Below are 235,374 nucleotides of genomic sequence, written 5' to 3'. Positions count from 1 at the left end.
GCACTCAGAAAGACCCGTCAATCTAGGCATCCCCTGTGCTAGCAACAACTATGGTGAAAGTGTGTGAAGACAGCATAATCAAGCAAAAACCAAACAGCATAAAAAGATGACTAGTCAACCGTAAGAACAGTAGTTAACTATCAAGAACACAAACCCAGAAAATTTACAGAGATGAAAACCAGAAATTGTTCACCCAAAAATCCATCATTGGGAAAAACTGGGGGTCATCAACCAACCAAGCAATCCACTAAGCAAAAAGATTCTTACAAAGAACACTAGCAAGCTCAAGAAATTCCTAGGTCTATTTAGGAAGATCAGCTATACCTTCTTTGTACAATCTTCTTCTCCAACTTAGCAAAGCTTGAAGCTCAGTTCTTCATGGCAATGACAGCTCCTTCTCCAGCTCTTTCATCCCATGGCACTAGCTTGCAAGCTCTAACTCAGACAGAAATGAAATTTGGATTCATGGAGAAAATGACCAATTTCTTCAAGAAACCATACTCTTGAAGAAATCAATCTTGAATCTGACCTAGATATATATGATAGAGTGTTTGATCTAGCAAGATGAAGTTTTCATATTTCAAATGCAGTTTTCAAAAAGAAACAATTTGGAAAACTCAAAGATGAAAAATATGAAGGTTACTCTTGAGGAAGAAGAAGAGAAAGTTTGCTATGAAATTTTCCAAAACTTGTCCCCCAAAGTAACGACTGCCAAATAAGGAATCCTTTGGCCTTTAACCCCAAAAATTTCCTAGGTCAGAATCAACACATGGCAACAGAGAGAGAAAGGGGAATAGGACAAAATAGTTGGTTATCCAGCTGGAAATCCTACAAAGCAAGGATGACTAGTAATACGAGAAACAGACCTACAGAGCAAGGATGACTAGTCATACGAGAAACAAATGACTAGTCATCATTTTATGAAATCAATTTAATGCAATGTGATGCAATGCACAATTTACCTTTGTCAATTTGCTTGAACCTCCATAGGATAGTTGTTAGTTAAAAACACCTAGAGAAGCTATTCTTAATCTAAACTTGAGCTTGATAAAAACAATAAAATCCTATTACAAAATTGTCAAGGGAAGCCAAAAGAAAAAATCAAAATGCATACATTAACAGAGCCTTAAAACTCAAACCCATTTTTTGAGCCCAAATATATGGGTAAACATAAAAGAGAGAAAAATTAGCCCAATACTCTAGAAAAATTGGCCCATCACCTTGATAAAATAGCATATCACCTTAATAAAATAGCCCATAACTTTAGGAAATTAGCTCATTCTCTTAATGGACTAACCCATCACCTTAGGAAAGCCCAAGCAACCAAGAAGAAAATATATGCAATCTCCAGCACATGGTTGGAGACAAAAGCCTCGACAAAAGCCAAAGCTGCCTACGTATGTGAACTGCTGGGAGGCTCCAGCACATGGGCAAAGCAAACCTCAAGGTAAATAGTTCAAAAAACCAAAGGAAATTGGCGCGCGCAGGAGAAAAGGCAGCCTTCAGATCAGCCAAAGTTATCATTCTTCTTCCTTTACCAGACCTTGCCATGAAATAGGGGAGGAAAGAAGGGGAGGGATAACCAAAGATAGGAAATCACCGCTGGAGTAGCTGCATGAAGGCTTTAGAGGTTTTTGTGTCTTGGTGTGTTTGGACATAGGAAAATTGCATAAAAGAAGTTGAATCAAAGGAAGATAAGAGAAATTGAGAAAAAGACTTAGCAAAATTAGAGAGAAACCATTAGAGTTTCTTGGGAAGAATGAGCTTCCAACGGTTATAAAGGGAGGGGGGTATCCTCTACCCATTATCACAATCACACCCATTACTTCACCACTAGCTACAACACATATCCAGAGAGCAATCTTCATCTCTCATTCCTGAAACCTCTGCAATTTCGAGCCCTATTCCCCCATCTCTCTCTCTCTTCGACAAACCCTCTTAGAATTCTTTCCCTCTTTCCTTAGCAATGAGGGATACCCTTGTAGGGCCTACTCTGGATTGTATTTCATTAATCCTCTATTTTGTAGATATTCATTCAAAGATCATGTCTATAAAATAAAAAATCACTTGAATTCGATATCATTTGATCACTCAATTAAATTATTTAAAATTTAGTATTTTTTTAAAGTACCGAGTTCATTGATTTTGTATGACACAATTAGATAGGTTTTCGATTTTTCTAATTTTTTGTAAGGATGATCCATGAATGAAGACCTAATAAATAAATGGTTTGAATCATTAAAAAAAAAAAATTCATACGGTTACTCTAAAGGTTGTCCCTCAAATATATATAATGCTTAATTAAATTATATATACTTGACTTGTTAGCTGCACACTCATTTAGAGCATCCACAGTGTGTGGGGGGTATTTTCAGAGGTGTAAAACTACTTTTACATCCCTTTTACACCTCCGGGAGGTGTAAATACGTTTTTTGCTCCAATAGGAAACGATGTAAATCTAAGATGTATAATTTTTCCTCTGTTTTCTCGGGTGGGTCTCGCCTGTAAAAGATGTGAAAATAGATGCAAATGTGCATTTTATTTTACATCTCTATTGTGGTGATGTATGTTTACAACCCTTTATATCTCCCCATTGGAGATGATTCCGGTGACAAGTGGTGTATATTTAACATACACCTCCTTATACACCCTCCCATTGTAGATGCTCATAGGAGATAACAAGAAGAAATTACGTGCAGAAGTAATGATGATTTTTCAGATGGATTGATACTACTTGTCCAATTGCCACCGTACTGTACATACTTTGGCGTCGAAGTTATACCTTCCACAATAAATTAATATATGAATGATAAGCATGCACTAATGACTTTTTGTTTGCGAATCCACATACAAAACTATTTGCAATCTTTGCTTTGAAAATCAAGCAGCTCAAGACTGGTCCAAATGGAGATGCGGTCAAATCTTTTATGGCTTCTCAACTAATGGACTTTCACATACCCTCCGCCCTTTTTCCCCTTGTTAATAACAAAGTTTTTCTCCCTCATTGAACCCATTTTGCTTAGGCGGCTGTTCAAAGAAGTAATAGCTCAACTATTTGCAATCTTTGCTTTGAAAATCAAGCAGCTCAAGACTGGTTCAAATGGAGATGCGGTCAAATCTTTTATGGCCTCTCAACTAATGGACTTTCACATACTCTCCGCCCTTTTTCCCCTTGTTAATAACAAAGTTTTTCTCCCTCATTGAACCCATTTTGCTCAGGCGGCTGTTCAAAGAAGTAATAGCTCAACTAATTTAGTAAAAGAAGATTATGTTTAACAATTTTCTTAGATGGCAAAAATTTTAGCTTTAAATGATCATTTTTTTGGTACTTAAAAGTATATAAATATATTGCAAAGGTTTCTTTCATTGCCAAATTTAAGAAAGGGAATGGTGTTTTCTCACATACACCGCCAAGGTGCTGTAGATGTTCGAACATAAGATCACTGATATGTTAAGGCCCTTTTTCGTTGGGCTACATCTCATTGGCTATTGCAAAGGTTTCTAATTACTGTGAGGATGTGAAGAAATGTCTTAGAAAGTTAAAAGAACCTTACATAGGATTATAGAAGGAGTTGGGCTAGTACTCCTCATTTGCATGGACTTAGAAGGAGTTGGACTACTCCACTCATTGCTAATTGATTTTGGGGTGGACGAAGCCAAACGTGCACCACGTGATGGCTACTCCCTTACATTATTGAATTGTTCATTATATATATTACTCCAGTACCACACTTCAATTGAAGATGAGATCCCCAATTTTTATTTTCTTTCTTACAATTATATATATTTGTCTGTTACTATATGCAGGAAGATGTGGGGATTATGAAGAATATAGAGTTAGATGCTTATAGGCTCTCTATTTCATGGCCCAGACTATTACCTAGTAAGATAATCATCCTAAAAACTGTACATAACAGTCCTTTTTTGTTCCTTTTTTGTTCTTGCTACAATACACTTACTCCCTTCATACTTTTAACTGAAGCAAAAGTTTGTCAACTATAACCAACATTCTTTTTCAATTAAGACAGTAAATTGAAAGAAGTGAAAAAAAATTAAATCATAGTAGAATTCAAGGCCAAAAATATATAACAAATTTTTTGCACTTTAATTTCTATTTTTAGATTAACGTATTTCCATATTTGTTGTGTTTTCTTTCTAATTATTAGATGGAAAGCTAAGTGGGGGAGTTAACAAGACTGGAATCAAATATTATAACAATCTCATCAATGAACTCCTAAGAAACGGTGAATCATCTCACCGTACATGTTCAATGATTGATATGTAAAGCTCTTAAAACATCATTTAATCAATTTAATTTGCTTTTACGGATTATGTATTTATCTAGGAATAAAGGTATTTGTGACAATCTTCCATTGGATCTTCCCAAGGCGAGCAAATTCTGTCGTCCATCTAATATTGTATATAATTAAATACATATTACCATAACATATACAATTTGAAATGTGTGTACAGCAAGCATTTTAGGAACTATGCAGACCTTTGTTTTAAGGAATTTGGCGATCGAGTAAAGGATTGGATCACATTGCCATATTCTGTTAGTAACATGTTATGCAATCGGGGTGCTCTAGTTGGCAACAATTAAACTGTACTGGTGGAGATTCTTCTATTGAACCATATGTGGTGACACATCACCTCCTGCAGCTGCTGTCAACTTGTAAAGAAAAAATATCCATGCTTAAGGTCAGAATATATGGTCCTTATTGAGAATTCTATACTAGTCACTATAGCATTAAGTTGCAATAGAAACAATTAATACTTGGAATATCGAGATATATTAAGATTGTCATACTTTTGGCTATCAACCATATAATAATGTTCTTGTGCAGGCATTACAAAGAGGCACGATAGGAATAACACACATTAGTTTGTGCCCGTTTCTAATGCATCAAAATGCTTTAGATTTTATGTTTGGATGGCAAGTAAAATATACCAACTCAATTAATTAAATGCTAGTTCTAAATATAATATTTAGTAGCTAGTACGAATTATATAATACTAAGTTATTGGTTGGAACTTCTATGTTCAATTTGATATCAACTACATGGATTACAACAATGGAGGTTTAAAAAACGCTCGGCACACTGGTTCAAAAGGTTGCTCAAGAAGTGAAGAAATCTGATTATAGGTATTGCTTCCATATTTGTATTTCCTTCAATAACGTGGATGCTGTTAGTGTACAATAATGTGAGTGAAAATTTGTATATACCAAATTTGAATCCCAAGACTATGAACTAAATTATAATAAATCACATGCGATATGCAAATATTGTTGAGAGTAATTGTCCCACCTGGATTTATAAGGAGTACTCCACCTATTGCCAATCCTCAACTTCCTTCAAATATCACATATATATCATAATCAAGAACAAGAACAATCCGTTTGACACTTCTACTCTCATTACAGTTTCTCTGCTTAAGGGAATACTATATAGCCACTCTTACAGCTAACAAAACTAAAGCATCAATTTGAATCATATTTATAGGTCACGTGCGGACAGCTTTCTTGAACATAGGTAACGTGCTATGAGTATATTTCTTGAACCAAAAAATCTTTTGAAATCTCAACTCTTTTCGAAACCGGCCAAGTTTACCGGAATGGTTAATCTGTAGGTGCAGGCCTATACGTACACACCTTGCTTGTACAAGTTTTTATCATATATACATGTTGTAATTATATATATGTTCCTCGTGCTCCTCATGGAATTTTATATACATACAGGAGATTCCGAAAGAATTCCCAAAATCACATGCGATACGCAAATCAACATTTAATAATAATCAACACCTTCAAATACATAATTCCCACAAACCAATGCTTAATTAATGTGTATAATATATGTGTACAGAATTTTCAGATGCTTCGTACTGCTGGAACGGGGAGAATGGATAACAAGCGAGCCTGTAATGTATAATACACTTGGATTATATGTTGGCGCTTGTGCAAGGGTATTCTTGAAGGAAGTCGAGGTTTAACCCTAAAATTAATTGACAATGAAGGAAATAGATGTGTGACATTTCTTCACATTCTCATAATTCTATGGCTAATTAACCAGCCAAACTCAGGCTCAAAGGATCCTTACTGCCAGCTGTGATATCAGGAAAATAGTTTTTTTAGTTGGATTGCAATAAAATGGTTTAAGATTTTATCACACTTGGTTTTTTTTATTAGGAAAATACTTCATTCCTTTCCCGGTAAGTAGAAACTCTTACATTCTTGTCACTGGCAGTTTGACATGTGTGTGGAAGTTTTTATTTTTGTGTTTTTGATGAATTATTTTTGCACATATGTCAAACCGTGATTTGCAGGAAGGAGATGTGAGAATGTGAAGGTAAGAGTCTCACATTGGAAAGTTGAGAAACCTAGCAAAGGCTTATAAAGAGTTGGGCTACTCCTCCATTGCCAATTGGTTTTAAAATTTAAAAGATTTTCCCATGCACAAAAGAAATATATTCTGCATGCAGATGCAGACGCACGAGACTTAATAATCATTTACAAAAAGAATTTCGTACGATTTGGCAGAACCTGATCAGCACACCCTTTGAATTCCAATCGTGTTTACAAAAACATTATTATTGAATTGTGAAGTGCGTACACCTTCCTCTATATAAAGGACATGCAATATGCAAGGAATAGCCAACTTACCTAGATCACCAAAGGCCTCAAGTTAGCTATGGCAATGCAATTAGGGTCTTTGCTGTTGGGTCTGGTGCTAGTCATTGGCTTTTCATTGCAAAGTAGCGAAGCTGCTACAGATCCACCAGTTGTTTGTGACTTTCTCAACAGGAGCAGTTTCGAAACAGGGTTCGTATTTGGTGCGGCTTCAGCATCTTACCAGGTCAGTCCATTGCGGGGCTAATTAAATTACTCTTTACTTTGTGGTCATATGATTAATTAGGTTTAATTTACTTTCAATGCCAGACCAATAATAAACATTCATGTTGTCTACGTACTCTTACATATATTTGTATATGTGTGTGTGTATGTACATTTCAGTATGAAGGTGCTGCCTTTGAAGATGGTAGAGGACCAAGCATATGGGATAACTTCACTCACCAATATCCAGGTCTGCCTCTAAAAAAAATAATCACTTAAGAGTTAAAATATGAAAGTGGAGCTAACTTAAATCTTTTAATTTGTTTCTTAATTTTCTATGCACAAGTTGGTATTACATACGTACATGCATAATAGAGTACATGATATGATTTCTCCCATCTTTGTGCTCTAATATATAGGCAAAAATTTATATGGTTAATTGCAGAAAAAATCACGGATGGGACCAACGGAGATGTTGCTATTAATCAATATCACCGCTATAAGGTTCAAAAATCTCATACTTTGTAAGAAAACATAGGGGCATCGAAGATGAGCTCCTCAATTTTTATTTTCTTTCTTATGATTATATGTACTTGTGTCTTACGATATATAGGAAGATTTGGCAATTGCGAAGAACATAGGGTTGGATGCTTATAGGTTCTCTATCTCATGGTCCAGATTGTTACCAAGTAAGTCGATAGTCCTCAATATGTACACATGGCAATTCTGTTTGTTTTCTTTTTTCTTTTTTGTTTGCTAGAAAACACTTTCCTTATTCTCTATTGTACAATATAACCAGGATTCGTTTGTTCGAGGCCAAGAATATATAGTTTAACTTTTCTTAATGGTAATTTGTACTTGTTAGATCGAGTTATTTCCTTATTTGTTGTGTTTTTGTTTTTAATATTATTAGATGGAAAGCTAAGTGGGGGAGTAAATCAGCCCGGAATTGAATATTACAACAAGCTCATCAATGAAACCATACGCCAAGGTAAAGCATATCTCACCTTAAAAGATCAATGATCGATATGTAAAACTCTTAAAACATCATATAATCAATTTAATTTGCTTTTACTGCTGATGTATACATGTATATATATATAGGTTTAAAGCCATTTGCAACAATCTTCCATTGGGATCTTCCCCAAGCATTAGAAGAAGAATTTGGTGGTTTGTTAAGCCATCAGATTGTGTAAGTGACAAATTCTATCATGAGTATAAAATTCATTATTTGATCAAATAAATAGTACCATAACATATATGTTTTGAAATGTGTATATACAGCAATTATTTTAGGGACTATGCAGACCTTTGTTTTAGGGAATTTGGTGATAGAGTAAAGCATTGGATTACGTTGAATGAGCCATATACCGTTAGTAACATGGGTTATGCAATCGGGACATTCGCACCGGGACGATGCTCTAACTGGCAACAACTAAACTGCACTGGCGGAGATTCAGCACTTGAACCATATTTGGTAACACACCACCTCCTCCTTTCTCATGCAGCTGCTGTCCAAGTGTACAGGAGTAAATATCAGGTCCGATTATTATCTTTAATATTGAGCCCTAATTGAGAATTCTATATTAGTCGGTCGTATAAAGTAGCAATACAAAATGGAATTAATACTGTTTTGTTTTCTTCACAAAGATTGTACCATATATTTTTGGCTCTAAATCGACCAAACACTAATGTTGTTGTGTAGGCATCTCAAAAAGGCGTGATAGGGATAACACTAGTGTCACATTGGTTTAAGCCGATAACTGAGGCACCGCACCACAGAAATGCAGCAACACGGTCTTTGGATTTTATGTTTGGATGGCAAGTATTTATGAATATAAAATTTACTAGCTAGTATAACTTGTATGATGCTCTGTTCATGGTTGGCACTTCCATGTTTTTGTAGGTTCATGGAGCCAATTACAAGCGGCCATTATCCGCACAGCATGCGACTTCTTGTTGGACGTCGATTACCAAAATTCAACGAAGAAGACTCCAAGTTGCTAGCTGGGTCATTTGATTTTCTTGGACTAAATTATTATACTACTTACTATGCAAGCTATGCAGGTCACAACAATTCTGTAAAGGCAAGCTATGTAACAGATCCTCGAGTTAATCAATCACGTGAGTACAAAATGAAAAACTTAATTGCTTGGAGAAATTGTAAGTTTTGTAGAAAAATTAGATTATGACATTCATATATGGTGTGGCAGCGGAGCTTAACGGGGTCCTCATTGGTCCACAGGTACACATCAAATCAAGTGTTATAGAGCTAATTAAGCCATTAGTATAGTATGGTTGATTAAATATTGTTTTCCACATGCAAATCTGACTCCTAAAAATCTCACGTATCTTCCAATGGTGTTTTAGGCTGGCTCAGACTGGTTATATGTCTATCCAAAAGGAATTCACGATCTTTTAGTGTACGTAAAAGAAAAGTATAATGATCCAATCATTTACATTACTGAGAATGGTAATTTTTCAGCCTTATTTAATTGCACCATCAATGTTTCAACATATATTTATAGAATGCAGAAAAACACATTATATTGTAGGCGTTGATGAGTTGGATGATCCCAATCTATCACTTGTGGAAGCCCTTAATGATACCGATAGAATCGACTACTTTCATCGCCACATTTGTTATGTTCAAGCAGCAATAAAGTAAGTGTTTATTAACAAATTATTTAATTAAGACTATGTTTGGGATATTGAATTTGAATCCTTACATTGACATTAATTAACGAATTTGAATTTTTTTTTTTTTTTTTTTTTGTTTTGTATGTGTAGGGATGGTGTCAAAGTGAAGGGATTCTTTGCATGGTCATTGTTAGACAATTTTGAATGGGCTTCTGGATACACTGTTCGATTCGGTCTCAACTATGTGGATTTCAAAGATGGACTAAAAAGGTATGAAAAACGCTCAGCGCAGTGGTTCAAAAATTTGCTTAAGAAGTGAAGAAATCAAGCTATAGTTATTGTTGGTCTTGGTTCCATCTTTGTATTTCCTTCAATAATGCGAATGCACCTCCGTACAATAATGTAAAAGGGATGTCAATTTTGAATCCCTTGGTTCCATCTTTGTATTTCCTTTAATAATGCGAATGCGCCTCCGAAATATTCAGCAATAAAAACCACGTGAATTGGTTACTTTTTTCCCAAGGCATCTCTTTTATCTTTAATATTTTGGATTGAACCAAAATCTCAAAATTTTGAGATGGCCTCTCTCTCTCTCTCTCTCTCTCTCTCTCTCTCCCCCCTTCTTTTTTAAGCATTAATTTGAATCATATCTGACAACATAGCATCAGACTACTTCTGACTCTTTCGTGAACCAAAACACTTATAAACATGTCAACTCTTTTTGAAAAGGCCAAGTTTAGCGGAATGATTCATTTTTGGGTGCATGGCTCTACGTACAAACCTAGTTTTTTTAAATAATATTTCATCAAATATATTTTGCAATTGTATATATGTTCCTCATGCTCCTCATGGCATGTTATCTTCATACATCTAGTTTCCACAAACCAATGCTTAATTATTATTATTATTTGTATGATAATATATATAATTTCTAATCTTGTTAGCTAGTCAAAGGATTAGGAGAAAACAGCAAGAGAAAAAACAAATTCAGACATTAAATGCTTCTATTAAATTTTGTATGAATGAAGAGCGAGGATAATTAATAATAATTTTCAGAACATGGAGAATTGACGACAGTTGTGTCCTGTATAATACAGCCGCGGATTATACGACGGTGCTTCTGCATATATATATCTGTATATATTAAATTTTTGTAATGTCCACATATGGCGCGATGTCTGGAAAATAGTTTTTTTAATAGTTGGAATACGAGGAAAATAGTTTTTTTTTTAGTTGGAATGACTCTTCTTTGTTTATATTGTTTGATACTGGAAACATGTCCCTTTAATCGTGCTGAGTAATTTTAGATTTTTTTTTTTTCCATTGCTGCTGATTAATTTAGATTATTTCAATTCCCTCCCAGTCCTTATCTGAAAAAGAATCGCTCTCGAGAAAGAGATTTATATTTAATTTACTATAATTAACTCTTCTAATTTATCATTTAAAAAAATTTCGCATGAGATGCAAGCTATACTTGAATTGTCTCCAAGCCACTCCCTAAAAGATAATATATCAATTTATTTTTGCGTACCATCTGATTTAGCTACATAAGTGAATACTATAATCAACTGCTGAAGAATGTAAACTCCTACATCAAGAACTTGGAAAAATAAAATACAAATATAATAACTGGTTCTACTATACTAATAACATCGAGACGTTTCGTATAAAACCTCACACATGCCGGACTATACATGTGATTAAGTTGAGGACATTATAAATGTTGGTAGTAGTGAGTTATTGGTTCTTCTTTGTCTTTACAAGGTTCCAATGAGGGATGATTTACTGGACCCAATTAAACCCAAGAATCCAAGATCTTTTGTATAACATTACACCTTCATACAGGCTACAGCCAATGCTTAATGTGTAAATATACAGAATTTCTTAACTTGTTAGCTAGATACGCATTTCTATATAGCATAGCAGTGATTCAATTCAATATATTAGCTAGATAACAAAAAGACTTGTGTGAAAAATTTCACATCGAGGATACTGCTGCTTAAACAAGTCTAAATAGCTAGCGTATAAGTTTAGCTCAAAGTTATGGCTTCTATCATAAACAGTAATAAATAAATATGCATGATAAGCATGGAGTTTTGACTTTTTGTTTGCAACTCCAGAGACAATTCTGATAGCCATTTTCTTTTCTTTGAAAAATGAAGGAGCTCGCGACTGCTTCAAATGAAGATGAGATCAAATACTTTATTGCGTCACAAACTAATGGATCTTCACATATTCTGCGCCCCTTTTCCCTTTGTTGATAACAAAGTTTTGTCCCTCCTCATTGACCCAATTCTGGTTCGATGGCTGTGTTTCAACAAAACAATATCTCATACGATCTTACTAAAAGAAAATTATCTTTAGCAATTTGGTTAGTTGACAAACGTTTTACCTTTTTTCCAAAACCAAGTGGCAATGGGGGGAGTAGCCCAACTCCTTATAAGTCCTTGCTAGGTTTTTCAACTTTCCAATGTGGGACTCTATACCTTCACATTCTCACACCAAAGGCATACGAAGAGCGACACGATATAGTGTCCTCATTAAAACTTTCGTAGGACAACCTCATGAGACAAACTCCATGAGAGGAAGAGTACCACACATGTTATGGACTAACAAGAGGGTCTACTTCAGGTCACTTATTTAGTTTTAAATGACCATTTTATCGTACATCTAACAAAATAAAAATATATTGCAGAGGCATCTTATCACGAATCTTAATAATTAATATTACTTGTTTATCACGAGGCTTAATAACCATCACATAAGAATTTCTTAGATTTGGAAGGACCCGATCAGCACACCCTTTTGAATTTTAGTTGTGTTTACAAATGCATTATTGAATAGTTTATTATATATTCCCGGGTGCAGTACGCATAGCTTCCTCTATATAAAGGACAAGCAATATGCAAGGAAGAGCCAACTTATCCAGATAGATCACCAAAAGCCCCTTAATTAGTTATGGCAATGCAATTAGGGTCTTTGCTCTTCTGTCTGGTGCTAGTAATTGGCTTTTCATTGCAAAGTAGCGAAGCTGCAACAGATCCAGTTGTTTGTGACACTATCAACAGGACCAATTTCGAAACAGGGTTCATATTCGGCGCGGCTTCAGCATCTTACCAGGTCAGTTTCTTAAAGAGCTTAATTACCATTTACTTCGCGGTTTGTATTAATTTTCTTTCAATGCCAGAACAATTAGCATCCATGCATGAATATCTTGACATCTTTACTGTGTACGTACTCTTACGTATATTTGTGTGTACGTTTCAGTATGAAGGTGCTGTCCAAGAAGATGGTAGAGGACCAAGCATATGGGATAACTACACCCACCAATATCCAGGTATGTCTCTCATCAAACAATCCATTAGAGTTAAAATATGAAAATTGAACTAACTCAATCTGCAGGCGTCATTCTTTTTTCTGTTTGCTTTCTCCAAATCGCATGCCTTCTGCTTTCGTATGAGGCTTTGGGGCATCCAAATCATTAAGACCGAAACACTGTGGATATATATATATATATATATATAGCTATCTAGCTAGCTAGGTTCAGAATTTAGATGAAGGAAACACAACATATACAAAATCCATAAACCGGGTTCGGCCAGGATGCTTAACCCTTCCTGATGAACACCAATGGGACACCAGATGCCTTAATGATTTGGATGCACGGATTACAAGTATATGGAAAGTTCTAATGAGTAAATCTCGAAGGAAACCAATTTTAATTCTTAAATTATTTTTCTCTCGTATCGTAATATTACTTCATGTATTTATTATAATAATAATTTACCATGGACAAGCCACACATGGCAAGCTTTTAATATAGAGGTGATGCCCATAGTGAACAAGTTGGTAGATGCATAATAGAGTGCATGATATGATTTCCCCCTTCTAAATAGTCAAAATTTTCTATGGTTAATTGCAGAGAGAATTAAGGATGGGAGCAATGCGGATGTCACAGTTGATCAATATCACCGCTATAAGGTTTCAAAATCACATAATTTGTGAGCCTTGAGAGAACATAGGGGATCAAACATGAGATCCTCAATTATTATTTTCCTTCTCATAGATATATATCTTGTGTTTTATTATGTATAGGAAGATGTAGGGATCCTGAATGATACGGGATTGGATGCTTATAGGTTCTCTATCTCGTGGTCCAGAGTGTTACGAAGTAAGTTTTTCAGTCCTATGTAACCAACATTATGAAAAGAATTAACTAAAAGAATTGAACCATCTTCATAGTCAAATTTCAAGGGCTATTTTTTTAACTTTAATTTCTACTGGTAGATCGAGTTTTTTTTTATTATTGTCTTTTATTTCTAATTATTAGATGGAACACTAAGTGGAGGCGTGAACGAGGCTGGAATTGAATATTACAACAAACTCATCAATGAAACCATAGACAAAGGTGATTCATCTCACCTTAAAGGATCAATGATTGATATGCCTCGTAAAATATGATTTAATCAATTTAAGCTTTTATCGATTGTGTATGAATATACACATATATAGGTCTACAGCCATTTGTGACCATCTTTCATTGGGATCTTCCACAAGCTTTGGAAGAAGCATACGGTGGTTTCTTAAGCTCTCGAATTGTGTAAGTGACAAATTCTATTATCTGTATAATATTCATTATTTAATTAAATAAATATTACCATAACATATACATTTTGAAATGTGTATATACAGCGAGCATTTTAGGGAATATGCAAATCTTTGTTTTGAGAGATTTGGTGATCGAGTAAAGTATTGGATCACATTGAATGAGCCATATGCCTATAGTAACATGGGTTATGCAATCGGGACCTTCGCACCGGGACGATGCTCTGATTGGCAGCAATTAAACTGCACTGGCGGAAATTCTGCTACTGAACCATATTTGGTGACACACAACCTCCTCCTTGCTCATGCAAATGCTGTAGACTTGTACAGGACTACATATCAGGTCCGGTTAATTATTACCTTTTGGTTAGAATATTGGGTACTGAGGAAATTAATACTTTGTATATCGAGATATACAAAGATTGTACCTTATATTTTTGGCTCTAAATCATCTAAAGGCTAATGTTCCCATGTAGGCATTTCAACGTGGCGTGATAGGGATAACACTAGTGTCACATTGGTTTGTGCCAACTTCTAATGCAAAGCGCCATACAAATGCGCAATCACGAGCTTTGGATTTTATGTTTGGATGGCAAGTATATTAATATTAATTTATATACCAACTCAAGTATTTAAATGCTTATTTATGAATATAAAATTTACTAGCTAGTATAACTTGTGTAATGGTTTGTTAATGGTTGGCACTTCCATGTTTTTGTAGGTTCATGGACCCAATTACAAGTGGCCACTATCCGCACAGCATGCAAGTTCTTGTTGGTTCTCGATTACCAAGATTCACGAAAAATCAATCCGAGTTGCTAGCTGGGTCATTTGATTTTCTTGGACTAAATTATTATACTACTTACTACGCAAGCTATGCAGGTCACAACAATTCTGTAAACGCGAGCTACCTAACAGATGCTCGCGTTACTCAATCTCGTGAGTACAAATTGTAAAACGTAATTACCTGGAACAATTTAAGTTTCTTAAAAAAATAGATTATGATATTCATATATTTGTTGTGGCAGCGGAGCTTAATGGGGTTCCAATTGGTCCACAGGTACATATCAAATTAATTGTTTTAGTAGCATAATATAGAAATTAAGATTTTTCACATGCAAATGTAACTCCTAAAAATCTTACTTATCTTCAAATGGGGCTGCAGGCTGGTTCAGACTGGTTATATATTTATCCGGAAGGAATTTACGATCTTTTACTCTACATAAAGAATAAGTATGATAGTCCAATCATTTACATTACGGAGAACGGTAATTATTTTTTAGCCTTTATTTATTACATCATCAATGTTTCAAAACACATCTTAAGACTACTTAAAGCACATTATGTTGTAGGCGTTGATGAGTTGAATGATCCCACACTATCACTTGAGCAATCCCTTAATGATACTGTTAGACTTAACTACCACCATGACCACCTCTGTTATGTTCAAGCAGCAATCAAGTAAGTTTTTTTTATTAAAAAGTTATTTAATGAAGACTATGTTTGGGTTATTGAATCCTTCTATTGACATTAACACATTTGGTTTTATTTGTCTTTGGATCTTTGTTTACAGAAACGGTACTAACGTGAAGGCATACTTTGCGTGGTCATTACTAGATAACTTTGAATGGAATTCTGGATTCACTGTTCGATTCGGTCTCTATTTTGTTGATTTCAAGGATGGACTAAAAAGGTACCCGAAAAAATCGGCACTGTGGTTCAAAAGTTGGCTCAAGAAGTGAAGAAATCCGATTAGAGTTATTGTTGGTCTTGGTTCTATATTTGTATTTCCTTCAATAATGCAGATGCTGTTGTGGACAATAATGTGAGGGATGTCAAATTTGTTTATGCAAATTTGAATCCCAAAATTATAATAAATTTTATCCAACATAAGTTCCCTGTATAAGCAGCTTATTTCCGATGAAGCAAAATCATTCAATAATATTTGGCTTGAAAACTTTGATTTCCTCGCCTTGGTTTTCAATTCTCCTCCTCTCTCTCTCTCTCTCTCATGAACCACGTTACTCAGCAAAACGTGTGTGTGGACTATACAAGTCTGCCTACCAAGACAAACATGACGACAAATGGATCGTTATAGTAAATAAAAATTAACATAGACAGCAAATAATTAAATACGTTTTAATTTGTTTGTCCATCTCAAAACGAAAAAAGATTCTATTTGTCGGTATATAGGATGTCAACTTCAAACGGACATGTACAGGTCTTATTATATATATATATATATATATATATATTTTATTCAGATTTTATAAACATTCTCAGTGCAACTGAGGTCAGGAAAATTCAAAGATTATTTGTCCCATTGTATATTTTTTAACTCGTAACTGGAAAATTAAGAACAACTAGACACACAAGTTACTCTTAAAATTATAAAAATTAAATTGATTTGTTTTATTGGCTGTGTGTTTATGCTTAGGAGGTGTTTGAATCACAGAGAGGATTCATGTTTAAATCAATTTTCATTTCTCTTTCTCATATTCGGTAATAATGCAAGGAAAGTAACTAGAAACTATCATTTTATTTCATTATCCATATTTAGTTTGTGTAGGAATTAAAAACAAAAAATTTATTTTTAATTATCCATAGCATTTTTTATTTGTTTTCCAATTACACCCTAAATCATGCTTGGTTAGATTTCCCATGGCATTTTTAATTGTTAAGGGGGGAAGATGGTATTAAAAAAATTTCAATTCATTATTGCGAGGAAAATCAAAGGAAACCCAAACTTGATAGAAGGTTTTTTTTTCCCCTTTATTTTTCTAGAGGGCATGAAATTGTTCCAATCTTGAACTTACCAAGTATGAGAAAGAAACGCATTTTCTTGCAAATCAAACACCTCCTTAATGATCTTATAATAATCTCTAGCTTCGAGAAAAACTTGACTGGGACAATTTTTAATCTTAATATATCTTACTCTTTTTTTATTGTTTATCATATTTCCTAGCATCATGACGTGGCACGGTTATATTTTAATTTATTTTTTTCTTTTGTCTGAGTTGAGGAAGCTTTTAAATTTGAGGCTATGAAAATTCAAAGTTTCGAATTTTCAAAATCTAGTGGTGATTTTATATGAAGAGACACTAGATCTCAAATCCAAACTACGTAGATACAAAGCTTATCTGCTGGCACAAACATTTTTAATTGAGATATTTAGTCATATATCTATTCTTAGAACAAATGATATAGATCAACCCTACACCATTTAATTTTTAAAAACAAACAACAACAAAAACCCCAAAAATGGCAGCTTGCCCTAGTGAATTTAATTTTTATTATTAAATTACTTTGATGCTCTATTGAGTGTTTTACGATTTTTTTATGAGGTTTTAGGGTTGGCTTGTTTTAAGAAATCGATGGCAATTTTGTAATTTATAAGAAATTAGAAGCCTCTTTGTTATGTTGTAAATGGGCTTTGGGTATATTTCTAAAGTCTATTTTTTATATAATTTGGGCTCTTATATTGAGTATAATAGTGAATCTCCCTTATTACCCAGTTGTTTTCAAGAATATATTTTTTTTTTCTGTTTCCTACAATAATTGTTCTAGAAGGGTGACCGCACCAAAATTTTCAAAAATTGGTCTGACGCTAGTAATCATATGCCTTCCACAACAAATACAAGATAAACATGTAGTGATGAATTTTATTTTTTTGGTCAATCTACAGAAAATTCTCAAAGCTTTTTGTTGTTGTTGTTGTTGTTGTTAATTTCTTTGAAAATTCAAGGAGCTCATCAAGACCATTTCAAATGAAGATGAGATCAATTTTATGTCATCCACTCCCTCGCACGTTTTTTCATTATTACTTGGTAACTGGTAGTTGCAAATGCGAGACACAGTGTCATCCACATTCCCAATTACTCGGTCCGAAGGACCAAAGGTCCAATATCGAACATTGTCATTATATGTGTTGTCAATATCAATACTTTCAATGGGAAAAAAAGATCATTGCACCCAAATTAAACACTTTTTGTTTGGAAAGATGTCACTTTCATAATAGACTAGTTGCAAGCATTCTGACTCGGGGAATGCTTAGGAAGGTATAACTGCTCCTTAATGGATCTAGGATCCTTGCCGGATGATGATTTTCAGTTTTTTCAGAGGTGGGTTTTTGGGTGAACAGCTCTATGTGTTACTCTACTTGATTGCTATTTCTATCGCTCTTGGATTTCCTCAATGTATATTCACACACATTTCACTATAGTTGTTGCTAGCACTGAAGAAACCTATAGTGAAGGATCCCTGAGTGCTTAGGGTGTCACCCAACTCTCTTATTCATTTTCATGGTTAATTAATTGTTTTGCCTGTATTTGAGAAGTGTAGTTGATTGTGTGTTCATGACTAGTAGTTGACTAGTTATATCTTAGAATAGGTTCATTTAGAGTTTTGTCAGTGTCTAATTAGTTTGTTGGAAGAGTTTATTTACGCCTTCCACCTAGGTCCAATTTCATCTAATATTTGATTGAACAAGTCTTATAGCTACCGTGGAAAGCCTATCCGATAATATCTAGCGCCAAAAAGGATAAAATCATACGCCTTCCACAACAAATATAAGATAAACACATGCCTTCCACAACAAATATAAGATAAACACATGCAGTGATGAATTTTATTTATTTTTGGTGAATCTTCAGAAAATTCTCAAAGCATTTTTTTTTTTTGGGGGTTAATTTCTTTGAAAATTCAAGGAGCTCAAGACCATTTCAAATCAAGATGAGATCAATTATGTGTACCTTTTGGTTTTCATGGCCTCACAAATGGACTTTCAGCCCCTCTCGCTCGCACGTTTTTGTATAATTAATTGGTATCCCTAAACTAATTTAATTTTACCCATATCCCTGCAGTACATGCTAGTTGCAAATGCGAGACACTATGTCATCCACATTCCCAATTGGATGAGTACTTGAAACCTACTCTACGACATAATTAAAGAAGGAAAATGGTCCCAATTAATATCGAACATTGGCATCACATATGTGTTGTTTAAAGATGAACACGTCTCATATCAAAAATTAAAGTTTCTCTTTCTCCGGTATAAAATGTTTTCATGATTACATTTTTTTGAGAACCAATATCATGATGAAATAGAGAAGTCACTACAAAAACATTATCTTTCCCGACTAAAGATCTCACGACAAATAGAATGTGTCGGGACAGGTAGCTTGTCCCGACAAACATTAACCTTTGTATGGAAAGGTGACAAAGTGTCATCGGAAAATACCTTCTTACGTGGAGTGGCGTCTAGGTCACACCTTTGTCTCAAAGGGTTGACTCTGGGCCAGCGAAGTTAAATCTAATAAAAACTAATAAAATCATATTATCAACACCAAAATCATCTCAACACAAAATTCAACTCAATATGATGTAATTTTTTGCATGTTATATATTTATTAAGTCAAAATAAACATATCACTAATCGGGCCAGGTTCGGAAATGAGGATAACAATATCATCTTCAGCCAGTTCACAATTGAGGATATTTAAAATTCATGAATCCCCGTACCCACCACGATTTTTCCCTGTAATCTTCTCCCAAATGGGGGGGGAACCCGGCCCGGTAGGGATTTTTGCCATCCGTACTAGCAAAACTTCAACATAAAATTATTACCTCTATGTCTCTATATAAATGATGAAGTATGATTAATCACAAAGGATTAATTGACCATTGTATGTATGGCGTGTCTTCACCTTATACTTCATGAATTATTTATTTACTAAAGCTGTCTTATCCGAAGACTAGTCTTATTTTATCAGATGTTGGTTTATCGGATATCGGAAGAATAGTCTTGTTGGACTATTATATGTATTCGTCCATATCACCTAATTGAAAAATACCCATTTATTTATAATTGTTTATTGTCCGTTAATTTTTCATCCTCTATATATAAACGCCATGCCAGGCAGAGCCAAACTATCTAAATCACCAAAACTCCCAGTTATGGCAATGCAATTTGGGTCTTTAGTGTTAGGTGTGCTGCTTCTAACTGGCTTTGCATTGACAAGTAGTAAAGATGCTTTTGTACAAAGTCACTATGACACTGCTTTCCTCAACAGAAGCAGTTTTCCAGCTGGTTTCATATTTGGCACAGCTTCTGCATCTTATCAGGTTAGTGCTTCTGGGTCTTTATTTCAATGTTAAACTAGTTAAGCATCCATGCATGAACACTGACATCATCATTATGTGTGGATTAATTTCAGTATGAAGGTGCTGCAAAAGAAGATGGGAGAGGACCAAGCATATGGGACACCTTCACCCACAAATATCCAGGTGCATGTTTAATCAAATAATAACTAGCTAATTCGTTCTTTCTTTTTTAATTAACGTTTTCTTATGCATCGCTTTCTTTAAAATAAATTATATATTAAAAAAAAAATTCACGTTTTCTTTTTAAATCTGGTAATGCTTTCCCTCTATTGGTTTCTATTAAACTTCAGTTTATGGATTCAACTGCGGCCTTTTTGCTTTTTGCCTTTTTGCTTTCATAATTAAGTCAACATAACCTTTTCAGAGACTACATATAATTAATTAAATATACGTTTTCCAATATATAAACAAGCCAAAGTCAGGCCTTACTTCATGGAAATTACGTATTTTTGACTTACAGTTAAGACCTTCATTACGATAGAATGCAATTAAGTAGAGTATTAATTTGTTAATTAGTTTCAAGACCTTCATAATACCGGTCTTTCCCGGCTATAATAAAAAATTATAGTAGGGGGAAAAAACTAATTAATAGGTATCAGAGGGGAATATATGTGAATGAAACCAGAAACCAAGTGGAAATTATATTAAAAATTAATAATCGTACCCTCTTTAAAATATTTGTTCTTAAATCTGTTTGTCTTTTCTTTTGTTATTCATTATATTATATAAAAAATTCCCTAAAAATAGTTTTCAGCACCCCAAGTCAAGGTGCACCAATCTTCTAATACTTATGTATCAAATAAATATTTTTTTGCTTATAAAAAATTGGAATGTGATTTGTATTATCCTTCATCCAAAATCGTCTAATAATGTCTTTTTATTCCGTTATCATTTTTTAATTAAATGGTATTGTGAAAATGAGTGTTTGTATCATTAAGATATTCTGGCGGGCTGCATTCTTCTTTCAATTTTATTTTAGGGCTTTTCACAAATAGGTTTATTCTAACATGATATATATTTTTTAATTAGAAAATGATAAGTTGCTAATTTTGGATTTTTCTCTCCAAATAAACTCTATATAAATTTTTATATAATATATCATGATAAAATGGACTTACTTATAAAAACATATTTATTTTATATGACTAGCTAAAGAGGCAGAATGTATGGAGTTTCATCTCAGTGTGATTTGGTGTGCGAATTGAATCCAGCCACAGTTTTATTAAGTCCACTACACCAAGTCTAGGATCTAAAATTTTCTTTGACCGATTCTAATAGCACTTCTTACTCGGCTCAGTTAGAATGAAGCCTCTTACTTTTCTTTTTCCCATAACACAAACACAAATATCTATATTTGGCGATCTATAATTAAAACTTTCTGTGGTTATATTTGCAGAAAAAATAAAGGATGGCAGCAATGGAGATGTGGCGAATGATGAATATCACCGCTATAAGGTGTTCAAAGAACACACGAACTTTATCTTCTAGACCTGAGGGAGACTAAATTTTTGGGACTTAAGAAAACACATGACATTGAAAATATGAGATCCATAACTTTTAACATCTTTCTTAAAATATCTTGTGTTATTATATATAGGAAGATGTGGGGATTATGAAGAATATGGGATTGGATGCTTATAGGTTCTCTATCTCATGGTCCAGAGTGTTACCAAGTAAGCTGATTCATATTTGGTTGCAAATTTGGGACCAATTCTCAAATTTTGTTGCTTTCTACAATACACTACTCTCCTTATGTTTTGGTTGAAGTAATGTGGCTCTATTGTGAAACCAATAAATAGTTTAACCTGTTTTACTTCAATTTCTATTGTAGACAAGTTTTCCTTATTTGCTTGTTTTGTTCTAATTATTAGATGGAAAACTAACTGGGGGTGTTAACAAAGAAGGAATCAAATACTACAACAATCTCATCAATGAACTCCTACGCAATGGTAATACAACTGCCCAATCTCGTATATCATCTCACCCTAATTACAGAAAATATATAATCAAGAGTTATGTGCACTCATAAGACACATTTGATCAAAACCTTAATTTGCTTTTATATTGATCATGTATGTATACAGGTTTAAAGCCATTTGTGACACTCTTTCATTGGGATCTTCCCCAAGTCTTAGAAGACGAATATGGTGGTTTCTTAAGCCCTCATATTATGTAAGTGAACAACCATCAAGTTCAATGTACACTACTATGATGTATGAAATTCAAATCCACATGCAATATTGATTTTTAATTTTTCCTACAGCAATCATTTTCAAGACTATGCAGAACTTTGTTATAAGGAATTCGGAGATCGGGTAAAGCACTGGATCACATTAAATGAGCCATGGACCTATAGTAATGGTGGTTATGCAGAAGCCGGTTTGGCACCAGGACGATGTTCTGATTGGCAGAACTTAAATTGCACTGGCGGAGATTCGGCTATTGAACCATATTTGGTGGCACACCACTCCTTACTTTCTCATGCAGCTGCTGTAAAAGTGTACAAAGATAAATATCAGGTCCTCTTTAACTCATATTTATTTATTTTTATTTTTTTGTGACAAGATTCAGTCCTAATTGAGATTAAACGTGTTTAATTCACTAATATTAAGTTGTACAATGGGATTAAAAAAAATATAGTACCTTTTGCGTGGTCTAATAAACCAAATCAATGTTAAAAATGTGCAGGCATCTCAAAAAGGCGTGATAGGGATAACACTAGTGTCACATTGGTTTGTGCCGATTTCTAAGGCAAAGCACAATAAAAATGCTGCATTACGATCTTTGGATTTTATGTTTGGATGGCAAGTATATAAACTCAGTTACTGGATATAACACTTTTTGGCTAAAAATACTTTAAGTAATCTTAAGTTCATGTTCAGAATTTCCATGTCTTAATTTCTAGGTTTATGGAGCCATTGACAAGTGGTGACTATCCTCACAGCATGCGATCTCTTGTTGGAAACAGATTACCAAAGTTTACAAAAGAACAATCCAAGGCGGTAATGGGGTCATTTGATTTTCTTGGATTAAATTACTACACTGCTTACTATGCAACCTATGCACCCCAACATAATTCTGTAAACGCAAGCTACTTGACAGATGCTCGTGCTAATCAAACATGTGAGTACAAATTGAAAAATTAAACATTTTGAGCAATGTAAGTTTCTTATATTAATTAGATTTTGATATTCATATATATTGTGGCAGTTGAGCGTAACGGAGTCCTAATTGGTCCAAAGGTACTTCTCAAATTAGTAGCTTAAGCTACTAGCATTTCGATGATTAGTTGTTTTCCACATAAAAATTTAACTCATGAAAATCTCAATTATCTTCAAATCGAGTTGCAGGCTGCTTCAGACTGGCTACATGTTTATCCAAGAGGAATTCAAGATCTTTTACTATATACAAAGAAAAAGTATGATGATCCACTAATTTATGTTACTGAGAATGGTAATCATTTTTAAGCCTTCAGTAATTTCTTCATCCATGTTTCACATGTATAGTTGTAAAATACAATTAAATGCTCTAAAGTGTTCATGTAAAACTAAATGATACCACATTTCACCTTGTAGGCATTGATGAGTATAATGATCCCAAATTATCACTTGAGGAAGCCCTTAATGATACCCAGAGAGTGGACTACTACTACAATCACCTCTCGTACCTTCAAAGAGCAATCAAGTAAGTTCTTAACAACAAATAATGTGTTAATTATATGTTCTACCCTTCTTACATTTAAGTTAATTAATCATTACATTGAATTAAGTGCATTTGAAATTTCCTATCCTTTTGTGTAGGGATGGTGTCAATGTGAAGGGATATTTTGCATGGTCATTACTAGACAACTTTGAGTGGAGTTCTGGATACACTGTTCGGTTTGGTATCAACTATGTGGATTACAATGACGGACAGAAAAGATACCCGAAAGTTTCAGCACATTGGTTCAAAAGTTTCCTAAAAAAATATTGAACAAATCAAATTATAGTTATTGTACGTAACAGATGATAACTCATTCCATATTTGTATTACTTCAATAATGCGAATGTTATTTGTGCACATCAACAAAAATAAATTCTAGTTGTAAGATATAACACATTAATTGTCTATGGGTTGCACCCAGATCGTTCCTTATGAATGTATACATAATCAATTGGATGAACTTATATGTATGTAAATATTTAGGTTCGGACTTTTGTCCCACATATCTTTTTTGTCAATTGCCTCACATTAGGCCATCTCCAACCATGTTGGGGCTAAACTCAAATTTTCACCCTCCAAAATACAACTATTCATGCATTTTCAAGACTCAATTTTTTTTTTCTCCAACCTTGCAAACTCATAATTTGAGTCCGCAACTTTATTAAATTGTTTAAGAATGATTAACCCTTAAATTTGTTTTCTTCACATTATTTTTATTTCAACACTCGTGATTTAAATTTCTAAACATTTTAACCTAAAAAAATTAAAATTCCAAAACATAATAGAATTTCACTTTAAAAAAAAAAAAACAACAAATCATATTTGTTTTGAAAATATAGCCGTTGGCCAACAAGATTGAAATGTGCGCCAGCTTTATTTGCATGCCCAACAGAAATGTCAGCGGCCCAGCAATGTTGGTCAGCACGTGGGCTTCCAGCCAAGAAAAAAAAAATGTAGATTTTGGGCTCACAAAAAATATGAGTCCAGGCAATAATGAGACTGGAATTCCACCCCAAATTTGAGATTTCTCAAATTTCCACCCCCCAAAATACATGGGTTGGAGAAGATTTTTAGACTCAAAACTCAAAATTTGAGTTTCCACCCCTTGGGTTGGAGATGATCTAGAGATGGAAGTCTAGCTAACATAAAGAGTTTAAAATATCTTGCACCTCTTCATTCACTGCCAATTAATAATTTTGGGTTGGATGCTCGCATTCTAACATGGTATTAGATTCAAGTTATCCATGTGGTAAGTGCAACGATCCCATAAGAATTGTCCACACCTTAGGGGCAAAGAATGCACACATTAAAGGCATGTTAAGAGTATCTCACATTGCATATGGAAATTTAATATAAAAAACTTAAAATATTTTGGTTCTTTTCACATTACTAATTAGTTTTGGGTTAGATACTCACGTTCTAACATGGTAAAAGAATCAAGTTATCCACATATGGCTGATATAATGATACAGCCTACTCCAAAGTCACCAAATAAGAATTGTAACTTGTTAGAAGCAATGGACGTCTCACGTGAGCAAGGTGTTGAGTAAACACTAGAGAGGGATGGCTATCAATGTGAAATAATATAACTGTTGCATGTAGGGCGTACATATATATCTCGACTTCTTAGGTTACTTGACATTTATTTATATAAGTATAAAAAGACATTGCTTATATAAGTCTCGTGTCAAAAGACTAGTATAAAATTGGTACTTAGGTGAATGGGGTTAATTAAAACCCAAATAGATAGATGTAAGACAACAATGACTAATTGTTCCTAGTAACAATATGACTAGTTGACTAGTCAAAGACCTATGAATAGACACTAGATACACATATTCAAATCCCCTAATCAAACAAATCCGACAATGACAATGATCAAATAAACCTAGCAGAAATATGACCAGTCAACAACTAGTCATGAAACCTAATAACAAGCAAAATACACATCCATTCATCAATCAATTCTCAAGACCCTGCAAACCTAGAAAATGACTAAGTGACAACCAAAGTACTTAGAATGACCCGTCAATCTAGGTATCCCCTATACTAGCAACAACCAAGGTGCACAATGTGTGAACAGTCATTGATAAATCAAAAGTATATCAAACACAGTATGACTAGTCAAACATACACAACTAAACACCAGAAAATTGTTCACTTAGAGACCCACCATTGAAAAAACTGGGAGTCATCTTCCAACTAGGGAATCCACTAAGTCAAGAAGATTCTTACAGAAAAAAATCACGAGCTCAAACAATCCTATGTCTATTTAGGAAAAAAACACTACCTTAATGTGCAACCTTCTTCTCCAAACTTAGTTGAGCTAGTAGCTTGTTCTTCATGGAAATGGTAGCTAATCCATAATTTCTTCACCCCATGGCACCGCAACGCAACTCTGGATCGAACATAACCATGAAATATAGATTCTAAGATGAAAATGGGTCAATTCCTTCAAGAAACCATCCTCCTAAAGAAATCAACCAAGAATCTGATCTAGACTAAAAAGATGACTTGTCATAATGAACTTAGATGCATACTGAAGAAGATGAATAGTCATAAATAAATCCAGATGCAGATTATAAAAAACACAGTAGATTTCAAAGAATAATTTTCAAAATCTCATAATGAAAATTCAGACCTCACCAAGTAGAGAATGCAAAGTAGAAGTTTTACCCTCAAAAATTCTGAATAGGTGAATTTGGTTTCAAAGATAGAATCCGATTTGAAAACCTCATTTCAAAAGCCATGAACAATCTCAGACAAACTAAAGAGAAAAAAAGTTTTCCAAAATTGTGTAAATGAAAAAGATGAGAGATTAAAACTTTGATGTGCAAAGCTACGGTCAAATATTCTGAAAAAGAAGTAGCTTTCAAAATGAAATCTTGAAAACTCATTTCTATGCCATGAACACTCTCATACAAACCAAAGAGAAAACCAAGTTTTCCAAAATTGTGAAAATGAAAGTAATGAGAGATGAAAACTTTGTATCACTAAGCAAAAGTTTGGGAAATTAAATTTCAATGAAAGCCCAAAAGGAATTCAAGAAACCATGAACTCTTTTCCCAAAAGGCAAAACCTAATTTACGCGCACACACACACACACACACACACACACACACACACACACACACTCTCTCTCTCTCTCTCTCCCTAAAACCCTATATGAAAAATGTAAAATGAGAGAGTTGGTGAGTCTAGACCAGCCCCAGCCTTTTTGGTAAAATTAGGCAGTGAAAAGGACACTTGGCAGCCAAGGATTTGAATTATAATCGTGCCTTTATTAAAAATCTTGTGTTGGAAATGTTTGGCCTATATGACTAGTCATCTAGACAAAGTATTGTGATGATGTTCGTTTTCCTAATGATGCCCATTGTAAATGAATGCACAAATTATCTTGGTTTTGTAGCCTCATAAACTCTTCAATGTACTTCAATTTTTTAGCAAATACCCAAGTCCTAATTTCTAAATATGAGCTAAGAGGAATTACACACATGACAACTAATGATGACTAGATATGCATATTTGGCTAATCATATAGGACAACACTATAATGCATGCAATGCAATGTATGATATTTATCTTCATGGATCTTGATTCCATTTGAGTCATGACAAGTTTGAATTTAACTTCTGTAATCATCTTGAATGCAGACTTAAACTACCCAAAATTCTTTGAGCTTGTGTGATTACATACAAGATTACAAGTTTGTTAAAAAAAGCTAAAAACAATTAGCTAAGCACAACCTAATATAGTCTTTTCTTATTGTTATTTTGTATTCATCTATCTCTCTTAATTGAATATTACCCATTTATTTCTTTAATTTTTTATTAATTTTTATCATGTGTAGTTCCTCTATATAAACGCTAGGCCAGGGGCAGAGCCTACCTATCAAAATCACCCAAAAAACCCATTTATGGAAAACCAATTAGTGTTCTTTTGTGGTGCTTCTAATTGGCTTTGCATTGAAAAATACGAAAGCTAGTCATTATGGCACTGCTTTCCTCAATAGAAATAGTTTCCCTGCAGGGTTCATATTTGGTTCAGCTTCATCTTCTTAGAGCATCCACAATAATGCTCTCTATTTCTTAGCTAAAAATATAAGAAAGCTATTTTAGGAGCTCTCTAAAAAATTTCAACTCCAACCATACTCCCTAATTTGGAGAGTCATAAATGCTATAACTCTTTTTTGAATTGATCCATCTCTGTTAAAAAAATATAAAAAAATAGTTAGCATTAAATAAAGGTTTTGAAATACTCATTAAATAGCGCATCATTAAATTATAAGAAGCCACTAGGAGTCCTTTCTCTCTCCTCAGATTTAGGAGCTCCTAGAGGACTCTCTATTTTAGGAGATGGATAGGGAGCATGGTTGGAGTTGCATTTTTACGATTCCTCCCTAAAATTTGTCTAAGGAGGTGCTTTAGGAAGCCCATTGTGGAAGTCAGTCTGATTGAAGCTTAATTATACCTTTTAATTTGTGTTCTAATAATTATGTAATGTATAATTTTCTTTCCATGCCTCACATTTCATAACATTGTGTACTCTTATGTTTGTAAATTTCAGCATGAAGGTGTTGCAAAAGAAAAAATATATTTTTGACCAAGCATTGTGTTTAAAATGGGCATTCATGACAAAGATATATACACTGACCACGTTTCTTTTTGCCCGGACTTTAAATAAATTATTAATTAAAGACTAAGTAATGCTAATTCATATTTATTTGTATATTATACTCCGCCCAAGGGCGGACTTACTTTAGGCCTTCTCCAACCCATTTGGACTTAAACCCAAAGAGAGATTTTATTGGCACCCCATTATTTGCTCTTTACACCCCATACTAATTTGAAACATGAATAACCTATTTTACCCTTGTACATAATTACTGTTAAGGACAAAAAAATTAAAATTAAAAATTAAAATTGCTCACTACACCCCACATATGTTCATGCAATTCTAGTTTGACTTTTTTCTCAAACCATCATGTTCCTAAACCATAAACACTAGATTTATACATTTATATTGGTGAAAAAATATCTTGTATTTATTCATGAAGGGTGAGATTCAAGTTAGAGAGGCTTCAAATGAGGTATGAGTTTATTTTTTGGCGTTTTGCAAGTTTAGTATTTCATTATGGTCACTGGTTGCGTTCAGCACATCAATACCGAACGACATAGGTAAATTCGATGGGATGCCACCGAAATGTTGCACCTATTTCGGTTGTGTTTGACAGGTCATGAAGTTAATATTCGGTGGAGATCCACCATAACATGGAACGTAGTTCAATGGTTCACTACCGAACTTTTACCTACGTTTCAGTGGCATCAAATTGAAATTTATTTATTTTTTAAGTAACTTATTGCCGACCAAAAATTTAATGCAAGCTATTTTAATCTTACTCCCATTGAAGGACAAAAACAAGTTGACGCCCATACTGAAGGCAACAATGTGGAAATAGAATGTGTAATGGACTATAGTGATCAATTCACAACTTATTCGATAATTATTTTGTAGGTTCATTTGTCTCCAGATCATCCTATTCCACTAGTTTCTAGAATGTAGCGTGAACAAAGTGACATATGCAATGTAACACATTTGTACTCGAGGTACCAAGCGCATGTGGATGTGTTTCAACAACTTCCGGGAGTGGAGAATGCAGCTACTACAGATTCGGTCATCCTAATGACTGACGAAAATGCACCCACTACAAAATTGAGATTATAGATATAATAATTCTATTTATTTTCTTATATTCACTTTTTTTAGTGGGACAAACTTCATAACTAATCAAAATAACAACAGTTCCATGAGTTCTAATACAAACTTCATAATTAATAAAAACAACAAAAGTTCCATGAGTTCTAATAAACGCATGCTAGGAAGTCAATTAACCCATGACGATGTTGATATGTCATGGTAGACCGTATTTTTGTACCCTCTAAAATCTATTGCAAGGCTCAACTGCTTGATAAACTTGGGAAGGTCGTGTACGCAATGCAACTGTTTCCCCTAATGCCACGAGCGGCCTAGTAAAGGACAACATACACTCGTCACGCTTCTGTAACGAATTTGAATTCACTGCCTTAGTAGAATGCAACATCACAACATTTGAGCATCCCTGAGTAGAATGCAACATCTGGAAATGGGTTGTATTCCCTTTCAAACTTGTAAGGTTCTAATATAACCTGAAATATGATATACAATATAGCATGAACTACTGGAATATATATTACCGAACCAAAAAATATATAAAAAATACAAAACACAACAAAGTTGGATGATATGTGAGAGAAACATACTTGATCAACATTCAAAGCGTCAAGCCGCTGTCTATACTTTTGCATGTCTACCGATGTTGTGTCATTGTCTCGACGTGGAATCCAACGAAGTGCACAAGGCTGGACCTCTAAATAATCAAGGTCATGATTAGGGACAACAACACTATGCATGTGCTCTATTAGGTCGAGATGATGAAGCCTCACTAGTACCTTTGCGAGTCTTCTTCATATCTAAAAACAAACAATATTAAGTACACACTCAGTAACGTATTAGGTAAATGATCATTGAAAAACGTAAACAAATTCAGTGGACTATCACTGAAAAAAGAAAACATATTCGGTGGAGTACCACTGAAAAATGAAAATACATTCGATGGGTGTCTCTTGAAACATGGAAACAAATTAGGTAGACTACCACCGAAACAAGGTAACGATTTCAGTGGTAACCCACCGAAAGTAAAATTAACTTTAGATTCAAATTTGGTGGACTACCACTGAAGCAATGTAACCATTTCGGTGGTAATCCACCGAAACGAAAATCTAGTTTCGTAAAACCGGGTTCGAACCATACACCCACAAAGTTGAAATCAATAATTAAAATCAGACTTTGGCTTTTCAAAAGTGAAATCAAACCTAGACTTAATCAACACTTAGAAACATAAATATAGAAATCAAAATTGAAATCAAATCTTGGCTCTTCGAAGTATTTGTGAAAACTTGACATATTGGTGATGGATGTTTGCGATGGCTGAGACGATGGTGGTTTGCCATGAGATGAGGCGTTTGGGGTTGTTTATGGGGTGTGATGACTCTGTTTCAGAGATGGGTTGTACGATGGGTTCGGGTTTGCAGAGATGGGTTATGCGATGGGGATTGCAAAGATAGGTTGTGCGATGGCTCTATTTCAAAAGGATAGGGCGTGCGATGGGGTGTGTCTGCAAGATGAGGGAATTTTCAATGAGGTAGGGCTTGATATGGAATGAGGTGGGGTTTGATATCAGATGGGGTGTGTCTGAAAGGGAAAAGGGTTTTCGATGGGTGGTGTATGACATGAGATGTGGTTTACACAGTAAGTTAGGGAATGGGGTTCATGAGGGCAATTTAGGAAGAAAAATGAGGTATATTGAGTAATTTGAAATTTTATTAAAATTCAGTGGGGTGTAAAGAGATTATGGGGTGCAAAGAGCAAATAATGGGGTTCATATAGAATTTCCCCCCTCCAAAATATAACTATTTGGGTTTTGCCCAGACTCAAACCGTTTTTTTCCCCAACCCCTTTAGACTCAAAGTTTAAGTCCGCAACTTTATTAAATTGTTTAATAATGGTTTAAGTCTAAATTTTTTGCATGGATAACTTTTCTTCATTTAATCTTTTTAAATAACTTCATAATTTAATATTTTGAACAATTTGACCTTAAAAAATTGAAATTCCATAAATATAATTTTATTTGAGAAATAAGTGGGTATTTATAGAGTTTGGAGTGAGTTTTGGAGTTGGATATGATTTAAATTAATTTAAAATATTATTTTAGCTGGTGGATTTAAATTTCAACCATTGGATCTTTTTTTTTTTTTTTTACCATTAAAATACCTTCAATTTAATATGGATCGTTGATTTGGATTACTATTGGAATTTTTTTTCAAAAGGAAAAAAAGAAACTACTGTGAACCAGCGCTCGACACCTAGCGTGACATATTCTACAACACAACAGTGTGGGCCCCATTCTTTCATCGTTGCACATGGGCTACATCTTGGCTGTGTGTGCTCCACACAAAAAAAAAAAATCAGGCAATAGCTGGACTAGTATTTGGTCCCAAGTTTGGGTTTTCTCCTATTTTGGCCTCTTACTTTTATTGGGTTGGGAGAGATATTAGGCTATAATTTGGAATTTTTTGGGTTTGGCCTCATGGGTTCGAAATAGCCTTAGGGTTGTAGTGGGCTCTAGCCCAGTCCTATTTTTTAGAGTAGGCTTAATTTGTAAGCCAAATTTAGATAAATCAAATTTTAGCCCAAAGTTTCTCTCTGTCTCTTCATTTTCTCTTTCCTTTTTCTTATTTTCTTTCTCTTTCTTCTTTAATCCCTTCGCCCCTTTTCTTCTTTCTTTTCTCTCTCCTTTCTCTCTTCTTTTTCTTTCTTCTCTATCTATCTTTTCTTGTTCTTCTTCTTTCGCTCCGCCATTTTTCTTTTCTCTTGCTTTCCTTTTGTCTTCTCTATTTGTTTCTCTTTTGTTTTATTAAGTCTCTGTTTCTCTCTTCTTCTTTTTCCATGCGTTTCTCTATTTACGCATTGATGGTGGTTTTATGTTGTGAAGATGTTATGAGCCAATGTTGAATGGGTGGTTTGACCAGCTTGAGCTTGTGGGTGTTTTGGTGGAGGACCCGACTGTAGTCCTAATCATATAGGTGTCTATAAAAAAAATTTAGCCCACCCATGTAAAAAAAATCCTAGATCCGCCATTGACTCCGCCATCGAATAGGTGTCCATTGTGAGAGCAAACTAGAGTCGTTGAGTGGGGAAACTCGAAACAAATAGACCGCTACTAAATCCATATTCAGATATACCGATGTAATTATATCTGTGGATATGTGTATGTTAACACATTTATACTAGTATGAAGTGCTTAGAATTAATATTTCTCATTGATTTTTAATTTTCCAAACATATCTGTGTATATGCAGGAATCACTTTCAGAATTATGCAAAACTTCGTTACTATTAATTTGATGATCAGGTAAAGCATTGGATCACGTTGAATCAGCCATGGACCTTTAGTCGTGGTGGTAAAGCATTGTTGCTAATGTTTAATTTGCTTTTATAAATTAGATGCTTTTAGTGGTTCCTTGATCATTCCAAATCAAGCTATGACATTAATTTAACATTTTAGCTTCATCAAATGAATATTTTTTAACGATCTTTTAAATTTAATTTTTCTTCTTGAGATGCTTTAACCGTTGCATGCACAGTGTACATGTGTCTTGAGACTCCTGACTTTGAGCTTAGCTGTGATGTGTCCTTCCTCCATTATAAACCCCGTGACAGGCAAAGCCAAGCTATCTAGATCACCAAAACCTCAAGTTATGGCACTCCAATTAGGATATTTGCTCTTAGGAAATTATTTTCTGCAACTAATTGGCTTTGCATTGGCAAATGGCCAAGCCACCATTCCAGTTACACCCAGTCAATATGACACTGCTTTTCTCAACAGAAGCAGTTTTCCAGCTGGGTTCATATTTGGCTCAGCTTCATCTTCTTACCAGGTGAGTCTTTTCTCTTATGGGGCTTAATTACCCTTTAATTTTTGTTTTAGTTACTTAATTAGTTTCTTCTTGCCAGACTAAGCATCCATGCATGAACATTGGCATCTTCATTCTGTACTCTTTTAAGTGTGTGTGTAAATTGTAGTATGAAGGGGCTGCAGGAGGAGGTGGTAAAGGACCAAGCATATGGGATACCTACACCCACAAACATCCAGGTGTGTCTAGGCTTTGTTTTTACCCTTACCGTCTCAAACATCCAGATCTACTCTTAATTTCCCTCTCAAATTCAGTTTTTACCCATACCGTCACTAAATTTGATTTCTTGTGTTAGATTTGACTTTTTTCGACGGTGAAAGTTGTTGCTAATATCTCACAAATGGACTTCTTATTTTTCATAAGCACTTCTTATTTTTTCAAGCCTGGGCCAAAATAGCTCCCCAGCGAAGCTATGGATCCTCTTGCTCAGGGACGACCCTATTTTTCATACAGAGCAGAGCATTGCTAGGAGAACAAAATTGACTAATCAAGTTTACTTATTAAACAATGGACCAAGGTTTTTATTTGTTTATTTATTTTATTTTATTTATTTATTTTTTATTTTTACGGTTAATTGCAGAAAGGATCCAAGATGGCAGCAACGGAGATGTGGCTATTGATGAATATCACCACTATAAGGTTTCAATTTTGATCACATAATTCTCATTGTTTTTTCTTAGAAAAGAAACTAGACAAACACATATGCCTTCTTTGCTTCGAGCCCAGTAAGAGAAGAGAACATAGCTGTAGGAAATTGAAAATGAGATCCTTTTAAGGTTTTTTTTATAATTATATCTTTTGTGTTATTGTAGGAAGATGTGGGGATTATGAAGAACATGGGGTTGGATGCTTATAGATTCTCTATCTCATGGCCAAGATTGTTACCAAGTGAGTTCATCAATGTCTCTTTGTTGAAATAATAATTCATGTGGCCCTCCTTTTATCGTTGTATATAACCCAACTAAGAGAGTGTTGCAAGCTTAGCTGTGTTATCAGTTAAAGTCGTTATCTGAAAAAATTGAACCAAGAGAAGAAACAGTTTACCATTGGCATTTTCTTTCCTTATAGCACTTATTATTGATTGAGGTATTTGTTTATTTGCTTGTTTTGTTCTTAATTATTAGATGGAAAGCTAAGCGGGGGCGTGAACCAGGAAGGAATCAAATACTACAACAGTTTCATCAACGAACTCCTACACAATGGTGAAGCAGCTTTCTATATATAATCACATAAAACCTCAATATCAATCCCACCTGAAACATCACTTAGTCAACTCTTTTCTATTACTCATGCAGGTCTAAAGCCATTTGTAACCCTCTTCCACTGGGATCTTCCCCAAGCCTTAGAAGACGAATACGGTGGTTTCTTAAGCCCTCATATTATGTACGTGAACAAATTAAGATATACCATTTCAAATATGTTCAAAACCAATATTTGGCATTGAATTTTAATTTTACAACCATCATTCTCTATATGTGTGTGTGTGTGTGTGTGTGTGTGTGTGTAGAAATCACTTTCGAGACTATGCAGAGCTTTGCTACAAGGAATTTGGTGATCGGGTAAAATACTGGATCACATTGAATGAGCCATGGAGCTATAGTGTTGGTGGTTATGCAAAAGGGGAGTTCGCGCCCGGACGATGTTCTGATTGGCTGAAGCTAAATTGCACTGGTGGGGATTCAAGTACAGAACCATATGTGGTGGCACACAACCAGCTCCTCGCACATGCAACTGCTGTAGAATTGTACAAGAAGAAATATCAGGTCTTTTTTTTAGTGGTGGACTAGAATATTAGGTCCTAATTGATCGAGAACTATATGTGAATAATGGAGTATTCTATCTGACAGTGTTATGTTCAAAATTAATCTGCAGGCATCTCAAAAGGGTCTGATAGGGATAACGCTATTGTCACATTGGTTTGTGCCAATTTCTGAAGCCAATCACCATAAAAAGGCTGCATTACGAGCCTTGGATTTTATGTTTGGATGGTCAGTACCTAATATAAATTTGTAACTCACTTACAATACTTACTAGCATAATCTAATATTTGTTTCCATAATATATATGTTAATAGAATATTAATTTAAATATATTGAACAAATAAAAATATGCTTTATGAATGTTTAAGTTTGGAAGCAACTTTTGTTTTGGCTTTATAATAAGCCAACTTTCCGGCAATATAACATGCCAAATTTTTGCGACAAGAAAATATCCTATTTAGCATTAAGTTTTTAATGGGAATTTCCACATTTTTGTAGGTTTGCAGAGCCAATAACAAGTGGTGACTATCCGCACAGTATGCGGTCTCTTGTTGGAAATCGTCTACCAAACTTCACGAAAGCAGAATCTAAATTGCTAAATGGGTCATTTGATTTTCTTGGATTAAATTACTATACTACTTATTATGCAGCCTATGAAAGCCGACAAAATTCTGTAAATGCAAGCTACTTGACAGATGCTCGTGCTAATTTTTCATGTACGTAGTACAAATTCAAAGCTTGTTGATTGCCAATTTTTAAGTTTCTTATAACAATTAGATTGTGACCATATATTGTGGCAGTTGAGCTTAATGGGGTCTCTATTGGTCCAAAGGTACATATATCAAATTAGCTTAGCTATTAGCATTAGTGGTATTATTAATTGTTTTTCATAGACAAACGTAACCTCTACAAATCTCTCAATTTCTATGGTATTACAGGCTGCTTCAGATTGGCTATATGTTTATCCAAGAGGAATTGAAGATCTTTTACTCTACACAAAGAGAAAGTATAATGATCCACTCATTTACATTACGGAGAATGGTAATTATTTAGTTAGTTGCATCATCAAGTTTTCACATGTAGTGTAGTTATTGCTATTAAGTATGCATTTAAAATGAACTATCTATTGAGCTAGTGACATTTCTGTTCACTTTGTAATATAGAGGAGGTAGCCCTTCTCTTTTTAAAAAATGAACAAGCTTAAATCTAAAAGACTAACATGTTACATATTTGTTGTAGGGATTGATGAGTTCAGCCATCCAAAATTGTCACTTGAGGAAGCCCTTAATGATAGCCAGAGAATTGACTACTACTATCTCCACCTCTACTACGTTCAACGAGCCATCAAGTAAGTGCTCAATTGCTCAACAAAGCCTATACATATCCCCTGTGTTGTATATGTGTGTGTATATATATTTATTTATTTATAAATACACATATGACATATAGATGTATGCGCGTATATATGAATGTAACATATATATACTAAGGCCAATGGGGTCTAGTCCAGTGAAAAAGGGCCTTGACTTACAAACTTGAGGTCTCAAGTTCGAACCCTCACGACGTTAGATGTGTGTGTGAGAAACTCTCTTCCCTCTAGTTTAGACTATCGCTTGTACTAAAAAAAACATATATATACTACGTACATTCATATACATATATATGCCTAACCTTTTCGGGTTTAGTTAATTCCATCTTTTTGTGCAGGCACAGTGTTCGTGTTAAGGGATTCTTTGCATGGTCTCTATTGGATAATTTTGAATGGTATAGTGGTTACACTCTTCGATTCGGTATGAACTTCGTGGATTACAAAAATGGGTTGAAACGATACCCAAAACTCTCAGCCCATTGGTTCAAAAAGTTCCTAAGTACTAGGGAAATCGAATTGCAGACGTTGTTTGTGACCAAATAAAATGTGAATGTTATTTGTGTATGAACAAGAATAAAAAGTGCGTTGGGTCCAACCAAATTCCTTTCGACGATGTGAATTCAGATGGGTTCATATTGATCTCAAATTCTGATTGTTCTAACTTCTAATTATCTATGTTTAATGCGGATTTGATTAGGTTACCAATTTATGAACCCAGACTTTCTCATGTCAGCCATTGTCTGAGAGACCGGGATTGCCTTCTCTTTCTTTCTTTTTTTTTGGTCCAAGTGGAATTTCATTAAAACAAGAAGAGCAGCAACAAAAAACAGAGGACCCAGAGGGGCTAAGAAAGCTAAGAAGAAAAACAAGGCGATCAAAAGCCGAAAACCCTTAACAAGCAGCAAGGCAAGCAAGCTGCAACAAAAGGGATAAATCATAAATCAAAATCATGCACCAAGTCCCATACCAAGTTAAATAGGGGACAAGGAACCCCAAGCAGAATTAGGGCTACTGATATTGTCAAAGACAGAGTTGGTCTCTTTTTTCTTTCGGCTGGCCACGTGACATTTTAGTATTATGCTTTTGTTTTAATGATCTTAATCAATTTAAGTAGGAATCTAGTTTCTGTTACCCCCACAGTTCGAATAAGGTGGTATTTATCTTCAACTTAAATGCTCATTTATCCTCTTATATCCATGCTTTCTCCGCATATATATATATATAAGTAACGACTCCAAAAGAAAAACAATAACTGCTTAGTCATGGCAGTCAAAAACAGCACTCTGCTCTTAGTCCTCCTACTTGTTACTCTTACTTGTTACTCTTGGGTGTGAAGTGACAAGTAGCAGAGCTTACAATCCAAGGCACTTTGGTGCTGCATGTGACACAGGTATCCTCAAGAGGAGCAGTTTTCGTCGGGTTTTGTATTTGGGTCAGCTTCGTATGAGTGTTCTGGTCAGATATGCTCGAGCATGGTTTGGATGGTTATGTTTGTGTTGTGTGTGTGTAAGGAATTTAGTATGAAGGTGCTGCAAATGAAGGTGGTAGAGGACCAAGCATATGGGATATATTCACTCACAAATATCCAGGTTTCTTTCTCTTATTTAGACTTTTTCTTTTTTGTGAAACTTAATTTGTTGTTAGATACATGTTTTAATGGAAATAAAATAAAATACTCAGAGAGGATTAAGGACCGCAGCAATGGAGATGTGACTATTGATCAATATCATCGCTACAAGGTACAACAAATCCCACATTATAAGAAATGAAGTATATATAAGGACAGCAAGTTCTTTCCGATATTCATGATTTCTTCTAACTATACTATTTGGTTATGTATTTGCTACAGGAAGATGTTCAGATTTTGAAGGATACGGGTTTTGATGCTTACAGATTTTCAATCTCATGGACTAGAGTCTTAGATAAGTATAATTACATCATCTGTTAATCACTGAAATAGTATCGCCGAGCGGCTATACTAAGTGTTTTCAATTTTTCACAAGAGCCGAGCGGCTATACTGGGTTTCCAGAATTTTTTTCAAATCGCATCGCCGCACGGCCATATACTGTTTTGGGAATTTTTTTTTCCAAAGGAAATAGTATAGCCGACCACCTAGACCCGGTTTTTTCAAATGAATTAGTATCGCCGTGATTTAAATGAATTAGTATCGCCGCACGGCTATACCGGTTGACAGATTAGTATAGCCGTCCGGCTATACCCGGTTTTTCCGCCAAAATAGTATAGCCGCGCGGCTATACATGGTTTTTAATTTCGTTTTAAAAGAAATGGTATAACCAATAGGCTAAAACTTTTTCAAATCATATAGCCGTGCGGCTATACCCTGTTTTTGGAATTTTTTTCAAAATAAATAGTATAGCAGCCATACCCGGTTTTTTCAAAAGAATTAGTATAGCCGACCGGCTATACTTGGTTTTTCCATTTTTTTCCAAAAAATAGTATAGCCGATCGGCTATACATTCTTTAATGGAATTTTTTTAAAAAAACAAATAGTAAAGCCGGACGGCTATACCAGTTTTTTCCCAAAAGAATTAGTATAGCCGTACGGCTATACCTGGTTTTTTGGGAAAAGAATTCGTATAGCCGTGCGGCGATACGAGGTTCTTTATTTTTTTTTAGAAAAATCGTATAGCCGCTCGGCTATACTGGGTTTCTAGAATTTTTTCCAAATATTATAGCCGGCCGGCTATACTCTGTTTTTGGAAATTGTTTTCAAAATAAATAGTATAGCCGTCTGGCGATATCCGGTTTTTTCAAAAGAATTAGTATAGCCGCTCGGCTATAACTGGTGTTTCAAAAGAATTAGTATAGCCTTAGATTTATCCTCAAAGAACCACACTTTTTACACATATCTTCAACCCTTAGATTTATCCTCATCTAACGGTTCAGAATTCATTCAACATGCACTTAACTTTGCATTAATTACTTTATTGGCAACAACACAGACTTCTAAAACTCCTCTCCCTCTCTCTCTCTCTTCTTTATTTTTATTTCTTGATTATCTCTCTTTAATTTGATTGCATGTCTTATTCACTCTCTTCCTTCGTTTTCCCTGCGGAAATCCTTTTTGTTGCAATCTGGAAACGATAACGTAGATTCTAGTCTCACCCCACCCACATACACAAACACAATGCACTTCCAATAATTTTCTTTGCCTTAGCTCTTGTGTTATGAAAATTATCAGAAAAATAGAAAGAAACTGGAAGAATTTACAATTCACAATACTAACTAAGACCAAACTTGAGGGGAATAACGATTGAAAGTGAAACCATTTTCCAGAAATTAAAATTTTAAAAAAGTAGAAGGCCCAACCCTCTCCTGCCGTCTCCTTGTGCACCATTTCAGCTAAAAAAATGGCACAACAAACCAAAGAGGATTAGCATGCCTTGGATAGTGAGATTGTCGGCATTTCCTGAAATGGAGAGAACCAAGGAAAATCCGAAATATATTTGTTAACCATATGATGGGTTACAGAGATATTAATGAAGAAACTGAACTTGTGTTTTGTTCACTCTTCTCATCCATCAGATCAAAGAATTACTCATAGATAGTCATAGTCATCCAAAATTACTCTCAATATAAGTCTTGGGTTAAGTAATGGTCACAGACATCCAAAGTTTTGAGTACATAAAAAATACCCATATATAGCTATAATCTTTTCCGGATCCTCTAGATATAATGATGGGCAACACCATAACATTTTGTAACAAAAAAAAAAAGCTTCAGTCTTAAAGTTTAAGGAAATCAAACTGTTGGGCATCAAGAAATGCAAATAATATATATTAAAAAAATAATATAGCCAAGCGACTATACTCTTTTCATAATTACCACATATCATTGAATACAAATAATATATATTTTAAAAAATTAAAATATATTATATTAAAATATTATATAGTGACCGAACTTTTAAGTTGTAATTTGCCAAGATTTTGCCAAATAAAACACGTACGTATTTTATTCGTATAGCTGCGCAGCTATACCAAATTAATATCTATAAAGTATAAACTAATACAACTTGGAGGGTCCTTTTTTCATAATATTTTTGGCTATACTAAGTTTTCAAAAAGAAATAGTATAGTCGCGTCTATACTCTTTTTTCTAATGTTTTTGTTAAAGAATCGTATAGCCGCACGGCTATACACGATTTTTCCAAACTTTTTTAAAAGAAATAGTATAGCCGGCTGTCTATACTCGGTTTTTTCAAATTATTTTTTAAAAAGAAATCGGTTTTTCCCATTTTTTCCGCTTTAAAAAAAAAAGATATAGTGTAGCAGCCCGGCTATATTCGGTTTCTTAAAATTTTCAAACAGAAATAGTATAGCCGGGCGGCTATACTCGGTTTTTTGGCTATACATATAAGAAATAGTATAGCCGCGCGGCTATACCCGGGTTTTTTTTTTTTTTAAAGAGTATGTCTAAGATTGGGCAGATAACTAAATTTGTATTTTTTAAATGATCTTTAATCTTTAAGTGATCTTACCCAGTTAAACCAAGATTCCACATTTACCGCTTCTTAATCAATTTAAGCAAGAATCTAATTTCTTGTTTCCCCCACAGTTCGAATAAGGTGGTATTTATCTTCAACTTAAATGCTAATTTATCCTCTTATATCCATGCTTTCTCCACGATATACATATATATATATATATGTGTGTGTGTGTTTGTGTATAAAAGGCATGCCAAGTAACGAGTCCAAAACGAAAAATAATTACTGCTTATTCATGGCAGTTAAAGCAGCACTCTGCTCTTAGTCCTCCTATACTCTTGGGTGTGAAGTGACAAGTAGCAAAGCTTACAATCCAAGGCATTTTGTGGTGCATGTAACACAAGTATCCTCAAGACGAGCAGTTTTCCGTCGGGTTTCGTATTCGGGCCAGCTTCATCGTCTTACCAGGTAGTACACCTAGCCTCTGGTACATTAAGTACTACATTAATCTCTTAATCTCTTTACACCATTTAGGCTTTTTGTTTGAAGGTTATATAATCTGGACTGGCTTTGATTTATAGTTCCATGGTTATGTGTGTGTGTGTGTATTAGTATGAAAGCGGTGCCAATGAAGGTGGTAGGGGACCAAGTATATGGGATACTTTTACTCACAAATAGCGAGGTCTCTTCTTTGTATTGATTTTGTGTTTACTTCTATATATATTTCGGCAGCTTTTGCTTTGGCTTCAAATGAGTTCATAAAATATTCCCCCTATGTTTCCAAAATATCTCGTATGCTTAAGAATTAGATAACATAGCGGACGACAGCACTGGAGACGTAGCTGTTGATCAATATCATCACGACAAGGTACAAAGAACACACAATATTATAAGAAATCAAGTACAAGAACATTAGGATTTTTCTGATCATATGCGTACTTCTAACTATATTTTCACTGGGGCTATAATTATTTTCGTGTTGCAGGAAGATGTTCGGATTATGCAGGAAATGGGCTTTGATGCTTACAGATTCTCAATCTCATGGTCTAGATTATTACCAAGTAAGACGACCAGTATACATGAATTCTTTACATATCCAGTCCAAAAGAAAAAACTTCTACATACAACCAAGTTATTGGAATCACATTTTGGGGACAAAATGTTTTTTGATCGAACCAACGTGTTGTGATTACTTACCTGTGTTATTACGGTACAATATTGTAATCTTAATGTATCCAAAATTTATTTCCAAATAATGTTAATTTGGATCATCTTATCAGATGAAAAGCTAAGTGGAGGTGTGAACAAAGAAGGAGAGTCCAATATTACAAGAACCTAACTGACGAGCTTCTCGCTAATGGTACACGACTCCTATGACTAATATATATTCTCCGAACTTCTCACTCTTCTGTAATTTAGAAATCAAGAAAGAAATGTTGTGTTGTGCTTAACCAAATGCATTGTATCTTAATGGTCGCTTTTTATGTGGTTCAATTGACACATTAAACAAATTTAGCTCATTGACCGCTTCTTATTGAAGTATAAAGATGAGGACAGCCTTCCGGATTGCCCCTTTTTTTCGTGCAGCTTAAATGGACATGGAAATTAAGGTTTATAAGATTCACAGATGCCACAGGTTTCAAATTACTTTTTTAAAATTATATCATGCTTTGTCCATGATACAAGTAACAAATGCCAAGTATTTATTAGAAAAAAGCCTAGCTAGAAGACGAAACTAAGTACAGATTAGTTATGGAACTCCAAAGCACCTTCCTCGTAGGCCTTCTACTTGTTCTTGGTTGTGCAGTTACAAGTAGTGGAGCTACTAATTCAAAGCATTCTGTTGCTACATGTAGCGCTGCTTTGCTAAACCGGAGCAGTTTCCCGGAAGGTTTCTTATTCGGGGCAGCTGGATCGGCGTACCAGGTACCTCTCTCTCTGATGATCTCTTTACATAATTTAGGCTTTTCCTAGATGTGCTCGAGCATGGTTTGGATGGTTATGTGTCTGTTGTGTGTGTATGGATTTTAGTATGAAGGTGCTGCAAATGAAGGTGGTAGAGGACCAAGTATATGGGATACATTCACTCACAAATATCCAGGTTTCTTTCTCTTATTTAGACTTTTTCTTTTCTGTGAAACTTAATTTGTTGTTAGATACATGTTTGAATGGAAATAAAATAAAATACTCAGAGAGGATAAAGGACCGCAGCAATGGAGATGTGGCTATTGATCAATATCATCGCTACAAGGTACAAACAAATCCCACATTATAAGAAATGAAGTATACATAAGGACAGCAAGTTCTTTCCGATATTCATGATTTCTTCTAATTATACTATTTGGTTATGTATTTGCTACAGGAAGATGTTCAGATTTTGAAGGATACGGGTTTTGATGCTTACAGATTTTCAATCTCATGGACTAGACTCTTACCAAGTAAGAGGATGAGTATAATTACATCAATCTCTCAAAATAAAAAATAATAATTTTGTTCGGCAAAATAAATAAAAAATAAAAAACTAATTTTGTGTAATTAATGTTTTAATCTTATTATAGCACATTATTGTTGTTTATTTCATTAACATTTAATATTTTTCTAAAATATATTTGGGTCATATTGATCAGATGGAAGGCTTAGTGGCGGTGTGAACAAGGAAGGAATCAAATATTACAAGAATCTCCTCAACAAGCTTGCAGCCAGTGGTTATGCATGAGTCCTATGACTAATTATAGATGAAAAAATAAATCAAGTAATGTTCATTTTTCATTTCGCTAAATATGTATTAATATTAATTGTTTTAATGCAGGTATACAGCCGGCTGTCACTCTCTTTCATTGGGATGTTCCCCAAGCTTTGGAGGATGAATATGGTGGCTTCTTAAGCCTTAAAATTGTGTAAGTCAAAATGAAACAATCCTTTAATTAGCATGAAACACTCACTCGGAATAGGACTGTTTTGCCATTCCTGGCCAATAACATAATGACACGTGGAAAAGTTATTCAATGTTTCATTACATTATTAGTCGAGGATAGCTAAAAGTGATATCTCCGTTACATGAGAGTTTCTCTCTTTGATTAGGGGATACCGTAGAATTAGCCAATTTATATGGTTTTCTTTTTTTAAATGAACACAGACTCAGATAAAAAGAAAAATAAGGCTCAATAAGCTAGAGTTGATTGAAAAGGGTCCAGTATGTAGTAGTAAGGCCCACAGACTCAACCAGCACTTACCGGGCCAAACAAAACACAACATTAAACTACAATGTCCAACGAAAAATGCAACACAAATTCGCCAAAGAAAGGGAAGGAAATGAAATGCAACGAAATAGCATTCCAATCAAACGTGCAGTATACATGAATCATGGAGTGTGGTAAAATTCTTTCGTATAAGATAAGTGGGAAGTGTTTAAGCACTAATCAATTAGTAAGTTAATATGGCCATAACCGGTTAGAAAGTAAACCACTCTACAGTATTATCATATGCTCAAGTCTATGTAATATGCAGGAATCATTTTCGAGACTATGCAGAGCTTTGTTTTAAAGAATTTGGTGACAAAATTAAGTATTGGATCACATTTAATGAGCCATGGACCTTCTCCAAGAATGCTTATGCAAGGGGGCTACTTGCACCCGCCCGATGTTCTAATTGGCAAAAACTAAATTGCACAGGTGGGGATTCAGCAACTGAGCCATATTTAGTGACACACCATCAACTCCTAGCTCATGCAAAAGTTGTAAAGTTGTACAAAGACAAGTATCAGGTCCTCTTTGAAAAATACCAAGTCATTCCTACAAATTATATACTTTTAATATTCTTTTCAAAATTTGCGTTTTAATTTGTACACTACTCAAATTATTGACTTTTTAATAATATATTTCATGCGCAGGGGTCACAAAAAGGATTGATAGGAATAACATTAGTGTCACTTTGGTTTGAGCCATTATCTGACACAAAACAGGACAAAGATGCTGCATCACGAGCAGTGGATTTTATGCTGGGATGGTATGTATTTGCTAATATATAATTCTCTAGACTTCTATTCAATTGTTTTCTCAATACAAATACTAAACTCCAAATAGGATACCCTTAACTTTTCAACTCCAGAATAACATCATTTTGGACATAAAAAGCACAACAAATATCAGCACTCTCTCTCTCTCTCTCTCTCTCTCTGTGGGAAGTACAAGATTGCAATTTGAGGTTAACAAATACAAGAATTTTCTTTTATGGATGATTTTCTTCGTTTTAGGTAATTTGAGAAATTGTATGCAACTATCAAGTACCTAATTTGATTACAATTTTTTCTTCATGTTTTCTTCTTCTTATGGTTTTGATTTTTCTAAGGTATGCTATAGAAAAGTATTTTTGGTAGTAATTAGTGATTTGTTTATATATCAACATACAATGCATGTTTGAATTCCGATGTAACCAAAAAAAAATGTACAATGTCAACTTATCGAAGATTAGAGAAAAATTCGGTTTTTTGTTGTTGAAAATCTGACTTTTTTTGTTGTTGAAAAATCCTATTAGATATATCATACATGACCATCCGTGTGTCAATTCATAATTTCCAGACTGAGTAAGAATTTAATTTTTAATGTAGGTTTATGGATCCCTTGGCAAAGGGGGAGTATCCTAAGATCATGCAATCACTGGCTGGAAATCGATTACCCAAGTTCACTAAAGTGCAATCCAAAAGTGTAAAGGGTTCATTTGACTTCATTGGATTAAATTACTATACAACCTACTATGCAGCCGATGCACCTCCTCTTCCTAATGCTACAACATACCCAAGCTATTTAACAGACGCTCGTACTCAATTTTTAAGTGAGTAGAATAAAAAAATTTGACTTTCTTTTGTTGCTTTTGTATATAAACACACGTGCACCTATACTAACAAAGTCTTGAAATGTATGTTGTCACAGCTGAGCGTAATGGTACCTCGATTGGTCCAAAGGTACGTACGTAACATGTTAATATAGTTTGCATCATTGTATTAATGGAATTTCACCTCATGATATTGCAGCAATGTTCTTAAAACACTAATGACGATCTCTACATGATTAAGTTCTATGATTTAAGCAGGCTGGTTCAAGTTGGCTTTATGTTTATCCAAAAGGACTTCAAGAACTATTGCTTCACGTAAAGAAGAACTATCATAATCCACTGATTTACATAACCGAAAATGGTAAATTAAAGCTTTTGCACATACTCGAGTAAATAGCTATTATATTAGTATTGAAACTTAATAAATATTACCTATTATATTTTAGGAGTTAGTGAATTCGCAAATCCCAAATTGTCTCGTGAGGAAGCCCTTGTCGATTATCATAGAATTGACTATTATGATAGTCATCTTTATTATCTTCATGCCGCGATCAAGTAAGTGTTTAACAAAACATCAAAATTTCATTCTTACTCTTTTCAACAATAATTTAATTGGCATAATTGTATAAATATTGGCAGGGACGGCGTTAATGTGAAAGGATACTTTGCATGGTCTTTGCTTGACAACTTTGAATGGAATGACGGTTACACGGTTAGGTTTGGTATCTACTATGTGGATTACAAAGATGAACTGAAAAGATATCCTAAACTTTCAGCGAACTGGTTCAAGAATTTTCTTCAAAAGAAAAAATGTACTCTTGGGGGTTCTAAACCTAAAGGCTCAGAAAAACCCAAAGTCTCAATCCATTAACCACACCCCCAATAAACAGTACTAAACAAATTTATTCTATATTTGTATGTTTTTCCGGTAAAAGTTAAGGTAGTTCGTGTATAATTGAAAGTTTAAATGTAGAGATTCATATTAGTATTATGTATTTATACAAGTGATTTTGGGAAGACTATGAAGGATTAACTGTTCTTTGTTAAGCTATATCAGCTGATAGGTATATTGAACCAAGAACAGAGAGAGAGTAGAGAGAGTAGCTAGAGAGAATATCAATCTGATATATTTTCTTAATCAATCAGTAATTACATGAGAAAGTCTTCTATATAGCTTGAGATAACAAACTAACTAACTACTACAGCAAGATTGTGACAAGTGTCACAATCTAAAGCTCTATACTCTAACATCCCCCCTCAAGAGCATGCTGCGAGGAACCAAGCATGAGATTGCAGCAATGAGTTCTGAAAAGAGGACCACTCAACCCCTTTGTAAGAATATCAGCAAATTGCTCTTGGGAAGACACAAACTGCACAGAGAGTTGTTTCCGTGACACTCTTTCACGAACAAAATGCACGTCGATCTCTATGTGTTTGGTCTTTTGATGCTGAACAGGATTAAAAGATAAGGCAATGGCTGAGAGATTGTCACAAAAGAGGACAGGCACACTAGGTAGTGGAATGTGCAGAAATGCTAATAATTGTTTGATCCAATCCAATTCAGCTGAGGTAAAGGATAAGGCTCGATATTCAGCTTCGGTTGATGATCTGGAAACAGTTTGTTGCTTCTTAGAGGACCACGAAATTGGATTGTTACCCAAAAATACCACCAAACCAGTAGTAGATCTTCTATCATTAGGGTCCCCTGCCCAATCAGCATCACTAAAGGCCTTTAACTGCAAATCTCCTCTAGTATATGAGATACCAAACTTCATTGTGCCCTTTAGATACCGTAATATACGTTTAACTGCAGTAAAATGAGACACCATTGGATTTTGCATAAACTGACAGACTTGGTGCACAGAAAATGCAATATCTGGCCTAGTGAAAGTTAAGTATTGTAGAGCCCCGACAATACTTCTATACAACTTAGGATTGGAATAAGGTTCCCCATCCTCTTTGAGTAACCGGTTGTAAGGGAGGCATGGTGTATCACATGGTTTAGCCTCAAGCATTTCAGATTTAACCAATAGATCAGCAACATATTTGGTTTGTGACAGAAACAAACCAGTGGCAGTTTTAGAGATTTGAATCCCTAAGAAATAGTGGAGCAACCCTAAATCCTTGATATCAAACTCAGTAGTAAAAGCACTAATAACCTGAGTAATCGCACCAGAAGCACTTGCCAGTAATAATGATGTCATCCACATAGAGGAGCAGAACCACAATCTCATGACCAACATGCTTAACAAACAATGAGGAGTCAGAGTATGTGTTTTCAAAACCCAAAGAAGGAAGAAACTGAGTAAACCGATCATTCCATGCCCTAGGAGCTTGTTTTAGCCCATAAAGAGATTTATGCAGTTTACACACGAGATGAGGATGAGTTGGATCTTCAAAACCAGGAGGTTGAGACATGTATACCTCCTCTTGTAGGATACCATGCAAAAAAGCATTTTTGACATCTAATTGGCGAAGAGGCCAATTGAAATGAGCAGCAAGAGCAAGAACTAACCTAACTGTGGTAGGCTTCACCACAGGGCTAAAAGTCTCCCCATAATCCAATCCAGGTTCTTGACTGAAACCCTTAGCAACTAACCGTGCTTTGTGTCTGGCAATAGACCCATCTGAGTGTCTCTTAATCTTGAAAATCCATTTACAACCAACGAGGTTCTTGTTTGTTGGCAATTGAACTAGACTCCAAGTGCCTTGAGTATGTAAAGCATTAACTTCTTCTTTCATGGCCTATAACCACACAAGGACTTTGATGGCAGACCTGTAACTAACTGGTTCAACCAAGGACATATCAGTTCCCCCAGAGTCCTGAACACTTGCTAAGAGAGCTTTCTTTTTAATAATCCCACTCTTGCTTCTAGTTTGCATGGGATGCAGATTGAGTGGAGGAATGGACAACACTACTTGTAAAGTATCAGGAGTAAAATCATGTGTTTCTAATCCAGAGCCAAATCTGATGTCAAGTGCCACAGGGATTGGAGAAGAGGCTGGAATTGAAGCAGCAATGGACTGAGAACTGGGAGAAACTTCAGGAAAATCGGAGGCAGAATGTGTTAAGGAAACTGAAGCAGATATATGTGATGGAGTAGGTGTAGGGAGACCAGAAATTGGAGGAGTAGAATCTGGAATGGATGGGACAACTATATTCTCGGTAGTAACAATAGGCAAATGACAATTGGAACGTGGACATGATTGTGTAGATGTGAATGTGTTTGAATGTGTAGGCAATAAATCTGTGTAGGGAAAATGGCATTCATCAAATATAACATGCCTAGAAACAAACACTCTCTTTGTAGGCACATGATAGCACAAATACCCTTTATAGTAGGTAGCATACCCAATAAACACACACTTTGTAGTTTTGGCCTGCAATTTGGTGCTATTATATGGTTTGAGTAAAGGAAAACAGGCACATCCAAAAATTCTAAGGTGAGCAAGGGTTGGATATGTCCCAAATAACATCTCAAAAGGAGATTTGTTATGAAGAACAGCAGTAGGCATACGATTGATTAGATATGTGGCTGTTTGACAAGCATAGGACCAGAACTGAGATGGCAATTTGGCTGTTTGTAATAAGGTGATAGTAGGTTTCAATGATATGCCTATGTTTCCTCTCAGCAACCCCATTTTGTTCAGGAGTATATGGACAAGAGAGGTGATGTGAAATGCCCTTTTCAAGAATAAATTTTTTCAATTTGTTGCTGGTATACTCTCCCCCCCATCAGTTTGAAGAATTTTAATTGGAGCAGAAAATTGAGTAACAACAAAGGAATAAAAGGCAACAAACGCATAGAACAAATCAGACTTGTTGATTAATGGAAAGATCCAGCAATATCTGGTACATTCATCTACAAAGATGGTGTAGTATCTATAACCATCAACTGATATACAAGGTGCAGGACCCCACAAATCAGTATGGATAGTTTCAAAGGGAGTGACAGACTTATTGAGATGTTGTGGAAAAGGTAGTTTGCTAAATTTCCCTTCTAGACATGTATGACACATCATAGGGGATGAGGTCTTGGGGACATGAACATTAGCTTTATTCAACATCAGAGAAACAACATTATTGGTAGGATGACCTAACCTATGATGCCACAGATTAGACTGAACAAGTTGGCCAAGAAATGCCTTAGCTTGAGAAGGTGTCTGTGAGTTTGAAGTGGACAAGGAGTGGATAGGATATAGTCCATTACTGCACAAGCCTCTGTAAAGGATCCTCCCTGTGACTTTGTCCTGAATCCAAAAACAAAAGGCATCAAATATAAGCCAGCAATTATTGTCAAGACAAAGTCGATGTACTGACAACAGGTTCTGAGTTAATTGAGGAACATAGAGCACAAAGTTCAATTTGATTGGGGAAACGAATGTATGAATGGTAGAATGACCAACATGAGACACTTTCAAACCTTCACCATTTGCAGTGTGAATTGTTTCATTTGTGGGATACGGGGAGGCCAGTGATAGATTAGTCAAATCAGCTGTCATATAATTGGTGGCACCGGAATCAGTGAGCCATACCGGAGAAGAACCTGAAGAATTGGATGATTGAGATGCAGAATTGAGCACTGTGTGCATGGCTTGCATAGTAGGTTGCGAAGCCGGAAACTGTGAAGGTGTGAATGAGGAGTGCTGAGGAGGAGCTTGATATGAAGTGTACTGCAAATTCTGTGGTTGCACAGGAGAGGATGACCGTGAAGAATATGAAGCAGTGGTATGCATCCCAATATAGTTTGGACCCTTATCATTATAGAAGCAATACCAGGTGGTATGATTACTTCTACCACAGATGTGACATTCGGTTTTCTCATGAGAAGCCCTACATAATGGAGCAGTGTGTCCCTCAGAGTTGCATAATTGACATATTTGAATCATGGGTGCAGAAGGAATGCCAAACTGTTGACCAGGTGATTGACCAAGAACTCCAGGAGTAGAGTTGGGAAGCATATGTGCCATAGGGGAAAACACTGGTCTAGAATGATAAAATCTAGATCCCTGAGTGAATCTGCCTTTACCCTTGTTCTTGTTCCCATTCTAAGGTGTAAAACCTCTAGTAGCCACCTGAGATGGACCATGAGTCGGGGAGAAACTCTGAGGCTGAAAAGGAGGCCCTTTTGTGTAAGTGGAACTTGTATTAGCAACCATAGCTGTCAGAAGAGGAGTATTAACGGAATGTTCAACAATGGTTTCCTCTACAAGTAACTGTGAGCGAAAATCTTTTAGAGAAATCACACTTTCACGCCCCCGTATAACACATCGGAAGGTGTTATACTCAGCAGGTAGTCCATTCAAGGCAAGAATGACAATATCTTCATCCGCAAAGTACACCCCAGCAGCAGAAAGATAGTCCCTAGCTTCTTTAATGCGATGAAGATACTGAGATATCGAATCAGAACCCTTCTTAATTGTTTGCAAATTAGATTTCATCTGAAAAATGCTAGTCCGAGATACAGTGGAAAATTGTTTCTTTAGCCTAATCCACAGATCCTTGGAGCTAGTGCTACCAATCGCACAAGACATAGCAATAGGTGATAATGTTGTAGTGATCAATTGCATAATAGCTCCGTCATGCATTTTCCATACCATATATTCATCAGTTGGAGAAGAAGAAAGGATACCAGATTCATCAGAGGTCGAACCGTGTTGAGATGGACAAGGAATCGAACCATCAACATACCCCATGATTCCATTGCTTTCAAGCAAAAGTTGCATCTGAAAGTTCCAATTGAGGTAGTTCGAATCATCCAGCTTGACATTAACAGATGTAGAAATGGAGGAAATAAGGGCCGTAATTGGAGATTGAAGCAACTGAAGCTGCGAAGCGATCACCATCGTGATTGCAAGATCAACCTGTGAGTGAGACAATACCACAAACACCTGCTGTGCAAGATTCAGAAAGAACCGATCAAGAAAGGAAGGAGACACGAAACCCTAGAAATTGCAGAAATCAGAAAGTGGAGAAGACGAAGTATCGAATCGGAGAAGACGAGCCGAATCAGAGAATGCGGAAGCAACAGAGGATCGAAAAACTTCAAGTGTAAGCAACAATGGCGATTGATACCATGTTAAGCTATATCAGTTGATAGGTATATTGAACCAAGAACAGAGAGAGAGTAGAGAGAGTAGCTAGAGAGAATATCAATCTGATATATTTTCTTAATCAATCAGTAATTACATGAGAAAGTCTTCTATATAGCTTGAGATAACAAACTAACTAACTACTAGAGATAACAAACTAACTAACTACTACAGCAAGATTGTGACAAGTGTCACAATCTAAAGCTCTATACTCTAACCACTTAAACTACAAATTCATTGCCAGATATTACTCTTTGAATCTTCATTAAATTGAGCCATATATCCACATCACTCCTTGAATCTTCCATTGATAATACTGAAGTCACCTAATATATGTAATCTTGGATGTTATCGGATTTGCCCACTCAGTGACACAATGCGACTATCCCAACCGCATGCGGTTCTTGTTGGAAGGAAATCGATTACTCACTCAAAACAAAAACAAAAACAATAAAAAAAGATGCTTAAAGGTTCAATTGATTTTATTGAATTAGATTAATAGATAGAACATATTTTGCACTTCATCTTAATGCTAGACACAAAAGCTACCCAACAGATTCTGAGGCTAATGTACCGGACGCACACATATACTAACAAGCTCTAGAACTTGTATGTTCTGGCTGCCGAGCCTAGTGGTATCCGATTGATCCAAAGGTTGCCATTAACTAATAATGTAATTATTATGCAAAAGTACTTTTGTTAGTTGTATTCAGCCTCATGTTTGCATCAAATCAGAGTTTTTAATTAAATACTATAATCACCGTAGATATGGACTTAGCTGAGTTGGTTAGAGCTGATGTGCTCCCCACTTTGCATCCGAGTTCGAATCTCCCTCCCTCTAGTTTAGATTAGTTTAAAGTAGATCATCCCTTGGATAAAAAATAATAATAATAAATACTGATGACTGACCTGATGTTGTAGCAGCCAAGGGTAATAGTACAATTGCTTCACACAAAAAAGGTAATTGGGTTTTTATGTGGTTTCAATATTTATAACATTTTATATCATATTAAAATAATGGTTTTTTATCACAAAGGTCCTTGAGGCTTACAAAATTATCACGAATCGTCTCTCAGGTTTTTTTGTGACACTAATAGTCCTTTAGGTTATCATCCACTCATCAAAATGATCATTCTGTTAATTTCTGTCAAAACTTCCGTTAAAAGCACATGCTCAGCTTGCTTTTGAAATAATAATATCATCATTCCACTCAACCTTCGACCAAACCCAACCGTCAGAACCCTTTCCCTCCATTTCCTCATGGTCCTTCATTTTGGCGCTCTAAACTGCAGTTTATAACCTTTTCCCTCCATTTCCTCCTCGGGCCCTCCTCTCTATTTGGGGTTCAGTTGGCACAATTAGGGTTTTTTGGGTATTTAATTGATAAAGCTGGTATGCAAAAGGAATATATATATATATATATATATATGGGTTTGTAAGAGTCAAATACGCATTATTCTTCTTACAAAAGTGACTAGATGGATGAGCCAAAGGAGTTCTTTCGAAAGGGGGGGAAACAACCAATGTATACAGGTTAGTTTTTTAATCTTTGTTAAAGTGTAAACTACAGCTTGTCTGCAAATGTGGTTGCTTTGTTTTGTGGAACATGTGGTGGTATTTTGATTGTGCAATATTTTTAAACTTTTTATATTTGTCAATGATATCTTTATGTTTTTCAGTTTGGCTTTATCTTTGGTGTGGACCATGTTTGTTTTATTTGGTTTGAGAATTATTGAAATATGTCGTGTACTACTCTGTTTATTAGTAGTTGAGTTATGTATCATTTGTTACTTAATTGTTAGGTCTGTTTTTTACCTAATTTTTTTAGGTATGCGATGCTGATATACAAAAAAAAAAAAAAAAAAAAAAGATAAGATAATTAAGTTAAAAGAAGGCTTTTGGCATTATTTAATTATTTCTTCTTGGCAGATCCTGATAAATTTAGTCTTGAGATTCATCATGGAGGCAAACTGATTAAAGGGGGAGGCATTGATGAATATGTAGGAGGAGAGGTTGTGTTTCTTCTTGACCACGTAGATGGAGATAAAATGTCATGGATTGAGCTTGTGAGGATTGTAGAACAATTAGGACATGAAAGGAATGAGTTAGTTTTTTTTTGCAAGGTGGACAATGAGGATTTTAAAATCTTAGAAAATGATGAGCATGTGTTGAAGATGGTTGCAGCCATGCCTAAGAGTAGAAATATGCCTTTGTATGTAGTTAGACAACAACCAGTAAGTCAACCTTGTATGCCTATGAACACTGTTGATAACGAAATACCATTTGTGCAAGAGATTCATGTGGCCCAATCTTTGAATTGGGATGGTTTGTTTATTGATTGGAATGATGACAACCTTGATACCTTTAAAAGACAAGAAGAGAATTCAAGCAGAAATCAATGGCAGCTTGGGGACCTACCTACTGAGGGGGGAAATGAGGCTTTTGAGGTACAATATGAGGGGCAAAACGACAGTGAGGTTGAAGAGGAACAAGATGAAGATGAGGAAGATCCATTGGATATGGACTTCATAGACAGTGACTATGTGCAAATAGGAGAAGCTGAAGAGATTGAGATCGATAATAATATGTTTAAGGAAAATATAGATAATCCGATTGAAGAGGAGCCTGAAGAGATGGGTTTTGCATGGGAGATTTCAGATCATTTGGAAAACTCTGAGGATTTTCATAGCAAACATAGGTATGATGAATCTGATGTGGATGATGAAGTTAGTAGCAAAAGAAAAGACCAAAGTAGTTCCTAACTATCGACAATGGAGGAGAGAGTCTATGTTGAGGAATCCAAGCTTTGATATTGGTATGCACTTTCCCAACAAAAGTCAGTTCAAAGAGGCTGTGATTCATTATGGTTGCAAGTGAGGAAGAAAAATTTGGTTTAAGAAGAATGACAAGAATAGGGTGAGGGCTGCATGTGAGGAAGGATGTCCATTTGTAATATATGCATCAAGAATTGATGAGTCACCAACCTTGGTGATTAAAACAATGAATTTGGAGCATGATTGTTCAGTTGAGTCAGAAGTTGTTTTGGATGAATTCAACCTTTATGGTTGAGAAATATTCCAGTGAGTTAAGGGCAGATCCAGGTATTAGTGTAATGAAGTTCATTTCGATGTATTAGTGTAATGAAGTTCATTTCGATGTATTGTGTTAGGATTTGGGAAGTTCATTTTGATATATTGTGTTAGGACTTGCCCAAGATTGATGTCTTTGATGTGGTGCACTGGTTTTTTAAGTACTGATGTGGTTCAATAGTTTTTTTAGGACTCTGTATTTGATGTGCCATTGATAATGAATTTGCAGGACTTCTATTTTTCAAATTGATCCATGAGTTTGGTCTTTCTCTGGAGTTCTCCATTGTTGGTCTTTCTCTTGAGCTTGGATTGTTTCAATTTCTTCAGAAGTTTACTTTTTTGATTGGTTATATACTACAGGGGCGCTAAAACGGAAGGACCATGAGGAAATGGAGGGAAAGGATTCTGACTGTTGGGTTTGGTCGAAGGTTGAGTGGAGTGATGATACTATTATTTCAAAAAGCAAGCTGAGCATGTGATTTTAACGGAAGTTTTGACAGAAACTAACAGAAGGACCATTTTGATGGGTGGATAATAACCTAAAGAACTATTAGTGTCACAAAAAAACTTGAGGGACGATTCGTGATAATTTGTAAACCTGAAGGACTATTTGTGATAAAAAGCCTAAAATAATTATTCTGCTAATTTGCAGCTATAGCCCCAATATTGCAGGCAACCGGCACACTTAGGCATAACTTGCCGGCCAGGGTGCTAGTATCATAATGCCTCGGTGACTCGGTCCCTCGCCACAGAATATATAGAAAATATCATAAACAACCTAAATGAGTTAACCACAAAACTTTCAGAGTATCAAATACAATTAATGTTGTCCTATTTATTAGTTTTGATATATCTCAAGTGTTTGAGTTGTTGATGATAATTTATTAATAGTGATCTTAAATAGTCATTAAAGTTGTTTTCATGACTCAAGAGGAAAGATAATTTTGGTTGATCACGTAAAGGGAAACGTGAGCTATTTTGTCATTGTTAATTAATTAATTTATTTATCAAAATGGAAGAGCAGTACTTTCTGGCTAATTGTTTTGTTGTTATCTGTCTTGCTCCTTGTCTTTGTTCTATTGTATTTTTCTCATCGTGCATGTGCTTCATCTGTCTATAAATGCCTGCAGCTACAGAGCCCGAAATGCTAGCCTAATTAACCAAAGTAAATTATGGCATCCAGATCGAGAGGTTCTCTTCTTTTAGTACTTGTCGGCTTCATAGTAATTTTCCTTGCCTCTATAGTGAGGAGTAGTAAGTCAGTTTTAACACCTAGTCTAAGTGGTAGTCTCTACGACACTTCATTCCTCAATCGGAGCAGTTTTCCATCAGGTTTCATATTTGGGACAGCTTCAGCATCTTACCAGGTAATAAAGTAGTTTGCTACCTGAATTTTCAACTTTTGCGTCTAAATTGTAAGGAAATGTTCTCTTGTCACATTGTCTGTCAATATTAAAATGGTTATCTTGTCCGACTATAAATGTGAACAATCAATTAGATTGATTTATGGTAACAAAAGCATATATTTGACATCATAAGTCTTGCGAGTAAACATTACCTTAACATATATAAGATTTTCCTTTATCATTTGAGATGTGATATCTGTATACGTTCCCCTACGTGAATTTCAGTATGAAGGTGGGGCAAATGAAGGTGGCAGAGGACCAAGTATATGGGATACGTACACCCATAAGTACCCAGGTATCTTATTTGTTCTTCTTTTAACACAAAGACAATAGGAAATGAATTTGTAAGCCTAGCGTCAATGATTGTTGGTAAGTCATAAAATTAAGTGACGATGACTGCCGTTCGGAAGAGCTCAAAGCATACTTTCCCTTTGATGCCGGCAGAACAGAGTATTATGACGAGTGAGAGAGACGAATATAATGGAATTGCATATAAGACAATATAATAGTATCATTCTGTTTACGAATAGGCCAACTGCGAATATAATTTATTTTTTAGCCCAATAAGTAATCAAATTAATATAATATTTTAATTTTTAAATTCGAATGGGGAGTTGCAGGTAAGATAAAAGATGGTAGCAATGGAGATGTCGCAGTAGATTCATATCATCGCTATAAGGTACAGCAGCATCTACTAAATCCAAAAGAAGAGTATATGATGTCTTTTAATTAAAAATTAATTCTGAGATAATATGTGAAACAACGTCATCCATTGATTCCTATAGTTACATTTATTTTAATAGGAAGATGTGGGGATTATGAAGGAAATGAATTTGGATGCTTATAGATTTTCTATCTCATGGTCCAGAGTGCTGCCAAGTAAGTTGGTCGCATGTATCAATCTTGGCTATTACATTAATCTTGTTGGTGGTTGGGACCAATTTGATGGTGCTTTAATTAAATTAAATTAATTAAACTGATGATATATTATATATTTATTTTAGATGGGAAACTAAGTGGGGGTGTGAATAAGGAAGGGATAGGATACTATAACAACCTCATCAATGAACTCCTTGCCAATGGTAATTTCTATAAATTAATCTTATATTATGATTATCCAGTCGTCAAAAACTGATAATGGTAATTGAATTTATTTTCCTATTAATTATTGAATGCAGGTATAAAGCCTTTTGTGACACTCTTTCACTGGGATCTTCCGCAAAGCTTGGAAGATGAATATGGTGGCTTCTTAAGTCCTCAAGTTGTGTAAGTGATGTAATGTTATAGTACCTCTGATCTATTTGTAAAATGAACCAAACATAACTTGGTCAAATCTTATGAGATCATCAATAACATTGTTACATGAATGCAGGAAGCATTTTAAGGACTATTCAGAGCTTTGTTTTAAAGAATTTGGTGAGCGGGTGAAGCACTGGATCACATTCAATGAGCCATTGGCCTTAAGTGTGGCTGGTTATGCAACTGGGGATTTAGCACCGGGACGATGTTCTGAGTGGCTAAAACGCAACTGCACTGGGGGAGATTCAGGAGTTGAGCCATATTTGGTCACACACAACCAGCTTCTTGCTCATGCAACTACCGTTAAGTTATATAAGGAAAAGTATCAGGTAATCTACAACAACAATGACCCTATTAATTCAGTATTTTACGTATATATTAAAGAAAATGTGTGCAGTTATAATGAGATAAAACATTAATTGAAACGTTGTGACATGTGCAGAATTCTCAAAAGGGATTGATAGGAATAACGTTGGTGTCACTGTGGGTTGTGCCATTTTCTGAGGCAAAGAAGGACAAAGATGCAGCACTTAGATCCTTAGATTTTCTGCTTGGATGGTTTATGGACCCATTGACAAATGGTGACTACCCGTACAGTATGCGATCTCTTGTTGGAAGCCGATTACCTAAGTTCAAGAAGGAGCAATCCGAATTGCTGAAGGGATCATTTGACTTTATCGGATTGAACTATTATACATCTAACTATGTATCCGATGCACCGCAACTACGCGCTGGAAATGCAAGCTACTTAAAAGACTCCCTTACTTCAATTTCACGTATAAATTCTAAACTCACAGTTATCAATTTACTCAGTAATTAGTTCCTGACCACATTTTCTTTATAGAGATTGGCGATGTAATAAATAAAATTACTCTTATATGTTATCTTGTTTACGACATCTTGTCTGTCTTTGTTTTGCCAGCCGTGCGTAATGGAATTCCCATTGGGCCAAAGGTGTGTATCAAATTTTGTAAACCTTACAATATCCTCTTCAATATCCATAAGTAGTCCTTATGATTGATGGTCGATCTTGCAGGCTGCTTCAGAAACTGTGTATATTTATCCGAGGGGCATTAGAGATGTTTTGCTCTACACCAAGAGAAAATATCATAATCCGGTTATTTACATCACAGAGAATGGTAACCATCTCTTCAGTTAACATTATATATATTTTAGTTTTTATGGGCAGATAGAGGGTGGTAAACTACAAGGAATGGATTTTAGATGTCAAACGGAAAACTAAACATTAACTTTTCCCCATGTACTCTAGGCGTTGATGAGCTTAATGATCCCAAGTTATCTCTTGAGGAAGCCCTAGTTGACAACCAAAGAGTTGACTATCACTTTCGCCATCTTTATTACCTTGAAGCAGCGATCAAGTGAGTTTCGCCTTTGCGTGAGATTCGTTCAACAATATAATTAGTTATAGGGTTCTTAGTTATATCTCTGATATTTTATTTACCACCTCCTTTTTTGCAGAGACGGTGTCAATGTGAAAGGGTACTTTGCGTGGTCGTTGCTAGACAACTTTGAATGGACGTTAGGATACACTGTTCGGTTTGGTATTAACTATGTTGATTATAAAGATGGGTTGAAAAGATACCCTAAACTCTCAGCATGTTGGTTCAAACAATTTCTCAGAAAATACTAAGACATATACAAATGTCTTTTTCTTTCTGGGTCGAGAGAGAGAACAATGTCAATCGAGATATTTAGCTCACACAACATATGAGTAGAACTTCTCCAACTAATAAACAGATATAACCTGAATATGCCTTGTGATCAATCCTAGAGACTAATTATTTGGGAATTAAACTTTTGGAGTCCCAAAATCAAATCATGATTGCAATGGAAGAAAAACTCTTCTATAAGCTTGGTTACAGCATTATCATGGTGCTGATATGGTATGACTAATTATTCAAATGACTTTACCAAGCAGGTTCTTTTTTTATTTCTTTTTTTGGTTCAAAAAGCCGCATGTCTTTTTCTTTTTTGGGTCAAAACTAAGCAGGTCTTTTTTTTCTTTTTTTTATACAAAGCAATAGTGGTGGAGGGGCAAATCGAGTGTATGAGTAAATCGCTTAACCACTTAAGCTACTAGCTACTTGCTGCTAATTAAGTAACATCTTTTGCTAGAGGATTAAACAAGCACTTCACATAAATGACATATCAAAGAGGCGTATACGTAGGTACTACAGGTTTTGACTTTTTCAATTTGGTTTGTAAGCTCATTTTCAAAAATTTGGCCAATATTATTTTCTCTTACAAAGACATGTTGCATGACATCAAAAGGAGATATTTAATTTGTTTAGTAAGCAACAAAAAGCCTTTATCTTGTCACATGGGATATTCCACTACATTGACTATTTCTCATTGTCTCTCTCTAAGCCAGATCATCACCAATTAATTATCCCGTGTCTTGTTGTATATATTTTAGACCTCGAAGTTTGTTATAGCTAGCAATTATTGGAGCTAATTAAGCTTTTTCCATGTACTGTGGCTTTCACACATACGAACGAAATATATCACAAGGATACAAATCGTGAATTATTGAAGATACAGATGCATGTATGGGCAATGAACTGAAGGCCCTTTCGTAGATGCTCTCTTGTTTCACTATCTCCATGAGTAGTCTAACTACTAACATCGCATATATAATTCTTTCAAAAATTTGGAAGAATTAGTTTGTTTGATCTCAGCCATTTATTGTAGTCTAATTTAATGGTTGAAAATTTGTGTTAAATTTGTAGTGTTACGGATCCGCCGCTGCTTTTATATATATACACACACATTCATATAATATTGATATTAATTCATTTTAGTGAGAGAAAGAACTATACACCTTCCTAACTAATTAAGAGAAAAAACAATTATTATCCCATCGTAAATTTTGCATGAATGTGGGATAGAATAATGCTACTCTTACTACATCCTTATACCATCTTATGTGGCAGTTGAGGTGGACTACCACATCAATTAAATGATTAAATATTTTCTTTTCTTTTATGATTTATTGCAGTATTTGTTTTTCTAATTGTCTTAATTAAAATCACTTAATTGATTTAATTGATGTGACATATAATATGGACTTGCCACATCATGTAGTATAGAAATGTTGGATAAAAATGTGATAAGTGTAGCATTACTCTCATCCACAACCTCATCCTAAAAAATCTCCATGAGATACTCATCATGCAACAAGATCCACACACATATTATAGAATTAGAGGTTATTTAGTGTTAGTACATACACTGATTTCTTCACTAATATAATCCACTATAAACAATTATGTAGAGGGAGATTCCCAACAAATAATGTGCTTTTATAAATTCGAAAATTGCTTTAATTATTAAGCGTAAAGTTGCTTTTGTCTGAAAGTTACATCTCTGGATAAGCTAGCCTATAAAGATATTGACACAACCGGAGGAGTACAAAACACATTGGCAAAAAGCTAGGCCATCTGTAGCCCCAGAAGGCAGGGCCAACTTGAAAAGCATAGCTTGGATTACACGTAGGGTTTCTGATTTTGTATTATTGAGTTTGTAGTTTTTTCGGAAGATATATATATATGTACTTGTGTATATGTGGAATCATGATCACATGGATTTGTGGACCACATTAGACTAGTCCATTCTTAAGCATGCAGTGTGGACCATATATGTGTGTGTGATACACGTTTAGACTACCTAACTTTTACAGTATGCACAATATATATAGTTATTTTTTAATTTGTATATCAGCACGTTATAATTAATCATGCGGATGCTATAGTAAACAGAGATAAAAGTAAAGAGAGGTAATATAAAATACACGGCATCCGCACCGCACAATAATAACATCCATATATATATATATATATATATATATATGCACACGCGTGTGTGATGTCAATATTTTGTAATATACGTAGAACCATGACATAGATTATTTCATTTTTGGTAACACTTCATACTATTTATTTCACCTTAAACCTTGAAATCAATATAGCGCGAGTATAATGCAGTTCGCACTTTCTACATTGCAAAATGGAGAAAGCTTGTGTCAAGTTTGTGGGGGAAAGCTAGTGTCGTGTCCCGGACCCAGGGTATGGTAAAACAAAGCACAAAAATAGTTTCACATAAACCAAGAGTGAGATAACTACAATAAGATGTGAAATATTACTTTCTCTTTATCAGCAAATACACACACTCAAAGAACCCCAAGGATCAATTATATATCTGACCTAAAAGCCTGAAAACACCAGGGCTTTGGTCGAAACCAGGGCTGAAGTTCACAAAAGATAAAATATTTAAGCTTGGTTTAATTTCTAACATGTACCATGCCTAAATGTCATGACTCGTGACTATGGGTAGGACTTGCCTTACCTAATACTATATGTTGAAAGAAAAGAAAAGAAAAAGAAAAAGAACTGAGAACCAGATGACACACTAACTACTCATCAGTTTCAAATAGAGATGCTATATGGAACTCCCATTCCTGTGACCCCAGGTTGTGAAAAAGGCTTTAAAAGCTCATAAGGCACAACCCCAGCTCCATTTCTGTTTTTCAACTCACTGTTGGCATTTCTATCATCAATAATTCCTTCAATCACCAACAACCTCCCCTTAAAGCGTTCAAACGCCGCCTTTATAACGGGTTCCTCAGCCCATGCCGCCTCCATCTTCTCTCCAATGTACTCTTCATCCGGTGAATGATTTGACAAAATGTCCAGAACAGCCATGATTCTTGTTGCTTGGATTTGTGAAGGGAAGCACTGCAAAAGTGCAACTTCAGGCTTTTTCAAGAAGTTTTTCCAAAACTCTGGCGAGGGGTCTTCTGTGGGCACATTGGTCCTTGCAATTGTCGGCCTGTTAGGGAAATAACCCGCATAGACATATTGCCCAAAGTTGACAGCTGCATGGTGGCCAGATGTGACCCACACCATTGTGGTGATGATGCCAATGAGGTCTTCACGGGTGTTGAGTTCTGGCCACCATGGTTCGTCCTTTTTGTCTGCATGGCCTACTGTTTTGATTTCTGTCCACCATGCTTGGAGTTCTCCATCAGTCTGTACAACGCTGGAGTCTGGGTAGTAGTGGTTTACATAGTCAGTGACCCATTGTTTGATGGCATCCCACATGAGGAGACCATCATTGGCAAAAGGGTAGTCTTCAATTGTTAGCTTTAGACCATGCGGTGCTGTTGGGTCTTCAACAGCCATGCCCCTAGAAAATACAAATTGAACATCAAGATTTTAGTTAAACAGTGCAAAAGATATCATAAAATTAGATAATAATATAGGGAATTGTTCACTTGTCATAATAATGTTATGGTGTCAGACTGTTAATTTGAACCCCATCATCAAGTTCTCTAACTAGATATTTGATGCGACATGCGTAGTTGTCAAACTGTCATTATGAACTATAGATGTGATCAGCTGAGAGTAAATTAAATTACCTTCTAATAAGGTCAGCCGGGAGCGCCTCTTGGTCGAACCGCCACTCCTTGCCGTAGGCAACTGCGCTAATCTCAAGGGAGTATTTTCCAGGAGAGAACGAGCTTTCGATGATACCGCCGGCATTGATGAGCGATTCGCGAGCAAGAGCATTAATCTCCATCGTATATCTGAAATGGGGATGTAACAATCTATAGATTGGGTGCAAGACACTGAGTTGTCGATTCGTTGCGATTATATAAGGTTCTGTGACGCAATGTGTTCTTAGCCTGCAAAAGAAGTGGATTCCCTAAATATTGGATGAACATTGAAACCTAAAACCAAAGAAAAGGCAGCAGTAGTAAAAAATCTTTCAATGAGATATATTTGGACTATATTTACCAGTGACTAACGAGTTGATGGTAACCAGAATCGTGGGCAAGGACATGTGCCTTGGCAAGCCTCCAAAGCCAGACCCCGGTGGCGTTCCAAGATGGCTGGAAAACTTGCTTCCACTGTGGCTTTCCGTCCATTGGCGGCCTTGTGAGCTCAATAGCCAGTGGCCTCAGTGTTCCTTCATGGGTTAGAAAAAACAAAGTCCTCGATCCATATAGCGTGGTGCCTTCGATCTTTCTTACTTTACTCACATAGGGCAAAAACAAATCATGGTAATCTAAAATAAACAATTTCTTCTCTCTTATGGCCTGCATATATTATATACCAGGATTATTATACTTGTTAATATACTTCTCTTTTAAATCTTAATTAATTCATTATCATACTACCTCCTGAATGGTTGGGAAGCCTCTAATCTCTTGCTCAATTATTTCCTTCGTGATCGCTGATTCCGGCGGGCCATAGATCTCGGGGTCCAATTCACTCTTCAATGGCCATTCCTGCAGTTTTTTTGGTTACATTTTGCCCATATGTGAGCATGTATAAAGTAATAATAATAAGATTTTCTTTAATTGTGTTCATACATAGTGTCACTCTATAAATAACTAAATCGTACCGTCACCAACTTGAGGCTGTATGGATTCAGACCTGCAAGAGTCTGCCTAGCAAATTCCTCATCCCTAAACCAAAAGAATTTGTCCCCTGAAAATACCCCAACCAAAAAAGACTTACCAGTTAGCTAGAGAGAGTGAGAGAACGTAGGGGCATACATGTACACACAGATATATGGACTTGTTATATGACATGTACATTTAGACCGCACATATCCTTGACATAATTTCACTTAATCAACTGATAACATAACATGTCAGACTGTTTGGTAAGAGATAAAGAGGAAATTTTTCTTAGATGTATACATATATTTGCTTACGATTCATAGTTTCCGGGGGTACAAAACGCAAGACATCATCTCCAGAAGCCATAACATTGACTAGCCTGGGAAGGAGAGTTTTGAGAATCCCTTGTTCCTTGAAGGGAGGCAAGTTAATCCCCACGCTAAAAAGTGAGTCAATGGCGGTGAAGTATGCGAATCCAAGATCATTGTCAGCCATCGCCGTCTCCAGAGATGGTACCAATGCGTGCATCACAGAGTAGACTGTCTTTGCTGAAAATGTTAGCTGCTTTACCTCTGAGAAGGCTTCATCTCTAGGAACGTACCACTTGTTGCTCCTTTTCTCGGATAAGGAATCTGTATGCATAACCATTAGTTAATCATTTTAATTTAACATCTCTTGCAAAACTTACCAAGATTTTCAATCTGAAATGGTAATTAATCGAGTAGATTCTTATTTGAATTTTTGTGCGTGATTTGGACATCTAATAATACAACATGCCAAACTGTTTGGCAAGAAAATAGTGCCCTACATGTGTAGTTTGGTACCTGTTTCACATTGTGGTCGTCCAGTTCTACAACGTCTGGGATAAGGGAATTCTATGCCACCAAGTACTGGTCTTTGAAGTCTTAAATTCTTATCAGGCTCCCCAAGATCGTTGTAAACATCGTAATCATATATCCTCTCAAAGAACTTCCGCTCTCCTTGGCCATTGCCACGCAAAGTCACAAGATCCTCTTCCCTTAGCCTCACCAACCCATTTGGTGTTTGAGATGGCAAGTATGACTGCTCCACACAAATGCACAAAATCATGAACCATTCAAAACGAAGATATGACGTCTATTTTTTATTTTTTATTTTTTATTTTTATAAATGTCCTAGCCTTGTTTGGTGGCTCGGTTTGGATTGGTTGGAGTCCAAGTCAGTCCTTATGAGTCTCACTCCTCTAGATGAGATTTATAAGACACAATATATATGTTGGATTGTTGTCCAATTTAATAAGTTTTTCCATGACCCTTGACCAATATTAATTGAAATAATCCAGTCCGATCAAACCCACCAAACGTGTCAATGCTTATATCTCTCATGTTGTCATCACCTAGCCTTTCACATATGACGTCTATTTTTGAAGAGAGACAAAATTTCTTTCTAAAAATTTAATTAATTCAGAATATTTAGTTACAGAAATTTAGGTCTAGATATATATTATATGTGATTAGAAATGGCTGACCTTGTTGGTGAAGAAGACCCTCTTCTCAGGATTGTCATACTTGGAGTGGACCCAAGAATTGCAGCTAAGATGTACAGAGCCATAGGGGAGGCCATCGAGGACAATATCCTTGAGAAACATCTCCTTGTGGTGTTCATTCTCTACCAAAACAGCACCCACCTCCCCAAAATGGACTGGAACTTTGAAGTCTGTCTCGTATATTATCTCACCTTCCTTTCGGCGGCTCCTGTGTGCGAACCCTGCAACCTTCTTCTTCTCTAATCCAGTTTCTTCACCGCAAAAACTTAACAAATTAATAAATCATTTCCTAATTACTACATGCATATAATTAATGGATATATATAGTTCCTAAATTATATGTGTATGGATATGGTCAGTTAAGATCTACTAAATAATTAGATGAAATCTTGTTTTCTATCAACATGATAGGGGAATTCGAACTTGGATTTCTTGCGACATTTGAAATAAAATATCACTAAATTGAGAGTTAGTGAGATGAAAATCGTGTTTGAGTATGTGGTCATAACAACATATACTATACCGAGCTTAACTTAAGTGACATGGGGCGTGTAGTGGGAGGGCAAGGATCCTAGGTTTGAGACGCAAGTTCTCAAGTTGATTAATTAATATCAATTGCTGAAAATCAAATAAATAAATTTTTTTTTAAGACGGTACAAGTATGTCAATTAACAATTATAGTTTCCTATTTCCTCCGACTCTCTGGGACCATAAATGGTCCATGCATGCCAATTTTGTGTGCTTCATTTGAGCTTGTATGGACCATCTCTGAAAAAAAAAAACAAAAAAAAAAACAAGGCTTTTCCTTTCTATGATATCTAGTAGTTGTCAAAACCATGTCGCGTAACCATGATTCTCACCAATCGAATGATACTGAGATGGTCCTCTCTCATCACTATCTCCATTTCCCTTCACACATTAAGATACGTTAGGATAGAAGCGAAGATATATCGTCTTTTGTTTGTTAAAAACATATAAAAAAATTATTTATGAATGACTAGTTATAGCGTAAACTAAAAATAGATTTGGAAGACAAATCTGTCTGGAAAAATTTAGCTGTGTTATCTGGTCCCAAAATCAAAAGAAATAGTTAGCTAGCTGTCTTTAAGAAATCAAGGAAAATTTAAAGATGACCAAGAAACCAAATCTTTAAACAAATCTTTAAATAAAAAAACATTCACCTAGCTAGGGTTACTCAATGAGAAGTTCGTTAAGCTGTGGTTTGAATGCACATGCATGCTCTGCCAAACTCCATACTTACTGGGATCAAGCTCAGCGCTAACAAGCTCCAATAAGAGCGATTGACCAAGCATGTCTGTTATATCATCAAGCCCTCGTTTTAGACCAAGGTGTGAGAGAAAGCCTCCAACTGTAAGCGTCACAGTTATGGTGGCCTTAACACTAATGAACTTCTCGGTGACGACTTCAGTCGTCACAATAGTGGTGGTGGTGGTGGTAGTAGGAGTAGTAGGCGTAGTCTGGATAGTAGTAGGAGTTGTTGTCATAGTCGTAGTACTAGTAGTTTTAGTGGTAGTAGTAGGAGTACTACTGCTATCACTACTGCTACTACTAGTACTTACGGCTTTTGTGTTGCTAGGAATCAAGCCAACTCGTACGTTTCTGTGTTTCTTGAGGAGTGAGGGCCTTGACCAGATAGGAAGTGAAGTACTTCTACGACTGCCATGGATGAATGGTTTGTGAAGAAAGAGAGTTTGGGTAGACCGAGATTGGTGAAGTTGGGGCTTCAACATTTTTTTTATTTTTTTTATTTGCAGAGTATTTGCACAGGGAAGGAGAGGATAACTAGGATGAGAGTGTCCTAGGTTTGCTTGGAGCCTTAGGCTAAATGGAGTTATCCTTAAATAGAGGAAAGAGATTCTAGAGAGTTGCATTGATTAACTTGTGAATGGCATTTCCCAAGTTGCACATGAAAATACCAAAAAAAGGGAAAAAAAAAAGTGAGATGAATGAAGACTGAAGTACGAACGGTGAAAAACTAGAATGCAAGTGAAGCACAAATAGGTTCTTTTCCAAACAAATTGGACTATTATTAGCTGAAACTTCAACGTCTAAAGAATAAAATATCAGATACTTAAATGCTCTATGCAAGGGCTAGCCAACGTGATTAGTGAGGGTGAAGTAATGAGTTAGGATTATGATAAATGGGTCACGATTTCATTCATTTTCATATCTATTTTATTTATAAATCTGGAGTTCAAAATTTTAGGATAAAGTATATACATACAAGATACACTTATGTTATCAAGTTTTTATGTTTTTATTTTTAATCAACGAGGAATGAGGATTCAAATGTAAGGTTATTTTAATCAACGGGGAAAAAGGATTCAAACGTGAAACCACTTCTAATATTAGGTGGGAAGAGAAATACTCACTAAACTTTGTTCTCTTTTAAGTTAAAAAATCAGTGCATTTCTATTCACCAGTTGTCATGTAAAATCATGTAATTCTTACCATACACACCAAGAACTAAATCTTGATTCTGGAATAAAAGTTTTCCATAAGTGCATTACATTAAATTATAAATTAATTAGTCAGGTAATTTCCGTGATAGCTACAATTTGATGAGAGATTATAGAATATTACGATAGTATGGTTACATGATATATCTTGTACACGTGTTATAATATAAGTGAATATTTATATATTCTATTTCTTAAAAGGAGAAAATAAACCATGCGTTCATTCATATTATAACACGTGTACAAAATGTATCATGTAACTATATTACCGTAATATTCTATAACTTGTCGCAATTTGACAGCCAATATATATAAGGTAGGGGTCCTCATGCTTGGATTACTTTGGACCAGATTGCCTTTTGTCTTTGATCGGGTTGATAATCTGTGGGCATATGGATGAATGGTATGGAATCGGAACTTGACAGATATTTATCCAAGAAAGACAAATGGTTTCTGGTCAGGTCTGCGACTAAAGCATAACATATATGCGGACCAGATTGTCGTTGCTCGCTTCCCTTGAACCACTTGTATGGCTTTTGATAAACTGTGGTGGTTGGCATAGATGCTCCTTCTGTCCCTCCCCAAATTAAAGCCATCTTTGGATCCATGTTGTTTTCAATTATTTTTAACTATAAAATTATTAGTATGTTTATAATTAAACGAGTAAAAATTAGAATGCAAACATTTAAAAAAATATATAAGCAATAGTCTAATTACTGTAAAAGTACCATATAAATTCAAATCCGAGATCACTAATTGAGGGGCTATTTGCCAAACTAATGTAAGTTTGAATGAACACAACATCAAAACGCATGGTTCACAATTTAGTAAATTAATTAGTGGTCCATATAAAACTTCCCTGTCACGGTGTCACCTAGGCTAGCCATATATAAAATGGTCCCTGCCATCCTTGTACCATAGTAATATGAATATTCAAAGCTCATCTCATCACACTCATACATACATCATCGCACCAAAATAACCTTGTGAAAATTAAATTTCCACACGTGAATTAAATTTGGTTATATGTATTATGTATCACATGTGAATCGGGAAAGGGAAATTCAGTTCTTAACACTTGAGCATTCTAACATCAAAAAAGAAATTATGTGAAACAAGTACATAGTCAAATAAATGGAAATAAAATTAACAATATCATCAAATAGTGGTCCTTGACTGCAACGTGAAAAAGAAAATTGAAGCACTATGCATGCACATGCTCACCGATGTGGCCCTTGTTCTAGCTCGGCCTTTTCTTCGTATAATGTGTAGTTTCAGTTCTTCCAGTCACATCCTCGTAGTTAACTCTTATTGCAACCAAGTCCAAAATTATAGTTTAATTAATTTTTTAATCTTTAGTGCAAAAGGGTAATATAGTCTATAAAAAAATAACCACACACAAAAAAGACAACTCCCCTTGCTAACGAACAATTATTTTTTAGTGTTTTAGCCATTTTTAAGTTATTCATCTCCTTTTTGAATTTTAAATAAGAGAATTCATTTTTTTTTTTGTTCATTTAATTGTGACTAACAAGTGTCCACATTGAGTTGATTGAAACAAAATGGTAAAAAAAAAAAAATTTTCAGAAAACAAAATAGTACCTTTTTTTTTTTAATAAAGACATCTATATATATAGAGCAAAATGTAGAGAATAGTAAAACATTCAAAATACCATAAAATGTCTTTAGTTAATGCAAACATTAAGAAAAATCAGATAATAGATCCTATTTTTATAGAACACAACTACCCATTATCTTTTTTAATTCTAAAATAAATTTAAATTTTTTTAAAAAGAGTCTCTCGTAAGCAAGGAAGCGTGTGTGAAGAGTTTAATTTCCTATAAAAAATAATCATAACATATAAACTCGAACCCGAAATCTTTCTGGAAGTAACATTTACTCCAAATCACTATACTAGTGTATTCAAGTCCTTCACTCCTTATAAATTTGGCGGGAAACAAAAAGCTCCAAAGGCTGAAGTTTTGGTCGCCTACACACATGTGCAACAACTGTCTAACCTTGTCCCCAATCTACACCGTCCATTTTCATCACATCTCAATTCTCGTATCTCAGTGATTTTCTTTTTTCTTTTTTCGGTCGGTTCCATTTTATCCAAGAAAAAGAAAACAGAGCCCGCCGTCAAACGGCTATGCAGGTGGGTGACCGCACCATAGATCTTACTGAGGCCTCCTCAGACTGTACCGAACAAAGCCCTAGCTTTCCTCCTTCTTCTTCTTCCTCCTCTTCTTCATTGTTCTGGGTTTTTTTTTTAAATTAAAATTAAAATTTTAGGATTCTTCGGTGCAAATTTTATTGGGTTGAGGATGGAACCTGGAGGTAGTAGTAAGAGCCAAACAGAGCCTAAGAAACGCCAATCAAAGACACCCAGAAAGCCCAAAGATAGTGTTCTTGAGCAGAGTTCGTCTCTCTCTCTCTCTCTGTGTTTTATGTATGCATGTGTGGGTTCGAGTATTGATTGCATTGTTTTCAATTTTGTGCAGAATCACCAGCTGAGTTCTTTGCGGAGAATAAAAACATTGCTGGTTTTGATAATGTATGCTTTTGCTTCTCTGTTTTTATTGTTTTTCCTTTCGTTTTTGCTGAAGTTGATATCTTTATATTTTGTACTTTAAATAGTAGGATGTAATTGAGATTGAATTTGTTCCCTAAAGTTTTGTTATGAATTCACAAAGTTTGATGAATTTGGGAAATCAATTTTGTTCTCCTATGCTTTTCTGATCATATGGGTTGGAAGTTGGCTTTTCCCCACTTTCTTATCACCACTAATTTGGTTTTCTTTCTCACACACACATGAACTGAAAATTAAAATTCTATAAAGCCAGCTGTAAACTTTAGAGCATGGAAGAGAAAGTTCGTGCGGGCCTTAGCTTATTCTGAATGTTAATTGATTAATTCACAAAAGCAAAGGGCTTAGAATTTTAAATTGTGTGTTTTTTAACCTCCTATTCTTCTTTGTGAATTTTCAGCCAGGAAAATGTCTTTACACTACTGTAAGGGAACTCGTCGAGAACTCACTTGATTCCACGGAGTCCATATCTGAGCTTCCTGTGATAGAAATAACGATGTAAGTACTTGCTAGTATATGTATATGAAAATGCTCAGCCATGTTGATTCATATGATGAGGGGTGAATATAGTTGATAAAGTTTGTCCATATTGACAGCGGATTTCTATTTATTTGAACTGAATCTGAATTGGCTATTACAGTGAAGATATTGAGAAAAGCAAGTTCAATTCTATGATTGGTCTTATTGATCGAGACCGTGTTGACGAGGCACTATACGATGATTATGAAACAGCTAAGGCTCGTGAGGTGTGCATACTTATGATGTGACTTTGTTGCTATGTATGTTGTTGCCAATTGCAGTATATTGTAGAGGTACATCTAATTCTGTGGTAAAGCAAAGAAATCAAAAGCCTTGTTACAACTTCTCCACCAGAAAAAGGGAAAATTCCTTGATGTATCTTGTATTGTGCATGTTTTGGTTTGGGATGTTTTAGTTTTCATCGACATTATTCTCTCTCTTTTCCGAAGTTTATGTGCTTTGTTGGTCTTGATGCGGGGATTCCGTCTTAATGAATCATACCTTGCCTCTTCCAATTACTTTACAAGTAAATGAACTTGTTGAATTTGAGAACACAATATATGAATGAAGTATCAGATTCTGTGACTATTTCTGCTATCTCTTTGTTGTTGTTGTTATTATTATTATTTGTTCATCTTGTTATTTGTTCTTTCTATTCAGAAACGATTAGCAAAGGAAGCTCGTGCTCAAGAAATACAAGCGAAAAATGCTTCTGTTGGAAAGAAAGTCAAAGAGCCTCCAGCTTCAAAGACCATGAAGAGTCGAGGTGAGGCTTCATTTTACAAGGTTACATGCAAGGTATGATGTACTCCCCATCTAGAAATCTCCAAGCATATGATGGTTTCTTATTTGCATAATCTACATCATATGCATTGTTTTGATTCTCTACCACTGTAGCTCTCATGACTCTAATTGGTTTTAAAACAGGATAATGGAAAAGGAATGCCACATGATGACATTCCAAATATGTTTGGACGAGGTTCTGAAGTTTCTTTGCTAGAGTTTTCATTTGATTTTTTTTTATTTTAAGTTATAAACTGTTTTGTACATGATTTTGAATAATTGTTTCCAGTCATATATTAGCATATCACATCTATCACACATCTTTAATCTTGCTTGTAAATATATGATTTCATGCAGTGTTATCTGGGACAAAATATGGCTTGAAACAGACACGTGGGAAGTTTGGTCTAGGTGCAAAGATGGTATTTATTGGCATATCATGCATATGTTCATGGCATTTCTTCTGTTATAATTTTCTAGTAGTTAATACTGTGCACAGAGACTCACACTAGACGTATAATAATTCAATGCATCCTTTTTTTTCTCCCCAAGATTGATTGTGTGGGTTCAGTGTTAGGATTTTATGAATTGCTACTAGAAAAGAACCTCACCTCTGCATCACTGTACAATCTAGTTACTGTGCTTGCCTACTTTATCATTTGGATAACCCCAATGAATTACCAATGTTGACTTATGCAGGCATTAATTTGGTCAAAGATGAGTACAGGGCTTCCTATAGAGATCTCGTCGTCTATGAAGAGTCAAAATTATATTTCATTTTGCAGGCTGGATATAGATATTCATCGGTATGACTTGAATGTAGTATAAGATATAAGTTATCGATGAATGCTTGTTTCCTGAATATGATATTTATTATATATATTTATTATATTTATCCGTATATCCTTCTGTGTGATAGTTTTTGACCGTTAATGCATATACTTCAAAAATTTAAGGTTTAACTTCTTGTTAAGTATCACACTGATGCTTCGTTTTCATGTTCAGGAACATTCCTCATGTCCACTTACATGAAAAGCGAGATAACAAGGACAGGTGGCATGGAGCTGAGATCCAAGTTGTTATTGAAGGAAATTGGACAACTTACCGTGTATGTACTGAATCACTGGCTAATGTCATATTAATTCGTTTCAGATTCATGTGTGCTTAACTATATATGTGAGGTGTTGTGGTTATTTTTGACTGATATTGTTCTGTTATTAAGCTTGTTTTATTTCATTAGCTAATAAATCCGTTGGCATTTGCAGTCGAAGATATTGCATTACATGCGACAAATGGCTGTTATCACTCCTTATGCTGAGTTTCTTTTTAAATTTGTATCAGATGCATCTGAGTAACCACCCTCTCTCTCTCTCTCTCACACACACACACACACTCACACACACACACACAGACGCACATTCAGAAGATTATATCTCTTGAACGAATCTATACTGGCATTTTACTTTTCATGCAGTAAAAATGTCACCATAAGGTTTGCACGGAGAACAGATGTAATGCCTCCAGTGCCTCTTGAGACAAAGCACCATCCATCATCTGTTGACTTATTGCTTATAAAGCGGCTCATTGAAGAAACTCCAAAGCAAAACCTTTTACAGTTTCTTCAGCATGAATTTGTTAACATACGAAAAGCCTATGCTGAACGACTAATTGGTAAGTCTCTGTCACTATCTAGGAAGCACTAACACTACCCTAGGTTTTCCATAACAGTGTCAAACATCTGGGAATTGTGGGGCTACTCCTTAGATGCTTAAGTTGATGTTTCTTCCTTTTTTTCAGGGGAATTGGGTCCTGAGTTCAGTCCAAAGATGCCTATTAAATCTATAACTTCTCAGCAAATTGTTCGCATCCATCAGTTATTTCGTCAAGCTAAATTTGATGATCCTAGTGGTGATGTAAGCATGTTTTGTCTCTGTTCATTATTACATTCAGTCAGCGAATAATTCCTATATAGTCTTGGCTATGTGGTTTGGCCCATTACTTAGTCACTGTTTTCAGTGTCTGAGTCCTGCAGGGGAATACAATCTTCGTCTAGGAATTATAAAGGAGCTGCATCCAGACATGGTCGCGACTTATTCTGGAAGGTTGTTATAATTCTAACTTTTCTAGTTCATGTTTCTTTTCTAAGAGTTATTGTACAAAGCTTACTGCTATTAATTTGTAATGAGTTTATTATTTGTTATCTGCTGATTTATTGACTCCTAAATGTCGGTTCTATACTTCATATACTACAGTGCTCGAGTTTTTGAAGGCCACCCATTCATTGTGGAAGCTGGTGTCAGCGTGGGTGGAAAAGATGTCAAGCAAGTAGGTGATTCTTTATTAATATTGACGGTCAATATAGACTTAGGAATTAACAAATTGAAAAATGGAATTTTGTTTTTATCGCTTTTGTTTTCTCTAAGATGCAATTTTACCTGATTACTACTTGAGTACTACAAATTGTATGTTAGACTTTAAGTTTCAGTTTCTTTAGCTATTAATCCAATGACAACATTCATGAAGCTTTCCGGTTTACAATTTAGGGTTTGAATATTTTCCGATTTGCAAACCGAATTCCGCTTCTTTTCGAGCAAGGTGCTGATGTTGTCACCAGGACCGCTCTTAAGAGAATCAAGTGAGTCATAGAGAAATTTGTCATTGTTCTTTGTAGTTTTTATTTTTTTGTTGAGACTGTGTGGAGAAGAAGAGGGGGCCTTTTTGGTGATAAAAATACCACAGTTGCTAGCTTGAAACTTCACTAAGACAATGTGACTATATTCTTTCAGTTGGAGTGGTTACAAGATCAACCAAACTCAGGATAAAATTGGTGTCTTTGTGAGCATTGTAAGCACCAAAATACCCTTTAAAGGAACCGGGAAGGAGTATATTGGAGATGATATAACTGAAATAGCTTCAGCTGTCAAGGTAGATGGCTTTATTATAATGTTTATCTTCATTCCGGTATATATATAAACCCAAATTATTTAAAACAATACCTCTACAGTCTGCCATTCAACAGTGTTGCATCCAGCTAAAAACCAAGATAGTGAAGAAAATCCAAGCTCGTGAACAGCAGGAGAGAAAGCGAAGTTTGAGCATGTAAAACAAATCAATCATTTGGCCTCTATTCTTGTTTTTTCATGAATGCTCATTTCCCCTTCTGCACGAATTGAAACAATCTAACTGTCAATTTGCAGGTATGCCGATAATGCTGCTACTGCTGCGTATAATGTGTTGGAGGCAATGGAAAAATCACGGGCATCAAAGAAGCAACGTTATGAGGATAAGGATGCAGAAATGCATAAGGAAATATTAACACATAGTACAGTTAGAAAAGAAACGCTCCGGGAATTATATGAGGAAATATCAGCTGGTGCAATTACAAAAGAAATGCTCAGGGAAAAGCTTCTACAACATGTTGAGCAGGTGAGATGGTGCCTATGTGACTTGATATGTGTCTCTCTATAACAAGTTTTTTTATTCTCTTTCCGTTTATTTATATACTATAGGTGGGAGGTAGGCATCCACATAACAAGATTAGGCATGTGCTAACCTTGTGATCAAATTTTGTAGGTGGACTATGAAATGGCATTGGAGTATGCTACACATAGCGGAGTGAGTGAGGAACCCAGAGAAGCCATATTTATACAGTCATTAGAAGCTGCAGAAGATAACTTTATGGACTTGCATAGTCCCGCATTTGTCTTTCGGCTCTTCTGCTAGGAATTTGTTGATCTACTTCTCAAGCTTAGTCTTCATTCTTCATTAATTGCAATCTCCCATCTGATTGCTTCATGTTTACCTTCAAGATTTTACTCATTTCATCTATCCGGACATTCAAGATTTCACAATTGCAATAAAAGTTTATGTCGTAAGTTTTCTCATTGGTACTTCATAGAATAGAATCGCACTCTCAAAGAGACTCCATGTTATTGTTCTACCAACTAGCACCACATGTGCCATAGCACGGGTTGCAATCTCGCACATTACGCAACAATACAACTTGAAAATGATAAGGATTAAACTCGAATATGAATATGGCACGATCAGCTAACACGAATGATAAATGGGTAGGTTAGTATCAACATGAATAACTAAAATTGCGGCACAACAAACACATTTTAACTAGTGTCATATGAAAAATACAATTCATCTTCCTTTTTTTATTATAGTTTTTTCTTAACGATCTTTGTATTATATGAATTATTGTATAATATAAGTTTGTATCTTTTTATGATTAAGTCATTTTTCATTGTATAATATTAGATAAATCAGAGGTTTGGTTATGAAATAGAAGGAATGTTATACAAACACGATATGATTATGAATGGATGAATCCCAACAAACAACGTAGGGTTTTACAAATGAGATAATAGCCTTTCGACACGAACAGGACCGTTACAAATGAGTTAGAAGGCCAGAAACTGTTTGTGATAGCCCTCTCAACTCGCTTGCCTTCTTGTTTGTTTGGGCTTCATGCCCCCAAAAAGAAAGAAAGGGTCTTTTTTTCTTTTTTGGGTCGGAAAGAAAAAGGGTCTAACAGACTTCCCTCCGTTGCTACATTGATAAAAAATAATAATAATAAAAAGCCATCAAAATAAAAAAGTATGCCCCACTGCTCTCACTGTCACCACCATCTTTCACCGTATCGCAGAATTTCCAATTTATGAGCATATAACTAACAGAGATTAAGCGAAGATCCATTGCAAATTTGGAAGACTCAAAATCCCATTTGCTAGATTTGCAACAAGTAAAGCAAGAAGTGCAGTCGGGTTCTTCAAAATGGGAGAGGTACCCCAGATTGCCATTCTTGGAGCTGGTACCTTTATGAGGACCCAATACATTCCTAGGCTCGCTGAGATCTCTAAGCTCCTCCTTCTTAAATCCATTTGGAGCCGTACAGAGGTATTTCAATTTTTTCGTCTTCCTTTTTATCGTTGAATTAAAAGATTTAATCTTTTTTCTTTCTTTTTTTGGGTTTGATTCTAGGAATCTGCTAGAGGTGCCGTTGAGATTGCTCAAGAACATTTTCCAGGAGTAGAATGCAAATGGGGTGATAAGGGTCTTCAAGAAATTATTGAAGATAGTTCAATTCTTGGTGTTGCTGTGGTTTTAGCTGGCCAAGCTCAGGTATAAAGAAAGAATAAAGCTTGCTTCTTTTTGTTAATAAAAGAAAGAAAGAAAAAAACTAAAGTTTGTTAGACCAAATTTTACCTTTTTGGTAATGTGCTTTGATGAGGAATGAGGATCTTTGTTAGATGACTAGAATTACAGGAATGCTTTATATAGTTGGATTGACTAAAAGTGTGTTAGTTTTAATAATAACTCGTGCAGGTTGATTTCTCATTGAGGCTGCTCAAGGCAGGGAAGCATGTCCTTCAAGGTTAGTTATAGTTTCTACTAATTGTTAGTTATGTGAGGATTTGAAACTCCATCTCCCTCCACCCCCCATCAACTGCCAGGGTGGTGCATTGTTTTCTATTGGACTGAATGTCTAAATATTATGATGCAATGATAGTTCAATCTATACAGTACAATGGACTAAAACTTTCCCTTTCTTTGTGTCTACTGTCTCTATTCACTATTGTTTGGCTGGCTTGGTGGGCTCAAAGAGAAACCTGCGGCAGCTTGTAAGTATGATGCAATTTCAGTTTAACTTAATGTGTTTTATGTTGCCTTTTAAATTTATTATATGACATCTTGAGTTGAAGATTCTGCTTATTTTGGTTGTTATTACTTCTGCTTATTAGTCTGTTTATTGGCTACCAAATCTTCACTTATGATACAACTGCACCAAAGTTGAAGTTAATTTGTACAACTCTTTAGATGGTATATAACTTATGGTTTCTACCACATCCAAATTTTCTTATAATGTGTTGTAGCCTGTAGGGAAGAAAATAAGAAACAAAACCACTGTCGGATTATGAGTTCAAAACAAATTTATAAATTATGTTCCCCTCAGCCTTTGTGCCTCCTATTCACTATTCTTCCAATTCCTTTCTTCTTTGACCATCATCTCTAAAACACACCACAACAATGCTTCTATGTCAGTATTAGAAACAATGGTAGACAAAATAAGGATATATGCATAAAACCAAAACAGAAAACACCATGGAGATGCAAAACATACAGTTTTGCAAAAAAATATGAAAAGATTATAGGGTCCTCTTTCTCCACTAAAGCCTAGCATTGAATGGGACTGGATTAGCAGGTAACCTCTAAGCAGGAGGAATTACATAACATGGATCTCAATATCTGCCCAATTAATTCATGTTGGTTATCAAAATCATATGAGAATAATATTAACTTGACATAAACTCATCTTCGAAATCTTAGTGAAAGACTGGATTTGTTATCTCCTGTTTGCTTTTCGTGAAGAAATACCAGTTGAAGCGAAGGGTTTTTTCAAACAAGTATTTTATTATATCCTCTGCTTCCATCTTACACAGTCATGACCACTTTTGCACTGATTATTATGATGTCCTTCTTTTTATTACTTATAAATATATTTTCTCACCACAAATCTTTCAATTATTTTTCTCCTGTCATTATTTGGATTACTATTATATATATATAAGTTGCCTCAAACGTGAGATAGTATATGATTGTTTGAGTTCAAAAGTTCAAAATTCTAAATTGCTGATTTGATAATGCAGCTACAAGCGAATTAGAAACTGCACTGTCAAGTTATAGGTCAATTTTTGCCAATATCCCTGATAAACCAATTTGGGCTGTAGCAGAAAATTATAGATTCGAACCTGCTTTCGTTGAGGTACCAGTATATTGATATTGTTAAATTATTTTTACTTTTTTTTACTTAAAAGACCCTCATTGCTCCTTTTACAGGGCAAGAAACTAGTGAATGATATTGGAGATGTGATGAGCATCCAAGTTATTGTTGAAGGATCAATGAACAGTTCGAACCCTTACTTCTCAAGCTCCTGGAGGCGCAATTTTACTGTATGTGCTTCCCAATTTCTCCCCCGTTCATTAGTAATTACCATCAAATATGTACATATATGTATAATCATCTTAGTGAAAGCTACTTCTCAATGTAATGATCCTGCCTAGGGGTGGAAATTTCTGATACTATATGATAACACAACTGTGAAAATGGCAATGTCAGACATGGCCCTGTTCATGTCAAAACCTTGTTAATCTGATTAATACAAGTATAAACAAGTCGTATTTATTAGCATGCTTTATAGTTGTGTCTTGTTGACTCTATACAATCCACTACCTATTTAGGTGTTTGAAGTAAAAATCTCTACTTCTAATGTTATATTTTATTTTTATAAGATTAATTGTAATAAAGATAAATAAATGTCGTCCCACACTACTTTGGTTTCCTTTATCAACAAGATTGTCACCTTTATGGCAGGGAGGTTTCATTCTGGACATGGGAGTACATTTCGTTGCTGGACTGAGGATGGTAATGTCACATTCTCATCAAAAAGTGACTGTAAACTATGACTTTGGTTTCTTTGAAAGAATTCTCTGCTGCTTATCCAATCATGGAATTTGAAGTTTATCTGCTGAATTTATCATTCTAGTTGTACTTATGATGAAGTCTTTTTTAATACCACTTTCTCTGTAGATTTTCTCTTAACCTCCTTTTATTGTATGACCGAACTCTTTATTGCGGTAATCTCATAAATATTTGTATTTAGTGGTGTTCCTGTATATGCATGTTTCCATGATTGCATATCTTTCAAGACCGTGACCTTTTTATTTTTTTTTTAAGAGAATCTTGGGTTCTCAAACTTTTGTTGACAAACTAAAGAAGGTTGTAAAACTGTGAACCCTTTCTGGGTTTAAATGCAAAGACATAATGAATCTAGAGTAACTACATCCTGGGACTCTCATGGAATTGGGAAGTTCTCAGTAGATGCATATATGTTACGAGACAGATAGGTGGTTCTGGGCCTATAGGTAGGGTGGTTATGTGGTTGGCCTGTAAATGCATAAAGCATGCTCAAGTAAGTTCACCTCTCTGTGTTATAATATTTTAATCAAGGCATGAATCTCAATATGCCCTGTTCATTGCAACAGCTTGCTGGATGTGAGCTAGTATCTGTGTCAGCTATAACCTCTCATGTTGACAAGACCTTACCTGCACCAGATAACGTATCCTCTCTCTTGTAAGTTACTATTGGTTATAGTTAAATTTGCAGAATCTGTTTGTTTTTTTCTTTTTGCACGACAAAGATTCTAAATGTGACCTATTGGATTTCCTTTCCTTAGCCAACTGGAGAATGGATGTTCAGGGGTTTTTGTGATGGTAGTCTCCTCAAGATCACCAAAGGCATGTGGTAAAAATTAATTTCACATTATAATTCTGCATATGCATAAACTTTTATTTTTCTCATTTTGTCTTGTACCATCAGATAGTTTGGCGATTTGTTGGCTTGAAGGGAACGCTGCAAATTGAGCGTGGAAACCAAGATGGACGGCATGGCTACCTGGTATGTTGAAAATCATCCTACAGTGTATTTAATTCTATGACGCTGGACATCAGAATGTAATGGGATTTGGTGTTCTCTTCTTTTTCTATCTTGAATTGTATTTAAATCACCTTGTAATAAATTGACAAGCTCTTGATCGCTTATGATACTGTGACAGGTTTTATTTTATGGTTCTGATGGACAAAGCAAAAGCTCCTTCTACCAATTTAGCGGAGTGGATGAAGAATTCAAAGCTTTTATTAATGACATATCACAGGCCAATCTAAGGGTAATTTCGGATGTCAATCGTCATGCAATTTATGTGATTGGTGTTTAACTCTTATGGTCTTTACTGTGTCGGATTTTAGTTTTGACTCCCACATCCCCACCCCATACCCCAACCCCATGTTCATCCCTCTGATGGTCTTTGCAGAAGGGAAATGGCTATGAAGCCGAGCCTCGCATGTCTTTCTTGGAAGGTGCCAGAGATGTTGCTGTTCTAGAGGCAATGCTTGAATCTGGAGGAAAGCAAGGTGCACCAGTTCATGTGAAAAAATATCACTGAAGGATGAGATCTCTTCCTCTCTCTCCCCCCACCCCCACCTGCACCCCCGGTTGTAGCAGCTGGCAGTATGATTGAGATGTTTTATCAGTTCAATTTTTAACAGAGAAATTGTTTAAGTTGAAATAAAAGGAGGAATGTAGTTTATGTAATAATATTCAACTGTATGATTTTTTTTTAAGTTGGTCGTTGCCTCTCTTCGAAATGTGAAGGGGGAGCGTGTTGCTTCTGTAACTACATATTCATCAATAGAATTTTACTTATCTGTATGATTTTTTTTGTGTCCATCTTCACTGTAACTATTCTTTTTGGCGGTAATTAAGGAAAATCAGACATTTCCACATTCACTAATCTGTATGGAATCCTTTGAAAAGTGCTAATCTATACAATATACAATGCTTTAAGGAGTTTTAATCCTCTAAGCTCTTCTAAACCGTTGTCCTGCCACTGCCAGGCTGCTCAACAAGACTTGTTTCTTGAAAGCAGAAATCTTTCTTCTGCCTTATGCTACAAAATTGTTAAATAATGGCAATGCTTTCAGTTCAAGTAAAATACATTCTTGCCCCATTGGCTAAGAGGCTTAATAAGGCTTGTTTAGCTTTTGCATAACCTAAAGTGCATGATGTTGGCCATACTCTCCTCCCGTCGAGGTTTTGGGAGTCTGGCTTGCCTTTTATGTAAACACAAACACCTTTCTACTTTGACCTCTTCGAGCCTCCTTGTCCGACTGGGTCTTCGCCATGTTACCTATCGTATTAAAAGAAAAAAATTAAATTTTAAAAAAGGAAAAATGAAAAACATAAAGTGATTGATGTCCTGCATGGGTCATGATGAGTCATGACAACTGTTCGTGTCACATCAATTTTTGAATCATCTGTTACGATTTTGGTAAATTGATGGTTCTACCTAACACACCTATAAAAGATAAGACTCAAACTTCAATTTCAAAGAAAAAATTTCTTCTTCCTTTTCTTCCCAAAACCATTTTTATATATAATAATTCATCAATTATGAACTCAAATATCTTCATGCTCACATTTTCCCGTCCTCTTTACGCATTCCAGATTATAGTCATTTCTCATTATTTTCTGAACTGCTACAGCATGCAGTGTGGGCCTAAGTTTTGCAACTTTTTCTCTCAAACCATGAATACCATTGATGATATATGAATGTAGGAGGTTGTCTTTTGCTTTCCAAATTGGCCCCATGAAACACACCCCTATCATAAGAATTGAAATTTCGGGGTATGAGCATGGCCAAATAAAATAGTTTGTAGCTAGTGATGCATATATCATTTAAGAGTTCAAGATTTCAGCGTTTGGAGACCATGCATTTCCATGGTCACCTATATTCATGTAATTATACATACTTTCATCTATTTAATCTATTTTCTCTCCCATTTTTCTACTCTGTAGTTCTGTTTTCTATTAAAAAAGACTATAACGTACTAAATTCACACCTATTACACAAATACTAGAACTCAAAACCACTACAATAGTGAGTCATTTGCCTATAATTCTCTCTTCTAATTGAAAAGGAACGAACTAAAAACAAAAATGCTGTCATATCAACCTTATATTTAGTTTACCCTTTAGTTCAAGTCACCTTCTTCCACCACCATACCAACCTCAGTATAATAGTAGCAATCCAACTCACCTTTAATTTAGGAAAATTAATGCGACCACCTATATATTCATACATTATACAATGGTGATATAGGAAGTATGGATGCAATGATTTTGGAACAACCTCACTCTAATCTAACATGGTTATACCACTATCAACAAAATAAATTTGACTAAATCATACAATACAAGTTTTTATTTATTAATTAATTTATGTTGCCATCTACAGATTCATCTGCCATTATATACGATTTAAATTCAAAGTTATTCCGGGTTAAATGAATTTTAACATATTACTTAACAAGGTATGCATTGAGATTTTTATTTTAAGGTCACATCAACCTTGGAAATAAGCATTAACCTTTTTGTCTTCTGAGAGTATGTACCCACATCAATCAATTCATACAATACATTTCCCTATGAAAGTAATAAAGTTTGCCCCTAAAAAAAAGGAATGACACATTTAATCCCTTCTTAACTATTAACGTGTATAAACTCTCCAATGTATTGACGATGAGATAAATTTACACGTCCATCAAAGAGTACCACAACCTCCAAGTATGTGAAGCAAGCCCAACAATCTTTCTGTCGCAAAGAATTTCGAAACCTACTAAAAAATTAATTTCTTAGTAACCTATTATGATCTTAAGAATTACGGATGTTACGTGCAGTTTCATAAGGGAAAAAAAAAAGGAATTCACCACCACTAAAATGTTCATAACTATACCAAACACATGATGAGGAAACCAAGAGACACTAATCCAAGACCAACAATCCCCGAATGAGCCAAAACCGACCACAATCCTCACACGAGTGCAGCGGGCTCTCGCATAACAAAATAAGAATTAAAAACACATAAAAAAGTGTGAAAAAGTTGGCACTGAGTAGGCTCTCTCTCTCTCTGTATATGCTCTTTATACACAGATTCAGTCTTTCACAGATCTTAACTTAGCCCCACACTACACACTTTAGTTGCCTCTTTATCTTACAAACTGAAACTGGGTTTCTCATTTTTTGTATTTTCCTAAATTTTTAGATTTTCCATGGCAGCTCCCTGAACTTGAAGAAAGCACTGTAGTTACCTGAGGTCAGTGTGAACTCTGTCTCCCATATTCTTTGTCAACTCAAAGGAGTTGGCATTACTTGTAAAGTTTTATTTTTTTATTTTTTCTTTGTCAAAGTTGGCCATTTACTTGTGGAGTTGAACATCGCTCGCTTTTTTAAAGATTTTCTTGAAGTTGGTTTTGAGTAGTTGTTGAAAACCCATGTCTTTCAGTGTGAGTAGTAGTAGTTGAAGTTATAATGCACAAGTTTTCTTGAACTTTGAGCTTACTTCTTGTCTTGGACTTCATGGGTTTTCTGGACTGGATCTGTGAGTTGTGAATATATTGCTCATTTTCGTACGGTAAACTACAACAAATGCATGATTTCTTCCTTTTGTTCTCTCTGATTAGTACTCTGAAGTTAATGTGGTTGGTTGCTCAGAAAATGTGTATGAACCTTAATGTTGGTTATGTGTTGTAAAAGGGAAAAACTTTATATATTTATCTAAGTTGAAATTATTATTTTTCACTTTCTTTGTGATCCCAAAAAAGGAAAGAGAAGTAACATTTGAATTTTTTATCTCTCTCCGTTCTTCTCATAGAAACCAAAAGAGGGTACTTTCCGGAAGAGTAACATATTGATTTTTTGATCTCTTTGAATTCTGCAGGTTGTGAATAAGCTCTTACAGACGCATTTTCCCACTCTGTTATCGTGTATAAGTGTACCATGCTTGATTAGGTTCCTTAATTTGTCCTTTTCTTTTGAAGTTCTTGGTAAAGTTATCTCCTTTCTATCTTTGGGATATAATTTCTCTTCAATCTTCACAAAGAAGGCTTCTGCATCTTTAGGAAGGAATTGAGCCTTGGTTTTGGAATTGTTGAGGTTGCACTTGCAGTGATAACAGCTCTCTAGAACCATATCTTGTTTCAAAGCTTCTGCTTTTCATATCCTAGCTTCGATTGCCATTCCATAAACTAGAAAAATGCAGAAGCCTCCTCAGCCTCAAGATTTTGCTTTGAAAGAGACCTCACCAAACATTGGCGCGGGCTCCGTCACCGGTGACAAGCTCTCATGCACCTATGACCTTGTTGAACAGATGCAATACCTTTATGTTCGTGTGGTCAAAGCAAAGGATTTACCTGCAAAAGATGTTACTGGTAGCTGTGATCCCTATGTTGAAGTGAAACTTGGAAACTATAAGGGAGTTACTAGGCATTTTGAGAAGAAGTCCAACCCTGAGTGGAATCAGGTGTTTGCTTTCTCCAAAGATCGACTTCAAGCTTCGTTTTTGGAAGCTGTGGTGAAAGATAAGGATGTTGTGCTAGATGATTTCATGGGCAGGGTTATATTTGATCTCATTGACATCCCAAAACGCATTCCACCAGATAGCCCATTGGCACCACAATGGTATAGGCTGGAGGATAGGAAGGGGGTTAAGGTCAAGGGAGAGCTGATGTTGGCTGTTTGGATGGGAACTCAAGCAGATGAGGCATTTCCAGATGCGTGGCATTCAGATGCTGCAACAGTTGGGCCGGAGGGTGTCAATAACATTCGATCAAAGGTATACCTCTCCCCCAAGCTTTGGTATGTGAGGGTCAATGTTATTGAAGCTCAGGACTTGCTACCTAATGACAAGAGTAGGTACCCGGAAGTTTTTGTGAAGGTTATGCATGGAAATCAGGTATTGAGGACTAGAATATCACAGAGTAAAACTATTAATCCAATGTGGAATGAAGATTTGATGTTTGTTGCTGCTGAACCGTTTGAGGAACCTTTGTTTCTGACTGTGGAAGATAGAGTGGGATCAGGCAAAGATGAAATATTGGGGAAGTGTGTGATTGCTTTACAGAATGTGCAGAGGAGGTTAGACCATAAGCCTGTGAACACTAGGTGGTTTAATCTTGAGAAGCATATGATCATAGATGGGGAACAGAAGAAGGATATCAAATTTGCCAGCAGGATTCATTTAAGGATTTGTTTGGACGGTGGATATCATGTTTTGGATGAATCAACACACTACAGTAGTGATCTTAGGCCAACAGCAAAGCAGTTGTGGAAGTCAAGCATTGGGATTTTGGAGGTAGGCGTTTTAAGTGCCGTGGGACTGATGCCAATGAAAACAAAAGATGGCCGAGGAACCACAGATGCTTATTGTGTAGCTAAATATGGGCAGAAATGGGTTCGAACGAGGACGATTGTGGACAGCTTTAATCCTAAGTGGAATGAGCAGTACATCTGGGAGGTTTTCGACCCATGTACTGTCATCACAATGGGGGTTTTTGACAATGGTCATATACATGGGGGTGATAAAGGGGGAAAGGATTCAAAAATTGGCAAAGTGAGAATTCGGCTATCTACACTTGAAGCTGACAGGGTTTACACGCATTCCTATCCTCTCCTGGTTCTACATCCATCTGGGGTGAAGAAAACAGGTGAAATTCAGCTGGCAGTGAGGTTTACATGCTTATCTTTGATTAATATGTTGCATATGTATTCACATCCGTTGTTGCCAAAAATGCACTACATTCATCCATTGTCTGTAATTCAGCTTGATAGCTTGAGGCACCAGGCTATGCAGATTGTCTCAATGAGGCTGAGCCGGGCTGAGCCACCCCTGAGGAAAGAGGTTGTAGAGTATATGCTGGATGTTGATTCACATATGTGGAGCATGAGAAGAAGCAAGGCCAATTTTTTCAGAATAATGGGAGTTTTAAGTGGGTTGATTGCAGTAGGAAAATGGTTTGATCAGATCTGCAATTGGAAGAATCCTCTTACAACCATTTTGATTCATGTCCTTTATATTATCTTGGTTCTTTACCCAGAACTAATTCTTCCCACTATTTTTCTCTACCTATTCTTGATTGGAATTTGGAACTTCCGGTGGAGGCCAAGACATCCGCCTCACATGGACACCCGGCTATCTCATGCTGATGCTGCTCATCCTGATGAACGAGACGAAGAGTTTGACACATTCCCAACTTCCCGGCCATCAGATATTGTTAGGATGAGATATGATCGACTAAGAAGTATAGCAGGGAGGGTTCAGACTGTTGTTGGTGATCTGGCAACTCAAGGCGAAAGGTTTCAGTCACTTCTGAGTTGGAGAGACCCAAGAGCAACCACTCTGTTTGTAACTTTCTGTTTGATTGTTGCCATAGTTCTCTATGTAACCCCATTCCAAGTTGTGGCCCTTCTAGCAGGCATATATGTGTTACGGCATCCCAGGTTCCGCCACAAACTTCCTTCAGCTCCACTCAACTTCTTTAGGAGGTTGCCTGCAAGATCAGACAGCATGATTTGAGCACAACTGGCCTTCACTTGTCTCCTTTCCATCATTGTATCTGTGTTTCAAAGTCGTGCAGATGCTGAAGCAGGTTGAAATAGTAACCAATCGGCAAATTTCATTTTATGAACTTGTTTATGTTTTCATATTTAAATTCTGTTTATTGTAATCAATGCATGTCAATTTGTAGGATCCAATTTGAACAAAGCCAGTGCAGAACCAGAATTTGATCTAACTTTGCAACTCCATATACAAAATTTGGACTTGGTGCTCTTGAAACTATATAAGAATGAGACATCCAGTATCTGCTTTCAAGGGCATCTCAAACACGCTAGTTAAAATACACTCAGAAACTGTGGACATAGTAGGCTGGAATTTTGAGTAGCTCAGATTCTGAATGTTGAGCAAATCTTTTAAATTACTTCTCAAATGAGCATGAAGAGGTGCATATTTATGGCCCTTACAAGTTATAATTGAACCATTTGGGAAGTCCATAGGGGAAAAAACAAACTTCCCTAGTTTTCTTTCTGTGTTTCTCCAAATCATTGATTAATTGTGTATGACCAACCATCTAATGACATTACATTTCCAGCTCAAATTCTGAAGCCATCCCTTAGACATGATGCAAAATTAATTCATATACCATGCTAACAACAACAACAATATACAATTGAAGCCTTTGAAGGAGCTAGAAGTATCTCTCAAGAAGCAACCCAATTGCATTGCTCTCTGAGGATTAAAAATGACCTTCATATGGGTTTAGAATGTTTGGCCCACTTAATTCTTCTCTCCCTATCTACAAATCAGACCAACAAGTAAGAAAAATAATTTATTTTTTTGTTAGAATAAATGAATCAATTTAGATAAAACTGTGTTAATTATTAGTTAATTTTTTTTTAAAATTATTATATACATTTTAAAAAAAAACTTAAAGCAAATACAAATCTTCACTCTGAATAAATAAGGCATATCCGAGTGATGTGCAACATTATTTCATTGCACACAATTCATCTGCATTTTCTTGAAGCGTTCTTTGTGATTGTGACAGTCTAACCTTGGAAAAAAAAAAAAGATATCAAAAGTTATAGTAGCATAGTGGCATCCCCAAATTCGAACTCTTTCAATATATATATTTGTCAGCATTGCATCACCTCGTCTATAAAAGCTGCTGTTAGCCTGTTACAAGCAAAAGATCAACGATTATGAGAGCTCTCATGCCCCTTGGAAGTGATGAATGTGATGTATTTTATAAAATTTAAACAACTATTTATTTAATTGCGTGATATAATTTAGTGAAAAAGAATCTTGACTTGCAGATTTCTGGTCTCAAGTTCAAAACCCCATACCGAACAACCCCCCTCTCTTTCTTCCTCTAGTTTAAACTCTCTCTTGTATTGATATATATATATATATATATATATATAACATAATCTAATAATGTGATTTGGGTTCATTACCATTAGGGCAAGTCCTATAAATATTAGAGAATGATGAGAAATATAGAACAAGACAACCAATCGGACACAAAGAATTGCATGTGATTAGTCTCTTGGCCTATGTCCACCATCAAGGACAATGAGGTTCACCAGAGAATTACAAAAGCTTAAATTACTCCAAAGCACTCTGTAATTTTAGATTCCCAAACTCGCTTTATGTTTCCCCACACAAAGTCAACTCTATTCTAAATATGAAGCATGGAATTTGAAACATATTTCTTCTTTTAGTGTATATATATGGTAGCCACAATTTAATTACTGTACTGTACAAACCGTACATGTAGCTGTGTATTTAGTACGTATATACGGTAATACCTGTGCTTCACAAATCTACTATACAAATGAACACCAGCAAGTATGTAATCTTAGCAAATAAACAACAACAGTACGTAAGTAAATACCTGTGCTATATTAGGGGTCTAAGTTATAATGTTCATAACAATGACATAAGCCAAAATATCATTCATTGAATTTAGAAAAGATGGACTCTAAGATATAAAAGTAAGTTCAAGTTATGGTACATCATGTATATTTTGTATATTTGTAATATAAAAATGCTGATGCATGTGCGTGGTAACTGGTACATGTGGTGGAGTATCGATGCATTGTCACATGACTAATTCACATGTTATAATATAAATGGACAAAAGGATTTATATGACATGGATCTACAATATAGTACTAATTAATAATCCTACGTATCATAATATGAGTAAATTGATAATACTGCGTAACGGTCGGACTCTCACGATAACAAAACTACTCATGGACATGGTGGTGCCTGAAATGAAATAACACGCTGCATTGAGATCCTTCATTGAGCAAATTTTTGTGTCAATAATGTAATTGGCGATAAAGACATGGGATGATGCCATCATATCATGCAAATTAATTTTATTTCTTTTTTATCACTCTGCCGTCCTAGCTATTAGAAAATGATTTCACCACTTTCATAATTAGAAAGCAACATTTTTTTTTTCTTAATATAAAAAAAAACACTTTTGGATAACCAAAATCACTTATAATAGTATTTGGCTGAAAGTTTAGAAGTACTTATAGGTTATAGAAACTCTTTCTGGAGAAGCACCTGTGCTTCTTCATATGCTTCTCCAGGAAGTACTCCCAAGTGCTTTTCTAGAAGCTCTTTGATTTCTTAAGAAAATTTCAATATCTTTATAACAAAAGTGTTTTTACTATAAGAGCGCTTATAAACAAAAGTGCTTATTAGAGAAATAATCACAAATGAAGAAATAGACCAGAATCATATCAATTCTAATTTTCTTTTGACATAATACATCAGCAAGTACAAAATTGGCGGATCCAATAATTCGGTGTGACATAATACTTGTTTTTTCATTTCCAAGATTTGATTATTACATTGTTCCTCAAAAAAAGATTTGATGATTACATTTTGACCAAAAAAAAAAAAGATTTGATTATTACAAATTTTCATATATATTATTTTAGGATGTCATTTTCATAAAAAGGTTTCTTTCGTTTTAGTTTCTTGGACATTGACCTTGCAGAATTAGACAACTACGCACTCAAACTTTTAATAACTTACTGAATTTATGATGACAAAATCACAAAGCTCACCCAAAATAACATGCTTTGATTACTAGTGATTAAATAAAGTGCATGATCGGCGGACCCAATTACCAGAAATAACTTCCTCTCTATTATATATGTACTTTTTAATTATATGAGACCTGTTAAATGGCTTTCATCATAACTTTTAAAAGTCAAATCTTCTTTTGGCCGGACTTTTTAAGGTCAATAATTTAATCAACCAAAATGTGTGATTTATAAAATATTTTGTCCAGAGAGAGAGAGAAATCCATGACAATTACAAGCACACAAAAAGGGTCTCAAGTTCGAATATTCATGACATATTGGTAGTGTGTGTGTGAGAGAAATTCCCTCATCCTTTTAGTTTAGACTATCACTTGTATCCTTATGCCATGAAACGATGTCGTTGTTATGATATAATTGCTGTATTTTAGTCTAAGTATACGAGGAGTTGGCTCCCTTCGACATAGTTCGGAGCTCTAAAGAGGGGAAGATGTCTGATTGCATTGAGTTTGGGTTTAGCCAGTACGGCACTATGGGTTTTGCCGGTATGGCACTATGATTTTCTTCTAATTGCCCAAAAAATGTGGAACAATGGTCATGTTTTTCTTAGTTTGTTTTAATCTAATTTTCAGAAACTCCTTTGGAGTTTGCTGTGATTTGTTTTCTATTTAATATTTTTATTTCTTTTTAGCTTATGGCTTTCAATACAGATTTATCGTTGCACGACGGTTCTGTATTTTAGGTCTAAGTACATTAGCTTCTAGTTGCTGAATTGGGATTTAGTCATTGTTTGGGTTGTGCATGATTCTTTATAGATCAATTCAATATGTTGTTGTATTTGGTCATTAGAGAAGATTTATCCATATTCAGCATATAGTTGTTTTGTACTTTTGTTTATTCATAAATAATATACTATTGTTTTTTTTCCAAAAATAAAAATAAAAATCTTCTATCCCCTTGTTCAATACATATTGACAAGAACCATACCTTTGGAAATATCATCATTGCACTTGCGTTACGTTTTAACTTGTTCATATGGTTAATTCATTTATTTATAAGAAAAATTAGGTATTAGACATAACAATCCTTATTTTTTTTAATTTTATTATTATTATTATTATTATTATTATTATTATTATTATTATTACAATCCTTATTAATTAGAATTTGAGACACAGAGTATTTCTACTGGGGTTTTAATAAAATGAAAGCTCCTTTATTTATATCATTTTATATCACTAAGAAGCTCATGTTTACTTTAAAAATAAGATATCCATTTTTTTCCTTTGGCAGCATGCACTATTTGTAAAATGCTATTGTTCCATTGGAGTGAAGAGTGTCGCCCTTTCCTTTAGGCCAGTATCTGACTACAAGTTACAACTACTCCATTAAAATAGTTGTGTGCAAAATGATAATTAAAACCAAATATAAAATATGTGAATTTAAATTAACCACCTAAATTACAGAAATAAATAATACCATAAGAAATTATATATGTTGATATCATCTCCTCTTCTTAAAAGAAAATACCATCATCTTATTTGAAAAGAAAAAAATATTGACATCATGTTATATTTGACTATGTAATATTCCAACATTATATGTTGTAAAGTCACTTTCATTAAAAAGGTCTTATATTTTTTAATAAATCCATGTCAAATTAGATATACACATATATATATTTATCTATTCCCCTAAAAAGAAAAGGAAAAGACTAATTAATTCATTAAAAATATGTGAGGAATTTGTAGCTCAACGTCACTAAGAGCAGTTACTAATACTATGCCTTGTATTAGAAAAAAAAAATCATTAAAAATATAAATATAAAAGGCTTAATTCATAGCCATTGTAATGAGAGACTCTCATGAAACAGGAAGAACAAAAGTGTTATTTCCGAATAATAACGTAATGACACATATAATAAATTTTCCGACGTTGTGTTATTGATAGGGGAAAACAAAATAATGTTACCCCCTTAAGTTTCTTTGCACTGGAACGTATCCAACTGTCAGAATCCTAACCCTCCCGCGCAACTTAGAAAACAGGATAAAGAAAGCCATATAAACACAAGGAAACGAAAAACAAAAAAATGGGTTTGCATTATCCGCCATCATTCATTCGACAGATTGCTTCTCCAAATTCCAAGTTCCATTTTTAACGTAGTCACAGTAGATCCCTGTATTCTATGGGCATATCCGCTGTTATTTCTTTTTCTTTTTTTAATTTTTAATCAATATCTCCTTCACTCTGAGAATATTGTTGTGTATGCACTGTTTATTGGACACATGGACGATGTTTTCAATATGAAGTGAGAAAGGTAGGAATATCTGAATATTTGGATTGAAGATTCTCGGAGTGACCAAGGGAGTTGGTGTTTTGGGAAGCAAAGAAACAGTTGGGATTTTTGTCTGCTTGTTGTTGGAGGGAAGAGGCATCTGGGTTGTTTTAAATATCAGAGAAATTGTGAGAAATGAGATCAGCAACTTTTTTTGTGTGTGGAAGAACGGCTCATTTGACCCACAGTTACCATTGTTATATGCCATTTGGCATTCAATTGGAGCAAACCCTCTTGCCCATTTCAGCTCTAAGGTAAGTCATTTTCATGGTGAGAAGTAACTAGCTCTGTTTTACACGTCTGGTGGTTTAGGAAGAGAGGTTTCATGGTATATATAAAAGTGTAGTGGGTGGAGGAGCAGAGGAAATTTATGGCCATCAAATATTTGATCTTTGGTCTAAGAGAGAGTAACCCAGATAAAAGAAGTAGAATGTAAAACATGTGGTGGCTATATATTCTGAATGAGAGTGTACAACAAGTTTATGATGTTAAATGGGTGGGTAAAAATCTCGGCTTTCTTTCAATTTCATTCCATGATTGTTTTCTGAGCTTAAGGTGATAATGGCATTGCAGGGACTATTTTATAGAGCGCACTGAGTTGATCAAGCTGCTGCCTTTGGAAGGCGTAGAATATATATTCTACAATCTTTGCATTTCCACCAAGGTATATTCATGTTCATCTGTCTAGTATTTTTTCAACATAGTTGGATCCTGAGGACCTTCTTGAGTATATGGAGGCCTTTATTCCTACATTGTTGCTATATGCAGAAGAGAAGTAAATCAGTCTTATGAGATGTAATAGTACTTACGCTCTCTTTTGGACTTTCAATTGTCTGCACATGAAACCTTTTATGAATTATAGAAAGTAAGAATATCTACCTGGCTCCAATGCAGCCTTCAAAGGTTTGGAACTTCATTTGAAATGTCAAGGTTTTTCCAAAATTGATTACTGACCTTTGTTCTTCTCATTGTCCTCACTGGATATTTGTGTAAGTGTCCTTGTTTCTTGTAATAACAGACAAGAAGACACATAAGATTTTGGTTTTATCACCAACTGATTACTGATCTTTGTCTTCTTATTGTCCTCACTGGATATTTGTGTAAATATCCTTTTTCTTGTAATAACAGACAAGAAGACACATAAGATTTTGGTTTTATCACCGACTGTGGTTATAAAACTCGTACTATTTATGGATACCCTTGTGTAGGGTTTCTCATAACCAGGAGTTAGAACTGGAACGAAGTTGAACTCCGTCTGTTATTTGATGTCAATAGGCACTGCCGGAAGGCCTGAACGGCGAGGGAGATGGACCCTGGAAAGTCAATAGAGGACCAGTTCTCCAGGCTGCATCCATGCCTGCCTATGAACACAAGAATTGGGATAGTAGGCGCTGGTCCAAGTGGTTTATCAGCTGCTTATGCACTGGTGAAGCTTGGTTACAGCAATGTGACTGTGTTAGAGAAGTACCATACCGTTGGTGGCATGTGTGAATCAGTCGAGATTGAAGGTAAGAAATATAAGATGTATTTTATGCCTAATTTGTTATGTAATTGATTTTGACTACATATATACTACATTTACAGGAAATATTTATGATCTGGGTGGTCAAGTTCTTGCTGCAAACAGTGCCCCTGTCATCTTTCACTTGGCAAAGGAGACTGGGTCTGAACTAGAAGAAATGGACTCCCACAAGCTTGCACTTATTGACAATACTACAGGGGAGTATCAAGATATTAAAGTTGCAGATGATTATGTATCTGTGATCTCACTTACCTTAGAACTCCAGGTTAGTTCCTACTCTTATACACTCTTTTTCTATTTTTTTCCTCAGCTTTGGTAATACTGATATCTCCACTTTACGTTTGATAGGATAAGGCAGCAAGTTCAGGTCGAATTGGAGTCCATGCTGTGAGTGAATATGCTTCAGACTTAACACCAGTATATCTTGAACGTCATGGATTTAAGTCTGTTCCCAAATCCGTGGCTTATGGATACACTGCTTCTGGTTATGGGTATATTCAAGACATGCCTTATGCCTACATTCATGAGTTCACACGAACTTCCATGGCTGGGAAAATTCGCCGTTTCAAAGGTGGATATACAAGTCTTTGGAAGAAGATCAGTGAATCACTCCCAACAGTTCACTGCAACACTGAAGTGTTAGAGATCAGACGCCATTCTGATTGTGTCAGTGTTGATGTAAAAAGTTGTAATGGAGAAGTTAAAGTTATGGAGTTTGATAAAATCATCATTTCTGGTTCCTTTCCTTTAAAAAATGGAAGAACTTACAGATCACTACCTTCACATCCTGCAGGTTTGTTCATTTCTCCACCTCCCTGTTTGTTTGTTTCTTTATTATCATTATTTTTCCTTTTTGTCTTGTTGAGATGCCTAACAAGGATTTGTCGTTGCAGAACATGAAAGTGAAGTAATGGAGATGGGTGATGTTGAGAAGGAGTTGTTCAGTAAAGTACAGACAATTGACTACTACACTACTGTTCTTAAGATTAAAGGGATAGAACACATGCCGATGGGTTTCTACTACTTTGATGAATATATAAGCAATCCTGCAACAATTGGACATCCAGTTGCCATGCAGAGATTCTTTGCTGACACTGATATTTTCTTATTCTGGTCTTATGGAAATTCTGTCAATATTACGGGACCAACTGTGACAAAGCTTGCAATTGATGCTGCAAAACTTATAGGGGGTGAAGTTAAGGAGGTGGTCCTCCAACGACGATTTAAGTATTTTCCTCACGTTGGCAGCCAAGGTACGCTGATGATTTGCTTTTACATCATTAACCCCTGCCAATTAGGGATGCTAATTTTAAATATTTGAATACAGAGATGATGGATGGTTTCTATGAGAAATTGGAATCTCAACTTCAAAGCTTCAAGAACACTTACTATGTAGGTGGGCTTATGGCTTTTGAATTAACGGAGAGAAATTCATCATATGCTATGGGTTTAGTCTGCAAACACTTTGCAAATGACAATTCCATGCCAAACTTTCCTTATGCTAAGGTAACCCAACATCAAAGTATTGAATTTTATGAATACTCAATTGAAATTGAATGATAGAAAATGCAAAGTTAGTGAAAAGGTCTTTACATAGTATAAACATGTCTCTTTGCAGAGTTTGTTTGCCTTGCAACAACAGTGGGGAGGAAGCCCTAAAAGCATGGCCGAATTACCAGGAGTGGAGTTCCCTAATCTGCCTTCCCTTGATGGCTATCTGAAGCACTGGGGAGCTCACAGAGTCATTCAAAACAAGTTACTTTATACTTGGATTAGTGAAGAAGGGGAAGTGGTGAGCCAGAGAACTTATGCAGAACTTCATGCCAATGCTTCTTCCATTGCCCAAATGCTCTTGACATGCCGGAAACCAGTAATCAAGCCTGGCGACAGGGTTCTCCTGGTCCATGTCCCAGGCCTGGACTTTGTGGATGCCTTCTTTGGATGCTTAAGAGCTAAAGTCTTACCAGTCCCAGTTCTACCTCCAGATCCTTTACAAAGAGGTGGTCAAGCACTTTTGAAGATTGAAAACATTGCTAAATCATGTGGTGCAGTGGCAATTCTTTCTACCATTAGTTATCACTGGGCAGTCCAGGCAGGTTCAGTTAAAAATATGATCTCATTGACTGGTAAAAGTCAGAAATCCAAAGCTCGGTGGCCCAATCTTCCTTGGTTACATACAGATTCTTGGATTAAGAACTCCAAAAACGTGGTTGTGGATGGTATAGCAGATGAATTTGAACCACAGGGAGATGATGTATGTTTTCTGCAATTCACATCAGGTTCGACTGGCGATGCTAAAGGAGTCATGATAACTCACGGTGGGCTCATTCATAATGTTAAGTTAATGCGAAAGAGATACAAGAGCACGTCAAAGACAGTTCTAGTAAGCTGGCTCCCTCAATACCATGACATGGGCCTGATCGGAGGGCTTTTCACAGCTCTTGTTAGTGGTGGAACTGCAATTTTGTTTTCCCCATTGACATTCATCAGGAATCCATTGTTGTGGCTCCAAATCATGAGCAAATATCAGGCCACTCACAGTGCTGGCCCCAATTTTGCCTTCGAGCTAGTAGTTCGAAGGCTGGAGTCTGACAAGAAAAGAAAATTTGACCTTTCTTCCATGACTTTCCTCATGGTTGCTGCTGAACCAGTTAGGCAGAAAACTGTGAAAAGATTTGTCGAGCTCACTCATCCTTTTGGTTTATCTCAAGAGGTGATGGCACCTGGTTATGGATTGGCAGAAAATTGTGTGTTTGTCAGTTGTGCGTATGGTGAAGGGAAGCCTATCATGGTAGATTGGCAAGGAAGAGTTTGTTGTGGGTATGTGAATCCAGATGATGAAGATGTTAACATTAGAATAGTTGATCCAGAGAGTGGTGAGGAGCTCAAAGAAGCAGGAAAGGAAGGAGAAATCTGGATCAGCAGTCCCAGCGCTGGAATTGGTTACTGGGGAAGGGAAGAACTGAGCCAGAAAACTTACAGAAACAAGCTTCCTGACCATCCTGGACGTAACTACACTAGAACTGGGGACTTGGGACGAGTAATTGACAGAAAACTGTTCATCACTGGAAGAATCAAGGATCTTATCATTGTAGCAGGAAGGAACATTTACTCAGCAGATGTAGAGAAGACAGTGGAGAGTGCATCAGAACTTGTACGCCCTGGATGTTGTGCTGTCATTCCTGTTCCGGTGGAAATCCTATCAACAAAAGGTATTACAGTTTCAGACAGCTCTGACCAGGTTGGTTTGGTTGTAATTGCGGAGGTTAGGGACGGTAAACCTGTTGGCAAGGATGTAGTTGAACAAATTCAAGCTCGTGTTGCAGAAGAGCATGGGGTTAGTGTTGCTTCTGTCAAGATTATCAGGCCAAAAACCATTAGTAAAACAACGTCAGGAAAAATCAAAAGATTTGAATGCCTCCAACAGTTTACTGATGGAACATTGAATGTCGTACCAGAACCAATTATAACTCAGAGAAGACTGCTTCGGTCCTTCACTACAGGAACATGCAAGGAAGGAATAACCCCTCGTCCTCAACTTGTGAGAAGTTCTCCTCCACCAAGCCCCAAGTTAAGTAATAAAGAAATTGTAGACTTCTTGAAACGCCTAGTTTCCGAGCAGACCGGTATTTCGATCAACAAGATCTCTAACACTGAAAGTCTAGTATCTTATGGAATTGACTCAATTGGTGTGGTCAGAGCAGCTCAAAAACTTTCTGACTTTCTTGGCGTACCAGTAGGAGCTGTGGATATTTTCACTGCAACCTGCATTGCTGACTTAGCAAGCTTCTCGGAGAATCTGGTAATGAATTCTCAACCTCAACTGTTAACAACACCATCCAATGTTCCACAGCCTGATACTGGGATTGATTCTGCTGAGCTTGTGATGGAAATTCCTGAGACTCATCACTTGGTTATCTTGTTATTCCAACTTCTGGCTCTTATTTATGTTGCTCTTATGCTGTCCATTCCTGCATATTTATCAGTTTCTGCTTTTATGAGTTGTGTCTCAGCTACCCATACGTTGGTAGAAGGAATTCCCTATTTAGATTATTTGACCCTTCTCACTTTTGCTCCCCTTGCTTGGATCTTTTGCATACTTTCTACCTGTGTTTCAATAGCTTTCTTGGGGAATTCTTTCTTAAAGCCAAACTATGCCCTGAACCCTGAAGTTTCCATCTGGTCAATGGATTTTGTTAAGTGGTGGGCTCTTTACAAGGCCCACGAAGTTGCTTCCAAAGTTATGGCGGAGCATCTGCGAGGAACTGTGTTCCTCAAGTATTGGTTTGAGATGCTTGGAGCTAGGATTGGATCCTTAGTTTTGCTTGATACAGTTGACATAACAGACCCATCTCTGGTTTCAATTGGAGATGGAGCTGTGATCGCAGAAGGGGCTTTGATTCAAAGTCATGAAGTGAAGAATGGGGTCTTAAGCTTCCTCCCAATAAGAATTGGACAAAACTCATCAGTTGGCCCCTACTCAGTTGTCCAAAAGGGAACTATTTTGGGAGAAGAGGATGAGGTAATGGCCTTACAAAAATGTGGAAGCAAATCTGCTGTCAAGGCTAAAAATCTTCAGAATGTAAGTGCCATTTCGTTTGCATTTAATCCAACCATAATGAATGCTAAGTTATTTTTTTCTAAAATCATGATTGTTTTGAAATTGCAAAGACTCATGGAACCTTGTCAACAATCTTCAGTTTTAGTTTTAGTTTTTGATACAAGGAGACATCAAACCCAGGTTCTACCCTTTACCCTATCCCAACCATGCAAACTGGGTTAAGGCTCGTGGGCTATTTCCTTCTTTTATTTTACATTTAGCTGCATGTATTATACACTCTAATATCTTCAGAGACTTTTTCTTTCATAATGAGAAACTTCTTCTTTAAATAAATGTCTAAACACGCGATCCACTACTAGGCATTAGCGTTTATATATCCAACATAACATAGGTACTCTTTGAAATTTGAAATGGACCAATAGAAGATTAAATTTTTAAATAATTTCAATTCTAGATAGTTTAGCCTCTTTTTTTTTTTTTTTTTTTTTTTTCTTTTTTTCTGGGTTGACTTGTCACCTATGGAGTTGCTTATGTTGGTATGTACATATTTGACATACAAAAGTTCCGTCCAGTTTATTTTTATCAATTTCCAAATGCGTTTTCATGCAATCAAACTTAGAACTGATATCAACTCAATTGTTTTCTTTACATGATTTCAGGGTAAAATGCTGCCAAATGTTACAATGGAAACTCAAGATGAGGCCATTTACCAGTTCATAGGCATCTACATAGTTGGGTTGCTTGGTACTCTCTCAGCTTCTGTTGTGTACTTAGTCTACATTTGGATGTCTCAAAAGCCTCTTTCCCCTCAAGAATTTGCATTTTCTTGCATATTTGGGGCCTTTCACTGGATGCCTTACACCATCATAGCATATGCCATCATGTTTCTGATGTGCCATCAAACATAATTTACTTATCCATCTCGATAGCGGTTGCTTATTTATCTTATGGCCTAGTACTCAGCTTCCTCACAAGTGCTTTGACCCATTTTATTTCTAGTAAACAAGAGAAAAAGACATCCCATTTCAGAACTTGGCTATGCCACCGAATCACCATTGCCTGCCACCTTAGATTTGCTAAGCTCCTGTCTGGAACAGAAGCCTTCTGCATGTACTTGCGGCTTCTGGGTGCAAAGGTTGGGAAACATTGTTCTATCAGGGCCATCAATCCAATTTCAGACCCAAAATTGATTTCACTCGGTTCTGGTGTCCATCTTGGTGATTTCAGTCGGATTATTGCTGGTTTTTATTCCTTTAATGGGTTTATTAGTGGGAAAATTGAGGTGCAGGATAATTCAGTAGTTGGGAGTGAAAGCGTAGTCCTTCCTGGTTCAGTTATTCAGCAAAATGTTATTCTTGGTGCACTTTCAGTTGCACCAGTGAATTCAGTGCTCCAAGCAGGTGGTGTTTACATTGGATCTCAAACTCCAATCATGATCAAGAACACCATGCATTCGTTGGATGACAGAATAGAAGAGATGGACATAAAATATAAGAAAATAGTTGGTAATCTTGCGGCAAATTTGGCTGCCACAACTCTGAAGGTTAAGTCAAGATATTTCCATCGAATTGGTGTTAGTGGGAAGGGATACTTGAAGATTTATGACAACATCAAAGGCTTGCCAGACCACAAGATCTTCTGCCCTGGAAAGAGCTACCCTGTCATAATCCGGCACAGCAATAGCTTGAGCGCTGATGATGATGCAAGGATTGATGCACGTGGTGCAGCTATACGAATACTTTCAGACGAAACTAATAACTCTGCACTGTTTGACCTGACACTGAAGACAGGAAAGGCATTCTATGCCCGCACAATTGCAGATTTTGCAACATGGCTAGTCTGTGGGCTTGCTGCAAGGGAGGAGTATGTTAAGCGAGCCCCACATGTGCGTGATGCAGTATGGACATCCCTGCGCCATGCAAACTCATATGCTGAGCTGCATTACTACTCAAATATATGCAGGCTGTTCCGGTTCACAGATGGACAAGAAATGTATGTAAAATTCAAGTTGAGGCCTTCTGATGAGAATATTAGTGAGGAAGCTGGTAAGGTAGAGTCCATTGGGATTCTTCCACCTGATACAGGTGCAATTCCGAGGGATGATAAGGATACTCGCCCGCTACTTTTCCTTGCAAAAGATTTCAAAAGCCGCGTAAATGACCAAGGTGGTGTTCGTTATGTTTTCCAGTTACAAGTCCGGCCAGTTCCACATGATGAAAGTGCCCGTGACATTGCACTTGACTGCACAAAACCATGGAATGATGCTGAGTTCCCATATATTGATGTTGGAGAGATTAACATCAACCAGATGCTATCTGCAGAAGAATCAGAACAGCTGGACTTTAATCCTTTTCTTCAATGCCATGAAGTGGGTGTCATCCGGGCTTCGTCATGCTCCCAGAGTGCTTCAATTGATCATGGACGTTCATTGATCTATGAGATATGCCAGCACCTGAGGAATGGTGAACCCCTTCCGGAGGCTTGGAAGATCTTCCTACAGCAGTCTGATGTTAAAGTAGACCTTTCTGGTTGTCCAATGGCAGCAGCATTGAAGATAAACGACACACATAAAGTGACCCTGGAAAGAGCATTGTTTCAGACTCTGTGGGCCACTTTTGCTCAACCTTTACTGCAGACCGTGCTACCTCATTTCCTGCTGGGGCTAGTAATCTATGCTCCTCTGAACTGGACTCTTTACTTGAAGGATGCTCAAAAACTCCCTCTGCATTTGTTGTTTCCATTGTTTTGGGTTTCTTCAGGTTGTTTGGCTGTTTTAGCTTGTGTGGTGGCTAAATGGTTATTGGTAGGAAAGAAGAAAGAAGGTGAAGCTGTGCACATTTGGAGCATAGGGGTGTTTTTGGACACTACATGGCAGGCCTTCAGAACTCTAGTTGGAAGCTACTTCATGGAAATGACAAGTGGGTCCATTTTCTTTGTACTGTGGATGAAGCTAATGGGTTCAGAGATTGAGCTGGACCAAGGAGCTTATGTAGACAGCATGGGAGCACTTTTGAACCCAGAAATGGTGGAGATTGAGAGAGGTGGATGTGTGGGAAGAGATGCTCTTTTGTTTGGGCACATATATGAAGGTGATGAAGGAAAAGTTAAGTTTGGAAAGATAAGTATAGGGGAAGGTGGTTTTGTAGGGAGCAGAGCAATAGCCATGCCAGGGGTGAGAGTGGAGAGTGGGGCTATCTTAGTGCTCTCTCCCTGGCCATGAAAGAAGAAATTGTCAGGTCAGAGTAAAGGGTTGTTGCTTCCATATTTATGTTTTTATGTACTGATAAATAAAAAGCTGTAATGCTTTGCTGCCTACATATGATGCAAAGCTGGCTGGAAATTTTGATTTAAGTTACATATTTATCTCTATATATGTTGGGCAAAAACAGATTAATTGATGAGTTTGATCACGAATAATTATGAATCTAATCACAAATCAACCATGCCAATATAAAAGCCTCGTCATTAGTGTTTATATACCAATTGATTGGGTTTAGAGTTTACCATTTAAATGTGTTACAGCGTACATGTGTCCCATCTAGCAAATTCGATGTCTAAAAGCAATTCTTGAATCAAATTCCTATTAGAATATCTCATATGAACTGATAACATACCTATTTACAAGAATCGAATCAACTCATCAAGTGCATTCCTACTCCACAAATGCATGAAACAAATTATCATAAATAGAAAATTAAAAACAAGAAAAACCTACTGCGTTAGCTTTGTCAATTTTTCGTCCAAATTTGTACAGTACGAACAACGAACCTGCATTGTCAAATATTCCTTAGTCCCTTCCTACTGCCACTTCCATCCAATAAACTTTACTAAAGTTATATAATATTCTTTTATATATAAAAATAGAATAATGTACATGATATGTTGTTTTCAGCATATCTATCGAGAAGCTAATATGGTAGCAAATTCCTTGATTAGGAAGGGACATTCTACTGATAATAATTCTATTTGGTTTTATCATCTTCCTGTGGATATTAGCTATAGAATTAACTTTGATTTGTATGGTCATATCTGCTCTAGTGCGGATCTTCTTTGTAAAACTTTTTCCTTTCAAATATTAATTATAGAATTAATTTTGATTTGTACGGTCATCAGATCTGCTGGGTATTTTCTTTGTAAAACTTTTTTCTTTTAAAAAAACCATGATATTGTTGTTATGTATCTCTAATCTCACCTCTCTATATCTTTAGCTAACTAACACTTCTACTTCCTTTTCCAAATAACCAATTACTTATAGTGTGCTTTATGTTTAAACGATGTCATTTTGGGATTACAAGTGTTTTGAATTAAGGATTTAGTATTTAGAGGTTTTGTTTTTTTAGACATAAGGACCAAAAAGTAGATGGATCTAATTTCAATTTCTTATTTATAGATTTATTAGACGAGATAATAGCTAGAGGTTTTAATATAGTTTGAATAATTTAAAATTTAGTATGTATGTTTGTGTATGTTTCATGATGTTATTCACAATGCCTTCTTAAATGATGTTTGTGTCGACATACACGAGTTAGGCTAGTTGGCCAAAATATTATGCTCCCCCTAATTACACCTGAATTTGATCGCCCTTCACATACATTACAGTAATTTAGAATATCGTTACCCCCTCCTCTCTTTTTTATTTTTCTTACTTGCAATCACATAATGGACAAGGTCCAGTTGCTGAAATTATCAGCCATTGATAAATTAGAGCACCTTGGCGGCTTTTCTTGGTGAAGAAGGGATGCATGGCAATTATCCAATAGGATGCTCTTTACTTTTTTTGAACAACTCATCATATATTTTGGTCTGCCTATACAAGCTTAGGAAAATGCGAACTATTAGATTTTACACGTCACATAGTGTAGCATCTTATCTGGCCATAATCATGCTTGGAATCCATTGTCATTTTATTATTTTTATTCCTCCAATAGTTATGAAAGCAGAATAACAAGAGAGAGACACGTGTGGTTGGTGACGTGTAAAATCTTGTATTATTTAATTATCATTCTTTTAATTGGATAAAATGATTTTTTAATTAAAATTAATTACGTTCTTAGTGTTAGTGATCTCCATCAACTTCATACCCAAAAGCCAAAGCATTATCGAAAATGCATGTCTAAATACTTCGGATCATCCCAAAGAGATTCTAGTATCCACATTGCTTCCATACTTCGGATCATAGCAATTTGGATACATTTGCGCAAATAATATATAAAATATTTGTAGCTTCTATAAAGCTATGATCCCTTTTGTTATGCTTATCGGGTTGGGCTATTTTATGCAACTATTTTTCTCAGTGTCAGTTTTTTTCTTCCCAAAATGTGCATTATATCTTAAATCATGTAAATTATAGTGAAATTTATGGGTCATTTGCATAAAGAACAAAACATAATCCTCATTGACAAAAAAATAAATAGTTATGATATTTAGTCATTTTTGGGTTGTGCGTGATTCTCTTAATATTAATTCAACGTGTTGTTGCGTTTGGTCACTGGAGAAGATTTTACCATATTACATAGTTGCTTTGTACTTTTTTTTGTTTATCAATAAAAACTATAGCTTATTCTATATTAAAAATAATAATAACAATAATACAAATTTATAAATAAACCCAATCATAGACATATATTTATAAAAAAACTCAAACACTATTTAAACATAGAAACACACCCAAAATCAACCCCAAAGTCAACTTTTTGGGTGTGTTTATAAATGGGTTTTGAGTGTGTGTAATGATGGGTTTTGGGTGTGTTTATATGTTTAAATAGTGTTTGGATTTTTTTTATAATTTCAACCCCATTTTGGGTGTTTAGTGAAACTCCCTAATAATAATTCCCTTCGGTTGTAACTGCTACTAAGTTACTTGCGAAAAACTAATGTTTTGATACAAGAAGTTAACCTACGTCTCTTTTTTTTTCTTTTTTTTGGAGCCAAACGATGAGAGTATTGTTAAAGACAAATAATAAGGTTTACATCATTAGCAAGAATATCAAAAATCCACTCAAGCCATAATTCATTCCAAGTACGGATACCGCCAATTCTGGACACAAAGGCCGCAATTTTATGCGATGCTTTGTTACAATTACTAGGAGTAAAAAACACAATGCTCAAATTGCTCCACCAGTTGCTTTATATGTCAAAAATAATGGTTTCCACAGCAATATCAATCTTCCACTCCCCATAAAGCATACGACTAATTTGTAAAGAATCAGATTCAACCTCTAGCTTAGACAAACCACAGTGAACGCAGGCCATCATTGCTTCTCGAATGGCCTCAGCCTCCATCGCCAACGCCGATCCACCCCGCAAGTCGCCCTTGTACGTCTCTGTCGACCAAAACACACGGATATTGTTCAAAGACGTTATTTGCATTTGTTTTATTATTAATATTTTTTAATTGCTGAAGTGGAATAGATTGGAGCTGAAATTAGGCAAGAGTTCAAGCATTAGGAGGACTTTTAGAAGATTAGTCAAATTATTATCAACATAGTGACAGTGATTAAGAAATAAAAAAACGGATTAAGTCAACTAAAAGGACTAATAATTGGAAGAAAAGAAAAGAAAAACTAAAAGGACACTGCTTGTAAGTAATATGAGATTCACAGTTCACTCCAACCATGGCTTTGAGATTGTCATCTCTGATGCAAAGTCCTCCTCTCTTCTTCTTCTCTGTTGACAAATAATAACCAAAGCATGTGACTCCACAAGAATACAAGTGAAGTCTGCATCCAATAACATTTTCAATATGTTTTTACGTGTGTTAAATTGATGCAAAACTATACCTTAAAATTCATTGTACCTAGTATGTCTTTCCGGATGCAAAATACAGATTTAGATACTTTTCATGGTGCAATCAATGGATAAATACATCAAGCTATTGTCGGCAAGCATTCTTTTCTTTTTAAAGTTTTTTATTTTTGGAAATTTTTTTATATAAAAATTAAATAAGTATTTTTAGAATTTGCAACAATTATACCGAACCCAAAAGTTATTTTTGTACTTTCTGTTTGGGTGATGGCAATTTATTTATTTTTAAATAAATAAAAACAGGTGTTGATTTTCCCACTCTTCTTTTGTTCACTTACACTCCTTTTTATTTTTATTTTTAAACTTTTACTAGAACATACAATTTCCAACAAGAGAGTGCAAGTGGACAAAAAATAAGTGGGAATGTACAATTTTCAACAAAGGGAGTGTAAGTGGATAGTGGGAAAATGAGCTCCCATAAAAAAATTACTTAGTTAATGGTTGATATATCTTTGTTTTATAGAGTCCCTCCTATTATTTGATGGATCCGTTACGAGGTCTATTAGACTTTAGACATTGAAATTCAACAATCCGAATCGTCTATTTTTAAGTCTTTATTCAAATATCATCATTGCAAAAAATCACGAAAATTGAAAATATTAAGACTTTTAACAAGAAAATAGACAAACACGAGTTTCAAAATATTATAATTGCATAAATGATCTTTAAGGAAAGACCTAGAAAACTGACCATTCGGAGCATAAAATTACAATAGAAAGTGAGCTATACCAGCGTGTACCTCTAGTGAGCTTATGCAGGTCTTGATATTCTATAAACTCTTTGAAAAATCAAAGCATGTTATTGTCGTGTTGGACCCTTCCATCTTGAGGGAAAAAATGCTACGTTACCCCCCAAAAAAAATACAAAGGGAGAAAGTTATCTTAGCAAACCAAAAGAGGCAGAAAAGTTACGACTTATTCTCACGTATTAGACATTTGACCAAAAAAGAAATATTTCTCACGTATTAAACCCAAACTTTTAATTTATTAATAGAAAAAGGGAAAATAAAACATTAATTAGTGTTTAAAAAATAAAGGAGAGGCCAGTAAAATTAGCAAATTAATCATTCCGTAAACGCGACGCAGGAGATCATGCCTCGGTGTTGGCAACTCAGAGATGTTCTCATCCATTTGTGACACCCTTTGACATGGCCGCCTAGCAATTCGCAATTCGCAACTCGCAAACTCGCATAGAATCACTTTCTCTCTCTTCCTTCAAATTTGCATTGAATTTCCATCCCTTTTGATTCCAAGCAAACCATATTGGGTCTCATTTCCCTTATTTGGATTCACCGTACCATCGCTTATATTGTCAGCTTCTTCACCAAAAGAAGGAGAGAGAGAGAGAGAGAGAGAGAGAGAGAGAGAGAGAATTCACTAACCGAAAATAAGAAAAAAGCCCAGATTTTTAGGGTTTGCAGTCTTTGGATGCAAATTAAGATTAGATGGGTGACGTTGAAGAGATTGGACCTGATATTAGGTAAGAGTTTCGATTTATTTTTTGTGTGTGTAGGTAATAGAGTTTCAAGGTTTTTTTTTTGGGTGTACCCAGTACTTCAATTTTGTTGGGTCTTCTACGAATGATATTTTTTGAGTTTATGGGTCTCTTTGAATTGTTTGTATTTTGGGACAAATTCCGTGTAAACTAAAAGAGTCTGCTTTTTTATTTTTGTTTTTGATCTTCCTTCTTATGAAACTGTTGATCAGAATCTGTTGTATCGTTGCAACTATGGGGAATTGGGCATGTGGTTTTTGTTTATATGCTCTGCATATGAGCTTGTTGATTGTTTATTTTAGTTTCATGTATTGTAATCCAAGTCTTTTAGGAATTGTTAGAGGTCATTATAGAAAGAGATGGTTTCGTTTGAAGGGTTGTTTGGCAGAATATTTGAGAAATATTGGATTTTATTGTTATCTTTTCCCAAGTTTTGTTTGGTTGCTGAGAAAGGGTGGGAGAGAAAAAGAAAAGGAAAAAACTTTTAGTATTTTGTTGTTGGTTGTTTGAGCCAGCATAACAAAAGTGTCCACTTTTACTGAGCCTAATACAATTGATTGGCTTTGACTGCTAAAAATCAATCTTCATTTCGATTTCTTCCCATCAATTCTCAGTGGGTTTTTGCAACTTTACTGAATGGAGCATCCTTTGATTGTTAATGAATGTTGTATGACAGTTCGGATATAGAAGAAGACTTGAGGTGTGAAAATATTGCGGATAAAGATGTCAGTGACGAAGAGATTGAAGCTGAAGAGTTGGAGAAACGAATGTGGAAGGATCGAATCAAACTCAAAAGGCTCAAAGAAAAAGAAAAACAGAAACTTGAAGCTCAACAAGCTGCAGAAAAGCAGAAGCCCAAGCAAACATCTGATCAGGCTCGAAGAAAGAAAATGTCAAGAGCACAAGATGGGATTCTCAAGTATATGTTGAAGCTGATGGAAGTGTGTAAAGCTCGTGGTTTTGTGTATGGTATCATTCCTGAGAAGGGAAAGCCAGTGAGCGGTGCTTCTGATAACATCAGAGCTTGGTGGAAAGAAAAGGTGAAGTTCGATAAGAATGGCCCTGCAGCCATAGCCAAGTATGAGGAGGAGTGTATCGCCATGAGTGATGCGGATAATAGTCGAAATGAGAATTCTCAGAGCATCCTCCAAGATCTACAAGATGCAACTCTTGGTTCTCTATTGTCTTCTTTGATGCAACACTGTGACCCCCCTCAAAGGAAGTATCCATTAGAAAAGGGAAATCCACCACCTTGGTGGCCGACAGGAAATGAAGATTGGTGGCCCAAATTGGGGCTATCCTATGGTCAGAGTCCTCCTTATAAGAAGCCGCACGACTTAAAGAAGATGTGGAAAGTCGGAGTGTTAACAGCTGTGATAAAGCATATGTCACCTGATATTGCAAAGATAAGGAGGCATGTCCGCCAGTCAAAATGCTTACAGGATAAAATGACAGCGAAGGAGAGTGCAATTTGGTTAGGGGTTCTAAGCCGAGAGGAATCCCTCATTCGACAGCCTAGTAGTGATAATGGGACATCTGGCATAACTGAGACGCCACAAAGTAGCCGTGGTGGAAAGCAAGCTGCTGTTAGTAGTAACAGTGACTATGATGTTGATGGTACTGATGATGGGGTAGGGTCTGTTTCATCCAAAGATGATAGGAGGAACCAGCCGATGGATCTAGAGCCATCAAGCAATCTTTGCAATAATACTCTTAATCATGTCCAAGATAAAGAGCAAAGTGAAAAGCAACCAAGGAGAAAAAGGCCCCGTGTCAGAGCAAGCCCTGTTGAACAACTTCCTGCACCATCTCATAATGAGAATATACATCTTGGACCAAGAAATGCTTTGCCTGATATAAACCATACTGATGTACAGATGACTGGATTTCAGGTTCATGACAATCAACAGGAAAATGGTACAATCACAACTTTACGGCCACTGGAGAAGGATCTTGATATCCAAGCACAATTACCAGCATCTGAGTTTAACTACTACTCTGCTGTACCTTCAGACAACGTAATTTCAACACAGGGCATGCATGTGGGTGGAACACCCATGCTTTATCATGGGGTGCAAGATGCTGAGGTGCATCGTGGAGATACATTTAACGTTTATAATCCATCAGCAGAATATCCGCCCAGTCATGACCAGCCGCCGTCTCAGATTGTGATGAATGAACCGCAGATTAGACCAGCAGATGGAGTCCATATACCAACAGTACATAGAAATGGAAGTGAAATTGCTGGAGGAGATTTGCCATATTATGTAAAGGACACATTTCAGAGTGAGCAAGACAGAACTGTTAATGCTAACTTTGGGTCTCCAATTGATAGCCTGTCATTAGATTATGGATTATTCAACAGTCCATTCCACTTTGGAATTGATGGAAGTGGTTCATTAGATGACCTTGAGCTTGAGCTTGAAGAAATGATGGAATACTTTGCAGCATAACTTATTAGATCCTATGTCACATAGCTTAGAATGTAAGTCATGTTTCTGTCTTATATGTTACCTTATTTATAACTTGTGTCCAGATGTTTCTCATCTTGTTAATAACTCATGTTCACAATTTGATCAAGATTCTTATTTCTCAGTGTTTCTCATGCTTCCTTGTTTATAACTTTGTTCAGAATTTGATCAAGATTCTTATTGCTATAAATGTTATTTTCATTTAGGGACTGAAAAAATGTTGCATTCTTTGCCCACCTGGGATAAAGTCCGGTGCTGTGTGTTGGACATATTCTCATCTGGGTTTTATCATTTGTGTATTCCGAGACTAAGTTGTGATTTTAATTTTTTTTGAACTCATAATCTTGCAATCGAAGGGAACAGAATGATGTAATTCTGTGTTGTAGTTTCTTTTCACTTATCTTCAATAAGAACGAAAGCAAAGCGTGGGTTTCATGTAAATGAGTCAATCTGTTAGTCTGGGTATATGACTAAGTTATGATAATTTTCTCATTTCTATGCACAAGATATCTTCTACTAGATATGCTCATACTTTTTATGTCCACTTATCTTGATGCTCGTATTGTATCTGTAACTGGGAATGCTTACTGCATCTGGTTTATTCTTTTTTCAGTTCCATTTGGCAATATGGTCTATCCACAAAATCATTGCTTTTTATATTAGTTCTCATTCACTGTAAGGTAGAAATGGTTTGAACTAGGAGAATTAGAAGATAAGCAGTCATTCGCATGCTAAAACACTCGTCCTTATAGAAAGACATGGTTTCTGAGTTCAGTGGTTTTCCTATAATTAGATATACTATTCTACACTTCAAATTCTGAGACTAGAAAAGTATGCTGGCTAAGAGCTGGCCCAGCCAAAGCAACTTTGAATCAATGAATATATATATCTTGGACGGTTGTACCATTGCTTGATGATTTGAGTTTGGGGTCAGTATGAGTCCAAAACTAAATCCAGGCTGTTGTGATCTGTTGTCATCTCTTACATGAGAATATTTTGGCTCTGCTCATTGATTTAGTCTTTGTATTGTTGTGTGACCAAGAAACCTCAGAGAGGATCAAGATTATTATTGTCCACCCTTAGTAGAATTTTGTGGTATAGTTTTATATTACCTTAATTTTGTGCAGATCTGCCCATTAAAGCTCCATGTTTTACCTTATATGTACCTATAAAAATGATTTTATAGGAGCCATCAAAGTTGGTTGTTTTGGGCCAGTTGTGTAATTGGTGTTGATCCCCTATCTTGGTCCTGAGTGCCAAGTGATTGCAGTTTTTTTTTTCTTTTTTTCTTTTGGGTAAATAAATTTGCAGGTTCTTCAATGCTGCTTTATGCAAATCCAATTATTGCTTCCTTGTGAACCCAATTCAGGCTTTAAATGAAGATCTTGGATTTTGATACTGTTTTGTAGGGCAGGCAGACACAGGAACTATGGTTTCTTTTAACTTCTGTATGATTTGCCTTTATTGTCATTGATGATGAAAGATAATCCCTAAAAATGCCCCAATAACTTGCACAGGCAATGTTATTGTTTTGTTTTGAATTGATGGGAAAAGAGATATCTTTCTTAAAGTTGTGATTTTGACTTTTTCCTATCTATGCCCCTCAATCAGAGTTAATGATTTCATCACTACAAGGGTACAATTGTAATTCAAAGTAGCAGCAGAAAGGCAAATGGTGTCGCGTGGGCCCCACGGGAAATCATTGGACAAATGGCAGTCCTGCCTGAGTCCTGACGCTCTCTGACTCTCCTCCTCTGGCCATGCTGGCAGGCAGCCTCTCCAGACACAGGAGACCAGTCCTTTCCTTAATCGTGCCCTTCGCTCCGATCCGGTCGCGCCACGTGTCCCATACTCTCTCTCTCTCTCTCTCTGTGTGCGGACGCCGCCACCTTCCTTACGAGGATGTCTATGCCTACCTATACGCGTATCCACGTAAGGAAGAACATAAGTATATTTTGCTTAAGGGGTAATTTCGATATTTCACCTACATTTTTTTATAACCAAAATTACATATCAGTCTTCAGCCTCTTCATCTCTTGTATATCAGACAATTTTCGATACCATATATATATTATATATGTAATCAATATTCAAAATGGGGTCTTGTACTCATTGACGAGTCGACGTACACTCTTCCATCATCATCACCTCTCTCTCTCTCTCTCTCTCTCTCTCTCTCTCTCTCTCTCTCTCAGTCTGTGTCCTATTTGTGAGCTGGCTGGTTTCTGGGATCAACAAATCAAAATGGGGCATAAGAAAGCTCTCACAGGGTTTTCAACCTTCATGGTCATTCTAATGGTGGCCTCAATACCATTTGTGCAACCTTCTCGTAAGTCTTCTTCTCCCCTCTCCTCTCTCTTGTCTCTCACATTTTTTGAGCTTCTGATTTAAAGCGATTTTTCCACGCCATTTTCATTTTTCCTTTTCAGGCCTCCAAGTAAGAACATTCAATTTCACAGAAAACACAAACACAAAGGTAACAACTTTTTCCAAAGTTCAAATCTTTTCATTTATTCAAGAACTCCCTTTATATATATATATATATTTCATCTTCTTTGTAGAGGTTTAAGCTTATCCATTCTGTCTTTGTCAACTTACATATGTTTTCTTTTTCTTTTTTTACAGTCCATTATTGAGTTGGTTCTCTGTTTTTTTTTTCTCTGAAAAAGAACCATTTTTCCCCTGTTTTTTTCTTTAATCTGAAAAGGGGCTTCAAATCAACCAGGCTGATAGATTTGGGAATGGAGAAGGAGCTAAGGTTTTCAATGCTGTGGAAGACTCAGCAAGGCAAGTTCCAGCTGGTCCTGACCCTCTTCACCATAACAACAACCCCATTGGTCCTTAAACCCTATCTCTCTCTCTCTCTCTCTCTCTCTCTCTCTGTGAGCTAAGGTTTTAAATGATGGGGTTTTCACCTTTGTATAGACACTACTTTGGGGCTGCTCTGCTTCATAGCTATAGTTATCCAAGATAGTTTTAGTTTTTCTTAATGGCATGACCAAATATTGTTATGTGGTAATGGTCGTATATGGATGTCTTTTCTTCTCTGATGTTCTTCTAATTTTAGCGAATGTAAGTCTCTGGTTAACTTTTCAATTTAACAATCTATCCACCAGCTCTTAACTTTGCCAGTTTTTCTTACTTTCATGTAGAGTCTGTGGTTCTGCCAAATTTGTGTGCGTATGCTTTGAAATTTGAGGCATGTTTTTTCGTTTGCATATAACAACATTTACCGTATACACACCGAAGTCAATTCAGGATGTTGATGATGGTGGGATTGCATATATAAGAACATTCACAATCATGCTATAAAATATAAACTTCAATTTTCCTCTCTAGTTTAGGGAGTCATAAATGTTATAACTTTTTTTTAATTGGTCCATCTTTATTAAAAAACAATATAAAAAATAATTAGCATTAATTAAATGTTTGAAATACTCATTAAACAAAGCAGCATTAAATTACAGGGAGCTACTATGAGTTCTTTCTCTCTTATCAGATTTAGGAGCTTCTTGAGGTCTCCCTATTTTAGGAGATGGATAGGAAACATGGTTATTTTTTCAATTCCTCCTTAAGGAGCCCATTGTGGATTCTCTACCAATATTTACTTCACTGTATTTATTATTTATTTATTTACTGGGTTGAAATATACAACGTTTCATTGGAGCCCAACTATAAAGAAGGGCCAAAGGCTAAGCCTGGGCTTTGGCCTACCTTGCAAGACTCAAATATCCGGTCAGAGACCAGCACCAGACCAAACTATGTCTTCCCGTATCGAGTTATTCTATAGTGGGCCTTATTAGGGCTCTTAGATGAAGTTTTATTCTCTAACCATTGGATTAAATTAATTAATTTGATTCAACGACTAACCAACTACACCCAATAGTTTTTTGACCCAGCTGCCTAAAAGTCTTATTTACTCTAGAGCAAGTCCACCACAAGGCCTTTTGCCCGAGCATGATAGGGCCTAGGCCCGCAAACAGCTCCAACTCGCAAGGGCAAGGCATGGGACCCACCAACCCAGGCAAGTCCAGCCCGTGTTGCTGCCTGGGCAAAGTGACGCAATCTGACGTCATAATGACATAAGCAACCAATTTAAATAACAAAAAATTGAAAAAAAAAACTAAAAAATTCAGAATTTTTATTATTATAAATACATAGCCATATTCTTTACTTCCCACACCAAAATTCTATACAAATTTATCTCCTCATATCTCATGTGAATAGTAATTGTTCATAGGAGTGGAAACAAAATTGCAAGGGCTGTCACTATTCATGTGAGTAGTGACATCCCTTGCCTCGCCCTTGCCCATAAGAGTGGAAGTGCTCTTAATGAAGGGGAGTTTATCTATTGTCATCATCTTGAGGAGTCACATGCCACTCATATATGTATGCTAATTTTCTGTACATTGGTCTCAAAGGTTACTTTAGCAAAATTGATGAGATTACTATAGATAGGTAGGTAGGTCGACTTAACAAGAAATTAAAAGCAAAAAATGGTTCTCGAACAAGAAAAAGAAGAAGAAACCAAGTCATCCATGAAGTATATGCCTTTGCTATTGAGAAGCAGAAGGCACCCCAGCTGGTTCATAATATTAAGCATTTGCTTGGGTGATTGCAAGTTGTTATTTTCTCTTACAGCTGATGGACTACACATGCTTTGTAAAATTTCATTCAAATTCTATGTTTTAAGCAAACTTCCATCAGTGTTTCCACCAATGTCTCTTTAAATTCAAACCACCAATATTTTCATCATCACCAATATTGTCTTCCTTAACTGCTACAGTCGTTTCTCAAGCGACGTGCTTTGAGGTACTCTTGGACTCAACTTCATATGCATACTCTGTTGTCGTGCTACTTGCTAACCATTAGGCTCGTACAACTCTCAAGTTCTCATATCCTATTTTACATCATAAATCAAGAAAAGCAAAATATAAAATAAACACCCGTACAATGTTAATCTTATTCATATTTTTAGAGATAACTAAAACGAAGTTTAAAAGACGTGTTGTAAATGAGGTAAGTACTCAAATATTTTATAGTGACAACAACTAATGATCATTTGGTTTAATGACACGTAGTTTTCACATCGATAAAAGAGATTATGAAATCAAATTTTAAACCGCAATCACGGATAAAAGATAAAGAAATGGATCCACCAAAGATGGTATGCTCCATGAGAAACAGGGTCATTGAGTTAGTTTAAGCCCAAAAAAGAAAAAAAGAATGCATATCCCAATTCCATGTGTAGGACCAGTTTTCTCATTCACAAAACAAACACTCGCTAGCCCAACAACTTCCATTCGGTGTTGTCCAACCAACCTCAGCATCTCCATTTTTCTCAAAAATTGCCATTTTCTTGATCCCAGTTGCTTTCTTGCTCGTTGTTTATCTCTGATGTCAAACTGTACGGTCGAGACCTGCACAGTTGAGACCAGTGATGGAGTCAAACTCAGCACAAGGCTCTTCAAACCAAGAGAAGAGATCAACAAGGGCAACCCTGTAGTGGTTCTGGTGCACCCATACTCAGTCTTGGGTGGTTGCCAAGGCCTATTGAGAGGTATAGCAGCTGGGTTGGCAGATAGAGGCTACAAAGCTGTGACCTTTGACATGAGAGGGGTTGGGAGGTCAACAGGGAGGGCTTCTCTTACTGGGTTTGCAGAAATCAAGGATGTGATTGCTGTGTGCAAATGGGTCTGTGAGAATCTCTCTGCTGACAGGATTTTGTTGGTGGGTTCTTCTGCAGGTATAATATTTTTCATGTGTGGAATATTTTTCTGCAATTTTTCTTGGATTAAGCCTGATAGTGTAGAAACAAAGGACGTATTTTTATGTGGGTAGTCACTAGAGTACTTGTTTATTGGTTTAGGTGGATTGTTTTCTGGATCTGTGAATTATGTATTAGTTTGTGGTAGTTAGTAGATTGCTTCTTTGATTGGTTTGGTGAATGAATTTGTGGATCTATAATTTGCGTATTAGTTTGTAGAAGTGATCAGTTTAGATAACAATTTGTTACTTTTATTCTTTGTCTGCATCAGACTGCTAACTAAAGCATCTGCGAAAATTTATAGTATGCTTTGGATTTCAAGGAAAATTGATTATTTTGAGGTTAAATTTAATTTGGTAATGCTAATTATCTCATACTTTGTGGAATATCCTGACTTTGGAGTATTCCCGACTTTTGTGTTGTTGATCGTATTGGCCTTTAATCATTCAAAAGTTGTGATTTTGATCATATTCAAATTGAAAATAAGTGTGAGGAAGAGGGTTTTCTGCAGTGCAACTATGACGGGTCTTCTCTCTAGGTCGCAGATCAACACTAGAATTACAAGTGGCATTTGTTGAGCTAGGGGGAAAATGGAATTCAAGTTATGCATAACTTTACGAAAGAAAAGCTATGTAGTCTGCCCGTAAGTCTTTACCCAAGTAGCATGGGGTGGGATGAAGGATATGTCTTAGGTTTGGCTGGCTACCACATAATTGGCTGAGAAATGGACATAACAAGTATTGCTGCATACAAATGCCTGCTACTATGATAAGCTTGTATGGATGCAGAACCTATAATATTTTTACAAGCAATGGCTGGGTGAAAATGATGAAGTATAGATAATTTTTGAATAATATCATCTTTTTATTACAGCCTCTGAATCCTGCACCTTCTGTTACATTAGCTTTCTGTTGCTTGTTCTGAATTGCAATGATTTTGTTTTTGATGTGTTGGTTATACCCTCCAGTATCGGCAATATGAAAGCTCATTGATAGGATGACACAAGTAAAATCACAAGATAAAACAGTTGTAATGAGAAATGGATAGATTTTCAGCAAAGTTTATGGTGCTCAAACTTTATCACTCTTTTGCATGATTTAGGATCTTTCTGGTGTGGACTGCATGTGGGGTGTTGTAGACATGGCTGGGCAAATATAAGATGTTATTTGTACTTCAGCTCAAAATGGGTGATATATAGCGTGGTCTATCTGTTAGCTTTGTGATCAGCAGCATTTTCTGTTACAGCAATGCTTTTTCATTAAAAGCAAAGCATTAAACAGTGTAGGGTAGACTAATTTCCTCCGATTTTTAAAATTTCTCCTATGTTATTTTGTAGGTGCCCCAATTGCAGGCTCTGCAGTAGATCAGATTGAACAAGTTGTGGGTTATGTTAGTCTGGGGTATCCTTTCGGCATGATTGCCTCAATACTTTTTGGGAGACACCACAAAGCCGTACTACAATCTCCAAAACCAAAATTTTTCATAATGGGGACTAAGGATGGGTTCACAAGTGTTCAGCAGCTCAAGAACAAGCTAAGTTCAGCAGCCGGGCGCGTCGAAACACACCTGATTGAAGGAGTAAGCCACTTCCAAATGGAAGGCCCTGCTTATGACGCACAGATGGTGAATCTTATCCTTGAATTTATTGCATCATTGTAGATAGTCAACCATTTGTAATGGGGTTGTGTTCTGAGTCAGAACTGATCAGATTCCCTTGTTAGCTCTCTCCTCTGCTGTTGTATGTATAATAGGCTAACTTGTTATCGTGTGTAATTTGCAGGAGCTTAGTTGGTTTGCATACTCTGTGCCATCACAGTGTAAAATTAAGCTGCTGTCTCAGTTAATTTGGCATAGCCACACAATGAGACACACAGAGAAAGCATCGTTAAATCAATCTTTACATGGTCAAGTGTTATTCAGTACAACCCCCGAAAAAAGTTACAGCAAACATAATCTCAACTTAAAGTTAAACTAAAAATGAAACGAAACCTAAAGCATACTAAGCATCCACTTAGCTGGTGATCAAATCAGAATATGGCACAACACTACAAACAGAGATATAAATCGATGTTAAAAGTCTCCAAATATCATATGTCATCGCCCTCAAAACGTTGATCGTCCGATGCAATTCTACCCTCTCTTGTCATTTTATTACCATTTGCACCATCAACTGCCCGACCTTCGGCCATTTCATCATACTGCCGTTTTCTCCATCCTCGATCTTGGTCTATTGGTTGTCTTTGAGAGAATGTATGTTCATCTGTTTTGAAGCCAAAAAAAGGAAGAAAAATGGTACACCGGTCATCAACAAAACTTAATAAGACCTTGCGCAGCTGTGCTGCCTCACAGATACATTCACTGCAATAATAACTAATACATCCATTGTAATTTGGGGGATGAAGGTAACATGGCAGCATTCATGGATCCCACCTCACTAATGTTAACACAAGATGGGCTTTAAAATTAACCTTCCTGATGTTAACATGGATAAAGTTTAGTAACTGATTGGTAACTCGATGGGACAAATTTTAGGCACCCATTTTGGGGAGGCCTTAATTAAAAAGATTACAAATGAATTTAATTGAAAAGTTGTACAGAGCAAGTACCGGTCAAATCTGACTAACCAAGACTAAAGATACAACATAAGATAGTGGAGCTTTATTATGTATTATAGAACATGGGTTATATGTAATTAGTTATTACCACTTTCACCGTCAGATGCATCTTCAAGTCTTGCAATTGCATCAACCAGTGCCTGTTCATGCTCCTGCATTTTAAAGAACACATTACAATACCAGAAATAAAAGCACCATGCAAATAGAGCGCAAAACATGCTTGGTTCTTACTTTGAGAACTTTCTTGGCCTTCTCGATCTCCATGGGATCAGGATGGCTTGCTCCAAAAACCTTTTCAACCTGTAGTTTCAAGCAAATATGGAAAACAAGTGACCACCAGCTGATTGGAGGAAATGGGGGAAAAAAAAACTAAATAATTTTCCTTATACCTCTTTAATCAAAGAATCTGTATGAAGTATTTCAATATCGCTCATTGCCTTCCTGCCAATGCCATTTTGTTGTGGAGGCAAATCCTTCTTGGACTGACCCTTTGCGGCCCCTCTGCCTCTTCCTGCACCTGAAACTGCACCACCACGTGCTGTGGACTTTTTTATCCCTCGGCCAGGTCCAGGTCCAGGTCGACCACCTCTACGAGAAATCCCAGGATCATCACCTTCCCACCGAATATCTTCAGGAGATATCTACCATTAGAAGGTAAAAAACAATTAGCAACAAGAGTTTGGGAAACGAGCTCAGAACACAAAACACAAACAGAAGCTGATGGACCACAACCCCCATTGCACTATCAGTCGATTGTTAATCAAAGTATTAGAAGCTTTTAGAACACAGATATTGATCCTGTAACAATTATCTCTCAGTTGCTTTCCCCTTTGGATCTAGGAAGAGATCAAACTAAACAAGTCCTTCTGCCATAGTGACAACAGCAAAAAGAAATTCCAGGCATGGAAGTAAGCCAGCCATATAATTTACTTTTCAATAACTTAATCATGTCTCTTTGTACACTTCAACCCATTCCCCCACAAATTTCAATATCTTGTTCAATGATGGCCTTTTGTGTCCAGCCATCTTAAAAAGAAATAATAGCTACAGACGGATGCAAAATAATATGCTCAAACACATTATTGTGACAGTGATGCAAAATTGATTATTCAAATCTGTCATCCAATTGTGTATTCACCAGTGTACCCAAGTTGATACGATGTGCACCATTTGTATTAATGGTTCCTGTTATCATATGTAGATATGTGCGTGTGCGTGTGCGAGTGTGTCTTGTACATTTTCAAGTCATGGGAGGGGGGAGGGCAAGGTCAACCCTTTCCATGAGCATTGGGAAGTGCTCTATCACTGTAAGTAGAAGCCCCCACAGTTCCATTATCATATTTTAAAAAATAATCATAACAATAATAATAAACATAAAAATAAAAAAATAACACTGCTCAGTATCAATAAGCAAGATTTTATTATATGAATTGTTTTATGCAGATAATGAGGTAACTTAAAATCAATCTGCATTATGAGCTCTATTATCAATAAAATGATTCAGTAAACGAAAAACATAACATAGAATGCATAGAATGCCAATTTAAGTTCCATTCATCTTAATAACACAGACAAGTCATAGCATAATGTCACCAGTTCTGCTGACCAAGCCTAGCAGATGTCCGCTTTTATTTATATACTAGATGCATTTTTTTGGTTACTTAGAAACCTATTACATTAAAAGTAATTGCAAAAACAAACACAAAAGCGAGGTGACCCCAAATTCTAATAACAGTGTAAATCATTTGGTTTTCTTTTTCTTCAGCCAATGATATTTGGGGGAGAGGGGAGGGAGGGAGGGAGGAGGGAGAAGAGAAGGGGGGCTCAAACTCGGACGTCAGGTGTAGGGGATAAGTGCTTTTAACCACTACAAATACAAAGCTTACAAGTGCCCCAGCAAAAATAAAATAAAATAAAACTTTGACTTTTTAAATTTTCATATCTAGTTATTTATGAGACGTAGACTATACTTTGTAAACGAAGAGGGTTAAAAGCCTACAGAAAAAAAATAGAATATGTAGCACTTACCTCTTTTAGATTGACCCATTCCCATGTCTCATCCACTGTATTAATATCATAAACCAGAGCGTGTCGGCCCTGTCAACATTTGCCAATTATAAGGATTAGTATTGGAGTTATGTGTGGTCAAAAATGCTAATTACTAAGGCTTACTCATGTTTAGATGAACTCAGTCAACACAAGAGCATACCTCAACGTGGTTGTAATCAGTTATAACAGCCTCATAGAAGTGGTTGTCTTCAGGCCACCTTGTCCAAACTTTTCTTCCTATTAATGGATCATAAGTTGCTCCCTCAGCAGGCTCACTTGCCACAAAGGCACCAGAAGAGCCTCGATTAGCGGCTTGGGGCCTTCCAGTAATACTTGTGGAAGGGTACTGAGAGGACTTCATAAGCAGGCAACATATTCCATTAAAAAAAGAACAGAAAATAATAAGTCCAAGAATAATAATATCATACCAAAATTTTCTTAACCCATTATTATTTCAACTTACTGATTTTGGCTTCTTGGTCCGACCTCCGGGAGGAGGACCTCGTCTCAAGGCTGATGAGGACGGTTGCATGGATGGAGGCAGTGCAGGGGATGGAGCACCAAGCGATAAGGAAGCTACAGACTGCGATGTTTTCTGTTTCTTGCGTGATGCTGAAACAGTTGGACTAGGTAGGGGGTCATGAACAGGCTGAGCAGCAGTAAGTGTGCCAGGTTGAAGCCCACTTGTTTTTCTCCATTCCCTAACAGTATATAATATTACATTTCTCATTAAAAAATGCAGAACCAACCAAATGTAACACATATTTGCAGCTCAGAGCAGCATGCCATAATATATTCAGACCTTATCCTCCGGATCATGTCATCAGCATTGACCCTGGACAAAAGTTCTCTGTGTTCTTCATCAGATACTCTCAGCTCCTTTCTAAGTTCCGTAATTAAACTTTCCTTATCCTGAAAATTATGTAAGATGACAGGCTTTCAGACCTAACCTAACACAATTCATACTTGGATTTAAAGGAAGAGGGGAAGGAAAAACAGCGAATAACAAAATCAAACAGCTACCCAGGTGATGGCATCAGATTGAGCTTTAAAAGCCCGCAGGACTGAGCAGTATGCTTCTTGCTCAATGTGGTGGATTTGGGTTTCCATGTCACCATGCATCCTAGGTAATGAAGCAGAACCCACAGCTGCAGATCTTCCATTCCCAGAAGATCGGCCTCCCCTTTGAAATCTATTTTGATGAGAGGGCGGAAGGTCATCATCTGTACCTGCAAATGTTTCAGATAATAAGGAACTGTTATTCCAGCTTCAGTGACCGGTCCCTTAAACATAGCAAGAACATTCCCACGGAAAAGCAATAAATCCTTTTCATTTTTCAAGGACTTTTCCCCACCAATGGCCACCTTTTTCAATTACATACATGCCAATAATAAATACATGCAAAATATAATAGCAGTCTACTTCTTGCATCTGTGCCTAACAAAGCAGGCATAAATAATCTCTATAGAGAACTAAGGAATCTTATATTCCAGACGAACAATGCTAAGAATGAGGTCCTTCCTCAAATGTATAGGGACACTAGCATATAAAATGCAGATGAAATCAACCTTTTCAGACAATACAGAAGATGAATTCTAAAAGCATGCACAGTCCACTCAAACGTTGGTTTAGCATCTACAAGCAGTATTAACATTAAATAAACAAGAAAAAAGAAAAAGAAAGACATTCAGTAGAATAAGTTTCATGCCCAAAATGCATCTCTGACTATTCCTACACTAAACTAAAGCATCCTTTGGTTAAACTACTATAAGCCATAGCTTTTATCCTTAATTGCCAACTTTTCTGAATCACTAAAGCTAAACCAACAAGAAGCACACATAATATGACCAATATAACAAAACTCTTAATGGTGTTCTGTTTCTCGTTTTCACACACCAACAACCCAATCCTACATAGTGAGCATGGCCAGAATAGGAATAGAAGGACCTGAATGCCATTGACCACATTCCACATAGGAGTGACTTTAACGGACTGAAACTGATACAATGCTAAGCACTAACCATTAAAGTATTTATCTTTGGGGTCCTCACCCACTGCCAATGCGATATTGAAAGTTAAACACTAATGCAAGACCAATTCATAGACGGGAAGAATGGAAGAATGGGGATTTCCAAAATGGGAGTCATTCTCCACAACATACACAATTACTTGTTGTGGGGGAGAACCTGAACCTATTAGATAGTGGTTCCAGACCAACTTATAAGAATGCACATAAAAACAAAGCAGAAAGAAAAAAAATTCATATTAACTCGGAGCACAAGCTGGGTACACTACATTACAATTGACTACCAATAAAGCCATCAACTTCTCATTGAATTCAACCTCAAAATTCAAGGCAATCCCATAAAAATCAGTAATTGAACAGCAAAAAAGGAACGGCCAGAGCAGTAATTAAACCCAAATTCTATCACATCCAACATAAATTCAAGAATTTGAGCTCAAAAATGACTCTGACAACCAATAAAATACACAATGGAATAACAAAAGAGCATAAAAATTAACACAAAATAAAAATAAAAAAGGAAATTCAGCTTAGCTCACCACTGCTATCCGAGAGCTCGTAGTCCATGACTGCCCCTCAAAACCAAGACTTTCGCTAAACCCTAGCAAACCCACGTAGAATTTCACTCAGACCCGTCAAAATTCAATCAATTTCGTCGAGAACTTGAAATGGTAGCCCACTGGTACCGTCAGAAACAGGTCAATTCGCCAATTATGGATCCAATTCAGGCACAGTACCGCCCCATAAGCTCAAAGAAGTTGAATTTGAGGTTCAAATAGTGATGGAGAAGGCGATCGATTGGTGTCAATGGTAGCGGATTGGGGATTGGAATACTTCTTCTAATTGTGGGCGTAATTAGAATTTCGAAAAGTTTTGGGCTGAAAAGAGTGGGGATTGGAGTGTGAATTTGAAGAAATTGGATTTGAGCAGAGAGATTGGACATTGAACATTGGAGAGAGGTCGGGAGGGAAGTCGCGGACTTCAAACTAGTTTTTGTGGCGCCCTAATGTTTTCAGTTAATGATTCAGTTTGAGTTCCGTGTTTCCTATTGGCTGATGGCTTCGGAAATTTCATGTTTTTTTTAATGAAAAGGAAATGTTTTGTGTATTCTTCTTTTTCTTTCTTTTTTTTCCTTCAGAATATTGTGTTTTTTTTTTATAAATTACATTTAATATATATATATGCGATAGTCTAAATTAAAAAGGATTGGGAGTTTGTCATGCACACTATATCAAGGTGTCATGTGGCGAGACCACTACCGTTGTTCTCCAGTTGCAAGTGTACACAATTGCCAAAAGTAAACTTAAATTAAGGGGGTGTATTTAATTAAGATTATAAAGCGTTTAAAAAGATTTTAAACATTCGGATGTATTTAATTTGGATTTATACCAACTTTAAAAGAGGTTTTATAAGTCTGGGTGTATTTAATTCGGACTTATATGAACTTTTAAAAAGTCCATTCAAATATGGATGTATTCAATTAGAATTATGAAAAAGTTGAATTAAATCTAGGTGTATTCGAAAGATTATATATTTGGAAGGATTTCATTAAGTGATAAATTTTCTTAGGTTTTAAGGAGAGAGTCATAAATAACAAAAACCAAAATAATCCAACCACCCTCCCAAGTATTTCATCAGACGTTTTTCTCTTGCCCTAACTTTTCTCTCTGCGAAGACGAACAGCTTCCTTCCTCCATATGTGAAGGTATGCTTGTTACTAAGGTTTATGTTTGTTACTGGGGTTTATGTTTGTTTACTAGGGTTTATGCTTGTTGCTACTTATTTTTCTTCTGAAATATCTATATACAACTAGATAGAAAATTGAAACAATTGACAACATTTCTATAATCGAACAAAAAAATTGAGACAAATATAGATGAACATTAAAAAAACAAAAATCCAAAAATTTCAACTTTTAAATTCTGTTTTGGAAGCCTAAACGACCTCAAAAGCCCAAAATCTACCATATGTCATGGCGAACTGTGAGTTTGACTCGTGGCATCGTTCCCCAAGATTAATGAAATGCTAAGCAAGGCAACTGTAGAAACCAAAATACTCCCCAAGATTAATGAAAAACTTAGGTGTCACAAAACCTATTCTCAATACCAGAGTCGGCTGAAGTACTTTAAAAGAGAATCCCAAAAATATTCACAACTTACAGCTCTGGGTTTGGATGAAATCCAACCACAAAGAAATTCACTGCTCCTGAAGAAGTTTGGAAAGACTAATTTAAGGTTAGGTTATTAAATTTTCTTTAAATAATTCCGTTTGGTAACTTGAATACATAATCTGTTAAATAATTATTTTTTTATTATTGATTTTGTTATAGTCCCACCCAAAAGAGACAAGTATTCAAACAAAAACTTGTGAGGACAATGAGGATCTGCAAATTGTAATTGGGAATGCAACTGCTATTGGAAGAAACTCATTAGGATTAGGTGATGATACTGATGCAAGAACTTTTAGGGCGGAAGATAGACATGTTGGAATAGGGGACTTTGTCTTTGATGATGAAAGTCAAGCTTTTATACCAAATCATAATGAACCACCACACCAAGATCCACTACTCGGACATTCTTCTTCATCCTTCCCTTTTCAGGCCACTAATTGTGAAGGTCCCTCAGAAAGCTCAAGCCAGAGAAAACGAAATATAACAGATTTGGAAGGGAATGCTATCTCAAATGAGACCACCCAGCAAGCTATGGGAATAATTAGCCTTAGCATTGATTCAATTGTGACTGACTTCCGGGGAGTCCATAACCTATTGGCAAAAGCGGAAAAAGAAAGAAAGCAACAAAGTTATATGTGGGATGCCATTAAGGAGACCCCAATTTTGGATGAACGTGTTCGTTATAAAGTGCTATCTTTGTTGAATACTAACACAAAAAAAGATGCATTTTTGAAAATGTCTCTTGAGAAGTGCTCAAATTGGATATACTACAATTTGGAATGAGTGGGTTTTTTGAGAGTTTTTGAGAACGACTAGTTTGTTTGGAATGATTGGTTTTTGGTATTGTTTTTTGGATGATATTTGGACTATTTGTTTTGTTTAACAAGGAGGAATGGACTTAAAGTGCCACAAGGTATTTTTAAATTTTCAAAATTTTCTTATAGTTTACATTAGCTCATACATTGGATACTAACATATGTGTAATCTATTATCAGGTAAATTTTTCTTAGTGGATTGTGGATTTCCAAATCGACCCCAATTTTTGGCTCCATTTCGAGGAGTTCGATATCATCCCCAAGAGTTTGGTGGTGGTCAAGGTCATACACCTACAAATGAAGTTGAGTTGTTCAATCTTCGTCATTCGTCCTTGAGGAATGCCATTGAGAGGATATTTGGTATATTTAAGTCACGATTTACAATTTTCAAGTCTGCACCTCCATTCCCATATGCAACACAAACAGAGATAGTGTTAGCTTGTGTAGGACTACACAATTTTCTTCGAAAAAAGTGTAGATCTGACGAATTTCCTATTGAATTGGAGGACGAATCTTCTTCATCTTCATCGTTACTGGTTAATGAAGGGGATCCTGAACTAGTTTTTCAAACACAAGAATAGCAACGACATAATGCTAATGAATTGAGAGTTGGTATAGCTTTGGATACGTGGAGAGATGCTGGGCACAATGACAACAATGAGAATCAAGGATAATGAATGAATGTTAAATATTTTTCTTAAACTTTTCTTTCAAATTTGTAATACATTTGTTACTATATTTCTTATGAATTTTGCTTTTTGTTAAACATAATTTTATTTCATGTTGTTAAAGGAAAAGATGTTATGAATTTGGTTTTTTATTTTATCTTTTTTATATACATCAATGTTACTATATACGTTGACAACATTGAAAGTACTGTGCAAATAGGTACTGTGTATATTTGACACAGCATTCATGGTCAAATAGGTACTGTGCATACAAAAAGTACTGTGCATATTTGACACAACATTCTTGGATTATTCTTTTCATTTTGAATTGTGCATATGTTCTTCCATCGCAAACAAGTACTTTTTGTTTTTGCTTTGGGTAACAAAAACAAATTTGATTGAAAAAATTCAAGTTTCTTTCTTTAAATGAAAAGAATGGAGATAAAATGAAATATATTGTCTACATAAGTCTGGAATAAAAGCCTATCAAGTTCTATGAAAGCTTATGAAAGTTTATTAAAAAATTTATATAGAAGTCTACTAAAAGTCTATCAAGTTCTATGCGAATTATAAAGTTCAAGTTCTATGAAAGCTGGCACTTAAACAAAATCTTTTTAAATGCTCTAGAATCCTAATGGAATACACACTCATAAGGTAAATTATGTTTTTTTAATAAACATGGTGCGAGGTTTGTGTGCTTTTTAGAATTGAATTACGGTAAAATGTTTGCACATTATAATTTTATAATTCAAACTTTTTAATTTTCAAGTCATTATTCAAAGATTCAAAAAATAAAAATAAAAAAACATTCAGTCGAGAGTTTTCTCTCTCCCCCTTTTGAAGTGAGAGCTAGTTTACCTAGTGGGTGCTAGGATTTGATCTTTCCCTTGTGTTTCTTCACAAGATCCGATCTATTCTTGTGTTTTTCACAAGATCATATCCTAGTTTATTAACTAGGAACAAACCAAGGTGCAGAATCAATCATTCTTTTCCAAGGTGGAAAACTCAAAGCTTTAGGAATAGGTGCAATTTCAAATGGAGGAAGTTCAAAAAGGCTTTGACAAAATACTTACTTTGACAGTGGAAAAAGCTCACTACAACAAAAAGTGAAAAAGACGACCAGAAAAACACGATGGTCTAAGTGAAAACCGTCGTTGTTTTTTAAAAGACGACGGTTTTATAAAACCGCCGTGAAATAACACATTAGACAACTAAAAAATGGAGTTTCAAATGGCTGTTCATAAAACACGACGTACTTAATTTAAAAACCGACGTCTTATTGAAATAGGATTTTCAAGAGGTAAAATCGAAGCCAACAAATAACGGCGGAAGTTATGAACCGACCGACGTAGAAAGTAAAGACGACGGTTTCAAAAAAAGCCGTCGTTTTTACCCGGAAATTAACACGACCAAGTTTTCGTATAAGGCGCCGTATAATTACAAATAAATCCACGGCGGTAAAATACAAAATACCGCCGTATTAAATTAATGTACAACTACGGCAAAGGTAAATATAACGACGTCTTTCTCGTATTTCTACGACGACATCTTTAATTCTTACCAAGTTGGGGTTTTCATATAACGACGTATTATATAATTTAACGTCGTATTTGTCCACTTTATACGTCATACATTATATTTAAACCGTCGTCTGAATAAGAATTGTTTTTAACAATTTATTTCTTGGATTTTGTTATCCTACGTCGGTAGATCTACTTAACGACAAGAATTGAAATAACCACGACGGTTTATATAGAAAACCGCCGACATAATCAGATTATTCTGAGATCACAAGGGTTAGGAAATCTTACAAGATGGAACTCTGTTGCTCATCATCATCTTACCAGAAGACAATATTTTAGAGGTTAATGATGTATGTGTATTTGTGTCTTTGAGATACACAAACGCACATACACATTAACATCCAAAAAATTGCATCTGAAATTTGACGACGGCAGCCTCAGGTTTGCAATCAGAGAGACAATTTTTTGGAAGTGAACATTCACATCCAAACAATTGCCTCCTAAAACTTCACGACGGCAGCCACAGATTTGCAATCAGCGAGACAATTTATTGAAAATTGGTGATTTGCAATCAGATTTGCAATCAGAGATGAGGTGAGAAGAAGTTGAAACCCTAATCGAATACTTAAACTGAAAGAACCCGTGGAAAAAAACCCTATTTATAATTAAAAAACCAAATCCACGTCGGTTATATTACACATAACGACGTTTAACAAAAATAATCCTCGTCGGTAACAAATACATTACGTCGTTTTCTTCTTACTTAAGACGACAAGAAACAACGACGGTATAACAAAAACAGTCGTTGTTTTATATTTTTATTTGATTTAAATCAGTCACCTAGAAAAGAAACTTTATAAATTCTAGAACATTAATTTCCTCGGGAAAAAAAACTATATGTATAAGGCACTTTTTTGAAAAATAAACTATAAGAAAAAGGAGAAAAATTATATTTATAATAAAAAAATAAAATCCACGTCGGTTATATTACACATAACGACGTGTAAAACGAATCCACGTCGTAAAAAAAATAATACGTCGTTTTAGTTTAGTGTTATCCACGTCGGTATATTACAATAAAACGACGTATATTATGAAAATAAACGTCGTAACTTTAAAATAACCGTCGTGTTAAATATTTCTACCATGACGCGAGATATTGAGTTATCGACTTTTATTTAGGAGTTTACTACGGCGGTACCTACAACACTACTGTCGTATTATGTACCACGTCATAAGTTCAAATTAACGTCGTAGTTTGTCTATTAATACGTCGTCGTTATATGTAAACCGCCGTCTTATTACTATGAAACGGTTTGTATACATATACAACTTTTCGTCTACCTGACTTACACATGCACTGTTTCCAAACCCGAGAAAAATTTCAATCTCCCAGAGAAAACTTTTCGTCTTTTTCCTTGTCGAGCATCGAGTATCTCATCGTCTTCCTCTTGTCTTCGTCGTCGCCTCTGAACTTAAACACCAAAATCCGAGAGAAAGCTTTCATTGCACGCAAAAGGTAAGCTTTCATTTCTCTGTTTTTGTTGCTATTTTTGTTGCTATTTTGCATGCTCATACTGTTTTTGTTTTGAAAATCTTTTTACCTTTTTTCTGGCGAAAATCATTTTTACTCTTTCAAGTTTGATAAAATACACAGAAAGAGAGGGAAAGTTTCAACTTTGAACACAACTAATTCAACTAAATAAGGACGGTAGCTTTGTATTTGCGTGGTTAAATATGTAGACCACGACGGTTCGTCAGTCGTCTAGCGTCGTCTTAAAATTGATCTAAGTTGTTTTTAAATGTCAAATTTTTATTTGCTTGTTTAGTTGCAGGTTTGATTTCTCTGAACCATGGTTTTCGTTTTTCCTAATTTGATAAAATACAGAGAGAAAGAAAGTAGGGTTTGTATCTTATATAGACGACGGTATCTTATTATTGACGCCGTGTGAATGTTCATACCACGACGTTGTTTTAAGATACCGTCGTCTATAAAAAGATGCCAAAGCTTTTTTTCTTTCTATTTTATCAAATTAGGAAAAATAAAACCATGTTTGAGAAATTAAACCTGCAATCAAACATTCACAGAGAAAGAAAAATGTTTTTGGTTTCTTATAAATACGACGGTAGCTTATTATTCACGTCGTGTGAATATCCATAACACGACGGTATATTAATATTTACGTCGTGTTAATATGAATATCACGACGTCGTGTAAATATCGCCGTAATAAGTTCTTTTTACGTCTTATTTAATATTGTTTCGTCGTTGTTTAAACATTTGTATTGTTTCTTCTTTAAACATTTATTACGTCTGATGTTATGTTATTACGTCGTGTAAAATCTTATCATACGTCGTAGTTTATAAATAACCGTCGTTTGTGTTCTAATTTTTTCCCGAAATATTTTCACTTGCAGGTTTGTTTATTCTGTAACCATGGTTTCTCAAGACCAAAGTAAGTACTCTGGCTCCAAAAAAAATGGAGGTAAGGAGCTTGGAATGGAAACTCCTCAAGACAAGCCCTTGAAGAAGATGAAGTTTGTTTCATCTGCTGAGACAGAACCAAGCAGCCCGACAACAATTTCTGAGGATTCAAAGTCAGGTCGAGGTATGAGCACAATGCCTCGTGTTGTGAAGAGAAAATTGCAGAAAATCAAGCCAGTTGTTGAGTACAATAAAGGGGGAAAGGATGTGGCCCTGCACATACTTGAGATGCAGTCCTACATTGGTGTGTTGGCACGCTCGAGTCCCACTTGTGGACAAGAAATGGGCTGAAATTCCCAATGATATAAAGGAGCAGATTTGGGAAGCCGTTGACATGGCTTTTGTGGTAGGTCAAGGGGGCAAGACCTCGGTGTTATCTTCTGCTGCCAAGAAATGGAAGGATTTCAAGTCTACACTGACAAGGCATTATATCCTTCCATACATCAAGGAGAGGGAGAAATTAAGCCAACCCAAGTATATAAATTCATAGAAAAGCGAGAATGGGATGCCTTTGTAGCTTCAAGGTTATCCAAAGAATTTGAGTCTGTGCATTCTCAACATGCACAGATTAGGGAGAAAATTGAGTACAATCATCGATTGTCTCGAAAGGGATATCTGGTTTGGAGGATCAATTGGAGGAAACCATGCCTGGGTAGAAATTGATCGATCTACCTTATGGAAGAAAGCTAGACAGGACAAACATGGTAACATCCCAGATCCAAAGGTGGCAGAGAAAGCAAAATTAATTGTAAGCCTACACACTCTGTTTTAAATTTTTATTAAACTGTGTATATATAATTCTTATTACGTCTAATGTTATATTTTTTCGTCGTGTCAATGATTTTACTACGTCTAAATATTTTAAAAAACGTCGTGAAAGATCTAAAACTGGAATCACAACTCTGTTTTCTGTAAGTATAGATAAGACGTCGGTGGTTAATTTTTTCGTCGTTTTAATGTTATTACTACGTCGAAATGTTTTCAAAAACGTCGTGAAAGATCTAAATCTGGAATCACAACTCTGTTTTCGTAATTACAGAAAAAGACGTCGGTGGTTTATAACGTCGAGTTCTATTTTTGTGCGTCGTTTTAAACATCTAACCACGTCGGTTTTAATGAACGTCGTTATAAATATATTATAACGTCGAGTTCTATTTTGGTGCGTCGTGTGAAATTATATACTGCGTCGTTTGTTTATAAATAACCGTCGTGTGTTTTCTTGTGCTGACTTTTTTGTATGTCTTTGTTTTAGGATGAATTGCAAAAACAAGTGGCTGAAGGCAGTCTGAGTGTAACTGGCAGTAATGATGTCTTGACCTTGGCTTTGGGTCCCGAGCATCCAGGGAGAGTAAGAGGGTAGGTGCTGGGATTTCCCTAGGCAATTCTTCAATTTACCTAGACCACAGAGGGTAAAGTTTGCTGATCAATTGAAGGAAAGTGTAAGACTTGTCCTTCAAGAGGAGACTAAGAAGATGGAAGCTAGAACCAAACAATTAGTAGAGGCTGAGAGGGAACATTTACTAAGTCAGCTTTCCCACCTCATCCCCAATTTTGATCCAAGCATGCTTAAACCGAAAACTAGCCCCTCTCAAAACCAAGGTCTACAGCAAAGCCCCATAAATCCAATGTCGATAAAGCTAGCTGTTCTGGGGCTGAAGGAGATCCCAACATTTAGAGGATGATACTGCCAAAAATGGGGAGCGCAGGAAGAAGCGGTAACATAAGCTGAACTTTGAATTCTCTGTTTTTACATTAGACGTCGTTATTATGAATAAACCCGTCGTTTTAAAACCATACCACGACGATTTTATAAATAACCCGTCGTTTTTATTTAAATATCACGTCGTATTTAGTTTACTTGTTTTACACGCCACTAGACGTCGTACTTTGTGGTTTTTAGACGACGGTTTTATTCCTTAACGACGTAATATACAATTACCACGACGTTTATTATTTACCATCGTTTAATAATTTTAAGACGTCCATAATTCTTACATACCGTCTTAGGTTATGCCTTACCACGACGTTTTGGTTTAATTTTTTTACTCTCTGTACAATCTGTCTTATATATATATTTCTTTATTATTTAAAACAGAAATCTGGGGCTTTAGATAATCAAGATGAAGAGAAGAAAGGAGAAAACAAAGATGAAGGGAAGAAGGAAGAAAACAAAGATGAAGGGAAGAAGGAAGAAAAACAAGAGAAAAAAGATGAAGGACAAAAGGAAGAAACAAATGATGAAGAGAAGAAAGAAGAAGAACAAGAAGAAGAAAAGCATGACGAGGAGGTATATTCTCATAACTTTGCCTTTTTAATTTGTTTTTCACATTTCAGACGTCGATATTTTTCTTTAAACCGTCGTTTGTTTTCACATTAGACGTCGGCATTTATTTTCTACGACGTCTATAGTTATATAAAACGACGGTATTTAATTATCGTTGTTTAAATTATAATAAGACGACGTTTTTTAATTTAAACCGTCGTTTTTAATGAATTACCACGTCATTTTATTTTGCTTTATTTCTTTAAACAGGGTACTGAAGTAGTTGATTATTCGAATGTGGAGGTGCCATCTTCCTTACAGATCCCTTTGTCGTTATGTGGAAACGACACTAAAGCCTCAGGAGAAGATCATGACCTTCAACATTGAGAAGGAGGTGTTTGGTGCAGGCTCAAGTAGCTTCATCTTGCATGAAGATATTACGTTTGCGGCATGGAAGAAATTGGGGCTACTGTGGTTGCAGTATATATGAGGTTTGTCATAATCAAATATCAAACATTATATCATAAGACGTCGGTTGTTTAATTATTACGTCGTTTTAAACCACTAAAAACGTCGTTCTTTTTCTACCGTCGTGATAAATTAGTTATCACGTCTGTTTCTATTTCATTTCGTGTGTGAAAGTGTATAATACGTCGTTTGTGTATAAATAACCGTCGTTTGTTTTATATATTTAGGTGCTTATATGATGTTTTGAGAGACGCAAATATGTGCAGCATGGTTGGCTTTATCGACCTGCTCAAGTTAGTGCCAACGTATTGGGTCACTAAGCGCGAGATCACGAATTGTAGCGACTTCAAAAACAGATGGTGAACAGATTTTCATGATGCCTTACAATCCAGGTTAGTCTCCTTAAAAGGATTTTGTTTGTATGATTTTCACTAATTGACCACTTATAAAACTGTTTAACTAATTATGTGTCGTTTGAAACATCTAACCACGTCGGTTATTTATTTATTGAGTCGTTTGAAACAACTAACCACGTCGGTAGTTAATTATCGTCGTGATAAATTTATAATAACGTCGATGATTAAGTTATTACGTCGTGTGAAACTATATAATACGTCGGTTTTTATATTAACCGTCGTTTTTTATTTTATTTTTGTGCAGCCGTCATTGGGTCTTGCTGATTGTGAGGGCAAAGAGGGAAACCGTCTATTTTCTGGATCCTCTGCCTGGAAATCGTGTGGTTGATGAGGAGGGCAAAACATCGTGAATGTGCTTTAAAAATTTATAATTCCCACATAGGCGACCAGGCCGTAAAGCACCAATCTGGAAAACTCGCGGGCACACCAAAGCAACCGAGTGTCGAATGCGGGTATTATGTGATGCGCTTCATGAGGGACATCATCATGGATCCTTCCTTGGAGTTTGAGAAGAAGGTAAGAATAAAATTTTCAGAAACATTTTTTGTGGTTTTTTGTATTATCAACGACGGTCATTTAAAATTACCGTCGTTGAATCGATATACTACGTCGGTTATGATAAAACAACGTCGTCTGTCTCTGAATTTCTTTTTGTAAAGCTTAATAATCATTGTTTATGGATTGCAGTTTGCCAAGGGAAAAGATCAAGCGCCATACCCCCAAGCAGCCATTGATGAAGTCAGGAAAGAATGGGCAGAGTTTGTTTGCCTTCATATGGATTAGATGATTGTTGGAACACTTGATATTTTTATATAATATATAAATTTTTCTATAATATATAATGTCCAAATTTTGTTTATAATATACATCCTTTTTTTCCCTGAAAATTTGTTGAGGTTTTCATATTATAAAAGAAAAAACAAATTGCGTAACCGACGTGTAATAACTTTCCAACGACATAATTATGTAAAAACCGACGTAAAATGATATTTAGACGTGATGGGGCGTACATAAGACGTCGTTTTGATGACAATTTCGCCATGGTTTCGCTTTTAAACGACGTACTTTTGAACAAGTAAGTCGTTTATTAGGGTTTAGGTTAATACCTTATAACGACGGTGATTAGGTCGTTGAATATGTATTTTACGTCTGATGGTGAAACATCCGCCATGGTTTCTCTTTTCAACGACGTCCTTTTTACATGTGAGTCGTTTATTATTATTTACAACGTCGTGGTTTGTTGTTGACATAAGAATATTTTATTATTTTTAATTCAAAATTTTAAAAATAAATTTAAAATAAATTCAAAAAATTCAACTTCAACTCCTATGAAGTCATTGATATATTTTCTTCCCCCTAAAACCCAAAAAAATGCAGTTTGTGTAATAAAAGATTAAAATGTCCAACCTAAATAAAATTGTTTTGATGAGTCATAGCATCACTTACATAGTTTGATGGTTTAGGGTCTAGGGTTTGGGGATTAGGGTTGTTATTTATTAGGGTTTATGGTTAAAGTATAATTTTTGGGGTTTAGGGTTTATGTTTGTTATTTCTTAGGATGTAAAACCATAAACAATTTTATAAAATTAAATTTTACAAATATATAATTTAGGGTTTTAAAGTTTAGGGTATTACTTTTAACGACGGTGATTGAGTCGTGGAATATGGAGTTTACGTCGTATGGAGAAAAATCCGACGTCGTTTCTCTTTTAAACGACGTTTTGTTTACACGTGAGTCGTTTGTTATTGTTTACAACGTCGGTAGTTAATTAACCTCGCCGTGGTTTGTTGTTGACATAAGAATATTTTATTATTTTTAATTCAAAATTTTAAAAATAAATTTAAAATAAATTCAAAAAATTCAACTTCAACTCCTATGAAGTCATTGATATATTTTCTTCCCCCTAAAACCCAAAAAAATGCAGTTTGTGTAATAAAAGATTAAAATGTCCAACCTAAATAAAATTGTTTTGATGAGTCATAGCATCACTTACATAGTTTGATGGTTTAGGGTCTAGGGTTTGGGGATTAGGGTTGTTATTTATTAGGGTTTATGGTTAAAGTATAATTTTTGGGGTTTAGGGTTTATGTTTGTTATTTCTTAGGATGTAAAACCATAAACAATTTTATAAAATTAAATTTTACAAATATATAATTTAGGGTTTTAAAGTTTAGGGTATTACTTTTAACGACGGTGATTGAGTCGTGGAATATGGAGTTTACGTCGTATGGAGAAAAATCCGACGTCGTTTCTCTTTTAAACGACGTTTTGTTTACACGTGAGTCGTTTATTATTATTTACAACGTCGGTAGTTAATTAACCCCGCCGTGGTTTTTCATAGTTTTAACGCCTTTTTTGATTTTGCGTGGTACATAGTTTTACCACGACGTCCTTAATGTAATTAGCGTCATGTTTAATGTTAAATTTTAACGACGCGTGTTTTTTCGGTCGATGTTTTAAAAAGCGCGCTTTCTTAAAATATTCGCGGGACCTAAAATTTTCAGATTTGGCTCTTATTTTTATACTTCTAACCCTGAACCCTAAAATTGTTAGATTTCGCGCAACATAACATTTCGCTCTCTCACTTCATCTCTAATTCAAAGTTGGGCCAGGCTGTGTCAAATCCAATTTGGTCATAATCTGTGAGCTCTGCCAACCTGTAAGTACAAACCCTCTCTTCCCCTTGTAAATTCATTGAATGATATATTACGTTGTTTTGTTAAAGGGTTTTAGGTATATGTTTTGCGATCTGTTAATAATGTTGTTAAAGGGTTCATGGATTTTCTGTTTAATGTTTTCTTGATCACTCTCTGTTATGTTGAATTGGGAATGGATTTCATTTTGTCGGATCTTTTAATCACTCTCTGTTATGTTGAATTGGGAATGGATTTATTGTTTTCATGCTTAGTATATGTTAGTTTCTTGCTTGGTTTCATGTCTATGTTGTGTTGTTAATAGGGTTTTCGGATCTTGAAAATAAACTGTTTAACGACGCGTTTTGAGCATACAGCGGTTTTTACTTTAAACCGTCGTTATTATCTTATACAGCGACGTGTTATGTAACTACCGTCGTGGTTATAATTAGACGACGTAAAATCCGTCGTCTATAAATGTCAAATACGCCTCTTTTTTGTTTAAAAACCGTCCTATGTTGTATATTACTTGCTATTAGACTTTATATAATCTGCTATAGTGATGGTCATTGCTTTCCTTTTCACTTTATTATATATAATAGGGTATAGTGTCGGAGATGGATAAGTCATGGATGCACTCGGATAGAAGATCGAAGGCATATGAGTTAGGGGTGGAAGCATTTTTGAACTTTTCGTAGAAAATCTTCTAACTACCACACATATCCGTTGTCCATGTGTTAAATGTGTTAATTTGAAATTGTTTGGGGTTGGAATTATAAGGGATCACTTATACTTTAATGGAGTTGACCAAAGCTATAAGAATTGGACATTTCACGGAGAACCTTGGGAAGCAGCTACTAATGCTAGTAGAAATGTTGAAGAAGATGATGACCATAGTAGGTACAGTTTTGTGTCCGAAGAAATAGAGATGGATGATAATGATTTTGGTGATTTTGGATCTGATCCTTATGAGTTTGCCAATGTGATTGGGGATGGAGATCAACCATTGTACCCTAGTTGTAGAAAGTACACGAAGTTATCGGCATTAGTGAAGTTGTATAATTTGAAGGCAAAATATGGGATGAGTGATGGTGTTTTACTGAATTATTGATACTTCAAGGCGATTTGCTTCCAGAAGGAAATACAATACCGGCCTCTATGTATGAGGCAAAAAAGACTTTGTGTGCATTGGGGCTGAGTTATGAGAAAATGCACGCATGCCCCAATGATTGCATCTTGTATAGGAAGGAGTATGAGGATTTAACTCATTGTCCTAATTGTGGTATCTCAAGGTGGAAGGAAGGCAAAGATTCAATCTTGAAAGAGGGTGTGCCAGTGAAGGTGGTGTGGTATTTTCCTCCAATTCCAAGGTTTAAAAGGATGTTTCGATCACATGAGACTGCTAAGAGTTTGACTTGGCATGCTTGCTAGAAAATCAATTGACGGTTATATGTCTCATCCAGGTAGTTCCCGTCTTGAAACTTCTTGATGATAAATGGCCCGAGTTTGGTAATGAGCCGAGAAACTTGAGATTGGCTCTGTCATCTGATGGATTCAATCCCCACAGTTCTCTAAGTAGCAGATATAGTTGCTGGCCAGTTATCTTAGTTACATATAATCTCCCTCCATGGTGTGCATGAAACGAAAGTTCATGATGTTGACCTTATTGATTTCCGGTCCTAAACAGCCGGAAATGATATAGACGTCTACTTGGAGCCTTTGATTGATGATTTAAAATCTTTGTGGGATGGGATTGGAGGAGTGTATGATGCACATAATGGAGAATACTTTACACTCAGCTGCATTAATGTGGACAATTAATGATTTCCCGCCTATGGAAACTTATCTGTTGTGTTGTTAAAGGATATAAAGCTTGTCCAATATGCGCGATGATACACCTAGTCACAGGTTGAAAAATGGCCACAAAATTTGTTACATTGGGCATAGAAAATGGTTACCGATCAATCATCCATATAGGAGGCAGCGTGCAGCTTTTAATGGAAAACTGAATATGGCACGCCTCTGAGCCATTAACCGGAGAAGAAGTGCTGCATATGGTTGAAGATGGTGACAGAGTTTGTTGGAAGAAGAAATCAATATTCTTTGATCTCGAGTATTGGAAATACCTTCCTGAGGCATGTCCTAGATGTTATGCACATTGAGAAGAATGTTTGCGATAGTATCATTGGTACATTGCTGGAGATCCTGGAAAAAATAAAGATGGGATTGCTGCTGATTAGATTTATTGAACATGGGGTCAAAACGATTTGCAACAGAGTATGGAGAAAGACGTACTCGTTTGCCTCCCGGGCCTTGGAATTTGTCAAGAGCAGAGAAGAGAGGTTTGCAATTCTTTCTATGGTATGAAGGTCCCTGAAGGTTATTCTTCAAATATAAAAAATCTTGTATCTTTACAAGATTCAAGACTTCTTGGCCTTAAATCACATGATTGTCATACCTTAATGCAACAATTGCTCCTGTGGCAATTCGTTACATTTTGGAGAAGCCTGCAAGGTATGCAATAACTCGTTTGTGCTTCTTCTTCAATGCTATATGTGCAAAGATGCTGATGTTTCCAAGCTAGATAAGTTGGAAGAAGATGTAGTAGTTACTTTGTGTTTGCTTGAGAAGTACTTTCCCTTCATTCTTTGATATCATGGTTCATCTAGTAGTACATCTTGTCGAGAAGTTAAATGCTGTGGGCCAGTATATTTTAGATGGATGTACCCGTTTGAAAGATATATGAAAGTGCTAAAGGGTATGTTGAATCGTACTCGTCCAGAAGGTTGCATTCTTGAGCGGTATATAGAAGAAGTGTAGAGTTTTGTCTTGAGCATTTATCGATGTTAGTACAGTTGGAGTGCCTTCAAGCCAAAAGATGGGAGTTTCAAAGCCATTATCAGGTTGCACAGTGAGCGTAGTTGATCGGGACTGTTGAACCAAGCACATCTATATGTCTTGGAGAATACGGAGGAAGTCCTACCTTATATCGAGTACGTATGAGTTTTATTCTTTAAGTTTCCATTTTAAATTATTTCTTATGTTTATCTTATATGTTTGGGACCGTAATACTTGAATTTTGTGTGTCATGTAGGCAACATATGATTCACATCCAGACCACTTATCCAAAATTTAGAAAGAGAACAAAGTGGCTGCAGGATAAGCACAATAGCACTTTCATTCAATGGCTACGCTTCAAGGTATATGTTATTGAATAACATATTGGACTTTTAATTTTCTTCTTTCTATGTTAGATTGAATGAAGTTATATGATTAATTTGCAGGTTCAAAGTGAACTTAATGAGGAAGACAATCATGGCGTATCAGAAAATTTAAGGTGGCTAGCAATGGTCCAAACATGGCAAAGTGCCATTATATAGGAGCTATCTCATTAAAGGTATTAAATTCAACATCAAGGCACAAGATGATGTGCGGACAACTCAAAATAGTGGAGTTTATTTACTTGCACATACTATGCAAGTTGCTAGTGCCAAGGATAAAACCCAATTCTCTCAAATATGGGTTTCTATGGTGTCATTCAAGAAATTTGGGACCTTGACTACCAAAGTTTACAATCCCAGTCTTTAGGTGTGATTGGATTGATAATACTTCTGGTCTTGTAGTGGACGAACTTGGATTTACCCTTGTAGATTTGAGTAAAATTGGACATAGGAATGACCAATTTGTTTTGGCTTCTCAAGTCAAACAAGTATTTTTGTTGACGACCCGATGCATCGTGGTTGGTCGGTAGTGTTATCAATGCCTAATAGAGAATATAATGATGTTATTGGTGATGATGTCTTAGGTGATGTGAGAATTGAGTGTGAGCCATTTACTAGGGGATGCCAAATGTTGACACATTTGATGAAGTGGTGGTTGAGTTAGGAGTCAAAATATTCGAGATGGGTGTGAAGATATATGGGTTGAATGATGCTTTTAATTGGCGTGTATGACATTAATTTTGTAATATATTGTAATGTGATTTCTTCACTTTCATTATACGGAGTTTTGGCCACAAAACAATCGAACAAAATTACTGGTTCCAGTTACAAAACACGACGGTTTTGATAAAAATGTAATAAAACGACGTCTGTTCTAATAAATAACGACGTTTTGGAGCATTCAACGACCGCAATATATTTACCGACGTCTTAAAGCAAAGTAACAATGAAGAACCACGACGCTATTGTGAAACAGTAATCCAGGATAACACGTCGGACAAGCATAAAGAACCGCCATGTAATTCAAAATAACACGACTCCAATCCCATAATACCGACGTCTAAAAGATGAGAATTTTAACCTGAACGTTACAAAAGACGACGTCGTCATGAATTTACCACGTCGTAAGTTCTTTAATAAACGAAGTGGAAAAGGATGAATTCACGACGGTATTTGAAGTCCATTAAATTCGTCGACGTTAAGATGAATTAGACGACGTTAATTTTTTTAATGAAGACGTATAAATTATTAAACACGACGGTCTTTTTCATGGTACCGACGTTGTATATAACGACAACGTCGTCCTTATAAATTACTGTGTCGTAATTAATGACCCCATCATTTTTTCCACGTCGTTTATTTTCAAAATATGACGTATAAATTCTGTAATACGGCTCTCATTTATTTGGAACCGACGTTGTTTATTCATTTAAACGTCGTCTAAGTAAATACATACGTCGTAATTAATTAACCTGACATCTATTTCCACGTCATAATTCATAAAAAATCGAAGTGGAAAATTTATTTTACGACGGTTGTGGGAAATGTTGTGACGTAGTAGGTGTCAATAACGTCGTCTATTATGATTGTAAAGACGTCGTATTTATATTTGTCATCTGTTTCCTTTTTAACGACGTTTTTTTTGTTGGAGTTGGTCGTCTATTCTCATCCTCGATTGTTTTTATGTCTTTTGCAGCACAAAGACGCGTCGGTTTTATTTTTGATGGCGTTTTGGTTTAACAACGACGGTTATTCACCGTCGTGGTTTTGTTATGGAAAAGATGTCGGTGGATTCCACGACGATTTGAAAACAGAATACACGACGGTGAATACCCGTCGTGGTTTTCCTTTTTTGTAGTAGTGGCTGATCCATTGGTGATTGAAGAAGAAGATGATGGTGTATCTCAAGATATCCTAGAGAGAAGCTTAGTGGCAAAGCTATACTCACCAAAACCGGTTCACAATAAGTCCTTTAAGAATAGGATGTTGGAGATTTGGGACCCAGTTGGTGAAGTAAGTATCAAAGAACTCTCAAGTAACCACTTCTTATTTACATTTGGACATATGGAGGAAAAAACAGACGAGTAGCCTTGAAGTTAGTAACAAAGTTCAGGCTGTTTCTTCACAATTACAGATCAATGAATGCAAGATGATTACGAGTGAAAGAATTGTCCAGAGAATGTTCCAAAGGAAAAGAAATGGGACACTTGACCTCATACTCATTGAGTTCCCATCGAATTTCCAGAGGGTCAGAACAAAGGGATAGAAATTGGGAAAACAATGCTTTGTGGAGGCAAAGAAAACTAGTGAGGCACTACTACAAAAATCGAAATAGACGACGAAACCACCGTCGTGTAAAAGATTATCAACCGTCGTGAAATCAACTGCCGTCTATTTGGGTTTCAAACTACGATGGCTTTTCACCGTCGTTGTTTATCTGTAAAGACGACGGTTTTTAAAGAAAATCGTCGTTGTTTAGAGGTAAAGATCGTTAATTCTAGAGGAAAGACGATGTTTTTAATAAAACCATTGTTTATTGTATGTAAAGATGATGGTTTTTATGAAAATGCGTCGTGGATTGTTTATAAAGGCGACGGTTTTTATATAAAAAACCGTCATCTTCTATACAATGAGCGACCATTTTTTTAAAAAGGTAATCTTTACCTATAATAGACGACATTTTTTATATATATATAAAAACCGTCGTTAATTATCTGTAAATACCATGATTTATTATAAAAACTGTCGTCTAATAAGTTTCTAAACCGCTACATTTTGGTTTTTTTTTTTATTCCCTATGATGCTATACAACGATTTTAACTAGAAAACCAACCATAATGCTTTATTAATGAATATATACACAAATAGTTTCTTTCATAAAACTTGAAGATTCAATAGTTATTACATAGTTAACCAATCTTTATTCTACAACAAACATAATTCCTAACAAGACCTAAGTACTCCTAATCCAAGCATTCCTCATCCAAACATACAAATGATGCACAACTGAAGTCTCCTCCATCATCCCTGTAAATAAATCAAAATGACAAAGAGAGAAAAAAAGCTAAGATTATAAACATAAAAAATTAGGTGGAAGAGAAATTTTACCATTGGTCCATATTTCCATAGAAAACTTGTAAAATGAGCATAAAAAAGACCATCGAGAACCTGCAAAAGGAAAAATATATAAATAAAATGATGGTGAAAAGAGAAGGTAACAAATTTTCAACAAAAAAACATACGTCTCACATAGAAAACCTGCAAAAGAAAAAGTTATAAATCTGCAAGTTTCCTCATCATCTCCTGATAACCAAATCAGAAAATCTAAAAAGAAACCAAAAATATAAAAAAATATGTAAACAAACCGGACAAATCAAGAGAGACAAAATCTGAAATTAGGAGACAAAAACATACCAGAAACGCAAAGAGACTAATCCGAATTCACTAGCAAGATATAGAAGGGTATTTTAGAGAGTTTCATGAGGGTGTTTTAGAGAGTGCATGAGGGTTTCAAGGAGGGAGAGATAAGGTTTTGAAAGCGAGGGAAAATCTGAAAATTTGTCGGCGCGAATTCACTTAAGTAGCCTTTTTTTAGCGTGTTTTAAAAGACGACGCTTGTTAATGAGAGATAAGGTTTTCAAAGGGGTGAAAATTTGAAAATTTGTCGAGCGCGAATTCACTTAGCGGCCATTTTTTAGCGTGTTTTAAAAGACGGCGCTTTTTAAAAAAAGATCGTAATCTTTACATATAATAGACGACATTTTAAAAAAAAAACCGTCATCTTTACATAAAATAGACGACCCTTTTAAAAAAACCGTCGTCTTTCCTTCATAAAGCGATGAAGCGGAAGGGCGTAGCGAGAATTTGCAATTTTGTCGTCAGAGCTCGATTGAGGTCCATGATACCTTTACGAAAAGGGAATGAAGACATGAATCGGACTCAAGGCTTCTTGACATATGATGGTTTTTGGCCATTTGAGGTTGTTTAGCCTTCCAAAAGCGCATTTAAAGAGTTGAAAGTAAAGATGGCGGTTTTTTTATTAAAAAGAGTCGTATTATAGGTAAAGACGACCCTTTTTTAAAAAACCGTCGTCTTTACCTATAATAAACGACTCTTTTTAAAAAAACTGCATCTTCTTTACTTTCAACTCTTTAAATGCGTTTTGGAAGCCTAAGCGACCTCAAATGTCAAAACCACCATATGTCGATGAAAAGTCTAATTCACGGCTTCATTCCTTTAGAAAGGTATCATGGACCTCAATCGAGCTTTCGAACAAAAAATTCCGCTACGTCCTTCTCCACTATTTTTATGCATCAAAACCGGATAACAGCCCCATACTAGTTATATGCCTCTTGGAAACATTATTTGGTAGCCCTTTATTGAATGTAACAGCCCCATACTAGTTACATACATCTTTACATATAATAGACGACCATTTTTTTAGAACAAACCGTTATCTTTACTTCATAATAGACGACTCTTTTTTAAACAAACCATCATCTTTACATATAATAGACGATCTTTTTAAAAAAAAAAAATTAAAAAGGGTCGTCTTTACTTCATAATAGACAACCCTTTTTTTTAAAAAAACCGTCATCTTTACATATAATAGACGGCAGTTCTTTCAAAACAACCATGTCTTTACCAAAAAATGGACACTTGATTTTTAAAAGACGACGCTTGTCATACCTGCTGTCGTTGTTTTTTGGTCGATTTTAACTCTAAAGAAAACCTTTTTAATAAGACGATGCTTTTTATTTGTGTGCGTCGTTATAAAAAAAAATAAATTCAACAGTACCTCTGTTTTTAGTTGTTTAAGTCACTTATCCACAACGATTTTTTGTTACCGTCATCTTTTTAAATACAACGACGGTTTTTTCTTCTACCGTCGTCTTTTTCTGGTCGTCTTTTTCACTTTTTGTAGTAGTGGGGATTGTTCAACCTCCTCTGTTTCCACAAGAAGCGGAGAACCCAATTGTCAAGCAGGAGAGAAAAGAAAGAGATTTGTGTCATATCCCACTCTGAAGTTGATAAAGCATTATTTGGTGATTTTGAGGTGGTAGTTCAATATGGAGTTGATCTTTATTCACAAAGAGACAATCAGGCTGGCAAAGAGCCAAAGAGTGTGCAGGCCAAAACAAGGAGAAGCTAGAAAAGGTTAGCAAGAGAGGGTAGTTCAAGTAAGTCCTCCCATGATCAGATAACTTCCAATATGCTAATTGGTGATAAACGAAAAGGGGAACCAATTATGGAAGGGGAAGCTTCAAAGCCTGAAGAGTTGATGATGGAAAAAACACTGAGATTGTCATGTATGAATCAGTGGTGGGCCCGGAGATGTTGGCCCACCATGAGCAATGAATATCTTAAGTTGGAATGTCAGAGGTTTGGGGAATCCTTGGACATTCAGAGCTCTCAATGATTTATTGAGAGAGAAAAATCCCCATGTAGTTTTCCTTATGGAGACTAAATGTACTAGTGTGAAATTGAAGGAAAAGGCAGTGAAATGGGGAAATTATAATTATTTTGAAGTAGAGAGAATTGGTTTTGCAATGTTGTGGAGGAAAGAAATACAAGTGAGTGTGTTATCTGAAATCAACTGGCCATATAGGCTGCTTTGGTGAATACTCATCCCATATACAACCATTGATCTTTGGATTTTATGGCAACCCTGAAACTGTTGGAAAATTTAATATTAACTAATATTGATTTTCCTATTTGAATGGAAATTAATAAAATTCATTGGGTTAAAGACATGACCCTTGGGTTAAAGACATCTTCACATGGGGGGTAACAACTCTTCAAACCAAGGGATGCATTGTTTGGGGTGACAACTCTTCGGACCAAGGGATGCATTGTTTGCCTTTTCAGATTGAGATACCTTTCTAGAAAGGGTATTTCATCATCTATAAATAGAGCAATCCTCTTGCAGTTTTATTCATTCAGTTTAATTCTCTACATACAGACTTTCATATATAGAAAGCATTAGAGTTTTCATAAAGAGAGGTTCCTGCATAATTTGGTTCAAAGTTCCTTGTGAATTGCAGTGCTTCTTTCACAAGAAGAGGAGTCGTTGTATCCTGGAAGGCGAATGCTAGTGAACCATAAGCACCAGTGTGGGGCGTAATTTGTCTTAAGGTCAGAGGGTCCAACACTTGCCTCGACTCAATTAAGGTTCTTCTAATTCAGTTCTCCTTTTGTAAAAATATGTTTTATGTGCAGTATTTATTTTGTTTATCTTATAGCAATTTAGCACTCATATTTCCAACAATCTTAAGACGAATTATTATGGTGTAGTTGCTATATTTTAAGTGTAACATAAACTTAGTTTTTACTTAAACTCGTGGGAACAATTGCTGGATGTTATGCTAATTGATGTATATTCAGCATACATAATAGCATAATTGATGTGATCACTATCAAATTGACTTTGAGGATGAGGGCACGTGGTCCCATCTACAAGTTAACTGTTTTGTTAATCGTTTCGGTCTGTTTGAATAATTGAGACACGTTTCCAGATATTCAAATTGTAAGTACGGTGGGACTGTTATCCATATATTATTGTATGACATCATTCTGCCTTGAGTATTTCAGATTTTATTTTAGAAATTCTAAATGCACATGCATGTACAACACTTGATCGGCATAAGATCATTTTGAGAATTTCATATTTTCTCAAAGAATTTTATGTGCACGGCACGTGATGAGTATAAGATCATTTTGAAAGTTTGTTTACAGATATTTGTCTGCATGTGTGTTATTTTTGAAATGAAGAAATCATGTATGCATGTATGTTTTATTACTATTGCAATTTGCAAACAAGAAGGAAACGACATGAAAACCGTTGTTCTTGTTTAGAGAAGTATGTGAATGGGCGCATGAACCAGTGTGTATGCATGCTTGAGGGCTGCATTTTCAAAATTGGCGAACAATTCTTTGTACAGAGAGAAATCGTATTACATATTTGTACACAGATCATGGATGTGGTGTTCAGAAAGCAGCGAGTTGCTTTCGATTTGAATAGGTTGTAAACTTACATTAATGGTGCAGCCTCAGTAGAAGAGATATGTTTATGTTTACATAATTGTATATATGAACCTTTGGTTAATATGCAGATATGCAGTTGGCATATTAGATTCCATATAGAAAGATTGCATAAATTTGGTTTTGCAAATTTTTCTGAAGAAGGGAAAGCAAGTCAGTGTGTTGTCTAAATTTGACAAACACAATTGAAAAATACTTCCGAGTAAGTGTTGAGATGACCGGAACGTGGTATATTTCTGTCTTGGTAAGATAACAACTAAAATGTGGGGATAAAGCCCTATTTTGTAGAATTAAGTTTCTAATTATGAGGCTTCAAACTACAATGGTTTGTATGAAAGGGAAAATTTCCATTAGAAGGAAATGATGAGAATCCGAAAATGTGGGGGTCTATTGCAAAATTGGACTAGACGTAATTTGCAAAGTTCTTAAAGCAACTCCACCCATTTGCCCTTAGCCATGGCAAGGGGGGAGTTAGGGCAGCCACTATTCACGTGAATAGTAGTTGCCCTTGCAAATAGTATTTTCCGTTTCCATCCGTTGCCATGGCAAAGGGCAATTACTATTCATTTTTAATTTTTTTCACAACTTTTTTTACCTCAATAATTAATTTGGATAATATTTTCAGATAAGATTTTCGGGTTTCTACGTGTCAATACTATTCATATCTCATAATCGGATAAAATTTTCAATTTCAAATTTCAGATAAATTAAAAAAAAAATTGGCTGGTATTTATAGAAAAAAATTCATTAATTTTTGGGTATTTTTAAATTTTTTCCATTATTTTATTGTAAAAAATTGGCTGCCGTTGGATTGGAGGAAAAAATCGGATCGGAGAGCCAGACGCGCCACGTGGCAACAGAAAAAAATAAAATCAATGGGTGGCGTCGGCACCAGGCCTAAGTTTTGGACCTCGGGCTGACGGCCTTGGGCGGCCGAGTTGCGTGGGACCCATTCCAGCCCTTGCTTGGGCTCACCACTAGAAACCAATTTTTGCCAAAATCTCCCCCAGCCCGAGGCAAGGGGGCCTCGGTGGAACTGCTCTTAAGGTATGAAAATTCATTGGTAGTTTAATAGCAACCATAATTGTCAGAGAATTGTGGGGGTGGCTTAACTATCTTTGTAATCTCATATTTGTGTAAGAATGAAAAAGTAATTTGCTCTTTAAAAGAGATGAGTAACGTTTATTTTAAGGTATAAAAAGGTTGAAGACCCTACAAATACCTTAAATGTTAGGGAAGTCCATGAAGAGTTGGCGAATTACTTAGTAAGTCCCAACAAAACACATGGAGGACTTTTTAGAAAACAACTACTCTCGAATGAATATAATTTCATAAGATGGAATGTGCACACCATCAGTTCATAGTCAACCTAGTGGATCCAATATTTAAAGACTAGAGAGTTAGTTGATCATCGAGGGGAATTGGAGTATAAGCCTAAATATTTAAAGTCTCCATAGTGGATACCTAACCTAGCTGACTGGAGATCCCAAGATCTAGGTTCAAAATAGACAACCAAATTTTGGATGACTAAGTAGTAGCACTGCCGAGATTACATCTCCTACTTATATCCTATGATGAAACAGTGCTTTGCTGTAGCATGTTTTAGGGTAATCTTTAATTTTAATGATTCCTATAGCTTGGAAATCCGAGTGGGGTAGTGCAGGATACTCTTAATAGGAAGTCACCTATGTGAGTGTGAAATGAGGCCGTTTCTATGAGAATTTTTAAGGCTTGAATTCTCTACAGCTCTCATGAATACTAGGAATCACTCAGGGCCAAAACGAGCACAACCGATCGAACCAAATATGTTTAGAAGGGTATTGTATGAGTGTTATTGTCTGGGTTTACACAAACGGCTGAATAGTTCAAGACATCACGTTCACTGATTAGCCAAGTAAATCCGATAGTATTCCACTATGGAAGGTTCAAGGCCAAAAGCTACCTATCCAGATGCAGTATTCTTCTAATAGGGACTCTATCTAGTGTCTTCATTTTTTGTTTGCATGTTGTTGAGTCAATTTCCATTCATGTAGGGGATTGTTTGAAAATTTAATATTAACTAATATTGATTTTCCTATTTGAATGGAAATTAATAAAATCCATTGGGTTAAAGACATGACCCTTGGGTTAAAGACATGACCCTTGGGTTAAAGACATCTTCACATGGGGAGTGACAACTCTTCAAACTAAGGGATGCATTGTTTGGGGTGACAACTCTTCAGACCAAGGGATTTATTGTTTGCCTTTTCAGATTGAGATACCTTTCTAGAAAGGGTATTTCATCATCTATAAATAGAGCAATCCTGCTGCAGTTTTATTCATTCAGTTTAATTCTCTACATACAGACTTTCATATATAGAGAGCATTAAAGTTTTCATAAAGAGAGGTTCCTACATAATTTGGTTCAAAGTTCCTTGTGAATTGCAGTGCATCTTTCACAAGGAGAGGAGTCGTTGTATCATGGGAGGCGAACGCTAGTAAACTATAAGCACCAGTGTAGGGCGTAATTCGTCTTAAGATCAGAGTGTCCAACACTTACCTCGACTCAATTAAGGTTCTTCTAATTCAATTCTCCTTTTGTAAAAATCTGTTTTATGTGCAGTATTTATTTTGTTTTATCTTATAGAAATTTAGCACTTATATTTCCAACTGAAACATCCTTACGGAGTTTTTCTTGGGAATTAGAAGGTTGGCAGGTTCTTGTATAAGCCCTTAGGTATGCTTGGGTGATTTTAATGAGTTGCTCTCTGAAAGAGATTCAAATGGGGTTAGAAGGAGACCAATGTACCAAATGGAAAACTTCCAAAAGTCATGAATAGATAACAGTCTGAGTGATATCGGTTTTGAAGGCTTTTCTTTCACTTGGAGTAGGAAGAATGGTAATGGGAGTGATATGTGGGAAAGACTTGATTGAGTAGTTGCAAATATAGAGTTCAGGACACTTGTGGCACCAGACAAAGGTTCATCATCTCAATAGTATGGTTTCTGATCACAAGCCAATTCCTTTAACTCTTATTTCCCAAAATATTAATGATGCACTAATTTCAGCAAGAAAGCGCAGATTTCATTTTGAAAAGATGTGGATGAAAAAAGACGGATTTGAAGATGTTGTGAAGGGAGCCTGGGAGTATAATGTAGATGAACACCCCTCTGTGAAAGAAGAGCTTAAAAGGTGTGCTATTTCTTTTAAATATTGGGAAAAAGATATCTTTGGTGGTGCCATGACTCAATTAAAGAAAGATTGAAAGAAAGTCAGAAGAATGGTTTTCTTGAAACAACAAAGGCAGAGGAAGGCTTTTCTTGAAAGAAAGATTGAAGAGTTGTTGGAAAAACAAGAAATTATGTGGCAACAACGTTCAAGGGTGGAGTGGTGGAGAAAATGAGATAAAAATACTAGTTATTTCCATGAAAAGGCAAGGGAGAGAACAAAGAATAATTTCATAGCTTGGGGTGTATAATATAAAAGGGAAATGGTGTACGGATAGGAGATTGGTGACAAAAAATTTCGTTTGCTACTTTCAGTCTCTATTTGCCTGAACATTGAGGTGATTACTGACATGGTTTGTCCAAAAGTGCCTGATCAAATGAAGCATTTCCTTGTTAAGCCTTACAACGGAGATGAGGTAGAGATTGCTCTGAAGCAAATGGCCCTTCAAAGGCTCCTGGAATTGATGGAATGCCTGTTGTTTTTTTTTCCAGTATTGGCACATTCTTGGGGACGAAGTTGCTGATGTATGCTTAAAAATTCTCAATGGTCAGGAAAGTGTGAAGAGCCTAAACAAGACTTTGATAGTTCTCATCCCCAAAGTTGAAAAGCCGGAATTTGTGACCCAGTACAGGCCAATATCCCTTTGCAATGTGATCTATAAAATTATTTCTAAGACCATAGCCAACGGATTAAAGTGTGTGCTCCCAATGGTCATATCTGGGATTAAAGTGTGTGCTCCCATTGGTCATGAGAAGTAGAAGGGTAAAAAAAGTTCCAAAGATTGCCTTGAAGTTAGACATGGCAAAAGCGTATGACAGGGTTGATTGGAATTTCATTTGTAAAATGATGGAGAAATTGGGTTTCCCTGAGGACTTTATTAAGTTGGTCTTTAAGTGTATATCTACTGTATCATATTCATTGATAAGGCATGAAGCTGCTGAAGGTAATACTATCCCACAAAGGGGGATTAGACAAGGAGATCCTTATCTCCCTATATTTTCCTCATTTATGCTGAGGGTTCTTTTTCGCTTCTTTAACAGCAGAGCTTTCTGGTGAAATTAAAGGGCTTGAAGTTGCAAGGGGGCAACACCTCACGCATGTAGAACCCTTAAAAGGGTGTTTGAGATTCATGAGGTAGTAGCAGGGCAAAAATAAATTTGGAGAAGTCAACAATTGCTTTCAGTCCGAACACTCCTGTGCATTTAATGAATGAGATTAGCAGCATTCTAAAGATCCCAATTGTTGAGTTTCATGAGAAATATTTGGGATTGCCAACAGTGATTGATAGGAAAAAGAAAGATTGAGAAAGAAGCTTAATGGCTAGAAAGAGAACTTGCTTTCAAAAGCAGGAAAGGCTCTCCTTATCGAAGTGGTGGCTCAGAGTATTCCAAATTATGCTATGGGAGTCTTTAAATTTCCTGTAACATTTTGTACAGAGTTGAATTCAATGATCTCTAAATTTTGGTGGAAGAATTTAGAGTATTGCAAAGGTATTAGCTGGGCAAAGTGGGAGCATCTGTGTTTTGCAAGGGATGAAGGTGGATTGGGTTTTAGAACAAGGCGCTTGTGGCTAAGCAATGTTGGAGACTTCTTACCGATGAACAGTCCATGATTCACAAGGTATTAAAAGCTCGATACTTTCCAAATTGTAATTTCTTGGCAGCTAGTAAAGGAAGAGCATCTTCTTATGTTTGGAGATCTTTGATTTGGGGTCGTGAATTGCTCTTGAATGGGATAAGGAAGAGGATTAGAGATGGACAAGATACTCTAGTTTATGGAGATGCATGGCATGGATTCCTAGACCTAATTCTTTCCACCCCTTTTTCCCTCAAGTGCTGGATCAAGAAACTAAAGTAAGTGCTTTTATTTTTCCTATTGGGACTTGGAATGTTGATCTACTAAATTTGTGTTTTCATCCAAAAGATGTTAAGGTCATTACCTATATCCCTTTGCGTGTTAATTATCACAAAGATAGATGGATTTGGCATTATACGACTAATGGAATTTATTTTGTGAAAAGTGGTTATAGGTTGGAGATGTTAAAAACAAGAAAAAAAAAAAGAGGAGTGTAGTGGGGCTGCGGGCTCCTCTTCGGAACCAAGAATATGAAATGCTTTCTAGAGAAAAGTTTGGTCCCAAGAGGTACCACAAAAACTCTTATATTTTAATTGGAGAGCTATTAAAATTATCTTCCTTGTAAATCTAATCTGCTAAAAACGAAAAAAATCTATGATAACTCTTGCCCCATTTGTAATGTGAATTGTAAGAGTGTAATACATGCACTGTGGAGTTGTCCTAGTGCCCAAAAAGTTTGGAAAAAAGTGCAGTTTAGGGAGGTTTTTACAGGTGTGCACTTTTCCAACTATGAGGATTTATTTTAAGTTGCCACTATCTATCTTCCGAAGTATGAAATGCACCTGTTTTATATATCTGCTGGAGCTTATGGCAAAACAGAAATAAAGTAGTTGAAGGTCGGTCTTGTGCAAAGGAGGTGATTTTCAAAAGAGCTCTTTACTTGGCTGATGAATTTTTAAAGTTCAAATAAAGGGTTAAAAAAAAAAAAAAAAAAAAAAGAGAGAGAGAGACTTGTGCTTGCTCTCCCAATTCAGGAAGACGTAAATCACCGAATATGGAAATCTTGTGAAAGGTGAATCTGAAATAGATGTTGAGAAGCTAAGCAAATGGTCTCTCCCTCTTGCTGGTAGATATAAACTGAACGTAGATGCTGCTTATATTCCCGAAACATGTGTGGGTGGAATTGGTGGTGTTGTTAGAAATGACAAAGGGGAAGTGATGGCGGCTATGGCCCTTCCACTTGTCACCGTCACCTCACCTAAATATGCAGAGATCATGGCACTTCAATTCGGGATGAAGTTTGCTCGGGATGCTGGCTTTTCTTCTATTCTAATTGAGTCTGATTCACAAGGAGTGGTAAGTGACTTAAAGAAGGATGAGGAAGAGTCATGGGCATCAGTGAGAGGAGTCTGCGAACAATTAGATGATGTTACTGTTTCTTTCAGTCCAATGGGGTGCAATCAAGTAGCTTATCGGCTAGCAAGGCATGCACTTAATTGTAATACTATAGTAACTTAGATTGAAGAGGTTTCTCTTTGGCTGGAGCCAATTTTACAAGATGATATTGTTGTATCCTCTTAATTATTATCAATGATTTCCTCCTTCGAAAAAAAAAGAAAGAAGAAGTCATTATTCAAAGATCATTTGTATTTAGGGTGAACTAATCACCTAGATGGGTGCCTTTATTGGAATCCAAACATTTTTTAACCAAAACCTTATGTCAGTAGAATCTGTCATTTGCCCCTAGGCCTCATCATTTGGCCCGGGCTCATGGGCGATGGGGCCCGCCCGACCCATCGAGAGAATAGCCGGCCCGACCCGATATGGGCTTTTGGATGGCCCGGCCCGTATTGGGCAGGCTGGGCTTAGGTGTCTAAAGCCCAGCCCATAGGCCCGGCCCGATTAAGTCCAAGAGAGCCCACCCAGCCCGCCATTAAAGCCCGCCCGTTAGGCCCGTATATATTGCCTTTATATAATATAGCTGTTACTAGGTTGTGCTTGTTTCTGGAAAAAAATAAATAAATAAGAGGAAAAGGCCCAATAGCCATTTAGGTCAGACAGCCCAATACAATACCTCTATAAGAGTCTATATAAAAAGAAAATTTTCAGATCAGTCTCCAAATTCTAAACCTAGCTAGCGCCGCACCCACTACTACTCTTGCCTTGCCTGCTGCGTCTCTGTCTTCCTCTTCGGCTCTGTCTTCCTCTTCATTTCTCCAAATTCTAAACCTAGCGCCGCACCCACTCTTGCAGTCTCTCTCTTCCTCTTCGGCTCTGTCTTCCTTTTCATTTCTCCAAATTCTAAACCTAGCGCCGCACCCACTCTTGCCTTGCCTGCGTCTCTCTCTTCCTCTTCGGCTCTGTCTTCCTCTTCATTTCTCCAAATTCTAAACCTAGCGCCGCATCCACACTCTTGCCTGAGTCTCTCTCTTCCTCTTCAGCTCTGTCTTCCTCTTCACTCTGTCTTCCTCTTCATTTCTCTTTGGCTTTCTCGATTCTCAACCTCTTCATTTCTCTTCGGCTCTCTCTCTCCTCATTCAATCTTGTAGATCCAAGTCTGAGAGAAACTAAAATTGCAGATCGAAAACAACGATCCAAGTCCAATAATTCAGGTATCCATCTGAATTTCTTCTTGTAGCTAAGATCTCTCTCTTTGATCTTATTTGAGTGCAAGAGAAACTGAGATTATGAGAAGTTCATCTCTATCCTTTTGCTAAAATTTGTTTGCTGTATAGAAGTTCATGTATTTCTTTTATTGTTATTGTTTTTATGTTTAGCTCTTAGTTTGTGATGATTTGCTTTGGCTTTATGACTTTTTATGCTTAATTTGGTTTTGTTGATTGCATCTGGAAATTCTACTTGTGTGTGTAAATTGAAGTTTCTGTTAATTTGGTTATGATATGGTTCCTTTTCCAGATTTGTATAGATATAAATTATATTTATATATTTGAGGCCTGAAACCCAATAGCAATAAGCCCTCCCAAAAAACCATCTCAGAACACTAAAATGTAAAGTAGCTTTGATGGATCACAATCTCAGTCAAGTTTCAGAGCATTTTAATATATCTTTTCTTTGTAGAGCATTTTAATTTCTCATCTCTGTTAAATTTATGTATTATCTGTTTTCTTATGAAATCAAATTTATGTATTATTTGTTTTCGTCTACATTTAGCTTGTTTGAGATAACTATTGATGAAATATTTATTTTCATTTTTATTGCAGGAGTTTGTGTCTTGCTTTTTTGAAGATTGCAAGGCCTTTTTTCATTTTCTATGGTTGTTGGTGGAAAAAGGTAAGGAATATTAATTGTTTTAGTTTGTTAATATATCTTTCTGTTTTTGTGCTGAACTTTGATTATTAATGAGTTCTTAGTTTATTTTGCAGGAGTTAGTGCTGCAAAAGTAAAGCTTGTGCTTGTGCTGCAAAAGTAAAGCTTGTGCTCTGCTGGAAAATCAAGTAACATCTTCCATTTTATCTTTAGTTTCGTAATATCATCAAAATGGATTCTTCTAGTGCGTCACCTTTGACTGAAATTGAAAGTACAAATGATTTCAATCCCCCTTCAGAGTCACCTAGTGCATCTAGATTAACAAGTAAAGTTTGGTCTTTTTTTGAAAAGGTTAACAAAATTGAAAATGGTAAACCAGTAATTAAGGCTAAGTGTGTTATTTGTAATACTTTGTTGGTTGGTAATTCTAGTAGTGGCACTAGTCATTTATCTCGTCATTTAAAAAGACATGAAGATGCACAAGCTAGGGTAAATCCAGGTCAAATGTTATTAAATGTTGATGCTGCTGGAAATTTGACTAATTTTGTTTATGATCATGATATTGCTCGAAAAGAACTTGTGGATTTTATTATTAGAGCTGAGCTGCCATTTAAATTTGTTGAAAGTCATGATTTTAAAGGCTTGATTCAGCGTGCATTTTGTCCTCAATATAAAGGAATTTCAGCCTCTACATGTAAAAGGGATGTGCTAAAAAAATTTGATAAAGAAAGGATTAATTTGCTTGCTGTTTTTGCCCAACTTGATTCAAAAATCTGTTTCACTTCTGATGTTTGGTCATCACGACAAAAAATGGGTTATATGTCACTTACTGCACATTTTATCGATAAAGATTGGTGTTTGAATAAGAGGATAATTTGCTTTAAAATGATTGAGTACCCACACACCGGAGAGTCACTTGCAACTCATATATTTGATGAATTGTTATCTTGGAACATTCACAACAAAGTATTTACTTTATCATTAGATAATGCATCAAATAATGATTCAACTGCAAGTATACTTCCATCAACTCTTTTGTTGGATTCTGTGCATGAAAAGTTGTTTCATGTACGATGTTGTTGTCATATATTGAATTTGATTGTGCAAGATGGACTTAAAGTTTTATCTCCTTCTATTGAAAAAATTACTGATATTGTTCGTAGCATGAATTCATCTAACAAGAGACATGAAATTTGGGTTAAATGTTGTAGTGATTTCCATATGGGAAAGAAAAATATAGATATTGATGTGCCTCATAGATGGAATTCAACATATGAGCTTTTACATGTTGCTATAAAATATAAAGCTCCTTTGCATAGGTATGTTCAAAAGGTAAATGAATCACGTTTCTGTCATTTACATGTACCTAGTGAAGAAGATTGGACAATAGCACAACTTGTTAGTGGGTTTTTACAAATTTTTTATTCTTCAACTAAGATATTTTCTGGTGTGTATTATCCTACTTCAAGTCGTGTTATAAATTGTTTAATAGATATTCATGGATCATTTGCTGCATATTCTGAATTTTCTGTTCTTAAGGATGCTTTGACTGCAATGAAAATAAAATTTGATAAATATTGGAAAGAGTTTCCTATGGTTTTTTGCTTAGCTACTATTATGGACCCTAGGTTTAAATTATTTGCAATTGCTGAATGGTTGAACATGATAGGTATTGATCAATTAACCATTGACTCAAAAATTTTAGCTTTAAAGACTTTGTTATTTCAGTTATTTGATATCTACAAGAAGAATGTAATTCCTGATGTGGTTCAAAATGTGCAAAATGTTGCAACTTCTACTACTTTGAGTCAAACTTCTGGTCCTATATCTGTCCCTATAATGAGAAATTTTTCGATTGAAGGCTTGAAAAGAAAAAGGCTATCTTCTTCTTCTTCTTCTTCCACTAACACTTCTGAATTACAGTTTTATCTTGATTTACCAACAATAGAAGTAGTTGATGATAATCAATTTAGTCTTTTGGATTGGTGGAAAAACAATAAATTAACATACCCTATTGTTTCCCTCATGGCTAGAGATTTGCTAACTGTTCCAGCTTCTACTGTAGCATCAGAATCATGTTTTAGTGCGGTGGTAGAGTTGTATCAGAGAAAAGGGCCAGTTTGAGTCCGAGTACAATAGAAGCTTTAATTTGCTTGAAAGATTGGGCCTTGGCAGATTCAAGAAAGCAAGATGCAGCAGTAGATGAGCAACAAGCTGAAGAATTAATGAACATAAGAGCATCAAGACCAGATTGGATGGCAGACAGTGAAGTTGAGATTGTTGGTGAATCTGAAAATGAGACCATTCAAAGTTGAAATGTTATGTAATAGGATTATATTTTATTTTGCAAGCATGGGATGTTTGTTGTAGTAATGGACTTTCGGACTTTATTATGCTTTTGAGTGTTTGCCTTGCAATGAAGTTTTTGATTAGATTGTTAGTGACTCTAATTTGATTGTGATTAGATTGTGATTTTGTAAGACCTTTTTGTTTTGGAAGGATATAAGATTTGTAAGACATTTTGTAAGCTTCATACTTTAGCAAGAATGAAATGAATTTTATATATTTGACTTTTTAAATAGTAAGCCCATTTCGGCCCGGCCCAATTGGGCTTGCTCGGCCCGGCCCGATAAGGCCCATTAAGGCCCGACCTATGATTGGGCTGGGCTTTGAATTATTGAAAAAGCCCAGCCCGCCCGCCCGCTAATATTCTTTTTACGTGTTTGAGCCCGGCCCGCCCGCCCAAGCCCATAAATTTTGGGTCCCGGCCCGCCCATTGACGAGGCCTATTTGCCCCTAACATAATATTTTACAAAAATAAAATATTCCGAAAGGATACCACCGTACTCCATGGAAAGCAAACCAATCACCACCACCTTCCATTACAATTCTAAAGGTTACTCACGAAATTTTGTGGTTCTCCAAACATAAACAAACCAAAAACGGATGAATAATTGAATAAATCGAATATGAAGATTACTCATGAAATTTTTGGTTCCCCATTTCATATGTACATCTTTTCAAGGCAATAATGAACAATGAAAAAGTTCATCATGATCTCCTCCTCCCGAAAGGATGATATATTATTTCTTCTAAGTGGACTAGGAAAAACATGTCTTTTTCCAAGTGTGACTATCCTTCATTTTTTTGCATTGAAGTTTAAGTGCTTATACACAAATAATCATGAAATGCGATGAAATACCTATTTAGTACCCTCCAATATCTCATTGAAAAGATAAAATTCGCCATGATTCTGGCAACAATCAATAATTAATATTTAATGTGACTAAACATAAGTAAATATTATAGTAGATCTTAAAACTAAGTTGCTCACAGTTTATCAGCAAACATTGCCATCTTTACTACCAAATGAAAATCATAATTGTAACATGTTTTATAGCTAAACAATGACTATTGTTGTTTGGTTGGAACGAGTGATAAGTGATAGCACACAATATTTGTTTTTCGAAGTCATAAGTAACGTATGAAGCTTTATTGCTCAAATGGAAAAAAAAAAATAATAATAATAGAACAAGCATGTGCTTCTTCTAATGGTGTTTCTCTTTCTAATATACGAGAGATACGATGATTCCATTTTTAAAAAGAAAACAAATAGCTCTCTCTCTCTCTCTCTCTCTCTCTCTCTTCACCCTACTATCTGTCTTATCTTCCCCACGCAGCCATCCACCCTCCCCCTCCTCCTTTTTTCTCCTTATTTCTCTCATCCCTCCTCTCGACAGCCACCCCTATGAATGAAAAGATTCTTTATTTTTCTTTGGTTTGTTGTTTGGTATGGTTTTAGGTTGAATAACTCAAAAGGGTTATTGGGTTTTGGATTGGCAGGGGGTTGAAGGCTAGCATGCTTTCAATGAAAGCAAGGGCATGCTGTAGAGATTTTGGACTAAAGGGTGTCTTTCGAGATTTATTTAGAATTGTGATTGAAGAAGAATAAGAAGAGGTTGCTGGGTTTGTTTGGGTTTTGGTTGAATTAACAATGAAAGGGTATTTTAGGAATAAAGATGGGTGGAAAAATAGGATTGTTTTTTTTTATCAAATTTACATGGTGGGTGAGAAAATAGAACAAAGGGGTGGAAATAGCAACACTCTTTTTAATTTATAATACAAATATTGGGGGAGTAGGGAACCGAACATATGACCTCGATTGCAAGAGTAAATGCTCTTAACCAACTGAACTACAAGCCTCTTATCAACAATTAGAGCATCCAAAATCATGCCATCTATTTTTTAGTTAAATTTTAGCTAAAACATATGAAAGTTATTTTAGGAGCTCTCTATAAAATTTAAACTTCAATCATACTCTCTAGTTTAGGGAGTCATAAATACTATAACTCTTTCTTGATTGGTCCATCTCTATTAAAAAATAAAATAAAAAATAGTTAGCATTAAATAAAGGTTTGAAATACTCATTAAATAAAGCAACATTAAATTATAGGGAGCCATTAGGAGTCCTTTCTCTCTTCTCAGATTTATGAGCTCTTAGAGGTCTCCTTATTTTAGAAGATAGATAGAGAGCATGGTTGAAGTTGTTTTTTTACAATTCCCTAAAATTTATCTAATAAGGTGGCTTAGGGAGCCCATTGTGGATGCTTAAATTCTAAGTACCATTGCCTCCTCATCTTGCTAAGTACTATTGCCATCGTCAACAAGAAATTCTTGGAAGGGGATTTAGCTCTAATTAATTTTTAGTTTTTAAATATTGTTTTTTTTTTGTCAGAATATTATTAACTATTTTAAAAGTTATTAATTATGATTATTTTTATCAAGAGAAATATAGTTCTTCATACAAAATATACATATATGTATTTATTATAATCAATTTTGATTTATAAAAAAGAAAAAGAAAAAATTCAATGAAATTCTCTAAGAATTTTAAAAACTATGCAAATCAAACCTTATTTTTGCTTAATTTCAACAATGCTGCAGGAAAAATGACAAAATGTAATTATTTTATTATTTTATTGTTATTTTGACAAAAACGTACTTTTAAGCAAAACCCAGAAATATTATTTAGATAGACCAAAAGTCCGACAGAAATAATGCAAATCCTTTCGCATTTCTCCTCTAAGGCCTCACTCTCTTTCCTTCCCCTTCCTCGCCTCTCTCTCTCCACCGCCCTCTACTTCCGCCGTCGCCCCTCAAAATTCCAATTTTGCCCCTCCAAGCACTTTCAATTTCCCAGGCTGCCCCTCCTCGTATGCAACCTCAGCTCCGGCACCAGCCAGCAAGTTCCCATGGACTCACCCCCACCAGAGGCTACCTTGTCGGTCGACTCCCTAACGCACGATTTGCAGAATCAGAGCTTGACCTCCGACGGCCACGATCAAATGAATAATAAAAGTGAAAATAATGGTGTAAATTACACTCACGCGGTTAGGTTGAAGCTTGAAGATCTGAATTGGGACAACTCGTTTGTAAGAGAGTTGCCTGGTGATCCCCGGACTGATACGATTCCACGAGAGGTTAGCTTGTTTTCGCCCTATTTTCATGTTTTGGCTTATGTTCTGTTTGGTTGCTGAGAAAGTGAAGGAAAGTTTAGCGCATGTTTTGTGTGTATGTGTATTAGTTGAAAGGCTTACACTTGAGCTGTTGTTTCGTCCCAAAATCGGAAAATTTGTTAATTTAAACACAACTACTTAGAAAATCGTAGTGAATTAATGGGGAAATGGCCAAGTGACTTACGGTTCGTTTGTTGTTAGTTGGGTTCGCTTAATTCAGCTACGGAACTGTGCCATTAATAGGGTTGATTGTGATATGATCTCTTGCTTTGAGCTACACTTTAATTTTTACTAGCTGAGGGGGTGTTATGTTGTAACTTTGTGCTATATTTTCTGGGTTTTGATTATCAGGTGTTGCATGCTTGTTATACGAAAGTATCCCCGTCAGCTGAAGTTGAGAATCCTCAGCTCGTTGCCTGGTCAGAATCAGTTTCCAAGTTGCTTGAATTGGATCCTGAAGAGTGAGTATTCTTGTTTCTTGTGCTCCCTGGAAAATCAAGTGTTAATGCGTTTCAACATGGATGAGAAAATAAGCATGAACTCAGAGAGTGTGTTTGATAGAATCAGAAAGAAACAAAATTGTGTTTGACAGCATCAGTTATGGATAATGGTTTTGATGGTCCTTGGAAGTCTGATTCTGGATCTCTTCTTCACCTCTACACAAGGCCTTGTGGTTTAGGAAATTAGTTGTGTGTGTAAATAACATGACACTACTATTAAAACTCCTATCTGGAAGTATGGTAGATTAGGCCCCCAGATATTTATATTTTCAGAGTTGATAAGTTGTCACATGTTTTGTCAAGATTCCTCTTATTGATTGAAATTCTTGGAGTTCTGATATCTAGCCGAGTATTAGAGGCTGTTGTTTCCTATGTAAATGTGTTTTCCATCGTGTATTGTTCGGATTAATGCTTTGGTTTCTGACTTGCTGTACCCCGAACCATTGACTGATATACCATAGTACATATGTTTTGCACATGTGGTATTTCATGTTTCATAGGACTAATTTGGCACCTTGTTTGGAGTTACAGATTTGGAAGGCCAGATTTCCCTCTTTTATTCTCTGGGGCATCTCCTCTAGTGGGATCGTAAGTGTTTCTCTGAATATTAAGTTATGAGGCTCACATTAGGCACTGTTGTCAAATTTCATGCAGCCAGGATGTATGTTTTATTTATGCAGGTTGCCCTACGCTCAATGCTATGGTGGACATCAATTCGGAATGTGGGCTGGACAGTTGGGAGATGGTCGGGCTATTACTCTTGGGGAGGTTCTTAATTCTAAATCTGAAAGGTGGGAACTGCAGCTTAAAGGTGCTGGGAAGACTCCTTACAGTCGGTTTGCAGATGGCCTTGCTGTGCTTCGTAGTAGCATTCGGGAATTCCTTTGCAGTGAAGCGATGCATAATCTTGGAATTCCAACAACTCGAGCTCTCTGTCTTGTGACAACAGGAAAACATGTCACACGCGACATGTTCTATGAGTATGTTGAGCAGAACTCTAATTAATTTTCTTAGCTAAGAGTATTGTCCAAGATATCTCTAAGATATATATTGTAACTATGAATTTCTTGTTTTTGAAGCCAGTGCATAAGTTCAAGGTTTCATATATTGATAATTCCTTTTGTTCCCTTATTAAGATAATTTCTCTTTGTTTTATTTTTCAACTTTCTTAACATTCTTGGTTGGGTCTTATGCTAAAATATCAATATCTTGTTCATCCTGAAAGGAATTGAACTTTACCAGGATGTGTGTTGCTTACTGAGACTGTAATCAAGGTGTTTGGACCTCCTAAATTTCTTATCCTTAATTATAGGAATATATATATTTTCATATTTTCTTGTTAAAAATAAATTGTTTATTTCTTCATTTGCAGTGGCAATCCGAAAGAGGAACCTGGTGCAATTGTTTGCAGGGTTTCTCCATCCTTTCTGCGTTTTGGATCATACCAAATACATGCCTCCAGAGAAAAAGAGGACCTCGCAATTGTTCGTACTCTTGCAGACTATGCCATTAGGCATCGCTTTCCTCATATAGAGAACATGAGTAGAAGTGAGAGTTTATCTTTCAACACAGGAAACGAAGAACATTCAGTTGTTGATCTGACATCTAACAAGTATGCAGGTACTCATTTATCCTTTTAGAGTTAATGTGTTGCTGATGGTGGCTTAAATAATGTTCATTAAGACTTGGGATACATTTTGTCATATTGTGGAAGCTAAATGAATCAGAAGTTCAATCAACAAGTGCAGTCTAAGTTAACTAGCCATAAATTTCTCATCTTGTACGCTTTCATATGGTCTTATCCCATGGACATTATAGGAGTTCACTTTTTATTTTTCTTCGCTAGAAAAACCATTCGGATTGATTTAAAGTCATACATCTTCTTCATGCATGCCTGTTGTCTTATCCCATGGCAATTATATGAGTTCTCTTTCTTTCTTCTGTAGAAAAACCATTTGGATTGATTTAGGATTCAGACACCTGTTTAGTACACCCAGTAAACAGTTGCAGAGTGCTACCTGGTACTGCAGTTTTGTGTTCCTAGCTGAGTTAGTAGTGTGGTGACCTCCCATATTGGGCATGGAAAGTAGTTAAGATGGGCTTATCTCTTGTGTGTAATGTGCACTTCGGACTAATTAAGATGCTACTGGCTTCTTCAGCTTCTGTTAAAAGATAATTTTATTAGGGATGCAATATCTTGTTCCAAAGTTGCATCTTCATATTTTCTTCATGTATGCCAGTCAAATAAGGTGTCTGGTGTTGATACTGTGGTACACGTTGCACCACATTATTCAGGAACCCTCTTATTATTTTAATAGAACCGCAGAAGTCATTACGTATCACAAAATAAAGAAAAAGAAAACAAAAGAAAGGACTTGATTCAGGCATACTTTTTGTTTCCAATGTCGTTACTAATATTGAGATTGGCAATCTTCCTTTATGCCGAACTTGGTATTTTCTCTCTACTCTTACTGCTACTCCAAAAGAGTCTATGATAGAAAGGTTTCATTCAGGCATACTTAATTAACTGTTTTTCTGTGCTTTTACTCCCATGATTGGGTTTTTAACAGCTTGGGCAGTAGAGGTTGCTGAGCGAACTGCTTCCTTGGTTGCCAAATGGCAGGGGGTTGGTTTTACTCATGGTGTGTTGAACACTGACAATATGAGCATTTTGGGTCTTACCATTGATTACGGTCCTTTTGGTTTTCTGGATGCATTTGATCCAAGTTACACTCCGAATACCACGGATCTTCCTGGGAGGAGGTATTGTTTTGCAAATCAGCCTGATATTGGCTTATGGAATATTGCACAATTCACTAGAACTCTGTCAGCTGCCCAGTTGATAGATGATAAGGAAGCAAATTATGCAATGGAAAGGTAGTTGTGATTCGCACACATTTCTCCTAATTAAATTGTATCTTCCAGTTGCAGTTAATTGAACCTCTTTTTGTGTGGATTTGTTACAGATATGGAACCAGATTCATGGATGACTATCAAGCCATAATGACCAAGAAACTTGGTCTTCCCAAGTACATCAAACAGCTGATCAGTAAACTTTTAAATAATATGGCTGTCGACAAAGTGGATTACACCAATTTTTTTCGGTTGCTATCCAATATCAAAGCTGATCCCAGCATTCCAGAAGAGGAGTTGTTGAACCCACTAAAGGCCGTTCTATTAGATATTGGGCAGGAGCGGAAGGAGGCATGGATAAGCTGGGTGAAAATCTACATAGAGGAGGTACATTGAGCTCTGATTTTCATATGACTCCCACCTTCGAAAAGTTTATCATTTTGATTCCCACTTCACTCGAAGAATTAAAACTGATTCAGTTGCTTCATGTCCTGTCAAAAGCAAAGATTCTGTTGTATTTAATTTTCTCACGCGATGTCTTTTGCTTGTGCAGCTGGCCGCTAGCGGCATCTCAGATGAGGAAAGGAAGGCATCAATGAATGCAGTGAACCCTAAGTATATTCTCAGAAACTATTTATGCCAGAGTGCCATTGATGCAGCCGAACAAGGTGATTTTGGAGAGGTTCAGAGGGTGCTTAAAGTAATGGAACGGCCATATGATGAGCAACCGGGAATGGAAAAATACGCTCGCTTGCCCCCAGCGTGGGCTTATAGGCCTGGAGTTTGCATGCTTTCTTGCTCTTCATGATTTGTTTATGCAAACAAACATAATGTTATATAGATGGCAAAAAGAGATTTTTGTTTCCTTGACGGTTTATCTTTGGGCATAGTAAGTTGTCGTATATAATAGTCAAATTCAGTATTTTTTTTCTCTTTTCTTTTTCCTCTGACAATGAAATAAAGTGGCAATGTTGTATGATTCTTGTTTTCTACTCAATTGAAAACAGCTTAAAGAAATTCATTATAGAAACAGCAACTTAAAGAAGGGTTGATGCGTGCTTGTCTTGCAGTATGTCTCATGCAGGAGAAACACTTACATGAAATGGGGATATCACTATTTTGGTATCCTCGGCCAATCACGGTGCGTTACCCGTGATAATTTTTTCATCTGGCTGACCGTAATTGGCTGGGATAACAAAACAGTACTATTCTCATTTTCATACAAATTTTTCTGCTCATGCAGGCAAAGAAGAGGACATGTCATGGAGGATGGTTGCACATTTTGTATATGTTGCAAAGAGAAGGGCTATGATTCTGTCATTGATTGGTTCAAGCTGTCTATGTCATTGATTGCATCATTGTATGTGTGCAACATGGTTATAGTGCTACTTTATGTGCAAGTGACTTGTAGCTCAAGTGGTTAGAAGCAATTATGAGTTATCCATGTATAAAGGTCCTAAGTTTGATTCCCCATTTCTTTACCCCTTTCTTAATGTCGTTTGTATAAAAAAGATAGTGCTACTTCTGCTAAAAAGTGTTGCGCATTTGTTGAAAGTAGTTTAGAAACATGTCAAAATGTTTATTACAAGTTCAAATGCTTTGCGGAACACTACAAAGTGCTTTGTGCAAGGATAAAAACTTCCTCAATCCAGTCTTTTATCCCACATTTTTATACCACATGATGTGATATGTCCATATCATATGTCATATCAATTAAATCAATAAAATGTATTTTAATAAAGAAAGTTTAATTAACAGTTTTTTTAAAAAAATTTGTTAATCAATCATAAAAGAAAAGAAAATATTAAATAATTTTAATTGATGTAGCTGTCAATCTCATCTGCCACATAAGGTGGTATGAGAATGTGGTATATAAATGTGGTAAGAGTAGCAGTATTCTTTATCTGATGCAAAGTGTTGAATTCAATTTAGGGAGTTTTACTATTATGTCCAATATAGGGATCCAAATTATTAAAAAAACCGTACATGATTAGGCAAAAATTTAGCTTAAGCAAATAAGGTTTCAGTTTGCAGCTGTGAACAGGATTAGGCCGCTTCTTTTTTTTTTTTTTTTTTTGGTCTGAAACGAACCAAATGCTTGGCAATTCGTTTAGGAGGGAGAGAAGGGAAACGAGTGGAGAGCTGAAACGGTGCGTTCAACCGTAAAAGATTAAGATTGGACAAAACCATCTCTATCTCTCTCTCTCTCTCTCTCTCTCATCTTCGGTGGTTTGGTATCTACGGGTAAACAGTCACTGGTTCTGCTTTCTTAAGACTCTTTATTTTGTAAATTTGTTTTCTTTCCCAGAAATGTGGTATTATCAGTAGTTTATTTTTGAACCTTTTGATGGTTTGAATCCACGATTAACATTTGATGACTGTATTTTTTTCTTCCAGTAGCAGTGTATCTTTTGTCATTTGGCTTGTTTGAATCTGTGAATTCATGCTTAACATTTGATGCCCATTAACTGTTTGGTCAAATGCTTACATGATAGTCTTTGAAGCTCAGTGGGTCTATATGCCAATTTCCATTTTGATTGTAGCCCTATCCTAACAGAGCTGCCATGGCATGCCCAAGAAACAGAATTTGGTCTGTCTGTTTAGAGAGCATATATTTGATTTGTAAATGGTATAACTTGTAATCTCAAGAAACCAAGAGAATACAAGTTGTGGCTGCGGTGATAGAGGTTATTTGTTTGTTTCTCTGCTTGCCCATATCTTCAAGAATTCAAGAAATTCACATTTAATTCTCCAGTATATTACAATGTGCAGATCAAATTGATATACTGTCTTCAATATACTGTAAAGTTATTCTCTTTTCAGTTTTCTTTGGGAAACTTATATCATGCTTTATCCATTCATACCTTGAAATTGAAATTCTGTTCAACTTATATCATGCTTTAACTGTAAAATTTGTGACTTGGAATCAAGTGACCTCCACCCTTCTCATGGATTTTTTGTCTATGAATTTGTTACTTGCTAATCATTTCTTTATAGTTTATAAAAGTCTGGAGACATAATATGATCTGAAGGCTGAACTCGATGTGTTGTGTTAATTCTATGTGACGAAAGAAAGATACATAATTAGTTGTACTGTGGTTTACAGAGAATGAGAGTTCCAAGAAATCTCGAGGTCTTGAAAATGGGCGCTATCAGCTATCTGGATGCACTTAAGCTGCAGGAAAAGCTGGCCTCCAATAGAAAAATTCATAAGATTCCAGATACTCTCCTGTCCCTGCAACATCCACCTACGTACACCCTTGGCAAACGGCGAACTGATCACAATCTTTTGATTCCCGAGTCTGAACTTAAAAGAATAGGAGCTGAACTGCACTACACACAAAGAGGAGGAGACATTACATTTCATGGTCCACATCAAGCCATCTTATATCCTATTATTTCTCTTCGGGATATTGGGCTTGGTGCTCGTAAATATGTGGAGAATCTAGAGTCAACCATGATTGAATTGGCGTCTCTGTATGGTGTGAAAGCTTGCCCTGGAAAAAAATGTGAAACGGGGGTTTGGGTTGGAGACAGAAAAATTGGTGCAATTGGTGTACGGATTTCATATGGAATCACTTCTCATGGATTGGCATTTAACATTGATCCAGATTTGGACTATTTTAAGCATATCGTACCTTGTGGCATTGCAGATAAAGAAGTTACATCATTGAGAAGGGAGACAGACTTGGTGCTTCCTACAGAAGAAGTAATTCAGGACCAGTTGATTTCTTGTTTTGCTAGACAATTTGGATATAGTAATCTTGTATGGAAGGATGCTGCTTCAATATTGTCAGACAATGGGGAAACCGAATGAGATAACAATTGTATGCCAAATGAATAAACGATGTAAGCCTCACGCTCTTTCATTCATTTTATTTGTCAAAACAATTGATGGAAATTGCTGAATTTGTATATCTTGTATGATAAGTAATGTAATGTGGAAAACTGGTGATTCCATATTGTTATCATGAAAGTTCAATCCAGTTTAGAAATCCTACCTATGTATATTGGATGAATCCAGTTCTAAAATTGGTTTTCCTAAATGGAGACTGAAAACCTGCAAAAGTTGCCTAAAATGTAAAAGAAAACACAACAAAAGCATTGTGGGCAGGTCATACAAGAAAAACACATTTCTAAAGGGTTCTTTGGAAATTAAGCTGGTATACTGCTCTCCTAACATTTTCCTGTAAAACATAGGACAGTAGCTTGCTTCTGTAAAATTGCTAACAGGAATATGATATAAATTTGTTTTTTTTCCGTTTTTATTTATTTATTTTTTTAAAGAAGGAAAACTGCTTCTGGGTTCATTCTACACACAGTAACATCATTTGGTCTCTTAATCAAAGAGGTCAGGTGTGTGAGCACTGTGTTCTATCATAGTCCTGCTGACATAGACCACATGCTTTTCTCTGCAGAAAGATTCTTTGATCCACACGTACTTATGAATCAACCTAATGGAAAATCCTCTCCTCTCAACAAAATTTCACAAAATTTATTGCAAATACAACTTTCAGGAGTTCCTTGACCAGATCTTGTGGTACAAAAACTATAATTTCCTTCTTTAATCTCCTTGACCAATAGACTTCTATCAACAGAGATGAGTTCATATTGTGAACTGTCGACGTCAACCATGACATCCGTAGAAAAAAAAAAAAAGACGACAATTATAAAAAAAAGTGACACATGCTCAATAATACCATACAACTCTTATAAATTGTGCGTATATTAAAAAGCTTGCTGATCCCAAGTGGACTAATTAGAGCTCACTGTGGGATTGATCCGAATCACATAATTTAATAGAGAAAATCATGCTGTATTAGAAAATGATCAGCATGCGTGATGGCTTGATGGGGCTTGGCCAAGTTGATAATCATACTTGGTATTTAAATATCTTCTTGCTGCTCAAGTCCATGTTCTCTTTTCAACCCATTTCTCAACCTGGAGAAAACATGTGGGTTCATGGGAAATGAACAAAAACTCAAATATAATGCAAGTCTGAAAATGAGAGCCTTCTATGAAACATGCGCCGGTTCGGTTGTATGTAACTTTTTTCTTACATGTACGCAATGAGAAGAAAGTTGTACATAACCGACACGTGTATGCTAAAGTTCCTCGTTAGAAACCTTGCTTTTCGAGATGGCACAGATCAGAGCTAGTTCTTGATATAGGAGCTTGGCATATGTGACGGTTTCATAGAAGATTAAAAGGGTATTCCACGTTTGGAAAGCAAGCTTACCCAGCCAAGTTTAGCTGTGTTTGTTTTGTACCACTTAATATAGAATAGGGATCGGTTATTAAACAAAGCAAAAGGATGGACAGAGAAATGAGGCGTCTGATTTGGTCTCATGTGATAAGTCACATGAGATTATTTTGTAAAATATTCAAGTTTGCAGAGAAAAGTCATAGAAGTATGACAATTAAACTCAGCATCACATGATCAGCTGCTTCCGAGTTGTAACCTGTTACACAACAAAACGAAGGAATGGCACAAGGATTTTTCTGCTTGTTAATTATCTAACCAACCCATAACACCTACAATGTATGGCAAATTAAATTCACACTGAGCGCATGGTGTTTTTTGCTTGATAAGCGAGGACCGAGAGATCCGAAATTTAGAACCTCTTTCAATATTGAGAAAAAAGATCATTGTACAATTGCACTGACTTCAGGTAAATACAATTGAACCAAAAACATCTGAGCAAGTCTATGTTTTTTTGGTTTTTTTTGGTAATTTGACTTATAATTTTTCATGTATTAGTGTATTCATCAATTGGACTTGAACAAAAAAATTTAAATTCTTGTTTTTATACACCAAAATAAGTACTTGACCAGCAAATAGGTTCCTAGGAGAGGGAGAGTGTACGCTAGTTATCTATATATTACATTACATTCACACTCGTTAACCAAATTACGCATAACAAAGCATGCACTGCCGCTTTTTGCCTTCTTTTATTAGAGATTAAAGAAGAAAATCTTCATATGTATAGGCACCATACCCTGTCCTTTCATCTTACCCACATTCGATTTTCTTTTCATCAGATCAAATCAAACCAAACCACGCCATGAAAACCAGTCAGAGAATCTTGCTTGCCTTCTTTGCCTTGATTCTCATGCACGCTGTGAGTGTGACATGTTCTTCACTGTCACTGCGCCAAGAGACCCAAGTTCCAGGGAGATACAGAAATCAATCCAGAAGATTGCTAGCTTCAGTGGCCTCATTTTCTGCAAATCCGAACAAGCCCAGCGAAGCAATGGAAGATCCCAAGAAATCTGTAGAGACAAGTTTAAGGAAGGCCCCGCCCAGCAAATCAAATCCTACCCAGAACCGGTAACCGAGACTGGGGATTCCAGGGAAGAAATAGAATACAAATCTCATTCTGTTTCCACATTTTTGCAGTTTCCTTATTTTCACTCTGTTATATAGGTAAGAAGATGAGATCTTCGTACATAATTTTTCTTTTGTTCTCCTTCTAGTTGTTCATTCGTTTATTATTGTTATTTTTTTGTTTGTTGCAATTGTTGGTTTAAGTATTAGATTTAGGAGATGAGAGAAAACTTTATGTACAGAACCCTGTAAGAAATTGTTAGAAAGAGTATTTATTTGTTCTAGAAGATAGCCACTTTACTTTTGGCAATTAATTTTGGCAGTTGGTGAAATGGAAGTTTATACATTTCAATTATTTTGCTACTGTTTATGTAACCCATGAATACAATTGATCTTCCTTCAATTTAACTTCTTGCTGACTGCAAGTTCTTGAAATGTGTCTATGAGCCATTTTCTGTCTGATGTTTCTGAATATTTGAACATGCGGCCTTGTGATGAGCAATTTCGTGTACTTAAAGTTCCTAATGTTTCTAGCAATTCTAATCTTTAATGATGTTTCACACAACTCTTTAAAATGAAAAGACTAAAAATGAGAATTGAATCAAGGACTCATAATTGGTCAAAATCCTTGTACATGTTTTAAGTGGAGTGACTTTTTTCTGGTCTGCTAACTGCATCTCAGGACAGGAAGCCTTTGATATGCATTATGTAGAATTTAAACCACAGTGATAGATTTAAGAATCATTCAGTCCAGCTGATAAACTTTCCTTTGAAGCAGTTTTTTCCCCCTTCAGTGGTCATGAAAGTCGACTTCTGTTAATATCTCAATATTGATGATATCGCTTACTTCAGAGCTTTGAATTTTAAACCTTTTGCAGATGCTATAAATTGGAAACTGAATAAAATTGTGGATGTAAATCTTATTCATAATTAGTCTTCCAATCAAGTTTGTAGAGACATTAATTCATACACCCAATTTATATTGTCTCCCTAGAAATCCTGTATATCTCCTAGAAAGAAATGTATGTCCACGTTTTATTGATTGGATCAGTTACTATCCCAAGGGCCTCCAGCTGAATTTTCATGTGGAACTGTTAAGTTTCTTGTTCCGATATCAGAGCTGTATTTTAAGGAAAGATAATGCACATGGAAAACTAATTTACACCAGTTACTATAGCTATCTTATGTTTGCCACATAGACGTGTTTTATTTTAAAACCAAGGCTGTTCCTTCTTTAATTTCAAATTACAGGTATGATTGTGGACCCTTTTTACCAGTGGTGGAGTCAGACTGAATAATTGACAGCAGTTAGCATAAGAACTCAATGATTGTAGTTGCAGCACATTGCAGTACTTATTAATTTATGCAGGGTTGAAGGCCGGATCTGGAATTTTGAATTACCGTGCACTTGACCTACAAACACTGTAAGTATTTAAACTAGATTGTGTGCAAGTTTGGTTCTTGAACCTGACTTTCTTCATTTGGCCAGAAAAATGTCTCAGTATGCCATTTTATCTACACATTGACATGGTAGTACTTTCAAAGATCTTTCCTGGCAGCCTGGTTCTGTAGTTCAACAATGATCATGGAGCCAGTTGTGTATGCTCTACAACTTCACCTATAAATAACAATGAACTTGGACTAAATTACCTGTTGATGTCAATTGTGTGGCTGAGGTGCTGTACTTTTGTTGTTTTGGTACTAAAGAATGCTCTTTTCTAAGGCATTGAAAAATTTTCGGAATTAGTTTTCCTGTTAGTTAATTAATAGCTCTAATTTTCAAAGGAAAAATTAATGTCTTATTGTGGTCAAAGGTGGGCACTTGGTTTTATCTTGAATGTTTTTTTATGTGAACAAAATACTTCCTTCTTACTATGAACAGGAAAATGTGATTATCTTATTTTACCTTATATTGTTTTATGTTCTTACCTTTCTCGTTAATGCTTGTTTATTCATTTGTAGTACACTTCCTTTATTGCTGAATTATTGCTCCCACTATTTTCAAACGGCTGTACTTGTCATGCTTGCAACCATGTAGTAAATTTGAAAAATTCTCCTGTGTGAAGTTTGGTTTCCAGGTCCCAAACTTTCAACAGTGAAACAGGTTGCTCTGAGTATTGCAATTTGACCATCCACTCTGAAATTGTGCAAAATGTTGTCCAATCTGATCACCTCTTGTGCATGGTCTCCAAATGAAGCATTCACCCTAACTGGAAATGGATATAATTATTCTACACGTGTAGTACATGCATTTCAGTAATGTACATGTAATTAATGAACAATAAAATGCTGGCGTTACAGTCAGGTTCACCATCTCTCCCTCAGAGGACTATATTGTCTTAAGAGTTTAGTTTCCTCGTAGCACTCGCCCTGTAGAATCCCTCTGCAAACTTTCCTAATTCTAAATTCTTGCATCTTCTTCTTTCCTCAGAGGACTTTCCGACATAAAGATGAGAATTCGAAATAGTCGGTCAAATTTCTCCCAGACGACTCCACCTGAGACCACACCTAGGGCTGCTCATCTTCATTCACATCAAGGTTCACAAGGTGACCGCTTTCCAGTTGAAGAAGAGAATAGACGCATGGGATGGTCCTGCTTTGCAATAAAACAACTTCCTGCTCAAGTTGCAAGGGAGGATCTATTGCATGATGAAATGGAAACAGAAAGCAGTACAGGAATTAGGCCTTTGAACTGTGTTGATAAGGAGAAAGATGCGAAACATTGCATGCGAAATCAATACAAATCCGGTAATTAGTCTTTTAGCCATTCCTTTGTTTTCACTTTAGGAATGTGCAATTTATTGAATTCATTCATCTCCATATCAATTTTGTTATTGTCTTTTTATTGTTTTAGTTAACGTATTCTTATTCAGGCTTCATAATACCTACAAAGCTTAGGTCAATTACGTTACTTAATGTTTCAAAAGATATGATTTTAATTTTATTTTCCATGTAGGCCTCAGAAGGGCAGAGTAAAGGAGCAGCAGATAAAAGGAAAGAGTTTTCTTCATGCGCTGGCTTTCCAGGGTAACTTATTTCTTGTCCTTTCTCATCTTTTGCACCTGCTGAAATCTACAATCGCCAATTGGTTATTCTAATTTGGAAATATAGATACTTTTCTCATCTGCCATTTTATTTGTCATTAAGATCTATGATGAATCCATTAATATCTATAATTTTCTTTGATTGGTTCATACATGCACATCCCCGTTTGCATTATATTCTGATAGAACACAAGTTCCTTATTTGTTTATTCGTAATTTAAATGCTAATAGATTGATGGTGAAAGTAAAATTGTGTCTATGCTTGTTAATTTGTACAAAGAAGCTCTGCTTAAATTTTTTCTGGATGAATTTTTTTCAACATGAGGTCTACAAAATTCAAATAACTGTCTCTTCACTACAGGGGTAGAGAAAGCACAACTTCTGCTGCAGACATTGTTCTTCCTTACACTTTTTCTCAACCAGGTAAACTACTTTTATAATTGGAAGGTATTTTTCCTCTGCAAAACTGCATATCAATGAATGTCTTGTTGGTGCCTAGTTTGGCTGTTTTTAGCTTTGGCTATTTGCCTTCTTGCTTTCAGGTTGGCTTTTGTGCCTTCTTGCCTTTTGGCTCTTGAATGAAGTTTAAACACCAAAAAAATAAAAATAAAAATAAAAATGAATGCCTTGCTAATTTAAGAAACTTGATGGCCATAATGGTATCAATTCCTTCCTACGATTGGGTTGAAAAGAATAAAACTTTTGGTGCTAATATATGGCTCGTTATACTTTTCTTAGACAAGTATAATGAGCCATATATTAGCACAAGTTGTCTTTGATGATAATCTGTTGACACTGTTGGAAATCCAATACTAACTAGGGGAATACTGTAGAATATTTGAGTGCATATCTTATGAAGAGTCATTTGTTGATAATCTATCAGAAAGGTCTATGGTGTATCATATTAATGCATATATTAAGTGACTGTAGTGATAATTCAGATCTTGAATGGCATAAGTGCCTGAATTTTGGTCTTTTAACACAACATAGTGATGCAGGACGCATAGGACCTAAATTTATTAGTTTCCTAATGTATTTGTTAGTTTCCTAGATTCTCTAGTTTTCCAAATTCTAGTAGGATTTCTACTTTTCCAGATTTCCAGATTTCTAGTTTTAAGTTTCCTATTTTATTTGGGTTAGAATTTCTGTTTAAGCAAGGGATTTTTATCCTGTTATGTCTAGGTTTTAGTTTGCTATAATTACCCCCATGTAGTTCTTTAAAATTCAGATTTGAATGTTGAGTAAACCTTTTCCTAGAACTGTCTGATTTCGTCCCTTCGATCTATATTTCTTCTCCTCGATCTCCGATATTCTTCTTTGTTCTACTGTTTCTGTCCTTTATCTCGTCTTTTCGATCTCTATTTCTTCTCCTCGGTCTCTTATATTCTTCTCTGTTCTATTGTTTGAGTGCTTAATCTAATCTAATACCTACGGCCTGTACTACATCGCATAGTGATAGCTAAAGACATCTTGCTCATGTATAGGTGAATCTGAGGTTTTCTAAATTCTTACATCAGTCAACATGTGATGTATATACGTTTTATTATTCCGGTAATATTTATGGCGTACATAAGTATCAATCGAACTACAATATGACCCGTCAATGGGGACATGTGCAAGGCACAAAGCTACTTGGACTGAAGCTGATTCCTTGCATGTTGATACATTTCTGTTTCTCCTCGCTCCAAGATTTTCCTGTTTTATTGGCAACTACGTTGGAGAATGTGTTTTTCTAACTTTATTTCTCGAATGGTGTTCTGAATCAGGAGAGAAACTGCCGTTTAAGAAAAGAAAACCTTATAACCACACACAGACTGTAGTAGAGATGGAAATAGAGGAAGTAGAAGATGTCATGCCTGAAGTAAAAGTGGAAGATGCAATAATGGAAGCAAAAGGAAAATGTGTGTCGGTAGAAGTTGAAGCAGAAGATCATTTAACAGAAGTTAAAGAAGAGGATGCACCAGTTGAAGCTGAAGCGAAAGAGGCAACAGTAGAAATGAAAGAGGAAGATAAATTAGTTAAAGTGGAAGTGGAAGATGCAGTATTAGAAGAGGAAGATGAAAGAGCAGAAGTGGAAGAGTGTGCTACAGAAGAAGTGGAAGAAGAAGTTGCAACAATGATGGTAAAAGTGAAAGATGCAACAGTGGAAGAGGAAGATGCAAAATTAGAAGTGGAAGAGGACAGTATGATGGTAGAAGTAAAGGTGGAGACAACAAAAATGAACGAGCTAGATGATTTCAATGAAGATGATCTTCAGAAGACACAGAGTATTAACTACACTGTTACTTATGGCTGTGGGACATATGTGCCTTATCTGAACTTTGATGAAAACCAGCAGGGGCACCAAAAACAAGAAATTGGTTTAGAAGAGACAGAATTTGAGCCAAATGAGAGGCCAAGAAGGGGAAGGAAAAGGAACCGATCTGGTCAGTCAGCTAGCAGCAATATGCCTCTTCGGTAAGTAACCTGCTTGAATACAAAATAATCCCATTTTTACTTTCTAGTATAAAAATAGTATGATTTTCACTGCTGTCTGTTTTTTTTTCCCTGATGTTTCGTAGAGCTGAAGTTCTTGAATTTTGCTTTTTCAGTTTTGCTGGAATTATGAGTGCTAACACATCGACGAGGTATAAAATCACCTCATAAAGTTTTCTTATCCTTTAGATATTGATGAAATGAAGAATTTTTTCTTTTTTGGCCACAGAGAGAGAATGTGAAAGAGCACATATAATATCATTTATGGTGATTGTTTCATCTACTGCAACGCATTCACTTCAAGGACATTGTTGTATTTGCAGTTATACTGACACACAGTAAATTTAGGAGTACAAAGGCAATCGTGTATTTCTATTAGATGTTCAATTTCTCCATCTCTGTCCATTTATTCAAATTGTCTTCGTGACACTCTCACTCTGTGTGTGCATATACGGAAACATGAGCAATATGTGTACGCTTTCTAGGGGTTGGCATAAAATTACCAAATCTGACTATGAACGCACAGGGGAAAGCAAAAGCTAAAGAGAGGAAGGCCAAAGAGGATGCAAGATTATTCAGTTCATGGGAATCACGAATAACTTCCCCACCCCTCCTCTCTCTCTCTCTCTACACACACAACACACATAAGTATAAATATGGGTGCATGTATCAGATCATAAGCATGTATGTGTATGCTTTCCTAGGGATTTTGCATAAAATTAACAAATCTGACTATGAACACACAGGGGGAGGCAAGAGCTAAATAGAGGAAGGCCAAAGAGGACGCAAGATCATTCAGTTGAGGGGAATCAAAGGTATCTCTCTCTCTCTCTCTCTCTCTCTCTCTCTCTCTATATATATATATATATATATATGTCGAGAGATATTTTAATGTTTGTGGCCACATGATTGTGCTTGGACATGTATGCATGTGATGAACATGTGTTTTAGATACATTTATGTGTGTATGTATGCTTGCATATATCCTCTTAATAATCAACTACGATTATTTCACCATGGAGGTGCAGAGCGAAAAGGAGAAGAGGTCGCCCCAAGGGGAGCACACCAAACAATAGGTATCCACTTCTCTCTCTCTCTCTCTCTCTCTCTAGAAATCTATAGCTAAAGCCTTCATAAAACAGGGATCTCAAATGCCAATGCCCAAGAGGGGAAGACCAAAGAGGGTGAAAGATCAACCTGGCAACGAGTTAATGTAAAAGCATAGTGGCTGCCTCAATGTGTTTTGTATCATTGTAAGAACTTTAGTGGAGTTTCCCTTTATGTACTAATAAGTAAGTATTGTCTGTCTTTTAGGATTTATGTTTTATGATCTACAGCAGAAAGATTAAAGTGGAAGCTGAAAAACTTGTTTCTGTAATGCCTATTTACGGATAATGTTCGAAAAATCGCTAGGCGGTAGGCAGGCGGAAAGCAGTGGCCTAGCTCCTAGAGGAGTAATTAGGGCCTAGGCATTTAAAAAAAATATATAATTATTTTGTATTATAAATTTAAAAATTAATTTTAAAAAATGTATATATGTGAGTCATATGATATATGCTTTGATATAAAGCAGAGGGTTGAAATCAAAACACAATTAGGTTATGTTTTAGGTTATGCTTTGATATAATGAGTAGGGTGAAATTGCAGCAGTGTCCTCCCACTTAGCGCCTAGGCGGCCGCCTAGGCCAGTTTTTCTTCCAAAATGATATTGTTGTCCTGGTTATGAGTTATAATGCTGCAAATCCGTGGGCTGGAGTAACATCCATAACTCATCAGTTTATAGACTTTGTCATGCACTAATTTTGTATAGGACAATGCAGGCTATTCAGATTATTGGAGCAGGAGACATCATCCCCGTATTTTTGTAGGCTTTTACCTTTGACAGTGACACAGTATCATCAGCTTTCATTGTATCCATCTGATTTAACGAAGGGGTCATTTCATCTTAACCTTTTGCATATAAGTATCAAAATATAATGTTACTAGGAAAACAAAATTAAAATATAAATAGACAAAAACGATGATATGAACATATACCAGAAATTTGTGCCGTATTGGATGGTTAAAGGACCACACAGACACAAAGTCAATTAGAAATGAGCAATGCCGAGTCAAATGTGGAAGTCTAGCCTGTGGTACACGCACTTGCAAGGAAGCAAAGGCCATGGCCCCATGCTTCGTTACGAAATATAGCTAAGCTAGCTACTTTAGCATATCCACATTGGTGCAGCAAAATTGGCAATGGCTTTTACTATACGGCTGCTTTTGTTTTCCTCAATGTTTCTGCTACCAGTTTCTGTGTTTGCTCAAACTAATGGTAGCATCGCAGTCGGTGATTCTCTTACTGCAACTGCAGAAGGAAACTCCTCCTCATCATGGCTTTCTCCATCTGGTGATTTTGCCTTTGGATTTTTTTCGCTTGGAAGCAATGGTCTTTTCCTGCTCTCAATATGGTATGCCAAAATACCAGACAGAACCATAGTTTGGTATGCAGATTGGGATAATGAGGCTGCAGTTGCACCCAAGGGGTCAACTGTGAACTTGACTGCCAACAGCGGTCTGGTGCTTACAAGTCCTCAGGGTGTAGATCTATGGAAATCTGGAACCGGTGCTGGTGTTGTTGCCAATGGGGTCATGAATGATACAGGCAACTTTGTTCTTCAAGATAGAAATTCAGAAAGCTTATGGGAGACCTTCAACAATCCCACTGATACCCTGTTGCCTGGACAGACATTGGAAAGAAGTGGTGCTGGTGTTGTTGCCAATTGGGTCATGAATGATACAGGCAACTTTGTTCTTCAAGATAGAAATTCAGAAAGCTTATGGGAGACCTTCAACAATCCCACTGATACCCTGTTGCCTGGACAGACATTGGAAAGAAGTGGGACGCTTTCGTCTCGACAATCGGAGACTAACTATTCGAAAGGACGGTTCCAGCTGCTTCTGCAAGCAGATGGGAACCTTGTAATGAGCACCATAAACTTGCCATCAAACTTTGCCAATGATCCTTACTATGCAACCGACACGACCTCAGGGAAAGTGGCAGGTAGTGAAGGTAGAGAATTGGTTTTTAATGTCTCAGGCTACTTGTATGTTCTGAGAGAGAATGGTGGAAAGTACAATCTTCCAGTGGGAGAGGCAGTCTCAGCAAGGGACAACTATATTAGAGCAACTCTCAACTTTGATGGGATTTTTGCTCAATATTATCACCCCAGGAATTTCACTGGAAATGTGAGCTGGACTCTTCAGTGGTCAGAGCCAGATGATATTTGCCAAAGAATTACAGAAGCTTCAGGTGTTGGTGTTTGTGGGTACAACAGTATCTGCACTCTCAAAGAAGATAAGAGGCCGACCTGTAAATGCCCAAAAGGGTTCTCTTTACTTGATCCAAATGATCCATACCGGGGATGCAAACCGGATTTCATACAAGGCTGTAAAGAAGATGAACTTAGTGGCACAAAAGATTTATATGATGTTGAGGTGCTAACAAATACAGATTGGCCAATCTCAGATTTTGTGCGGTTATATCCTTTTACTGCAGAGAGGTGCAATGAATCTTGCTTTAAAGATTGTTTGTGTGCTGTTGCTATTTTCCGGTCTGAAACCTGCTGGAAAAAGAAGTTGCCTCTCTCAAATGGGAGAGTGGATGCAAGTCTTAATTCACAAGCCTTCATCAAAGTCAGAAAGGATAATTCAACTCTACAATTTCCTCCAATGCCAAATCCAGATGATAAGAAGACGAAGAAGAAGAGCAGTAACACTTTGATACGCGCGGAGTCTGTAATTCTGGCTGCCTCTATCTTTGTTAGTTTTATGTTTAGTGCTGCTGCTTGTCTGGGATTTTTCTTTGTTTTCCGGAAGAAACGTGTAAGGTCTGTCGAAAATATTTTGGACTCAAATTTGCTTTCTTTTAGTTACCAAGAGCTTCAAGAAGCTACAAATGGATTCACAGAAGAATTAGGAAGAGGTGCCTTTGGAGTTGTTTACAAAGGGACAATACAAATTGGTTCTGGTGTCCAAGTGGCAGTGAAGAAGCTAAACTGTGTGATACAAGATGGTGAGAAGGAATTCAAGACAGAAGTGAGTGTAATTGGTAAGACACATCACAAGAATCTAGTTTGCCTGGTTGGGTATTGTGATGAAGGGCAACATCGATTGCTAGTATACGAGTTCTTAAGCAATGGCACGTTAGCAAGCTACCTTTTTGCTGATACAAAACCCAGTTGGACGCAGCGAATTGAAATTGCTTGTGGAGTTGCCAAAGGACTTCTGTACTTGCATGAAGAGTGCAGCACCCAAGTCATCCATTGTGATATAAAGCCTCAGAACATACTGCTTGACGATTATTACACTGCTCGGATATCTGATTTTGGATTGGCAAAGCTTTTGATGATGAATCAGAGCCACACTCATACTGCCATTAGAGGAACAAAAGGGTATGTTGCCCCGGAGTGGTTCAGTAACATGCCAATCACTGCCAAAGTTGATGTGTATAGCTTTGGTGTTGTGCTGCTTGAGATCATTTGCTGTAGGAGAAGCATTGATGTGACCAATAGCCGTGAGGAGAGAGCAATTTTAACGGATTGGGTCTATGATTGCTACTGCGGAGGAATGTTAGATGCCGTTCTAGTTCTAGATAATGAAGTTCAGGCCTTAGATGATAGAATGAAGCCGGAAAAGCTTGTGATGATTGCTATTTGGTGTATTCAAGATGACCCGTCTCTTAGACCAACTATGAGGAAAGTTGTGCAGATGCTTGAAGGCGTGGTGGAAGTGCATGTTCCTCCATGTCCATCCCCACATACCACCAGAACAGGCTGAAACCAACTTTGTTTGTATTGCATTGCATTGCAGCCAAGGTTTTACTGCCAGGACTAGCTTATTTCCTGCTTGACAATCTTGTTCTTGTTCTTTTTTTTTTGGATTTGATTCTGTGATCACACTAGTTTGTAGTTCTGCATTGTGATCGCTTCTTAGATATATGCATCTCTTTTATTTGGCCATACTGGTGATAATAAGAAAGAATGCTCTATTTATGTAATGGAAATGATAAATTTTTAGTGTGTCATAGATTTCAACTTCAAATAATCAAATTAGAGTTACATAGCAACGCTCATATTTATTACTATTGAATTTTGACTGCTACACTTAAATGGTTAACAAGCTCATATTTATTACATCTTTTGGCTCGTAAGGGTGGAAAATTCGTGTCAGTGGGTTGTGTTCTTTGTCGTGCCCTTGGAACCATGGTGGAAAATTCGTGTCAGCGGGTCGTGTTATTTTTTAATGTCTCGCATTCAAAGTCTCAGCCACTTGAAGACATTGTAGTCTTCAGTCAGCTTCAGTTGATGGGGTCTTTCATCCAATTGTGTCTTACTCACTCATTTCCAGCTGTATCCATCTTTTTTTTTTTTTCCTTTCTATTCAACTTTCCATATTTTAGCTAAAAGGGAGGAAAGAAAGAAAATTTTGAGAATAAAAAAGGGAAATAGCCTCCAATGCCACCCATTTCATAATTTTAACTAAAAATACCACCTATTCTCAATTTTTTCACAACTATCACCTATAAATATAAAATTATTGTCCACTTATCGCTGATTTTTCACAAGTTCAGAAATTTTGATCTCTCACTCAGCTCTCTCTCTCTCTGGCACAGCTCTCTTTTTCTTTGGTATATGTCTATCGCAGCTCTCTGTGTCTCTGTCTTTACTCTCTCTTGTCTGCTCCACTGAGATCTTTGTCGCCGCCTACCACACATCCACCGGAAAGGCCCTGCTTTCACATCGGCTTCCGCTTCTTCTCACTTGGACTCACCGACCCAAAGACGCTAACTCGCCCAATAGCTCACCGGCGTTGCAGAGGTCGCTCACTGTAGCGCCAGCAGGATGAAGAAGGCATTGGGTCTCAAATCACCGGTTCGGGCTCCAAGAAGAGTCTTGGGTCCGGTGGGTCTGGGTTGGGACTCGGAAAGCCCAAGCGGTTATGACGGTGGGTGAGCCGATGAGGATCCAAATGGGGATTTCGACTCTATGGACTCTAGAGTCGGAGAGCTCTGGGATTTCTGCTGCTCAGGTGAGCTCAATTTCTGTGCCTTCTTATTTGTGATCTTGGTTGATCTGGTTTGATGGGTTTGATTTTGTTTGGTGGGTAATGCTTGATTTTTATCATAGTGATAATTGTGATGATGGGATGGATATGGAGCTTAATTTTGCTACTGGTTTGGCCAATTTTGGATTTTGGTTTTTCTTACTTTAAAACAAAAATTGTTTCTTCACTAAGTGTAGTTCAATCTGATAAAACTGACAATGCAAAATATTTCATGAATGTTTAATTTCATAATGGGTAATTTCAAACTTTTGTGAATGGTCGTCTGCATTGGAATTGTAATTAATCAAGCCTTGTGTTTGATGTACTCATTATAGGTAGGAAGCATTTTTGTTTATTTTAAATTTCGGGTATCCATCCCATTTATGAACTTCTGCCAGAAGTAATTAGGTTAATGAATCTAAACTTCATGCCTTTGAATATTCATCCCGTAAAATCTATGTACTTTTGTTGCAGAAGGCTTGATAGTAAATAGAAAATCTATATGCCAGGGGTTTTCTGGCTAGCTAAAAATGTGTGAGAAATGATGAATCTATCTGATTGCACCTTATTTGTTATTTAACATCATATTGATTCTAGTTTGTAACTTTTGTTTTTTTGCTTTTGTTTTCAGTTTTATGATGGTGAAACATTTTACATTTTAGGATTACTTGAAAAATCCAGAATGCGTTCTGTCAAAGCAAGCTTTAAACTATACTTCGTAGAGAAATGTTCTCTTGCCAGACAATCTGCCAGTGTAAAATGCTTATGTTGCAAGACTCTGAATTTAGGCCATTTATTATGTTGGTTCTTGTCTTAGTGTGTTATCTAAATTCACAATCTAGCAACATAAGCATCATTAGAGTAGTTTAGAATATTACTTTTGCCAGAGAAAAAAAACATGGCCTTTCATTGGCCAACTGGTCCCATAATGAGAGTTTGTGTCATAGAAGAGCTGGTTTAAATACCAAATAATACATGTTTTGTTTTTTTGTTCTGTTTTTGGTATTGGTTTTGTTTCATTTTCTTTTATTTGAAAAAATGAAAATTAAGCAACCTTTAAACCAGTATTCTGTTTTGGTCAACCAAGGAATTAGAATTGTCAACTTCTCTTCTTTCCTGTATCCTGAAGTTTCAAAAGAAATACTCTGTTACTACATTGGTATTATTAAGCACCAACATCTCATGTAGCTTAAACTCTATGTGCTTGCTTTGTTTAGGAGCGTTATTATCTTGCTTTGAGGCTTTAATTCCTGTCACTTACAGGATTTATATGTACCTACTTTGCAGGAAAAGCACTTGTTGGAATGGCAGAGGTTGAAGCAGCCATACAAGAAATGTTCCAGGCACCTCATATTCAAGTGAGTCAGATTATATCTTACAGTCATGATGAAAAATGATTTCTGTTGGTGAAACTTCTTTTATTTAAATGGTATGTTACATCTTAGAAGAGGTAATCAATACCCTTGAGTGAGGCATATGACGCAGTGATTACTACGTTAATATGCATTCCTAATATGAAATACATGAGATCCAGATAGCTACATAGTTTTTTGGTCGAGTAACAAAGATGAAAATGGTGTCAGTTGGAGTTTGCTAAATCTTATAAGTGCCATTCTTTAAAGGAGTAGCATGGTGAAAAATGGCTTTCAGGACCCAAATTATCTGATGCTGGTTTAAAGTAGTGAATTTCTGCACTAGTAGCATTCAACTCCATACAACTTTAGCTGCATAAATTGTTATTGGGTTGAAAGGAAGTTTTGTTTATCTATGTTGTATCTGGAAGAACAAAAAAAAAAATTTAATAAAAATTCTCTCTACCTTCTTCAGAGATATATTAATGCTAATTCTTTTCTTTGTTTTTTCCTGGCAGGTGATGAAAACTTCTTCCAGGCTGAGTAAAATATTTTTGACTGCCATGATGTATGAACTCTACAAAACAGGAATGGGGGAAACTACTTTTGAAAAGGTGAACTTCTCAAGCTTTTTCCTGAACAATGTGTGCATTTACTTTTTTTTATCGTACATTCAGAGTAACTTCGGTTTAAATAATAGTATTTCAGTAACTTCGGTTTAAATAATAGTATTTCACACTGGAGGTGATGATTATTTTTGGGCCGCAGGCTTGCATTGAAATACTGACTAAAAGAATACTTATTGTTCTTGACTGCTATATTGCATCTCAACTACAAACCATATTATTTTTATTTTGGTTCACCAGTTTTTTGATGCCTTCACTGTATCTAGCTCTGGAATTATAGTGTTTTCATTGAAGTTATGTTTTTCCTTGCAATTGGCAATGACAGTCTCATGCCTCTGTACAAGCAACGGAGAAGCATTTCCTGGACATGACATGCTATTAAAAATTGGGTAAGACGTGCGTTGATACTAATAACTTGCTATTTGCATGTGTAGAAACATAGTCTATTGATCTCCTCTGGTCCTTGTTGTCTTGTCAAATGGGAGTGTTATGAACCTGAAGAGTGTCTCTAGTTTTGGATTTTGACTAAGAAAATATTGAGTGTTATATAAAATGACTGCTTTGGATTTTACGTGGTTAGTTTTAGGTACTAGAGGAGTGGGATAGGCTGTTTGGATTTTACGTTCTGGTCTTGCTCTGAGAGGAGAGAGGGGGAAGGGGAGAAGGAGAGTGAGATTGGAAGTCTTATGTGACTAGTAAATTGGAAGTCTCGGACTCTTGTTAAGTTTGTGCATTTTCAGAATGAAGAATAATATGTTTTTAGGCTCAAAACAAATAACGTGGATTGAATTCTAGGACACATATGCTACTGTAGATCATAATAGAAGCTTTCTGCTCATGTTCTAGTCAGGGAAACAGAAGTGCAGTATCCAAGATTGTGCTTGATTCGTGAAATTGTTATTAATATTGATTTATGACATTGGTGATTGAGTTGGAGATTTCAAAATTGGACAATTCTTATTGCTTTGCTGATATGATTCCAATATGCTTTGTTTTGGCAAAAAGGGTCCTACTTATTGTACATTATTTGTTCTTTTAGACTTGATATGTATAAGTTTAGTTTTACCATATGCTCCTGGCTTGCTTGTTCTAACTGTAGGCACACATAAGGTGGAAAACTTTACACGTAAGGCTTCACTGATGTCTTGAATGATGTCATTCAATAGTGACCTGTTTTATATAATTTGTTTCTCTGCTTTATAACTACATTTGATATTTGGGGTTATGTTGCATGCAGGCAAGCAACCCTAACAAGGTACAAAGTGAATATAAATCATTCTCAGGGTAAAGTGCTGCCTAGTGTAAGAGTTTCATATCCAGGTCTTCTACTTAAACCTGACGAACCAAATTTGGTATGAACTACATCTTTGAATCCCTGATTGCATCTTTGAGGCCAAAGCAGAAAAAATGCTAAACTACATACAGTTTAAAATAATAATAATAATAAAAAGTTGAGGCTTTATGAATTAGTTTACTATTCTTTTTATTTATTTATTTAATTTTATACTTTTATACTTTTTGTGAAGTCTTTTTCTCTTATTTTTTTTCAACGTTCTCCTAACTTGGCACATATGCATGTGTGCCCGTGTGTACTCAGAACACATACTCCTTTATAACTCAAAAGAACAGTCGCAAATGTTAGTTTTTAACTTGGAAAAATAAAATAAAATTGAAAGTTACTTTTGGGAAATGTTGAACTTTTATAATGAATATGGCTTCAGTGCAGAAGGCTTGGTAGTAAATAGAAAATCTATATGCTGGGGTTTTCTGGCTAGCTGAAAATGTGTGAGAAATGATGAATCTATCTGATTGCAGCCTATTTAATATTTAATACCTTCATTAAAAAAAGATTGTTGACAATGCTTTGACTATCTTGCAGATTATAATGGCAAAACCAGCAGGTGACCCTAGTAAGAGAGATCAGCCTGCAGGGATGGATGAGGACTAATTTTGTGTGTATGACAATTGACTATCTTTGCTTGTATTGTTCTATGTTAGGGACCTTTTGTTCCATTTTGGTAACAATTTTGTTTAGGAGAAAAACAAACATATTGCAGTTCATGCTTTGTAAATGCCACTCTTCTGTTACGATGGACACGTGGTATGCCCTTGTTGGGTAGGTTTGGATTGAAACCATGGTCGAGTGCTTGAGCCATGTTTAGTGAGAAGCTTGAATGGATTTTCTTTTCTGTTGTATTTGGCCCTTGTCTTTTCAAGCATGCCAAAAATCATCCCGGTTTTGTAATATGTGGTTTGTGGCCAATTAATTTACTGTGGATCTTGCATTTTTGTACCCAATATTTGACAGCTGCCTTCTTTTGAACGAAGATTCATTGAGGGAGAGAATTACTTTCCTTTTGAATATGAATCGATGTGTAACTCCAACTATCATTTCAAAAGTCAACATCAATTCATGCTAATATAAGGATGGATAACAATTGTCGTGCCTATGAGATTTGAATTCAGGATTACTTTCAACGAAGTGGAGACTATTATTAGACCAAATGGCCATTGACATACAATATAATAGCAATATTAGGCCAATATATGTACACTATAGAGGCAATATTAGGCAATATAACCACAATACGATAGCAATAGTATTACAATTATCACCTATAAAAATATAATTATTGTCCACTTATTGTTGATTTTTCACATGTTCAGAAATTTTGTTCTCTCTTAGCTCACTCAGCTCAATCTCTCTAGCACATCTCTCTTTCTCTTTGGTATCTGTCTATCGCAGCTCGCTATCTCTCTCTTGGCTCTCTCTCTCTCTCTCTCTCTAGTGCAACTCTCTGTCTCTCTCTTTGCTCTCTTTCAGCGCAGCTCTCTCTCTAGCTTCGCTCTGTCTCTTTCTCCCTATTCGCTCTCTTGCTTTCTGTCTCTTTATTCATACTTCCTTTTTTTGTAAATTATTTTTTAGTTGTTATTATTTTTTAAAATAATTTCTCACAATGTCTTATAGTGCAATTATGATGCACCTGACTATCTGTTTTTGAAAGGCACATTGTTTCTTTCTCCTCCTCTTCTTCTTTTTGAATGAAGTATGGCCTAAACCGTAAACCCATTGATGAGCCGTAGTCAATATACATACAATATAATAGCAATATTAGGCCAATATACATACATTAGAGATGCAATATTATGCAATATAATGGCAATACGACAGCAATAGCATCACAATATACATGCAATATGGTGGCAATATGCATACAATATGTATACAATACATAGGCAATATTAGTACAATACACAAGCAATAGGACAACAATATTAAATCAATCTACATACAATACACACACATCCATTACAGACTACAATTTAGACATGGAAAATAAATCGCCACCGAACCTTAACAATACTATCCTGCGAAGTAAAAATTATTTCTTTCATAAAACTTGAAAATTCAATTGTTATTACATAGTCAACCAATCTTTGCTCTATTACATACATACTTCCTACCTATAATTATAAATAATGGAGAGCTCACAAATTCTACTAATTTGATCTTAACTTCATCAATTTGTTCTTCGTTGTATGAGTTAGCTCTCCTTTCTTGCACATTTTCCAAGCTGTTCTATTCTCCTCCCGTGTAGCAATATCAGCAACAACAAGTTATCTACAGATCTGAAATCATAACTGCAGATGATTCTCAATTAACAAAGAGGAAAACCATTTTCTTTTATAACTTTGGTTCTGAAATATATAACAAAATGTAAAGACCTTTGCTTATGAAAAGGAGCAAAAGTTTGTCAACCAATTCATAGTAAAAACGAAGAAACTAGTGAACCTAACCAGAGAAATGCTAACCTGCAAAACCAACTCCAATACTTTAACCACAGCATTAATACTTGAGATTTTCTTCTCATGGATTATGATTAGAGGATTTTCCAATTCCTATCAGCACATACACAAGTTTGAAGATAATTAGCATCAAGAAAAAAGGGACTTGAGGTGCTGCCCTCTAACAGTTTCAAGACATAGTTATCGCTGAGTCAAACTAAAACTTACACATTTATGATTGTTCTGGTTGGTGATGAAATAAGGGGATATGTAACCCCTGTCTAGCTTCATTCCCTCAACAACCTCCAACTCATTGTCCAATGTTTCCCCATCCTGCAGAAATTAACATAGTGTGAAGCTTACATGTTTTGGGTATCATTTGGGAATAAAAAACTAAAATAAAATTATTTGCCCTCCAATATATTTCTGTAAAAATTTCATAAGACCCATACATACCTCACTTTAAAACAACAATAAAAAGAAGTTCATATCATCCAGATTTCAGCCCTTGCAATACGGTAACTACACTAATATGCCTATGACAAAGCTGCTGACTAGAAACGAACATAGGCAAACATATACAATCGTTATATTCATGAAACACAAACTGATATAGAAATAATGACTAAAACAACCCATGTGCAGATGCAGAGCGCAAATGAAATTGTGATGAAAGAATTGTACAATAATTGAAAATTTCATGAAACTCAAAACTCAAATCAGAGCTATACATCAAATCAAAGATAATTAAGACTTCAGTTAAGCATAAAAATAAACTGATGAACAAAGAGCAAACAATACTTGTTCTTCCATCATGGATCCAGATATGGACCCTATTGCCCAGCATAAGGTGTTTAAGTTGTTCCAATGCTCAAGGTGTGACAAATATTATCTCCCTCATGATCTACAAGATCAAAATGACACCAATAACAAAAAATAAGTATGAAAACATTCAAGAAAGAAAATAACAAATAATCCAATACATTTTCTACTATTAAGAAAGAAGCATATTGTAGAAACTGAGTTTCTGGTAAGATTAAAATAAATTTAAAAAGCTTCTGTAGATAGTATTTTCAAAAGGCTTCTGAACTTAATTTCTAAGAAGAAAGTTGCCCAATACCATATCTAAACTCATACACAGAAAATCCATTTTTAAAACAAAACTAAAGAAGCATTACATGGCTACTGTGATTGTCCACGTGAATGAGCAAGAGTGACATGGACACAATGCTTAGAAACCTACTGTCTCAAAATTTGTTGGGAAAAGATTTGAATGTTATTGATAGGAAAATGGTAAAGGTTCCAATGGTTAACTGAAAATCTCCCCAAAATTTCAAAACAAATTTAAGACACCTAACTAATTCAGACTTGTTGAGTCTCTTTCAATATGGAAGGTTTGCAAGTTCTGAGATAATAAATTGGTCTTTTCCTAGACAACCTTCTCGTTGATGGAAACCTAGAAAAGACTTACCTATCTACTACCAATTTCAAACCATACATCTTTATTCAACTACAAAGAGATTAAAAAATAAATTACAATCGGATAGACTAAAGAAAAACAGGGGGATTCAAGTAAAACTAAAGGAAGCATTCATACAAAGTAGAAAACTCAAAACTCAAAACAACAAAAATTTCAAAGATAAAAGTATCTAAATTACTGGCAGCCCCATCATATTTGCAGCTGCTGCATGGTTATCCAAATTATGATGCAACTCAAACAGTTCCAAAACCAAGGAATTCTAATATTCTAAGCAATCTTGCTCGAAGAAACAACCAATTCCAAGTCAAATTATCACTTCATTGTTCAAATGGGAAGAGAGAGAGAGAGAGCTAAATAGGGCCTTCGGGTGGGTGCTAGAAAGCACATCATAATTAATTATGCCTTAAAAACTTCAGTGTCATCCATATATGAGATGTTTATTAGATCCCATCAGCAATGCGGCTATATTCTGTTGTGTGGTTTCAAGCACACGAATATGTGACTGCAAAAAGAAAAGGAGACAGCTAATAACATCCTCATTGGAGGCTTAAAGATTAATCATAATTGCAAACTCTTTTATGGATAAGTAAACAATAATTATAGACAACACAATAGATAAAGCTTAAAGATTCTGTTACAACATAAACCAAACAGCAAAACTATCATATCCAAATACGGCTGGCGAAGGCAGGGCAATATATCGACATATTTATCTGAAAGCTAACAAACTTGCCTTGTAAAATGAAGTGAGAAACAATGCCAAGTTCTGAATGAAGACCTGAAGAAACAGCATCATATGAACCAGTTAAATACACACAATAGGAGAGCCTAAAATCATTAAATAGTGGCATAATCACTCAAATTAATATGTTGATATTAAACATTCGTGAAACATTTTGCATTATGAAATTAAACATTATGAAATTACCCATTTTGAAATTACAAAAGTTTGAAATTACCCATTATGAAATTAAACATTCGTGAAACATTTTGCATTGTCAGTTTTATCAGATTGAACTACACTTAGTGAAGAAATAATTTTTGTTTTAAAGTAAGAAAAACCAAAATCCAAAATTGGCCAAACCAGTAGCAAAATTAAGCTCCATATCCATCCCATCATCACAATTATCACAATGATAAAAATCAAGCATTACCCACCAAACAAAATCAAACCCATCAAACCAGATCAACCAAGATCACAAATAAGAAAGCACAGAAATTGAGCTCACATGAGCAGCAGAAATCCTAAGCAGAGCTCTCCTGACTCTAGAGTCCATAGTGTCAGAAATCCCCATTTGGATCCTCATTAGCTCACCCACTGTCATAACCCGCTTGGGCTTTCCGGGTCCCGACCCCGGACCCATCGGACCCAAGACTCTTCTTGGAGCCCGAACTCGGCGATTTGAGACCCAATGCCTTCTTCATCCTGCTGGCAGCTACAGAAGTGAGCAATCTCGCAACGCCGGCGAGCTGTTGGGCGAGTTGGCGTCTGGGTCGGTGAGTCCAAGTGAGAAGAAGCAGAAGACGATGTGAAAGCCAGGGCCTTTCCGGTGGATGTGTGGTAGGCGGCGACGAAGATCTCAATGGAGCAGACAATATTATCGATTACGACTCTGCAAAGCAAAAGAAGCTGTGGTCGGTGGAGAGAACAAAATTTCTGAAAATGTGATATGGGTGCAATCAGGCGACAATAAAGATGTATTTATATGTGATAGTTTTAAAAAATTTGGAAAGAGGTGGTATTTTTAGTTAAAATTATGAAATGGGTGGCATTGGAGGCTATTTCCCAATAAAATAACAAGAGAATATTTTGTGAGAAATTTTTGCGGTTGAATGACATATTTGCCTTTCAAACTAAGCTGTTAGAAGGAGAAAATGCGTCATTTGACAGTATTAAACAAAAAACTACGATGTAGACAGATACACTTAGAAATTTTTGTGCGTGACCGGTAGCGAGGGTCTCTAAGTTCGTGCCGTAGTGGATGGTTAATATAGACTACTATACACACGCATTTATAGCAAGAAATTTCAAGGAAGCAAGGGCCATGGTCCCATTCTTCATTATGAAATAGTTAGGCTTAGGATATTGTAGTATGCCTAACCACATTGGTGCTAGAAAATTAGCAATGGCTTTTACTGTACGGCTGCTTCTGTTTTCCTCTCTGTTTCTGCTACCAGTTTCTGTGTTTGCTCAAACTAACGGTGGCATAACAGTGGGGGAGTCCCTAACTGCAACTGCAGCTAACTCCTCACCATGGCTTTCTCCATCTGGTGATTTTGCCTTTGGATTTTTTCCACTTGGAAGCAATGGTCTTTTCCTGCTCTCAATATGGTATGCCAAAATACCAGACAGAACCATAGTTTGGTATGCACATCGGGATAATGGGGCTGCAGTTGCACCCGAGGGGTCAACTGTGTACTTGATGGACGACAGCGGTCTATTGCTTACAAATCCTCAGGGTGACGAGCTATGGAAATCTGAAACCAGTGTTCGTGTTGCTGCCATTGGGGTCATGAAAGATACGGGCAACTTTGTTCTTCAAGATATAAACTCAGAAAGCTTATGGGAGACCTTCAGCAATCCCACTGATACCCTGTTGCCTGGACAGACACTTGGAAGACGTGGGAAGCTTTTTTCTCGACAACCGGAGACTAACTATTCGAAAGGACGGTTCCAGCTGCTTCTGCAAGCAGATGGGAACCTTGTAATGAGCACCATAAACTATGTAACACGCTTTGCCAATGAACCTTACTTTTCAACCGACACTACCTCAGGGACTGTGGCAGGTAGTGAAGGTAAAGAATTGGTTTTCAATGTCTCAGGCTACTTGTATGTTCTGAGAGAGAATGGTGGAAAGTACAATCTTCCAGTGGGAGAGGCAGTCTCAGCAAGGGATAACTATATTAGAGCAACTCTCAACCTTGATGGGATTTTTGCTCAATATTATCACCCCAAGAATTTCACTGGAAATGTGAGCTGGACTCTTCGGTGGTCAGAGCCAGATGATATTTGCCAAAGAAGTAGAGAATATTCAGGTGTTGGTGTTTGTGGGTACAACAGTATCTGCAAGCTCAAAGCTAATAATGGGCCAACCTGTGAATGCCCAAAAGGGTTCTCTTTACTTGATCCAAATGATCCATACCGGGGATGCAAACCGGATTTCATACAAGGCTGTAAAGAAGATGAACTTAGTGGCACAAAAGATTTATATGATGTTGAGGTGCTAACAAATACAGATTGGCCAATCTCAGATTATGTGCAGTTAAAACCTTTTACTGCAGAGAAGTGCAATGAATCTTGCTTTCAAGATTGTTTGTGTGCTGTTGCTATTTTCCGGTCTGAAACCTGCTGGAAAAAGAAGTTGCCTCTCTCAAATGGGAGAGTGGATATAAGTCTTAATTCACAAGCCTTCATCAAAGTCAGAAAGGATAATTCAACTCTACAATTTCCTCCAATGCCAAATCCAGATGAGAAGAAGACGAAGAAGAAGAGCAGTAACACTTTGACACGCGCGGAGTCTGTAATTCTGGCTGCCTCTATCTTTGTTAGTTTTATGTTTAGTGCTGCTGCTTGTCTGGGATTTTTCTTTGTTTTCCGGAAGAAACGTGTAAGGTCTGTAAGGTCTATCAAAAATATTTTGGACTCAAATTTGTATTCTTTTAGTTACCGAGAGCTTCAAGAAGCTACAAATGGATTCACAGAAGAATTAGGAAGGGGTGCGTTTGGAGTTGTTTACAAAGGGACAATACAAATTGGTTCTGGTGTCCAATTGGCAGTGAAGAAGCTAAACTGTGTGATACAAGATGGTGAGAAGGAATTCAAGACAGAACTGCGCGTAATTGGTAAGACACATCACAAGAATCTAGTTTGCCTGGTTGGGTATTGTGACGAAGGGCAACATCGATTGCTAGTATACGAGTTCTTAAGCAATGGCACGTTAGCAAGCTACCTTTTTGCTGATACAAAACCCAGTTGGACGCAGCGAATTGAAATTGCTTGTGGAGTTGCCAAAGGACTTCTGTACTTGCATGAAGAGTGCAGCACCCAAGTCATCCATTGTGATATAAAGCCTCAGAACATACTGCTTGACGATTATTACACTGCTCGGATCTCTGATTTTGGATTGGCAAAGCTTTTGATGATGAATCAGAGCCACACTCATACTGCCATTAGAGGAACAAAAGGGTATGTTGCCCCGGAGTGGTTCAGTAACATGCCAATCACTGCCAAAGTTGATGTGTATAGCTTTGGTGTTGTGCTGCTTGAGATCATTTGCTGTAGGAGAAGCATTGATGTGGACAATAGCCATGAGGAGAGAGCAATTTTAACGGATTGGGTCTATGATTGCTATTGCGGAGGAATGTTAGATGCTGTTCTAGTTCTAGATAATGAAGTTCAGGCCTTAGATGATAGAATGAAGCCGGAAAAGCTTGTGATGATTGCTATTTGGTGTATTCAAGATGACCCGTCTCTTAGACCAACTATGAGGAAAGTTGTGCAGATGCTTGAAGGCGTGGTGGAAGTGCATGTTCCTCCATGTCCATCCCCACATACCACCAGAACAGGCTGAAACCAACTTTCTTTGTATTGCATTGCATTGCAGCCAAGGTTTTACTGCCAGGACTAGCTTATTTCCTGCTTGACAATCTTGTTCTTGTTCTTTTTTTTTTGGATTTGATTCTGTGATCACACTAGTTTGTAGTTCTGCATTGTGATCGCTTCTTAGATATATGCATCTCTTTTATTTGGCCATACTGGTGATAATAAGAAAGAAGGCTCTATTTATGTAATGGAAATGATAATTTTTGTGTGTCATAGATTTCAACTTCAAATAATCAAATTAGAGTTACATAGCAACGATCATATTTATTACTATTGAATTTTGACTGCTACACTTAAATGGTTAACAAGCTCATATTTATTACATCTTTTGGCTCGTAAGGGTGGAAAATTCGTGTCAGTGGGTCGTGTTCTTTGTCGTGCCCTTGGAACCATGGTGGAAAATTCGTGTCAGCGGTTCGTGTTCTTTGTCGTGCCCAACTTGGATTACTTTATGGGCATGACCATAATAGCCTCGCATTCAGAGTCAGCCACTTGAAGACTTTGTAGTCTTCAGTCACCTTCAGTTAATGGGGTCTTTCTTCCATCTTTTTCCAATTCTCTCTTGCTCCTACCCTCACAACTCTAAGCTCAGATTTGACAGCGCCCCTTTTATGACTCATTTCCAGCTGTATCCGTCTTTTTTTTTTCTATACAACTTTCCATATTTTAGCTAAAAGGGAGGAAAGAAGGAAAATTTACAACAAAGACAAGAAGTAGAGGTAAATGTTTTCTACCACCAGAACAGAGAAATATTCATAAAGGTACAACAACAAAGACAAGAAGCAAAATTTACAGAATGGTAATAGAAATTTTTATTTTTATTTATTTTTTTGCGGAGATGATATTTAAGAGAATATATAAAAACTAGATGATTTTGGATACTTAAAATACAATATGTGTTGTGTCCTATAAAGGTGTCCATCAAATAATTATTTGAGGAATCCTCAACTGAAGCTCTATGTGTGTATATATATAACTAACGGAAAGGCCAACCTAACATCATACCAAGTGTACATATGAACATAATTAGTAGAATTATAAAACGGTTCATGAACACAAATTTTGAGAATAAAATAACAAGAGAATATTTTGCGGTTGAATGACATATTTGCCTTTCAAACTAAGCTGTTAGAAGGAGAAAATGCGTCATTTGACAGTACTAAAAACAAAAAACTACGATGTAGACAGATACACTTGGAGAAAATGCGTCATTTGACACCTACCACAACCTCCATCCACCATCCCTCCACCTAAAAACTCAGTATTTTCACACAATATGAATTCAACATCTCCAAAGACAGAGCACAAGTATCACTGTCAAACAGAACACAATTAAACCCAATCACTCAACCAACCAATCGAACCCAAACAAGAATAAGGAGAGAGGAGAAAGAAGAAGAGATAGAGGAGCCATGGAAGAGAGAGAGGGAAGAAAGAAAAAAAAAGGGTGCGGCAGCTGCAAATGAAAAAAAAAATGAAAAAAAAGAAAAGAAAAGAAGATGTGTTACTTAGGGTTAAGAACGTTAGTATTGGAAGAGAGAGAGGGGGAAAATAAACAAATGAAATTAGGGTAAGTGGGAAATTGAGAAATGAAATAAAGAAAAAGAAAGAGGGATAAATAAGTGGGAGATGGAACATTTTCTTTTTTTTACTTTTAATTTTAATTATTTAGCTCTTTACTTTTGTTTTTTAATTTATGATAAAAAAGGTTTTTATTTTTAATATATCATATATACTAGTCTCTCTGCACGCGCTCAAGGCTTTTTTTTTTTAAACATTAAATTTATTTTAGAATTAAAAAAAGATAATGAGTAGTTGTGTTTCATAAAAATATGATCCATTATCTGATTTTTCTTTTAATTTTAATTTTTTAATATGAAAAAGTGTGAATTTACCATATTATCCTCATTTAATTAATAATTTTAATTTTTAATGTTTGCATTAACTATGAGCATTTTCTGGTATTTTAAATGTTTCACCATTCTCTGCCTTTTACTTTATATATATATATATATATATATAGATAAAAGACAAAATGTGTGCAAGGAAGCTTAAGTCGGACTTTTGAATTCTTTTTTTTTCTTTTTCTTTTCAGTATTGTGCTAATTTTGACATACATGGATTTAGAATCTCTTCATCCAAATGAAGCCTTACAAGAGGGCGTACATATAACACGTATCTAAAGTGGTGGAAATATGAATGGGAGGTTGAGTTGTGTACATGATGGAGATTTTAAAAATAACATAATGGATTAAAAGTTTACAAAAGGAAATAATACTATTTGTTCATTCAATATCTTAATATGTTAGTCTTGCTCTATACAATTGGAATACTATAATTGTCAAGCTCCAATGAATATATTTATATTATATGTGGTGTTTCATGTAATTAAAGTTTAAATGAAAATAGTTTAAAATTTTAAAATACATACATACATACATAAAATACAAAATGGAATAGTATGATACTTCCCTACATTTACCACATATGTAGTACGTTTTGATGTAACAAGCACACATGCATTTTTTGTTATATTCAAACAAGCACATATTGCCAAAAATATACTCTTAAAGATATAAACTATTAAGTTTAATATATTTTTTTTGGCAAGGCCTATTTTAGTATATATGAATATTTGTATTTGACCTAAGAAATGAAACATATATAACACCTATACACTAAAAATAATGCAATTATCATAAGAAATTCGAAATTTTCTAGAAAACTTGGGAAAAATCGGATCGGAATGGGTTCGGTAAACTTCGGAATTTTTTCTGATTGGAATTGAATTTTCGACATTTATCGAAAATATTGGATTCAGCATTTTCGGATATCATATTTATCGGAGTCGGATTTTTTTTGAAAATATTGGGACCGGAATTGGTCGGAATCAGATTTTCCAATCCAACTTACACCTCTAATTTCTTAAAAAGGAAACTTGAAAACAAGAAGGTGGTTTGTATGTGTTGCCTCCCCAATTGGATCTTCATTGGAGCTCTCTCACGGCTCAATCATTCTTTACTTCATGAATTCACACGTACGATTTGGCCCATCCAAATTTCATTGACAGATCTTATAACGTGACTTGGATTTATTTCACTTCCTCAAAGAAGATCATGGGTTTCAATAAAATTTTGGAAGTCATATGGAGAGAGGGAAAGTATAAGGGGAGAGGAAAAATAGTGGGAGAGGGTGGGGGGTTGCGGGTGAGGGTTCGAGATGCAGCTATGGCGTGGGTTACAAGTAGGGATGGGGGTGGTGGGCGAGAAAAATAGCAGGGGGAGAGTAGAGAGAGAGGGCAGATGAGGGATGAGAAAGAACAAAAAGAATTTTCAACTTTTCTCATAATTTTTTTAAAAAAAGATTTTAATGAATTTTTTATTTTAAAATGTTTTTAAATATATATATATATATTTTATGTTATCCACGTGTCATGACATTATTTGAGATGTGGAGCCCACTTACCTTCCACGTCAGCACATACCATTTTTATTGTGTCATTCGTGGTCCTCAAGATTAGTATATGCGATCACAAATAGTCCTTATCGTTAGATTCCATCAAAAACTCCGTTAGTTTGCTGGCATGACATATATATATATATATATCACAAAACATCCTTGAGGTTCACTCGCCTATCACAAATGATCTTTAATTTTTTAATTTAAAATTCATTAAATTTTGATTTTCATCTTAAAATTATTTATTAAAAATATATATTGTATTTTAAATACACACGAAACTATCTTATTGGAGATGTGGGCTCCACATATATGCCACATCAACCAACTAATGGAGTTTTTAAAAAATCACTTAAAATTCATAAAACTTAAAAATGAAAAAAACCAAGGGTTTAGGGTTCATAAATGGTCTTCAAGGTCAAAATCCTTCTACATATAAAACATGTTATTAGTATTTATTTTGTAACTTAAACTTGCTACATATTTTCATAACTTTGTACACATTTCAGACGGTTTTAAAACCCACAGCATCATGCGGGCACCTTTGCTAGTGTTAATCTAAATGTGGGTGTATTCAATTAGGACTTGGAAAAAGTCCAAATACATTTACCTGTATTCAAAAGGAGATAGATTTGGCCTCCACCCCAAAGATTTCATACAACGTTTTTTTTTTTCTCTCTATGTTAAATTTTTTGCTATCATTTGGCAAACAATGCACTAAGCCATGCACTGACCTTGGGTGGTTACAAGCGTCCTGTATTAAGCAAAGCTCCTTCATTAGTGATTTCTTCAAATCAACCAGTTGGAGTTGCTGGGAGGAAAGATCGGCTAGAGATTTCTCGATCTCCGATAAGTTCCCCTTTGAGATCTCTCGGCATGAAGCCAACGTCAAGACGGCGGAACATTGAGATATATTTCCATCACCCATAACACTACTAGATGATAGGGCCCTTGCTTTTTGGACAAAGGGTTGTTTTCTTTTTAATTGAATTTTTGGACGAAGAGTTTGCTATTCGTGAACAAAATCAAAGGGAAATTTCCAACTCATGGAAATTTCAAAGGGAAATTCATTGTTTAGGTATGAAAGTTTCCAACTCATGGAAATTTCAAAGGAGAAATTCATTGTTTAGGTATGAAAGTTTCCAACTTGTGGAAATTTCAAAGGAGAAATTCATTATTTAGGTATGAAAGTTTCCAACTCGTGGAAATTTCAAAGGGAAATTCATTGTTGTGCACACAAGTAGAGGAAGAATTTGGAAAAAAAAACAGGGATGGTCAACTAGTGGCTAGGTCAAGATAGTTTAAAGAAAATAGTGTTGGGAAGAAAGAGTGATAAAAGAAAATAGTATTGGGAAGTCTATACAAATATATCTGAATCTATAACAAAAGTTCATACAAAAGTATGGAAGTCCATAATAAAAGTCTATACAAGTTTATTAAAAATCCGGGTAAAACCTATAGGAGTTATATAATTACAGGAAATCTATCACTTAAAAAAAAATCTTTCAAAATTGTATACAATCCTAATTGAATACACCCCCTTAAGGTATTAAATCAGCCTTCTGATGTCGTTTCCGCTTGCAATTATTGTTTATAAGATCCTTCTTTTCAATTCCTAAATTAAATCTCAGTTTGGTATGAAGGTGATGACTTTGTCGTTTAAATGTATGGAGTCTGTGTGTTGTGCACACAACTCCCCCACATATTTTTGGTTAGAACCTGTGGCTCTAGATGCATTCAAAAGTCTCTTAATGATGCAGACATGGGCCTAGCCAAGTTGGCTAAAGCAGATGTACTCCCCACTTTGCACGTGAGTTCAAATCACCTTTCATATAGTTTAGATTATATTAAAGTCAAATATCGCTTGTATAAAAATATCATCTGTTATTTGGGGATGTGAAAAAGAACAAGAAAGATACCTGCAGTTTACTTGAAGAGAGATACCTGCAGTTTAATCAGTTTAGTTTAAGATTAGTCCACATTACCTCCTCTATTACCTCCTCTATTTCTCTCTGATTTTTTGGGTCAATAGGTCTCTTTCTTGACCCATTCCCACTGCAAAATTCAACCAGTCAATTCATGCAGTCTTTTTCTTCGTAGTGGTCCCAATAAGAAAAATTCAAATTGAAATTGGACACCTGCAGTCTTATCAAATGAAATTGCAACTATATTTCTCTCATAATTTCATTTCATTGCCTTTTTTTTTTTTCCTATGACAACAATGGTCATGTCTTTTTTGTCCTCACTGCTTCAACGACCATGCTTTCTTTAGAGCATCTCCACCCACAAGGGTAAAGTCTAGGGCAAGGGCAAGCATGCTTATTCACGTGACATAGTGTCAGATTTGCCCACCCAAAGTCTAGCAAGTCTAAGGCAATTACTATTCATTGTACTTTATTTTCTATTTTTTTATAGTTTAAACCATTAATTTTGATAATCTTTTGTAATTAAATTTTCGGATAAGATTTTCACCCTCTAAAATTGTGCCACGTCTGATGTAGAACAAATGTCAGATTTTATCGCTTGAGCTAGAAAAAGGACGTAGTGGGAATTTGCAGATTTGTCGTCCGAGCTCCGATTAGGACGCAAAATACCATTTCGGAAAGGGAACGACGACACGAGTCAAACTCACAGCCTAGCTGTGATGTATGATGGATTTTGGCATTTTGAGGTCGTTTGGCCTTCCAAAACGGCATTTAAAGATCGGTCCGAATAGAACCCGATCTTTGACAAAATTCTCCATGAATTTTGCTCCACATGTGATGAAACTTCATCTCATTACCCGTGATAGGGTCATGACTAATGTTCACCCAAGATTGACACAACACAATATGTTCACCCAAGATGGAACTCAAATTTTTTTTACCGTTGGCGCGTGTAATTCACGAGCCAACAAAAAAATTTGAATTACTTGTTGGCGTCGTGGCCTTGGCGCTGGCGTCGCCAACTCGAGCTTCAGCCCGGGCAAGACTTGCCCTTGGGCTTCCTCGGCTCGTGGGACCCACCACCAAACTGGGCTACGGGCCTGCTGGAGCTGTCTCGGGCTGCGTCGGGCAGCCTTTCCCGGGCCAAGTCCTGCGCTGGACTTGCTCTTATGTTGCATAAGCTTTTACTCAGTCTTCTTGGACCCTTACTTTTCTAAAATCTCCAATTGTAATAATTTTGTTTCTTCTATAAATTTGTATTTGTGAGTGGACAGATCCAAAGTACAAATGAAAGAAATGGCTTTTGTTCTCCCCCATCTGCTCTTCCTGCTCCTGCCCTTCTCTGTCATTGCTCAAACTAATGGTAACATTAGTGTGGGTAGTACTCTCACTGCAGGTGAAGAGTCTGATTGGTGGCTTTCACCTTCCAATGATTTTGCATTGGGGTTTCAAAAAATTGATAATGATCACTTCTTGCTTGCCATAAGGTGTCACAAGATACCTCAGAAAACCATAGTTTGGTATGCAAATGAAGGCAACCCTGCTCCAAGAAAATCAAAAGTACAGCTAACCGACCAAGGCCTTCTGCTGAGACCCCCACAAGGAGATCAACAACTATTGACAGAATTTCCAGCTGCTGCAATAGCCTATGGTGTAATGAACGACACGGGAAACTTTATGATTGTTGATACAAGTTTTAAAGTCATTTGGGAGACCTTCAATCATCCAACTGATACCTTGTTACCTACTCAGACAATGGAGGTAGGTGGCTTGCTTTATTCTAGACAAACAGAAACTAACTTCTCAAGGGGAAGATACCAGTTTCAGATGCTTGGTAATGGTGATGCTGTGCTCAACCCCATAAATGTTCCAGGTAAATATACTTATGACGCATATTATATCAGCGGCAGTCGTGACGAAGCAAATGATACAAATTCCGGTTACAAGGTCATCTTTGATCAGTCAGGCTACTTGTACATATTGAGAAGAAGTGGAGAGAGATTTTTTATTACAACACCGGGACAGGCACTCTCACCTACTAGGTATTATGTCAGAGCAACTCTCCATTTTGATGGGGTTTTCATCATAAGTTACCAACTGAAGAATTCTACAACCAGTGAAAGCTGGAGTGTCATCCACACTGAACCAGATAATATTTGTGTGAAAATAGCTGGAGAAATCGGAACAGGGCCATGCGGTTATAATAGTGTTTGTACACTTAAAGAAGATAGAAGGCCAAGTTGCAGATGCCCAGTGGGGTATTCTTTATTGAATCCAACTGATGAGTACAGCGGTTGCAAGGCAGCTTTCCTGCAGCAAGTATGTGAAGATGGTGGAGGGCAGGGTTCTGAAAGAGATTTGTACTACATGGATGAGCTTCCAAATACTGATTTTCCAAGATCTGATTATGAGTTGTTTACATCTTATAATGTTGAAGCCTGCAAAACATCTTGCTTGGAAGATTGTCTATGTGATGCAGCTGTTTCTAGAGACAACAGATGTTGGAAGAAAAAACTACCACTTTCAAATGGAAGACAGGATAGTGGAGTTAACGGTAAGACTTTCCTTAAATTAAGGAGTAGTGGTCCCCTCCAAAGCCCAACTCCTCCATTACCTCCAAAGGCAAAGAATCAGAACACTTTGATCATTGTGGGATCAGCACTCTTGGGTAGTTCTGTGTTTGTCAACTTCATATTGGTTGGTGCAATTTGTTTGGGTTTCTTCTTCTACTACCAGAAGAAGCTCACGGGAACTCACCAGGACAAAGCTTCAGCGGGAAGCAATTTGCGCTACTTTACCTACAAAGAGCTCATAGAAGCAACACAAGGGTTCAAGGAAGAGCTGGGAAGGGGATCATGTGGCATTGTTTACAAGGGGAAAACTGATCATGCAGGAGGACCAGTACTTGCTGTCAAGGTGTTGGACAGAGTATTTAACGACAAGGAAAAAGAATTCAAAGCTGAAGTTAAGGTCATAGGCCAAACACATCACAAGAATCTTGTCAGACTTCTAGGATATTGTGATGAGGGACAGCACAGGTTGCTGGTATATGAGTACTTGAGCAGTGGCACTTTGGCAAGCTTCCTTTTCGGGGATGATGTCAAGCCCAGTTGGCAACAAAGAAACCACATTGCATTGGGGATTGCTAAAGGGCTTGTTTACTTGCATGAAGAATGCAGCACACAGATCATACATTGTGATATAAAGCCTCAGAACATACTTCTTGATGAATATTACAACGCTCGAATATCCGACTTTGGATTGGCAAAGCTGCTCAATCAAACCCAAGCTTCTAAAACAGCAATCAGAGGAACAAAAGGCTATGTTGCACCTGATTGGTTCAGGTCTGCACCAGTCTCTGTGAAGGTTGATGTGTATAGTTTTGGCGTCTTGCTTCTAGAAATCGTTTGTTGCCAGAGAAACGTGGATGTGGAAGTTGGTGGTGGAGAGAGGGGAGTTTTAACTGACTTGGCATATGACCTCTATATGGAAGGCAGATTAGATGCTCTGATTGAAAATGACATGGAGGCCATGAATGATATGAACAAAGTTGAGAGATTTGTGATGGTTGCCATTTGGTGCATCCAAGAAGACCCTGCAGTGAGACCTACCATGAAGAAGGTTATGCTGATGCTTGAAGGAATAGTTCAAGTTTCAGTTCCCCCAAGTCCTTTCCCATTTAGTTCCATTAGCTGAAACAAGAAGAAGAAGGAAAAAAAACTTTTTTTTGTTAGTCAGTTTGAACAGAAACAGATGTTATGATGCTATCAAGCCTCTGTGATAGATGATTCTCTGTGGTCAATGCCACAATGAAAATAATGTCCTACCATATTCTTCATTAATTTCTATATCATCACACCTAACTTTTGATTGGTCATGATGATGTCCCAGTTTGTCAATGAAAATTCTTACGTAAGTTTTTATTTTTTATGTTTTGTGGTGCTTGAAACTGCATACAGAAACATTCATGTATCATTCAAAGCCAAACCTGACACCGCCGGCTAGTTTATCAAACATCTTTGAATCTTTCTCGTTCACTCTGACATTCAGATAATTACTTTTCTTAGAAAAGATTTTATGTTCCCCCAGCTAGTTTCTACGAAATGTGAGCTTATATGTATAGTGGTTAATTTATTTAAGAGAATCGGAGGAGGTTTCTAAAAAGCTTTTCCAAAGTCGAAATCGATGTCCTATAAAAATCACAAAGCCTGAGTTTATGTTTGCTTCTTATTTCTCACAGGATTCAACTTTAAGCCTTGTGCCACACATTTTTTTGTCCCTGATTGCCCTGATCTAATTCAAAATTTTAAGAAAAAAAACTCCAAAAACCAATTTTGATTCGTTTAGTTTGATCAAAGTGATTGTTATGCACATTTGATGGAGTGATCGTGCGTAAGAAAAACTAAAATAAAACTCTCTATTCATGCTCAACAATAGGCCAAAGGATTCTTTGATTGGGTAAATTACTCAAATTGACAGGACCCGTCCCGAATTTCCCGGAACACGAGACGAACCCTGTGGAGACCCCGGCATCACACCCACGCTGGTTTACTCCTTAAATCTACGTCCTCGTTTACTATAGAGGATTAAGGGCCGAGACTTTCTGCCGAAATTTCGTGAGTCTCCCCTGTAAATTGAACATTTCCCCAAAATTTCCACCTGCATAAAAGACATTTATAACCCAACCGGCAGCATGCACAATAAAATCTCATGCAATAACATAAATGGCTTCCGGCCTTCAAATGATTCTAGCAAAACTGCCCACAAAGTTTTTAATATAACTTAATGCATCAAACATGCATATAACAAATTCAAAATCTAATCATGCACCCCTTCACTCACTCAGTCTCAAAATTTATGAAATCCTACCTATCCATCAGCTAGAGCTCGGAAAATAGGTGAGAATCCATACCTCACTTGCCGGAATCGGTGGCCGGACGACGGAGAACGAAGCCGGTGAAATTTCGCGAAACCGGCGGTTTTCTTCGATTTTCCGGCGAAATCCCGGCTAACGGCGAGACCCGGCTGAGGTAGGAAGAGGACGGCGGCCCGGTCATTTTGGTACCGCCCGTCAACTTTGGTGGCGGACGAGAGCACGGTCGGCCAAAGCGTGGCATTGTTCCAAACCGAGGAGAGAGAGAGAGAGAGAGAGAGAGAGAGAGAGAGAGAGAGAGAGAGAGAGAGAGAGAGAGAGAGACGGGGGCAATTCCGTCTTTTAACCAAAAACCCACTTCAAAATATTTACGATTATGCCACTGAGCTTCATTTGATCATATCTCTCTCGTTACAACTCCGATTCGAGCCCACTACGTGTCTACGAACTCATCTCACCGTGCTCTACGCAACGGTACAACCGGAATTCCCAAATTCCTTCTGGATAAGAAAATGACTAAAATACCCCTATCCCACGGGTAATTTCTCAATTCCACTTAAATTAATTAAACATGGGATAAATTTGGGGTCGGGGTGTTACATACTACCCCCCTTATAAAAATTTCGTCCCCGAAATTTCATACCTGTCACTCCAAAGGGTGTGGGTACTGGGCCCGCATCTACTACTCGGGTTCCCATGCTTCATCCTCCACAACCAGGTTGGCAGCCAAGCCATTAGCTCTATCCAAACAAGCAGAGGAAGAGAAGTCTCTTTCTTCCACTAAGAATATCCTTTAATAGCTGCTGTAATGCTTAATCTTCCTCTGAAAGCTAAACGCTTCCATTTGTGATTTGATTCTCTTCCATCTCTCCCATGAAGAGAATCCAAACTCTTTGACTTGTTAATATCTTCCTTCTTTCTTTAGAATCGATAAGCAACATTGCCAACACGATTCTTTGAGAGGGATGTCAGAAAGGATCATTTTTACCGAATTGTAATCATCATCTTCCTCCCTCTACCCTGATCCCTTTCTGATTCCGATGGAAGATTTCTGCTCAAACGTGTTCATATGAGGTGAGACCCCAAAACATTCTCTTCATCTCCACGGTAAGTTCACCCAATCCATCTAGGTCTCATCCGTGGATTTGACTGGAGTATTCCCACCACACACGAGCCTCCTTCTATAAGAGGAATACGGCTATCTAAATCTTTTTCCACACTTGTGATTTCGATTATACTAAAGCCTTTCTTCAGATCATGAATCCAGTGATTCAATCTTCGAGAATTCACTCTTCTCAAAGAAAGGTTGAGCTCTTAATATCTTCGACTTCGTGCTCACTGCACACAATCGAGAATTAGCAACATGTTCAGGCAATGGAGGATCTCTAGAAACGAATTTATCAGCTCCATGCCCTCCTGCCCATAAGAACTCAACAACCTCTGTCTGTGGTAAAGCTCTAGCTCTACTTCTGCCTCAACGGCCTTTATACCTTTCTTCTTTCTCTTTCCCTATTGGTTCCCTTTCCGAGGGGTAGACAGAAGTAATCCAAGTCGCCGGTCAAACTCACAATGACCGGACTTCTAAGAAATTTTGGAATTCAAATTCACTGCGTGAGAGAGCAAGGAAAAAGAACCATGAGGTTCCACTCACTGTCAATTGCGACATTCAAGCCCACGCGAGTGAGATGATACTTCACCCAACACTACTACTTCTCACTTTAATATGTCACGACCCTCCTTGGTCGGACTCACAACTCCTTCACTCCCTTGTAACTTGTCTATCACCTTTCTCTGACGATTTCATCTCGTCTCAGCGGATTCAATACTTGCAGCCCTTCCATTTTCCTTATACATAGGATATTGAGATATGACAATTTGGATAGACACGTTTCTAGGAACGTGACACCCTTCAGTGTACTCATCAATATCCTAAATCCATCCATATCCAACAGTCCTCCGCGTCAGAACGATGACGCCCCGTGACGGAACCCATCATAAACCCACAACTTAAGGATGCACACACATGGTGCGGGGTCCACAAGAAATTGAACCTAAGCTCGATACCAAGGTGTCGACAGACCGTCCCGAATTTCCAATCCGAGATTTAACCTGCGGAGACCCGGCATCACACCCACGCCGGGTTTACTCCTTAAATCTACGTCCTCGTTTACTATAGAGGATTAAGGGCCGAGACTTTCTGCAAATTTCGCAGAGTCTCCTCAGAATTGAACATTTCCTAAAATTTCCACCGCATAAAACACATTTATAACCCAACCAGCATGCACAATAAAATCTCATGCAATAACATAAATGGCTTCCGGCCTTCAAATGATTCTAGCAAAACTGCCCACAAAGTTTTTAATATAACTTAATGCATCAAACATGCATATAAGAAATTCAAAATCTAATCATGCACCCTTCACTCACTCAGTCTCAAAATTTATGAAATCCTACCCATCCATCAGCTAGAGCTCGGAAAATAGGTGAGAATCCATACCTCACTTGCCGGAATCGGTGGCGGACGACGGAGAACGAAGCCGGTGAAATTTCGGGCGGGTTTTCTTCGATTTTCGGCGAAATCCCGGTGACGGCGAGACCCGGGTAGTAAGAGGACGGCGGTCATTTTGGTACCGCCCGTCGACTTTGGTGGCGGACGAGAGCACGGCCGCCAAAGCGTGGCGGCTGTTCCAGCGTCGCAAACCGAGGAGAGAGAGAGAGAGAGAGACGGGGCAATTCGTCTTTTAACCAAAACCCACTTCAAAATATTTACGATTATGCCACTGAGCTTCATTTGATCATATCTCTCTCGTTACAACTCCGATTCGAGCCCACTACGTGTCTACGAACTCATCTCACCGTGCTCTACGCAACGGTACAACCGGAATTCCCAAATTCCTTCCGGATAAGAAAATGACTAAAATACCCCTATCCCACGTGTAATTTCTCAATTCCACTTAAATTAATTAAACATGGGATAAATTTGGGGTCGGGGTGTTACACAAATGGTCTTCAAATTTGTACGTAATTTATATTTTGGTCCATAAATTAAATTATTAGTCCAAATGGTACATAAACTCTATTTTAATCATCCAACCGTTACATTCTGTTAATGTTGCTGTTAAATATGAGGGTAAATTGGTCATTTCATACGTTAAAAATAAATAAATGCTAAAAAATAAATAAAAACTCTCTCTCTCTCTCTCTCTCTCTCTCCCCATTCCACCATGGTCACCACCCTCAAGCTCCAACCCCCAAACCCATCCCACAACCACTCTCCACCCAAAAGACCATGAATTGAATATTCAATTCACTTAACTCAAGTGTATAAATGGAAGCTACGGTAATGGGATCCCACCGAAATAAATTGGAATCTGAGGTGGTGGTGTGTGTGGATCACAGAATCAAAGCAATTAACACTTGAAAAAAAAAAAACAGAAACAGAAATTTCAATGTGGATTTTTGCCATTTTGTTTTTTTGCCGCCAATGCAAAACATATTGAGCTGAGCCCCAAAAAGCCCAAAAGGGGTTTCAGGGTTTGACCTATCAAACGGTGGACGGTGCAGAAGCAAAGCATCAAATCTCTGACTCATCGTATGGTGACTCATAGTGTTGAGCTTTGCACAAGCACCCACATCATCCCTTCATTCATTCATTCCTGAATATTCAATAATTATTCAGCCTCTATGGTATTCAATTCATCACCATGGGTCTTTTGTTAGGGTTTATAGGGAATTTACCCAGAACCCCATCTCAACAACCACCCAGACCCTCTCCCCTCCCCTTGATTTCCCTTTGTTGTTGAGAGACAACCACCCACCACCCACCACCCTCCTCCCCACCTCATCACCCGCCAACCCCACCTCCCAAAATCACAGCCATTGTCAATTTTTCATGTGCTTGATCAGTTTCCCAGTAGTTCACAAATTGGGTAGTAAAAATGAAGAAAAATATTAACTTTTAGGAAAATCTGTGATACCTCTTGACGTTCTTAGCCGAAGAACCCAAGAGTTTTTTCAATTCCAGTACATAATCGAATGGCATTTGCTTGTCAGCTTCAACTTTTTCATCCCTGTTTGCTTCCAAGATGCTTTTGTGTTCAGCATGAAGAATAGAGTCCAAGCACCTGCAAATTAAACAGCTTTTGGTTATTCAATATGTCTTTGTTTCTTCCAGCCATTGAAATAGGTTCAATGGGATTACGAAGAGAGAAGAAGAAAGTATTGCAGAGCATCATCTTCATCTTCATCGCCATTTTTGTATTTTATATTTATTTTAACCTTATTTTATTTGTTAATTATGAAAAGTCATATTTGCCCCTAAAATTTGGTTACATTTATATATGGTATGCCTTGAACCACATTGGTGGTCTCAACATTTTGAAACATCCGAATTTGATCCTCAAACTACATTTTTTTTTCGCCAAGTGATCCTCAAACTACATTAGTAAGTGGGTTTGTAAAATTGCCAAGGTAAAGTTTTGACAAATAATCCTATCCTATGAGGTCATATGCTAGTTCCAAAACTTTTCAATGTGGGACAATATTCAATCATGACAAGTTGCTGCGCTTTTTAGATTTTTCTTCAAAGAGCTTAGAAATAATAAACTCAAATGATCTAACGTGGACATAAGTTGATGCTTGAAGTAGTCAAAGAAAATTTCAGCTTCCAAGTAATTACCCTACATTATAAAACATTGAAATAGACTTTTCACCCACAATCCAAAAACAAAAAGACAAAGCTCCAACTGATGATTTCATCAATAGCTATTTCATAACAATTTTCAAATTTTGTAGGTGGTTGTGAAATTATTGCAAGCGCACAATCTGCACAAGTAATATAGAGATAAGTGAAATGTCGTTCCCATAAAGACTGTAATTTCCTTTTAAGTATCAATTATGATTAATTCAGAAGCTTATTTGACCAATTGATTAATGAGAGTGATTGATTTATTAAACTAAATTAAAATAAATATAAAAAATAGCAATTTAATTAACAATGGAGAATCAAGTTGATGAGACACTAGAGCATCCGATTTCATCATAACCAATTCCAGTTAATTCTTGTAACCAATTAACCCTAATTATTACCCATGTTGACAGTTGGTTTCTCCTAATTCATTTGATATCCTCTCTAGGGCTCAACCAAAAGTTTTCATAATTAACAACCCATTCTCTCTCGAGCAACGAATTTAGAAAATCAAGAACCCATTAAATTCTATGAGAACCTGCAAGCAAACTGCATGAGTCATGTTAGTCCCTCTCGGGCACTCAATCAAGACATAGTATTTGTTACAAGAAGCAAATACCAAACATCTCCTCTCGATCTCCGTTTGGATCATCAATTAAATATTAGCTAGATATTTGAAGCATTAAGAATAGTAACAAATACTCAACATGAAATAGTAATCAGAAATTAATATAACGATAAAAATTAAGTGTTCATGGTTAGGCTACATCATAGCCCTAGTAAGACAAATTAGTTCATAACAAAAGAAAAGATAAACAAGAGAATTGTTGTCATAAAACTGATTTGGCAGATGAATTTGATCATTGGATTCTCCACAGCAACACCTTTGTAAGCTCCAAAAGCACCGCGGCAGCAAACTCTTGGCTCTGTGTGTGATATATTTGTGGGTGTAGTGAAATATGGTGAAAAGTATATGGTGGAAAAAGATGGTCCATAGGGAGAGCTTAGGGTGACCTCATATAGTGTAAAACAACTAAACCCTACTCTAAAAGGGTTTGGAAAAGCTCTTCTAACAATTAAACTAGGAAAGAATCCTTCTTTGACTTGGAAACACGTAAGTCAAATAGCACGCACATTTTGGGGTCCTTACACTTCCTAGAAACTTATGGCAAAATATGAGAAATGTAGCTTGATCTCTAAGATTTCCAAGCATATGTCACACTCTACTAGGAAAAATCGGAAAAAACTTCAAATCTTCAATCTTCCACACCAATGCAATTCTGATGAGATTTCAACTTAGGCTGTCTTGACTTGCAAGTTTGGAGAATTTGGCTTAGTAGAAAATTATGAAACTTTGATACAATGATCTTCAATGTCTTAGCTTTCTTCTCCAATTGGCATTGCGTTAAAATTCATTCGAAAAGTCAATTATCCGTCGAAATCCTTCCAAGTGCGCATAATAGCTGAAAATAAGGAACGTAAGGTAATATCTCTTTTTAATTAACTTTCCCTACAAAAACCAAATATAAGAGGTATAAAAATATAGGAAATAATGCACTTACTATCCAATTCATCATAAAAAATTCTAAAGTTTTTGTCTTTGCGTCACGCTGTTACCTTGCCGTCTCACAGCAAGATGTTGTACACGCATTTATAGCAAGGATATTGTAGTACGCCTAATCACATTGGTGCTAGAAAATTAGCAAAGACTATTACTGTACGGCTGCTTCTGTTTTCCTCACTGTTTCTGCTACCAGTTTCTGTGTTTGCTCAAACTAACGGTAGCATAGCAGTTGGTGCTTCTCTTACTGCAACTGCAGGCAACTCCTCACCATGGTTTTCTCCATCTGGTGATTTTGCCTTTGGATTTCTGCCACTTGGAAACAATGATCTTTTCCTGCTCTCAATATGGTATGACAAAATACCAGACAGAACCCTAGTTTGGTATGCAAATGGGGATAGTAAGCCTGCGCTTGCACCTAAAGGATCAACTGTGAACTTGGCTAACAGTGGACTAGAGCTTACAAGTCCTCAGGGTGAAGAGCTATGGAAATCTGAAACCATTGTTGGTGTTGTTGCCAATGGGGTCATGAATAATACTGGCAACTTCGTTCTTCAAGATGGCAAATCAGGAAATTTATGGGAGACCTTCAACAATCCTATAGATACCTTGTTGCCTGGACAGAAAATTGAAAGAAGTGGGAAGCTTTCATCTCGATATTCGGAGACTGACTATTCAAAGGGACGGTTCCAGCTGCTTCTGCAAGAAGATGGGAAACTTGTGCTCAGCTCCATAAACTTGCCAACAGAATTTGCCAACGAACCTTACTATGAAACCGACACTACCTCAGGGACTGTGGCAGGTAGTGAAGGTAAAGAATTGGTTTTCAATGTCTCAGGCTACTTGTATGTTCTGAGAGAGAATGGTGGAAAGTACAATCTTGCATGGGAAGAGGTAGTCTCAGCAAGGGACAACTATATTAGAGCCACTCTCAACTTTGATGGGATTTTTGCTCAATATTATCACCCAAAGAATTTCACTGGAAATGTAAGCTGGACTCTTCTGTGGTCAGAGCCAGATGATATTTGCCGAAGAATTACAGAAGATTCAGGTTTTGGTATTTGTGGGTACAACAGTATCTGCAAGCTCAACGCTGATAATAGGCCAACCTGTCAATGCCCAAGAGGATTCTCTTTACTTGATCCAAAGGAACCATTCGGGAGCTGCAAACCGGATTTCATACAAGGCTGTGAAGAAGATGAGCTTACTACCACAAAAGATCCATATGATGTAATCGTGATGACAAATATTGATGGGCCAATCTCAGATTATGCGGAGTTCAGACCTTTTACTGCAGAAAAGTGCAATGAATCTTGCTTTCAAGATTGTTTGTGTGCTGTTGCTGTTTTCAGGAATGAAACCTGCTGGAAAAAGAAATTACCTCTCTCAAATGGGAGAGTGGATGTCAGTCTTAATTCGAAGGCTTTCTTCAAAGTCAGAAAGGATAACACAACTCTACAATTTTCTCCAATGCCAAATCCAGATGATAAGAAGAAGAAGAGCAGTAACACTTTGATACCCGTGGAATCCGTAATTCTGGCTACCTCTATCTTTGTTAGTTTTATGTTTAGTGCTGCTGTTTGTCTGGGATTATTCTTCGTTTTCCGGAAGAAACAAGTAAGGTCTATCAAAAATATTTTGGACTCAAATTTGTATTCTTTTAGTTACCGAGAGCTTCACGAAGCTACAAATGGATTCACAGAACAATTAGGAAGGGGTGCGTTTGGAGTTGTTTACAAAGGGAAAATACAAATTGGTTCTCGTGTCCAAGTGGCAGTGAAGAAGCTAAACTGTGTGATACAAGATGGCGAGAAGGAATTCAAGACAGAAGTGAGCGTACTTGGTAAGACACATCACAAGAATCTAGTTTGCCTGGTAGGGTATTGTGACAAAGGGGAACATCGATTGCTAGTATACGAGTTCTTAAGCAATGGCACGTTAGCAAGCTTCCTTTTTGCTGATACAAAATCCAGTTGGACGCAGCGAATTGAAATTGCTTGTGGAGTTGCCAAGGGATTTTTGTACTTGCATGAAGAGTGCAGCACCCAAGTCATCCATTGTGATATAAAGCCTCAGAACATACTGCTTGACGATTATTACACTGCTCGGATCTCTGATTTTGGATTGGCAAAGCTTTTGATGATGAATCAGAGCCACACTCATACTGCCATTAGAGGAACAAAAGGATATGTTGCCCCTGAGTGGTTCAGGAACATGCCAATCACTGCCAAAGTTGATGTGTATAGCTTTGGTGTTGTGCTGCTTGAGATCATTTGCTGTAGGAGAAGCGTTGATGTGGACAATAGCCGTGAGGAGAGAGCAATTTTAACGGATTGGGTGTATGATTGCTACTGCGGAGGAATGTTAGATGCTGTTCTAGTTCTAGATAATGAAGTTCAGGCCTTAGATGATAGAATGAAGCCGGAAAAGCTTGTGATGATTGCTATTTGGTGTATTCAAGATGACCCGTCTCTTAGACCAACTATGAGGAAAGTTGTGCAGATGCTCGAAGGTGTAGTGGAAGTGCATGTTCCTCCATGTCCATCCCCATATACCACCAGTACAGGCTGAAACCAACTTTGTTTGTATTGCATTACATTGCAGCCAAGGTTTTACTGTTAGAATTTGGTATTTGGCTTGCTGGTTTTAGTGACTGATTTACAGCAAACCAAAACCAGTGTAGGCAACGTATGCAGAGGAGAGAAAAAACACACACAGAGAATGAGAATGTTTTCAGTCTTTTTCATTGTATTGCATCAGAGCCAAAAATCACACTATATGCATGACACAAGCTGCCAAAAAACAGATCCTAAAAACTAGGACACAAGGACTTTTCTCCAGCCATTCAAGGTCATTGGAGGCTATGATTCTTACACCTAGGCTAGAAATTGTTACAGCAGCAAGAACTAAAACAGCTAAGAATTACAGCTGTAGAGTTTCCTAAAATAGTAAGAAAACTAGCCGTTGGATAACAGCTATTACCAAGAAAGGAAAGTTCTTCAGCTCCTTTGATTTCTTCATTCTCTTCACTATTAATCTGCAGGATTAACATCTGCAGCTTGATTCAAAACTAGTATGCAGCTTAACTCTCAACAGCCTCTCCTAAGCTGCTTACTGGTTTAACTCCAAGCTTCAACCTCAAATAATTGAATCGATCTTTGGGCAGAGCTTTTGTAAAAATATCTGCCAACTGTTCTTCACTTCTGCAGAATTTTATATCAATCACCCCTTCTTGTAAAGCTTCCCTTATGAAATGATACCTTCGGTTTATGTGCCTTGTTTTCTGATGGAAAACAGGATTTTTGACCATTGATATTGCTGACATGTTGTCACAAAACAATGGTGTTGCATCAGGTTGCATTTCACCAAAATCATCCAACACAAACCTTAGCCAGATAGCTTGAGCTGTTGCCTCAGCTGCTGAGACGTATTCAGCTTTGCAGTTGACAATGCAACTGTGTTTTGCTTGACCGAAGCCCATGATAAAATTCCACTACCAAAACTGAATGCATATCCAGATGTGCTTCTACTGTCATCTTCGTTGCCAGCCCAATCTGAGTCACAAAAACCAATCAGAACAGCATTCTTGTCCCTTGTAAATTCAATGCCATAACTGAGAGTGCCTTGAACGTATTTGTAATTCCCATGTGTTTCTTTGTAGGGCTATGCATGAATCTTGATAACAAACTGGCATTATATCAGGCCTGGTTGCGGTCAGATACAACAGGTTGCCAACAATTTTTCTAAACAAACCTTCATCAGCCAACTGACTTCCATCAATTTTCTTTAGTTTCTCACCAGTGGGTAGAGGAATTGTTATTGACTTACAATCCTCGAGACCAAACTTCACAAGCAAGGACTTTGCATACTTGCTTTGATGAATAAACACCCCTTTATCAGTTTGTAGAACTCTCATTCCCAAGAAATGATGTAAGAGTCCTAAATCAGTCATCTCATACTTTTGCATCATGTCCCTTTTAAACTCACTGAGCAATGCATTACTGTTTCCAGTATAAACTATATCATCAACATATATAGAGACAATGATCAATTTTCCTTCTTCATCAGTTTTGGTATATAAGGTGGCCTCACTGGTGCTTCTTTTAAAATTGCAGCTAGCTAGATAGGTGTCAATTTCATTGTACCAGGCTCTGGGAGCCTGCTTCAAACCATAGAGTGCCTTCTTCAATTTATAGACCTTATGACTTGCTGCTTTCACTTCAAACCCCTCTGGTTGCTCAGTATAAACCTCCTCCTCAAGTACTCCATTCAAGAAGGCTGACTTAACATCTAATTGGAACAACTTCCAACCCTTTTGTGTTGCAAGTGCAATCAAAGTTCTAATTGTATCTAACCTTGGGGGCAAAGGTTTCATTATAATCAATACCAGGTTTCTGAGCATACCCTTTAGCTACAAGTCTAGCCTTGTGTTTTTGAACTGTTCCATCCAGATTCAACTTGGTTTTGAACACCCATTTGATTCCTATGACTGGTTTATCTATTGGCCTTTCCACTAGCTCCCAAGTTCCATTCTTTTCAATAGTTTCAATCTCAGCATCCATTGCTTCCTTCCATGCTTTGTCTTCAATAGCTTCATAATAAGTTTCAGGTTCAATAATGGTCATGTGACATCTTGCATAAATGTCCTCCAAACTTCTCAGCTTTGCTGGTGTATTGCTTGGAGTTGACCCTTGACTGGTGCCACTACCATTTCTTCCAGAGACATGTTCATCATTTGAGATTAATTGATTCAGATTTGGTGAATCAATGTTGTGAGTTTCATGAGAGGCTTCTTCTGTTTTAGCTATCTCAGAATTTCCATTTTCAAAGATGAAAGGCACAGAAACAGTTTCATCTTGCTTGCTTTCCTAATTCCAGGATTTGTTCTTATCAAAAACAACACTTCTAGAGAGTATAATCTTCTCAGTTTGAAGATTATAGACCCTGTAACCCTTCTCACAGCTGCCATAACCCATAAAAATTCCTTTGCTTGCTTTGTCATCAAACTTCTGTCTAAGGTTTGATGGAATGTGACTGTAACAGATACTTCCAAACACTCTCAGGTGTTTTACACTTGGTTTCCTTCCTGTGAAAGCTTCAAATGGAGTTTTGTCTTAAACTGAAGTAGTATAGCACATGTTTTGCAGATACACAGCAGTACCAACTGCTTCAGCCCAAAACTTTACAGGGATTTTCTTCTCAGTCATCATTGATCTTGCCATTTCACAAATAGTTCTGTTTCTTCTTTCAGCAATCCCATTTTGCTGAGGTGAGTAGGCAATAGTCAATTGCCTCTCCATGCCAAGATCACTGCAATACTCAAGGAATTCATGTGAAGTGTATTCTCCACCTCTGTCACTTTTTAGTTTCTTTAAATTGAATCCACTTTGTAGCTCAACAAATGCTTTGAACTTTTTGAACACACTTATCACACTTGACTTGTTTCTGAGAAAATATACCCAACACATTCTTGAATAGTCATCAATGAATGTGATGAAGTATCTATTTCCTCCAATGGACTCATTTTGCATTGGACCACATACATCCGTGTGTATCAACTCAAGTGGATTCTTAGCTCTCCAAGGCTTCTCATTCTCAAATGGTTCTCTATGGCTTTTACCATACACACAGCCTTCACATACTCCCTTTTTTCTAAGAAATCAGGTAAGCCTAACACCATTTGTGTTTGCTGCATTTTTTTCATGCTTGCAAAATTCAAATGCCCCAATCTTCTATGCCAAACCCATGGATCTTCTTGCACTGCTGCTTTCATTCCCATTGAGCAGATAGATTCCATAGACAATGGAAAGCATCTATTTCCAGCCATTGCTACTTTGGCAACAACATTATCAAGGCTGCTGTCATCACATATTAATGCATAGTTTCCTCCAAATAGAATGTAGTACCCATGCTCCATCATTTGTCCTACACTTAACAAATTCTCATCCAAACCAGGGACTAACAGCACCTCATTTATATATCTTCTCCCTTTTCTTGTCTCAACAACTAGTGTCCCTCTTCCTGTGGCTTGAACAAGGTCACCAGTGCCCATTTTCACTTTGCAGGTCACTGACCTATCAAGATTGATCAACAAGGACTCTTGAGAGGTCATGTGATTGCTGCAAGCACTGTCAACAAACCACACAGACTTGCTTGATGCAATTGAACTTGCATGACAGGCATAGAACATTGTTTCTATGGTTACCTCTTCCTCCTTTGCACAGTTTGCAACTTGTTTACCATTGTCACAGTCCTTTGTAGTATGACCAAACCTATTGCATTTTCCACATCTAGGTTTGCCTTTGTGACTGCACACACCAAAGTGATACTTTTGACAGACTTGGCACTATGGTTTCACACCACCTTGACTGCTATTTCCTTGCTTGTTTTGTGGATTGAAACTGTTGTTCCAATTCCCTCCAGAGCCATTACTTCAATTTGAGCCACTATTGTTGTTAAAGTTTCCACCTTGAGACCAGTTTGAGCCCTTTTTGTTCTGTCCTTGCCATTTTTGATTTTGCTTTCCCTGAGAACTTTTGTTAGCTCCAGAAGCTTGATTATTTCCAACTCTGAGACTGCTAAAAGCTTTCTCAGTTCCTGCCAATTTATCCCTTTCATCATGTGGAATCCTCTCTCTTATCATAGACTTTGACAGATGCAAGAATTTCTTCAACTCTAATAGTTTCAAGGTCTCTGGTTTCTTCAATGATTGACACTATGGACTTGTACCTCCTACTTAGACTCATCAACAATTTTTGAACAATCCTTTTCTCTGTTACATCTTCTCCTAGAGATTTCAGGTTGTTTACAGATTTCAAAAAATCGAGCCAAGTAGTCATCTAGAGATTCAACATCATTCATTCTCAAATATTCAAAATCAGCTCTAATAGCTTGTAATTTCACAGCTCTTACCTTTTTATCTCCTCTGAACTCTATTCTTAGAATTTCCCAAGCACCTTTTGCAGTCTTCTCATTTCTGATGCGAGGAAAGAGTTCATCTGTCAGTGCTCCTTGAATAAGACTCAAAGCCTTGGCATTTTTGATCTTATCTTCTCTGGAGATAGTAGGTGCTTCCACTGGGATTTGCTCAGCCTCACTCTCTTCATCTCCAGTGCCTTCAGAGCCTGCTTCCTGCTCAATAATCGGCTGTGGTTGTATTCCAATCTCCACTGCATCCCATAGGTCATATGCTATGAGGATAGTCTCCATTTTTACTGACCAAAAATCATAGTTTGAACCATTGAACTGTGGAGTTCGTAAATCTCCACCTGCAGAACCTAAACCCACCATTTTGATGTGAGTCTCAGTGAACCATACAATAAAAGAGCAACCTTTATCCCTTATAGAGATTTCAAGAAAACCCCCTTTCTCACAGCTCACGCCCCTTCTCTGAAATCAGACCAGGAGCTCTGATACCATGTTAGAATTTGGTATTTAGCTTGCTGGTTTTAGTGACTGATTTACAGCAAACCAAAACCAGTGTAGGCAACGTATGCAGAGGAGAGAAAAAACACACACAGAGAATGAGAATGTTTTCAGTCTTTTTCATTGTATTGCATCAGAGCCAAAAATCACACTATATGCATGACACAAGCTACCAAAAAATAGATCCTAAAAACTAGGACACAAGGACTCATCTCCAGCCATTCAAGGTCATTGGAGGCTATGATTCTTACACATAGGCTAGAAATTGTTACAGCAGCAAGAACTAAAACAGCTAAGAATTACAATTGTAGAGTTTCCTAAAATAGTAAGAAAACTAGCCGTTGGATAACAGCTATTACCAAGAAAGGAAAGTTCTTCAGCTCCTTTGATTTCTTCATTCTCTTCACTATTAATCTGCAGGATTATCATCTGCAACTTGATTCAAAACTAGTATGCAGCTTAACTCTCAACATTTACTGCCAGGACTAGCTTATTTCCTGCTTGTCAATCTTGTTCTTGTTCTTTGCTTTTTGGATTTGATTCTGTGATCACACTAGTTTGTAGTTCTGCATTTTGATCGCTTCTTAGATATATGCATGTCTTTTATTTGGCCATACTGGTGATAATAAGAAAGAATGCTCTATTTATGTAATGGAAATGATAAATTTTTTGTTAAGAAACAGTGTGTCATAGATTTCAACTTCAAATAATCAAATTAGAGTTACATAGCAACGATCATATTTATTACTATTGAATTTTGACTGCTACACTTAAATGGTTAACAAGCTCATATTTATTACATCTTTTGGCTTGTAAGGGTGGAAAATTCGTCTCAGTGGGTCGTGTTATTTGTCGTGCCCTTGGAACCATGGTGGAAAATTTGTGTCAGCAGGTCGTGTTCTTTGTCGTGCCCAACTTGGATTACTTTATGGGCATGACCATAATAGATCAGAGACTAGAAACTTTAGTTAGGGGTAAGCTGGGGCAAAGAACATATGACAATGAATATAGAGACATGGACGCAGAAAATATTTTTTACTTTTATTTATTTATTTATTTTTTTGTAAGTGAATAATATATAACAAAAAAGAGGCAAAAGCCTAATAAAAACAACCACGACACGAGGAGACTCATGGGAACAAAGAAACAACAAACTGAGCAAAAAACTCAGAAGGTACAACACCTAAGTATCACTAGTAAGAGGTATGTTCCAGTTTTGAGCAACAGTCAAGTTATTTTTTAGGAGAAAGAACACACCTTGCATCTTGACCAAAAAAAAAAAACACATCTTGCATTGGATAGTAGAAATGATATGTTTGAAAATCCTGTCTCGCGTTCGCATTCAAAGTCTCAGCCACTTGAAGACTTTGTAGTCTCTTCAGTCAGCTTCAGTTGATGGGATCTTTCTTCCATCTTTTTCCAATTCTTACTCCTGCGCTCCTACCCTCACAACTCTAAGCTCAGATTTTACAGCACCCCTTTTATGACTCATTTCCAGCTGTATCCATCTTTTTTTTTTTTTTTTCTATACAACTTTCCATATTTTAGTTAAAAGGGAGGAAAGAAGGAAAATTTTGAGAATAAAATGACATATTTGCCTTTCAAACTAAGCTGTTAGAAGGAGAAAATGCGTCATTTGACAGTATTAAACAAAAAACTACGATGTAGACAGATACACTTTGAAATTTTTGTGCATGACGGGCAGCGAGGGTCTTTAAGTTCGTGCCGTAGTGGATGGTTAATGTAGACTAGTATACACACGCATTTATAGCAAGAAATTTCAAGGAAACAAGGTCCGTGATCCCATTCTTCATTATGAAATATAGCTAGCTAGGATATTGTAGTATGCCTAACCACATTGGTGCTAGAAAATTAGCAATGGCTTTTACTGTACGGCTGCTTCTGTTTTCCTCTCTGTTTCTGCTACCAGTTTCTGTGTTTGCTCAAACTAACGGTGGCATAGCAGTGGGGAATTTCCTAACTGCAACTGCAGCTAACTCCTCACCATGGCTTTCTCCATCTGGTGATTTTGCCTTTGGATTTTTTTCGCTTGGAAGCAATGGTCTTTTCCTGCTCTCAATATGGTATGCCAAAATACCAGACACAACCATAGTTTGGTATGCAGATCGGGATAATGAGGCTGCAGTTGCACCCAAGGGGTCAACTGTGAACTTGACTGCCAACAGCGGTCTAGTGCTTAGAAGTCCTCAGGGTGAAGAGCTATGGAAATCTGGAACCGGTGCTGGTGTTGTTGCCAATGGGGTCATGAATGATACAGGCAACTTTGTTCTTCAAGATAGAAATTCAGAAAGCTTATGGGAGACCTTCAACAATCCCACTGATACCCTGTTGCCTGGACAGACATTGGAAAGAAGTGGGACGCTTTCGTCTCGACAATCGGAGACTAACTATTCGAAAGGACGGTTCCAGCTGCTTCTGCAAGGAGATGGGAACGTTGTAATCAGCACCATAAACTTGCCATCAAACTTTGCCAATCAACCTTACTATTCAACCGACACTACCTCAGGGACTGTGGCAGGTAGTGAAGGTAGAGAATTGGTTTTCAATGTCTCAGGCTACTTGTATGTTTTGAGAGCGAATGGTGGAAAGTACAATCTTCCAGTGGGAGAGGCAGTCTCAGCAAGGGACAACTATATTAGAGCAACTCTCAACTTTGATGGGATTTTTGCTCAATATTATCACCCCAGGAATTTCACTGGAAATGTGAGCTGGACTCTTCGGTGGTCAGAGCCAGATGATATTTGCCAAAGAATTACAGAAGATTCAGGAGTTGGTGTTTGTGGGTACAACAGTATCTGCACTCTCAAAGGAGATAAGAGGCCAACCTGTGGATGCCCAAAAGGGTTCTCTTTACTTGATCCAAATGATCCATATCAGGGATGCAAACCGGATTTCATACAAGGCTGTGAAGAAGATGAGCTTAGTCGCACAAAAGATTTATATGATGTTGAGGTGCTACAGAATACAGATTGGCCAATCTCAGATTATGTGCAGTTAAAACCTTTTACTGCAGAGAAGTGCAATGAATCTTGCTTTCAAGATTGTTTGTGTGCTGTTGCTATTTTCCGGTCTGAAACCTGCTGGAAAAAGAAGTTACCTCTCTCAAATGGGAGAGTGGATACAAGTCTTAATTCACAAGCCTTCATCAAAGTCAGAAAGGACAATTCAACTCTACCAATACCAGCTCCTCAACATCCATGTCCAGATGATAAGAAGAAGAAGAGCCAGACCACTGTGATACGTGCGGAATCAGTACTTTTGGGTACCTCTATCTTTGTTAACTTTATCTTAGGTGCTGCCCTTTGTCTGGGATTTGTCTTGATTTTCCGGAAGAAACATGTAAGGTCTGCCGAAATTGTTTTGGACACGAATTTGCGTTCTTTTAGTTATGAAGAGCTTCAAGAAGCTACAAATGGTTTCAAGGAAGAATTAGGCAAAGGTGCTTTTGGAACTGTTTACAAAGGGGTACTACAAATTGGTTCTGGTGTCCAAGTGGCAGTGAAGAAGCTAAACTATGTGATGCAAGAAATTGAGAAGGAATTCAAAACAGAACTGAATGTAATTGGTCAGACACATCACAAGAATCTGGTTCGCCTTTTCGGATATTGTGATGAGGGGCAACAGCGGTTGCTAGTGTATGAATTGTTGAGCAATGGCACATTAGCAAGCTACCTTTTTACTGATATCAAACCGAGTTGGAGACAACGAATTGAAATTGCTTATGGAGTTGCCAGAGGACTTCTGTACTTGCATGAAGAGTGCAGTACTCAAATTATCCATTGTGATATAAAGCCTCAGAACATACTGCTTGACGATAATTACACTGCTCGAATCTCTGACTTTGGATTGGCAAAGCTTTTGATGATGGATCAGAGCAAGACTCATACTGCCATTAGAGGAACAAAAGGGTATGTTGCACCTGAGTGGTTTAGGAACATGCCAATCACTACCAAAGTTGATGTGTACAGCTTTGGTGTTGTGCTGCTTGAGATCATTTGTTGTAGGAGAAGCGTTGATGCGGAAAATAACTGCGAAGAGAAAGCAATATTAACGGATTGGGTCTATGATTGCTTCCTTGAAGGAGCATTAGATGCTATTGTAGATTATGAAGTTCAGGCCCTGGGTGATAAAACGACACTGGAAAATTTTGTGATGGTTGCTATTTGGTGTATTCAAGAAGACCCTTCTCTTAGACCCCATATGAGGAAGGTTGTTCAGATGCTTGAAGGAGTGGTGGAAGTACAAGTTCCACAGTGCCCTTCCCCATTTTCCAGAGCTTGCTTGAAGGGGTCATTTGTATCGCAGGTTTAAATCATTTTCGGTACTAAGTTTCTTATTTTCTGTTTATCAATCGTTTTTAGTGGACTTATTTGTAGTTTTGCATCGCTTTAATTTGGCCATACTGATAAGAAAGAAGGCTGTGTATGTAAATTTTTGTGTTAGTTATGTTCTTGTTGGGAAGGACAAATTCTGTTAAGATAACGTGGTGCAACTATGTGTTTACTTAATCTAAGTATTGATGAAGTTTGTGGCCTATTTATTTTTACTGGTTTCTGAAAAACCAAGGCCATTATTGGTTGTGGATTGTGGTCCTTTCTATTGGTATGTACTTGTTCACACTAGCTTCTGTGCCACAAATTCCATTAACATCAAGTCAAGGACTCTCAAGGTATTAAATCAGCCTTCTGATATCGTTTCCGCTTGCAATTATTGTTTATAAGATTCTTCTTTTCAGTTTCCTAAATTAAATCTCAGTTTGGTATGAAGGTGATAACTTTGTCGTAAGTTTATGGAGTCTCTGTGTTGTGCACGCTACTCCCACATATTTTTGGTTGAACCTGTGGCACTGCAAGTAGATGCATTCAAAAGTCTCTTAATGATGCAGACATGGGCCTAGCCAAGTTGGCTAAAGCGGATGTACTCCCTACTCTGTACCTGAGTTCAAATCCCATTTCCTGTAGTTTAGATTAGACCAAAGTCAAATATCGCTTGTATAAAAAAATTCTCTCTTAATGATATCTCTACCTGAAAAATCCTCTGTTAGTTGGGGATGTGTGAAAAAGAACAAGAAAGATACCTGCAGTTTACTTGGAAGAGGGATACCTGCAGTTTCATCAGTTTAGTTTAAGATTAGTCCACATTACCTCCTCTATTTCTCCCTGATATTTGGGGTCAATAGGTCTCTTTCTTGACCCTTTCCCACTGCAAAATTCAACCAGTCAATTCATGCAGTCTTTTTCTTCGTAGTGGTCCCAATAAGAAAAATTGAAATTGAAATTGGACACCTGCAGTCTTATCAAATGAAATTGCAACTATATTTCTCTCATAATTTCATTTCATTGCTTTTTTTTTCCTATGACAACAATGGTCATGTCTTTTTTGTCCTCACTGTTTTCTTTATGAAAACAATGACCATGCTTTCTTTATGTTGCATAAGCTTTTACTTAGTCTTCTTGGACCCTTACTTTTCTAAAATCTCCAATTGTAATAATTTTGTTTCTTCTATAAATTTGTATTTGTGAGTGGACAGATCCGAAGTACAAATGAAAGCAATGGCTTTTGTTCTCCCCCATCTGCTCTTCCTTCTCTTCCTGCTCCTGCCCTTCTCTGTCATTGCTCAAACTAACGGTAACATTAGTGTGGGTAGTACTCTCACTGCAGGTGAAGAGTCTGCTTGGTGGCTTTCACCTTCCAATGATTTTGCATTGGGATTTCAAAAACTTGATAATGATCACTTCTTGCTTGCCATATGGTGTCACAAGATACCTCAGAAAACCATAGTTTGGTATGCAAATGAAGGCAACCCTGCTCCAAGAAAATCAAAAGTAGAGCTAACCGACCAAGGCCTTCTGCTGAGACCCCCACAAGGAGATCAATAACTATTGACAGAATTTCCAGCTGCTGCAATAGCCTATGGTGTAATGAACGACACGGGAAACTTTATGATTGTTGATACAAGTTTTAGAGTCATTTGGGAGACCTTCAATCATCCAACTGATACCTTGTTACCTACTCAGACAATGGAGGTAGGTGGCTTGCTTTATTCTAGACAAACAGAAACTAACTTCTCAAGGGGAAGATACCAGTTTCAGATGCTTGGTAATGGTGATGCTGTGCTCAACCCCGTAAATGTTCCGGGTAAATATACTTATGACGCATATTACATCAGCGGCAGTCGTGACGAAGCAAATGATACAAATTCCGGTTACAAGGTCATCTTTGATCAGTCAGGCTACTTGTACATATTGCGAAGAAGTGGAGAGAGATTTTTTATTACAACACCGGGACAGGCACTCTCACCTACGAGGTATTATGTCAGAGCAACTCTCCATTTTGATATGGTTTTCATCATAAGTTACCAACTGAAGAATTCTACAACCAGTGAAAGTTGGAGTGTCATCCACACTGAACCAGATAATATTTGTGTGAAAATAGCTGGAGAAATCGGAACAGGGCCATGCGGTTATAATAGTGTTTGTACACTTAAAGAAGATAGAAGGCCAAGTTGCAGATGCCCAGTGGGGTATTCTTTATTGAATCCAACTGATGAGTACAGTGGTTGCAAGGCAGCTTTCCTGCAGCAAGATTGTGAAGATGGTGGAGGGCAGGGTTCTGAAAGAGATTTGTACTACATGGATGAGCTTCCAAATACTGATTTTCCAAGATCAGATTATGAGTTGTTTACATCTTATAATGTTGAAGCCTGAAAAAAATCTTGCTTGGAAGATTGTCTATGTGCTGCGGCTGTTTCTAGAGACAACAGATGTTGGAAGAAAAAACTACCACTTTCAAATGGAAGACAGGATAGCAAGACTTTCCTTAAATTAAGGAGTAGTGGTTCCCTCCAAAGCCCAACTCCATTACCTCAAAAGGCAAAGAATCAGAACACTTTGATCATTGTGGGATCAGCACTCTTGGGTAGTTCTGTGTTTGTCAACTTCATATTGGTTGGTGCAATTTGTTTGGGTTTCTTCTTCTACTACCAGAAGAAGCTCACGGGAACTCACCAGGACAAAGCTTCAGCGGGAAGCAATTTGCGCTACTTTACCTACAAAGAGCTCATAGAAGCAACACAAGGGTTCAAGGAAGAGCTAGGGAGGGGATCATGTGGCATTGTTTACAAGGGGAAAGCTGATCATGCAGGAGGACCAGTACTTGCTGGCAAGGTGTTGGACAGAGTATTTAACGACAAGGAAAAAGAATTCAAAGCTGAAGTTAAGGTCATAGGCCAAACACATCACAAGAATCTTGTCAGACTTCTAGGATATTGTGATGAGGGACAGCACAGGTTGCTGGTATATGAGTACTTGAGCAGTGGCACTTTGGCAAGCTTCCTTTTCGGGGATGATGTCAAGCCCAGTTGGCAACAAAGAAACCACATTGCATTGGGGATTGCTAGAGGGCTTGTTTATTTGCATGAAGAATGCAGCACACAGATCATCCATTGTGATATAAAGCCTCAGAATATACTTCTTGATGAATATTACAACGCTCAAATATCCGACTTTGGATTGGCAAAGCTGCTCAATCAAACCCAAGCTTCTAGAACAGCAATCAGAGGAACAAAAGGGTATGTTGCACCTGATTGGTTCAGGTCTGCACCAGTCTCTGTGAAGGTTGATGTGTACAGTTTTGGCGTCTTGCTTCTAGAAATCGTTTGTTGCCAGAGAAATGTGGATGTGGAAATTGGTGGTGGAGAGAGGGGAGTTTTAACTGACTGGCATATGACCTCTATATGGAAGGCAGATTAGATGCTCTGATTGAAAATGACATGGAGGCCATATGAACAAAGTTGAGAGAGTTGTGATGGTTGCCATTTGGTGCATCCAAGAAGACCCTGCAGTGAGACCTACCATGAAGAAGGTTATGCTGATGCTTGAAGGAATAGTTCAAGTTTCAGTTCCCCCAAGTCCTTTCCCATTTAGTTCCATTAGCTGAAACAAGAAGAAGAAAAAAAAAAACTTTTTTTGGTTAGTCAGGTTTCAAACTTTAACAGAAACAGATGTTATGATGCTATCAAGCCTCTGTGATAGATGATTCTCTGTGGTCAATGCCACAGTGAAAATAATGCCCTACCATATTCTTCATTAATTTCTATATCATCACACCTAACTTTTGATTGGTCATGATGATGTCCCAGTTTGTCAATGAAAATTCTTACGTAAGTTTTTATTTTTTATGTTTTGTGGTGCATCAAGAAACTGCATACAGAAACATTCATATATCATTCAAAACCAAACCTGACAATGACACCATGGCCGGCTAGTTTATCAAACATCTTTGAATCTTTCTCGTCTACTCTGACATTCAGATCATTACTTTTCTTAGAAAATATTTTATGTTCCCCCAGATAGTTTCCACGAAATGTGAGCTTATTTATGTAGTGGTTAGTTTATTTAAGAGAATCGGAGGAGGTTTCTAAAAAGCTTTTCCAAAATTGAAATCGATGTCCTATAAAAATTGAAGGATCACAAAGCCTGAGTTTATGTTTGTTCTAGCTCCGAATGGTTTATGTTTGCTTCTTATTTCTCACAGGATTCAACTTTGAGCCTTGTGCCACGCATTTTTTTACAAGAAGCAAACACCAAACATCTCCTCTCGATCTCCGTTTGGATCATCAATTAAATATTAGTTAGATATTTGAAGCATTAAGAATAGTAACAAATACTCAACATGAAATAATAATCAGAAATTAATATAACTATAAAAATTAAGTGTTCATGGTTAGGCTAAATCATAGCCCTAGTAAGACAAATTAGTTCATAACAAAAGAAAAGATAAACAAGAGAATTGTTGTCATAAAACCGATTTGGCAGATGAATTGGATCACTGGATTCTCCACAGCAACACCTTTGTAAGCTCCAAAAGTACCGCGGCAGCAAACTCTTGGCTCTCTCTGTGATATATTTGTGGGTGTAGTGAAATATGGTGAAAAGTATATGGTAGAAAAAGATGGTCCATAGAGAGAGCTTAGGGTGACCAATATAGTGTAAAACAACTAAAACCTACTCCAAAAAGGTCTGGAAAAGCTCTCCTAAAGCATAACAAAATCTCAAACAATTAAACTAGAAAAGAATCCTTCTTTGACTTGGAAACATGTCAGTCAAATTGCACGCACATTTTGGGGTCCTTACGCTTCCTAGAAAATTATGGCAAAATATGAGAAATGTAGCTTGATCTCTAAGATTTCCAAGCATATGTCACACGCTACTAGGAAAAATCGTAAAAAGCTTCAAATCTTCAATCTTCCACAGCAGTGCAGTTCTGATGGGATTTCAACTTAGGCTGTCTTGACTTACAAGTTTGGAGAACTTGGCTTAGTAGAAAATTATGAAACTTTGATACAATGATCTTCAATTTCTTAGTTTTCCTCTCCAATTGGCCTTGCGCTAAAATTCATTTGAAAAGTCAATTTTCGGTCGAAATCCTTCCAAGGGCGTATAATAGCTAGGGGTGGGCATCTTAAACCGAAATACCGAAACCATACCCTAACCGCACCGTACCATACCGATTTCATACCGTTTCATTTGGTATTGGGAGATATTCCGTACCGTACCAATATAATATGGTATGGTAGCGGTATCAAGATTTTGGTACCGGTCAATACCGTACCGTACCGAATAGTATAACTTTATATTTTTATCATTTATGTTTGGATTGTTTTTGTATTTTTGTAAGCCATGAGGCATAATTTTAACTATTTTGGTTTGTAAGTCATAAGGCATGAGTTTTAACCTTTTGGATTTGATGAATCTGTTGATGGATAAATATTGATTTGGTTGATTTGGATATTAAATATGTTGATTAGGATTTGGATATTGAATATATTGATTTGGATTTGGATATTGAATATGTTGAATCTTTGAATTTGTAACTTATGCATCACTTATTTTGGTGTTGAATATTGAATTGATTCATTTTTTAGTTGTATCATTTTGGTACCGAAATGGTACCGATACGATTTGTACGATACAAGACCAATTTTGGCAAACCATAATCTCATACCGTACTATACCGATTTAAATTTCCGGTATCGGTAGCGGTACGAGCTCAATGCCGTACCATACCGTACCGTGCCCACTCCTAATAATAGCTGAAAATAAGGAAAGTAAGGTAATAATGCTCTATTTAATTAACATTCCCTGCAAAAACCAAATACAAGAAATATAAAAATATAGAAAATAATGCACTTACTATATAGGTCCCAATTCATCATAAAAAATTCTGAAGTTTTTGTCTTTGCGTCACGCTGTCACCTTGCCGTCTCACAGCAAGATGTTGTACATGCATTTCCAGAACGGATATTGTAGTACGCCTAACCACATCGGTGCTAGAAAATTAGCAATGACTATTACTGTACGGCTGCTTCTGTTTTCCTCACTGTTTCTGCTACCAGTTTCTGTGTTTGCTCAAACTAACGGTAGCATAGCAGTCGGTGCTTCTCTTACTGCAACTGCAGGCAACTCCTCACCATGGTTTTCTCCATCTGGTGATTTTGCCTTTGGATTTCTGCCACTTGGAAACAATGATCTTTTCCTGCTCTCAATATGGTATGCCAAAATACCAGACAGAACCATAGTTTGGTATGCAAATGGGGATAATAAGCCTGCGCTTGCACCTAAAGGATCAACTGTGAACTTGGCTAACAGTGGACTAGAGCTTACAAGTCCTCAGGGTGAAGAGCTATGGAAATCTGAAACCATTGTTGGTGTTGTTGCCAATGGGGTCATGAATAATACTGGCAACTTCGTTCTTCAAGATGGCAAATCAGGAAATTTATGGGAGACCTTCAACAATCCTATAGATACCTTGTTGCCTGGACAGAAAATTGAAAGAAGTGGGAAGCTTTCAGCTCGATATTCGGAGACTGACTATTCAAAGGGACGGTTCCAGCTGCTTCTGCAAGAAGATGGGAATCTTGTGCTCAGCACCATAAACTTGCCAACAGAATTTGCCAACGAACCTTACTATGAAACCGACACTACCTCAGGGACTGTGGCAGGTAGTAAAGGTAAAGAATTGGTTTTCAATGTCTCAGGGTACTTGTATGTTCTGAGAGAGAATGGTGGAAAGTACTATCTTGCAGGGGAAGAGGTAGTCTCAGCAAGGGACAACTATATTAGAGCAACTCTCAACTTTGATGGGATTTTTGCTCAATATTATCACCCAAAGAATTTCACTGGAAATGTAAGCTGGACTCTTCTGTGGTCAGAGCCAGATGATATTTGCCGAAGAATTACAGAAGATTCAGGTTTTGGTATTTGTGGGTACAACAGTATCTGCAAGCTCAACGCTGATAATAGGCCAACCTGTCAATGCCCAAGAGGATTCTCTTTACTTGATCCAAAGGAACCATTCGGGAGCTGCAAACCGGATTTCATACAAGGCTGTGAAGAAGATGAGCTTACTACCACAAAAGATCCATATGATGTAATCGTGATGACAAATATTGATTGGCCAATCTCAGATTATGCGGAGTTCAGACCTTTTACTGCAGAAAAGTGCAATGAATCTTGCTTTCAAGATTGTTTGTGTGCTGTTGCTGTTTTCAGGAATGAAACCTGCTGGAAAAAGAAATTACCTCTCTCAAATGGGAGAGTGGATGTCAGTCTTAATTCGAAGGCTTTCTTCAAAGTCAGAAAGGATAACACAACTCTGCAATTTTCTCCAATGCCAAATCCAGATGATAAGAAGAAGAAGAGCAGTAACACTTCGATACCCGTGGAATCCGTAATTCTAGCTACCTCTATCTTTGTTAGTTTTATGTTTAGTGCTGCTGTTTGTCTGGGATTTTTCTTCGTTTTCCGGAAGAAACAAGTAAGGTCTATCAAAAATATTTTGGACTCAAATTTGTATTCTTTTAGTTACCGAGAGCTTCAAGAAGCTACAAATGGATTCACAGAAGAATTAGGAAGGGGTGCGTTTGGAGTTGTTTACAAAGGGACAATACAAATTGGTTCTGGTGTCCAAGTGGCAGTGAAGAAGCTAAACTGTGTGATACAAGATGGTGAGAAGGAATTCAAGACAGAATTGAGCGTAATTGGTAAGACACATCACAAGAATCTAGTTTGCCTGGTTGGGTATTGTGACGAAGGGCAACATCGATTGCTAGTATACGAGTTCTTAAGCAATGGAACATTAGCAAGCTTCCTTTTCGCTGATACAAAACCCAGTTGGACGCAGCGAATTGAAATTGCTTGTGGAGTTGCCAAAGGACTTTGTACTTGCATGAAGAGTGCAGCACCCAAGTCATCCATTGTGATATAAAGCCTCAGAACATACTGCTTGACGATTATTACACTGCTCGGATCTCTGATTTTGGATTGGCAAAGCTTTTGATGATGAATCAGAGCCACACTCATACTGCCATTAGAGGAACAAAAGGATATGTTGCCCCTGAGTGGTTCAGGAACATGCCAATCACTGCCAAAGTTGATGTGTATAGCTTTGGTGTAGTGCTGCTTGAGATCATTTGCTGTAGGAGAAGCGTTGATGTGGAAAATAGCTGTGAAGAGAGAGCAATTTTAACGGATTGGGTGTACGATTGCTACCGTGAAGGGATATTAGATGCTGTTCTAGATTATGAAGTTGAGGCATTGGATGATAGAAAGAAGCTTGTGATGATTGGGATTTGGTGTATTCAAGAAGACCCATCTCGTAGACCGACTATGAGGAAAGTTGTGCAGATGCTTGAAGGCGTGGTGGAAGTACATGTTCCTCCATGTCCATCCCCGTATACCAGAACAGGCTGAAACCTAAGAGGAATAACATGCAACCCACCAAAGTTACTTCAACAGAAGACACGTGTGCAACCCACCTCAATGAGTTGTAAAGTTGGTTCAAACATATACGCATGGTCTTGTTAGTATGTTGTTAGATTAGAGAGTTGTTACTAGATTAGTGCTTCGAGCATCCGTTGGTTTTCCTATTGTTTGTGTATAAATACTCTACACCAGTATCACAGCCCATGACTTGCGGCAACTCTACTTCCAATTTCTCGATCCGACTCTAATTTTTTTTTTTCCTTCTCGGTTCTGCTCCTTTCCTCTTTCTATTTCTTTTCTCCAAACAATTTCATCATCTCCTCACTCATCCCATGAATGATATGAACAAAGTTGAGAGATTTGTGATGGTTGCCATTTGGTGCATCCAAGAAGACCCTGCAGTGAGACCTACTATGAAGAAGGTTATATTATATATGCCGATGCTTGAAGGAATAGTTCAAGTTTCAGTTCCCCCAAGTCCTTTCCCATTTAAAATCTCTCCAAACATCATCAAATGAGGGTCGACTTTCCCAACTTTTCTCTCTGCCCTCTCTCGTGCGTTTTGGTTTGCACCCTCTCTGTTTGAGAGTCTCCTCTCCCTCTGGTGGTGATTTTGCTTGGGCTTTATGCTCATTTCTAGTGGTTCTTATACACCCTTTCCCATAGCCAGTGTTGTTTTCCTCTTTTTTCCCCATCTCCTCTTCCTTTCCTTGTCCCAAAACTCAAATCTTGGATCGCTCCCTGCTCGGCTCGAATTCACGCAACCTCTTCCGCTCTACTGTGTCATCCTCTTCAGATCCATGGCTCCATGTTGGCATCTGTTGGAGCGTGATTTTGGAATCTCCTTAAAGCGCTTTTGTCGCTTATTGGTCGCTGGAGGCTGTATACATCCTCCCAAGACATCTCTTCGAGTTCCTATGTTCTTTGTTCTTGGTGTTATCTTGATGGTGGAGTTGTTGGGTTCCTTCGGTGCTGGTGCAGACTGGTGGTTCTCCTTCCATGTGGCGGCGGCTAGGTTTTTTATATGTTTGTTTGTTATTTTGCTAGGCCTAGTTTGTTTGTTTTGTTGGGCTTTTGTTATTTTTTTCATTTTGTTGGATCTTGTTTATTGTGTGTGGTTGGGCCTTTTGTTATGGGATTGTGTTTGTGATCCTATATCATTGGACTATCTACCATAATTTCCTTATCTAATGAATTTCATGTTGCCCAAAAAAAAAAAAAAAAGGTCCTTTCCCATTTAGTTCCATTAGCTGAAACAAGAAGAATAAAAATAAAAAAACTTTTTATTGTTAGTCAGGTTTCAAACTTTGAACATAAACAGATGTTATGATGCTATCAAGCCTTTGTGATGGATGATTCTCTGGTCAATGCCACAATAAAAATAATGTCCTACCATGTTCTTCATTAATTTCTATATTATCACACCTAGCTTTTGATTTTTCGTGATGATATCCCAGTTTGTCAATGAAAATTCTTACGTAAGTTTTTATTTTTTAAGTTTTGTGGTGCATCATGAAACTGCGTACAGAAACATTCATATATCATTCAAAACCAAACCTGACAATGACACCATGGCCCGCTAGTTTATCAAACATCTTTGAATCTTTCTCGTCCACTCTGACATTCAGATAATTACTTTTCTTAGAAAAGATTTTATGTTCCCCCAGCTAGTATCCACAAAATGTGAGCTTATATATATAGTGGGGGTAAATTACTTAAATAGTCCTCAAACTTATACATGATTTATATTTTGGTCCCTCAATTAAATTATTCATTCACAAAGCCCTGAGTTTATGCTTGCTTCTTATTTCTCACATGATTCAACTTTGAGCCTTGTGCCACACTTTTTTTTTTTTGTCCCTGATTGCCCTAATCTTGTCACATCCCGGATCAGCTCCAGTAGACGATATTGTCCGCTTTGGGCCCCCGCCTCACAGCTTTATTTTTGGGAACTCACGAGTGTAAGACCCGTGTCTTGGGGAAACAAGAACGGTGAGCAATCCCACATCGCTCGGGGAGGGAAAGGTGAAGTGCTTAAATGTGTGGACACTTCTCTTCCTAGCACGAGGCCTTTTGGGAGCTCACCGGCTTCGGATTCTTAGGAACTCCGGTTAAGCGAGTTGGAGGCTAGAGCAATCCCAGGATGGGTGACCCACTGGGAAGTTGCTCGTGAGCTCCAAGAAACAAAACCGTGAGGGCAGATAGGGGGGCCCAAAGCGGACAATATCGTGCTAGGGAGTCGGTCGTGACAAATGGTATCGAGCGACCGACGGAAGTGTGCCGAGGACGCTGGGCCCCAAGGGGTGGATTGTAAGACCCGTGTCTTGGGGAAACAAGAACGGTGAGCAATCCCACATCGCTCGGGGAGGGAAAGGTGAAGTGCTTAAATGTGTGGGCACTTCTCTTCCTAGCACGAGGCCTTTTGGGAGCTCACCGGCCGGATTCTTAGGAACTCCGGTTAAGCGAGTTGGGGGCTAGAGCAATCCTGGATGGGTGACCCACCGGGAAGTTGCTCGTGAGCTCCCGTAAACAAAACCGTGAGGGCGAAAGAGGGCCCAAAGCGGACAATATCGTGTTAGGGGAGTCGGGTCGTGACACGAGCAACTTCCCAGAGAGTCACCCATCTTGGGATTGCTCTAGCCCAAACTCACTTAACTTCGGAGTTCCCATGACTCCGAAGCCAGTGAGCTCTCAAAAGACCTCATGCTAGATGGAGGTGGGCATGTACATACAAGGCACATCACCCCATCTCCGTTGGTCGATGTGGGATGTTACAATATCTAATTCAAGCTTTTAAGAAAAAATTCCAAAATTCAATTTTCATTCGTTTAGTTTTGATCAAAGTGATTGTTATGCACATTTGATGGAGTGATCGTGCGTAAGAAAAACTAAAATAAAACTCTGTGTTCATGCTCAACAATAGGCCAAGGGATTCTTTGATTTAAGAAACCAACTCATCTAACTCCTCATACATCATGGCTTTCTCCATCTGGTGATTTTGCCTTTGGATTTTGGCCACTTGAAAACAGTGATCTTTTCTTGCTTTCTATATATGGTATACCCTGAACCACATTGGTGGTCTCTCCATTTTGAAACATCCGAATTTGATCCTCAAACTACATTTTTTTTTTTTGGCCTAGTGATCCTCAAACTACATTAGTAAGTGGGTTTGTGAAATTGCCAAGGTAAAGTTTTGACAAATAATCCTATCCTATGAGGTCATATGCTAGGTCCCATACTTTTAACGTGGGACAATACTCAATTATAACAGGTTGCTGCGTTTTTTTTTTCTTTTTTTCTTCAAAGAGCTTTGAAATAATAAACTCAAATGATCTAACCTAGACATAAGTTGATGCTTAGATGTTATGTTTCCTATTCAGATCGGTGCACTAGATATTAAGTTATATCAGGTTTTGATAAGAGTTTAAATTAAGTTTTACCTTCAGGCCCAAAACCTTGTGGAATAAGGAAACGTTTTGAAACCTATTAAGGGGCCCTATTTATTTCCTTTTTTGCTTGAACCGTTTTGGTGGGCTTGAAAGATTAGTCAAGTCAGCCTTCGGTGATGAGTAGAGACAACTAAACCTAGCCTTATATAAGCTTAAGGCCTTGCTCTCATCAGACACGATCTTTAACCCTAATCTCATCATAAAGAAAGAGTTGAAACAGATTCTGAGATAGAGCAGAAGTCTTGAGTCATTCATGTTCTTGCTGGGATTATTGCTACTGCTATTGAATGAGTTCAGAGGTCGTGTACTCAAGAAAGATGGCGCCAAGTATGTCTTTACGTATTTCAGATTGTGTGAAAGATCATGAACACGCATATAAATAAATCTAACAGTTGGTATCAAAGCACATGGTTATTCGCACACACTGAAATCGTTTTTCAAGCATGCCTATTACGATTTCTTATATGTTTATGCCATGATGAGTTTTTGGTTATGTTTAAAATTTGAAGATGGATTAAACATGTTTTCTAAAGTATCAAGAATATTAAAGAATTTGGAAAGGCATGTTTTAATTTGATTTTTCGTATCTTCAAAACTTTAAACATGTTTTTTTACCTACCAGATGACCTGAAAACCCTAAAAATGCCCACATATCACAAAAAAAAAAAAAAATTGTGTGTTGAGTTAATTAGGTCATTCCCTATTTATAAAGGTATTTTGCGTCAAAAACAAACATTAAAAACCCCTAAAACACTGTTCAAGGCAGAAGTTACTATTCACTGCAATTTATGGTTTTCTCTTTTGAACTGTGTTTGTTTGGTTATTTTCTGAGCTAGATAGGTGTTTGTCTTTGTTCTAAGAATCAACAAATTTTTCATAACAAAACCAAACCTAAATACTCAAACCCTAAAGAAATAACCAAAAATTGCATCATACCTAAATTACTTGATAAGTTTCTTCAACAAATAGAATCTATCCTGTAATTTGTTTGTGATAGCACAAGATAACGCGTAATTTGTGTAAGCTATAAGTAATCTCTTACCACAAAGGTGTGATACTTAATTAAGGAAGCTTGCATATGTTATTTGTTAGTTTTGTGAATAAAGTTAAACAGAAAAATTGTTTTCTCTTAATAAATTGAGAATCGGTTTCTTGGAAAGTAATTATGCTTTCTTTTGCAAATCCTTACATCTTTGAACACTCCATCAATCAATTTCTCGCAAATTGAAAGATTCACTGGATTGAACTTCAAAATATGGAAGTTTGATTTCGAAGTTATTCTCGGAATGAATGAGATCGTTTATGATCTCACTCATGATTATATTTAATTCAACCTAGCCATTTAGCTTATGTATCTTATAGTACAATTCCTAGAGCTTAGAGAAAAGAAAAAGCATCTGGCGGTTAATAGGAGCCACTCATGTCAACTAATCATGAATGGAATTCTAGTAAAGAATATAGTTGAGCTAATTAAGAAGCGGAATGAAGATGAGCTGGAGCGAAAAAAGGTTAAGGCGTAGTGACACCTTATGAAGGACCCATAAGGATATACACGGCTACAAAGGACAGTCTCAGAAGTCTCAAGATCGCTGTAAAGCTCAATGTATGCACTTATGAGAGAGTACGAAACATCAATAAGCTACTTCGATACAAGAATCTCCTAGTGCAGTCTGTGAAACCTACGCCCCAACATGAATCACCTGTTGAGATTTTCAATACCACCACTAATAGGGAGATAGTGGTACTTGACCCATTCCCTACTAGGGAGAACAACACTTTCATGGCAGCATGTTGTGACAAGGAAGATTAGATAGCTACCTCTTGTTTTCATTAAATATTATTGGAGTAGTTGATTTTAAGTTGGATTCAGGATTTATTTTAGAGTTGGATGATGTAGTTTCAGTACCCTAAATAAAGAGAAATTTAATTTCTATTTCAAGATTATTAAGACTTGGTTTTATTTTGGATTTAACAAAGATATTTTTGTATCTCAGAATTCAAAGACAATAAATATGGATTATATTGTCTCAATTACAATAAAGATGGTGAAGTTTTAATAGCTGAATCGAGTGAGAAAAAGATTAGAAGTGAAGGAACATCCACTAGGTTATGGCATGGATGTTTAGGACACATTTCAAAAGAAAAAATGAAAATTCTTATTAAGGAACAAATCTTGCCATTACTAACTTTCAATGATGACGAAATTTATATTAAATGTGTTAAAGGAAAACTCACTAAGACTAAAAAGAAAGGTGCAACTCGCAGTAGTGATCTTTTAGAAATTATCCACACAGATATTTGTGGACCTTTCCCTCATCAAACAATTGATGGAAATCATTATTTCATCATCTTTATAGATGACCATTCTTGTTTTGGTTATATATATCTCATAGCAGAAAAGTCTCAAGCTTTAAAATGTTCAAAAAATTTCAAACTAAAGTAAAAATGAAGCTTGAGAAAAATATCAAAATTGTGAGGTCAGACAGAGGGGGTGAATATTATGGACGTTTTGATGAAGGAGGATGACGAGCCGGACCTTTTGTTAGGTATCTACAAGATAATGGAATAGCTGCTCAGGACACAATGCCAGGTTTTGATATAGCTTGAAGGATATGGTTCGTAGCATGATTTCTAAAACTGATTTGCCTAAGAGTCTATAAGGAGAACCGATCAAAACAGCAAACTACATACTTAATAGAGTGCCTAGCAAGTCCGTGCCTAAGACACCTTTCAAACTTTGGACTACTAGAAAGCCTAGCCTGTGACATCTTCATGTATGGGGTTGTAAGGCTGAAGCTAAGAATCTATAAAACTCAAGAGAGAAGATTGATCCTAAAATGATTTGCTGTCATTTTATTAGTTATCCTGCAATGTCAAAGGGTTCTAGATTTTATTGTCCAAATTATAGTACTAGAATTGTTGAGGATGGTTGTTCAGTATGAAGAACTAGTTGATCAACAACAAAAAGAAGAACAAACTACAGAAAACACACAACAAGAAAATTCACCCG

The 235,374-nt window shown here is 36.5% G+C and overlaps 22 protein-coding genes, 2 long non-coding RNA genes and 4 pseudogenes across 36 annotated transcripts; 24 read left to right on the top strand and 4 right to left on the bottom strand.

The window, feature by feature from the left end:
- The first annotated feature begins 6,673 nt into the window (after positions 1–6,673).
- LOC103341809 (beta-glucosidase 12-like) lies at positions 6,674–9,995 on the top strand. The gene is made up of 13 exons (XM_008245364.2): positions 6,674–6,857; positions 7,016–7,085; positions 7,281–7,339; positions 7,449–7,524; positions 7,749–7,826; positions 7,940–8,027; positions 8,120–8,375; positions 8,541–8,656; positions 8,742–8,959; positions 9,049–9,080; positions 9,206–9,308; positions 9,391–9,499; positions 9,626–9,995. Exons 1-13 carry the CDS (start codon positions 6,693–6,695, stop codon positions 9,792–9,794), a joined length of 1,539 nt encoding a protein of 512 aa, XP_008243586.2. The 5' UTR covers positions 6,674–6,692; the 3' UTR covers positions 9,795–9,995.
- Positions 9,996–12,401: 2,406 nt separating this feature from the next.
- On the top strand, positions 12,402–16,047 carry LOC103341810 (beta-glucosidase 12-like). The gene is made up of 13 exons (XM_008245366.2): positions 12,402–12,595; positions 12,743–12,812; positions 13,398–13,456; positions 13,571–13,646; positions 13,806–13,883; positions 13,988–14,075; positions 14,168–14,423; positions 14,557–14,672; positions 14,802–15,019; positions 15,109–15,140; positions 15,246–15,348; positions 15,433–15,541; positions 15,654–16,047. The coding sequence occupies exons 1-13, from the start codon at positions 12,434–12,436 to the stop codon at positions 15,820–15,822; spliced, it is 1,536 nt and encodes a 511-aa protein (XP_008243588.2). The 5' UTR covers positions 12,402–12,433; the 3' UTR covers positions 15,823–16,047.
- A 3,968-nt stretch (positions 16,048–20,015) lies between these two features.
- Positions 20,016–24,404, top strand: LOC103341813 (beta-glucosidase 12-like). The gene is made up of 13 exons (XM_089050239.1): positions 20,016–20,203; positions 20,296–20,365; positions 21,639–21,697; positions 21,840–21,915; positions 22,114–22,191; positions 22,327–22,414; positions 22,506–22,761; positions 22,931–23,046; positions 23,148–23,365; positions 23,453–23,484; positions 23,593–23,695; positions 23,818–23,926; positions 24,043–24,404. Exons 1-13 carry the CDS (start codon positions 20,036–20,038, stop codon positions 24,212–24,214), a joined length of 1,545 nt encoding a protein of 514 aa, XP_088906365.1. The 5' UTR covers positions 20,016–20,035; the 3' UTR covers positions 24,215–24,404.
- Positions 24,405–33,170: 8,766 nt separating this feature from the next.
- Positions 33,171–37,392, top strand: LOC103341913 (beta-glucosidase 24-like). Its single transcript, XM_016796626.2, has 13 exons — positions 33,171–33,479; positions 33,625–33,694; positions 34,096–34,154; positions 34,328–34,403; positions 34,640–34,717; positions 34,811–34,898; positions 35,023–35,278; positions 35,388–35,503; positions 35,774–35,991; positions 36,076–36,107; positions 36,214–36,316; positions 36,515–36,623; positions 36,983–37,392. Exons 1-13 carry the CDS (start codon positions 33,228–33,230, stop codon positions 37,185–37,187), a joined length of 1,662 nt encoding a protein of 553 aa, XP_016652112.2. The 5' UTR covers positions 33,171–33,227; the 3' UTR covers positions 37,188–37,392.
- A 5,430-nt stretch (positions 37,393–42,822) lies between these two features.
- Positions 42,823–47,004, top strand: LOC103341812 (beta-glucosidase 12-like). The gene is made up of 13 exons (XM_089050225.1): positions 42,823–43,018; positions 43,124–43,193; positions 43,285–43,343; positions 43,455–43,530; positions 43,720–43,797; positions 43,902–43,989; positions 44,600–44,855; positions 44,982–45,097; positions 45,699–45,922; positions 46,021–46,052; positions 46,181–46,283; positions 46,369–46,477; positions 46,562–47,004. The coding sequence occupies exons 1-13, from the start codon at positions 42,845–42,847 to the stop codon at positions 46,791–46,793; spliced, it is 1,617 nt and encodes a 538-aa protein (XP_088906351.1). The 5' UTR covers positions 42,823–42,844; the 3' UTR covers positions 46,794–47,004.
- Positions 47,005–49,804: 2,800 nt separating this feature from the next.
- Positions 49,805–51,769, bottom strand: LOC148921294 (uncharacterized; annotated as a pseudogene).
- A 4,499-nt stretch (positions 51,770–56,268) lies between these two features.
- Positions 56,269–59,584, top strand: LOC103341811 (beta-glucosidase 13-like). Its single transcript, XM_089050215.1, has 12 exons — positions 56,269–56,471; positions 56,736–56,805; positions 57,131–57,189; positions 57,314–57,389; positions 57,515–57,592; positions 57,689–57,776; positions 57,883–58,138; positions 58,252–58,585; positions 58,732–58,763; positions 58,846–58,948; positions 59,080–59,188; positions 59,289–59,584. The coding sequence occupies exons 1-12, from the start codon at positions 56,277–56,279 to the stop codon at positions 59,458–59,460; spliced, it is 1,572 nt and encodes a 523-aa protein (XP_088906341.1). The 5' UTR covers positions 56,269–56,276; the 3' UTR covers positions 59,461–59,584.
- Positions 59,585–61,944: 2,360 nt separating this feature from the next.
- LOC103341815 (linoleate 13S-lipoxygenase 2-1, chloroplastic-like) lies at positions 61,945–67,616 on the bottom strand. Its single transcript, XM_008245369.3, has 9 exons — positions 67,023–67,616; positions 65,744–66,012; positions 65,061–65,298; positions 64,551–64,868; positions 64,236–64,321; positions 64,009–64,119; positions 63,626–63,927; positions 63,247–63,513; positions 61,945–63,014 (listed from the first exon to the last, which is right to left on the bottom strand). Exons 1-9 carry the CDS (start codon positions 67,510–67,512, stop codon positions 62,255–62,257), a joined length of 2,841 nt encoding a protein of 946 aa, XP_008243591.2. The 5' UTR covers positions 67,513–67,616; the 3' UTR covers positions 61,945–62,254.
- A 2,596-nt stretch (positions 67,617–70,212) lies between these two features.
- TOP6B (topoisomerase 6 subunit B) lies at positions 70,213–76,014 on the top strand. Of its 2 annotated transcripts, XM_016796620.2 has the most exons (20): positions 70,265–70,396; positions 70,534–70,659; positions 70,743–70,795; positions 71,229–71,326; positions 71,469–71,574; positions 72,008–72,145; positions 72,275–72,326; positions 72,488–72,552; positions 72,830–72,936; positions 73,136–73,238; positions 73,396–73,481; positions 73,605–73,801; positions 73,928–74,043; positions 74,147–74,232; positions 74,383–74,455; positions 74,674–74,765; positions 74,917–75,055; positions 75,135–75,229; positions 75,328–75,556; positions 75,704–76,014. In XM_016796620.2, exons 2-20 carry the CDS (start codon positions 70,566–70,568, stop codon positions 75,851–75,853), a joined length of 2,079 nt encoding a protein of 692 aa, XP_016652106.2. In that variant the 5' UTR covers positions 70,265–70,396; positions 70,534–70,565; the 3' UTR covers positions 75,854–76,014. The 2 variants fall into 2 exon arrangements, with proteins under 2 accessions (XP_088908594.1, XP_016652106.2); XM_089052468.1 differs by having other exon boundaries at positions 70,213–70,659.
- Positions 76,015–76,668: 654 nt separating this feature from the next.
- On the top strand, positions 76,669–81,405 carry LOC103341817 (NAD(P)-binding Rossmann-fold superfamily protein). The gene is made up of 12 exons (XM_008245373.3): positions 76,669–77,035; positions 77,120–77,260; positions 77,465–77,513; positions 77,743–77,760; positions 78,787–78,902; positions 78,977–79,090; positions 79,512–79,562; positions 80,183–80,271; positions 80,375–80,435; positions 80,518–80,595; positions 80,753–80,863; positions 81,008–81,405. Exons 1-12 carry the CDS (start codon positions 76,913–76,915, stop codon positions 81,137–81,139), a joined length of 1,083 nt encoding a protein of 360 aa, XP_008243595.1. The 5' UTR covers positions 76,669–76,912; the 3' UTR covers positions 81,140–81,405.
- Positions 81,406–83,584: 2,179 nt separating this feature from the next.
- Positions 83,585–87,322, top strand: LOC103341818 (Calcium-dependent lipid-binding (CaLB domain) plant phosphoribosyltransferase family protein). Of its 2 annotated transcripts, XM_008245374.2 has the most exons (3): positions 83,585–83,645; positions 83,798–83,848; positions 84,473–87,322. In XM_008245374.2, the coding sequence occupies exon 3, from the start codon at positions 84,788–84,790 to the stop codon at positions 87,104–87,106; it is 2,319 nt and encodes a 772-aa protein (XP_008243596.2). In that variant the 5' UTR covers positions 83,585–83,645; positions 83,798–83,848; positions 84,473–84,787; the 3' UTR covers positions 87,107–87,322. The 2 variants fall into 2 exon arrangements, with proteins under 2 accessions (XP_008243596.2, XP_088909787.1); XM_089053661.1 differs by lacking the exons at positions 83,585–83,645; positions 83,798–83,848 and adding an exon at positions 83,963–84,166.
- A 4,945-nt stretch (positions 87,323–92,267) lies between these two features.
- Positions 92,268–101,943, top strand: LOC103341819 (uncharacterized). The gene is given in 11 exon segments (XM_089050206.1): positions 92,268–92,745; positions 93,065–93,155; positions 93,767–93,999; positions 94,076–94,278; positions 94,362–94,806; positions 94,907–95,266; positions 95,341–95,519; positions 95,632–98,595; positions 99,234–99,459; positions 99,462–101,765; positions 101,768–101,943. Coding segments are annotated over 9 exon segments (6,936 nt in total). The 5' UTR covers positions 92,268–92,745; positions 93,065–93,155; positions 93,767–93,797; the 3' UTR covers positions 101,821–101,943.
- A 4,535-nt stretch (positions 101,944–106,478) lies between these two features.
- Positions 106,479–112,474, top strand: EIL3 (ETHYLENE-INSENSITIVE3-like 3). 8 transcript variants are annotated; one of them, XR_016126033.1, is made up of 6 exons: positions 106,479–106,857; positions 107,549–109,357; positions 110,955–111,275; positions 111,539–111,672; positions 111,773–111,819; positions 112,051–112,474. XR_016126033.1 is itself a non-coding variant. In XM_016796638.2 (3 exons), exons 1-2 carry the CDS (start codon positions 106,823–106,825, stop codon positions 109,323–109,325), a joined length of 1,812 nt encoding a protein of 603 aa, XP_016652124.2. In that variant the 5' UTR covers positions 106,479–106,822; the 3' UTR covers positions 109,326–109,357; positions 109,550–109,864. The 8 variants fall into 8 exon arrangements, 2 of the variants coding, with proteins under 2 accessions (XP_016652124.2, XP_008243598.2); XR_016126032.1 differs by having other exon boundaries at positions 110,955–111,309; XR_016126037.1 differs by having other exon boundaries at positions 110,955–111,672; positions 112,069–112,474.
- A 2,144-nt stretch (positions 112,475–114,618) lies between these two features.
- Positions 114,619–117,010, top strand: LOC103341822 (alpha/beta-Hydrolases superfamily protein). Its single transcript, XM_008245377.2, has 2 exons — positions 114,619–115,089; positions 116,447–117,010. Exons 1-2 carry the CDS (start codon positions 114,741–114,743, stop codon positions 116,767–116,769), a joined length of 672 nt encoding a protein of 223 aa, XP_008243599.2. The 5' UTR covers positions 114,619–114,740; the 3' UTR covers positions 116,770–117,010.
- Positions 116,986–122,815, bottom strand: EML3 (Emsy N Terminus (ENT)/ plant Tudor-like domains-containing protein). Its single transcript, XM_008245378.2, has 10 exons — positions 122,337–122,815; positions 120,798–121,003; positions 120,577–120,686; positions 120,238–120,475; positions 119,935–120,129; positions 119,754–119,822; positions 118,115–118,366; positions 117,957–118,025; positions 117,814–117,877; positions 116,986–117,370 (listed from the first exon to the last, which is right to left on the bottom strand). The coding sequence occupies exons 1-10, from the start codon at positions 122,362–122,364 to the stop codon at positions 117,198–117,200; spliced, it is 1,404 nt and encodes a 467-aa protein (XP_008243600.1). The 5' UTR covers positions 122,365–122,815; the 3' UTR covers positions 116,986–117,197.
- Positions 122,816–153,664: 30,849 nt separating this feature from the next.
- On the top strand, positions 153,665–156,129 carry LOC148921293 (uncharacterized). Its single transcript, XR_016122699.1, has 2 exons — positions 153,665–153,738; positions 155,801–156,129. It is a non-coding gene; the product is annotated as an uncharacterized LOC148921293 (long non-coding RNA).
- Positions 156,130–158,578: 2,449 nt separating this feature from the next.
- On the top strand, positions 158,579–163,398 carry LOC103341825 (selenoprotein O). Its single transcript, XM_008245379.3, has 8 exons — positions 158,579–159,030; positions 159,418–159,527; positions 160,098–160,154; positions 160,247–160,546; positions 160,939–161,186; positions 162,137–162,443; positions 162,533–162,806; positions 162,973–163,398. Exons 1-8 carry the CDS (start codon positions 158,608–158,610, stop codon positions 163,225–163,227), a joined length of 1,974 nt encoding a protein of 657 aa, XP_008243601.2. The 5' UTR covers positions 158,579–158,607; the 3' UTR covers positions 163,228–163,398.
- A 1,105-nt stretch (positions 163,399–164,503) lies between these two features.
- LIP2 (lipoyltransferase 2) lies at positions 164,504–166,395 on the top strand. Its single transcript, XM_008245380.3, has 2 exons — positions 164,504–164,663; positions 165,526–166,395. Exon 2 carries the CDS (start codon positions 165,529–165,531, stop codon positions 166,234–166,236), a length of 708 nt encoding a protein of 235 aa, XP_008243602.1. The 5' UTR covers positions 164,504–164,663; positions 165,526–165,528; the 3' UTR covers positions 166,237–166,395.
- A 1,892-nt stretch (positions 166,396–168,287) lies between these two features.
- On the top strand, positions 168,288–175,584 carry LOC103341827 (uncharacterized; annotated as a pseudogene). The gene is made up of 9 exons (XR_016126744.1): positions 168,288–170,346; positions 171,179–171,495; positions 171,704–171,774; positions 172,153–172,214; positions 173,558–174,248; positions 174,383–174,418; positions 174,793–174,860; positions 175,012–175,081; positions 175,295–175,584. The product of XR_016126744.1 is annotated as an uncharacterized LOC103341827 (transcript).
- A 380-nt stretch (positions 175,585–175,964) lies between these two features.
- LOC103341828 (G-type lectin S-receptor-like serine/threonine-protein kinase RLK1) lies at positions 175,965–179,334 on the top strand. Its single transcript, XM_008245383.3, has one exon. The coding sequence runs from the start codon at positions 176,508–176,510 to the stop codon at positions 179,085–179,087; it is 2,580 nt and encodes an 859-aa protein (XP_008243605.2). The 5' UTR covers positions 175,965–176,507; the 3' UTR covers positions 179,088–179,334.
- Positions 179,335–180,295: 961 nt separating this feature from the next.
- On the top strand, positions 180,296–184,527 carry LOC148921292 (origin of replication complex subunit 1B-like). Its single transcript, XM_089048538.1, has 6 exons — positions 180,296–180,338; positions 181,641–181,711; positions 182,224–182,319; positions 182,644–182,720; positions 183,569–183,683; positions 184,211–184,527. The coding sequence occupies exons 1-6, from the start codon at positions 180,296–180,298 to the stop codon at positions 184,277–184,279; spliced, it is 471 nt and encodes a 156-aa protein (XP_088904664.1). The 3' UTR covers positions 184,280–184,527.
- Positions 184,528–185,696: 1,169 nt separating this feature from the next.
- On the bottom strand, positions 185,697–187,555 carry LOC103343920 (uncharacterized). Of its 3 annotated transcripts, XR_016126741.1 has the most exons (5): positions 186,919–187,555; positions 186,574–186,671; positions 186,346–186,450; positions 186,145–186,231; positions 185,697–185,973 (listed from the first exon to the last, which is right to left on the bottom strand). It is a non-coding gene; the product is annotated as an uncharacterized LOC103343920 (long non-coding RNA). The 3 variants fall into 3 exon arrangements; XR_016126743.1 differs by lacking the exon at positions 186,574–186,671 and having other exon boundaries at positions 186,919–187,324; XR_016126740.1 differs by lacking the exons at positions 186,574–186,671; positions 186,919–187,555 and having other exon boundaries at positions 186,346–186,565.
- A 2,073-nt stretch (positions 187,556–189,628) lies between these two features.
- Positions 189,629–192,413, top strand: LOC148921291 (G-type lectin S-receptor-like serine/threonine-protein kinase LECRK3). The gene has a single exon (XM_089051762.1). It carries the CDS (start codon positions 189,691–189,693, stop codon positions 192,166–192,168), a length of 2,478 nt encoding a protein of 825 aa, XP_088907888.1. The 5' UTR covers positions 189,629–189,690; the 3' UTR covers positions 192,169–192,413.
- A 6,467-nt stretch (positions 192,414–198,880) lies between these two features.
- LOC103341831 (G-type lectin S-receptor-like serine/threonine-protein kinase RLK1) lies at positions 198,881–201,461 on the top strand. The gene has a single exon (XM_089048535.1). It carries the CDS (start codon positions 198,881–198,883, stop codon positions 201,278–201,280), a length of 2,400 nt encoding a protein of 799 aa, XP_088904661.1. The 3' UTR covers positions 201,281–201,461.
- Positions 201,462–205,785: 4,324 nt separating this feature from the next.
- LOC148921290 (G-type lectin S-receptor-like serine/threonine-protein kinase LECRK3) lies at positions 205,786–211,527 on the top strand. Its single transcript, XM_089048532.1, has 3 exons — positions 205,786–205,797; positions 208,526–208,627; positions 208,802–211,527. The coding sequence occupies exons 1-3, from the start codon at positions 205,786–205,788 to the stop codon at positions 211,274–211,276; spliced, it is 2,589 nt and encodes an 862-aa protein (XP_088904658.1). The 3' UTR covers positions 211,277–211,527.
- A 6,361-nt stretch (positions 211,528–217,888) lies between these two features.
- On the top strand, positions 217,889–220,582 carry LOC103341829 (G-type lectin S-receptor-like serine/threonine-protein kinase LECRK3). Its single transcript, XM_008245384.2, has one exon. It carries the CDS (start codon positions 217,976–217,978, stop codon positions 220,460–220,462), a length of 2,487 nt encoding a protein of 828 aa, XP_008243606.2. The 5' UTR covers positions 217,889–217,975; the 3' UTR covers positions 220,463–220,582.
- Positions 220,583–220,872: 290 nt separating this feature from the next.
- Positions 220,873–224,343, top strand: LOC148921289 (G-type lectin S-receptor-like serine/threonine-protein kinase RLK1; annotated as a pseudogene).
- Positions 224,344–226,495: 2,152 nt separating this feature from the next.
- On the top strand, positions 226,496–229,053 carry LOC103341830 (G-type lectin S-receptor-like serine/threonine-protein kinase LECRK3; annotated as a pseudogene).
- The last annotated feature ends 6,321 nt before the right edge of the window (positions 229,054–235,374 follow it).

Source organism: Prunus mume, linkage group LG1 (genome assembly GCF_029339155.1).
Source record: "Prunus mume cultivar Tortuosa linkage group LG1, ASM2933915v1, whole genome shotgun sequence".
NCBI classification, from domain to species: Eukaryota; Viridiplantae; Streptophyta; class Magnoliopsida; order Rosales; family Rosaceae; genus Prunus; species Prunus mume.
The sequence above is the reverse complement of the archived record's forward strand: the minus strand, read 5'-3'. Positions and strand labels throughout refer to the sequence as shown.

Bases quoted from the DNA above. Each gene is read 5' to 3' on its own strand.
- EIL3 (XM_016796638.2), top strand. From the start codon at position 106,823: ATGGGTGACGTTGAAGAGATTGGACCTGATATTAG. The intron at 106,858-107,548 runs GTAAGAGTTTCG...GTTGTATGACAG, and splicing joins GAGATTGGACCTGATATTAG to TTCGGATATAGAAGAAGACT.
- LIP2 (XM_008245380.3), top strand. From the start codon at position 165,529: ATGAGAGTTCCAAGAAATCTCGAGGTCTTGAAAATGGGCGCTATCAGC.
- LOC103341809 (XM_008245364.2), top strand. From the start codon at position 6,693: ATGGCAATGCAATTAGGGTCTTTGCTGTTGGGTCTGGTGCTAGTCATT. The intron at 8,376-8,540 runs GTCCGATTATTA...GTTGTTGTGTAG, and splicing joins TGTACAGGAGTAAATATCAG to GCATCTCAAAAAGGCGTGAT. The intron at 9,500-9,625 runs GTAAGTGTTTAT...TTGTATGTGTAG, and splicing joins TATGTTCAAGCAGCAATAAA to GGATGGTGTCAAAGTGAAGG.
- LOC103341813 (XM_089050239.1), top strand. From the start codon at position 20,036: ATGGCAATGCAATTTGGGTCTTTAGTGTTAGGTGTGCTGCTTCTAACT. The intron at 20,366-21,638 runs GTGCATGTTTAA...TTATATTTGCAG, and splicing joins CTTCACCCACAAATATCCAG to AAAAAATAAAGGATGGCAGC. The intron at 23,366-23,452 runs GTGAGTACAAAT...ATATTGTGGCAG, and splicing joins TGCTCGTGCTAATCAAACAT to TTGAGCGTAACGGAGTCCTA.
- LOC148921290 (XM_089048532.1), top strand. The intron at 208,628-208,801 runs GTAATATCTCTT...ACGCATTTATAG, and splicing joins CTGAAAATAAGGAACGTAAG to CAAGGATATTGTAGTACGCC.
- LOC148921292 (XM_089048538.1), top strand. From the start codon at position 180,296: ATGGACTCTAGAGTCGGAGAGCTCTGGGATTTCTGCTGCTCAG. The intron at 180,339-181,640 runs GTGAGCTCAATT...CCTACTTTGCAG, and splicing joins CTGGGATTTCTGCTGCTCAG to GAAAAGCACTTGTTGGAATG. The intron at 182,721-183,568 runs GTAAGACGTGCG...TGTTGCATGCAG, and splicing joins GACATGCTATTAAAAATTGG to GCAAGCAACCCTAACAAGGT.
- LOC103341818 (XM_008245374.2), top strand. From the start codon at position 84,788: ATGCAGAAGCCTCCTCAGCCTCAAGATTTTGCTTTGAAAGAGACCTCA.
- LOC103341815 (XM_008245369.3), bottom strand. From the start codon at position 67,512: ATGTTGAAGCCCCAACTTCACCAATCTCGGTCTACCCAAACTCTCTTT. The intron at 64,322-64,550 runs GTAAGCAAATAT...GGGTATTTTCAG, and splicing joins ACCCCCGGAAACTATGAATC to GGGACAAATTCTTTTGGTTT. The intron at 63,015-63,246 runs GTAATTTAATTT...TGTATTTTCTAG, and splicing joins CCGGCTGACCTTATTAGAAG to GGGCATGGCTGTTGAAGACC.
- LOC103341831 (XM_089048535.1), top strand. From the start codon at position 198,881: ATGGCTTTTGTTCTCCCCCATCTGCTCTTCCTGCTCCTGCCCTTCTCT.
- LOC103341817 (XM_008245373.3), top strand. From the start codon at position 76,913: ATGGGAGAGGTACCCCAGATTGCCATTCTTGGAGCTGGTACCTTTATG. The intron at 79,091-79,511 runs GTATGTGCTTCC...CCTTTATGGCAG, and splicing joins CCTGGAGGCGCAATTTTACT to GGAGGTTTCATTCTGGACAT. The intron at 79,563-80,182 runs GTAATGTCACAT...TCATTGCAACAG, and splicing joins TCGTTGCTGGACTGAGGATG to CTTGCTGGATGTGAGCTAGT.
- LOC103341812 (XM_089050225.1), top strand. From the start codon at position 42,845: ATGGAACTCCAAAGCACCTTCCTCGTAGGCCTTCTACTTGTTCTTGGT. The intron at 43,798-43,901 runs GTTATGCATGAG...GTTTTAATGCAG, and splicing joins CAACAAGCTTGCAGCCAGTG to GTATACAGCCGGCTGTCACT. The intron at 46,053-46,180 runs GTACGTACGTAA...TGATTTAAGCAG, and splicing joins GTACCTCGATTGGTCCAAAG to GCTGGTTCAAGTTGGCTTTA.
- LOC103341825 (XM_008245379.3), top strand. From the start codon at position 158,608: ATGCAAATCCTTTCGCATTTCTCCTCTAAGGCCTCACTCTCTTTCCTT. The intron at 160,547-160,938 runs GTATGTTGAGCA...CTTCATTTGCAG, and splicing joins ACACGCGACATGTTCTATGA to TGGCAATCCGAAAGAGGAAC. The intron at 161,187-162,136 runs GTACTCATTTAT...GGTTTTTAACAG, and splicing joins GACATCTAACAAGTATGCAG to CTTGGGCAGTAGAGGTTGCT.
- LOC148921291 (XM_089051762.1), top strand. From the start codon at position 189,691: ATGCCTAACCACATTGGTGCTAGAAAATTAGCAATGGCTTTTACTGTA.
- LOC103341913 (XM_016796626.2), top strand. From the start codon at position 33,228: ATGTGTCCTTCCTCCATTATAAACCCCGTGACAGGCAAAGCCAAGCTA. The intron at 33,695-34,095 runs GTGTGTCTAGGC...GGTTAATTGCAG, and splicing joins CTACACCCACAAACATCCAG to AAAGGATCCAAGATGGCAGC. The intron at 36,317-36,514 runs GTAATTATTTAG...TATTTGTTGTAG, and splicing joins CATTTACATTACGGAGAATG to GGATTGATGAGTTCAGCCAT.
- LOC103341822 (XM_008245377.2), top strand. From the start codon at position 114,741: ATGTCAAACTGTACGGTCGAGACCTGCACAGTTGAGACCAGTGATGGA. The intron at 115,090-116,446 runs GTATAATATTTT...GTTATTTTGTAG, and splicing joins GTTGGTGGGTTCTTCTGCAG to GTGCCCCAATTGCAGGCTCT.
- LOC103341828 (XM_008245383.3), top strand. From the start codon at position 176,508: ATGGCTTTTACTATACGGCTGCTTTTGTTTTCCTCAATGTTTCTGCTA.
- LOC103341811 (XM_089050215.1), top strand. From the start codon at position 56,277: ATGGCATCCAGATCGAGAGGTTCTCTTCTTTTAGTACTTGTCGGCTTC. The intron at 56,472-56,735 runs GTAATAAAGTAG...CGTGAATTTCAG, and splicing joins CAGCTTCAGCATCTTACCAG to TATGAAGGTGGGGCAAATGA. The intron at 57,777-57,882 runs GTAAGTGATGTA...ACATGAATGCAG, and splicing joins TTCTTAAGTCCTCAAGTTGT to GAAGCATTTTAAGGACTATT.
- LOC103341810 (XM_008245366.2), top strand. From the start codon at position 12,434: ATGGCAATGCAATTAGGGTCTTTGCTCTTCTGTCTGGTGCTAGTAATT. The intron at 15,020-15,108 runs GTGAGTACAAAT...TTGTTGTGGCAG, and splicing joins TGCTCGCGTTACTCAATCTC to CGGAGCTTAATGGGGTTCCA. The intron at 15,542-15,653 runs GTAAGTTTTTTT...CTTTGTTTACAG, and splicing joins TATGTTCAAGCAGCAATCAA to AAACGGTACTAACGTGAAGG.
- LOC103341829 (XM_008245384.2), top strand. From the start codon at position 217,976: ATGCCTAACCACATTGGTGCTAGAAAATTAGCAATGGCTTTTACTGTA.
- TOP6B (XM_089052468.1), top strand. From the start codon at position 70,566: ATGGAACCTGGAGGTAGTAGTAAGAGCCAAACAGAGCCTAAGAAACGC. The intron at 71,327-71,468 runs GTAAGTACTTGC...TGGCTATTACAG, and splicing joins CCTGTGATAGAAATAACGAT to TGAAGATATTGAGAAAAGCA. The intron at 74,766-74,916 runs GTGAGTCATAGA...ATATTCTTTCAG, and splicing joins ACCGCTCTTAAGAGAATCAA to TTGGAGTGGTTACAAGATCA.
- EML3 (XM_008245378.2), bottom strand. From the start codon at position 122,364: ATGGACTACGAGCTCTCGGATAGCAGTG. The intron at 117,878-117,956 runs GTAAGAACCAAG...TTTAAAATGCAG, and splicing joins AGGCCAAGAAAGTTCTCAAA to GAGCATGAACAGGCACTGGT. The intron at 117,371-117,813 runs GTAATAACTAAT...GCTTCAAAACAG, and splicing joins TGCATCTGACGGTGAAAGTG to ATGAACATACATTCTCTCAA.